Source organism: Melanotaenia boesemani, chromosome 5 (genome assembly GCF_017639745.1).
Source record: "Melanotaenia boesemani isolate fMelBoe1 chromosome 5, fMelBoe1.pri, whole genome shotgun sequence".
Taxonomy (NCBI): Eukaryota; Metazoa; Chordata; class Actinopteri; order Atheriniformes; family Melanotaeniidae; genus Melanotaenia; species Melanotaenia boesemani.
Genome location: NC_055686.1, coordinates 6215792 through 6493100, shown reverse-complemented (window position 1 = coordinate 6493100; position 277309 = coordinate 6215792). Strand labels below are relative to the sequence as shown.

Here is a 277309-nt window from a genome sequence, read left to right as displayed (position 1 = left end):
CTGAAGATACAATTGTTCAGCACAAGTGTTAAAACTGTGTTATCATCTTAGCAAGGTCACGTTCAGCTTTCCCATGAGAACAATGAGCTATGTATCTACTGACATATACTCACACACAGCTAAAGTGTATGAATGACAGAATATGCTTGCAATAGTCTTAAGAAGAAAACAATTATAACTACATCTCTATGATCTTTATTTCTTCTAACATGACTGGTGCAGAGTGATGTGATATTGAAGTAATCTGGACACCACTGTGGGGATGACGTTTCAAACTGTGAGGGGAAAGTTACCCGATCAGGGCTTAAAATGATCACGACAGCATCCTCGTATGATCACTTAAAATAATTTTTTTGAAAAGGTCAGTGATGATCCAGGAAGGAGAAATCTTGCCTTTCATGTAAACTTTGCCCCGTCGGGGTTCAAGAAGCAACTTCGGACATCAACAACGTCAACAGCAAACCTGAAACGGCATATTGTAATAAAGCACCCGGCCAGCCTGCCAAGCCATGTGAACTAAATGTCACTAAAAACAGTCTAAAGACTTGGTAACGGCGGCTAAAGCAGATCCTCTACCAGCCAGAACTAAATAATGATGTACAGCAGCAGCAGCTCCGTTGTCTTCATCTCCAGCTGCAGCTGGAAAACTTTTTGCTGTATTTTGTTGCAGACCTGCAGCCTTTGAGGAAAGAAGAACCCTCAGCTTTCATAAACCTGTCAAATGCAGACATGAAGTCTTGCATGTTTTGTTTTTTGCTTAGTCATTCAGCCTAAATATTGCATTTTTATGAAGTTCTAGAACTTTTCTTTGGATAAACAAGTCGGAAAAAAATAGATTCACAAAAAAATGTAAAGTGATTTAATGAAAAGATAAATAATGTTAAAATATTTTGCCCTTTGAGGTACATCCTTTGTTTCCTACCTCAGCCTGGTTCCTGCCTCAGATAGTTTAATAATTCCTCATTAAAAAATTCAACCATTTAAGCAAGTTTTTCCTCATCTTTTTATACTGTAGGAGTAAAAGCTGGAGCTGCTACGAGCGTAGACTGACTGGGAAGCAACAATAGGAAAATGCCAGTATTCTGAGGGTAATAGCTCGCAGCAACATATTGGGGTAAAATAACTATGAACTAGTTCATTTTAAAATGTGTGAACTAAACTTTGAACTAGTTCATGTAGAAAATGAACTTTCCCAGCACTGCTGCCCATGATGAGGGAGTTTTTGCCGGCAGTAGGAGCTGTGGTGGATCGTGGAGCAGAGGAGGACAGGTAACCTACCATCAAAGTTATATAGTTAATTATTTAGTTAATGGCAGCCCTGGATGGTCGGTGCCTGGTGGGGTCGGTGGCTGCCGATCTTGGCCTGCCAGAGCCTGTGCCCCATGACTGCTGGGGGGCTCTGGCTGGGGCTCTCCTCTGCCACTCTCTGGGTGGGTTTGGGGTCGTCTTTGAGGTGGGGTACCTTGGGTTCCTCCTCCGGGATTACTGCTGATGGCCCGGGTCTCTGGGGTGCCATAGTAGTCTCTACGGAGGCGTGGTCGTATTTGCACAATCACACTCCCCACTCCTCAACGCTAATCACTCCTTATTCCTCCTCCTCTGCATGCTGACACAGTCCCTGAGTTGTCCAGTAGGTCTATACATTAAGAGATGCTTTGGCTTCTATTTTTTTTTATTTTTTTTTTATTTTAATTTTTTTCTGGGAGCACTTATCTGGTACTTTAGTTGTTGTTCTGATACATTTGTGATATGTCTTTTAATTTGGTTGTTATTTAAGAAGTCTTGATTACTGTTTCTTTGTTTTTTGTAAAAGGTGTAAGAAATGCTCTGGTGTGTTTTTTGTGCAGGTGTAGCAGTTGGTTGTCTGGTGATAGTTTGGATTTAAGGGTCAATGCCTTCTATCTGTTGTGTTTTTGTATTCTCTTTCATCTTTCCTTTTTTTTTTTTTTTTGACGTCTTCCTCCTTTTTCTCTCCCCTCCAGTCTGGTCCAGCACGATTACATAGATTCCATAATTCAAAGTAAATAAATTGGATTATTACTGCTTAGAGGAGCCTTATATTAATAAGCCTCCCCTTGGCAAAGTAAATTTGTTCGGCACAACAAAATAACCAGACTATTATTCTGTTTGCTATGATGCTGGACAGGAAAAAAAAAAAAAAAAAAAAAAACGGTGACACCAATGATATAGAATAAAATCAAGTAAAGGATGTGAAATGTGAGACATTTGTGCCCAATCAAATATTGTCTTTCACACTATATGTTATATATTAAAGCTATTTGCAACAATGAATGAAGAGGTACATTTGATATTAATACTATTAAATACTCCTAAAAGTGCATGCTCAGAAAAAATAAGAAAACAAAAAAAGAAACAGGATTTACGAAAGAAAGTAAATGGTATTAATAAGAACGTCAACCATTGAACTATGTTCTGTCATTGTGAAAAAAAAAAAACTTACATGTTATAAAACACATTCAGCTAAATAAGGTGGACAATCTGCTGCCAACATCTACCAGCCAGTAAAAGAAATGCAAAAAGTAGTTTTGGTCCTTCATTCTAGTAGCGGGATGCAGACTGGAGGCTGGAGGTCTAGAAGTGATGCAAAGCTTATTAAACACATGAGGCGGATTTCATTTATTTATTCTTACACAATCCTTTTGTAATTGTTGTCTCAATTTCCATGCCTGCAGCATGTCCACCTGGTTAATAGCGGTGATGGCGTCCCTCTGCACCTGCAGGACTTCCTCTGAGGACTCGGCTGCTGTGGTGCTGGGTGGAGTCTCTAGCTTCAGCCTCTCCAACCTGCTGCAGCACTGCCCACCCAGTTGGATCACCCAGAAACTATAAAGAAATATTATTTAACACTAAATAAACTGCTACCAATCTCAGATGTATCTGTACATATTTATTATACAAATGAAAACAAAGAACTAAATTACCGGCATCATTAATTTTATTTAGCAGACGCTCTTCTCCAAAGCCACATACCGTGACGGATCTTGCCTAAGACCCCAACTGGAAGGTGTTAATATTGGCCACTGTGGGATTTTAACTTGGTTCCAACCTGGGAGCTGGATGTCCTGCCAACTGAGATATCCAGCCACACCAACCGATGCCTCGGGAGTGTGTTGCCTTCTGACATGGCGTTGACAGCATCTGCCACCTCCTGCCCTTCTCTGCCACTGGTGATGACCATGCCGTCTCCACCAATTAAAACCTTTTTACATTTTTCAACGGGTCCATCAGGATGTCTGTCTCACATTCTGAAAGAAATGCTTTTTCCCCTTTTTTCTCCTCCTTAGCCATCATGGAAATGATGTGATGAATATTTGTTATAGGCATTCATCTGACCTTTTATAGCCACCATAAAGGCAGGGCAAGGCACGCCCTCACATGCGCCCTCTTTAGAGTTGATTCTGATTTATAAACAAAAACAGGGGTAGGACGTGCACGCTTCTATAAATCTCAAAGTTTTTGTGTGCAGCATTTCCTTTTTTCTTTGCTATGCACAGTTTGATAAATGAGGCCCCTGATTGTTATTTTTGCTTTTCTTTTGTGTGTGCGCGTGTGTGTTTGAATTTGTTTAATCAGAAATGAGGAAGATGACGTCAATGATCAAGTTAACAATTTATTAACAGATGAAAGTAATTACAGAGAGTCTGTTTTCAGAATACATAACCAAACAGAACGTGGGTCAGGTCAAGAAGTCTGAACCCTGTCCATTTGTTTTATGAAGATTTTATATATGGGTGGAGTTTTGGGGAATTTCTTTCTTCTTATCACACACACACATGCACACACAGCTGCAAAAACCACTGTGAGTCAGTTAAGGCATCTTCCGTTTTGCAGGTCTAGTACATCTGTGAGTTGTAGATACAGAGTGTAGAAGGAAGTAGAGCAGGAAGGAAGAATAGATACAAACATAACTGCCAGGCCACCTCATACTTATCTATCACTCAGACACGTTTTGTTTTTCTTTTTGTTCTTTTTTTAGCAAAGCTAAGTCTTCTTTATTATGCATGTCCCATCCTGTGTTCACCCCACTTGTACTGAGAATCTGTGCATTCCATATCGACAATGAGCCCAATTTATTAAATATATATTATAAAACAAGATAAATACAAAATAACCCTTCATTGTGTGTGTGTGTGTGTGTGTGTGTGTGTGTGTGTGTGTGTGTGTGTGTGTGTGTGTGTGTGTGTGTGTGAGAGAGAGAGTAGTATAGTGTGAATTAGCATGACTCTGTGTGTAGTTTTTCTACTCCTATTATCTGGAACAAACTACCAGAAAAACCTGAAGTTCAATACAAACCTGAGTTATTTTAAATCAGGTCTGAAAACTCTTTTATGTGCCAAAGATTTTAAATAAAAGAGGTTTGATTCTTCTTCTTATTATTATTATTATTATTATTATTATTATTATTATTGTTGTTGTTGTTGTTTTTCTTCTGAATATATTTTATTGCCTTTGTACATTGACAGTTATGATGAGGATGATTATGTGTTTCCCATTGATGTCTGTATCATATGTAACCCACTGTGTGTATTCCATTGTCTGTTTCTCTATTCTAGCTTGTTCTATTTCTATTTGATTTCTTTAATCCTTTGTTTTAATTCTTCAAATTTAAATGTACTATATATATATATATATATATATATATATATATATATGGCTTGTTTGTTTTTAATGCTTTATGTAAATCACTTTGACTTGTCTTGTACATGTGTTGTAAAAATAAACCTGCCTTGCCTCTTCAACACACCTGATTCAACTTGTCATCAAGCTCTGCAGAAGCGCTGCTGTTGCACTGCTAATTTGAGTCAGCTATGCTGATTCAGGGACCAGCTCAACTTACATTGTAGAGGACTCCTCGAGTTGCATGATTAAAGGCTTGTTTTATTATGCATCAATTGTATTTATTATGTAAAGCATTTTGTGTTGCTTTTTGGCATGAAAAGTGCTTTATAAATACAATTTGATTTGATTTTTGAAAGATTTTTATCAACAAAAAAAAATGCAAACATCTGTTAACAGATGTTAAGCAAAAACTGCATCTGCAGATTTTTGTTTCCTTCTTTGCACCTCTCTATCTGATTGGACAGTTCAAATTGTCATCATCCAATCAGAGCAGATCGGCTTATTGTCCTCCTGCACTGCTGCTGGCTATTAAAGAGGAGTAGATAGATTTTAGAGAAGGATGATGGTGCGACTACATCTGTGACAAAGTGAATGTGATGAACCATTATCACTCAGTCTCACTCTGGAGCAGAAGATGCTACAGATTCTCTCTGCAAACCAGCACTGTCACCGTAACCCGGCTAGTATTCTCGGTCACTCAGCTCGCTCTCTTTCAGCTGGCCTCCGTCCACAGCATTTCTACTTTAACTGTGCTTTTATCTCACTCTGAAGTATGCGGAATTGGTCTCTAGCTATGGAATTGTGAACACAGCTTCTCAGCTCTTTCCAGGTTAGGTTGCGCAACATCTCTGTTTCCCTTGTATCCCATTACGCCTTCGAAACAACCACTGGAGGTTTTCCTTGATCTGAGGCCTAGTCTCAAGTCTCTTGTATTTAGAATTTACAGTATAACTCTGCTTTCATCTGATGAGAGGTCCACCTGTAAGGCATCAGAGCTTTATTAACTCCTTTGTTACATGGCAATGGCAGAAGTAGTCAAGACTGTACTGGTGTTAATGTTGTTAACAGAACTGTTTACATGTTTGTATAAGGAAGAAAAAAAAACATACGTTTTACATATTACCCATGTTTGTGTAGATATAACCTTAAATGTTTCCCACACACCCAAACACACCTGATTTAGCTCATCATCAAGTGCTGCAGAAGCTGCTGCAGTCGACCCACTAACTTAGTCAGGTGTGCTGATTCAGGGACTCTAAAACAAGAATCACCAACTCAGCTTGGTGTAGTATAAGATGTTTCCCTGCTGCAACACACCTGATCGATCTCCAACAGCTTGTTACGTTCTGCACAAGCCTCTTAATGACTCATTAATTCAAGTCAGGTGTGTTGCAGCAGGGAAACATCTAAAAACTTGCAGGACTATGGCCTAAGAGAGTCAAGGATCTCTTATCTAAAACTTACACAGCCGTGTATTCTCTAGGAACAGGGTTGGGAGGACTCTGCTAAGGTAAAACTACAAAGATAAAAATGATAAACATGGAATTCGCTGTGGGTAATGACTGAAAGAATGACATTGCAAATACAAGTGGCCAAAGTGAGTTTCCGCCACAGGGTGGCCACGCTTTCCCCCAAACTGGATTTATACTCATGCTGGGTCTGCGTAAGGTCGGTTACAACATCACTACCGTATATTCTGCATGGGTCCGTGGAGGCTTGGCATGCACCTCTCCCAGACCCGCCGTACGCATCGAGCGGAGCCAGATGAGGTGGCTTGAGCATCTGGTTAGGATGCCTCCTGGATGTCCTCCTGGTGAGGTGTTCCAAGCATGTCATACCAGGAGGAAACCCAGTGGAAGCCCCAGGACAAGCTGGCGGGAGTACATCTCCTCGCTGGCCTGAGAAAGCCTCGGGCACCCTAAAATGAGCTATGAAGTGACTGGGGAGAGTTAAGTTGGGGCTTTCTTTTGTCGGCAGCTGCCCCAGTGACCCCAGATAAGCAGCCAGAGGATGGATGGATGGATGGATGGATGGATGGATGGATGGATGGATGGTATGTGCTCATTATGATGACACTTGAAGTTATAAAGTGTCTAATGGTTTTAATTTGAATAACCATTTGTCCACAGTTCATTTGACTTGCATGTTGGACTATTAAAATGAAGAATGATCTGTTATGTAAACATGAGAATTAATACTGATTTCTAAGTCTTGTTTATGAATTTATGTGATGCATGCTCTGGTGACACAAATCTAAAAATGCATTGACTTGCTAGATTCTGCAAACTGCTGATGTATTGTGCAGCAAAGCGCTGCATATTCCAGTTTAATTTATGTGTTTTAGGATACTTTGATAGGTCGATCTTGTATTTGTATCATGCAAAGCAGTCAGTGTTAAGTGTGATATATGAGCCATGCAACAAATGGAACACACAAGGGCAAAAAGAAGCACTGCGGCACATCTGGGGTGAAAAACTGAGTGAGATTATTAACGACAGATTAAGGAGAATCAGGAAAAAGAATCACCAGCAAGGTGGGTCACGGTATCTCGTGTTTCTGCTCGTTGTGGTTGAGTGATGTGGCTGCATCAACATGTGCTACAGTAATATGTCTTTATTTTAATTTACTGTTTAGGTTATAGTGAGGATGAGGGCGCTGCTCTTGGTATAACTCTAAATTAAGTAGTTCGGTGTTGGTCAACAGGAGTAGCTTTTTAATCTTAAATAGGTGCCCCCACCCCGCTCAGTATTTTCATTTTGTTTGGCCCATTCAATGCGAAAATTGACCTGTTGTTTTTGCTTTTCTTTTTACTCTAAAATTATAACTATATTACTCTATGAAAACTTAAAATTAGCTTAAAACAACTGACATTTATGTGGTTTTATGTTAAGTTGGACAACTTAGTTAATAATAAAACTTTTTGAGCCACAACCCCCAAAAATGACATATTGTTTTAACCCGCCTCGGTGACAATTGAGTGGTTTATTGTGTGAAATATTAAATGGGTCATCCGGCTGCCTCCTGTAAACATAAGGCTTGAAATTTTTTTTTAAAACTCAACAATAAAGGAGGATCAAGGGATTTGTGGTGGATGATATGTCAAAAATCAAGGTAACAGGTCTGACTCAGATTATTAAAATGGTACCCAAATAACTTTGTTTCTCACACCCAATGATAAAAAATTAGTATAATAGCATAGAACTGACTAGAATAGACTGTATTGTCATTATACAGTGTATATCAGGTACAATGAAATTGTGGGTGCTCCACCAGGCTACTGTGCACATTGGTGTAAAAAATATGAAAATATAACAAGTATAGAACACACCTCTTAAATAGAATAAAATTAGGTAAAAAAAAAAATAATGCAGACTTTTTTTTTTTTTTTTTTGTGAGGTCTTTGGTTAATTTGAAGGGAACCAGGTAATGGACTATGGCTATTTGTGGTAGAACTGGTTCAGGGGAAAACGCTGTTCAGTCTGGAGGTGTGAGACCTGACTGACCTGAAACAGCAACCAGAGGGCAGCAAGTTAAAGAGGTGGTGGGCAGGATGTGCGGGGTCTCCTGTGATGGTCTTGTTTTTTCTGAGACAGGAGGATCTGGAGATGTCCTCTAAGAAGGGCAGAGGGCAACTGATAATTTACTTTGGTGTTGTTAATAAACTGCACAGCCTTCCTGTTCTCAGAGGTGGCACCAGCGTACCACACAACCCAGGAAGTGTCTGAACATGTTGGTGTGCACTGTATTATTTTATTCAAGGTATTTAAAATCCATACTCACCCTTTATTTCAGCATTTTGTAATAGCACTGATCTTTATTTTAAACTGACAAATGCGCTATCCCTTTAGTCTGGATGATTTCTTTGCTTTACTGAATTTGGAAAACCTGTAGATGAACATGGAATTTACTCAGATTAGTAAATATACTCTTAACATACAACTTAATATTTTTAATGTGTACAAAAACCCATCTGGACCCAGAGAGAAACTTTCTAATCTAAAACAACAGTTTAAAGCTTTTATTTTTTTCCTGAATGCAGATGAAGGAGAACCGGTTTGGTTGCTTCGTTGCTGTGGTGTAGACCTTTCTCTCCATTACTCTGAATCATTCTTTGGCTAGATTGTTCATGACCTCAGTCAGATAATTGACCTTTCGCCCTGCTGCTCCTGCTAGTGTGACTTCAACAACTCTACCCAAGTCCTCATCGAAGTTGGGCCATTCTTTTAAGTCACTCATTTTCAACTAATTGATTCTCTCCTATATGGCGTTGAGCTGTGGTAAGGAATTTGCGAGGATGCTCCTTTGGGTGCATAGCAAAGGTGCTGAGAGGTCTCCATTGCTGTGGGCTGCCTGCTGACTGGAGTTTTGTCTGGATCTCATTAGACTCAGGGTCTGTGTGCAGCGCCTGTGCCTCCTCTTTCCTGCACTTTGAGGCCCTTCAAGGCTTTACAGATCTTACCACAAAGAACCTTACCTTCTGGTGCCTTTCCAGTTAAGGTGGTTTGGGTGAGCCTTTTATGTAACCTTGTTCCTTTTTTGGCCATAACCGTTGTGTCCCATTCATATATTGATATATTAATATAGTTGCTAACATTAAGGTTGGTACAATACTAAAATTTCAAACTCAATTCTGATGGTAAGGATGATGCTCCATACTTGATACTATTTTTTATACTACTGTACATTGCAGTGGAGTCAAGTTTTCCTGAGATTTTTATGAATTTTTCCAACCCCCTTTCATTTGTGTTTTTTTCTACAAGGTCAAAGAAAAGATCTTAAAGACCTGTTATAACGTTAAGTTAGTTCTTGTTAGCAGTGAACTTTATTAACACTCCCTACATTAACAACACCTTTGCGTAATGACTGCCCTGTGGCTGCTTCAGCTTGTATCAGCTTTGATCAATGAGGGCTGAGGATTGAGCTGTAACCTTTAAGGTACACTGGCTAAAATTATTTTATGTTTAAAGGATAGAGAGATGTTACAAGAAAAAATAGTTTCCTTTGCACATTACAAATATAAATTTATTGTATAAAACCCCAAAATATGGTATTGAATTATTTATGTCTGTGTGTCTCTTTCCTTTAGTCCTCTCCTCACTTGCTGCTACCTAACGGGTCTCTCTCCTTCCTTTTGCTTCTAGACGACATGTTGGGAAATTCTTCATTCACTTTAATTGATCCTCTGGCCCAACAATGTTCCAACTCAATAGCTAGGAAGTACATCTTTAGGGGCTTGATAGTAATAAAAGCCATCCTCATCCTCCCTCTCTCCACCTTCATCCTCCACATGGCTTACCAACGATGGAGACAGCAGCGCTCTTTTAACACAATGAGCAACTCGGACCTCTTCACCTACCACCAAGCTGCCATGGAGCTGTTCTGGGGCTTCGGATTGGTCTTCTACTTCTGTGGCCTGTACAGTGATAGCTTAGAAATGGTGATAATAGGATATATTTGTATGTCCCTCACTTATTATGGAGAATGTTTTTTCCACCTCCTGACCTGTGTAGAACAGTACCTGGCTGTTATTCACCCCATCACCTACAGGGGGCTAAAAAACACCCGTGGAGTCAGGATCAGAAACATCAGTATCGGCTGTGTTTGGCTGCTGAGCGTTGGACTTCCAGGTTTTCATGCGGATTTATCAAGCAACTCTGTTGTCATCTCAATATCATTTACTTTGGTATTTTCTTTAATTATCATGTGTTTCTGCAGCGTCTCTGTTCTCTGTGCTCTGATTCGTCCAGGGCTGGGGGAAAGAGGTAGGGAAAAGGAGCGGATCCACCAATCAAAGAAGAAAGCTTTTTATACCATTGCAGCCATATCAAGCACATTGTGGTTGTGGTTTTTAAGTTTCATTGTTGCTTGTGCTCTGCAAATGTCTCCACTGCTGAGTGAAAGTGTCACCTGTGTGTTAACAGCAATTGCAGGTTGGTTTAGCCTGCCCAGCTGTTTGGTCTCACCTCTGCTGTTCCTGCACAGAGCAGGAAAACTGTCATGTAGCTGCTTTAAATAAAAATTAGAGTAGCCTTTGTCAAACTGGGGGTTAATTCTTTAACACATTAAACAACAAAGTTATTACTCATGCCATATTAAAAATCCAAATTTGGCATTATCTCAGTGAGAGAAGTTTATTTTAGGCATGTAGGTCCCTTGTGACAGCAGTTAACATAATCCGCCAATAACCACCATTATCAATTTGTGGATCAATCCGCCGACTAGTAGAAAACAAATCAATAGGTTACAGAGGCACTTGCTGTCACTGACATGTAACTTTTTAGAGCACGATTTCATGGCAATGTATACATTAGTTGTAAACCACATTTTAATATTTATTATGAAAAAATAATCAATGAAAAATTTACATGTTTTTTTTTTATTTTTTATCTGAAGTCTTTACTTGGCTCTTTAAAAAAATGTAAGATGTAGATAAATTTGTTGAGGTACTCATCAAGGGATGGCTTGGGTCTGTTACTTATTTTCCTTTATATTCTTACTCTGTTAACTGACTAACAGGGTGTTAGTAAAACAACGTGTGGAATGTTACCCCTAAGGGAAATTTCTGGGTCAACCGGAGTTCAGAGGAAATACCTTGTTTGTGTGTGTGTGTGTGTTTTCTTTGTACCTGTTTTCCAGATCAAAAGATACCACCGAATGGATGGGTGTCATAAAGAGGGGGGTAGACATCTGCTTGACTGAAGCTGACCCTACTTTTGCAACTGCGCCATTAGTCAGTAAAACTGTGTATAGAAAGGAGGAGGAGCTGTAATATATAAGGGTCCAGGGATAGAAAGAAGGTGTCCTGTCTGTTGTGGGCAGCCGGACATCTCTTATGTCTGTTTGCCAGGGATAGATATGGACCCAGGGCTCTGTAATTTGCACATTCTCATACTTTGTAAATGAATAAATTGTTAACTTGAGAGAAGTAGTCTGTCATATTTTGATCCATCAAAGAACACGCAGGAGAAGACCCTAAAGAGAAAGGTATAAAGAAAATGTGTGGAACAGTACCTTATTAATTAGGAATGTGGGAAATTAGTACCTGTCTATTTTAATACTGGGGAAGAAGTACCTGTTCTTTGTTACTTGTGCATTTTTAAGGTTTTCTCCAACAACTTGGTGACCCCAACATGATGGATCTGGTATGGCATAATTATTAAATGTCTTTGAATTTTATTTACTAAATTTTCTCTCTTTGTTAACAGATAAAAGAATTTTGAAGGACATTTTTCATCATCCTCTACCCGGATCAGGCACTAGCGGTCGACCACATAAAAAGGTAAGGACAAACCTTTTCAAAATTGTCCATATTGACTAATTTAAATTTATGTGCCTGGTCAGGTAACAGATGGTGCAGTTTTGGTATGAGAATGGGGCTTTAAGAAGTTAAAGAATAATAGAAGAAAAAAGTAAAATACGCGTAAATGGTCTGGGACCATAAAGGATCTGGGATCCAAGAAAATAGAGATAAGAGTAAAAACAGAATAAGTCAAAAGTGGACAATTTTAAGTGTGGAGTGAATGAGTGATTGGATGTAGTATTCAGAGAATATTAAAAACTGTGTGTGGCTGGGATAGGACCCCCAGCAATCGACCGCAGGAGATTATATCCTGTAGAAGCTTGTCGATTGGGCCTCACAACGTGGCATTGTGTCCATATTCCTGAATCAGTACATCATTTGTGTTTAGAATCAAGAGTCAAAAATGTCAGATTTACAACCTTTTTATCCAATGTGGATTAAAGTCCAAAATCTGGTAAATCTGGGAACACCAGTAGAAAATAGAGATGCCGTAAAGAAAAAGTTTCAGAAATATACACAAAAATGGCAGGAGGACAACCTCCTACCCTAGAATTATGATATGGTTCAGTGGCCTATTGTAAGTAAATTAATGTTTAGCATATACAAAAAGATAGACACAGAATCTAAGGATAAAAACAAGAATTAGAAAAGGCCAAAATATTTTCTAAATCAAAAATTAAAAAACAGTTTAAGGAATTACAGAATGATGCTTCTCTCTGCCATTTGGCTGTATTATCAGTTGAGCAGCTGTGGAGACAAGACCAGCTAGATGGAAAAGGACGGAAAGAGGGACGGAAAGAAGAGTCAGATTTAGAAAAGTCAGAAAGTCAGAAGGAAAAAATAAAATTAGAAAAAGGTCACACTGAGCCAGAAAAAGGAAAGAAAGAGAAAAAGAAGGGTGTTAAGGGTCTTTATCCTTTACTTCATGACAGTCAGACCATGATCCTTAGTTCACCACCCCCTCCCTATCAGCCAATAATACAAGCACCAGTAATGGACTTAGAAGGACAGGTTCAAGTTAAAGGACAGCTTAAATTTGAAGAAGTTAAGGGTCCAGAAGAAGCAGGTCCATCAGAACTAAGGGATTGGCAGATGAGACAGTTGGAGGATTTTCTTGGTGATCACTGCAGACATGGGGGGTTAGACAGAGAAGGACAAAGGGAGCATAATACAGGAAAAGCCTCCACTAGGAATTCTCTGAGGACTGAGAGCAGCAGGGGTGGCAATCAGCAGGGCGTGCCTAAAGAGACAGAGGAAGAAATGAACACAGATCTGCTAGAAGCCTATTTAGATGATAGCAGAAGAGAATGGCAGCAGAGCAGGGAGAGAGGAAACAGTAGGTCAGGAAGCAGAGCAGGTAGTGTTTTGGGGAAAGAAGGAGGACAGGAAGGAAAAGATCAGGTGGATGACGATCAAACCAAAGGACAGACACCTCAGAAAAACAGGCATAGGCATGACCATACCCACCAGCACAGACATGAACATCATTGGGTGGGCGACTCCTCCCCTGTGAGCAGCCATACTAGGTCCAGACTTAAGGAAAAATTAGGACCAGAATACCAGTTACAGTGCCCACTTGTAGATGTGGGTGGGGGACGGACCACATACAGACCTTGGAAAATGGTTGACAAAGAGCTGATACTGGGCAAGTTACCTAAACTCTCTGATGGGGCCTCTGCATGGATCAGAATGTTTGAGAACTTGACAGTCTCTATCCCATTGGCTATGGGAGACTTTAGGTCTCTGTTGGCTGGATCAGCCACAACTTCTGATCTCATGCATGTGGAGGTTAGGGCTGGCAGTGCCACCGCCCCTGATGAAGAGGATTTTGATTTACACAGACACATGTTATATGCAGCCATGAGAGAACGCTGGCAGACTTCCTCATTTGAGGCCTTGGTATTCACTCTTAAGGATGGTGAAACACCTGAGGAATTTATCCTAAGGTCAAAAACCATATGGACTGACCACACAGGAATGAACCCCTCTGGAAATAATCAGGGCAATTTTACCTTATTTAAGCAGGCTATAATTAGTGGCCTTCCCCAGGAGGTACAAACCAAGTTATCTGACACCCCAGGCCTGAATTCCAAACAGTGGGCTGAATGGTTAGATCATGTGCAACACCACTTAAGGACATATCTTAAGAAACAACAGGAAGATAAAGAGTCTCAGAAGGACATGGAGTTGAGACTCCTTAAAATGCAGCTTAGGGAAGCTGAAAGGAAATGCACTGACAGTAAAAAATCCACACCTAAACAGACTCCTGTGATGCCTGATCTCCCAGCTCCACAACAATCACCTATAACACAGACCCCACCTATGATCATGGTACAAATGCCACAACCACAGCAACAATCCTATCAAAATTGGGGCCCTCCACGGCAGCTATATTTTAGAGGGCGTGGCCAATTCGGCCCTAGAAGGGGACGGGGTGGTTTCAGAGGGAGAAGAGGCAGGAATTATGGAGGTTCTCAGTGGTCAGGCGACAACCAGTGCTGTTACAACTGTGGTCAGTCTGGACATTGGGCACGAGACTGCCCTAACTCCCCTGTACAAGCCCACGTTGGAGGTCAAGGACCACAATTTCATCCGGCACCGAACCCCAGCCAGGCACCAGGGCAGATGTGGCAGGCCCCTGGTGGACAGTGGTCAGCATAGAGGTGCCCAGAGAAATCGCTGGAGCAAGGCTTGGCAGAACCTATGCTCCAAATGACTGTGGAAAAACACACACTGCCTTTTATGGTGGACACTGGAGCCAGATATTCCACTCTCACATCTTCTGTGCAGGTCTCCATGTTATCAGACCAGAAGGTCCCAGTGGTTGGTTTCTCGGGTACCACGTCTGCTTTACCGCTGACCAGACCTCTTCGAACTACTGTGGGTTCACAGACTTTCCTCCACTCATTTCTTTTTTCTCCGGATTGTCCAGTTAATTTGTTAGGAAGAGACATTATGTGAAAAACAGGAATGGCTGTTGCCTGTTTACCTGAAGGAACTGAAGTTATTTTCCCTGATGGACAGATTCTTAAATGTAGATCATCTATTCTTTCTCAGCCTGGTCAGATGGTGTTGCAATCCTCCACACCTACAGCATCAGTGGATATTTATTGGGCCCTATTACAACCAGAGACTGTTGAAAAGACTGGCATTTTTTCTCTGTTTCAGAGCTGGAAGCCATGGCTACTGTCACTCCATCCCTACTCTCCCCCCACTGACCCACTCCTTGTCACCCTTAATTATACTAGAGAAATGGATTTTATTTATCATGATGCTTTTGAAGAGGAGATTGCAGGGACCACCTGGTCCATCACTTCGCCCTGCCTCCTGGTAGGTAAGGAGGGTGTGGTAGCTGCCGTGGATCTGTCTCTAGATCAGATGTCCTGGTATAAACTTAGTTCTTATGCTGCTCCACATGTGTCATTGGCTTTGCACCCAGGGCATCAGGCAAAAGATTTGGGTCCTATGACAAAGCGCCTCTTGGAAGCTCAAGACTGGAAGCAGTCTACTCTCCCACAGGTTCTCTATTCTCCTAGTCAAAATGCATATAAAATCATGCATCACACCACAGATAAAGTTATTTTGGAGCATCAGGAGTTAGACAGATTTCATGGCCGAGAACATACAGATGCTTATGCTTAACTCTCTCCCAACCACATTGTGGTCTGAGGGACCCACAGATGTTGGATTCTGTTCTCGCCTCCCTCCAGTGCAGTTTGCATACTCTACTCCATGCCCTATCTGGCGATGTCAATACCCTCTGAAGGAACAGGCTGAAGCTGGAATTGCAGATACTATAGCAGGACTAGAGAGGTCAGGTGTTTTAGAACCTGCCCAGACTGGTGCATGGAATACTCCCATTTTACCAGTCCCCAAGCCTAACTCAGACAAATATAGGATGGTTCATGATCTTAGACCCATAAATGCTATTGTCACCACTCCATGCACACCTGTTCCTAATCCATATACGGCCCTGTCTTCCATTACTTCAGAACATAAGTTTTTCTCCACAATAGATTTGGCTAATGCCTTTTTCTGCCTCCCTTTACATCCCTCTCTGAGAGAATTGTTTACATTCACTTTCAGAGGTAGAAGATATCAGTATACCAGACTTCCCCAGGGTTTTGTTTTGTCTCCAGGTATATTTAACCAGGCCTTAAGAAGTATGATGTCTGATATAGTTTTACCTCCTGGTGTGGTGCTGATCCAGTATGTAGATGATGTTCTACTAGCAGCTCGCACAGAAATAGACTGTCTTACTGCTACACATGCTGTTCTGACTCTTCTGGGAAATTGTGGTTTTAAAGTCAGTCGTGCTAAACTTGCCTGTTGTAGACCCACAGTATATTTTCTGGGTAGAGTCATTTTTTCTTGTGGATCGGGGATCTCACCTTCACATTTGACTGCTATTTTACATCATAAGAAGCCTGAAACTGTTAAGGATATGTTGTCATTCCTGGGTCTTACAGGCTATAGTCGCCATTTTGTGGCTTGTTATGTGGAGAATACCTCTCTTCTCCGGCAGCTTGTTTCTGAACAAGGTCATAGGAACCTTACTGCCACTTTAAAATGGACTCCTGAGGCTGAGGCTCAGTTCATTTCACTAAAACAAATACTCCATTCAGCCACTATGCTTGCAATTCCAGACTACTCCCTGCCATTTTTCTTGGATGTTTCTGAAAAATCTGGCGTTGTGAACGCTGTGCTTTTTCAGAAAAAAGGGGGAGGTAGAAAAGTACTTCTATATTACAGTTCAAAATTGGATTCAGTGGAAAACTCACAAACGCCATGCATTAAATTTGCAGCTGCAGTCGCTAAAGCGATTCAGAAAACTGCTCACATTGTCATGCATCACCCACTCACTGTCCTCACTACACATAGTGTAGCCACATTTGTTTCATCCAAAGCATTTTCACTTACACACCTTAGACAAACTAGGCTCGAAAAAAAATTTTACTCCAACCCCATATAACTTACTCTGTAGAAGGAGTAAATATTGCTGATAATATGAATCCATTTCCAGAACACAAATGTGAGGAAAAATCTGTGACTGACACAAAAGTAAGAGAGGACTTACAGACTGAACCACTGACAGGACCTGTAGTGAGACAGCTGTTTACAGATGGTTGTTGCTATAGAGACAAGACCGGAAACCTCCAAGCTGCATATGCTGTGGTTGAACTTACAGCGAGTGACTGGAAGACTGTGGCGAGTGACATGGTGACGCAATCTCCTTCTGCTCAGAAAGCAGAACTGACAGCTGTGTTAGAAGCTTTGAAACTTAGTAAAGATCAGATAGTGAACATCTATACTGACTCAGCTTATGCTCATGGAGTAATTCACTGGGAATTAGCTAAATGGCTGAGGGCAGGATTTGTAACAGCAATAGGGCAGCCCATCAAACATGAAGGAGTGGTACAGGAAATAGCAAAAGCTTTAATGATGCCCAAAAAAGTAGCTGTGGTAAAATGCAAAGGTCATGATAGTACAGGATCCATGATAGCTATTGGAAATGCCCAGGCTGATCTTGCAGCCAAAGAAACTGCAGGCTATACATCTGAAGCACAACAAATGCTTCAATCATCAGTACCTATCCCTCCTAATAACTCGCTGACAAGAGCAGACTTAGAACTTCTTCAGGAGCGGGCAGGACCATATGAACACCAGGTCTGGCTAGAACATGGGGGGAGGAAAAATGAAAACTTATGGAGAGCCTCTGATGGTAGACCAGTGCTGCCAGCAGGGCTGGCTGCAAAGCTCATCCAGGAAGCACATGGCCCAGCCCATGTTTCAAAAGCTCAAACTCTCCACAACTTATCTCATTGGTGGCATCCCTATCTGAAGAAAATGGTAGGAGATTATGTAAATACATGTACAGTTTGTTTAACATTCAATCCAAAAGCGTCCTACAGGCCTACAATGGGAACTTATCCTGTCCCCACAGCCCCAGGACAGGAAATTGTAATAGATTACACAGATATGGGGCCGGATCAGAGGACAAAAGGATTCAGATATTTGCTGGTTATTACTGACTCCTTTACTAAGTGGGTAGAAGCGATACCCACGAAAAAAGAAGATTCTGCCTCTGTGTGCAAATATTTAATCAACCAGCACATTCCCAGACTTGGCCTTCCCCGAGTGGTTAGGTCAGACAATGGGAGTCACATTAAAAATTCTGATTTGGAAAAGGTGGAAAAAGTCTTGGGTATTCAACATAGATTTGGTTCTGTTTACCACCCTTCATCACAAGGCCAGGTTGAAAGAGCTAATAGATCTATTAAAGAAAATCTGGCCAAAATCTGTGCAGACACCAATCTGACGTGGTTGGATGCTCTGCCATTGGCTCTTATGGCCTTAAGAGCCTCTGTAAATAGCAGCACAGGATTTTCACCCTATGAATTGATGTTTGGTAGGGAAATGCCAGGTCCAGGGTCATTAGCTCTTAGAGAAGAACCCATGGACCTCAACAAACTGTCTCATAAATCATATTATGGTTCACTAACTGCACTGGCAGCATCTCTTTCTACACAGGTCCAGAGCCGTGCAGCACCAACACCAGAACAACCGAAAGACCAGAAGCTGACCAAAGGAAGCTGGGTCTGGCTAAGGGTAATAAAAAGGAAGTGGACTGAGCCAAGGTGGACAGGACCCTATGAAGTGACAGAAGCCACCTCACACTCAGTTAGACTCAGAGGGAAAGGTGAAACTTGGCATCATCTTAATCAGTGCGCACCAGCAGATCCGCCACAGAGATCTTTAAAGGAAGTGAGAGCACAGCTGCAGGATGTGTAATCAGCAGTGGAGACGACTATGCCACAGCGGCTGGGCTCATCTGTGTGCATTCATATTCTTTGTGATGTTCATGGTGTTCATCGGGCATCTGGCCTCTTTACCTTTCAGCTCTCCTAAAAACAGTATCTTCGCACCACCTTTTGCAGTGAACCACAGGAGCAAGAGGAGCTCCATAGGGCCACCACAGATTGTCTTCTCAAAAGGACAAACCGGTACAGCCACAATAGACCTTTGTGGTATAGTGCAATGTAGTATTAGTGGACAAGAACAACTGCAGTGGTCCGAAAAATACATTTGTCACACTGTGGAGCCCCGACCTGATCATGCTGACAATAGAAGATTAAGTTGGTGCCCCCACTGGTACTGGGTGGTTGCTAACACTGGCCCCTCTGATTGGGGGTATCGTAATAAGGCTGGGTATAATGCAACCACGGAGCCAGTAATCTATGGCAGATTAACCATTGTAAAGTCTTCTTTTCCCTCAGGATGTCAGCCGGGACACTGCAACCCTCTACTAATAACTCTTAAAGATCCACAGGCTAAAGATGCTGGATTGTATGTCCTGGGAGCTTATATGACTGGTGATGACCTACTGGGTCAGTTTGGAATTAAGGTGGTTGATAATTTAACAGGCCCATCTTTAATAGGTGTTGGTAGTGGACCCCCGACAACTAACATCTACTCTACCCCTACTGTAAATTATACCATCTCTCATAGGGTTGAAGTTGAAACAGGTATGCATCAGGTAAATATTTGGTTAACTGCCATGATAGATCATGCTCATTCTGTCACATCATCTTCCTGTGTGGCTTGCTCTATTGCACGTCCCACCTTGTGGACTATTCCTTCTATCGCCTCTACTAACCCTTCCCTTACAGCCTGCATTCTGGAGCTTCATATGACCCAGAACCCCTCTGCTCCCTGTAGGCCCTTGGAAAAATTCTTTCCTTTAGCACCTGTTAAAGCAGTCCCTCCAATCTTCACCCCCATTAAAGGTAATCACACCTGTTTTATTAGAACAAGTGATACTGGAATTAAAGTTGGAATTATCCCTTTGTCCTGGTGTTTAACTACTGTTAACGTTTCTGGTTGGCATAAAATGACTACTTTATCTGTTGCTAGAGCTGACCTATGGTGGTACTGTGGAGGTCACAGCCTGATGGGCACATTGCCTCGAAATTGGCAGGGTGGCTGCACAGTGCTCTCCCTGGTCATGTCAATTGCTCTTTTCCCAACTAGCGCTGCCACTTTAATTGATCATGCTCACATTGGTAGTCTTCTCTCCCGCCATAAGAGAGCTATATCAACTGAATTCTCTATAACCCATAATTCTCCTGTTTACATAGATGCCGTTGGAGTCCCACGAGGTGTTCCAGATGAGTATAAATTAGTGGACCAGGTTGCAGCTGGTTTTGAATCTATTTTCTTGTTTATTACTGTAAATAAGAATGTGGATAGAATAAATTATATCCACTACAATATCCAAAGGTTGACCAACCTTACAAGAGATGCTGTTTCTGATCTCTCCCAGCAATTGGATGCTACTTCGCTGATGGCTTATCAAAATAGGATGGCTTTAGATTTTCTCTTAGCAGAAAAAGGGGGTGTATGTTTATTGTTTGGCGATTCTTGTTGTACTTTCATTCCTAATAATACTGCTCCTGATGGCTCTGTTTTCCGTGCTTTGGCTGGTCTGCAGTCTCTTTCTAATGAGCTTAAAGAACAGTCTGGTGTGGATAATCTTTTTAATGACATGTTGACACGTTGGTTTGGAAAGTGGACAGGTGCTTTCCTCTCTATTTTTACTTCTCTTGTAGTGGCAGCAGTTGTGGTCACTCTGTGTGGATGCTGTTGCATCCCATGTATTCGTTCTCTGCTTAACAGAGCTATCACTTCAGCTATTGAAAATAAATCTGTTCCTCCTGCTTATCAAATGCCTCTCCGGGTAAGTGAATCCGTCAGCCTTTTGACTCCCACTGACGATGCCAGGGAGGATGATGACAGTGAGTGTGACTCTGTGATGTAAGATTTACATTTAGTAGGATTGACCTCTTTGTAGAGGTCAAAAGGGGGAATTGTAGATAAATTTGTTGAGGTACTCATCAAGGGATGGCTTGGGTCTGTTACTTATTTTCCTTTATATTCTTACTCTGTTAATCATATCTTATCTTTAAGCTCATATACTGACTAACAGGGTGTTAGTAAAACAACGTGTGGAATGTTACCCCTTAGGGAAATTTCTGGGTCAACCGGAGTTCAGAGGAAATACCTTGTTTGTGTGTGTGTGTGTGTTTTCTTTGTACCTGTTTTCCAGATCAAAAGATACCACCGAATGGATGGGTGTCATAAGGAGGGGGTAGACATCTGCTTGACTGAAGCTGACCCTACTTTTGCAACTGCACCATTAGTCAGTAAAACTGTGTATAGAAAGGAGGAGGAGCTGTAATATATAAGGGTCCAGGGATAGAAAGAAGGTGTCCTGTCTGTTGTGGGCAGCCGGACATCTCTTATGTCTGTTTGCCAGGGATAGATATGGACCCAGGGCTCTGTAATTTGCACATTCTCATACTTTGTAAATGAATAAATTGTTAACTTGAGAGAAGTAGTCTGTCATATTTTGATCCATCAAAGAACACGCAGGAGAAGACCCTAAAGAGAAAGGTATAAAGAAAATGTGTGGAACAGTACCTTATTAATTAGGAAAGTGGGAAATTAGTACCTGTCTATTTTAATACTGGGGAAGAAGTACCTGTTCTTTGTTACTTGTGCATTTTTAAGGTTTTCTCCAACAAAGAGCACAAATTAATGTGCATAGATATATGATATATTGTTGTGTGATTTTAGAATCACTGAAGTTCAAAAAGTCTCCACCATAAAACAAGTATCAGATTGTATCTAACAGGGTTTTGAACAGGGTTTCCACCATATGGAGATGTAATAGGTCCCATCAAGGTTACACACTAGGTATAAAAAGGGTTAAAGCTATTGTGTAAAAATCTTAACTCAAGCATGACTGAATTTGAAAATGAACTGTAAAAAGCTTGTTTTAACTGCACCATTACCTTAGTTTTAAAGCATTAGATGTGGCAATATGCCAAATGTTCAATTTATTATAATAGGTCAGTCCGGTTCATTATATAACATGTTTTATGCTGAAAAGTATCAAATTTAGTCAAATTTACTCCCCTTTTATTTTCAGATTTATTTGGGTCAACTGACTCAGATAAACAAGGCAAGTTTTTTGTACATCACATTTCACGTACAAGACTATTCAAAGTGCTTGACATAAACCATTAAAAGCTTTACAGTGGGATGCAGGAAGCAATAGCAATACAAAACATGAAATAAAGTTCCAGTGTGAGAATTTAACAGTTGTTTTGATAAAAGGCAGCAAATAAAGTTTTTAACCCTGATTTAAAACTATTTCAGTTTTAGTAGAGTTTCAGCAGACCTGCAGTTTTCTGGGAGTTTGTTCCACATGTGAGGAACATAAAATATGAACGCTGCCTCTCCATCTTTAGTTTTGACTGGGAACAGAAAGTATACCTGACCCTGATGACCTGAGGATCTGGTTGGTTTATAACGAACCAGAAGATCCTGAATGTATTTTGGTCCCAAACCATTCAGTTCGTTGTAAATTAACAGCTGGATTTTGAAGTCAATTTTTTGACAGACAGAAAGCCAGTGTAAAGAACTATGGACTGGAGATATATGATCTATTTTTAATGGTCTTAGTCATAGACTGTATATAAAAGATGGACGGAGCCTCCGTGACATCACCTGTAGGTTTCTGAAGAACAAAATGAAGCTCATTGGGCGTTCCCACCATCGCCATCTTGGTAGCATCACGCGTGTCGTTAGTCCCGGAAAATCCAAAAATGGGCAAAGAGGTGGAGCTGAGAGGGGGACTGTGAGTGTGAGGGTGGATGATTGACACCCATCAAACTCCAAGCTGCCTGTAGCTAAGAGCTAACCAAGCTAACCCTAACCAACAGTAGCTAACCAGCAAACGGAGGTAGGCGGGCTAAAGATAAGGCACGCTGTTAGCCGGCTAAAAACCGCGGTTGTGCTACACTCTGCCTTCTTACTGTGGATATTGGATCCCTGTCAATCCAAAGGACACACCCCTATTAATGCCAAATTTCAAGATTAACTAACATCCAAATGAATGAATTAGAAAAAAATTCACCCCCCTCACAGTTGTCATGAAGGTAAACTTGACCTTTAATTCCTAAAATGGATTTTTGTACCAACTTTAAACATGTTTATTTCTGCTGTGAAGTTGGTCTTTTTAACGTGGGAGTCTATGGGGATTTGCTCTGTTTCGGAGCCAGCCCCCAGCAGATGAGGGGTGAAATACAAATTTTTGCACTTCCACATAGGCTTCACATTTTACAGGCGGAGGTTGCTGCTTGGTCTTAGGGACTTTTTAGGGAGACCTGCGAGGACAGCATTACAGTAGTCGAATCTACTAAAGATAAATGCATGGACAAGTTTTTCTAAATTCTGCTGAGTCATCAGTCCTTTAATCCTCGATATGCTCTTTAAGTGATAATAGGCTGACTTCACAACTGTCTTAATATAACTGCTAAAATTCAGGTCTGAATCCATGGCCATCAGCTTGGCCAGGTCTGTAAATCTGTTTATCTGTAAATATCTGTTCATAACCATAACATGTGCCACAGTCTTCTTTATTATATGTTTTTTTTTTCCTGTACTCTGGCACAGCAATTTCCTTCAGGTTCAAAAAAGTTGACTGTATTCCTGAACCTAACATTTTCCTTTTTTTAGTATGATGTGTTTGAACAAAGTCAACTTTAGTGTTTGTAAAGTACTTTATTTAATGTTAATTTAACTAATAATTTAATTTAGTTGCTTTATTGTTGACTTAATGTTGTAACAATGTGACTGAATACATCTGCATGTGTAATCTTTGTTTATCCATACAACACATTTAATAAATACAATATATATAACATCAGAACTGCCTTATTATTTTTTATGTCTGACCCCAATTTCCACCGGGTGTGTGTGTGCTGCGATACGGCTGCGCCGTGGCCTCTGCAGCTGTTCGTAGCCATTTTAGTCAATGTTTTGGCTGACGTTGGATACGATGCATGCAGGTCATAAGCATCCCAGAAGCTCCTTGTCGTGCCATGGAGGTCAGAACAAAACCACAGTGCAACTGTAACGTGCCGCCCACACACCCAGTGGAAATTGGGGATGAGACGTTCTACTTTAAGTCTAGTGACTTTTTGCAGGAGTAACAAACATCCTCCTCCTGCAACTTCCTGAGAAATCATCAGAAAAATCTGCATCAGCATATAATTTCAAATACTAATGAGGGTCTTCTGCTTTTGTGGAATTCTGACATAAACTGAGCTAGGGGTGTGCGATACTGCAAGATTTGAAATCGATCTGATGTTAAGGAAATAAAGAGCTAGAATCCTCAATACAATACTGATCATTTTTAAAAGAACTATCAAAATTAACATGTGAATGCAAAGAGATTAATCAGTGGAATTGTTGCATTCATTTTGTTAAATGCATTTGCACATTTACTTCATTACCCATGCCATGAAAATCTGAATTTGGCATTAGCTTGACAATAGAAGCTGAGAAGCCACTACAGCCTTCTTCTTTATAAAGATTATGATGTTTTTAAGTCTTACATTTAGAAAATGGCCACAGGATGATCTATGTGATATATGACAATTAACCACTCAGATGTCGTAAATGACACTCTGGTTAACGCTTCATATCAGTAGGTGGTGTGTGTGCTGCTGGCCAGCACCTGTTTCCTGTCTTGTTTACCTGTGCAGCTGAGTTATGTGATGGTTCAACATCAAAGAGGGGGGAGGAGGAGCAATGTGTGATTGCTTCACGTTGTAACAGAGAGAAACTTTAGATAGGCAGCAGGTCGCTGATCGATATTAATATTTGGATCAATCCAGCCATATTTAGTTTGACCTAAACCACAGCATTTATCTTATGTAATGCATGTTTATGCAATCGTTAGATAACTTGTGTCGACCTATGAAGAACTTCTGAAGTGGTCAAGTGGTCTAACAGAACCACCTAAATGCCAGGCAATGGGTCCCATAAGAACAGGATTGGGAGGACTGTGCTAAACAAATACACAATACCTGTTGTAGCTTAATGGTGGGATTCTTGTATAAAATAAAAAGATAAAAAATAAACTTCACCAGCGTCACGAGCGTCATGTTCTGTGCACTGGTTTCTGGGGTGGCAGCACATCTAACAACGACTGTTAACAACTGGACAAACTGATCAGGCGGGCTGGGTCAGTGGTCGGTCTCAAGCTGGACTCGCTCTCGGGAGAAAGGGCATCAGGAGCAGAAGCAAGCATTCACAGAAACACTGAGCATTTCATTCTCCACATATTGTGCTTTACTGTGCAGTAAACAGGTAAATTTTTATAGTTGTGCATTAATAGCCATTTATAGTTTTTACATATGTGTATGTATGTATGTATATGTGTGTATACAATGTTTTTAGTCTTCTTCTAATCTTTTAATTCCATGAGTTTTGTTCTTCTTATGTAAATGGGTGTTACGCTGCTCCGGGAAATCTAATTTCCCTCAGGGTACCTGCTCAAGGGATCAATAAAGTTCTACTCAGCTACTCAACTCAACTTATTTAATTTGACTGATCTTTCTGTGACGTCCAGAGATCAGTCCAAAATCTGGTCATATCTTAAGGTATGTCTAGCCCAGGGGTGTCCAATGTTGGTCCTCGATAGTGTTAATTTCAAAAACTAAAGAAAAATATTTTCATCAACGCACATTGTGCACCAGACAAAAACTAGACTAGACAAGACTAAAACCCCCGTTAATAAACAACAACTGGGACAAAATCAGAATGCATTTTCGTGGACTAATAATGACTAGACGAAAATGTAGTTCACTAAATAAAAACTGGACTAAAACCTTTGTCCATCACAGATTAAAGGTTCCATGTTTTACAAAATTCACTTTCTAATGGTTTATATGTGTCCTCATAGCCTGTGTATGAGGTCCAAAGATGAGAAAATGCTGTTACCTCTCTCACTTGCTTGCTCTACTTTTTAGCAAATGTGTGCTCAAATGGGTGAATCTGAGATCTTTCCCTTTGTGACCTCACAAAAGGAAATAACCACTACCTCCGATAGTAGATACTGCCATTGTCCCGCCCACCCAGCTAGCTGAGACTGCCCTCTAAAACAGGGCTACTGAATTTGGTCCTACGAGGGCTGCAATCCAGTAGACTTTCCAAGTATCCCTGCTTCAACACACCTGACTCAAATGAATTAGTCATTGTGCAGAACATGATCCAATTAATTTGATGGAGGTGTGTTGATGCAGGGATACATGGAAAACCTGCTGGATTATGGTCCTCGCAGGACCGAATTGAATAGTCCTGCTCTAAAATCACAAAGCGGGCACCAGCAAAAGCCAGATCCTCTCCAAGAGAAGGGCGTGGATCGGGTGTGGACAGGTACCACTCATGAACATTTAATGGTTCAGATAGAGAAACAGCCTGCTCTCCGTAGAGCTTACTAGAGCAACTTTTGGAATAGCTAAAATTAAGGTCCAAGGCTGAGTGTGGGGTAATACACTTTGAACACAATGTTGTTGGACCTCTGACACCCATATGAAATTGTTGAAAAAACTGTATAATATGGAACCGTTAATTAATCTAGGTTCTGCTATAAAGTGGTGTCAATACTTGCACTCCAGTGTTTTCTGAAAACAAGCAACAAACATGTAGCCTTCAGATGGATATGTCTAAATAAACTATTTTATAGCAAACTAATCCCATATTGGTAAGAGGTGGTGCCCTGACTAGAAATTCATTTTAATCATTAATGCTACACAGTGATCATTCTGAAGATTTTGAAGTTATAAATGAGATATCACTAAATTACTCCATGTACACACACTCCGTATAAAAGTGTTTAATTTCAATAAATTTGTCCAGAGTTGCAGTTCATTTAAATTCTGGCAAGTCTACGAAAATGAAGCATAACCTCTGTTATGGAAATATGAAAAAATGCTGATTGCTGAACCTCATTCATGCATTTATCTGATAAATGTTTGGGAAACATAATTATGGGAAAGTTATGGTTAGGTTAGCTATTGTAGATAAATTTATTAAGATACTTATCAAGGAATTACTTAAGTGTGCTACTTATTTTCATTTATACTCTATTAATCATATTGAATATATCTCTTTTCTTTAAGTTCATATAGGGGTAAGTGTGAAGAACATGTGAGAGGCTGACTAATCGTGTATGCTGGTTAAACAACATGTGAAATGTTACACTTACAGGAAATGTCTAAGTGGAGTCTAGAGGAAATCTCCTGTTTGCCTGTGTATTGTCTTCTTCTTGTTTTTTAGGACCTAAGCAGATGGAGTCCAGAGGAAATCTCCTGTTTGCCTGTGTATTGTCTTCTTGTTCCTGTTTTTTAGGACCTGAGACTGCAGCCAATCCAACTTCTGCAACTGCAGCTTTAGACAGCAAAACTGTGTATAGTCAGACACATATATTTATAAGGATTCAAGGATGAGTATTAGTTCAGTGGACAGATTATATGAATCCAGGATTCTGTAATTGCACATTCTCATATCAATTGTAATTAATAAATTGGTCAACTTGAGAGAAGTAGTCTGTCATATTTTGACCCATCAAAGAACACACTGGAGGAAAACCCCAGGTAAAAGAAATGAGTGGAAACAGGATCTAGTAACTAAAATTGTGGGAATTTATAAGTACCTGTTTAGTTTTATTCAGAAAAGAAGTATCTGTTTGATTACTTGTTTATTTAAAGGTTTTCTCTAACACTATATTCTGCAAACTGCAGATGTACTGTGATGTAAAACAGTCATAAAATCCAAATAAACGGCAAAGCCGTCAAAATGGACTTTTAAAATTAAACATCCAAGCCAGCATGTTCGTATGGGGCCCACAGGGGTTAAATATGGGCTATGTGGGTACTGAGTGGGCATGGGCTTGAACTAGGCAAATGATGTAGGCCTTATGTGGTCTCAGTAACATGGATCCCATATGCAAAGCCAAGCGGGCCTGCTGTATGAGCCTCATAAGGGACCTTGGTGGGTTAATTGGGCCTGGGCATAAACACATCAAAGTTAAATAGGGCCCAACTTTTTTTTATAAACTGGGCCCCACATTGGGGAGCCCATGTAGGCTGGCTAAATGAGCCCTATAAAGTATAAATATGGGCTGAGTGAGTTTGGGCTGGAGCTGGGTAACATGGCAATGGGTCCTATTTGGAACCCAGTCAGAACCCATTTGAGGCCCAAATGGGCAAACACCGGTGAGGCCACTGTGGAAACTGAGGACAAACCCACCTAGGACCCTTGTCTGCAGCCCAAATTTAACCCTTATGGGCCCCATATAGACATGCTGCCTGGGATCTGTCATTGAAATATGAAAATAATGCTTAAAGATAAATCTCATCTATTGTCATAATCTTTTATGTTTAATATCATGCAAAGCAGCCAGAGATATATGAGCATCTGGAAGTCATGACTGCAGAATGAAGCATTGCAGCACATTTTGGGTGAACAGCAGTCAGTCAGGTTGCAGGCGACAGTTTGAAGAGAATCAAAACAAACTAATAAGGTGACTTTTGGTTTTAGTATTTTGTGTTTCTGCTCATTCTTTCTAAAACTATCAAGGGCTGAGGTGGTTCCAGCTTCACATCCTGAGCTAGAATAACAATGTATTTTCAGTCTGCTTTATTTATTTTTTTAAGTCACAGTGCAGGGAAACAGTTTTCATTGTTTATGTCCCACTCAGTATTTTTATTCTTTTGAGAAAGTCACCACTTATTCACATTTTTACACTATAGGACAAGTAATCTCTGACAGTGAATTTTACGAAGTGAATTTGGTCTGTTGATTTTGAGAAATTCTGAGTTTAACTAAAATCCTTTAGACAGATTTAGTTATATACAAGACAGCTCTTGTTTTGAAGGGTTCTGGTTGTTTTGATATTACAAAAAAGGGCAGTCCGTGTTATACATAAAGATCACACAAACTCTCTGTTTTTACAATCCAAGTTACTAAAACTCCAGGACCTGGTTAGTTATCACACAGCACAGAGTTTTTAAATGCACTTGGTGAGAAGCACCAGGAAAATTTTGTGTGTCTGTCTGTGTGGTCAAACTGTGGAACAGGATGAGGGAAGATTACAGGTGGTCTCCAAATATCCACATATTTAAATCTGTATATAAAGAGATGGTATTTGAACTGTACAGAAATGGTTTGTAATGACAAAGTATTATATAGTATAATAATATTATATATATATATAATATTATATATTATGTATAAAGTATTATACATCTCCAGTAGACTGGATTACTGTAATGGTCTTTTAACAGGACTTCCTAAAAAGAGCATTAAACATCTGCAGCTCATCCAGAACGCTGCTGCTAGAGTTTTAACCAGGACTAAGAGATCTGAACACATTACACCAGTTTTAAAATCTTTACACTGGCTTCCAGTCAGTCACAGAATAGATTTTAAAACCCTTCTGATCATTTACAAATCCCAGAATGGTTTAGGCCCAGAATACATCTGTGATATGTTCAGAGAATATAAACCTAGCAGAGCTCTTAGATCCAAAGACTCTGGTCAACTAGTCCAGGCCAGAGTCCAGACTAAACATGGAGAAGCAGCATTTAGCTGTTATGCTGCAAACAAATGGAACAAACTGCCAGTGGAGATTAAACTTTCCCCAAATGTAGACATTTTTAAATCCAGGTTAAAAACTTTTCTTTTCTCATGCGCCTATGCATGAAATCTGTACGGTAACTTTTTTTTAACTTATCTTGCTTTTAATCATTTTAATGTAATTTATTATTTTATTGTGATTATGTGTTGATGCCTTTTACTATTCTAAATATCTGTAATGTCTTTGTTTTATGTAAAGCACTTTGAATTGTCCTGTACATGAAATGTGCTATACAAATAAACTGCCTTGCCTTGCCTTGCCTATAGACGGAGTAGGTCAGCAGAGAGAGGACGCTTCCTCCCGCAGCGGGAGTGGGACCGTGACGCACAGCCGCGATCTTATCAGCGCCAACCAGCTTTCCAAGATGGACAACCGGAGCGACACCAGTATTCGTTTCGTGGAAGACCGAACCACCAACTACGACGTGGGACCACTCAGCACCAGAGACGGACTGGACCGAGCCAGGTCCACAGGATCGAATCTGATGATCCAGACTTCTCCCTTAAGGTCCATATTATTCACAGACTCATTAAAGCGGTACACCATCTCAGAAATGCTGCACAACCGAGCCTTCCCCCTTCAGTAAGTAAGATCACACGTAACCTTGCTGATGTAGTTAAACCAGCTAACCCGAACAGAAAGACTCAGAAGCTAATCCAGGACAATGCTAACCAATGGGCCCAGAATACTGTAACAATTCTCTAGGACCATTATACTGAAAACATTGATCAGGAAGCCCATGCATTGTCTGAGTTTTCTTTTCAGGACTGGGAGGGCCCTTTTGAGATTGCTGCATCCTGGGCCAAAAGAAACCTGGGTCGCCGACTCAGAGTAGAAAGCCTGGACCAGGCCCAGGCTGGTATTGTGGCCAAAACTGGCTGAAATAGACAGCAGAACCAGCCCGCCACAACATATGAATCCTCCATCAGCAACGGAACCGCGCCTTCCACCCAGAACCGGACCAGGGGAGGCCTCCCGCCGCCACCAGAGAGCCCACGACCAGACCTTCAGCCTCATCACCTCCCCAATCTAAGGGAGCCCAGCCCGCAGGCAGGATCAACCAGGCCACCACAGCCACCATGACGGACCCTGTCCCCGGAGACTGGTCAGTGTACTCGCCATGCTCATACTCTTCCCCTTCTAGCTGCAGGGAGAGCCAGGAAGACCGATAGCCTGTCACCACTCGTACTTCACCTCCAACAGAGGAACAGGGTCAATCTGAACCCAAGGAGCAGCGCACCAGGAGGGAGCCCACCCGACTTCAGGAACCGATCACCGCAGAGGACATCATCCCCCCATCGCAGCCGCAGGCATCCAATATAATAGGTACATTAAATTAGGTACAAAACCTAATTGACCTCACAGATGCACACCACCACTCCTCACAGCTTGAGAACCCACCAGAGGGTGCCCCTGAGCCTGGCCCCTCTGGCATTTGCCAGGGGACTTCCTCGGACCTCACCAGACTGAGATCTAGCGTCCAGACCTGTCTCTTCATTGAGAAGGCCATTATCGGCCCTGACCCTCAACCAGATCTCCCCAGGTGTAAGACACCCCAACACGCCAAGGAAACTACAAGATTGGGATCTACACATCAAAGCAAGGTGTGTGATTTTGGGAGATTCTAATGTCTCTAGGCTCTCCTCTTTTCAGGCACCTGATGTGCAAATTGACAGCTTCCCAGGTGCCAAATGGTTCCATGCCGAGCACCTGCTGAGGAAGGCCACTTGTGATGTCATTGTAGAAAAACTCATTCTTTCTTTCGGCATCAACAACAGGTCTCAGAAGGACAAAAGAACAGCTGTTGCAGAACTGAAAAAGACTCTGAAGACTGCAGAGGAGATTTTCCCTGATGCTCAGGTGTGGGTCCGAGTTATAAACTTTTCTCATGCTCTTCCCCACAGAGAACAGCTGATCCTCGAACATCTGAACAGCTACATCCCGTCTCTGGAGAACCACATTCCAGCCCTGTCGAGTAAAATGCTTTCCACTGAAAAAGACAATGTTCACTGGACTCTGAAAGCAGGTATGGCCATGTTAGGTCACTGGGATGAAGAAGTAAATTGGGAATCCCCATAAGCCCGTTAAAACAGGAGGGGGTGAATGGTGTTTTTAATTTATCAAATGTGTTTCAACCTTCTGCAGCTCAGCTTACCTTACTCGGTAGAGGTCTCAACTTTATTCCCACCGCCGGTTTCAACAAAAATTTATGGTTCCAATGTAAATTTGAATATCACAATACCATAGAAGAATAAAATTAGCTGTCCACTATGGAGATAAAAATCAATCCGATCCTCAGCCGTTTACTCCAAAATCAGACTGGTCACCAGCGCTCAGTTCACTTCCATCTCCAGTACGCGATTTAATCACTACCGATTTGACTAAACTAAAAAAAAAACATTTATATGGAAACTTTACCCATAATTGATAAAATAATTAATAATTGATATTTAAAGAAATTTATCAATGCAAAACAGAAAAACTATATACTGGGTTCCTGAGAACTGCGGGCAAGGAGATTTTACATGCTGCCCAAGATTAATAAGGAGCCCTCCAAGTGGTCAGTTCCCTTTCAGGTCCCTCCAGGACGCCCCATCGTATCTGACTGTAACAGTGAGACTTATTATACGGCTGAATATATTGACTATTTCCTAAACCCTCTCTCTACAAAACATGCAGGCTACATTAAAGATACTTACAATTTCATTGAAAAAATTTAAAAAATTGAACGGAGAAGAGACGTGCTCAAAGTAGTGGCAATGAGAACACTTAAAAACCACAACAATAGTGCAGTCGATATGGCTGCAATGGTGTAGAAAGTTCTGCGCTTTAATTGGTTCTTTTTTCCCAATCTCCTTCACCGGGATGAATCAAAACACAGAGAACAGAGATGCTGCAGAAGGAAATTACTATTAATACAAAAAAACAAAAAGAATAGCATTGTGTTGATTACACTATTTTTCTATAAATCTACGTATGTGACTTGCAGTCCAAAGCTCAGAAACCAAACACAGCCGATACAAGCAAAACTCAGTAATCCCATCATAATCAGTGCTTAGCTATCACAATACACTGTGTGCAGAATTATTAGGCAAATGAGTATTTTGACCACATCATCCTCTTTATGCATGTTGTCCTACTCCAACCGGTACAGGCTTGAAAGCCTACTACCAATTAAGCATATCAGGTGATGTGCATCTCTGTAATGAGAAGGGGTGTGGTCTAATGACATCAACACCCTATATCAGGTGTGCATAATTATTAGGCAACTTCCATTCCTTTGGCAAAATGGGTCAAAAGAGAGATTTGATGGACTCTGAAAAGTCAAAAATAGTGAGATGTCTTGCAGAGGGATGCAGCATTCTTAAAATTGCCAAGCTTTTGAGGCGTGATCATCGAACAATCAAGCGTTTCATTCAAAATAGTCAACAGGGTTGCAAGAAGCGTGTTGAAAAAACAAGGTGCAATATAACTGCCCATGAACTGAGGAAAATCAAGCGTGAAGCTGCCAAGATGCCATTGGTCACCAGTTTTGCCATAATTCAGAGCTGCAACATCACTGGAGTGCCAAGAAGCACAAGGTGTGCAATACTCAGGGACATGGCCAAGGTAAGGAAGGCTGAAAAACGTAGTGTACTTGTTATGTGTGTTTGGTGGAAATGGACCGTAACAAACTGTTTACTCTATCTTGGCCATGATTCTTTGTAGGAGAGCAGGATGTCTTAAATCAGGTTTTTGCTTTTTTGCATTAAAAGCAGCCACATTTTTTACTCACAAAACAACCCTAACAAAGTTAAGCAAAGTGATTTACAAACCTTTAACCAAGTGATCACTACAAACACTATGACTCGACTTGTTTTGATCCAAATCAAAAATTTGTTAACACCTCTTCTTAGCTTCTTTTTTTAAAATCTTTGGCTCACTTTCCTTATTTTTTATGATTTTTGTTGTAATCCTGGAGTAACTTATCCAGTCTGAATACCTGGAACAACAATCAAACAACAGATTAAAAACACACATGGTGACATGGGATTTCTCAGGACCACAGCTTCATGGTCCCATGTTTTAAATGTTCTACACTTTTGACACATCATGTACACATTTTAACATTTGCTCTCAGTTAATTTTATCAATGAGCCAAAATGCATAGGGTAAAATTTCAGGGTAAGGTTGTCATTTTCACACAGTATATATTATGAGCTTTTTATTACTCTCACACTTGCTAATTCATGGTTCAACAAAATATCTATTGTGAAAAATGAGGATTCTGATACCGCAGTCATTCTGGTATGTCACATATCCCTATTTTATTTGACAACAAGCTATTCTGACCACCACTTAATGTGATGCATGATTAATTATGTAGATGCCATGCAATTACAAGCAATTGTCACGGTTGATGTCAAAACCATCTTGAAATGAATCAATTGGAATTGAATAAAACATCCACCTATTCAGGGTTTGAATCACACCGGGGCTTTCGGGGAAGCCTTATTTTTGGATGTGCACCACGACTTTGCAAAACATGTGCACGCACCAGTGTTGTTGTTATCGATTAAGACGATGAGGAATTTATTTAGTTGACAAACCAACTTGTTTCATGACGATAACGAGACGGTGACGAGCTAAAAATCGCTCTCAGTTTGTGAAAAAGGTTAAACATAGAAATAAAAGGTTTCTGCCCAACAGCAGTTAAGTATAACATGACAGTGTTGCATCCCTGTTGATGGGAAAGTCTCGACTAAAGCAATCAATCTGGTAAAGGATCTGGTTATTATGCAAAAGCATTAAGTTAACTTGTTTTATTAATTACAATACTTGTTATAACCTGTCAACCTTGATTCCACTCTTAAATACGTATTATTGACCTAAATTAATTTGATAAAAGACTAATACTTTTTTTATTTGACTAAAACTAGACTAAAACCTTTTTGAGTTTTCGTTGACTAAACCTAGACTAAAACTATCAAACTTAGAAATGACTAAAATGTGACTAGAACTAATAAGCCTTTTCATCCTGAGGACTAACACTAAGACTAAAGCTAAGATGCCTGCCAAAAACAACACTGGCAACATGTAGCATCAGGTCTAGTCCAGAGATAATACTGATAAAGATTATCTTCTTTAGGGGTTAGATTGTAGTTGAGTTGCAGAGAATATGTCCCAGAAAAAGACATATGTCATAAAAAAGATCCTGCTCCTGCTTCAGTCCATGTAAATGTTTGTCACAATTTAAATCACCTGTAAACAAAACCTGCTGCTTATTTAAACCGGAGCACCTGTGTTTTCTCAGCTTGGGTGTGAAAATGACCGCCTGGTGCAGATCCAGCTCGCCTCCAGGGCTGCGGTCACTTTGTTTGCCTTTTATCACAGAAAATGTAGAACAATGCAAAAATAAAATTTGCCTGCTCAAGATAATTTATAACCAGTCATTGATTTTGTAATATGCAAAAACTTCAATGTCCTCTTACCATTTGTCTCTCTAACATATTAGAAAATACACACACCCTCAACACACATGCAAACTGTCCAAATATCAGTCACAAGGTGGTGAGTTTGGAGACGAAGAAGAAAAACAATTAAACAATGCTGGGAAAGGTGAGCACGGTTTCAGAACTAAAATGTTCATTCCCAACTTTCAAAAGAATTTATTCTCATTATTCAGCAGCATAATTAACTGTGATGCTCAGATGATATAAATGTTAATAATAATATATTTATATGCACACACAGACTCACCAAAACTGGGCAATAGAAGATGGAGAAATGTTGCCTCCAGGGGCTTCTTCCAGGCTCTCTTATGTTCTTCAGGGGGACTGTAATGCTCATGTGGGGGATGACAGTGACACCTGGAGGCAAGTGTTCGAAAGCAACGGCCTCTGTGATCTCTACCTGAGTAATATTTCATTATTGGATTTCTCTGCTCATAACAGACTGTGCATAAAAAATACAAAAGTGTCCACATGTGCACCTGGTACCAAGATACTCTAGGCCGCAGTTCAATGATTGACTTTGTAGTCATCTCGTGAGACATGCAGCTGCTTGTCTTGGATGCTCAGGTGAAGAGAGGGGCGGAGATGTCAATTGATCACTATCTGGTGGTGAGTTGGCTCAGATGGTGGGGGAGGATGCTGTTCAGGCCCGGCAGACGCAAATGTATTGTGAGGCTCTGCTGGGAACATCTGGCGGACTCCCTGTCAGAAGAGCTTCAACTCTCAGCCATGTCCCATGTGAGTGGGGGGACATTGAGACCCAGTAGGCTGTGTTAAGCAACCCTATTGTTGAGATGGCCAACCAGAGCTGTGGCCATAAAGTGATGGTAATCCCCAAAACCTGTTGCTGTGCACCAGAGGTGAGGGATGCTGTCAAGCTGAAGGAATACTCCGGGGGCAGCTAATGGCTCTTCATCAGACCATGAGCTCCAACTCTCGCTGGAGTTATTTGCAGCCAAGTGTGATGCAGTTTGGATGAGGATTACCACCTCCAAATCCAAGGCCATGGTCCTCAACTGGAAAAGGGTGGAGTGGCCTCTCTGGGTTGAAAATAAGATGCTGCACCAAGTGGAGGAGTTCAAGTATCTCGGGGTCTTTTTGGTTAGGATGCCTCCTGGACGCCTCCCTGGTGAGGTGTTCCGGGCACGTCCCACCGAAAAGAGGCCCCGGGAAAGACCTAGGACGCGCTGGAGGGACTATATCTCTGGGAACGCCTCGGGATCCCTCCGGATGAGCTGGTGAATGTGGCCGGGGAGAGGGAAGTCTGGGTTTCCTGCTTAGGCAGCTATCCCTGTGACCCGACTCCGGATAAGCAGAAAAAACTGGATGGATGGATGGACATTACCGGACATGACCAGTTCATTTCAAGTAAAGATGGCGTGGTGTGTATGGATGGAGGAGTAGACGAAAATTTATTTTACATATAATTAAAGAGGAAAATGTAAGTAGTAGTGGTAATTGAAATAGCTGCTACAAAACGGTATCTCTATTCTTATTGTATTTTACAAGAATTACGGCTTATGCACTAAACACATAAGGTGTGTCCCAATTCAGGGTCTACACACTTCGAAATGGCCGCTAAGAATGCATCACTAGCAGCCTTCATTTGAGGCCAAATGAAGTGCGGATTTGAAGGGTGGATTCAGAGGCTCCTTCAAATTCTGTGAATTGGGACAGTACTTCGCACACCACGATGATGTATGTGGCTGACGAATTCGCAGTTAATAGTATTTAACATTCCCTCCTTCTTGGTGTCGCTGCTGTATCTACAAAGGGCTGGAAAACTGATATTTAGCTGTTGCAGCAGAGAATGAATTTAAAGAACAGATTTGTTAAAGCAGTTGGTGAACGAGGCCTGTTACCTGTAGTTGGTAAATAGATGATGTTTGAATGTACGATGATTAGAAAAACCTCTAAGTCAATAACTGACACATTTATTAATCCACTTTGTTATTATGTGGCTTTTTTATTGTTGCAGTTGAATTAGTTAAAAGTAAAGAAACAGTAATGATAGTAATTTAGTACCCCTTTAATTAGTTTTGTTTTATTTTCTGCATCTCTGTACTTCTGTTTTACCCTACTTGATAATGTTCCTTTACAGCCAGCTGTTTCTGTTGCTAATTTGATTTCATATTGTTTCTGTAATTTGTTTTTGGGTATATCTGTGTACAGATTGTAATTATTGTAAATAGTGTTTAAACTTCCAAATGTATTTGACAAATGTCAGAATCAGAATGTGTGAAGACTATAGAATAGGAAAAATAGATGTATTTCAGTAGTAATTAAATATTAATTCAAAGATTAGACCTGGCATGTAAGCATCAAAGCAGTTGATGATATTTGAAGTTAGGCCACACTGGCCCAGGGTTCTGCACTTCTGCTCCTCCATGTCGAACGTACGCCTACATTCGACATGGAGGAGCAAATGTTTACATTCTTAGGTTACTTTGTTACTTGTTAGACCACCTGTCATAAAAATGTGAAAATGTGAATAATTTAGCAAGCTTTTGAAACGATGTTTAACCATTTCAAACATGATTGAGAAATTTCAGACTGCATTAACCTTTTTATACCTAAATCAGAAATAAAACTAGCTTAACTTTCAATCACTAAAGAATGTTTTTGTTCCTTTTTTGAGTGTAAATTAATAACAATTCTTCAATATCCTAATAAAAAAAAATATCTTTTACTACAATCATATGTTAAAGTTTTATTTTAGTTAAAGAGCTTCTACTGTTGTATTTACCACTGCAGAAACATAAAGAAACATGTTTTCATGATACCAATGCTGCTAATTTAGGGCAACTATGGCTTAAACTTTACACTGGTTTATCAAATAAATTTATTAAATACTGTTATACGCTTGTTTCTTTATTTTGTTTATTGCTTTCCATTAAGTGCAGCCTTCTAGGGTCCATTTTTCAAGTACAATCAAACACCAGTTATACAAAAATACTACTAATTTAATATGTGCATTATCTTTTATTTAGGCTCATGTTGATTTATGATCAAACACATTGGATATTTTCTACTTCTACTTAGCATGCTAACTTGCTAATTTATCACAGTGACATAATGTGTGGGTTTGACTGTGGTTCAGTCATGACTGTTTGTAATGATTGACTCATTTTAAACGTGGCAGGATCTCTGCCAGTAAGGATGACTGATGTATTCATAAATACAGAACTTATTACTCATGGAAATTAGATGTCATTGAAATCATTCATGCACCATGTAGTTTGTATAATGAGTTCTGATTTAAATATTAAAAAGCATATCTGACCTGATTGTGTAATACAATATAAGATCGTGAACACATACTCAGAGGATTTTCAGCTGGTAAAAACTCCCGGTTACTGACCTGGTGAGTATTCTCCTGCATTATTTGGTTAAAAAAATTGTTATCGTGCCACAAAACTGATCTGTTTTTCTCTCTATTTCCATTTCTTTAAAATGTATTCATTCATATTTTTTTACATTCCTTTCACCTCATTAAAAACTTCTACTTTATAAACTTTCTTTAAGTTAAAAAAAACTCCTGAAAATTTTAAATAGTTTAAGAGAATATTAAATACCTAGACTTGTACTTAAAGATTAACAATTTATTCATGACCGGAAGTTTGTTCATATATATATATATATATATATATATATATATATATATATATATATATATATATATATATATATATACATATAAATATATATATATATATATATATATATATATATATATATATATATATATTTATATATATATATAAACACACACACACGTAAATAATGTTCTCTAAAGGCAATGTCGTAACGTCCTAAACTAAAACCATGCAAATTTAAATAAAATATATTAAGCACAAGTAAAAAGAATTAAAACTTATTTAAAAATAAATTAAAAATAAGTAAATAAATTTAAAAAAAAATATAAGACACTATAAAAAGTTTTGACCCATGTTATAAACCAGCTGTAAAATGCACAAAAAAAACAAGTACCAATAATGCAATTTCTATTCTATTCTACTATTCTCCAGTCATTTAGCAGACGCTTTTATCCAAAGTAACTTACATTTGAGAGTAAGAACAACACAAGCATTAATTCAAACAAGATGGGACGTCATAATTAAGTAGTAGTCAGACTGCTTTGAGTCCAGTTGGACCCAGGTGCTGTCTAGAGGCAGTGTATATAATTATTTTTATTTTTTATTTTATTTTTTTTTTAAATTTTGTAAGTCATTTTGTTTAAATATAAACATCACAATTTCATCAAACAATATCAATTTGGGCATAAGTGCAAGATTTCATCACAATTTCATCCCAATTTTTTTTTTTTTTTTTTTATCTCTTAGTAACCTTGTTAGGCTTCATTGTTCATGAAAATATTGATTTTAATGTTTTTGGAGTGGGTCTCTGGGACTTTGAGTTCTTTGTCAGTATGCTCCTCGGTTTCAATAAAAATATGTTAAAATGAACCACAGTAGAATCATGTAAATAAATAAAAGGTTGTTTACCTGACTATAGCTGAGGGGTATTAGAACACATTTCAAAAAGCCTGTGCAACAGTCTTCCTCTTCACAGCAACCGAGAAGGGTTATTCTTCCCCCTCAACCTTAAAAAATAAAGGAATCAGATGGTTTCTTACAGGAAGAATATTAATACTATCATGGCAATCTAAATTGTTTACTATGGAGCTAAAACAAATATTTAGAAGCCCCAGCCAGAGCAGATCAGGTCTCTGCTCCTGCACATTACACCCCACTTTAATGTGTAAAGCTGTGTGAAATCATTCCACTGAAAACGCAGATGCTATACAAAATTATATTTTTTAACAAACATAATTTTTTTATACACTCTAGACCAACAACAGACCTGAGCTAGACGTTAGACCTGAGTCCTGAGTGCAGAGGAAAGCCTTAATAGCGTTAATTTACATGAGAACAAGTTGATGAGGCGTTGATAAGCCGCCGGGGACTTTAGCCTTATGCAAATTTTCGCAGGTGTGGCGCTTGTGGGAGTGTTAAGAAATTAAATTTATGAGTTTGATTTGACTGTAAAGTTTCCAGTGGGCGGGATTATAGTGATTAAAGTGTACTAAGATGCAGATGTGTCCAGAAGGTCACCGTTGTTACACATATTAAGTTAAAAGACACTGGATGATTTGGAGCAGATAGAATGGCTAAACATTTTAAATCGAGCAGGCTCCCAGCCACGCCCATTGATATATCGTAACTTTTTTGATAACTTTTAATCACAAACGTATGCTCATCATGAAGACGGTTCAGCTTGATACGCTGAAGTTCGCAGTAGTTCAAATATAAGTTGCCAAAAAAAAAAGGCCAAAATCGCATACATAAAATCATACTTCAATTCAAGATGGCCGACTTCCTGTTTGCTTTAACTCACTTTTTTGTAGGTCTTGACATGGTGCACATGCATACCAAATTTTATCCATGCTGGTGAATGTAGTGGGCTGACTGTGTAAAATATTGCATGGGGCAATAGAGAAAATTTGAATAAAACTTAGTTCGGGGCCATGCTCAGTTTGGTGTAGATCAAAGTTACTGTGTGTCAATTACAGGGACTTCCTTACTCATGCCATCGGACCAATATTCGTCATGGTTACGTTTAGTGGAGGAACTTGAGTTTTGCTCTGTGGTATCATGGAAGGGTACCTATCTATCTATCCATCCATCCATCTATCTATCTAGCTCTTATATGCTGATCTAACTTAATCTTAAATGTGAATTTATCTTGTGGAAGTATTAATACATCAGAGTTGGAAAACAACAGGTGCAGTGGCCCTGGTCAGCACAATATTAATAGTATGACATTATAACATGATATCAAAGTGATGTCAACTAATTAATATTGTGCTGACCAGGGCCACTGCACCTGTTGTTTTCCAACTCTGATGTATTAATACTTCCACAATCTTTGCTTACATGCCTACTCTTCACGTTTTGTCCTATTTTGGGGGGATTTTTTTAGGTAAAGACTATTGGAAGCAAACATGCCAGTAAATGCTTCATCTATCTTGAGTTTTCCTCTGTGGGAACACTGTATGAACATGATGAAAGCTTTCAGTGCAATCCGGGTAATCCTCGTCCTGCCCTTCTCCATCATCATCCTCTACCTGGGTCTCCAGAAATGGCGGCAGCAGCGCTCATTCAGGACGGCGAGCCACTCTGACATCTTCGCCTACCACCTGGCTGCCATGGAGCTGATCTGGGCCCTGGGATGGTCCGGCATCTTTTGTACTGATTATTTAAACATTACTGCATTGGGAATACTGGGAGATTTTCTTTCCTTATTTGTCTTCTACGGAAACGTGTTATTTCACATCCTGACCTGTGTAGACCGGTACCTGGCTGTTGTTCACCCCGTCATCTATATGGGGCTGAAAAACACCCGTGGGGTCAGGATGAGAAATATCAGCATTGGCTGTGTTTGGGTATTCTGCTTTGTACTGGTGAATATTCGTATGTTCCTTTTATTTGAGAGCGCCATTGAATTTTTCTGCCTGCTGGCTGTTACCACAATAGTCACATGTTACTGCAGCATCTCTGTTCTCTGTGTTTTAATTCGTCCAGGGCCTGGAGACGGGGCCAGAGAACAGGAGCGAGTTGACCAATCAAAGCAGAGAGCTTTTAACACCATCATAGCAACATCAGCCGCACTGTGGTTGTGGTTTGTTGGGCTCCTTGTTGCTTTTGTTCTTAGAGGTTCCCATTTACTGAATTCTGATGTTTCCTGTGTAGTGATAATGGCAATTGCTTTTTTAAATTTCCCCTCGGCTTTGGTGTCGCCTCTGCTGTATCTACACAGGGCAGGAAAACTGACATTAAGCTGTTGGAGCAGAGAATAATGAAAAAGATTGGATTTGAGGTTATTAGATCTTTGTAAAAATGGAAATTTTAATCAAGTTAATTCCCTGAGAAAACAATGGTAACACCTAAATTCATATGTTTTTCCTTCTTTGATATTTAACCTGTTAAGCCTGACGGACCCACCGGTGGGTCCAACAGGTGTAAACACAAGTTCATGTGTGTAAAAAAGTTACTTCAGTGATGTTAGGATATTTTATTTATAAGGTGTCTTAAAGAAGAATACCTAATGCCACTATATCAACTCTTCAAGTGCATTTGGTTAACAAAGAATTTGTTTAATAACAACTCTAAAATACGTATGCCACAAACAACAGCGCCACCATAACGAGTAACACCCAAACAAAATGCAACACAACGCGTGATCCGTTCGCTCCACCCCAACATATTGGGTATCAAATGAAACTAGAAAAGCTGCACTTTCATATGATACCAAGCATATAAAGATATTCGCCAAGCACCTCACGTCAGTCTCAAAACAAACACAAAGCTAACCGTTGCATATCACAGCAGCCTTATCACACAGCATGTTTATCACCAAATACACCAAATCCCAAAGCTATTCTCACAAACAGCGATATTTTTTATTTCCTTACCTTTTTGTGGTCATTTTCAGTCTATCCACACTGTTCTTCAACCAAAACTCACAGTGTAGTAATCCATGATGGTGAAACTGTGTCATGCGCTAACATGTCATATGCTCCCATTCACAGCCATTTTGTTGTCTTGTTGTGGGTCTTGGCAATGTACATAAAGTTTGGTCGAATTCTACATCTTACAAGCTTTCCGACGATATCTTATACTTGAACGACACTTTATCTGTCAGGCATAAATACCTGCTCGTAAACAAAGGAGCATCGTTGCCATTTTGCTGAAGTTACGCACGTGGGCGCACCGGAAGGAGCGAATATCGAACAGCGTTCATTTATTTGCTTCATTATAACTTTTTATCCATTTAGAATGAAGGATAAAAGTGATAAACATGTCCAAGAAATTACAAGAACCAAATACACTGTGTTGGAAGTTGTGGAGGAAATACAGACACAGCACAATTTGGCACAGTTTGCGTATCCAAGTGGCCAAATGGAGAGTCCGCCTTGTACTATCCACACTAAAACCTGCATAAAAGCTATGAGCTTTGTTCTGTTCTCATGAAACTTTGTATAGTTGTAGTCAAGGAGTTGCTGAATCCATGCAGTGGTATCTTTATGCACAGAATGATTTCTGTCATGATGTTTTCATCCATGTACAAAAAACAAAAAGACTTTGCCGAGGATATATTTTTTTTACCTATGGTTTATGACAATTTGCACAGGCATATTAACATTCACAATGTTTCTGACACTGGATTTATATTCCATAGGGTCTTACCTATCCACTGAGACCACACTTTTGTATATTGACCTAAAAATTACAGAGTTATTGTTGATTTAATTTGGGTAGGTCTGTTCAGGCAAACCACACCTCCAAAAACCCTCGGATTTAAAGGGTTAATTGCTAAATTTGACTCTGATTGATTTAGTAAAAAGTGCAGGATAATTAGAACTGCGCTGTATGGAGGTAGCATGTTTAACCCAGCAGCTATTTTGAGTACATCAATCGAGTATTATTCCATATTACTGCCCTTATTTTCTCCTTTAAAAAAAATGAAAAAGAAAGAAAGAAACTAGGAAGTGAAAATACGTGAATTACTTTAACTATTTAATTATAATAAGGTGGCTACTCAGGTGAGTGTTGTGAACATTTAAGACTGAAAATCTAACCAAAAAGTTCAATTTGAAAACCATTAGTTAGATTTTGTTGATCAACAGACCCAGAAAAGAAAAACACACAACAGCTGATAAATCATCCTGTAGAGCAGAGAGAGAAAAGTTAAAGAAAATTAATAGAATTAATAAGAATCCACAATGCTGGTAAAACACTGGTAATGTATGGTGATTAGTAAAACTTATAAACCAGTAAGTGTCACTCATTTATTAATCCTCTTTGATGTTAGTGTGTGTTTTTTATTGTTGTAATATACGAGATGACATGTATCATCCTCTAAACCAGGGGTGCCCAAGTCCGGTCTTCGAGATCTACCATCCTGCAACTTTTAGATGCATCCCTTCTCCAACACACCTGAATCAAATGGCTCATTACCAGGCCTCTGCAGTGTTAAATGACATGCAGATGACATTTAATTCCAGGATGGATCTACAGGATGGTAGATCTCGAGGACCAGACTTGGGCGTATGGGTTAAAAGTAAAGAATCAGCAGAGTTTATAAAATGTTTGTTATTTAGACTTTGTTCTTTTATTTGTTCATTGTCTGCATCTCTACATTTCTACTACATTGTACTCGATAATGGTGCCTGATACCTGCTATATCTGTAGTTCATGTGTTTTCATGTTGTTTCACTCATTTCTTTTTGGTTTATTTGTGTGTATTTTTTTATTTTCAATTCTGTTTAAACTTGCACATCTATTTCACAAATGTCTAAACCAGAATATGCTTCAAGACAAAATAACTTTGAGCTAAAGTTGAAGCATTATATCTTATTACCAAAGAAAAGTGACAAAAATGAATAAAGCCTGATGTCTAAAATTGATTACCAGTCCTTCCCTGTCCATGTTTATATGAGTACATTTAAATATTCATGGGTAACTAGTATTATAGTTTTGGTAATACAATGTCATTTCAGTTAAAGAGCTTCTACGTAATGATGCACTGACTATTACAGAAATGTAAATAATTTATTTAAGTGATTACCAATGCTCATAATGAAGTTTTGTCTGCATTAACGGTAAGAAGTTGGATTTGTTTCCAGTGAAAGTTGAACTCCACCAGACCGGCCTGTTTTCATGGATTCTGCTGATTACTTAAAAAAAAATCATTATGAGGCCAAGAATAAAATATTTAGTAATTTATTAACAGTAAAATATGTGTAATCTGACTTAATCTTATCCTAACAAACCCAACTTTCTCCCTGAACTTTTTATAGTAACAATCCTCTGGTTCTCTAAGTGATATTTAACAAACAACTTTGTGGACATTCATGTTCTTCTCCACATAAATTAGAAAAAATGTACAGCAAAAACTGTTTATGTTGTGTTGTTTTTAAATCAGCTTGTAATCAACAAAACTTTGTTTTATGATCACAGACTTCTGATATTTTCCACTTTGCCTTTTGTGTTAATCAGTCCAATTTAACAAGGTATCATGGTAAAATTAAAATAATTGATTATATAATTTAATCACTGTGGTTCGGTCATGACAGTGTGTTTCTACAGTAATGATTGACTCATTTTAAACGTGGCAGGAGCTCTGCTAGTAAGGATGACTGATGTGGTCATAAATACTGAACTTATGTAACATGGAAATGAGACGCTATAAAAATGATATACGCACCAGCCTATGAATCAAGAATGACTGTTAATTTAAATAAGAAAAATCATTCCAGGTTGTGACATGAGTGACATGAACACATATAATATTTGTTGCACGTCTGAAGTGAAGACCAGTAAGTAAAAACTCCCTGCTACCGACACGGTGAGTGTTTTTTACCTTCATTATTGTATTGTTATGACATAGTATTTGCCCCTAAACTGGTCTGTTTTCTTATTTATTTACATTAATTCATGCTCATTTAAAACTTCCAGTTCATGTATTTCCTTCAAAATTACAATACCTCCCAAATATTGAATAATCTCAGAAAACCTCTAAAATATTGATGTTGTAAGTTTCAAATTGATTTACTATTTACTTGTTGCATGACTGAATCATTTGGTTTCACAACCAGGATTTTTATAATACTTCAAAGCTATTTCGCTGAACCTCTTATGATTCATTGATGAAATAAATTCATTTGGAGGTTACCTTCACCTTTATCAGGAAAAAATGAGACGACTGAAAAGTGGCTTTTTGTAGCAGGAGGCTACATTCATCCCAGCGCTAGAAACTGATCCGATCAATAACACACCTGCACTTCTTTCTGTTTGGAGTTTTATTGTGTCTCAAAACTGTGGTGTCTGTGCGTTTATGTTGTAGTCATGTACTTTGCGTTCTACTAATGGTTATTTGCGTTGTCATTATAAATTACAACGTCACTGAATTGTTCTGCCTGTTAGTTGTCTCTATAATAATCACGTTACTGCAGCATTGCCTCAGAGAGACAGGTTAGATAGTTTAAGGATTTTAATGATCAACAATGAGGTCTGACACAGAGTGACTGTGGAGCTGGTGTATATATGGCTGGTTGGATTAAGTGCTCACAGCTGTAGCTAATCAGTACTCAGGGGACCGCGAGCGGGAATGCAGAGAAGGATCCAGGTCCAGAGAACAGGGGCAAGTTGACCAATCAAAACAGAGGGCTTTTAACACCAAGATTTTAACAAAAGATTTAACAAAAGGTATCAGGTGCAGAGAACATTTTGAAAAGGCGCAGGTGCTGTGACCAGTGCCCGTATGTGGCATCTGTCTCTAGGCAACCGTGACTGCAACACACACATTAACAAATTGCATTCAATACGGACCATCCCATTATTTAAAATAGTTATTTAAACCAATTAATAATTCAATTAGTGACTTTTTTTTAACATTCAGCTCATTTCACATTTGATTGTAAGTTGACAGTGAAACATAACTGAATATCCTTTAGCCCTAGCTTAGTAAGGGTACTTTTTATATCTTATTCTATATCTATATTCTTGCTGTACTGTAGAAGGAATTGCAAAAGCATAAGACTGGCACAAACCAATGGTGAATAATATAGAGATGTGACGTTCATGAACGAATCGATTCTTTTGAACGACTCTTTTAAATGAATGATGGGAACCGATTCACAGCTGTGAGTTGTTCATTTGTGAGCCATTCTTTTTATATACAAATTTTTGACACTGCCTTCATTAAATCAAATCAAACTTTATTTGTAAAGCACTTTTCATGCCATAGGAAACACAAAGTTCTTTACATGATTAAAAACATAACATAAGAATAAAACACCCAGTCACGTATACACACACACCAAGCCCCCCTCCCCCCCCTTCACCAATCACCAAATCCCACAATAACTTAATGAACAAAATGTGTTCTTTAGACACAGAGAGGCTCCGCCCTCCTTTCTCTGTGATTGGTGCAGTAGTAGCGTGTCAAACTTGGACAGAGCTACTTGTAGTTGTATTTTTGATTTGAACATGTATTTTTTATTTGAACTTGTATTTTTTATATGTACTTGCATTTTTTAAATTGTATTTTCTGACCTGCAGAATTAATACATACTTGTATGTTACAAAACACGGGTACAACTTGCAAATATACAAAACTTATGACCCTATTCTACTTCCATATCTTTTCTCATATTTTTTCTCCGGTTTTTATTCATTTATTTGTTTTGTTTGTTTGTTTTTCTTTTAGGTTAACACAGTCTGAAAAAAACATGTCAGTAAATGTTTCATCCACCTTTAGTTTTATTCTAGTGGACCACTGTATCAATGCATATTTAGCCATCAATGCAATCAGGGCAATCCTGCTCCTCCTCCCCTTCTCCATCATCATCCTCTACCTGGGTTTCCAGAAATGGCGGCAGCAGCACTCATTCAGGACGGAGAGCCACTCTGACCTCTTCGCCTACCACCTGGCTGCTATGGAGTTGATCTTCATCCTCGCATGGTTCTGCATCTTATGTGCTTTTACTGTTCATGTTCCAGCATTAGATGTGGTGGGAAATTACCTCGCTTCAATTAGCTTCCACGGAGAAATATTATTTCATGTCCTGACCTGTGTAGAGCGGTACCTGGCTGTTGTTCACCCCGTCATCTATATGGGTTTGAAAAACACCCGTGGGGTCAGGATTAGAAATATCAGCATTGGCTGTGTTTGGGTACTCTGCTTTGTACTGATGCACGTCTTCTTTATAGATTATCGTTACACTGAAGTGTTTTGCCTGTTAGTTGTCACCATAATAGTCACAAGTTACTGCAGCGTCTCTGTTCTCTGTGTTTTAATTCGTCCAGGGCCTGGGGACGGGGCCAGAGAAAAGGAACAAGTTGACCAATCAAAGCAGAGAGCTTTCATCACCATCATAGCAATATCAGCCACACTGTGGTTGTGGTTTGTTGGGCTCCTTGTTTCTTTTGCTATGAGAGTTTCAGTGTTACTGAATTTTGATGATTCCTGTTTAGTGACAATGACTGTTTCCATTTTAAATTTGCCCTCCCGTTTGGTGTCACTTCTGCTGTATCTACACAGGGCAGGAAAACTGACATTTAGCTGTTACAGCAGAGAATAATGTCAGAGACTGGATGCTACAGTTCTGCAGACAAGCAGAAAAAAGCTGATAAATTACTGACTAAATTAAACATTTACAACCATATCCTGAATCAGATAAAATTGCTTGTTATCTCCTAGGAATCCACAATTTTGGTGAAATATTACGTGAGTCCAGACCTGGCAACTTTCCAAAAACTAAACACTAACACATCAGTCTCCTGTAACACTCCCCATTCATCATCTGCTCATGACCTAAATCTGCAGTCCAACAGCCATTGCTTCACTTTTCTCTTAATGTATGGATGAAATGTGTTTGGTAACAGAGTCAGCTTGTGTTAACCTTGTGACGTAGAGCTTTATTTTAATGGATCAAATTACTATCTAGTAGCTGGTTGTCTGGCAAATATTTGATATGTAAATGTATGGTGATTAGTAAGACTTCTAAGTTAGTGTCACTCATTTTAATGTACATTGATGTTAGTATTTGACTTTATTATTTATTGTAATGTAGGTGATGACGTGTATCCTCTTCCTCTGTACAGGAGGACAGGGGTACTGCTAGACATAGGGTTCTACTGGGTCACAGGCCTCCATTACTCAGATTGCCATTTATCTTAAACACCTGTGATCTTCAAAGAAATGACAACAGAAATAATATTGTGGCTTAATAAATGGGTTTTATTAAATATATTATTTTCCTTTGTTTGTATGCTGTCAACCAGAAGGGAAACATATAAACAGAGAATTTAGATTATAAATTAATATGGATTCATGTTAGAAAATAAATGTAACAGAACATCAGATTGTTGTGGTGAAGTGAGTCAGGTAATGTCACTTTAATCTCGTATCATCTCTCACCTGAATTTGGAGGGTTACTTTGAAAAAACCAAAATAATAAAAATGAAATGGTCAGACTTTACTCATCTTTATTTTTATTTACATATAAGGATCATTAGTTCTTGTTGAGAATTGTATTTGAACAATAGTTTTTTTTGTTTTCTTGTGTTTTTTTTTTGTTTGTTTGTTTGTTTTTTTTTTGTGCTGGAATTTTTCTCCAGTGAAAATCCACTGTGTCATGTTTTATATTGTACCTTCTGCCTTTTTTGTGTTTTGTTCTACTCTGTGTCTTATAATAAACAGACTAAATAGGTTTCTGATTCATGACACTCCTTACAGCCAATTTACTCCCGGTCCATGTGCTCCGCGGTTTCTTTCCAACCTCCGTGGTGTGTCACCTTACACCAGGAGCATTCTTAGCATTTTGGAGCACCTGTAAGTCCAAGATGTAAGATCACACAATCACAGAAGAACTGGAGAATACTGTAAGGATAAAATTCTCGTCATCCATGATTGGAAAAAGAAAACAAAACAAAAAAAGTGCTGAAGTCCCCTGACCGATTAATGACATAATCTTTACACTCCTGGATCTACTTTCCTGTCTGACCCTAACTGATCTGCTGAGTTCAAATCAAATCAAATTTTATTTATAGAGCACCTTTCATGCAAATGGCAACACAAACTGCTGTACACGATAAAAACAAATCATGCATTCAATACAACATTTAAAAGCCTTCACATCAAAATTATAACAAAAAATAGAATAGGCACACCTCATAATTGTACACACCCACAGTCGCACACAAACCCACACACATACAAACCAAGATTCCTGCACACTCGCCCCGCCCACCCATACCCTATTTTGTACAAAGATGAGCCCCCATCGCTAAAAACTGTCTCTGAACTTATAAGTATAAAGGTAGTAATAAAATGAAAACATGAAAACATCTGGCTCGACACTGCTGTGAGGAAATGATATCTTGGGAATCCAGTCAGATTGGAAGCCGGCCTACCCATGACCACAGAGGGCGCCACCACAGGAACCACCCAGGTCAGGGCAGGCCGGGATCCACACCACAGCACAGGGCTGCAGTGCAGGACCCCCAGCCACCCAGACAAGGGATGTCACCATGGTAACAACCCTGTAGGCAGAGCAGACAGAGCCACTGGTGTGAAGGATCCCCAGGAGGAAACACTGGAGTTAAACAGTAAAAACAAGATTAAATAAACTTAAAAACAATACGAACTGATAAGAGGGACAAGATAAAAATGCAGATAAAGGAGTTCAGGAAAAATATCAAATAAATTAAGATGGGGGGGACAAGAGAAAATAAACTAAAAACATTTATAAAAACTAATTGGGTTAAAAATAATAATAATAACAATAAACGAAAGAAAGAAAGAAAGAAAGAAAGAAAGAAAGAAAGAAAGAAAGAAAGAAAGAAAGAAAACAACAGACAGTGAAACAATAAAACAGAAAGCCATGTAAATAGGTAGTAAAAATATAAGAATATGTGATTAAATAAGCAATATTCTAAGCAATAGCAAATAAAATTCAGCTATAAGCTTTAAAAAGAGCAACAGTCTGCAGCCCTGAGGTTCTCTGGTAAGTAAGTAAGTAAGTAAATGTTTATTTATATAGCACCTTTCCAGATAACAATTGTAACACGGGGAGATGGGGCCCGGATCGTGACTAAGGGCGGGACCACAAGAGCCCACTGGTAGACCAACACAATTCCCAAAGAATGGTCTAGGGCTCCCTATTACGGAGTACGCAAGTTGGATCTGGCCATTAATTTATAGAAACAAGACAGTGTAGAAAAAAATAATCTCTTTATTAAACAATGTATAAAACACAACACAATAAAACACGTTAAGTAAACTGGGTGTTAACACAAAATCCACTGCAACCAAAACAAACCAAGAGTTAGTAAATTAATAAACAAAACAAAACCAAACAAATCCCCCAAATTACCAAACCCTTAAAAACAACAAAATAATCTAAAGGGCGTGGACCCTGGATTAGGACATAGGATAGGTGGGACAGTCAACTAAGTTGCGCAAAACCCACTACTATGGGCACCGTCACATAATTTGAGCACCATAGACTAACGAGAGCGCTAAACAAAGCACTACAGAGAGCACTAAACAAAGCACTACAGAGAGCACTAAACAAAGCACTAAACAAAGCACTAAAGAGAGCACTAAAGAGAGCACTAAACACAGCACTAAAGAGAGAGCACAGCAAGGAGCAGAGGCAATCTGTTTTACAGGGAGAACAAACAGTTAGCCACAATGCATGCTAACCAAGAAGCCAACTAGTCTCATCCATACCTCCTTCCCGAGCAACGTAGCTCCTACTCCAACGCCACTCCAGATATACCAGCAGCTCTGTCTAGTGTGAAAGAATACACGTTAGCCTTGTGTATACATATAATGCATCCTACAGCGTCATACCAGCCCTTACCTTCGCCAGCAAGCTAGAAGAAAATCCACGGCCCGACAAATAAACCCAGACGACCCGGCTCCATCAAACCACGGCAACCAGCTCGTGGCGACACGCCGCACCGCCGCCAACACGCCCAAAGGTAGAGAGAGGAAGACATTCTAGCTACCACACCTGTTTATACTCTCCCTGATGAGCCTACGCGGAGAAACGGAAGCAATACGGCCCGTGATGCCTTCACGACCGCGCATAGGGTCGGAAAACACACAGCCATCATTACCCTGGTGTAAAACCACCCGGTTACACAATCACAAATTGTTTAACAATAAAACAGAACACAAAATAACAATAACACAGAGAAAATAAAAACAAATACAACTAAGTAAAAGCAAGTTAAAAAAAAAAAGAAAAGATGAGTTTTTAGCTTCTTTTTAAAAGCGATCATGGAGTCCACAGATCTTAGGCTGAGAGGAAGGGAGTTCCAGAAGGAAGGAGCCACTGCTGCGAAGGCTCTGTCACCTTCGGTTTTCAGCTGTGTTCGCTTAACAACTAGCAGACCTTGATCACTTGATGTCAGAGACCTGCAAGACACATGGGGCTGTAGAAGGTCTCTGATATATTCAGGTGCTCAGGTCCACCACTACAGTCAAGGCCCGTAGTGGTGGAACGAGGCCTCACCATAAGTCTTGGTTCTGACTTTGGGAAAAACTAAGAGGCCAGTTCCAGAGGACCTCAGGGTCTGCAATGGTTCATAATTTAAAAGCAGATCTGATAAAGAAGAAGGCCCAAGACCATTAAGACATTTATAAACCACTAAAAGAACCTTAAAATCAATCCTAAAACACACGGGGAGCCCATGCAGCGATTTTAAAACTGGTGTGATGTGTTCCTGTGCCCTGGTCTTCATCAGAATATGTGCTGCTCAGTTCTGGAGTAGTTGCAGGTTAGAGACACTTTTTGGGAAGACCAGAGCATTACAGTAATCTAATCTACTAGAAATAAAAGCATGCATCAGCACCTCAGTGCTGGCAAGAGAAAGGAATGGGTGGACTCTGGCAATGTTTTTAAGATGATAAAATCCTGTCTGTGATATTTTTAATGTGTGGAAGAAAATCAAGCTCAGAGTCAAAAAGGACGCCCAGATTTCTCACACACTAAGAATGTTTAAAGTTTTGTAATTTTGTTAAAATGATCTCTCTCTTCTCTTCAGGACCAATAATTAAAACTTCAGTTTTGTCCTGATTGAGCTGTAAGAAGTTCTCTGCCATCCATAACTTTATATCTAAAATACAGTTTAAAAGGACGTTAACTGGCTCCAGGTCATCAGAAGATACAGCAATGTAAAGCTGTGTGTCATCAGCATAGCTGTGGAAGTCAATACCTTGTCTCCTGATGACATCCCCAAGAGGCAACATGTACAAATTTTAAAAAGTGGGCTTAGAATTGATCTTTGAGGAACCCCACATTGGATTTGACGGATCTTTGGGAAGCTTGTATCCATACTTGCATAAAACTGCCGATCTGTGAAACAGGAATAAAACCATTTAAGAACAGTACCTAAGAGGCCCACCAGACTTCTAAGTCTGTTTAAGAAAATCTGGTGATCTACTGTATCAAAGGCAGCGCTTAGATCCAGTAGAACCAGGACAGTGTTACACAAGGACTCCAGGAAGACAAGGGAACGGTAACAGGTTTATTTGATGACAGGTATACTGAACAGAAACATACTGTTTACCGATACAGAGGTGAGGAATCTGGGAATGGAGAGGGAGTGAGTCCATAAGGTGTGTGGGTTAAGGTCCGACAAGGAGTGACTGAACTGGTGGAGTATATAAGGGAACAGGTGTGGCAGGTTGACATGATTATGATGAGCGGATCTGGAACTGGTGTGGAGGATCAGGGAAGTGAGGAGTGAATGGAGGAGCGGCCGAACAGGGGAGTGCTGGAGGAGTGGCAGGACAGACTGTAACAGACAGAAAGTTTCTGTGCGTCAAAATTACATTTGAGGTCATTAACAATCTTTAAAAGGACTGTCTCGGTACTGTGGTTCGTCCTAAAACCAGATTGATATTCTTCCAAAATATTGTTTTCATCCAAGAAGTCATTTAACTGAATCAAAACAACAGCATCACAAGAGCTAAGATTAAAATATTTAGTAGTTTAGTAATAAATTACACTTAATCTTACTTAGTTAGTACTTTTATTTTTTCTTAAATAATAGCATTGTTTAAACAGCAGTCTAGTCTTTTGGCCACCCGTTATCTGAACTATTTCCCATTGAAAAGGAAAGAAAAATTAGGCTTTTCCCTGAGCTTTTTATTGTAAAAATCCTTTAACTGGTTCTATTGATTTTATGCAAACAGCATTCTAGACATTTATATTCTTCTAAAGATAAATGGGAAAATTTTTGTGACACAAAATGTTCCTGTTGTGTTGTCAAGTCAGATTGTAATCAATAAAAGTTTTTGTAGTTTGTTGTTGATCAAAGACATCTGATATTTTCCACTTTGCCTTTTGTGCTATTTAGTCAAATTTAACATGGTAACGTGCTAAGCTGTCATAGTAAAATTGAAATAATTCATCATATAATTAATGGGTTTCTCTGTGGTTCAGTCATGACTGTAGAGTAGTGATTGATATTAAACATGACAGGAACTCAGCTAATGATGTCAGACATTATTATAAATACTGAACTTATGTAACATGGAAATGAGATGCCATCAAAATGATTGATGCACCATGTAGTCTGTATAATGACTTTAAATTTAAATAAAAACAAAATCTATCCTGATTGTGCAACACAATATAAGGGACATGAACACAAGTTTTACTGCACATTTGAAGTGAAGGTCAGTCAGTAAAAACCTCCTGTTACCAACAGAGTAAGTGTTTTTTATCTTCATTATTGTGTTAGATCATATTTTTACAGTGCTTTTGCCACAAAAATACTTCTTTTACACTTTTTAAAGTGTATTTAAATATTTTCTTCATTCAGTCCTGCTCTTCTGAACCTTTCATTTAATGAAAGTCTGGAGTTTTTTAAAAATTAGCAAATGTTTTCCAAAAATGAACATCTTAATCAGTTTCCTTAAAGAAAACCTTGTTTTTTGCAGTATTGACACAGTTTTCTTGAATCTAGAAGTTTACAGGATCCATACAGAGCCGGCTCTAGACTTCAGTGGGCCCTAAGCAGAATAGGTTTTGGGGACCCTAGCCCTTCATGCCATGAACAAAGTTTTTGGTAGATCTGACACCCTAAGTAATGGCATATTGTATGTTAACGTATTCAAAACACTCTAGGACACTATTGGGCAACATTATTGCATATAAAGTGGTGTTAATTAGGCTCCATAAAGCTGTAATAACATGCATCCCTATTTAACATACAGGAGGAAAATATATAACAAATACCATATGCACACAACTTAGTTATTGCACAATTAACTTAGTTAAAGAGATACTGTAGAATCATGCGGCAGTAGCACCAGTAACTGAAGCACATCTGTTTGTGTGGAGCGTGTGACAATGAATTTTTAAAATATAAACTAAATACATTGAGAACTTAGTCTGACTTTCTCTTTAAATGGACATATATAATATTATAATGGCTGATACTACTTCATATGCTTCATATGACTTTGAAAACTCATCGTCCTGAATTCCGGACATGGATCAATCATGACATGATGTCCCACACCGGATCAGTCTCAGGAGATGATGGTGGATGAAGAACTGGGACACTGTCTTCTGTCTAGTCCTCTGTGTTCTTACGAGCCTCCAGTGTTGCTCTCTTGATGCATGATGTCTGATAACAGACACATTTTACAATTTGTCCTGTAAACATCGCCACTGACGTTGTCCAGCTAAGGATGAATAAGTTTTCACATTTGAGGACATAGTGGAGTATCAGGTGCAAAAGACATTTTTGGTATCTGTCTCTAGGCCAGTGTTTCCCAATCCAGGTCCTCAGGCCCCCCTGCCCTGCATGTCTTAGACGTGTTCCTACTCCAACACACCTGATTCAAATTAATGAACCTCCTCATCCAGTTCTTTGCAACCTGTTAACGAGCATTCATTTAATTCAGGTGTTAAAGTAGGTTTACATCTAAAACATGCAGGGCAGAGGGGCCCGAGGACCTGGATTGGGAAACACTGCTCTAGGCAATCACGACTGCAACACACACATGAACAAATTGCATTCAATATGGACCGTCCCATTATTTAAAATCGTTTTTTAACCCAATTAATAATTCAATTAGTGACAGCTTTTTTTTATTTTTGTATTTTTTTAACATTCAGCTCATTTCACATTTGATTGTAAGTTGAGAGTGAAACATAACTGAATAACCTTTAGCCCTAGCTTAGTAAGGGTACTTTCTATATCTTAGTCTATATCTATATTCTTGCTGTACTGTAGAATGAATTGCAAAAGCATAAGACTGGCACAAACCAATGGTGAATAATATAGAGATGTGACAGTCATGAATAAATCGATTCTTTTGAACGACTCTTTTAAATGAACGATGGGAACCGATTCACAGCTGTGAGTCGTTCATTTCTGAGCATTCTTTTTATATACAAATTTTTGACACTGCCTTCATCGAATCAAATCAAACTTTATTTGTAAAGCACTTTTCATGCCATAGGCAACACAAAGTTCTTTACATGATTAAAAACATAAGAATAAAACACACAGTCACATATACACGTGTACACACACACCAGCCCCCCCTTCATGAATCACAAAATCCCACGATAACTTATTGCACAAAATGTGTTCTTTAGACACAGAGAAGCTCCACCCTCCTTTCTCTGTGATTGGTGCAGTAGTAGCGTGTCAAACTTTGACAGAGCTACTTGTAGTTGTATTTTTGATTTGAACATGTATTTTTGATTTGAACTTGTATTTTTGATTTGAACATGTATTTTTGATTTGAACTTGTAGTTTTGATTTGAACATGTATTTTTTATTTGAACTTGTATTGCTTATTTGCACTTGCATTTTTTAAATTGTATTTTCTGGCCTGCAGAATTAATACGTACTTGTATGTTACAAAACACGGGGACAACTTGCAAATATACAAAACTTATGACCCTATTCTACTTCCATATGTTTTCTCATATTTTTTCTCCTGTTTTTATTTATTTATTTATTTTGTTTGTTTGTTTTTCTTTTAGGTTAACACAGTCTGAAAAAAACATGTCAGTAAATGTTTCATCCACCTTTAGTTTTATTCTAGTGGACCACTGTATCAATGCATATTTTGCCATCAATACAATAAGGGCAATCCTGCACCTCCCCTTCTCCACCATCATCCTCTACCTGGGTTTCCAGAAATGGCGGCAGCAGCACTCATTCAGGATGGCGAGCCACTCTGATCTCTTCGCCTACCACCTGGCTGCTATGGAGTTGATCTTCGTCCTTGGATGGTTCTGCAGCTTATGTGCTTATACTGTTCATGTTGCAGCATTAGATGTGGTGGGAAATTACCTCGCTTCAATTAGCTTCCACGGAGAAATATTATTTCATGTCCTGACCTGTGTAGAGCGGTACCTTGCTGTTGTTCACCCCGTCATCTATATGGGTTTGAAAAACACCCGTGGGGTCAGGATTAGAAATATCAGCATTGGCTGTGTTTGGGTACTCTGCTTTGTACTGATGCATGTCTTCTTTATAGATTATCGTTACACTGAAGTGTTCTGCCTGTTAGTTGTCACCATAATAGTCCATGATTGGAAAAAGAAAACAAAACAAAAAAAGTGCTGAAGTCCCCTGACCGATTAATGACATAATCTTTACACTCCTGGATCTAGTTTCCTGTCTGACCCTAACTGATCTGCTGAGTTCAAATCAAATCAAATTTTATTTATAGAGCACCTTTCATGCAAATGGCAACACAAAGTGCTGTACACGATAAAAACAAATCATGCATTCAATACAAGATTTAAAAGCCTTCACATCAAAATTAGAACAAAAAATAGAATAGGCACACCTCATAATTGTACACACCCACAGTCGCACACAAACTCACACACATACAAACCAAGATTCGTGCACACTCGCCCCACCCACCCACACCCTATTTTGTACAAAGATGAGCTCCCATCGCTAAAAACTGTCTCTGAACTTATAAGTATAAAAGTAGTAATAAAATGAAAACATGAAAACATCTGGCTCGACACTGCTGTGAGGAAATGATATCTTGGGAATCCAGTCAGATTGGAAGCCGGCCTACCCATGACCACAGAGGGCGCCACCACAGGAACCACCCAGGTCAGGGCAGGCCGGGATCCACACCACAGCACAGGGCTGCAGTGCAGGACCCCCAGCCACCCAGACAAAGGATGTCACCATGGTAACAACCCTGTAGGCAGAGCAGACAGAGCCACTGGTGTGAAGGATCCCCAGTAGGAAACACTGGAGTTAAACAGTAAAAACAAGATTAAATAAACTTAAAAACAATAAGAACTGATAAGAGGGACAAGATAAAAATGCAGATAAAGGAGTTCAGGTAAAATATCAAATAAATTAAGATGGGGGGGACAAGAGAAAATAAACTAAAAACATTTATAAAAACTAACTGGGTTAAAAATAATAATAATAATAATAATAATAATAACAATAAACAAATAAAAGGAACAAAGAAAGAAAGAAAGAAAGAAAACAACAGACAGTGAAACAATAAAACAGAAAGCCATGTAAATAGGTAGTAAAAATATAAGAATATGTGATTAAATAAGCAATATTCTAATCCAAAGCAAATAAAATTCAACTATAAGCTTTAAAAAGAGCAACAGTCTGCAGCCCTGAGGTTCTCTGGTAAGTAAGTAAGTAAGTAAATGTTTATTTATATAGCACCTTTCCAGATAACAATCACAAATTGTTTAACAATAAAACAGAACACAAAATAACAATAACACAGAGAAAATAAAAACAAATACAACTAAGTAAAAGCAAGTTAAAAAAAAAAAAAAGATGAGTTTTTAGCTTCTTTTTAAAAGCGATCATGGAGTCCACAGATCTTAGGCTGAGAGGAAGGGAGTTCCAGAAGGAAGGAGCCACTGCTGCGAAGGCTCTGTCACCTTCGGTTTTCAGCTGTGTTGGCTTAACAACTAGCAGACCTTGATCACTTGATGTCAGAGACCTGCAAGACACATGGGGCTGTAGAAGGTCTCTGATATATTCAGGTGCTCAGGTCCACCACTACAGTCAAGGCCCGTAGTGGTGGAACGAGGCCTCACCATAAGTCTTGGTTCTGACTTTGGGAAAAACTAAGAGGCCGGTTCCAGAGGACCTCAGGGTCTGCAATGGTTCATAATTTAAAAGCAGATCTGATAAATAAGAAGGCCCAAGACCATTAAGACATTTATAAACCACTAAAAGAACCTTAAAATCAATCCTGAAATGCATGAGGTGCCAATTCAGCGATTTTAAAACTGGTGTGATGTGTTCCTGTGCCCTGGTCTTCATCAGAATATGTGCTGCTCAGTTCTGGAGTAGTTGCAGGTTAGAGATACACTTTTTGGGAAGACCAGAGAGCAGGGCATTACAGTAATCTAATCTACTAGAAATAAAAGCATGCATTAGCACCTCAGTGCTGGCAAGAGAAAGAAATGGGTGGACTCTGGCAATGTTTTTAAGATGATAAAATCCTGTCTTTGTGATATTTTTAATGTGTGGAACAAAATCAAGCTCAGAGTCAAAAAGGACGCCCAGATTTCTCACACACTGAGAATGTTTAAAGTTTTGTATTTGTGTTAAAATGATCTCTCTCTTCTCTTCAGGACCAATAATTAAAACTTCAGTTTTGTCCTGATTGAGCTGTAAGAAGTTCTCTGCCATCCATAACTTTATATCTAAAATACAGTTTAAAAGGACGTTAACTGGCTCCAGGTCATCAGAAGATACAGCGATGTAAAGCTGCGTATCATCAGCATAGCTGTGGAAGTCAATGCCGTGTCTCCTGATGACACCCCCAAGAGGCAACATGTACAAATTAAAAAGAAGTAGGCTTAGAATTGATCCTTGGGGAACCCCACATTGGATTTTATGGATCTGTGAGAAGCTTGTATCCATACTTGCATAAAACTGCCGATCTGTGAAACAGGAATAAAACCATTTAAGAACAGTACCTAAGAGGGCCACCAGACTTCTAAGTCTGTTTAAGAAAATCTGGTGATCTACTGTATCAAAGGCAGCGCTTAGATCCAGTAGAACCAGGACAGTGTTACACAAGGACTCCAGGAAGACAAGGGAACGGTAACAGGTTTATTTGATGACAGGTATACTGAACAGAAACATACTGTTTACCGATACAGAGGTGAGGAATCTGGGAATGAAGAGGGAGTGAGTCCATAAGGTGTGTGGGTTAAGGTCCGACAAGGAGTGACTGAACTGGTGGAGTATATAAGGGCCGGAGAGTCAATGGGAAACAGGTGTGGCAGGTTGACATGATTATGATGAGCGGATCTGGAACTGGTGTGGAGGATCAGGGAAGTGAGGAGTGAATGGAGGAGCGGCCGAACAGGGGAGTGCTGGAGGAGTGGCAGGACAGACTGTAACAGACAGAAAGTTTCTGTGCGTCAAAATTACATTTGAGGTCATTAACAATCTTTAAAAGGACTGTCTCGGTACTGTGGTTCGTCCTAAAACCAGATTGATATTTTTCCAAAATATTGTTTTTATCCAAGAAGTCATTTAACTGAATCAAAACAACAGCATCACAAGAGCTAAGATTAAAATATTTAGTAGTTTAGTAATAAATTACACTTAATCTTACTTAATTAGTACTTTTATTTTTTCTTAAATAATAGCATTGTTTAAACAGCAGTCTAGTCTTTTGGCCACCCGTTATCTGAACTATTTCCCATTGAAAAGGAAAGAAAAATTAGGCTTTTCCCTGAGCTTTTTATTGTAAAAATCCTTTAACTGGTTCTATTGATTTTATGCAAACAACATTCTAGAAATTCATATTCTTCTAAAGATAAATGGGAAAATTTTTGTGACACAAAATGTTCCTGTTGTGTTGTCAAGTCAGATTGTAATCAATAAAAGTTTTTGTAGTTTGTTGTTGATCAAAGACATCTGATATTTTCCACTTTGCCTTTTGTGCTATTTAGTCAAATTTAACATGGTAACGTGCTAAGCTGTCATAGTAAAATTGAAATAATTCATCATATAATTAATGGGTTTCTCTGTGGTTCAGTCATGACTGTAGAGTAGTGATTGATATTAAACATGACAGGAACTCAGCTAATGATGTCAGACATTATTATAAATACTGAACTTATGTAACATGGAAATGAGATGCCATCAAAATGATTGATGCACCATGTAGTCTGTATAATGACTTTAAATTTAAATTAAAAAAAAAATCTATCCTGATTGTGCAACACAATATAAGGGACATGAACACAAGTTTTACTGCACATCTGAAGTGAAGGTCAGTCAGTAAAAACCTCCTGCTACCAACAGAGTAAGTGTTTTTTATCTTCATTATTGTGTTAGATCATATTTTTACAGTGCTTTTGCCACAAAACTTCTTTTTCACTTTTTAAAATGTATTCAAATATTTTCTTCATTCAGTCCTGCTCTTCTGAACCTTTCATTTGAATGAAAGTCTGGAGTTTTTTAAAGATTAGCAAATGTTTTCCAAAAATGAACATCTTAATCAGTTTCCTTAAGAAAACCTTGTTTTTTGCAGTATTGACAGATTTCTCTTGAATCTAGAAGTTTACAGGATCCATACAGAGCCGGCTCTAGACTTCAGTGGGCCCTAAGCAGAATAGGTTTTGGGGACCCTAGCCCTTCATGCCATGAACAAAGTTTTTGGTAGATGTGACACCCTAAGTAATGGTATATTGTATGTTAACTTATTCAAAACACTCTAGGACACTATTGGGCAACATTATTGCATATAAAGTGATGTTAATTAGGCTCCATAAAGCTGTAATAACATGCATCCCTATTTAACATACAGGAGGAAAATATATAACAAATACCATATGCACTTAGTTATTGCACAATTAACTTAGTTAAAGAGATACTGTAGAATCATGCGGCAGTAGCACCAGTAACTGAAGCACATCTGTTTGTGTGGAGCGTGTGACAATGAATTTTTAAAATATAAACTAAATACATTGAGAACTTAGTCTGACTTTCTCTTTAAATGGACATATATAATATTATAATGGCTGATACTACTTCATATGCTTCATATGACTTTGAAAACTCATCGTCCTGAATTCCGGACATGGATCAATCATGACATGATGTCCCACACCGGATCAGTCTCAGGAGATGATGGTGGATGAAGAACTGGGACACTGAAGCTCTAGTCTTCTGTGTTCTTACAAGCCTCCAGTGTTGCTCTCTTGATGCATGATGTCTGATAACAGACAGCCCACCGCGCGCCACTGAAAACACGGCTGACACATTTTACAATTTGTCCTGTAAACATCGCCACTGACGTTGTCCAGCTAAAGATGAAAGAGTTTTCGCATTTGAGGACGTAGTGGAGTATTGGGTGCAGAGGACATTTGAAAAGCCGCAGGTGCTGTGAGCAGCGCCGGTATGTGGCATCTGTCTCTAGGCAACCATGACTGCAACACACACATGAACTAATTGCATTCAATACAGACCATCCCATTATTTAAAATAGTTATTTAAACCAATTAATACTTCAATTAGTGACAACATTTTTTTTTTTTTTTTTTTTTAACATTCAGCTCATTTCTCTCATTTCATTTTACATTTGATTGTAAGTTGACAGTGAAACATAACTGAATAACCTTTAGCCCTAGCTTAGTAAGGGTACTTTCTATATCTTAGTCTATATCTATATTCTTGCTGTACTGTAGAATGAATTGCCCAAGCATAAGATTGGCACAAACCAATGGTGAATAATATAGAGATGTGACGTTCATGAACGAATCGATTCTTTGGAACGACTCTTTTAAATGAATGATGGGAACCGATTCACAGCTGTGAGTCGTTCATTTGTGAGCCATTCTTTTCATGTACAAATTTTTGACACTGCCTTCATCAAATCAAATCAAATCAAATCAAATCAAACTTTATTTGTAAAGCACTTTTCATGCCATAGGCAACACAAAGTTCTTTAAGTTCTTTATGATTAAAAACACAAGAATAAAAACACTCAATGAAATCCTTCACACAGTCACACGTATAAACACACATGCCAAGCCCAACCCCCCCCCCCCCCCTCCTCCAGCTAAAAATGACTGAATGAATAAATAAATGAATGAATAAGTAAATGAAAAATAAATAACATTTGTGACATCATAGAAGTCTGATGTCCAACACGCTCCATTCATGTGTAGCATCTATGGGCAGAGAGAATTGTTTGGAAACAAATACTGTGAGTTCTATCCAAAACATTTACTAGAATATGCTGCTCAGGTTTATCCTTTTTTATCTATATTTTTCCTATAATTTTTTTAATCTTGTATAGTAGAATTCATACAGGTACATATTTTGATTGCTTTATTTTTGTAAGATATTGTGAGAACAAGCCAGTCTTTTGAATGGCTCTTTGAAAGGAACGGCTCCTCAAGATCCGGCTCCCTTCAAAGAGCCAAAAATCCCATCTCTAGAAAGATAAAAAAAAAAAAAAATCATAGCAGGAGGCTGGATACTGGTCTGATCAATGATAAGCCTGTACTGGTAACCTGGTGGTCAGCAGGGGTAAATAAGAATGTGCAGCTTCTCAGTGGATAACATTTTGTCTTAGATGGGTATTCGCACTGGGATTACCTCCTATAGGCTGGGAAAACTACTGGATTACATATTGGTGGCCTAAATTGGTGACCCACAGTATTGGACACTACCTTGGCTGGCTGTAAGTTTGGGGGGTTTAATCAAAATCAATCATTTGAAATCCAAAAGAGGTGAACCACTGTGGACCCTTGAGCAAAGCCCTTTACCCCCCACAGCTGCTCCCTTGGGGCTGAAACATGCCCGCCCACTGCTGTCTACTACATCTGAGATGGGTTAAATGCAGAGCTGAATTTCCCAATCAGGAAGAAATTATTATTAATTTTCAACTCCAGCTTGGTTGACTGGCTGGCAACTATCATAGCACAGCTGGCAGCCATGTAAATCATCCACTGCATGTGTTACTAGCAGACCCAGCGCTATGGGCAGGCTCTAGTAGGCAAGGCCCGCCCATTCACAAGTCCAGCCTTTCCATCCAGCCTTTTCATTTTAATTGATATACTTTTCAATATCATTTTCACTTATAAATATGTAAGAGTTATTTTTATAGTGGTACTTAATGATCAAAAGTAGAATCAGTTCCCATATGTGCTTTTTTTTTGCATTGAGAAAACTGATCTCTTGAGACTGATCCAACGTGGCAAACAGAATGATGGTCTGACTGCTGTGTTGTGCGAAACAAATTTTGCTCTGTCAACAGGAACTTTACTGGCAAAAGGCTTCTTTTGATGATCTTATTTAGTTATTTCTTTATTTGTTTAAATATATTGTTTTATCTTATTTATTTGGTACTATGGGAGTTAAGTCATCTTGCTGGACCTGACTGGAGAGAACAGAAGAATTAAAAAAAAGACAGCAATGGAAAGGAGTAAAATAGAAAGTGGGGGAAAAAAAGAAGAAGAGACAAAGATAGAGTAGATAGAAGCAATGACTCTTCAATCCAAACTAACACCCAACAACCAGCTGCTACCTGTACAGAAACACAACAGAGAATTCCCTACAGCTTTGACAGATGAACTAAGCTGACAGTCATTAGGAGTTTCTAAAAGATAACCAAGATAACATCAGCAAGATGTATCACAACAAACAAACCAAAGTACTAAAGGCACGCGCAAAAAATAAATAAATTTAATTTAAAAAATTAAACAACAAACAAAAATAGCTTATGTATAAACCCACTGGACAACTCACTGTCTGTGTCAACATGCAGAGTGTGAGGAATGAGGACTGATCAGAGATGAGCGTGAGCATGAGTATATGATCACGCCCCCACGGAGGCTAGAGGCAGATTAGGGCAGCCCAGAGACCCGGGCCATCACCAGCAATCCCAGAGCACAAACCTAAGCCACCCCACTACGAAGACGAACCCGGACCCACCCTGAGGGTGGCAGAGGAGAGCCCCCCGTGGCACTGGGGCACAGGCCCCGGAGGGGCAAGATCGGCAGCCTTCGACCCTGCCAGGTACCGGCCATCCAGGTCGGCCAGAGCGAAGGGCCCCGGGCCCAAAGAGGTCTGAGGCAGCCACCGACCCCCCAATACCCACTCCCACCCTCCTCCACCCATCCCCCCACCATATCCTTCCCCCACCCTCCCATTCCAACCATCTCTCGAGATAATGCAAGTTATATGTGTGTGTGCTTATGTGCTTATTTAATCTATTTGTGTGTGTAATCACCAAATCCCACAATAACTTAATGAACACAATGTGTTCTTTAGACACATAGAGAAGCTCCGCCCTCCTTTCTCTGTGATTGGTGCTGGAGTAGCATGTCAAACGTGGACAGAGCTACTTGTAGTTGTATTTTTGATTTGAACTTGTATTTTTTATTTGAACTTGTATTTTTTATATGTACTTGCATTTTTTAAATTGTATTTTCTGACCTGCAGAATTAATACATACTTGTACATTACAAAACACGGTGCAACTTGCAAATATACAAAACTTATGACCCTATTCTACTTCCATATCTTTTCTCATATTTTTTCTCCTGTTTTTATTTATTTATTTATTTTGTTTGTTTGTTTTTCTTTTAGGTTAACACAGTCTGAAGAAAACATGTCAGTAAATGTTTCATCCACCTTTAGTTTTATTCTAGTGGACCACTGTATCAATGCATATTTTGCCATCAATGCAATCAGGGCAATCTTCCTCCTCCCCTTCTCCACCATCATCCTCTACCTGGGTTTCCAGAAATGGCGGCAGCAGCACTCATTCAGGACGGCGAGCCACTCTGATCTCTTCGCCTACCACCTGGTTGCCATGGAGTTGATCTTCATCCTCGGATGGTTCTGCAACTTATGTGCTTATACTGTTCATGTTGCAGCATTAGATCTGGTGGGAAATTACCTCGCTTCAATTAGCTTCCACGGAGACATGTTATTTCATGTCCTGACCTGTGTAGAGCGGTACCTGGCTGTTGTTCACCCTGTCATCTATATGGGGCTGAAAAAAACCCGTGGGGTCAGGATTAGAAATATCAGCATTGGCTGTGTTTGGGTACTCTGCTTTGTACTGGTGAATATTCGTATCTTCCTTATATTTGAGAGCGCCATTGAATTTTTCTGCCTGCTGGCTGTTACCATAATAGTCACAAGTTACTGCAGCGTCTCTGTTCTCTGTGTTTTAATTCGTCCAGGGCCTGGGGACAGGGCCAGAGAAAAGGAACAAGTTGACCAATCAAAGCAGAGAGCTTTCAACACTATCATAGCAATATCAGCCGCACTGTGGTTGTGGTTTGTTGGGCTCCTTGTTGCTTTTGTTATGAGAGTTTCCCAGTCACTGAATTCAAATGATTCCTGTTTAGTGACAATGATCGTTTCCTTTTTAAATTTGCCCTCCTGTTTGGTGTCACTTCTGCTGTATCTACACAGGGCAGGAAAACTGACATTTAGCTGTTACAGCAGAGAATATGTCAGAGACTGGATACTACAGTTCTGCAGACAAGCAGAAAAAAGCTGATAAATTACTGACTAAATTAAACATTTACAACCATATCCCAAATCAGATAAAATTGCTTGTTCTCTCCTAGGAATCCACAATTTTGTTGAAATATTACGTGAGTCCAGACCTGGCAACTTTCCAAAAACTAAACACTAACACATCAGTCTCCTGTAACACTCCCCATTCATCATCTGCTCATGACCTAAATCTGCAGTCCAACAGCCATTTGCTTCACTTTTCTCTTGATGTATGGATGAAAAGTGTTTGGTAACAGAGTCAGCTTGTGTTGACCTTGTGAGGTAGAGCTTTATCTAGTAGCTGGTTGTCTGGCAAATATTTGATATGTAAATGTATGGTGATTAGTAAGACTTCTATGGTGCTGCTAGACATAGGGCTCTACTGGGTCACAGGCCTCCATTACTCAGATTGCCTTTTATCTTAAACACCTGTGATCTTCAAAGAAATGACAACAGAAATAATATTGTGGCCTAATAAATGGGTTTTATGAAATATATTATTTTCCTTCGTTTGTATGCTGTCAACCAGAAGAGAAACATATAAATAGAGAATTTAGATTATAAATTAATATGGATTCATGTTAGAAAATAAATGTAACAGAACATCAGATTGTTGTGGTAAAGTGAGTCAGGTAATGTCACTTTAATCTCGTATTGTCTCTCACCTGAATTTGGAGGGTTACTTTGAAAAAACCAAAATAATAAAAATTAAATGGTCAGACTTTACTCATCTTTATTTTTATATACAGAAAAGGATTATTAGTTCTTGTTGAGAATTGTATTTGAACAATTATTTTTTGTTTTCTTATGTTTTATTTTTTGTTTGTTTTTTTTTTAATGTGCTGGAATTTTTCTCCAGTGAAAATCCACTGTGTCAAGTTTTATATTGTACCTTCTGCCTTTTTTGTGTTTTATTCTACTCTGTGTCTTATAATAAACAGACTAAATAGGTTTCTGATTCATGACACTCATTACAGCCAATTTACTCCCGGTCCATGTGCTCCGCGGTTTCTTTCCAACCTCCGTGGTGTGTCACCTTACACCAGGAGCATTCTTAGCATTTTGGAGCACCTATTAGCCCAAGATGTAAGATCACACAATCACAGAAGAACTGGAGAATACTGTAAGGATAAAATTCTCGTCATCCATGATTGAAAAAAAATCAAAACATTAATGACGTAATCTTTACATTATTCAGCAATCCAGACTTATATTTTTTCAATTTCTCAGGTGCTTCACACTGCTCCTGGATCTAGTTTCCTGTCTGACCCTAACTGATCTGCTGAGTTCAAATCAAATCAAATTTTATTTATATAGCACCTTTCATGCACATGGCAACTGTGAAGGCCGCGTTCTTCAAAGGGTGACGGGAACACTGCTCTGCCCAAGAGAGCGTTGCTAAGGCAACAATCAGGGGGAAGCAGAGGCCCTTATCTTTACAGATAACTCACACCTGGAAACCACCACTTTGGCTCTCAGTGTGTGAGAAGGGAGAGAAGTTTTATTAAAGTTTGAATCTATGACTGTTATGACACATATGATGTGAGATGATGTTTATAATCAAAGACTGAGTCTATGGACTGATTGATCAATACTCAGTTATATTTTTCTATGTGTTATGCATTACTTATTCACATTTTATACATTCCTGTTCACTTACTTTTTTACATTTTATCCTTAGATTCTGGTCATATTCATTAGGTTTTGCTTTTAATTAATAGAACTACAGCTTAATTGTTATTATTATTCTATAACTTACAGACGGAGCATTCACAAATAAGATACAAATAAGAGACAGAGTTTTTACACTAGTGGGAAAATAGCAAGGGGCCTTGAAACAGGTCTGGGTGTCCAGGCAACGAAGTTACTTCTTATCTGCTCACTCCAGGCTGAAGCGGAATTCCCCAGTAACTCGGAAAAATTATTAAAGAGCAGCCTTTGTGTAAACTGTAGAAACAGACAGGATACACATTCACATGAATGTGCACCACCTGCATGCACATGGTTATGTATGCTTTTTCTGCTGATGGAAAATTACTGAGTGGGTTGGTTTTGAGTTGTTTTTCTGCTAGTGGGAAGGTACCAAATGGGATGGTTTTGAGTTGTATATATATACTAGTATAATTTGAAGAGAGGCAGATTTTGCGGAGATTTTGCAGAGAAGTTAGGAGGGATTCTGCGGAGATTCTTACAGATTTCTTCACCCCTTTGCTGGGATAGATTTTACCCTTTTACCAAGTGAGATTTTGTTATTATTAGAGAAGACTTAGACCGCGAAAGCGGAATCACTCATTGTGAGAAACTTTTATTCTGCACTCATTTCATATATTCTACTTTGACCCACACCTAAAGGGAAACCCCGAAAGGGGAATTTTATTATATTTTCTTTCTTTTATTTTCTCTGTATTGTACCAATAACAGAAAACTTGAATAAAAGGGTTATAGTTAACTTTGGTTAACTTCCCAACCAAACCTATTTCTCTTATATCTGTCCACATCCACTGAAGGGAGGAGAGGACACCACGAGGAGCAGGTAAGCCCCCGATTCCCCAACGCCCGAAGAGACATAAGAATTCGCTAGGTTATTATTTCGACACCAGGTAGTGATCCTGTTAGGACGATAGTACGGTAGCTTTATACTCCTAGACCCAAAGGCTGGCTTATCTACCAGAATAACTCCTCAGGCCTATCTCCGCATGAGCGGACGATAATAATCAGGAATTCTAAAGGGGTAAAATTGCTTATTCCCGCGCCAAAAGAATCGAGGTGGAAAACTTTGCCCATCACTTCGCGACTGGAGTCTCACCGGTCGTTAAAGATCCAAGAGAGGAAGCAACAGGACGTGAGCCTGAAAGGTCGGTCAAAAAACTGACAATGGGGTAAATATTCGTCAGCGGTTTCGACACAGCACAAACTGCTGTACACGATAAAAGCAAATTATGCATTCAATACAATATTTAAAAACCTTCACATCAAAATTATAACAAAAAATAGAATAGGCACACCTCATAATTGTACACACACACAGTCGCACACAAACCAAGATTCATGCACACTCGCCCCGCCCACCCATACCCTATTTTGTACAAAGATGAGCCCCCATCGCTAATAACTGTCTCTGAACTTATAAGTATAAAAGTAGTAATAAAATGAAAACATGAAAACATCTGACTCGACACTGCTGTGAGGAAATGATATCTTGGGAATCCAGTCAGACTTGAAGCCGGCCTACCCATGACCACAGAGGGCACCACCACAGGAACCACCCAGGCCAGGGCAGGCCGGGACGCACACCACAGCACAGGGCTGCAGTGCAGGACCCCCAGCCACCCAGAAAAGGGTTGTCACCATGGTAACAACCCTGCAAGCAGAGCAGGTAGAGCCACTGGTGTGAAGGATCCCCAGGAGGAAACACTGGAGAAAATAAAGTGAAACATTTATGAAAACTACTTGGGTTAAAATTAATAATAATAAAAATAATAATAATGATAATAATAATAATAAACAAATAAAAGAAAGAAAGAAAGAAAGAAACAGTGAAACAATAAAACAGAAAGCCATGTAAATAGGTAGTAAAAATATAAGAATATATGATTAAATAAGCAATATTCTAAACAATAGCAAATAAAATTCAGCTATAAGCTAGACTAAAAAGAACAGTGTTGAGCCTTTTTTTTAAAAGAGCAACAATCTCTGCAGCCCTGAGGTTCTCTGGTAAGTAAATGAGTAAGTAAATGTTTATTTATATAGCACCTTTCAAGATAAAAATCACAAAGTGCTTAACAATAAAACAGAACACAAAATAACAATAACACAGAGAAAATAAAAACAACTAAAACTAAGTCACCTTCGGTTTTCAGCTGTGTTGGCTTAACAACTAGCAGACCTTGATCACTTGATCTCAGGGACCTGCAAGACACATAGGGCTGTAGAAGGTCTCTGATATATTCAGGTGCACCACTACAGTCAAGGCCCGTAGTGGTGGAACAAGGCCTCACCATAAGTCTTGGTTCTGACTTTGGGAAAAACTAAGAGGCAGCTACCAGAGGACCTCAGGGTCAGCAAGGGTTCATAATTTAAAAGCAGATCTGATAAATAAGAAGGCCCAAGACCAATAAGACATTTATAAACCACTAAAAGAACCTTAAAATCAATCCTGAAATGCATGAGGTGCCAATTCAGCGATTTTAAAACTGGTGTGATGTGTTCCTGCGCCCTGGTCTTCGTCAGAATATGTGCTGCTCAGTTCTGGAGTAGTTGCAGGTTAGAGATACACTTTTTGGGAAGACCAGAGAGCAGGGCATTACAGTAATCTAATCTACTAGAAATAAAAGCATGCATTAGCACCTCAGTGCTGGCAAGAGAAAGAAATGGGTGGACTCTGGCGATGTTTTTAAGATGATAAAATCCTGTATTTGTGATATTTTTAATGTGTGGAACAAAATCAAGCTCAGAGTCAAAAAGGACGCCCAGATTCCTCACACACTGAGAATGTTTAAAGTTTTGTAATTTTGTTAAAATGATCTCTCTCTTCTCTTCAGGACTAATAATTAAAACTTCAGTTTTGTCCTGATTGAGCTGTAAGAAGTTCTCTGCCATCCATGACTTTATATCTAAAATACATTTTATAAGGACGTTAACTGGCTCCAGGTCATCAGAAGATACAGCGATGTAAGGCTGCGTGTCATCAGCATAGCTGTGGAAGTCAATGCTGTGTCTCCTGATGACATCCCCAAGAGGCAACATGTACAAATTAAAAAGAAGTAGGCCTAGAATTGATCCTTGGGGAACCCCACATTGGATTTTATGGATCTGTGAGAAGCTTGTATCCATACTTACATAAAACTGCCGATCTGTGAAATAGGAATAAAACCATTTAAGAACAGTACCTAAGAGGGCCACCAGACTTCTAAGTCTCTTTAATAAAATCTGGTGCTCTACTGTATCAAAGGCAGTGCTTAGATCTAGTAGAACCAGGACAGAAAGTTTCTGTGAGTCAAAATTACATTTGAAGTCATTAACAATCTTTAAAAGGGCCGTCTTGGTACTGTGGTTTGTCATGAAACCAGATTGATATTTTTCCAAAATATTGTTTTCATCCAAGAAGTCATTTAAATGAATAAAAACAACTTTTTCAATGATTTTACTTAAAATTCGTAGGTTGGATACAGGTCGGTAATTATTAAGAACAGTGGGATCTAAATTACCCTTCTTCAGAAGGGGCCTCACCACCGCTGTTTTGAAGGTAGATGGGAAAATTCCTGTCTGAAGAGAGTAATTCACTATATTTAAAAACTTCATACTCCAAGAAACCAAAAAATGTTTTTAAAAGTGATGTGGGAATTGGATCTAAAAGGCAGATGGTTGGGTTAAGTTGGGAGAAAACCCGACCAAGCATCTTTGCATCAACAAGGACAAAACTCTCCAGTGTTTCCTCAGGTAAAAGCAGACATTCAGATCTGTCAAAATCAATGATGAGATAAAAGACTGGATCTGATAGTATCAATTTTACTTCTGAAGTGGTCTGCAGAGTCCCCACATGCAGCATCTGATGCAGGCATGGAGGACTTGTTAAAATCAGAATTTATTAAAAGATCAATGGTTTTAAAAAGGAATTTGGGATTGTTTTTGTTATTTGTGATGAGGTTTGAGAAGTAGAGTGTTCTGGCCTGTTTAAGTGTGTTATTGTAGATTTTGAGTTGTTCACGTAAAATTTCATAATGATTTGTTAATTCAGTTTTTCTCCATTTCCTCTCTGCTCTCCTGCAATTTCTTTTCAGCGTTCACAATTTCCTCATTTCTCCACGGTGTTTTGAAGGTTCTTTTTAAGATTTTAGTTTTGAGTGGAGCTGCTAAGTCAATAACTGACTTTAGTCTATTGTTAAAATTATTTACAATAAAATCACATGATGCAGGTAAAATCTGAACAGGTGTTTGATGTAAAGTATCAATAAAATGTGCAACCACTTCAGAAGTAATATATTTTCTCACAGTTCTCACCGGGGCCCCCTGTTGGCTAAAACTGGTGATGTTAAAAAAACACAGTAGTGATCTGACACAGCCAGTTTGACAACAGAGGCCACGCCAGCGGACAAAACGTGCTACATCAAAAACATTAGGCCCAAGCCTTAGCAGAGAGCCAAGACAAGACACTACTGGGATGTTTTAGACACAAGCCTGGTGTGAGGCACGGCACAGCCGGAACGCAGCCAGATCACAGCCTTGAGGCATGAACATTACCAGAATCTTCAAAAATAAGGAGGATGAAGTGTTTTGTTGTGCATTTGACCCACTACTGTGACAAGGCACCTATATAGACAAAGGGTCAGCTTCTCTCACCAAGATAAAGCCAAATTTAGATTTTTATGGTATGTAAAATTGTTGTTCACGCATTAAAAAATAATGCATTAGTTCCACAGATTATTTTGTTTCCTCCCTGAGCCGCCACCTTACCATAGTGGAGGAGTTTGAACATCCTGATGATCCTAGTGGCTATGTTGTCGGGGGCTTTATGCCCCTGGTAGGGTCACCCATGGCAAACAGGTGTCTAGGGGAGGGACCAGATGAAGTGCAGCTCAGAGAACCCCTATGATGATGACAAACCATGGACTCAGGTTTCCCTTGCCCAGACATGGGTCCCTGGGGCCCCTCTCTGGAGACAGGCCTGGAGGTGGGGCATGGAGGCGAGCGCTTGGTGGCTGGGCCTTTGCCCATGGGGCCAGCCCAAAAGGGTGACATGGGCCCCCCCTCCCGTGGGCTCACCACCTGCAGGAGGGGCCATAGGGGTCGGGTGGGGACTCTGGCAGTCTGATCTGCAGCACCTGGCTCTAGGGACATGGAATGTCACCTCTCTGGTGGGGAAGGAGCCTGAGCTGGTGTGCGAGATTGAATGGTTCCAGCTAGATTTAGTTGGAGTCACCTTGACGCACGGTTTGGGCTCTGGAACCACTGTCCTTGAGAGGGGCTAGGCACTTTTCCATTCTGGATTTGCTCCCAGTGAGAGCTAACAAGCAGGTGTGGGCATGCTCATTGCCCCCCAACTTGGCACATGAACAAGAGCGAGAATGAGAGCGTAGCCTCCATCCAACCTTCCGGTGGGGGAACAATTCCTAACTGTAGTTTCTGCTTATGCACCAAACACAGTTTAGAGTACCCACCCTTTTTGGAGTCCTTGGAAGGGGTGTTGGAGAGCACTCCTGCCGGGAACTCCCTTGTTCTGCTGGGGGACTTCAATGCTCATTTGGGCAATGACAGTGAGATCTGGAGGGGCATGATTGGGAGGAATAGCCCCCCTCATCTAAATCCGAGTGGTGTTTTGTTATTGGACTTCTGTGCTCATCATGGATTGTTAATAACAAGCACCTTGTTCAGGCATAAGAGTGTTCACATGTGCACTTGGCACCAGGACACACTAGGCCGCAGTTCAATGCTCGACTTTGTAGTTGTGTCATCCAGACTTGTGGCCACATGTTTTGGACACTCCAGTGAAGAGAGGGGCAGAGCTGTCAACTGATCACCACCTGGTGGTGAGTTGGCTCAGAAAGTGGGGGAGGATGCAGGTCAGGCCTGGCAACCCAAGCGTGTTGTGAGGGTCTGCTGGGAACCTGTGGTGGAGTCCCCTGTCAGAAAGAGTTTAAATTTCCATCTCCGGCAGAGCTTTGACAATGTCCCGGGTGAAGCGGGAGACATTGAGTCCGAGTGGGCTGTGTTCCGAGCCTCTATTGTTGAGGCGACCAGCTGTGGCTGTAAGGCCATCAGTGCCTGTCGTGGAAGATTCTGGTCCACCGTCCGGAAGTTTAGGAGGGAAAAGCAGTGCTCTGTCAACACTGTGTACAGTGCAGATGGGGGGCTGCTGACCTCGACTCGGAACGTTGTGAGACATTGGAGGGAATACTTCGAAGACCTCCTCAATCCCACCAACACATCTTCCAATGAGAAAGCAGAGTCTGGGGACCCTGGTGTTGGCTCTCCCATCTCTGGGGCTGAGGTCGCTGAGGTGGTTAAAAAGCCCCTCGGTGGCAGGACCCCGGGGGGTGGATGAGGTCCGCCCAGAGTTCCTTAGGGCTCTGGTTTCTGTAGGGCTATCTTGGCTGACACGCCTCTGCAGCATTGCATGGACATCGGGGAAAAGTTCCCCTGGAATGGCAGACTGGGGTGATGGTCCCCCTCTTCAAAAAGGGGGACCGGAGGGTGTGCTCCAACTACAGGGGGATCACACTCCTCAGCCTCCCTGGTAAGAACTAATCAGGGGTGCTGAAGAGGAGGGTCCGTCAGATAGTCGAACTTCGGGTTGAAGAGGAGCAGTGTAGTATTCGTCCTTGTCGTGGAACAGTGGACAGGCTCTACACCCTCTTCAGGGGCTTGGAGGGGGGTTGGGAGTTTGCTTAACCAGTCTACATGTGCTTTGTCGACTTGGAGAAGGCATTCGACCATGTCCTCCAGGGACTCTGGGAGTATGGAGTGCCAGACCCTCTTGTATGAGCTTTCCGGTCCCTGTATGACCAGTGCCAGAGTTTGGTCCATTTTGCAGGCATTTAATCAGATCAGTTTCAATTCTGTTAATAACTTTTGTGGACAGAATTTGTGGATGATGTGGTTCTGTTGGCTTCATCATGCCGCATTCTGGAGCGATTCACAGCCAAGCATGAAGCGGCTGGGATGAGAATCAGCATGTTCCACAGCTTATCCAAGACCATGGTCCTCAGCTGGAAAAAGGTGGAGGGCTTTTTCCAGGTCAGGAATGTTGTCCTGCCCCAAGTGGAAGAGTTCACGTATCTTGGGGTCTTGTTCACGAGTGAGGGGAGGATGGAGCGGGAGATCGGCAGGTGGATCAGTGTAGCATCTGCAGTGATGTGGACTCTGCATTGTTCTGTCGTGGTGAAGAAAGAGCTGAGCCAAAAGGCAAAGCTCTCAATTTCCCGATCGATCTACATTTCCACCCTCATCTATGGTCACAGACTGGTCTCCACGGCTTCAATTCTTTTCTTTCTTTTTTTTTTAACTTTTCCTTTCAGCATTGTAACAAACAGGATGATGGTCTGGCTGCTGTGTTATGCGGAACAAATTTGCTTTGCCAAGAGGATCTTTATGGGTATAAGGCTCCTCTTGATAATCTCATTTTTTAATTTCTTTATGTGTATAAATGTATTGTTTAATCTTATTTAATTGCTATTATGAAATTTGTGTAATCTTGCTGGACCTGACCGGAGGGTACAGACGAAAAAAAAAAGGACAGTAACGGAGAGAAGTAAAAAGGAAAATGGAAAAAAGGAAGAGGAGACAAAGATACAGTGGATAGATGCAACGACCCTTCAATCCAACCTAACATCAGACAACCAACTGCTACACCTGTACAGAAACACAACAGAGAATTTGTTACAGCTTTTACAGGTAAACTAATCTGACAATCATCAGGAGTTCCTAAAATAAATAACCAAGACAACAACAGCAATATGTATCACAACAACAACCAAAACATACATAGATAGATAGATAGATAGATAGATAGATAGATAGATAGATAGATAGATAGATAGATAGATAGATAGATAGATAGCTTGTGTATAAATCCACTGGTGAGTGTGTCAGCATGCAGAGTATGCAGAGTTAGGATTGAGCAGAGATGAGTGTGATCATGCAAATATGACAAAGCACCCACAGAGGCCAGAGGCAGACTAGGGCAGCTACCTACCCCAATGTTCCAGCCGCAAACGGCTGATTTTTTTTAGCATAATGGTCTCTTGTTCCAGTTTATTCTGGTTTTTATTAGGTTAAATATCACTTGATTATGCTAACAGAATTGTGTCCCCCCCCCCCCCCCCCCCCCCCCCCCCCCAATCCTTTAAAAGTACATCATGCAGTACTTTGATTTTCCTTTCTGTAGTATTTCTGTTATCCAGTTTCATCATCATAAGCTATAATGGAAAGAGACAGTGGGAATTTTTTAAATAATTATAAAATTACCCTTTTAATGTAAGTAATTTTCACAAACCAAACCTTAAACAAAGGGCTGCCATTTAGGAATCAATGTTTTATTTCAGTATTGAGTATGTGTGAATATTTAGAGATTGACCTTAACAGTGAACAGACATGGCATACGGTACTTACAAAGAGAGAAAGAGCAGGCAAGTGACACTGTTTGAAGCTGATCAGTACATTAAAAACACCACGTTTATATTTGAGAAAAATAAAAACAATCATTTGTTTTAAAGGCATACTTTCTGGCTTGTTACTGAAAATAGATCCCCTAAACTGGATGTATGGTCTGCAAATTAACTATTAAATGAAGGTTGTTGTTGTTTGCAATACATTTCAAAGGTAAATGATGGCAAGCAATTCCACCGTAACCACATTCATTTTACTCACGTTAAGGCTGATAATCCAGCAAACTTAGCCAATGAAACATGGCTGGGTTTTGTTAAAAACCATTAACAGCACAGAAAACTTTTTATCTTAGCTCACAACAAGTGAGTAAAAAACCTTGGACTTATCTGAACTATCAGGCATTAAACAAAGTAAGAAAATTTACTTTCAACAGACAGTCAGCACAAATAGAAAAACATCATTGATTCTTTTGACTCCGACAACGTTCATTTTTGCCTGTTAATTATATTAAACAAGCACTTGCTTCACGGTTTTTAGGAACTATTTCATAAAAGCAATGAACATTTACCATTAAAACCAATGGCACGGACAAACAACAGCTAGTTAATGGTTTAACAGTGACAAAATCTTAAGTTAAAACAGTTGTGTTAGATTATTGAGATGTACAGTATTTTAAGCTACAGCTAGCTAACAAGCTAGAGCTAGCTTTGTGCTAAAGTTGTCCATTGGTTTGAATGAGAAATGCAAAGGTAAGTCACTGTTTTTCAAGCTGGTTTGCTTGGTTATTGTCCATCTGAAGGATGACAACTTAATTTTTGACAAATGAGTCTTCATAAAGCATTACTTAGTCCATTCATAACAAACACAACAACTTTTTGATTCAGACAACAAGATTAAATCTATTAAAAAAAAACAAAAACAACAAAAAAACGGGCACTTCAGAATTTCAATGCACATGGTGGAACACAATCAAATGGCAGGATCAAATGGGTAATTACATCAATAAATAATAAATAAATGTAATAAATTATGTAAAGTTATGACAAGATTTAAATAATGCATTAGTAATTGTTCCCACATTCTTAAGAGACTTAAAGAGAAATTGACATCTATTGCAAGCATTTGTTACCTAACAAGGTTAGAGTGTATAATTATAGTAAATGTTACAAATGTCCAGCTCAATGTTTATAGAACTGAAATGCATTTATTATCTATTACTCAACTGATGTAAATGCTTTATAGAATTTGTTTTATGAAGAAACACTTTTCCAAAAAGTAATTCATGAATGCTTCACACACCACTCTATATCTGCTTATGGAAAATGGGCGTCTAGACAGCCCATTTAATGAAACAACTATGCAATGCTATACTTTTAGTAATAGCAGGTAAATTAGAAACACCAGGTGTAACTTTCACTGTTTGCTCTGCAAATGTATAAATAGGTCACACAAGAACACAAATGAGTGGGACATAAAATGTGTATTTTGTTTACAGGAAACGTCTCCAGCATCAGTACTTTGCTTGCTTTGTTACTGTTCTTCCATCTGCTGCATTCTCATAGAGATTAATTTACCAATGGCATTCACCAGCAAAGCCTCATGGCAGTCATGAAACATATTCCACTTATTCTTGAACTGTGACACGACTTTGCAAATGCAGTCACATGAAATTACATGAAAGAAGTTAATTTCCTGTTTGTCCCATTACTTTTTAAAACGTATTTTTTTTTAATGTTAAGTTTCTGGGTGATGAATACTTCCCTATCAATGAAATACACAAACATGGTGAAAGCAAGACAGAAAGCTCCCACAGAAATACGCCACGTTAACATTTTCATTGAGTGTCATGAAGAAAATCAAGGAAATGCAGCAAAATCATGGTTCCATAAACAGATGCGCCTCCCAACCCAAGTGGCAAAATATGCAACAAGGCCATCCCAATAGTCATAGAACTACAAGTGATAATTATCTTAAATTAGAGGCTGTTGGTCTTGTATGTGGTAGCCTAGTGGTTACAGAGGTGGGCTTGGGTCTGGAGAACCTTGGATCAAGTACTTGGGCTGTCAACTAAGGTAAAAACCACTGTGGCTTCCTGAGCAAGGCCCTTAACCCCCGACTGCTCCCCAGGCAGTGGAATCTGGCAGCCCACTGCTCTTAGCAACTAGGATGGGTTAAATGCAGAGAAAGAATTTCCCCACTGTGGGACTAATAAAAAATTATTTAAAAAAAAAAAAACCTTCCACAGACATAGTGGGACATTAACATCAGGCAAAATGTTGGTGTTTCTGATGCTGATATATAATTTATCTACTACACACTCAAAACAATGACTAAAATAAAAGCCTGGATGCCTGGTCACAAGTCAAAGCTGCATTATGCAGAATCAAAGAAGCAAGATAGAGAGTCTGGTTGATTCTGGTTTTATATGAACAGTTTTACCTAGTTTTTGGGACAATTATGGGCCATTATGCTATAGGGCCCACGTCATTTTACGTAAGCAGAGTTTAAAAACTTGGAAGAAACTTTCTATACAAATTTTTCAACTGTAGCAATCCATGTTGCCCTGTTATTTTTTGCAATGAATTTTATAAATAAAATTAAGATTTCCTCCTAAATTTGAGTTTTCCATGGTTTCAGGAGAGCCAATTATTGATTAAAGTGTCTTTTTGCCACTTGCCACTTTTCCAATGATGTTTACATGTCCTCTACACCCCATTTCTATTCATCAGCACTTGCCTAATTCTTTTTTAACCATTAGACTATTTGTACACACTATTGCCCATTGTTAAATAAAGGATCAATCTTGAAATTTCACAGCATTAAAAAACAAAGACAGCTTATCATTACATCTCTGCATTACATTAGATCAGTTCTGCAGGGTATCTGTTTCCTAAATGGTCTGCTTGTATTTGATGTCGACAAGCAGAAGCATGCTTCCAAAAGCACTGAGGAATTATGTAACATGGAAGAGTACAAGCAGGCAGCAGCATGTCATGGATTTCTGATTTCTTTCTTCTTCTATGAAAGATGAACCAGAGCGTTGTCGAAGTCTATGCTTCTTGGTTACCGTTACCGAGACAGCAGAAAGGAATGTGTAATAATGTGTGTCCCAAATTCAGGGTCTAGGCTACAGAGTGTCCTCCGTAGTCTACACACTTCCACTTAACGTTCGTGAAATGGGACAGCCTAACTAGCCAAAAAGAATTTCCCATAGCAACAACATAGGATGTTGAATCACTTAAACCTCTGAAATTACTCATAGGACACTTAAGTGAACATTAACACCAACCGGTAATAACGACACTAAAAAAAAAAAAAAAAAAAACAATGGTCTGAGGCTCTGTTGTTTTCCAGCTGGTACACACGTCATTAACCCCTTAAAAATCCACAAATACTAAATTTTAATGTCACCATTTAACAAACATGGTTTTAATGTAGTTGGTTTTGTAACATTTCTACTCAAGTGTAGTTAACAAAAACTTTACTGACACCTAAAATGTACTCTTCTGAACTCGGTTGGCGACTCGCCACCATCTTGTGCGCAATGAATTATGGGAGAAAAAAGGCCGCGAAGGATGCATCACCAGCAGCCTTCGTTTGAGGCCAAAGTGTGGATTTCAAGGGGGGATTCGGAGGCTCCTTCAAATTCTGTGAATTGGGACAGTACTTGGCATACCGCGACGACGTATGTAGCCGAAGAATCCGCCCTTCGAAGTGTGCAGACCCTGAATTGGGACACATCTATAATGTCACTGATCCCAAATATACTGATTAGAAATTTTCACATATTAATAAAGGGTTTCTCTGGAATATATAGAACAGATTCATAGAGATTATTTTTTCCATTTTTGTCAAGAAAATATGAACACACAAACTGAGCACGGACGATTCTGCTTATCGAAGCGATGTCAATCCAGACAATCTTTGAAGCAGTTCTTTGAAATAATTAGTCTGATGTCTAAGGTTTGTAAAGAATACTGGTGCATGGAGAGAAAAATAAACATTCCATATTCAAACAATCCTAATGTACAAAAATGCACATGAAACTAAAAGTGGTCCATGTCTATGGGCCAAACATTATTCCTCCACTTAAGCCTACACCTTCGTTTTCGCTTCGTAAGGTACCCTTTTCATTTAGGAATCAAGAAGCAGGGGTCATTTGGATCGTCATCTGGGGCCATGAGGGGACGAGATGACCACTACTTGATCCCTAAAAGAAAAATGACACCTCATTTATAAGGGGTTTTTTGTGTGTGTGTGTGTGTGTTTTACCTTTATTTAGTTATGGTAAATACAAACAGACATTTCAACATTCTAATTTTCAGCACAAGTCCAGTCCTTTTACTGCTGGATCAGTTTAAAGATAAGTCTTTTCTTCAAGGGCATCATGGAAAGCTCTCAGAATTTATACCTTTTTTCTGCTTAAACTGTTGTACAAAATCCATAATAACGTGGCATGCCATAGACATGGACCTCTTCTAGCTCACTGGCCATCATTTTGTCTATTACATACAACACGACAAGGCAGAACATTAGAAAACTTTAAACATTCCAGCTTATTCTCATCAAATTTCATGCCTTTGATATTTGTCGGATCCCTTCATCCAACATTCACAAAATCGGATATCGGAGAAGCAGTGGTTTCGGAAAACATTTTCATTGTATCCTCTTGCATCCACTTTTCTTTGTAAAGCCTTTTTCTGTTCTATCATCCATTGATCCACCTGAGCCAAACTTGGGAGAGCCGGGACCCCTTGAAGTTGACAGTAATACTCCGGTGTTACACGACTGTCTTTACTTACCTAATTCTTGCATCCCATTTGTCAGTGAGACCATCAAATTATCTGCACTTAATGATCTCCTTCATCAAGATGATGGAGTGGATTTTTTTTCACCAAGTTACTCATAATGTAGTGATGGAAGCCAACATTTTCCTTGGCATTTCTTAACTTCTCTCCATCCCTTGGTACAGGTTCATGCAGTGATGAGTGGAATTAGACGTTGTGCACTGTATCTCCCCATTGTAACAACTGCTTCCCTTCTCTACCTCCCTCCTGTTTCCACTTTACCATTTCTATCCAAGTCTTTATCATTGTAGATAGCGGTAGACTTTGAAACAGTGGTTTCCGGAGTCAGCTACCACCACGTGTCCGTCTGAGGTCAGAGCCAGACCTTGTGGGCCATACAAAGGGTCTGCTGAAGTGTTGATATAGGACAGGAAGGAGCCACTGCCATCAAACACCTAGACAAATTTCAAGAGAAAATGCAGTAATAATTTAGGCTTATTGACATTTCATGCTTGCAAACCCAACCCACTAGTGTGGTACCTGTATTCGGCTGTTTCCCCAGTCAGCTACGATAATGTTTCCATTAACGTCCACAGCTACACCAGTGGGAGCATTAAACTGGCCGTTTCCTTCTCCATTTGAGCCAAATTTCAACACGAGCTCTCCCTCAGGGGTGAAAACCTGACCAGACCAAGACATTAATAAGTTTAGAAGGAAGGTTTCCTTTTGTTCTACGATGAGAAAGAAAGCAAATGCAATAAGTTGTGTACCTTCACAGAGTGGTTATGGAAGTCTGTTATAATGATTTCATTGTTCTTGTTCACCGCTGCAAAGTGTGGACCTTCAGGACAGAAACAAAAATCATCAATCTATTTAATATAGATATTTCAAATAGAGCAATGAGATCACTGTTCATCAAATTACAGCAATTTTACAGGGGTTTACGATTTCTTCTATAATCATTGAGCAAGTTCAAGGGTTAAAAAGCAGCATTTGGTACCTGGTACCTCTTCTGTTGCTTCAAATCTTTTTAATTTAGATTTAGAGTTCATACCAGACCTTAAATATTTGAGATATGATCATATATCATACATCTATTAAATATTAATATCTATTAAAAATTAATATTCTTTACCACTTTTGGATTAATTGACTTCTTCAGATGAGCTCTGAAGGTTTGGTCAGATGTTCTTAACTTTAGTTTAAATATGATTTAAGCCATCACACATTCAGCGTACACTTATTCTGAGTTTTACAGTCTTACAAAACACAACCTGCAAACTGCTTGTCACCGTTGCCCCGACTCCCAAACTTGGTGATAAGTTTTCCAGTCAGCTGGAAGATGAAAACTGTGCACGCCTTGTTGTCAACCACAATCACGTGACCGTTTTGGTCCACGGACACGCCTTTTGGCCCCATGAGTCTCCCGGAGCCAAGTTTTGCCTGTTGGACAGCAAATCCAAAGAATATGAATGAAGAAAAACTGATTAACACATCCAACATTTTAGGTTTATGCATCAAAGAAGACATCTATACTTCCAGTAACCATGCAGCACTTACCTTAAACTTGCCCTCGCAGGTGAAGATGCTGACCCACTTGTTGTCATAATCAGCAATGATGATGTCACCACTTGGGTGCACAGCTACACCTGTTGGCCGCTGCAGTTGCCCCGGCGATCTTCCACGCACCCCAAAACGAGTCTTGAATTCCCCCTCATTGGAAAAAATCTAGTGATATTAAAGGGTTTTCAGCTTCATGTCTAATATGTCACCGTCAAAGCTTTGAAGACCTGAGGACCGGACAAGCTATACCTGAACACACTGATTGTTGCTGTCAGCTATCAGTATCCTGTCGCTGGAGGAGGCGGCCACTCCTTGAAGGTTGGTGAACTCGCCTTTATTCCTTCCTTTTGTTCCTAAAGAAAGAAGGAAGACCCAAAGAAAACTGAGTGAGCATTGTTTTTTTACAGACAATTATCTGGTTAACATTTGAGTATGGTCTGTTTCATATTTGGACTCTGCTCAGGTCGGTAACTTTGATGTTTGATTATATTTGATAGATGAAGGTATATACTGAAAAATAAATGCATTCACAACTAAAAGTTTCGTTGTGAACTATGACAAAAACTAGAATTACAAGAATTATTCCAGATAAATCTCTCACCAATCCTAAAGATGAGGTCATCCTCGATGGGGTTCTGAGTTTTCCGTCGCGGAGTGCCCAGGGCGCTACTAGCCCTCTTGGAGCCCTTCTTCTTCTGGCCAGGAGACTTGCCTCGTCTCTTGACCCCCTCAGAGGAGCCTGTGGACGGGGTGGCGTTGGCAGCTGAATTGGTTGCTGTTGTGGTGGAGGGAGACACCTGGATGGACAACAAACTCAAGGTGAAAATGCTGTTTATCTTCATTTGAAAATCAGACATTTATTTAAAAATAAAATCCAGTTGCCTCCTACAAAAGTCCACAGAATGTTAAATGATCAATGATCAATTAAAGGATCAGTGTTACACCTCTATGGTTCTGTAGGCCTGAGGCTGTTTAAAGTCACATAAAAACTAATATAAACAATTGAAAGGCTGTCAGGAGCCAAACCAAAAAGTGGTGAACTAGCCTTGCCTCAGAGGTCATACTGGCCATCCTAAAACCTGAAAACAACATGCACTTCCCACAAACCCAAATAATGGTCCAGTACAACATGTAAAAAGTCCTGTTAAAAGACATACTATTGAACTTTAGCAGATTTTCACACTTTAGTACCACTTAACAAAGGCTAATTCAGTGTCTGTCCTCTTGCTATTCTTTGAATCAGCTATGGTGCACATCTAAAATGACCAATGTGTTGATATCCAGTTGCTGGTAGTGTTAACCCTAACCCTGAAAAAAGGGATCTGATACATTCCACATCTTTTCCGATGAGCTCCTGAGAAAAAGCCTGGTCTTTTCCAGCTTCAAGAAACAAAGATCAGTCTCTTTTCCTGGAGACTTGCAAATGTTAGTGCTTCTTTTTACTGTGTTGGAAGAGACGGTACAGAGTAGAAAGCACCAATTAGGTCGCGTTAAATTCTTTGTTGTTACCATGAACTCTGATTTTAGCCCAGAACCTATGTTAAAAGTTTGTGGGAGAAAGCTGTGAAATTGAAAAGAAAAAAACATCTGTCCTGTTGGTAGAGAGAGAACAAACTGTTCAAGGTCCCAGCCATGTGCCTGGTAGTAGCTGGGATAGACTCCAGTCCATCTACAACCCTGCACTGGAATGAGCAGGTATAGACTATGGATGGGTAAATGGTAGAGAATATATATCAAAAATTTGATCAAAGAATCAAAGGAAGAAGGCAGTCGCTAACAAAAATATAGGTTTTCTGAACCCTTTGCAAACAGCATCCACCAGATCCACCCCCAAGCACTACTTTAAGGTATTTAAAGTGTCACTGTGTAGAGATCTGATTTGATTATAGATATGAGTTTGAGCCCTTAAAACTGGAAAGGGATAAAAAGGGATAAAAGACTAAACTGAAAGTCATAATCCAGGCAAAACCTTATTTTACTGGACCACTGACAGGTGCTTGTTTACCCTTTCTTAAGAAAAGTGTTTGTTCTTGACACGTCAGTATTTAGCACTTTGTTAGCAAAAACATTAATTGTACAAAGGAAGAACTTTCTGAAAATATGTTTACAGCTCCACTGCACACACACCTAAACTCCAGACAGGACCAGATAAAACTGTCCAGCTAGCAGATAAAACTGTTCTTGGGCTTGGCTGAGTAGAATTAGACAATTTATCATACAAAGTTTAACCAAGGATAAAGTAAGTATTCATGCTTTTTACTCACAAATTCCAAGGTGGCTCCACCCACCTCTGCCTCTAAGGCCTTGGTGATGGTCAGTTTGAAGGGACTTCCTTTTATGTGCTGGTCGTACAAACGAAGAGCCAGCGAGAAATCGCCTTCCTTTGGCACTGTATACACAAACTCATACGTCCCATTCTTGTGATCCACAATCTCACCGTCTACTATGCTGCCATCTGGGGTAAATACCTGTATGACCACAGAGACGATGGTTAAAAGTCTCATTGTCCATAAAGGTAAGCTATGTTTAATACAAGCTTGGCCATGAAACCAACCTCAGCTGACAGGATTGCGTTACCACTTTTGCAAGCTCCCCCTGACTTGTCTCTTGTTACAATGGTAACGGAGGCAGGATGTCCCACAACGCACTGCTCCAGGCCAAGACCCATGGCTTCGCTCTGGCTTGCCACCGCACTGAGGTATATAACAGTGTGTTTAATCCACAACTGTGTCTTTTTAAAAACAGGTCCAAAGCTTTTTACATTAGTATGATCGCACCTGGTTGTGACAATGGTTCCCAGGTTGTGTATGGACTTCCTTAGTCCATCTGTCTCCATCACCAGATCCAGCTGGTCATTCTCCTCCGGCTGACACGGCAAACCACAGCGCACAAGTTCACCTAACCTGTCCCCCAGCTCACGTTCCACCTGCAGGTTTGCCACACACGGCTCTCCAGCAAGAGCTTCCTCCGTCTGGGTACAGGTGGCTGAGATGTCCCCATCTCCTCGGACAAGACTATCTAACTGGGCTTGGAGGACCTAGAGAAAAAAAATATATATTAATTTCTTGATCTCACCATGAAGAATGAGATTTTCAGAACTAGTCAACAGTCTCATCATGTTGTTTTGAAAGATTTTCACCTTTTGTTTGAGTCCATATGTGACTTCCAGCTCCATCAGCAGGACACTCTTCCGAACGTCCAGCTGCTTATGCAGGTCCTCAAAGCTGGACTGGATGTCCTCTTCAATGGAAGCCCTCTGATTGGTCAGCTGCTGGAGGATCTCTTTAACAAAAGACAGTGCATCTGCAATCTGTGGGAGTCTAGAAAAGATGGATGTAAAGGTGGGGTCAGATACCAGTAATACATCACCATTACATGTAGCATCTACTTTTTATTATCAATAAATTGTTTAATCATTTGCTACTTTTCATTGTTAAAAATTTTAGTCTATCTTTTGTGTCTTCATAAATCTTTAAATCTTGAACTTGCATCTGTCCACCAGATGTCAGTAGTTCCTCACTGTACATTAAACTGTCTCTTCATGCATGTGGATAATCCCTGTGTCCTGATTTAGTGTTGAGTATAATAACAATATTTTAATTAAACGAGTCAAGTATTAGTTTAAAAAGTATGTTTCGACTACATATATTTATAGCTTGGATTATTATAAATTAACATTCAATACATTTGACACACACTATAATCATTGATAATATATTTAGTACTGTTTTATGAAAATGACTTTATGAAAATCCATATACAAGATATCCCCAAACAATAACTACCCCTTTTTAATCCTATTCTTTCATTATAATTTAGTTTAACATCATTATTAATATGGAGCAAATCAATTAATCTGTGAGAAATGTGATTGGTTATCAGTCAGAAATGATACTCTAACAGCTTAGAAAACATAGACACTACACACTCAGTTAAAATGTGTGTAGTGTTTGTGTTTACCTTGTCTGGACGTTCTCCAGCCTCTCCTGTAGCCTGCTGCGGTGCTGCTCCAGGGCTTGGCTGAGGGGCACCTGAGGGTGCTCTTCATGCTCCGACACACAGTCCTCACACAGCGGACACTCGCAGGCTGAACAGTACAGATCAGCCACCTGCTTATACAAAGGTGTTCAAAGATTTAGAAAAAGATAAGTCAAATTTATGACTCAGGATTTGTCCTTTGCATCTTATTGTGGTTTTGAAAAGAATTACGAGGCTGCAGCTGTATCAGAACCTAAAACTGACCCTGAACGTAAACCTACAACAAACCCCTTCACATATTCATTCATGCAGCACTTCTGTACAGTTTCCCCTTCTTTACTTCCTGTTATCTTGCTTGTTGTTGCTATATGCATTATCTCAACTTGACCTTCAGATTGGCAAAACCCAACAAGTATCAGGTTTCAGGCTGTTTTGCTGATGCTTCAGTTCAAGTTGGGTTATTTTCAGTGTGATTTAAAAGATGTTTTCTCTGCATAGTTGCATGTTACATGTAAAAAGGAAATGGATGGATGGATGGATGTTTTGTTCTTTGACAGTCGCACATATTTATTTAGATTTTTATGCTGTTGTATGTAATAGTGTCAAAGAGCTATTTTTCTGAAGCATTGTCATAGCGTTAGGCAACCAGCTAAAACAAGCCGTCATTAGCTGCCAGCCCCACATAATGATCATAAAATTGCACTGTTGTTTTAACAACCTTGTTTTGTACAGTATGTGCGCTTTAGAGGTAAAAGGTATTGGCCTTTTTACGCCAATATTCTGACTCTGGCAGGGGATGTTCATGACCCAAGTCAGGTTTAGGTGCCGGTAGGGTTTTAACACATGGACATGCTGGGAAAGCTGTGCTATATTCTTTTCCTTGTTTTGTTATTAAGATGTTGCTGTGTGAAGAAATGGCTTCTCCGTACCTTCGCTGCATGTTGCAGGCATGTGTTTTTGCTGGGTGGAGCCTCCAGGACGGTACACTCCTCACTGCTGCTATCTGGGGAGTGTTGGTGGGCCTCCATCTGCAAGCAGCAGGCTGGTGGGGGTGAACCTCCGAACACACCCCTTACTCCACACTGCAGCCAGGAGAAGGGGCTTTCTGTTCAGACGCAGAGCTTACTTCTTGGTTTTTGTGTCGTTTGCTTGAGTAACTCTCTCGTCTCTTGTTTACTCCATCATACATTCAAGAGGAAGAGAGAAACATTCAGATTTATCTTGGCACAAGGTGAATCTCAAGAAGTCTTTTGAAGTCTATCACCTTAAGATGTAGGTCTGTTTTTTTAGTAAATCCGCTTTTTTTTTCTTGGTTTCTCTGCTGCAGAGAGGGTAACACCCAAAATCTCAAAATATTTTCCAAAAACATTCTTCTACTTCCATGTTGTCACGTCCCAGGGTAATATTTGTCTCTTGAAATACCAGAAACAGATAACTGTAAAGTATGAGAGGCCCCGCAGGTCTGATTTGTTCGGAAAAGGAAGATGTTGGTTTAATTCACAGAGGGTTCAGACTGAGGACAGAATCCAATGGTTCCTGGAGGAAAGAGAAATAGAGACAAGGATTAGCTGGAGAAGCAGATAAACATGCATTAATAGTCAGCATTTTCAGTGTGCAGCACCATCCTGCAGGTCCTTATCTAGACTTGGCTGATGGGTGCTTGGTGCGTGTCCTTCTCTGAATGGAAAAACTGGAATGATTCATTCTTCTTTTCTGGATGTGAAGGTGAAACTGAAGGTGTCAGCTTACAGAAACAGCTTCCACTCTTCATGCTTACATTTCTTGATGCTCCCTTTTTTAATCAAATCTGCTTTTCTCTAAGTAAAAAAGTTCCAGCAACACAGATTTAAAAAAATAAAGCATCTGTCTGTGCCATCGTTTATACCTGAAGATATTTTGAACATCTTTAACTTGACATGATCTCTGTCTGATCTTTAGATTTCCAAAGATTTCCATCTCTGCGGAACCAGCTCCCAGTTTGGGTTCAGGAAGTAGACACCCCCTCTGCCTTTAAAATCCAAATTCAGACTTTCCTTTTGGACAAAGCTTGTAGTTCGGGCTGCCATCCCTTCTATTAAGCTGCTACAGGCTGAGGCTGCAGGGGGGGTGTCCCATGATGCCCTGAGCTTTTTTCTACACTTTTCTGTTTACTTTTTGTTTAAATATAAAACATTATTGTTGTCATTAATTTGTGTTTCCCTTTTCTTTCTCAGCAGTTATCTCTGGCTTAGAGTTTTGGTGATCCATCCCCAACTAATCAATGCAGATGGCCATACTTCCTGGTTCAGCTTCTGACAGAGGTTTTCCTTTCCTGATAAATGGGAGTTTTCTTCTTTCCACTGTCACTCGCCACCCCGTGGATGCTCAGGATGGGGGACTGAATCGAAGAGAGTAGTCAGTTTGTTGGTTTCCTTAACTTGGTGATCGTTTCCCACAACCTGGCTTATATGAATACAGTTATTGTAAAGTGGACTAATGTGGATCATATAAGGGATTTGTTTTGACTGGATTTGTAACCACAGTGAATTGGATTGAATTGGACTCTATTATAATTATAACTCACTAGACTGAGTTTGGCATTAAATGCACTGAATCCATAATCACATAGGGAATATAATAACAGAGCTTTTAGAGCTGCAAAATACCGACACAAAATGTATTCATGGATTATAAATACAATGGAAATACAATGCTGCAAATATCTACTGTACCAATATAAAAACTTTTCTTTCATTTATTCATAATTCCTTCTCTCCTAGAAGATCTATCGTGCTTATTACCAGTTTACATGCTGAAAGCTGCTGGATGGTTTCCCTGTTAAAGCATACCTCCACTGGGTAGCATTGATCCAGGTCCACATGCAGCCTCTATGCTCTGGTACCCCAGTTTGTACTGCTAGGTGAGTTTTTCCAGGTTTTCCAAATTACGTGGATGTTTTATGAAAAAGGCATTTGTTATAAAACGAGTCATAGCAGCTTTTATTCTCATAGTTATCCTGATTTTACAGAGGGTAAATTTATGAGTGAAATTACAGTTCAGAAGAAGAAGAAGGTCAGATTGCTCCAACTTTTGTCTTTGAGGAGGTTGTTGCACTCAGTCGATGGCACACTCAACCACACAGTTTGTTCATTCAGAGGAAGACAGATGCATTTATAAAGCTGTTTCAGTTACAGCCGAGACTCTAGCGGATGCTACCCAACTTCACACAGCATCATGACTTTTGGACGTGCTCTGGGGGCTTGTGTTACTCTGGATTTGAGATTGCAGGTGTTCGGTGGTGATTGGTTTAACTGATGTTGGATCTTTGCTTCAATTTGTGCCCTTGTTCTCAGGCCTGGTATAATGTCATAAATATGTGCTGATTTCCCTTTTCTTCACATGGCAATGGCTGCCTAACAAACAACTTTTTACATGTCTGCACATAAATGTTTAGATATCACTGACTGCATTGAGGAGCACACACATTAGAACACACAATGCTAAATAAAACATTATTTCAATGACAAAGAAACTAACCCAGTCACCCCAGATAATAAACAATGTTTGACCCATATCTGCACATATTTGACCTTGGCTTAGATCGACTCCGTGTGAAAATGGCTGCCAAAACTCAGCCACATGTGGCCCAAAAGGAAACTGCTGTATTCATGTCCAGGCCAGCTGCTCATGTTCGGACCACATCTGGCCCAAACACTTGTCAGTTCCACGCCTGAGCCAAATGTTGGCCAGATGAGGCCTGATACATCTGCCATCTGAGGCAGCTTGATGTAGAGGAACTACTGTGAAAATGTGCTTTTTACTTTTTCTAAGTTAAAGACATTGCTGCTGTATTCGTGCTGTTTCACCTGTAAAGGCAGGAAACTGTTCATGGTCATGTAAGTGCTGTAAATAAAGCTGTGTGCATGTTGGGTTGGTGCTTTTTCTTGTGGATGAAGTTTGGATAATCACTTATAAAGTTAAATTCTACATGCTAGTAACAAACATGCTGTATGTGTTATCTGTAGTGAAGGGTTTGAAAACAGCCAGATTTCCTGCTCATCCTGCAAACCTGGATTCAGTTAGCCCAGAGGTCCCCAACCCTGGTCCTCAAGGCCCACTATCCTGCAGGTCTTAGATGTCTCCCTGCTACAAGACACATGATTCAAATTAATGGCTCATTAGTAGACTTGCACAGAGCTGGTCAGAGAGCCGTTTAATTAGAATCTGTTTAATGTAAGGCTGGGGACCTCTGAGTGAGCTTACTACCAGCACCTGCTCTGTCTTACTTATTAACACACTCTATAAATCCTTCCCGGTTTCCGTCATTCAGTGACAGATCCTGGTAGTAGCTAAAGCTTTATGTCTGTGATTGTTCACTATTGTTTGTTTTTTCTCACTTTTCTTTAGTCTCTTATAAAGTCTGTTATTAAGACACCTGCCCACCTCCCGGCTGTCCAGCATCTGGGGTCTCCTCATACTACCACAGATTGTGACACTCTTTCTTTAAACACCACCGTTACATGACATCAGTCTGAGTTTATTCATGTTAATGTTTCCTGTGCTCCTCCCCCACCTCAAGAATACTCATATTTGTTTCTTACATGTGGCTCATCACATTCCTAACGTCCCCAATTAGTTCCAACATGGTTTGACCGACTGCTGACCTGTGCAGCCCAGCGTGGGACGGATGGTATGATCCACAGACGGGGTGATGAGGATGGTTTGCTCCTTGTAGAGACAGCAGAAGTAAACCAAGAATTAAATACTAATAAAAAGCTTCTATGAGCTGAAATGTAGGTCAGCAAAATGTCTTCAAAGTGATAGAAATGGATGGAGGGGGGTGTCGTTTCCATAGTAACAGACGGCATGGAGGAGCTGGGGGTGTAGCACTGACTACGAGGAAGAAGTGAAGCAATCATAGTCTCTTTGATCCCAAAATCCTAAATTTATCTGTCTGCTTGTGAAGACCAGAAAGCGTGAGGACTCAGTTCACACTGATGAAACCAAACACCCCCAGAATGTTCTTGAGGGTGATAGTGATGGATGAGTGTCAGCAGCTGCGTTAAGTCTAACCTGGACCGTATCAGTACTGAAACTCACATCTTTGAATGGGAGGAAGCAAAAAGAAACCAAATGGGACAAACTCTGCAGATATGCTCATTACAGATGCATGAATGTAGCCGGGGAGGGGCGGTGCATCAAGACTATATGCAGAGTGTACCCCCAAAGCTTCCTTCAGCGATGCTGGGTTTCCTGAGCTGGTAATTTCACCGTGGGATGAGTCACCATGGCAACATGAAAAGTCTTGGTGACACTGTCAGTAATAAAATGACATTTTTGACCTAATGGTGGTGTTTCCTAATCTTAACCAAGTGTGTCTAATGTCTAATGAAGCAGTGGAGAAGAAGAGAATACGTTTGAGTTTGAAGAGAGTTTTATGATTTCATGTGTTTAGTTTTTTATGTCTTTATATGTATTTTTTTCATATTCTATATTGATTTATATTGTAATACATTGTGGGGGGGTTTATTTGTTTAATGGGCTATTTAAGAAAACTATGCTGACTCACTTAAGTGAAAATGAAAATGGAGAAAAGGGAAAAGCAGCATAAAGGCCGACCAGAAGAAGAAAGCAGAATTTATTACTAGCAGAACTTTGTAGAAATAACATACAGATCAACAGTGACAGTGCATCAGAAAGGTCTTATGGCTTTATTCCAGCCATAGAGGAACATTATTTTTCTTCTTTTCAGACACACATAGAACTTTCTGCTCACTGGTTGATCTTTGGCTGCTCCTGATTGGACATCACTGTCAATTTAAGCTCTGATTGGTGGAAAGTTAGACAGGAAGTGGCTTTTTGGGTCTAAATAGAGGTCTCTTAGCAACATAATAGTGACAGTGATCTTTTTATGATGAAAATGTGATAAATAATGCTGTTATCATGGATCATTGAGGATTTAGAGTCTCTGAATAAACATTACATTTTGTGGCTAAATTGTAAACTTCCTGGATGGGATATAAATACCTATAGATCACTTCCATAGGTCACCTGAAGGATAAGCTATCCATCACAATTTACCCCACAGAGTTACACTACGGCTCCTCAGACACTGATGATATATGATAGCGATCGGAGTCCCGGGCATCTAGCAGAGTTTTAAGGGTTAATGGCTTCGATGTCATCCTCTCAGAGTAGATATGAAACAACACAAAGAGCTTCAGCAGTGACTCAACAGACACGGCTGCTTTTTCTGATACCAGGTGGTTTATTCTAAGAGGATTTCTCATTTTTAAATTAGTTTTTTTCATTTTAGTTTTGTTATATTTCAATTATCTTAAATATTTCTTATTCAATTTTAAGAAGAGAAATAAATGGAAAAAGTTGCTTTAAAATTGCTTTTAAAATATAGATAAATATTCCCCTACATCCTTCTCTCTGTTTGTTCTTGTCTTTATCTCTCTGCCGTCCAACATATTTTATCCTCCCGCGTGTGTGTAAAACATGAACTGAATATTCTTGTGAATAATTTATAGAGAGGAGGGATTATGGATCCGAGTTCCCTGTGATTTCCAACGTAATCCTGTTTCAGCACCTCCTCCCCCCAACGCTGTGCTCAGAGGACGTAGCCTCCGCTGACATGAAAGCAGCCACACCAGCTTATCACACACACACCCACACACAGTTCCATTCAAGGATTCTCTGCTGTACGATGCTGCAAAGGATTATGGGTCTCTGTTTGGAGTGAGTGTGTGTGTGTGTGCTTGTGTGTGTGTGTGTGTGTGTGTGTGTGTGTGTGTGTGTGTGTGTGTGTGTGTGTGTGTGTGTGTGTGTGTGTGTGTGTGTGGTGACTGTCTGTGACTATCCCAGAGCCAGAGACAATCAAAGCCCTTCTTGCTTTTGGTTTCACAAAGAAGAAATTCATCAATGTTTTAAATGCATCACCAGACGTGTGTTTACAAAGTAAAATGAGTGTGTTTGGGTTTGTGTGTGTCCATGTGTGATGTCCACACGTCTGCTCACACTGAACTTTTAAAATCAAGTTTTATTCTGTAGAAATACTTGTATTTATTTTAATAGTCTAGTACATGTCAGAGAAAACGTTTGTTTTAAGTTTCCATCCAAGCAGAGTTACCAACCAGCTCAGACCCCTGAACACACCAGGAGCCTGCAGCAGGATTAGTAACTTATTGAGTTCAACTCCCCTTCGTATCACAAAGTTGGTTCATTTTATTTTTACTGCATTGTATCACCATGGCAACTGATGATGGAAACCTAACCTGTTCCATGGCACGTTTGGTCCTGAGATAAACGGTGAAAGTTTCGCCTCCAGCCAATCAGTTCTCATAGAAAATGAAAAAACCAAAGGATTTTACTGAATGATAAAAGATTTTCTGCCCTATTCCTACAGTTTTAGTATCAAATTCCCCAAACTGCATCATATGTTCATGTTCATCCCCGCATTTATTTTATAAAATTATCTTAAAATGAATTACTTAAATCCTTTTAATTAACCCTTTTAGCCCTGTCTTCATTCTGTAGGCCACTCCTCAAAAATGGCACACCCATAATGAAATATGTCTGCAACCACAAGGTCTATTTAAATACCTTTGGTGTCATAATAAGGGGAGTCTTGTTAAGATATGTAAATACCAGTATATGTGTTACTAGTGAACAATAAATGAAGATGGCACAGAGCACAAATGGAAAAAGTTTCAGGCTAGCCTTAAAAAAAACAACCACTTTCAGAAAGAATATTTTTTCTCTTTGACCAAATGTTTTCCAGTTAGGACCTCAGGTTTAAAGAGGTTAAATGTTTTGAGTCTAGATGACGGAAAATGAAAATAAGATATGGCTTCTGCAAAAGGCTACAACTAAAGGTGTGTTAAAACAAAGAAAAGATGAAATAATCAAATCTTATAAAAATGTGCATAATGAAAAGTACAAAGACGTGTGTCAAACCAGCCAAATCGATGATGAAGAGGTTCAAAAAGTACAGATACCTGGGAACAGTTCTGACTCACACACACACACACACACACACAATTTCCTCCAGGATTAATAAAGTATTCTGATTCTGATGATTCACACTTGAATAATAAAAAGAACACAAACTTTGTTAAGCAGGGTCATGTATGAGTTCACCTCCTCATACATTTAGTGTCTATTATCAGACTTTCTCCTGTTTTAGTGAAGCCCAGCAGGAAGACCTGAGCTTTCTGTAAGAACAGAGCCATCCAGAGGGTGAGGACCATCGTTAGCTAACTGGACCGTGTACTGGCGAGGTAATCTTCCTCACGCCCTCTGGTTGGCCATGCTATGCTCCCTCTTATGTTCCCTCAGCCATCAAGTTCCTGCACGTCAAGCCCAGCTTAATGATTTTCATTTTTATTATTATTTTCATATCTTTATTCCATTCTATTTTTATTCTATTAATGTCGAACTTTTTCTTTTACATTTACCTGTGCGAAGTTGAGCTAACACCAAACAGACAAAAAAAAATCACCTTGTTATATGATACCTTACAAAAAAATAAGCTTGAATCTATTTCCTTTGTGGTGCTTCAGGTGCATTGAGTGGTTCATGCAGTAATCTGCACACTGCTGTGCTGTAAGTAAGTGATGCTTTCTTATCGCACTACTTAAATTATTTATTTTCCTTTAATAAATGGGCTTGGCTGCAATGAATTGTCTGTATCTAAATGCACCTGCAACAATTATTCAAGAAAATACACGATTGTAAATTGAGCTGATAATGTTGATCAGTTTATTAATTAATGCATTCACATATTCTGCATTTTCTGACATCTTTCCTTCCTGTGTTAGCTGCAAAAACTGTTTTCAGCCTGTCAGGAATGTATGACTGTGAATGGTCATCTGCTGTAAGCTCCGCCCCCTTCACATGGTTTACACACATATCCAGACTCAAGTTGACTGGCCGAGTCAATAACCAGCATCCCTGAACCTCTTTAAAAGATTAGTTGGCCCAGATCCATCAAAAAAAACCTGAACATGTTTAGTCAGGGTCCAGGATACTCTGATAACCAATCAGAACATGAAAACAAACAGAAAAATGTTATGTTACATGAAGAAATGAGCTCTGATTGTATCATAGATGTCATGGTACTTATAGGTTCCGCAAAGTCCTGTATGAGTACTTGCAGTAGCTTTGCTGTTGCCAGGGTAGCCATGTGTGTTGCCATGGAAATAAACATCTAAAGGGGATATATAAAACAATTGTGTATGTTATTTTTACAACATAAATTGTATTGAGCCTTGTCCAAACATCACCACACTCAACAACAACATGGCAACCACACAACAGAGGTGTTTCTGTCTCGCAGCGCCTGACTCCTGCTGATAAGACCCATAACAACACAATCAGATGGCTGCATTTCACACCATGTCAGCACTGAAGTGTCAACACACAGAGATCACCTCTGCACGTGCAGTAGGTTCATTTTCCAACCCACGACCTACAAACTCCATTTCCTGGAAAGTTTTCCCACTGTGATAGGAAAATGTAAACAAATTAGAAATTTCATGAAACAACAGTCAAAAACTGAGAAAGCAAGAAATGTTTACAGAGTCTAGAAGTAATTCTCCAACCAGCAGATTAACTGGTGGCAGGTGAGGGTGTCACGATTGGGTATAAAAGAAGCATCCACCAAATGCTTCATGTTTCCAAGAAACAGGTCATGGCCCATCAATCTGTACCACAGAGACTACATCAGAGAATCATTAAAATTGAGCGGAACGTTGCAAAGAAAATGCAAAGTTTGAAAAGAAAAAAATCTGTTTGCAAAGGTCAAATTAGATGGTTGTGGACTTCAAGTCCTCAGGCAACACTGCGGGAGAAACCATCATGCTACCATGATCAGTACACTTGGGAAACCATTTAATACAGTCCACCGCTGTATTCAGGAATAAAACCTGAAACCGAATTACACAGGAGGGAAGTCGTCAACCCTGCTGTGTTTCCTACACACCACTTCATCAGTGAACCAACTCCGCCACATTCCCTCTTTATTTATAAAAATTCTGGCAGTTACATTAAAGTATCGATGTTATCATACTTGTATCAATAGATATCACTATCAACGTTAATCGATATTATCAGTACTTGGATTGATCTGCCACATGTTTAATTTCTTGTTTAAACAGATATCTAACTAGCCAATCACATGCATTTAGTCATGTAGACCTGGCAGACTGGTTGGAGATGATAGAAATGCAACAGGAAGTCCAATAAGCACTGGTTCCCACCATGGTCTGTAGAACAGCATCTCTGAACGCAACACAACCAGCTTTTAAGCAGATGGGCTACAGCAGCAGAAGACCACACCAGATGCCTTCTGTCGGCTAAGAAACTGAAGGTACAATTGACACAGACTCACCAACACTGGACAATAGAAAATGGAGAAACGTTGCTGGTCTGATGAGTCTCCATTTCAGCTCCACATTCAGATGCTAGGCTCAGAATTTGGAGGTAACAAAGGAGGATCTAAACAAGAAAGGTCTCCTTAGGTGAGGTATTTTCTTTGAAAAGCTTCGATATTTCTCACTGTGTCAGAGATTCCTCTGTATAATGAAGGTTCTGGACCATCAGGACGTCTCACTAAAAGGAAAAAACAGGAAACATGACTCCATCCTATTTTTACTTTTTTACTCCTTTACTTTTAAAAATACTCAACTTATATTTGTATTAACGCAAAATGTCAACATTTAAGAATACATACCTTTAAATGACTCATAAATGTAAATAATCTGCTATTAGATGCGACTCATGGTGGAGAAACTTTTCATCTTTAAACTAATTAATGACTGATTCTCAGCGGCTGTTCTGCATTAAAGAGTCGGACTGGGAGCACTTTCCCCTGCTCCACACTAACAGATTAGTTTTCAATTTCTGAAATCGGCTTAAAATCCACTTAACTCTGCATGAAATAACAAAAGCTCAATATGTTGGTGATTGAAAGCAGGGCAGCTGGGTTAACTGGAAAACGACTTACATGGTTCTGGTTGTGCTGGTTGGTGAAGGTTGAGGTTAAGAATGAAAACCAGTTTCTCAGGAGTCTGAAGGGAATCAGAGGAAAACCCTGACTGGTAATCTGATCCGTCTCCTCTTATATTCCCGTTGGAAAGTTCATGTGCACCACATCTTTTTTAATCGTTTTAATCACTTGTTCGTCATGCAGGTCTCTCGCCCCCCCTCTCTCACTCCTCTGCTGTTTTAATCAGTGTAAAAGCTGCAGCATGTTAAATCTGCATCACTTTGTTTTTACATGACTTGTTGTAAGGATTCTTTTTTCTTTTTTTTACTGTCTCTTCTCATCATTTTGCAGTTATTTAATTGCTCTGCATCTTAGTTTAGCAACAAACCACTACAGCCATTTTGCACCCACACCCACCAGCTACTTTCTAGTACCGGGTAGGACACTTTCTCTTCCAGATCTGTCTTAAATTTTGGTGTCATGGATCCAATAAGGTGTTGGAAACATTCCTCAGAGGTTTTGCTCCATATTGACATGACAGCATCACACAATTGCTCATCGTCATGTTCTAGAAAGCAGGTGGAGATGATCTAAGCTTTGTGACATGGTGCATTATCCTGCTGGAAGGAGCATCAGAAGATGCTACACTGTGGTCATAAAGGGATGGACATGGTCAGCAACAATACTCAGGTAGGCTGTGCTGGTTAAACCAGGCCATGGTGGTACTAAGAGGCCCAAAGTAGGCCAAGAAAGGCAGCCTGAAGTATTGATCCAAGAAGCATGGATCCATGTTTTCATGGTTTTTCCACCCAGCAGTGTAGGCCGAAGTAGCTCAGTTGGGAGGGTGTTAGACTGAAGATCTAAAGGTTTATAGTAGAGTGGGCCCTCAACCCCCAACTGCTTCCTGGATGCTGGAATCTGGCAGTCCACTGCTCCTAGGATGGGTTAAACGCAGTCATTTTGAGGATTTGATTTTATTGTGAGGATTTTTTTTAATATGTTTTAGACATTTTTACAACCATTTTCTACATGTTTATGTTGTACTGGATGTATTTTTTCCTTTGTCGCTTTGTATTTTTCCCATGTGGTTGCTTTGCATTCTCTTGTTTTTGTAAATGTTTTACTTTTCTTGTAGTTTGACGTCTTCAGTCATTTTTTTCTTGCTTTTGGTGAACATCACTGAGTCCTGTTGTCTGCATGTCTTTTATATCTTTTACATTTTATATTTGTGTTGTAATAAAAATAATAATGATAATATTGGATTAGTTTTATGTAGCTTATTTAAAGCATGTTGCTTGCATGTACTTTTGTTTTGCATCTAATGATGTTTTTCTTGTTTTTTGTTCCGCATCTTTAGTCACTTTGCATGTGCTCTGTAGTCGTTTGACTGGATCTTGTAGTCATTTTGCATAATTTAGTTTCCGTATGTGTTTGTTTTGCATCTTCCATCATCACTTCATAGATAGTTTTTAGATGTTTTGCATCATCAGATGCTCATTTTTAGATTTTGGAGTAGACTTTCCTTCATGTAGCTTGTTTTATTCTGTAGTAGTTTTTTTTCCTCTTCACTATGTAAATTTGTGTCCTGCATCTCTGTATGGTTATTTTAGATGTTTTGAACATCTATTAATTAGGATTTGCTATTTTAGAAGTTGTGGTTTTCCTGTGCACTTTGTTCTCATTTCATTAAATTTTAGTTGGTTTAAGTGTTTTTATTTAGCTTTTATGCTCCTTTAAATTGTTGATTCACATTTCATTTATAATCATTTTCATTTTTATGTAGTTGTTTTTTGAAGGCTTGTAAATAATTTTCTAGTTTTCTATTTTATCTTATTTCATATTATTTTTGCCTTTATTTTATTTATTTATCTATTTTATTTTGTTTTTTATACTTTTGTCAGCTTAACATCAGTGTTTTAGTTTCTCCAGTGCGGTCGGTGAGGGTTAGGACAGCGCTTGTAGAGACCATCATGTATGTGTGTGTGGTTACGTGTATACGTGGGTATTTGACAAGTATGTGTGTATGTGTGACCTGTTGGTTTGTGGTCTGGGGGTCTTGATGGATTAAGATGGTTTTTGTTGTTTTTGTATTGCAATTAAATAAAGTTTGATTGATATGTTAAAGTTGTGTTATATTTGTGTTGTTTTGTGTCTCTTTTTGTCTTCATGGTGATGTTTTTTCTCTCTTTTTAGCTAACTGACCGTCTTCAAGAGGAGATATTTAAACTTCCAACATCGTCTTACACAGCAGCTTTGGCCCAGTGTCTCCTGAGGACAGATCCTCCATGTCTGTCCAGTAATCCAACTGGAAACTGTGTGTGTGTGTGTGTTCGGGGGGGTGGGAGTGTGTGGGTGTGTGTGTGTTGTGTGTTTACAGTATGTAGCTTTGAAGATGAGAGTGATCAGCCCAGCTTCTCTTCACAGAAGTGACGTACCTCCTGTTACTGTTAGCCCTCAGGATGCTAACGTGTTCATACAGGCCTGACAACACACCCACCCACACACACCCACACACACACATGACGACTTGTTTTTGCTCTAAAGCTGAGGTAGATCAGTTCAAGCTGTGTTCATTCATTCAATCTCTCCATCTTCATTTCCTCCAGCCAGCCTCAATCCCTCCACTCCCTTATCCCTCTCTCCCAGGAAAACAGCATGCTACAGCTGCTGCTGTCATCATCAAACATTCCTCCATCTGTCCATCACTCATCCACCCATCCATCCACCCATCCATCCACCCACCCATCCACCTATCCATCCATCCATCCCACTGCCCTCTAATCCCAGTAAATAAAGCCAGAACTCACCATGTTTTTTCCAGTCCATCAGCATAACGTCTGTTTTCCAGCCTGAAGCCACCGCGTCATATCGTCCTGTTTGCTGCCTCTCCTTCTCATATGTGTGTGTGTAAGTCTGCGTGTGTGTGTGTGGGAGGGGGAGGATATCATCGTCACGGCAACACCAGCATCTTGCAGCAGCAGCAACACCATGAGGAGGAGGGACAGAGAAGGAGGGGGAGGAGAATCACACAGCAAATCCTGATGCAACCAATCAGGAGGAAGATAGAGAGAAAAAGAGAAAGATGATTGGCTGATGTATCGGTCAGTTGTCAGGTGGTGTGGGAATTTGACACACACATACTCTCTCTCCCCTTCAGTGCATTTATATCAGTCGCTTGCTCTCATCAAACTGTTGACTTGAAGAGTTGATGAAATGAAGTAACATAAAGATGAAGTTGAAATAATAGAATGATAAAATATGCATTTTTTATAACCCCAGATGGGGATTCACCAATCTGACATAAACTGGGTCTAAAAATTGTGGAACAGTTTCAGAAAAAGGTTCCATATCATAACATTTTGAAGCCTTTTAAGATCCCACTATCTACAGTCATCAAACATTTCCAAGAATCTGGAGGAATCTCTGTGTGCATGGGACAAGGCTGGATGCTGGTGATCTTCTGCATTAAAAGCAGACATGATTCTCTACTGTAACCTCTGCATGGACTCATGAAGACTTCCAGAAATCACTGTCTGTGAACACAGTTCACCCTGAAATCCACAAATGCAGGTTAAAGCTCCATCATGCAAAGAAGAAGCCAGATGTGAACAGGATCCAGAAACAGCACCGTCTCCGCAGGACCAAAGCTCATTTAAAATAGTCTGTAAATGGAAAACTGTTCTGTGGTCAGATGGGTGAAAATCCAAAGTTCTTTCTGGAAAGCATGGATGCTGAGTCCTGCAGACTAAAGAGGAGAGGGAGCATCCAGCTTGTTATCAGGTGAAAAGCCTGCATCTCAGATGGATCCGACCTTTCACCAATACAAAACATCTGGAGCATCATGAAAGCAGAAATGCAACAACCAAGCTCCAGGACTGTAGAGCAGCTAGAATCCTGCATCAGACCACAACGGGACAACATTCCTCTCCTTAAATTCCAGCAACTGGTCTCCTCACGTCCCAGACGATTATAGACAGTCGTTAAAAGAAGAGAGGATGCTACACCATGCTGAACATCACCCTAGAACTACTTTTGACAGACGTGCTGCTGCCATGAGATTCACCACCAGCTCATATTTTCCATAAAATGGTAAAATGTCTCATAATCTGATATGTTGCCAATCTTTTACTAGGATAAAATATGGGTTGATGAGATTTGGAAATCTTTGCATTCTGTGTTATTTACATCTTACACAGTGTCCTAAGTTTTTCAAATTGGAGTTTGCAAAACAATGTACAAATACACGAATATGTAATGTCTGTCATCTCAATGAATCACTGTGGTGCAGGAAATGTTACAAGTCCATCATGACACACACCTCTTTGTTAAAACTGTTTATGGGTCACTACAGTTTATTATATAATTTATTCCAATCTATTCATTATATTATCTATCTATCTATCTATCTATCTATCTATCTATCTATCTATCTATCTATCTATCTATCTATCTATCTATCTATCTATCTATCTATCTATCTATCTATCTATCTATCTATCTATCTATCTAGTTGTAGTTCCTCCTCCTGTCCTCTAGGTGTCGCTGCAGCGCTACACAGCAGTTCCATCAGCCGCCATGACATATTTAAAAGGAAGAGAACCAATTCTTGGACCATTTACTCTGCTGTGCGGAAGGAGGGCAGACTGACATACTAATGATGGTAAATATGACTGAAAATTTCGCTTTACTCTTAAAATTTTAGTTCATGCTGTGTAAATTTGTTTTCATCTTTTATTTCCCGGCGTTTCCCACATGAGATGATGAGTTAATCTAACGGATGGTGATAGATTGTTTCAGTGTTTGGGTCGAAGTTTGGTAACAACTTTACCCACGTTGTGCGGTTTTTATTATCTAATCTAATCTATAAATCTTACCTGGTTTGTTTACCACAAGTAATATCTAAAGTCAAGTAAAACCGTAAGCTTTCGCCACATTTTTGTGTACTTTTATTGGAAGTTTTATTTGTTCAGAATTAACCTAAATGCGCCGTGAACTGCTCCAAGTTAAACTTTCCTTTAAAGCAAAGTTGCGGCTCGGTTATCGGCCGCGTTTGAGACGTTCAGCTGAAAATGTGATGTTAAAGTCAGCCACGAGCAGCTGCACACGTGGTGGAAGCGCTGGAGCTGGTTGGTGCTCAAGCTGGGAATAAATTAATATAATTTACAATTTCTGTTTCCATCAATTTATTGAAGTTTCCCTAAACCCAGATAATAGTTGGTAAATGTTAGACATCTAAACATATTAGATTTTAAACTTGTTCTCACTCTCTACACAATACAGTAGTTTTGTAGTTCAAATGTTTGACCAGGACTGATTTATTTTAATTTGAAGATTTGTCATACCTTTTTTATTAACTTTTGGATTGAATGCATTAAATTTCTGTTTTATTTTCAGAGTAGAAACTTTCCTGCTTGTTCAGCAGTCGCCCACCCAGGACTTCAAAATCTACCAAAGATGAGGTTCGGTTTTTTATTTGTACCTTGTTTGTACTTTAAGTCTAAAGACCAGAGATGGTCCAACATTTTCCTTGAATGTCTAAGTATTTGTTAGATTATTAACCTTGTAAATGTACCAACAGGTTCCATCAGCAGCACAAAAAATGGCCTTCATGGACACCGTAGCTATGCTGGCAAACTGGGCCTCTATGGAGGATTGTGGAGGTGAAGAAGAAACCTGCTGTTGGATAGGTGAGTTGGGTCAGGTTAATTTTTTTTTTTTTTTTTTAATGTAAACTATCTGTGTCATTTTGTTCCAACATTGTCTTCTACAACAAATTGGTGTGAAGTCTGAGCTTAAAAAATAAACTCATGATCAGAATTTATGTAAAGCTGGAAGTTAAGTCACAAATCTAGTTTACATGGGAAAGTAAATGTAGAATCAGCTGTTATCCCCCAAAAAGAGAAAATAGGTTGAAACAAATCTGAACAAAAAAGTCGAAGTTGAAGTTTTCTTTTATTTATATTTTACCGTTTCAGAGAATCTATTACATCAGGCTTATAGTAGGGTGCCATCTGGTGGATAACGAGACAAACTACACCAAACAGCCAATAAAAATCATGTTTTTACACTGAAATATTCTAATTGTGTGTACTAGTTTTTGTCTGAGTACTTTTTAAGACTAATGATTTAAAATGTAAAAAGGAAACTAGAAACTTTTCCAACATTAAAAACAACATAAAATGTCTTCACTGAGTTCATTTAAATGGAAACATTTTAATATTGCAGTTTTATTCAGAAACTTGTACAGACATTAAAATGCTTTTAAGCTGAACTGGTTTGAAAAGGTGACGCTTTAGAAATAAACTGGATCAGTCACGTCCTGAAATCTTGATCAGTTTGTGAAATTCCTGCAGATCATCTGGACTCTGCAAGAACAAAGAATCGCTTCTTACAGCCGGTGTGCTGCTGAAATGTGTTCCCTTGTGAAAATATCCTACCGCAGGCTGAATTTATAGATTGTCAACGTTTACTCAGAATAGAATACTGGATGTAGTTTTCATACAATTCAGTTTTGTTTGATTAAACAACAGATTAAAGAAAAAGTAACTGTTATTAATGGCGTCTGAAAAGGAGCTGGATCTATGAGCCTCGCTTTAAAATGTAGTTTTAATGTTCAGAAAGCAGACGTGGAACGTTCTGGATGGGTGTGGTGAAATGTTAAAACACCGGCTTGCTCATATCGGCTTGATGCAGGATTTTGCCACGCATATCTGCCATGTTTTTACTGAATATGTTCCACATGGCATTTTCAACCTTCCACACATTGACTGTACATTATGACACAATAAATAAAACCAGATCTGATGGTCCTGGACTCCAGCAGGGGCTCATAACGATGGTTAGATCTGCTCTTCGCTGTGATGACATGTTTTCCTGCCATTCGTAGTTTCCACCAGAGGTCTGACGACCAAAGATGGTCCAATCCTTCCTTGGATGTCTGAGCGAAGAGCAGCAGCTTTTAACCTGGTTTTATTTTGTTTATTTTTTTTTTGGCTGATTTTTATTGTTTCTCTCTTCAGGCTGAAAGTCTCTGAGGTGTTTTGACCGATGATGAAGCAGCTGAATCCCAGTGATGCTGACCAGAGCTTCTATAGATGGTACATAGTGTAGATGTTTGTTTTTTTTTCTGCTCTTCGCTGTGATGAAGCGTTTTCCTGCCATTCGTAGTTTCCACCAGAGGTCTGACGACCAAAGATGGTTCAATCCTTCCTTGGATGTCTGAGCGAATCAGAATAATTCAGTATGATCCAGCTCCTCCTCCGTTTTGCATCTTAACTAACAGACTTGTCTTCTTCATGGTCAGGGTCCCTGGTTGATGTTTCATACCCAGCTGATGGAAACTTTTGAAGAAACAAACTTCCAGGTTGGTGTTTTAAGGTTTAAACGTTTAAAGTTTTACGAGTTTTGGTGTCTGTTGGGTGACTGACAGCTGATTGGTCGCTGTGATGACATGTTTTCCTGCCATTCGTAGTTTCCACCAGAGGTCTGACGACCAAAGATGGTTCAATCCTTCCTTGGATGTCTGAGCGAATCAGCAGTGATCATTATCATCTGCTCTGTCTCTGCTTTGAGTTAACATCTTCTGTCTGTTTCAGGTACGAAGTGTGAGGAGGGCTTCCTGTCCGGTCTCCAGTGGAAATATCGCAGCTTATTTCCAGGTTGGTGTCCAACCCTCGAGCAGCAGATAGTTTAGGAAGTTGTCTGTAGGATGACTGACAGCTGATTGGTCGCTGTGATGAAGCGTTTTCCTGCCATTCGTAGTTTCCACCAGAGGTCTGACGACCAAAGACGGTTCAATCCTTCCTTGGATGTCTGAGCGAGTTTTGTCCTAGTTGAGAACGTCATTGTCCCGTTCATCCATCTGACCACACTTTTCCTGTTTCCTTTGTTCCTGCAGGTGGACGAGAAGCTGCTGCCGATTGCTGGTGATGGAGTTTATTTAGTTGAAGTTGTTGTTTTCATATACTGTGTTCATGAAGAAATAAAATCCCCCAGATGGGAAGTGAAACTGGATTGAGTGGCTTGTCTTCTTTTAAACCCTTGTTCTTTTAGTTTTTTTTTTTTTTTTTCTTCCCCCTTAAGTGAAGCTTTAGTGTCAGTCGGGTTTACAAGAAGCTGTTCGTTAGTGAAGTGAGGAGATGTATGTAAATTATTTCCATCTGGGATAAAAGGGAAATGGGTATAAATGCTGAGGTGGAGACCTGCTCTGGACCTGTGGCTTTGGAAAACTCACATGATGAAATGTAACTTTAAGGAAATCCTCCATCTTCGTAACCCTGTTTTTATTCTCAGTGGAACACAAACAGATGTTTAAACTGAGGTTTTACCAGCTCATGGGAAATATTGGAACGTTAGAATGGGCATCAAAAGGCTGGTACAAATAACTGGAGGAGTTTCATAAGACAACTGGCAGCATGTCAGTAACATGATGGTATAAAAACGTTTCAGAGGCAGAGTGACAAACATGGACCAGTTAGACTGAAACACGGTTCTGGATCCTGTTCACGTGTGGTAGCTGCTCTGCCAAACCGCTGTGTTATCTGTGTGTGTGTGTGCATGTTATTAAAGGCCAGTTTTTAAATGGCTGTGTTACCTGTTTTGATGTGTAAGTTTTATTTTAATGTGCGTAAATGTCATGTAAAGCACTTCGTGTTGCTTTTGGCATTAAAGCTTGATTTGTTTAAATTTGCGATGAAAAATAAACCTAGTTGTTTTTCATGTTTACTAATAGTTTTCTGTTACTTTTTTGTTTTTTTAGGTGAGCTCACATTTTTCTTGAAATAGTAAAACCTCTCTGTTTCAACATCTAATATGTTGTTTATGCTCCATGGAGAAAAATTCGTTTCGTGAGTGTCACAAATTGTTTTCAGTTCTTTATTTGTATTTTACAGCGTCCCAGCTTCTGGTACGCAGAAGAAATAAATCTTTACAAGAACTCAAGCTCAGAATAAACTGGTGGACAATCAAAACCCATCAATGGTTCCTCGCGTTAGAAGTTTTAACCCTCGTGGGCTTCCGTACTCCGCCCCGTTGCCGCTGACTTCCGGTCCTGACGCGGCTATAGCGGAGGACAGAAGGCAGGATGGCGGGTGTGCATCACCAGGTGAGTGGATACCTGTTTAAAACGCAGCTGTTCTGTTAATGAAACCTTAAATGAATAAAGGTTTAAATGAGTCCAAACATGGCGGTAACGTGGTGACGTGTCGCGGCTAACAGGCTAACTAGCTGCGAGGTTGTGGACAGCTGTCACTGGAGGCTCCTGGCTCTTCAACGTGGCAAAACATCGGTGTCTTATCAGAGAAAACAACTTATCTTTTTGTTTACTGTCATGAAACGAGGTTTTATTGACTGAACCAGGCTGTTATTGACTGCAGAGAGATGTGTTAACCTACATTTAGGTGTCCAGGGAGACTCACAAATCTCCCAGCTGCTGCTATTTCTGTCTGATTACAGGGCGACCTGCTGAAGATGACACACAGAGAGAACTGGAAGTAAGTGCTGCCACTTTCCTCACCATGACACACTCTAAAAACTCTTATTTTAAATCTTAATCCTGGTCTTTGCATGGCAAGGCTGCAGGTCCTCTCTATGTTGAAGCCTGACTGAATCATGTGTTTTCCCCACTCCTCCTTATTCAGGATGCAGCATGAACATCTGCACGTGAAGCACAGAGGACACGAGGCCATGCACGCAGAGATGGTGCTGATCCTCATCGCCACGCTGGTGGTGGCTCAGATCGTCCTGGTCCAGTGGAAGCAGCGACACCACCGCTCCTACAATGTGAGTTTCAGAGCAAACAGAAACCACCTGCAGCTCTGCAGGTCGGGGCTGGCTTAGTGAATGCAATCATTATAATTACAGGCTAAGAGAACATTTCTCTGCTGTGCCAACTGTGATTTGGGGATAATCTGAGATCTACGTGTGGGAAAAATGGTGCAGAATGTCTGTAGGGACTTTCTGGGTGTATTTAAATGCGGTTTGGATCTTTCCGTGGTTTCCTGTGTGCTACCTGTTCTAAACAGATGACCCCCTGCTGTGGTTGAAATAAGCACAACTTTCCACAGGATGTTTACTCTTCTGTCTCTACTGAATCTGTAGCTTCTGAGCTCTGAGTAGGTGATTTTCCACCTGTTCCTCAATCTAAGGTCCAGCTACAGTTTAGCACAAGAAGTAAGGAAATTAGTGTTGGGCTGATTATTTCTCCACAGGTTGGTGGATTAGTCACATTTATATTAAGGTATAACTAGTGAGCATGGTGCTTTTGTGGAATGAGCAACATAGCTAACAATGTGTGCAATCACCTCCCAAAAAAATGATTCAAAATCCCCTGTAATATTCTCCTGTTGGTATTGGCCACATGTTAGCTTTAGACTTTATTCATTTTCCAGTGTCAGGGACCTCAGTAGTGTAGAAGATCCATACACAGCGAAAACAGCCTGGTACCACCTCATCATACCGGCCACCAGTCTGGTCACATGTTGCTTTGGGATCCCATTCCTCATCCAGGGGTTGAAGATTAGATAAAACTTTATTCATCCCTCAGGGAAGTTAGGAGTTCCAGCAGCAGTGCAGCATCATGAATAAACATAAATATAAAGTTAAAAGAAAACTTAGTACACAGGGAAAATAACAAGGTAAAAAATGTTATAAATCTGCACAGGAGAAGACTAATGCACCCGGTCCAGTTTGCATTGTGGACCACTTGGTCTATAGTGATGTTGATGTCTTCATCCATGCAGCAGTTTGTCCAGAGATTCTTCCTCTGCTGCCGTCACCAGGGAGTCCAGCTTCATCCCAAACACAGAACCAGGATCAGCAGCATCCTGGTTCCGATGGGAGAACGTCCTGGAGGATGGAGATGTGGGGTCACTAGAATCTCAGACATCTGTGTCTCAGGTGGCCGTTATACATCCATGACCACACCTGGCATCGCTTGAGTCTCAGAATGAGGCTGAACACTAACAGGAGGACATTGCAGGAGATTCTGGCTCATTGTTTGGGTGATTAACCGCATGTTTAGTTGTGTTGCTCATTCCACAGAAGCGTGGTTCTCACAAGTTCTACCTGGTTGTAAAGCTGAGCAGTCAGGCTTTCCAACAATGTGTAATACTACATCAGTCAGTCTTATGTGCCAACCATGATTTTGGGATAATCTGAGATCTATGTGTGGGAAAAATGGTGCAGAAATGTCTGTAGGGGCTTTCTGGGTGTATTTAAATGCGGTTTGGATCTTTCTGTGGTTTCCTGTGTGCTACCTGTTGTAAACAGATGACCCTCTGCTGAGTAGTCAGGCTTTCTAACAATGTGTAATACTACATCAGTCAGTCTTATTAAAGGGGAGAAATAATACCCACACAGAAATGTCCGTATATTGTGCTTGTTAGTTTATCTCTGGGGACATTCACGCTGCTGCTGTTGGTCCTCTTCAAGCAAACCCTATAATTATATAATTATTTAATAAGTATAAATAAATACGTTGTTAGGTCTGTGTGGGTGTGGTTGTGTAACCATGATCTAAGTGTGTGTTTTCTTTGGGCTGTGACCTGTCAGAACTGTTTCATGACGTTTGAGTTCTTAAATTTCCTCCTGTAACCCGGACCCAGCTCATGACCTTTGGGCCACGTAATAACTGAGCTGTAAATTCCAGATTAAACCTCATTAATCTGAGTTTGGAGTGAAGGAATGACTACAGTGTAGTGACCCGTCTGTCTCCTGCAGCTGGTGACTCTGGTCCAGATGTGGGTGGTTCCTCTTTACTTCACCATCAAACTGTACTGGTGGAGGTTTCTGTCCATGTGGGGGATGTTCTCCGTCGTCACCAGCTACGTCATCTTCAGGGCCACCCGCAAGCCGCTGTCCTGCCGGACGCCGAGGTAAGACGGCATCGACCTGCTGCTTTTAACCTGGGTCTGGGGAGTGGATGCAGGACCGGTGGCTCAGCCAGACCTGGGCCTGATATTAGTCTTTATCATCTGTCCTTCCTGCCTCCTTTCATTCTGGTATTAAATGGTTAATAGAGAATTATTGATCATTGGAGGCTTTATTTGATTGATGAGAACTGTTTAAACGTCCTGATCAGACATCAGTTCTTCAGCTTTTCTTCCAGACTTTCTTATTTTTGAAAGTAGTCTTAATGAGTAGTTCTCCAGCTTTCTGAACATCCCAGTTTTTTCTGCCTTTTCGCTCGTTTTTTAATCCTTATCTTGGAGGATTGCGGTTTTTCTAAACTATGAATCATTCAGACATTAAAAAAGGCTCCTAACTAGACCATCAAGGTATGAACCTGAGTCGTGTCAATAACTTTTAAATAGATTTTTCATTTTTATTCAGCTGTCTGTAACCAGGAGGATCCCAACACAGGAAATCAGCAACAGTCTACAAACCACAGAAAGACTGTTTAAAAACATGAATGGAAGCAAGAACCAAGAATCAAATATAAAATAGGAACTAAAAATAGTGAAGGGTCAGTAAATGCATCTGCAGGATCTTCAAAGATCGGACAGAAAACAGGGTTTTAGCAGCATCAAGGTGATTCCCAAAGATGTTGGCTGGAAACTTGGCCAGTCCCAGCATCATTGGTCCTCATAACATTAGAAGAAACTAAACAGGAAGAAATACAGCAGATGCCTGAACCAAGACCTGAGAGATGCATCTGGAAACGTGGATGTCAGTAAGCCAGAAAAGGCTGAGGTATGTCACGTGACTCATAACTGGACTGAAGATCAGGGCAACAGGTCTGACGGAGGGATGGATCCTCTTCAGAACCCGGACCGGTCTGACGGAGGGATGGATCCTCCCCAGAACCCGGACCTTAGCCTTACCGAAGCAGTGTGGGATCATCTAGATGGAGAACGGAACAAAAAGCAGAAACATCCAAAGTTGATTTTTGTGAAATCTTTCAAGGATCCTGGAGAACGTTCTGGAGATGGAAAGTTTGTCTAAGCTGGTTCAGGCTGAAGTGAAGAACAATATTTAAGTGTTTATGTTAAATGTTTCAGATGTGGGGTTCATCCTCCTCCTCGCTCTGAGAATGTGCAGAAAGAGTTGAAGTTTTTTGTCCCCCTGACTTTGTGTTGGATTTTCAGGATGGTCTATAAATGGTTCCTGCTGATCTACAAGCTGAGTTACGCAGTGGGAGTTCTGGGCTACCTGGCCATCATGTTCACCATGTTCGGCTTCAACGTCTTCTTCAGGTGGGTCTCTGATGGCTGAACCCCAAACCAATCACACACTTCAGATCCTCACACATCTAAGAAAGCAGGAAGCTAGAGGCGGATTTCCACCTCCGGTTAACACACAGCCAGCGCTGCTGGTGGAGAGAGAGAGTAACGCTGTTTATAAGAAGAAAATGTAACATCATTGACAGCTTCATATTTTGTTGTAGTGTTTTGATGACCTGCTATATTTATGTTCATTAATATGTACTGTCCCTCTTTAAAAAAGTAAAATAAACATGTAAAGAGCAAGGAAAGCGGTTTGAAACCAGCTTGTCTGCATCAGCTCCTCCATGGCCGACCTGTAACAGCAGGTGGTGCTGATGTGCTGGTATACTCAGCCATATGTCCTCAGTTTGTGGTGTTAAAGTGTTTTACTGAACTAATGAACTAAAGTACATGTTTGGTTCCAATTAATAGTAATTTATAACCCTATTAAATTCTCGGTGGAAGATGGATTTATTTAAGCAGCTCTGATTTATTTGATTTTATTGAATGATTTTTTTTTTCTTTGTGCAGGATCAAGGCGGAGGACTCCATGGATGTAGGGGTGATCATGCTGTTTTACGGGCTTTACTACGGCGTCATGGGCAGAGACTTTGCTGAAATCTGCTCTGACTACATGGCTTCTACCATCGGGGTAAAACAGCATTAATTCCTCGTCGTATGTCTCAGCCTGGTTTAACAGCTGGTGAATCTCACACCAATATTTAGCATCTCTGAAATGTGTGTAGCCTGCTTGTATTAAAATGTGCTCAGGAAACGGGAAATGCTTGTTGTTGCTTGTTCTGTTAACTTTAGTATTTATTTTATTTAGCTAAATCCTGTGTGTGTTTCCAGTACTACAACCGGGGAGGAATACCCAGCAGGAGCCTGAATGACGACATCTGTGCGGTGTGTGGTCAGAGGATTCTCGTAGAGGTGGAGGAGGAAGGATTTATAGAAAACACCTACCAGCTGTCCTGTGGACACATGTATCCTGAGACTGAGTCCAGTTTTTTCTTTACCAGGTCCAGATCAGAGTTTATAGATACTGTAGAGAAACATGTCTCGATTCGGATGAAACATGAAGACTTATGTTTGTTTTGTTTTTTCTGAGAATGACCAAACAACGATATTCAGCCTTAATTTGCCCCGCCCACTAAGATTCCACGAGTTCTGCATACGTGGCTGGTGCATTGTGGGTAAGAAGCAGACGTGTCCGTACTGCAACGAGAAGGTCGACTTGAAGAGAATGATGAACAACCCGTATCCTTTTCTCATGAAAGAAAAAAAAGAAATTAATCAATTCACAAACTTGACAATCAAATTGGGAACTTAACAATCAACCATAAACTTCACTAATAAATGTTGAACTTTGTAATCAGCCTGGCAACTTAACACTTAGACTTTAAACTTAATTATCTGACTGTATATTTAACAGTCGGATCATAAACTTAATTAGATCGTTAACTTGAAATTCATAAACTTAACAATCAAGTCCTAAACTTAACAATCAAGTCCTAAACTTAACAAGTTGCAAAACTGACAGATTGTAAATGTAGCGATCAGACTGTAAACTTAACCATAAAGTCCTAAACTTAACAATTAAGTCTTACACTTAACAATCAGACTGTAAATGTTACTATCAGATCGTTAACTAATCAGATTTTATATAATTATTTTTTCTTCAAACTTGCCGTTTGCTTTTCAGAATTTTTTCCATAAACATTATTTAAGTTGTGAGGTTAAATAAACATTTGAAGCTCATATTTATCTGGTTACTTCCTCTGTGTTTGACAGTATGAGAACTTTAGATTCTGATTGGTTCACCAAGGGTCAAATATACTGCATCTGGGGAAATATTCACAGCGCCTCACTTTTTCCACATTTTGTTATGTTACAGCCTTATTCCAAAATGAATAAAATTAATTTTTGTCCTTTAAAATTCTACACACAATGACAATGTGAAAAAAGTTTTTTTTTCCACATGAATCACATGAAGCTCAAAGTGAGCTCAGGTACATTCTGTTTCAACTGATCATCCTTGAGATGTTCCTACAACTTAATTGGAGTCCACCTGTGGTAAATTTGTCTGTAGACCTCAGACAGGATTGTCTTGACACAGATCTGGGGAAGGGTACAGAAAAATATCTGCTGCCTTGAAGGTCCCGAGGAGCACAGTGGCCTCCATCATCCAAAGATGGAAAAAGTTAAGAACCACCAGGACTCTTCCTAGAGCTGGCCAGCTGCCTAAACGATCGGTGAAGGGCCCTAGTCAGGGAGGTGACCAAGAACCTGATGGTCACGCTGTCAGAGCTGCAGCATTCCTCCTCCTCTTCGTCAGGTCTGTATGATAGTGGCCAGATGGAAGTCATTCCTTAGTAAAAAGCTTGTGGCAGCTGGCCTGGGGTTTCTCAGAACATGAAAAACAAAATTCTCTGGTCTGATGAGACAAAGCTTGAACTCTTTGGTGTGAATGCCAGGCGTCATGTTTGGAGGAAACCAGGCACCGCTCATCACCAGGCCAATACCATCCCTACAGTGAAGCATGGTGGTGGGAGCATCATAGTGTGGGGATGTTTATCAGCAGCAGGAACAGGGAGACTAGTCAGGATAGGGGAAAGATGAATGCAGCAATGTACAGAGACATCCTGGATGAAAACCTGCTACAGAGCGCTCTTGATCTCAGACTGGGATGACAGTTTATCTTTCAGCAGGACAACGACCCGAAGCACACAGCCAAGATATCAGAGAAGAGGCTTCAGGACAACTCTGTAAAGGTCCTTCAGTGGCCCAGCCAGAGACCAGACTTCAGTCTGATTCAACATCTCTGGAGAGATCTAAAAATGGCTGTGCACCGACGCTTCCTATCCAACCTGATGGAGCTTGAGAGGTGCTGCAAAGAGGAATGGGTGAAACTGTCCAAAGATGGCTGTGCCGAGCCGGCGGCATCATATTTAAAGAGACTTGAGGGTTTTAATTGCTGCCAAAGGTGCATCAACAAAGTGTTGAGCAAAGGCTTTAAATACTTATGTACACGTGATTTCTTAGTGTTTTATTTTTAATAAACTAGCAAAAATCTCTCTAAAAAAAAAAACTTTCACATTGTTATTATGGGGTATTGTTTGTACAATTTTGAGGATTTTATTCCATTTTTAAATAAGGCTGTAACATAACAAAATATGGATAAAGTGAATGGCTGTGAATTCTTTCCAGGTGTGCTGTAGTATGAAGTTTAGTACTCTGTAATAGCATGATCAGACAAAAATGAAGAAAAGTTTTAAACAATGAGGAATCTTTTGATTTAAGAGAAAATCTTTCTCAAAGGTTAAATGAACCAGACTGCTCTTTCCACTGAATACTGCAGTTTTCTCCTCAGCTTCTTCATTTCCATCCAGATGGGAGAAAACTCACGTTCTGTACGGGCAGCTTCTCGACTGGCTCAGGTATTTGGTTGCCTGGCAACCCATCATCATTGGTATCGTTCATGGAATAAACTTCTCGCTGGGCCTTGAGTAGAGCCCTGTGGAACGCCGCTGCAGGAACACAGTTAAACTGTTAAAGTCGGGATCCACGCCGCTGCGTTCGTGGGGATGGACTGAACGCTCGCTCCGTTTCCAGAGTCGGCTCAGGTGGTCCGGGTCTTCATGAGCAGAGGACACCGAAGTATCAAACTATAAGCAGATCCAGTATCTGGAAGATGGGACTCCTGCATGTTGTTTCTTTTTAAGCATTTGCTTTGTATCGTGTCAAAAAAAACAGAACAAAAAAAGGTTATTTGCACACTCCTCCCTGCTGGTTGGTTTTACACATCTGACCAGTTTCTGCTTTTTTTTTAAGCTGCAGCCCTTTTGCACAATGATGGTTTTTAAAGAACAGTAGCCATGAAACGTGTTTACATCTCATGTAGCTTTGTTACAGTATGAAGTGTCTTTTGTCTTTGAATTCACGTGATAACTAATTTATTGTTGGGTTGTAAATGATCAGCTTCTAAACATTCGGCAGCTTGAAGGTGAAGTTTTTATCCATCAGGAAGAAAACTGAAGGTGTGCTGCTGGTAACAACTTTGTATTAAATTAATATTTATAAACCTTTCATTAGGTTTCTGTCATGTGTTCTGTAAATAATCACTGTTACCTTCAAATTCAAGTGTTAAAATTCATGTTATGAGGAAGAACTGCTGAATCCTTACCTGTGATAATGCATCTAATCTTTTATGAACATAATTTTAACAATTTGTTAACAAATGGAGAATCTATTTTACATAAAACTGAAGTTATGAAAGATTGAAATGTTTCCTAAAACTCAAACCTCCAAGGCCAAAGCACTAATGTGCTGCTTTGTTCTGTAAAATAATGTTAAATAAAAATATTTCAGCTTTGTGACATGGTGCATTATCCTGCTGGAAGTAGCATCAGAAGATGCTCCACTGTGGTCATAAAGGGATGGACATGGTCAGCAACAATACTCAGGTAGGCTGTGGTGGTGAAACCAGGCCACATTGGGACTAAGGGGCCAAAAGTGGGTCAAAAAAAATCCTCCACACCATTACACCACCAGCAGCCTGAAGCGTTGAGTCTGGACTAGTTGACCAGAGTCTTTGGATCTAAGAGCTCTGCTAGGTTTATATTCTCTGATCACAGATGTATTCTGGGCCTAAACCATTCTGGGATTTAAACAATCAGAAGGGTTTTAAAATCTATTCTGTGACTGACTGGAAACCAGTGTAAAGATTTCAAAACTTGTGTGATGTGTTCAGATCTCTTAGTCCTGGTTAAAACTCTAGCAACAGCGTTCTGGATGAGCTGCAGATGTTTAATGCTCAAACAACATCATTGCTACTGGTGCATAACTAAATGAAACATCTAGAAGTCCAATGGCAATATAGTTTTTTATTATTATTATTCTAAGATCTCTTTAACACACTGTCATCTTCAGTTTGAGTTCGGAGAAAAGAGATGCATGCAGAAGCACAACTGAAGCTCTAAATGAGCTTCTGAAACCAGTGGGAGTGGGGATAAAAGTAAAACTTACTTTGATTATCCTCAAACCAGCATGCAGAACTAGAGGCTGGTCGGAGCTTTCTGTGGGGGTCTGGTACACGCAGGTCTTTTCCCTCAGTGTGTTTTGCACCGAGTGGGCACTCACATCCAGTGCTCGTGTGTGATTGATCAATGCTCCCATTGACAGGTTTACACACTTGAACAGCAACAATCCCCGTTGACAGAACCGATAGATGCTATATGTACCTCTTTATTTATTGTTAATCATTTATTAAGTATCTCACGACATAAATCGCTACGAGGCATTAAACAGAGCTTCACTCCCTCACTTCCTTAAAGTTTTACCTCTGCAGCTCAGCCCGCCGCCACAGCGAGGGGGAGAAATCTGATCAGGCTGCTTGTCAACTCATCTGCATAAACACTGGGAGGAGGAAACATTATAAACCTTAACCCGCCTGCGCATTAACGTAATGTATGCTACTCTGATGCTAAACTGACAGAACACCGGCCTCGACTGAAACAGAAGGACTGTGGCTCTCGGGGACCTGTTGACCCCTGGCTAGTCTAGATGCCACAAAACTCCATAAAATGTCCCTTTTATCCAATTTTACAAGTAAAATAAATGTTACACAAATCAGAAACTGTGCGCAAAGGAATCTATATCATCTGTGATTAAGTCCAGATTTAAACATCTTAAATATTTTTGTTGTTAAACAGAATCTGGTCCAGTTTGATTTGGAAAGACAACTTTTTGCATATGTACTATAATATAAATGTTGCATAAATCAGAATCAGTGTTAATGAATAATCCGGTATAAAATTCAGTCAAGTTTATGCCAAAGTTTTTGCTGTTGTTGTTTGTTTGGTTTTGTTTTAACAGAACCTTTTATAATATAATACATAAAACAGCGGAATTTTTTCTTTCAACTTTATTGAGATTTAAGTTTTAAAAAAATGTGGAAAATACAGTAGCGTAGCAAGAAGAAATACAGCGTTTATAAGCGGATTATAGCTAAACAGAGGCATTTTAACAGATTAGCACAATTGTAAAAATAACTATAAAAAGTCCGCACGTGACATGCGCTCTTCGCGCTTCTTCTTCCAGCGCGGCAATTTCAAGTTTCAATTGGCATATGAACATAAGGAAGTTCAAGTCGGCGTCTCAACCGCTGACACAGTTTAATCTGTGCTCACTGCGAACTTCAGACGGCGTTTTCCTTCGTGCTTGTGTCCATAACGATGATATATCATCAATAAATGATTACTGATAATATAATTGGAGCGAAGATCCATCGATCCACTTTCTTGCAGCTTCTCTGGAGGAGTAATCTGTCTCACTTCCGTGTCCCAGCCGGCTCGTCAGGACGACGCATGTATTACTTTTTATTTTTAATTACTTATTTACTAAAATAACGGTAACCCCCTTATGAGTGTTTGTCGGTTTGTGTAATAGTTTAAATGTTAACATTAACAGAAATAAGAGGGCAAAATAAACCGTGTGTGAGCCGTTGTGGTGAAAATCAACATTGATTTGCATAAATAAGTCTTGGAAAATGAGCTCTGTGTGCACAAAGGAATATTTGTTTTAACAGGGGTTTCAATACTTTTTAAAGACTCATTTTTATAGCAGTTTTACAAATCAAATAAATGTTTTAAAGTCAAAACATTATGTTAATGAATTTATATGACCTGTAGACCAACTTAGTCCAGATAAGAAGAGACTAAACAATGCGGTTTCTGAGCCTAGTACTCCACAAGGATGTGTGATGAAACGGTGATCTTGTAATTAAACAAAGGACTGTTATTATTTTAATTTTATTATAATTCAATTATTGTTCGCATTTTCACAAATTCAGTAAGCGTTTTACACATGAGAAACTGTGATTTTTTTATATTCTGTAAACTGTCTCAGTCGAGTTTTAGAACTATTAAGACTATTGAAGTTTTTTTAAACATGACTTGGTCTAATGTAGTCTAGATCCCCAAAAATACACAATAATGTAATGCTCTGATTTCCTTCTTTTCTTTTTTAAAAGCTCTTCCTCCTAGCGAAGGACAGACGACACATCACCTGCAACAGTTTTTATTTACTTAATTATTTTTTTAACTTGGGCACAACTTAGCCGGGTCACACAGGTCGCCCTTCCACTCCTCCACCTCCACATCCTTTCTCCACCTCTAGCAGCCACCTTCCAGGCAGGAAAACACGGTGAGCTACCAGTGACTACACAGCAGACTTCTAACAAGGTTTTTGGTGTTTGTGTCCATAAATAAAGGAGTTTAATTTAAACTATTTTTATGGAATATAATATGCACATTTTGCTGAAAAAAACTGGAATTGCTACCAGGATGGGAGAAACATTTAATTTGGCACTTCCAGCTAAGTTATGGCCATAAAGTATTATGTAAATAATACATTTTATTTAGAGTGTTTAACCAGATACTTAAAGATGCTTTACATACAAACAGGAAGTAATAGGAGCAACAAAGAAAACAAATTAGATGAGTAAACAATAGATTAAACATGGGTAATGAGGGTTGTTGCACAGCCCCAAACCACCGTTTAAAACTAAACTTGCACCTAGTTAAGTCCACAGATAAACACAGAGGAAGCTAAATCTGCTTTTTTTCCAGTATGCAAGTTGAAACCTGCAGGTGAACACGAGTTAAAGACCTGCCTAAGTAAATACAGGTGGATGTGATAGAGGAGCCGTAGAGAAAGAGGTTGTTTACTCAATAAACCTAATCTGTGTTCTTCCTCAGTTCTTGCATCTGCTTTTGAGTCCTTTGATTCAGTCTGACGTCCCAGTTTAAACCACAACAGCAACTGGATAAGCAGGTACTTTTGGTTTCTCGATTGCTAAGACACATTTCTTGTAAGCTTCTCTCCTTTTCTCCAACAATTGTGAACACAAAACCCAGTTTTCAGCTACATTCACAAAACCTCAGACTCTAAACTCTCACCTCAAAACACCTTGATCTGCCCAAACCTGAACTATGTTGTCACATCGCTCCCCGAGTTAATCAAACTGTGAAACACGACTGAGCAGACACTAAACACTACATAGAAAAAAAGAAAACACAATGCTCAGGACATGAAGCTGCAGAAATAAATGTTTATAAAGGGCTTATGTCAAGAGCAAAACAAAAACCTGCCCACTTCCAGGTCATAGTAACATAGACTAAAAATAAATACTCTGTAAAAGAACATCAAATGGAAATTTATAGAAGTTCCTCATGTGCAAACATACTGTATGATACACACACACACACACAAATATATATATATATATATATATATATATGTGTATATATATATATATATATATATATATATATATATATATGTAAATACAATATAGCCAAGCCAAGGCTTTAATTGTCTGTTGTGTTCAACGGTGACCCCTGTGCTTTAACTGTGTTTGACTTTTGCCACCTGTGCTCACCACGAGGCAACACAGGTGCATCACAATGAAAATGTGTTTGCAAGTTCATTTTGCCAAAAGAGTGACAGATTCAGTCATTGGGTTCAGGCAACTTAGCATTTGGTTCAGATAATAAGGTTTAGTGTTTTAACAATTGAGAAAAACCGTAATTGTAAAGATTACAAACCAGAAGCTGTAATTTGTCAACTTCTGCTTTTATTCCGCGCTTTTATTTGTTCCGCACTCTACTGGCACCGCCATTTGAAGTTATTCTGTCAGGAAGAAGACCTAGAACACCTGCTGAACCCTGTTCTCTCATTTTCTCTGCCTTTGATAGACACACCTCAGACGGTGTCCTGATCGTGTCTAAACTTGCGTGGAGCAGCGTCTTCCAGGCAGAAAGACAAGGTTTATTCATTTGGTACCATATGTACAAGCAAGTGTACACGTAAGGATTTCTGTCTTTGTGTCAGTTAAGAAAAGGATTTTTATAAAAACTTGCTTTTCTGGGATTTAATGGCACAATTTGCTCTTTAGACAAAAGCAGTGAAACTACTTTGTTTATTTTTAGAAGATGGTTTAAGTATTTGTGTGTTCATGTAATGTTTTACTTTTTAAAATGGCTTAAAACAGTCTGACCGATCCATAAGGATTCAGCATAAACTGTTTTTTGTAGTTATTTGCTATCTTAATGTTTTATTAAAATGAATATTTATTGCTTTTTCACATAAATTAACTAAATTTGCTTTCAACTGGAGTGTTTCTGTTGCAGAAAGAATGATAAAATATAGCTGAGTCATCTCTCAGAAAGCAGCTCACCTTTTCTTCAATATTTGTTTTCTTCATCATTTGTTTACATCAGGTGAAAAATGCCTCCCATAAAGAATAAGTCTAGAAATGGCAGGTCTTGTGAGAAAGAAAATGTAAGTAGTTTGGGTTATAGTGGGGTCTTGCAATTTGGGGTTAAGGTTTGGTTGAGTCATCCACTGCCTGCCCAGCTAATTTGATGTTTGTCCATCCTTTCTAACTAGGACACTAATGGCTACAGCACACCGAGGAGATTGCCAAGGAAGAATAGCCCTTATGAGGTAAACACTTATTTAATTTTTTATTACTTTTTTTTAGAAGAAAAAAGTAGCAAACCACAATCCTAAAGTATTAGTGAAGCGACACAGAGAAGTGATCAAGCCTAAAAAAATAAACATTATCAGAGTTTTGCAGATGAAACGCTGCTTTATATTTTAATTTCTCATAAAACAATAAATGTTAAGTGTCTGAGTTGTTCAGAATGATTTCATTGCACCGTTTGTCCACTAGATGGAGCTCTGACTTCATTCAATGCTCAGTCCTCAAGAACGCTCAAATATGATTTTCATTTGCATTGCATTTCCAAAGTTATGCTAACCTAGCTTAAGTTACTCCCTATATTAGCAATAACGTCACTGTGGTTATGCCAACCTAGCATAGCGTTAGCTAACAACTTAAAAGCCAGTAAGTACCTGCAGAAAAAATGCAAGTGTACCAATTATTAGAGTACAGAATAAGTGTTGATTACTCCATCAGCTGCATGTTGAGATGCATCTCGGTACAACTTGGGCATGACCACCAACATGGTGCTAAAGTACTGATGTAAATAGATGCTGCTAATGTAATAAAAGAAGAAATACAACATGACATAGTATCAAGCTTTTTCTGAATTAGGCTTTAAGTTTTTGTCTCTTTTTCAGGCTCCTGCACGGATTCCCCTGGAGGTGAAGAAAAATGGTGGCAATTCTGTGAGTCTGTTGCAGCTACATACATTCCAGATAAATGAAGAATATGAAGAAAATAGTATTTCCAATACAATTTCCCTCTGGAACAAATAATTTTATATTTCACTTCCAACAGTATTCAGATAAAGGAAGATGGGTGGGCAGCGGTTTTCCTGGTCATTCTCATCAGAAACAACTGGATGAATGGAAGAAGGTCTACAAAAGGAGACAACCGCATCTTTCCAGAGATTCTTATCGGTATAACCTGTTGGAAATGGGCAAGTCGGTCTGCAGAATCAAGGTTCTGCATGGTTGTACTGGAACAGGCTTTATGCTGATAGAAAGATTTATCCTGACCAGTGCACATTTATTTAAAGATTGTGTAGGAGAAGGCCTGAAGCTGCATAAAGAAGTGTTTGTCCATTTTAACTGCAATGATCCAGAAACAAACACAAATTGTTCCTACTCTTTTACTAGGATTGCATTAGTTATCATTGACTTTGAGCTAGATTACGCCATTCTGGAGCTCAATCCTGATAGCCAGACACCCATTCAACAAGCAAACACCGAGAACTTAAAAGTACCACCAGGACTCCTGAAGAAAATAGGTCCACCTCCTAAAAGTGGGAAGGCTTGTCTCCTCGGCCACCCAGGAGAAGATGGGAGAAGAATGGATTGCATAGTGATCATTAGCAAAGAGTTCAGAAAGCAGTGTGTAGATGACCTTTTAGATAGATATCATGATAAAATCATCACTTTCCTGTCAGTCAAGCAAATACTCACAAATCAAGGTATACAGGACATCATGATTGGTGGGAAGAGGGCAGATGAGGTGGTGACCTACAAAAGTTCCTCATATTACGGCTCTTCTGGCTCTCCAGTGTTTGATACCCATGGGCAAGTTTTTGGGTTGCACACTAGAGGATACATTTATGAGAATCTAGGGGGACCAAAGAGTGTGATTGAGTATGCCCTAATACTGCTCAATATTATTGAGAAGATTGTGAGAAATCTGAAGGCAAGTGGTAACAAGAAGCTGTTGGAAAGGATTGAGGAGGTGGCGAAGGAAAACCCATACATTAAAAATATACTCCATCCTGAGGAGCCCATGGAGATCAATTAGGCCATTTATATACTTAGCAGAGATGTTCACAAGTCCTTTGTTGCAAGTCCAAGTCATGTAGCAAGTCACTTTCAGTTGTAATGAGTAATCTGCCATCTGGTTTGCTTTGTGGACTGCTTTTAATCTCCAGGGAATTTAAAATCTATACTCAGCCTTTATCTACCAGTATTTTAACAGCTCTGGGGTCTCATTTATAAAACTGTGCGTAGGATTCTTACTAAAAGTGTACTTGCGCCCAAAACCGGAAGTTGGAGTACGCCATAAAATATTCTGATTTATAAAACCGTGCGTACGCACAGGTGCAAGCAATTTCCCCTTTATAAATCACACTCGTCCTTGAAGTTTGCACAGGTGAATTTGGCTCATGTTCCGCCCACTACACGCCCACTTTCCACCATAAATGGTCAATGCAAAGTACCTCAGCGTGTATTAAAATGAGCCAGCTGATCCATGTTGTGATCCACGAACAATGGCAACCGCAGGGAAGCGAACCAAAAAACGCAACTTCACAGAGGCAGAAATCGATGCATTAGTGAGTGAGGTGGAGAGTCGAAAAATTATTTTGTTTGGTAGCCACAGTAGTGGCGTGACAAATAAGAGTAAGTGTCGTGAGTGGCAACACATAGTTACCTCAGTTAACTCTGTGAGCGGGACAGAGCGGACCATGGCGAGATCAAAAAGAAACCATCAATGAACTGAAGGAAATCAGAACAACACGGCATAATTTGTGTGACATTATGTTCGACATTTCAAACACATTAAAAGAGCTTGTGAAAAAGTGAACCTTATTGTCTGCTTAATCGCTGCATGACCTCCTCACGGAGCCGTGCCCCGTGTTGGAACTCCCTGTGTCTGGGAGGGGGCTGTGGGTCAGGGTCGGCATTCCGAGGAGGGGTGAGGCCAGGAGGTAGTTGGATGCCGTGCCTCAGTGCCATGTTGTGCAGCACGCCACATGCCCTCACGATCCTGCACACCTTTTGGGGATGGTACAATAATCTACCCCCTGACGCATCCAGACACCGCCACCGGCATTTTAAAAGGCCGATGGCGCGCTCTACAGTTGAGCGCGCACGGGAGTGGGCGGTATTGAGCAGGGTCTCCTCTGCGCTCTGGGGGTTTGGGAAGGGGGTCAGGAGCCAGCGCCGGAGGGGGTAGCCACTGTCCCCTGCATTTCAATGAAACAGTGCATCAGTGGTCTGCATCTGGCTAAGCTGGTTGTCAATATAAAGTTATTGTCTTACCAAGAAGCCAGCCATCACGTACAGCGCCTGCCTGCAGTCTCTTCCCTACACTGCTTTGCGCTAGGATGTAAGAGTCATGTGTAGAGCCAGGCCATCGTGCAACTACATTTGTCAACATCATGTTGGATTGACATATGACTTGAACATTGATAGTATGCACATGCTTCCTATTGACATACATGAATTCATCGACATATGGGGCCCTTATAACAATATGAGTGCAGTCAATTGCGCCGATTACATTAGGAAAACCGGACATTGCTGCAAATTGCCTTTTAATGTCGGCCTGTTCTCCTGCAATATAGGGAAATTAGATGTGGAAGAGTGTAGCAGGACACATATATGTATATATATAGACAGCAGAGACGGGTTATGAACTCTTGCCGGGTTGAAGTCATGCACGCTGACCAGTGAGCCGAAATCACATCTGCGGTCATACAGCCAGAGCGCAAAATTAATTGGAGACATGGTGACAGGACCCCACGCTGCCACAAGAGGACTCTGGATGCAGTGTGTTGTTAATTCCCCACCTCTCCATCTGTGTCGCCAATTCCCCCAGCCTCAAAAACCAGCGTACGCATGGGTCAGAGCTGCCGTGAAAGACCGCACATTTTCACGTCAAGTTTGTTTTTTATAAATCACAACCTTTGCGTGAAAAGAGGCGTACGCCAGTTTCAGGCCCCATTTTGTGCGTACGCAACGGTTATAAATGAGACCCCTGGTCTTTAGCTTAAACTGACAAATGCTCTGTCCCTCTCCTCTGGACAATTTCTTTCCTTCACTGAATTTGGAAAACTGGAGATAGACATGGAAATTTGTTTCGATTAGCAAATATGTCCTTAACTTATCCATGAGTTTTTAATGTGTACAAAAATCCTTCTGAACCCAGATAGAAGTTTTCAGAACGAATAATATATTTGACCAGGATTTTTCCTTTGTCTTGTAAATAAAACAGGTTTCTAGAACCGCCTTCTTCCACCTACAAAATATTGCTAAAGATAGAGACATCCTGTCTCAGAGTGATGCAGAAAAACTAGTCCATGCTTTTATTACTTCCAGATTGGAATACTGCAATTCCTTATTATTGTTCTGTCCCAAATATGCCTGAAAAGTCTGCAGCTGATCCAAAATGCTGCAGCGAGGGTTCTGATGAGAACTAGGAGAGATCACATTTCTACAGTTTAAGCTTCTCTTCATTGCCTCCCTGGTAAATCCAGGATAGAATTTAAAATTCTTCTCCTCATATATAAAGCTCTCCATGACCAGGGTCCAATATATATCAAAGATCTTGTCGTTCCATGTATTCCCAACAGTGCACTTCTCTCTCAGACTGCAGATCTACTCAGACTGCAGGATGTGGTTCTGAGAGTCTAAGAGTTTAATGGGAGGCAGAGCCTTCAGCTTTCTATTTTAATTTATTTGGCAAGGACATGCAAACAGAGTTTGTAGTAAAGCTAAATCTCAACTTCTGTCCCTTGTTGGGCCTTTCTGCATGTTAACTTTTTTTTTTAATTTATCTTGCTTTAAATCATTTTAATGTAATTTATTATTTTATTGTGATTATGTGTTGATGCCTTTTACTATTTCTAAATATCTGTAATGTCTTTGTTTTATGTAAAGCACTTTGAATTGTCCTGTACATGAAATGTGCTATACAAATAAACTGCCTTGCCCTTCTACAATACAGGCCCTTCTCTTATGGAACCAGATCCCAGTTTGGGTTCGGGAGGCAGACACCCTCTCTAAATTTAAGATCAGACTTAAAACCTTCCTTTTTGATAGATTTTATAGTTTGGGGGGTCTAGCCATCCTTTAGCTATGCTGCATAGACTTATACTGCTGAGGGATGTCCCATGATGCACTGAGCTCATCTTTTTCATCTCTGCTCCTTATCTGCCACGTATAAACATATGACAGTATTAGCATAATTAACATATTTATCCTCTCTCAGCAGGTCTTCCTGGCCAAAAGTTGTCTTGGTCTCTCTTTGCTGTCCTCTCCACCCCAACCGGTCGAGGCAGATGGCCGCCCTCCCTGAGCCAGGTTCTGCTGGAGGTTTTTCCTCCCTTTTAAAAGGGAGTTTTTCCTTTCCACTGTCGCTTCTTGCATGCTCAGGATGGGGGATTGGATCGAAGTCAAGACTCGATGCAATCTGTTGGTTTTCCTTAATTAGGCTATTATTTTTAAGAATTGGCTCAAAGTGATTTGTCTGTAAAGTGCCCTAAAATGATATTGTTGAGAAGTGGTGCCATTATGGCGGCCAGCCCATCGGTGCCACAAGTGTCTTCATTCCACATGCAATTGCCTGCTTGCTGCTACCTGGCTGAGATTGGCTGGAGCTGTCACACCTTCACCTGCTCCCTCCTGATTGGATAATTGCTCCTGTCACCCACCAGGAAATAAAAGACTTCTGCAACTGCTCAGTCGTCGGCAACTGTTTGCATGGACAGTTTGTCCTTGGCTTGCTTGAACTTGGTGACTTAGACTATTTGCTTTAGTTGGTGGTATTTGTTTAGAAACGTAGTATTTTCCAACAGTGTAAAACTGGCTTTATGTTATATTTTGTTTACTGACTGGTTGTCTTGTTTTCTTTTTTGTTTGTTTTGTTTGGTACATAAAGCCCTTTGGCTTCTCTTTCAGTTGTATTTATAATTAGAATAGTTGTTAAAGTTAGAATGTGTTGGGCTAGGATAGTTTTGCATTTGCAGTTGTACATAGATTTTGTGTGTTTATATAATCATAGCTATTGGAGTTGCTTCTCTTTCTGTTTGTAGTATAGCTTAGTAGGCCAGTCTTTATTTTCACTTATGCACTTAGTCTTGGTTTTCCTTTTTGTACTGGCTGGTTTTGAGTTCATACATAGATGTTTTATTACTTTCTTTGCTTTAAGCAGCTTTGCTAAACCCAACGCTTGTAATTTACCACCATTTGTTCCCCATTGCTACATGGACCAATAAATTCTGTTTGCTTCCATTTTAACACCTGTCCGCAGTTCTCTATTTGTTACGCTTCTCATTGCCCCTGAGTCGGGTCGTAACAGGTGCTATACAAATAAAGCTGATTTCAATTAAATACTGCAGTTTAGAGGTTTTTTTTCCTGAATGTAGACAGACGGGCCAGTATGCTGCACTTTAGTGCAGGATCACCAGCTGTCTTGCAGGGTTTAGATGTTCTGCTGCAACATACTTGTTCCTAATAAAAGCTTGTTGTAAAGTTCTGCACACACCTCTTAATGACCTGTTAATTATTTGACTCGGGTTGGGGTGATACCATGTAGGTGTTTGTCATGTGTTCTGTAAAGAACAATTTAAATCTTTCCTACATCTCAAATAAACCTACAAGGCCAAAGCATGATTATGCTGCTTTGTTCTGTAAAAAAATCAATGTTAAATAAAAATATTTCAGCTTTGTGACATGGTGCATTATCCTGCTGGAAGTAGCATCAGAAGATGCCACACTGTGGTCATAAAGGGATGGACATGGTCAGCAACAACACTCAGGTAGGCTGTGGTGGTTAAACCAGGCCACGTTGGTACTAAGGGTAACAAAGTGGGCCAAGAAAATATCACCCATACAATTACACCAGCAGCAGCCTAAAGTGTTGATCCAGTGCAGGATGGATCCATGTTTCATGTTTCCACCAGATTCTGAGCCTAGCATCTGAATGTGGAGCTGAAATGAAGACTCATCAGACCAGCAATGTTTCTCCATCTTTTATTGTCCAGTGTTGGTGAGTGTGTGTGAATTGTAGCCTCAGTTTCCTGTTCTTAGCTGACAGGAGGCACCTGGTGTGGTCTTCTGCTGCTGTTGCCCATATGCTTCAAGACTGTATGTGTTTTGTGTTCAGAAATGCTTGGCGAACCAGTGCTTATTGGACTTCCTGTTGCCTTTCTATCATCTCCAACCAGTCTGAACTGACTGAAATGATTGTGTCATAAACAGACTTATGCAAAACTTGACAACAAGCTTATTTCAATCAAGTGTTACAGTAGGGAAACATTTAATACTTGCAGGGAACTGACCTTAGAGGACTGGAGTTTTTGATCCCTGCTCCCTAGTCCAGATTTGAACAGTCTAAATCCATTTGAGCAGGGCCTAGTCCAAAATTAGATCACCAAGAGCCACAATCCCTCAGATTTTAGAAATTTTCCTTCTCCAACACACATTAAACAAAATTCAGTAGTACCAACAGCTTGTCAAGTTTTACTCATTCATTCATTGGAATCAGGTGTGTTGAAACAGGATAATATCTAAAGCTTACAGGATCGTGGCTCTTGGGGACCTGACTTGCTGACACCTGGCTAGTCTAGATGCTACAAAACCCCATAAAATGTCTTTTTTCTCCAATTTTACAAGTAAAATAAATGTTTCACGATTTAGAACCTGTGTTAATAAATCCATATAATATAGAAAAAAGTAAATCAATATTGAAACATCCTATGCTGAGGTTTTATCTTTAATAGAACCTGGTCAACATTATACAAAAAACAGCAGAATTGCCCTTTATTCATCTATTTTTTTTTTCTCTCTCTCTCAACTTTATTGAGACTTAAAAGTATTAAAGAAAATGGAAAAATACAAAGGCAAGAAGAAATACATAGTTTATAAATAAAAGAAATATAAAAATATAAATAAAATATAATAGCTTATATTGCAAACCGGAAGATGTGAAGTTAACTTACGCTACGTTCACAATGACGTAGGACGCGCTTCTTGCTTATTCGTGCTTCTGCTTCTCGCGCGGCCATTTGAAGTTTGCTGAGCTGGAGAAAGTTCGGGAACGGGCAGTGGTTGTGCAGACAGAATAACACGGTAAAGTACAAGCGAATGTACACAGCGAACTTCTGACGGCATTTTCCCTCGCGTGTGTGTCCATAAAGAAAAATATTATTTGTGGTTTAATAAGGGCGAAGATCCATCTATTTTCCTTGCTGCTTCTCTGGAGCCAGATTGTCTAAGCAGGTAGGCCTGCACTCCCAACTCCTAGCCGGCTAGTCCGGACTAGTGTGCCTCTAGAGAGAGAGTGGCGACATCTCCGTTCACTGCAATGGTTCAGTTTTTTCACAGCAATGGCGGCGTCTGGAGCCCCTCAAAAGTTCCCGGACGTTAGCAAAAACTAAGCGACGGTCTAAGTATTTCAATGGAGCAGATTGTCGGAGCTATACTTCTTTAAGGTAAGATGTTTTAATAGTCATATTTCCTTATCAGTTGTGCATCGAAATCAACTTGACAGGAGTAATTAAATATGTTGACGGATTGTCACCGTCTAGATTAATATATTTAGAGATTATAAACCGATAAAAGTTTATGCTAGCACACTGATAGCAACAGATGCCACAGGCTGATGAATGTAAATTCTGTTCGTCAATATAAATTGATCCAACGCCGTTGATAGCGAGGTTAATGTGTAGGGAGAGCGATTGTAGTTACATTTTTATTTAATTTTAATGTATTTATAAGGCTGTGGAATTATGGACAAAGATATGAAGATGATTCTGTATGTGGGTCATAATGTGTGACCACTGCATTTCACACATTTAACACTATAGGCCAGGCCAATAATTACACTGTTCATTTTACATAATAACTAGAAAGTGAGCTATTTTGTGGAACAGTGCAGCCCATACAATTATACAATATTTGGGCTGTCATTTGATATTGCAGGGTGAAAAGTTCAGTCATATACAGTACAGACCAAAAGTTTGGACACACCTTCTCATTCAAAGAGTTTTCTTTATTTCCATGACTATGAACATTGTAGATTCACACTGAAGGCATCCAAACTATGAATTAACACATGTGGAAGTATAGTACATAACCAAAAAGTATGAAACAACTGAAAATATGTCATATTCTAGGTTCTTCAAAGTAGCCACCTTTTGCTTTGATTACTGCTTTGCACACTCTTGGCATTCTCTTGATGAGCTTCAAGAGGTAGTCACCTGAAATGCTCTTCCAACAGTCTTGAAGGAGTTCCCAGAGAAGCTTAGCACTTGTTGGCCCTTTTGCCTTCACTCTGCGGTCCAGCTCACCCCAAACCATCTCGATTGGGTTCAGGTCTGGTGACTGTGGAGGCCAGGTCATCTGGCGCAGCACCCCATCACTCTCCTTCCTGGTCAAATAGCCCTTACACAGCCTGGAGGTGTGTTTGAGATCATTGTCCTGTTGAAAAATAAATGATGGTCCAACTAAACGCAAACCGGATGGAATAGCATGCCGCTGCAAGATGCTGTGGTAGCCATGCTGGTTCAGTATGCCTTCAATTCTGAATAAATCCCCAACAGTGTCACCAGCAAAGCACCCCCACACCATCACACCTCCTCCTCCATGCTTCACGGTGGGAACCAGGCATGTAGAGACCATCCGTTCACCTTTTCTGCGTCGCACAAAGACACGGTGGTTGGAACCAAAAATCTCAAATTTGGACTCATCAGACCAAAGCACAGATTTCCACTGGTCTAATGTCCATTCCTTGTGTTCTTTAGCCCAAACAAGTCTCTTCTGCTTGTTGCCTGTCCTTAGCAGTGGTTTCCTAGCAGATATTCTACCATGAAGGCCTGATTCACACAGTCTCCTCTTAACAGTTGTTCGACAGATGTGTCTGCTGCTAGAACTCTGTGTGGCATTGACCTGGTCTCTAATCTGAGCTGCTGTTAACCTGCGATTTCTGAGGCTGGTGACTCGGATGAACTTATCCTCCGCAGCAGAGGTGACTCTTGGTCTTCCTTTCCTGGGGCGGTCCGCATGTGAGCCAGTTTCTTTGTAGCGTTTGATGGTTTTTGAGACTGCACTTGGGGACACTTTAGGGTTGGGCGATTGAACGAATGTATCGACCATCGACGATAGGCTGAGCCATTCGACGATCGTTTATATAAGAGCGATATTAAGAGAGATATATATATGTATGTATGTACATGAGCCAACACGTTTAGTTAGCTACAACGCAGGCGCACGCTGTGGCTCGTGCAGCAGGTGTCGGGAGTTTTTTTTTTTTTTTTTTTCCATCATCCAGCCTCTCTCCATACCTGGTGCTGCCTTCTTTCAGAAGTCTCGTGCACACGCGCACACACTAAAGGACCGTGCATAACCTCCCACCCCGCCTGTGACCTGCCTCCACCAATTTAGGCTACTCAAACTTAACAGAAAGAAAAAATGACAGAAGTAGGCTACTCGGAAATTAATTACGTTTATTTAATCAATAACCACAATGGTGGGAATCAAAGACCAACTTCTTTATTTTCACCTATAACTGTAGCCTATTTATGGGGTCTTTACAGTGATTCAATTTTTCAAACTCGGCCAAGTGAATGAAACAATAGATTAACCTAAAACAATAGAAAATAAAATTAACTCCTTGGGCTGGGGGCATGTGCGCTTCCATTAAAACAATAAATAACCACAGTGGTGCAAAAAAGATTCTGGCTTCTTTTTTCGTTTAACCTAATAGCCAACTGCATTTACAAGATTTCTGTCTTAAACTCAGTCCAATGAATTTTTGTCTTCTAAATTGCTTCAACAGGTGTTCAGCGCGCAAAAAAGTTCTGACGTCACGTCCGCGAATATATCGCCTATCGCCATTTGCTGGACTGGCGATAGGCGATTGAAAAAAATTTACTTATCGCCCAACCCTAGGACACTTTCAAAGTTTTCCCAATTTTTCGGACTGACTGACCTTCATTGTTTTAAAGTAATGATGGCCACTCGTTTTTCTTTACTTAGCTGCTTTTTTCTTGCCATAATACAAATTCTAACAGTCTATTCAGTAGGACTATCAGCTGTGTATCCACCTGACTTCTCCACAATGCAACTGATGGTCCCAACCCCATTTATAAGGCAAGAAATCCCACTTATTAAACCTGACAGGGCACACCTGTGAAGTGAAAACCATTTCAGGTGACTACCTCTTGAAGCTCATCAAGAGAATGCCAAGAGTGTGCAAAGCAGTAATCAAAGCAAAAGGTGGCTACTTTGAAGAACCTAGAATATGACATATTTTCAGTTGTTTCACACTTTTTGGTTATGTACTATACTTCCACATGTGTTAATTCATAGTTTGGATGCCTTCAGTGTGAATCTACAATAAGAAAACTCTTTGAATCAGAAGGTGTGTCCAAACTTTTGGTCTGTACTGTGTATTCACTATATATTATACTATTATATATTAATTATGTTGTATTATCAGTGTATATCAGTTACCTTCACTTGGTGCTGTGTGGTCAAGCAGAAGTGATGCCACTTCACAACCTTCTTGTGCATCTCCCTGTGATGTGTTCTCTGTGTTTAATTTAAAAATATTAAACTTCCCAATGATATGGTCTTTGAAAATGTGTAAATGCATTGTTTTAATATGATTACCTCACATATTATATATTTTTGTTTTCACAGTCCCTGATGGTGGTCAAATGTATCCTGCTGACTTTGGCCATCCATATTTTCCTTCTCTCCCTGTCTTTGGGGAAGCCATACATATGCACGCCTTTCTCTGAGCGATTGGAGCATCCCCATTCAGCACAGCATACCATGGTGACGACTGTATTCAAGGATAGCAGAGAAAAGAAATGGCTAAACATGCTGATCTAGTCGAGTTTTATGCTATTGTAAAGGAATTCTTTTAGGTACTAAATGCATTTGGAAAACAAAGGGTGTTTGTCTGATTTATTATGTATATGTAGGGAGTAAGACTTGGGATAGTTAACAAATAGTGATAGAAAGCCATGTATTTTCCATGAATTGAAATCAAAATTTTATTTATCTGCCATGGATTTTCTGTAAGAACACATTATATTGTGAGTCCAGACTTGTGTAGTTATCAGTCTGCCTCAGTCAAAATAAGTCTTAACCTCCTGACTACCAGTAGTATAAATTTGTCCTCTGTGGAGGACATTTGTAAACCTGAATACCTCCATCCCCCTGCACGCTATTAAACCCACTCATTTTGTTCTCTAAAAAGGACATCCAGGGCTTTTGAATGGTACCACATTTATAGGGGTGGGGCTTTGGGAACATCCTGTTTTTCCTCAAGGAAAATGGCATTCATTACCACAATCACATTTCATAAGAAGAGGAAAAGTAAGTGCATAACTTCTTTTTGTGCAAATGTAGTCCTGAAGTATTATTGTAATATTTCTTTATGATATCTCTTGAGAGCATATTAAACCATTTTCTAAATGAATATAACAACATTTTACCACAACATAAGTTTGAGAATTGTCTTCTGTAGGGGACATTTGTAGCTATTTCCTGAATTTTGTTCTGTAATTTTCAATTAAGAAGAACGAGTTTCATTGTCAGAGTTTTCTCATTACCATTCAAACAGTCGGGGAAATTTAAAAAAAAAATATTGATTAAGCAATTCGTTTTTTCTGGTAGTCAGGAGGTTAAGACTTAAAAGCAATTCACACAAGTAGATACTAATAAGTAAGAATAGATAACTCATTTATTTGAAATGAATTGGGATCTAAATTTTATTTATTGGATATAGATTTCCTGTAAGAACCGTTATCATTATGCTGTGAGCCTAGATTTATTGTGTAGTCACTTGGTAAATCATTGTTGTCACCTGTTGGTATGCCTCAGTCAAGTCTGAAAGATAAAGTTAAAAAAAAACAGAAAATATTACGATTTACATGCTGTTGATGTCATACAGGTTTAGAAAACTTAACATGATTCATATCAATGAACACAACTATAAAAATATTGCAAAGCAAAGCCTTCATTGATCATCATTTACCGATTATCGTAGTTTTCTTATTATTTTGTATTGGCCGCCAAGCTCTTCCTGGAACTTTTGGAGGCTACATGGACCACGTGATCGGCAAGCGTTTCGAGCTTCCGGTGGCGCCACTCTCTCTCTAAAGGCACTCTAGTTCGGACGAAGCATGCATTACTTTTTATTATTAATTATTTATTTATTAAAACAAGGGTGACCCCTTATAAATATTTGCGTGTTCATGTATTAGTCGGGAGTTTAAATGTTAAAAACGAAATGGGACATTAACAGAAACAAGAGGACAGAATAGTAATAATCGGGTGTGAGCTTTGTGAGGTGTTATGGTAAAAATGAACTTTGATTTCCTCAAATAACTTAGAAAATGAGCTCTGCTTGTGGGCACAAATAAATATTTGGTATCCCAGGGCTTTTACCAGTTTCAAAAAAAAAAAAAAAAAAAAAAAAACGTTTTAAAGTCAGAAACATGATGTTAATGAGTTTATATTTATTTGTGAGTTTAAACATCTGCAGCTCATCCAGAACGCTGCTGCTAGAGTTTTAACCAGGACTAAGAGATCTGAACACATCACACCAGTTTTAAAATCTTTACACTGGCTTCCAGTCAGTCACAGAATAGATTTTAAAACCCTTCTGCTTGTTTACAAATCCCAGAATGGTTTAGGCCCAGAATACATCTGTGATATGTTCAGAGAATATAAACCTAGCAGAGATCTTAGATCCAAAGACTCTGGTCAACTAGTCCAGACCAGAGTCCAGACTAAACATGGAGAAGCAGCATTTAGCTGTTATGCTGCAAACAAGTGGAACAAACTGCCAGTGGAGATTAAACTATGACCAAATGTAGACATTTTTAAATCCAGGTTAAAAACATTTCTTTTCTCATGCGTCTATGCATGAAATCTGCACAGTAACTTTTTAACTTATCTTGCTTTTAATCATTTTAATGTAATTTATTATTTTATTGTGATTATGTGTTGATGCCTTTTACTATTCTAAATATCTGTAATGTCTTTGTTTTATGTAAAGCACTTTGAATTGTCCTGTACATGAAATGTGCTGTACAAATAAACTGCCTTTCCTTGCCTATATGAACACTGCGGCTTTTCAGTAGAATCTGGTCTAATGTGCCCTACAGGCCAAGAAACTCCACAAAATGACTCATTTGCATTTTTTACAAATATAATAATTATTTTACAAATAAGAAGAAATGATAATACTTTATTAGTCCCACATAGAGAAAATGTCATTGTTCAATCTATGTTCAGTAAATCTTTATCTTCTGTAGACTAACTCAGTCAGGATTTGAACTATTAAGACTATTGTATGTTTTTTTACCTGGTTTAATGTAGTCTAGATTCCCAAAAATGCACAATAATGTAATGTTCTGATTTCCTTTTTAAGCTCTTCCTCCCGGTGAAGGACAGAGGACGCATCACCTGCAACAGTTTAACTCTGGGACAACTTAGCCGGGTCACACAGGTCGCCCATCCACTCCTCCATCTCCAGATCCTTTCTCCACCTCTAACAGCCACCTTCCAGGCAGGAAAACTCGGTGAGCTACCGGTGACTACACAGCAGACTTCTAACAGGGTTTTTTTCTGTTTGTGTTCATAAATAAAGGAGTTTAATAGAAACTGCTCTATGGAATTTAATTGGCACATTTTGTTCTTTAAAGAAAAGCCGAAAACATTGGAATTGCTTCACTTAAAATTAGGATGGGAGGTACATTTAATTTGGCACTTCCAGCTAAGTTATGGCCCTTTAAAGTATTATGTGAATAATGCATTTTATTTATAGAGTGTTTTACCAGATTCTCAGAGATGCTTTACATACAAACAAGAAGTAATGGCAGCAAAAAAGAAAACAAATAGTTAAAATTAGATGAGTAAAAAATAGGTTCAACATGGGACGTTGCATGTCCCAAAGATCCTAAGAAAATTCCGGTTTGGGTCATGTTTAGGCAGCCTCACCGGACTCAACACCACAATTTTAAAAAGAAACGTGTGTCTAGGTCCACAGATAAACACAGAGGAAGCTAAATCTGCTTCGTTTTCTGAATGGGACACACACACTTGTGCCTTGATATGCAGGTGAAAACCTGCAGGAGAACACAAGTTAAAGACCTGCACAATGAATACAGGTGGATGTGATAAAGGAGTCATAGAAAAAGAAAATGCAGAAGGTTGTTTTTTAGGTTTACAGAAACCTTTCATGCTGCAGACCATGACCTGTTGATAAAATTATTAAGGTATAGAGTCAGAGGAATAGCATGTAACTGTCTTGAAGCAGTGGTGTTTTTTCTTGGTTTCTGAGCCTTGGGTGGGTTGGAGCAGGTGCCAGGAAGCCCAGTGCAGAGTCTGGTTAGCTCCTGACACATGTTCCTCATCAAGGCTTCCTTTTTAAGGACCTGGGGGGTATTCCACGAAGCTGGATTAAGGGAAAGCTTATCTTTAAGTCTGGCTCATTTAAGCCAGAGCTCCATTCCATCAACGTGGCTTATTTAAATGCCCGCTGAGTAACAAAGCTTGGCTTGGACTTTTTCTGTTGCAGAACTCTTCAGAGCGCAGAAACCATAAAATCTAAAAACGAACAATCTCCGTTTAGACCGGATGTCTGTAGAATAAAACCGTTAGAGCAGCTCATGTTTTCTTCTTCACTTTCTAACTCCATCATGTGTAATGTCAGGTGAAAATGGCTCCCAAGAAGCAAAAGCATGGAGGCAACACACGGGACATCAGAACTTATTTTGGGAAGGAAAATGTAAGTAGTTTCATGAATAATTCAAGATTCATCATGTCACTAAAAGTTTGCTGAATTAATTGCTGTGCTCTCAACTCATCTGATCATTTTTGCATCTTTTCATCAGGTCGCTTCGAGCAGCAGCACAGCAAGAAGTAACCAAATGAATGGGACGCCTTCTCAGGTGAGCTATTACTTACTTACTCCAAGTTAATACAAGACAATAATCATACCAAGAGAATCTGTGATAGTAATATCTCTAGTCAGGCATCAGCTTTACTGCTCAACACTGCCCCCATGGGTTCTCCATTTACTCTGTCAGTGGGCGCATCTGCATGGGTCCCAAAACAGACCAAATTACACACTTAAAGGCAAAATAAGTAACATTGACACCTAAGGGGTATTGCACGAAACCAAGATAAGGGATTAAGCCGGGATATGTTGGTTATCCTGGCTGAATTTAGCCCTGAGTTGGTTGCATGAAAGCAGCTCAAACTAATCCCAGACAAGTTACTGTGTTGATTTATCCGCTGCAGCTAGCCTGCTCCAGACCAGGCTAACTGCTCAGGCTAAGATTAATCCTAGCGAGTCACCTGCATGTCCAACGTCAATTCTGTGAGGAATTAATGTGTTTTACAGCATGTCCACGGTCTTCCTAAGTATGGCGCGTCATTTTAATCATCCAGTATTAAAATATTACATATACAGTCACTGTACATTTAATCGAAATCTGTTCGTAATCGCAACAGCCTTTTTATATGGATTCGAGTTGCAGTATTATTACTCTATTCTACAGTCATTTAGCAGACGCTTTTATCCAAAGCGACTTACATTTGAGAGTAAGAACAACACAAGCATGAATTCAAACAAGATGGGACGTCATAATTAAGTGTTAGTCAGACCGCTTTTGAGTCCAGTTGGACCCAGGTGCTGTCATGTAGTGCTAGTGCAGTGCATATAATTTTTTTTTTTTTTAGTCATTTTATTTAAATACAGGATCACGATTTCATCACACAATATCAACTTGGTCATGAGTGCATGATTTTATCAGGCCAAGTGTTATATTGCTATGCTAATGAAGACTGCTCGTCAAATTGCTGTCAGAGGTTTTATAAATATGTGTTTTATTGCATTAAATGAGATTACAAAACACAGCGGATGAGGTTACAAAGGTGTATTCAAAGAAATCCGTGACGAGGGCAATGTAGAATATTCAGGTCCAACTCCCCTTAAACTGTTCCCTCTTCATAATGGCTTGCCCTTTTTCGGAGGATGTGCTGGATGAGGAAGCCCACATCCTCAGAAGAGCATTCAGATGTGAATGAGTCTTCAGGGACAGCTCACATCCCCTGGCCTTTGGAGATGACTATGTCATTGAGAGATACAGGTTTTCGGTTACTGGATTTCCAGATCCAGTTTTCTGAGTGTCCGGCGTTTAATCTCAAGATCCAGCTCCATTTCTTGGAGCTTGCTCTTTTTGAGTCAGCTTTTAACATCTGCCAGCTCTCTCTCTCTCTCTCCAGGTGCCCTGAATAAAGCGTCCTGACAGTTTGTGAAGTCTGTAAAGGAAATGTCAGTTAGCACAGCAGGATTTGTGCATAACGTAGATGTACGTTAGACAATACTCACAATGTTACCAGGCCGCTTAGGAGACTGTGCAGCATCCAGGTCCTGCTACACATTTTCTAGTAGCACCACATCACTGACTTCATATCCTTCATGGAATAAATAAGCAGGCCAATCCCATAAAATTGACATGCCTCAAGCCTTCTGGACTCCACTGACACAGTCTCCTCATCTGCAGACGTGCATTCTGCAGCTGCAGATGTGCCTTCCCCCTGCCGTATACATGCAGCGAGAGGACTTGGATTAAGATTTCACAGAACATACCAAGCCTGTGATTTCGAGACACTGTACTAACCGGATCATCTTCTGGTGGCTCCAAAAGTGTAATTGTGTTCCCAGACACTGCAAGGTTATCCAGAGTCAGACACTATATTATATTTGATTGTGTTCCATGTGCAGTAGAATTGCAGTACTTTGTGTACCTTGTATGAAGCGAACAGTTTCTGTGGCTGGGACAGAGTCAGTTATTGTCCCTCCCTGGATCCCCTCCATCACTGGCCTCCCTTTATTTAAATGGAGTGCCAGTTCCTCTGCTGGAGTCCCATCCTGGCTTGGTGGGCCGCCCCCTGTGCCAGTTCTATAGGCTTTTTTTTAACTGCTACAATCATACAGACATTGAACATGTCAGCAGACACCTCATCTATTCACCTCATTTGTTCACGGTTATCTACTTTGGAGTCACTTACCAGCCTGCAAAATGTTCTTATATTTAATTTTTACTTGCTGCCAGGTCCTTTTATGGCCAGACAGTTTTGTTCTTTATGAAGGACAGAAAGATAAAATAGATAAAAACCTTACATGAGGAAAATAGATTAAATGACACATTGTGGATAATTGTTTGCACCTAATCATTCTCTACATTTCCTGAGTAACATGCACCTGCTTGTTACTCTTAAAGTATACAACAGTTAGTGGATTTGAAAAGTAACTCCTTTAATTGTAGCCTAATTATGACAGTTCCAGTGGAGCACTGTTTATTAATTGTACAGTTTTTGACTACTTATGCATTGAGCCGGTCGGCTATTGTCTGCCAGGCTCTCTCGCGTTCTTTACTTATGGCATTGGTATTGCCTTTTTTCCTTATAATATCCTTAACTTCATCAGAGAACTCCGTCAGGAGCTGTAGTTCAGCGGCCGTGACGTAGGACGCGCAACTTTTATCCATTTCCCCATCGGTGATTCTGTGAGCGATCGCGAGGTCTGCTTCAATATGCCGTGCACATGCACTTATCCCAACTATCTTCACCTGGCTTAACCTAGCCGCACCTTCTCATCCTGGCTCAGCAAACGTGCAACCAATTAAGCCAGGATAGGCCGCGCAAGCTAGGTCAAGCTGGGCTTGCTTAATCATCCTGGATTTCTTTATTCTGGTTTCGTGCAATACCCCTCTAGTGTTTCAAATCAGAACTGCAGTCAAAATAGAAAAACACGGATAGCGTTTCATCCCCCTCCCCTCCTCCCCTTTGGAGAATTTTGTGTAGGTTGCCGGTTTGTGTGAAGACGCTTCTTTTATACAGTCTTTGAAGGATGGAGAACATAGCACCAGCAAACATCATGATGAGGAGCGAAAATGATTCACACACACAAGTTGCTATGCTTTGCAATGCTAGCGAAATTTACGTTAGCATAAAATAAAGTGTAAACAAAGGCTACATTAATCAACAAATGCCACACAGCGGCAGTTTCCCCTTAGTCTCACTTAATAAATTTCTTTGATAGTAATTTAATAAGTTTATAGGACAAACACAGTATCCACTCGGTCCAAACATCATTACATTTGTTGTTGTAAACTAACAGGCCATCAATTTGCTCCACTAATACATCCATACAGTCACACAAATTAATTTAATGAAAGAAATAAATTAGACTAAAGTCTTTGTAAATCAAGATAAACTTTTTGGTTAATTTAAGAAAAATTCCAGTGTTTACCTGTCAAGGAGGAACTTTGCCAGCTCAGACTTCTCCACCTTTCGAAAGATTCTCCAATATTGATCCTCGTTTTATTCCGTTTTTAGTTGCTTGCTTTTTTTAGCAGGGTGCTGAGGCTTTTTAGGTTTTTCTGAAACTATTTCTGGTCGCTTCTTGTACTAGCTTCCATACCTGCATGCTGCTGCTCTTTTTTGACATAAAATACCAAACGCTGCCTTGTTGTTGTTAGGCAACCGGGGGGAGTTGCATATGATTGGTTAAGGAACCAGGAAGTAGGAATTAGCAACACAGCTCACCCAAGTTATTCCGGCACAGAATTCTTACTTTGAAGGAGAAAAACTTGACAAAGGCGTTGTTGATGTAGAAGACAGATTGCTTATAGGTAAGCTTCCTTTTATCCCTCGCAGCAAATGAGAACATTTTTAAATTATTTTTAAGGAAAAAAATCGTAATTATTTAGCCTTTAAAGGACACAGAAGATTGATGAAACCCTTCATATGTTTTTGGCATAGAACAAAATTGTGACCTTTAGTGACATTGAGACTTCTTGACTTTGAGCCATTAAGGAAAAAAAACACCCCTCACAGCACTTTAACCTTTTGCTACACAGGTGCTCGTCATAAAATTAGAATATCATAAAAAAGTTGATTTATTTCAGTAATTCCATTTTAAAAGTGAGACTTGTATAATGTAGACACCCATTCCTCACAGACTGACATATTGCAAATGTTTATTTCTTTTAATATTGATTATTATAACTGACAACTAATGAAAACCGCAAACTGAGTATCTCACAAAATTAGAATATTGTGGAAAGGGTCAATATTGAAGGCACTTGGTGCCACACTTTAGTCAGCTAATTAACTCAAAACACCTGCAAAGGCCTTTAAATGGTCTCTCAGTCTAGTTCTGTTGGCTACACATTCATGGGGAAGACTGCTGACCTGACAGTTGTCCAGAAGACGACCATTGACATTCAGCACAAGGAGGGCAGGACACAAAAGGTCATTGCTAAAGAGGCTAGCTATTCAGAGAGCTCTGTGTCCAAGCACATTAATAGAGAGACGAAGGGAAGGAAAAGATGTGGTAGAAACCCCTGTACATGAACTAGTACATATAGCTGCCTAGACCTGGTACTGGGTCCGTCACGCAGAAGGGGTTAAGATCCATCATGTCACAAAGAGTTTGGTAAATTATTTACTGCGCTCCCTGTTCATCTGATCGTTTTTGCATCCTTTCGTCAGGCCACTCCAAGCAGCAGCACAGCAAGAAGAAACCTAATGAATGAGACGCCTTCTCAGGTGAGCCATCACTTCAGTGTTTATTGGCCGTTATGAATGCTGGTCAACCAAAAGAGAAATGAAACATAAACCATCAATTTACTGCAAAGCTTAACAACGAAGTTTCCAATACAGGGGACGAGTTAAGGCCCATTTACGCCTCCTTACGTATGCAAATAGGTACATCGGTTTCTATGTCCTTTACTTTAGCTAGCATGGTACAAGGTACATCCACCAGAGGGCAGAGTTCGCCTCAGAGTTCTGACGTCAGTTTCACACAATAGCAAAAAAGGTGACGGTGGAGATCGTGATAATGTTCATTTTCAGAAAGAGACATAAAAAAGAGGCAGCGCAGTTGTCACGATGATCTGTGCTGCCATTAAACACACCATAGCTGCTGCTCCTTTGTTCCTTTGTGAGTCGCAAAAATAGCGATGTCACAATTACTTAAATTCACAATTAATCACAGTATTACACTTCCACAATTAACCATAAATATCCATCAATATTGTCACTTAACATAGAAGACTTTGTCTAAATCATAACAAAATCAAATTTATTGTCATATCAAATGAGTAATCCTGAAGCCAATTCTAAAAATATAAGGCTTGGAAACCATCAGAATCTTTATAAATTAGGAGGATAAAAGGGTTTTCAGTGGATTTAGTTCACCACTGTGACAAAACACCTACATGCCAAAAATCTGCTTTTCTCGTAGAGATGATGCCAAGTTCGGATTTTTAATATGGCATGATTTTTGACAGCCCTGATAAAAACTTAAAGACTGAGTAGAGTGTTCACATGATTTTACACATTCGTGGTGCTGGAAATTAATGAATTGTAACTGTGATAATTGTAAAATTGTGGTTATTTTTTAGACAATAATCGTACAAAGTAAACCTGGAATGATAATATCTCTAGTCGTGCATCAGCTTTACTGCTCAACACGGCCCCCATGGGTTCTGGTACTCCATTTATTCCTTCAGGGAACGCATCTGCAAGGGCTCTGAAAACAGACTGAATTACGTATGTGAAGAACACAGAAGACAGATGAAACGCTCCATATGTCTTTGGCAAAGAACAAAATTGTGACCTTTAGTGTCATTGAGACTACTTTAGATCCATTAGAAAAAAGTACCCCTCACAGCACTTTAACCTTTTATATACATGAACTAGTACATACAGCTGTCTGGACCTGGTACTGGGTCTGTCAGACTAAGGGGTTAGGACTCATCATGTCACAAAGAGTTTGCTTAATTCTTCGCTGCACTCCCTGTTCATCTGATCATTTTTGCATTTTTTCGTCAGGGCACTCCGAGCAGCAGGACAGCAAGAAGAAAGCTAATGAATGAGACGCCTTCTCAGGTGAGCTATTACTTACTTACTCCAAGTTAATACAAGACAATAATCATACCAAGAGAATCTGTGATAGTAATATCTCTAGTCAGGCATCAGCTTTACTGCTCAACACTGCCCCCATGGGTTCTCCATTTACTCTGTCAGTGGGCGCATCTGCATGGGTCCCAAAACAGACCAAATTACACACTTAAAGGCAAAATAAGTAACATTGACACCTAAGGGGTATTGCACGAAACCAAGATAAGGGATTAAGCCGGGATATGTTGGTTATCCTGGCTGAATTTAGCCCTGAGTCGGTTGCATGAAAGCAGCTCAAACTAATCCCAGACAAGTTACTGTGGTGATTTATCCGCTGCAGCTAGCCTGCTCCAGACCAGGCTAACTGCTCAGGCTAAGATTAATCCTAGCGAGTCACCTGCATGTCCAACGTCAATTCTGTGAGGAATTAATGTGTTTTACAGCATGTCCACGGTCTTCCTAAGTATAGCGCGTCATTTTAATCATTCAGTATTAAAATATTACATATACAGCCACTGTACATTTAATCGAAATCTGTTCGTAATCGCAACAGCCTTTTTATATGGATTCGAGTTGTAGTATTATTACTCTATTCTATTCTACAGTCATTTAGCAGACGCTTTTATCCAAAGCGACTTACATTTGAGAGTAAGAACAACACAAGCATGAATTCAAACAAGATGGGACGTCATAATTAAGTGTTAGACCGCTTTTGAGTCCAGTTGGACCCAGGTGCTGTCGTGTAGTGCTAGAGCAGTGCATATAATTTATTTATTTATTTATTTTTTTGGTCATTTTATTTAAATACAGGATCACGATTTCATCACACAATATCAACTTGGTCATGAGTGCATGATTTTATCAGGCCAAGTGTTATATTGCTATGCTAATGAAGACTGCTCGTCAAATTGCTGTCAGAGGTTTTATAAATATGTGTTTTATTGCATTAATTGAGATTACAAAACACAGCTGATGAGGTTTCAAAGGTGTATTCAAAGAAATCCGTGACGAGGGCAATGTAGAATATTCAAGTCCAACTCCCCTTCACCTGTTCCCTCTTCATAATGGCTTGCCCTTTTTTGGAGAATGTGCTGGACGAGGAAGCCCGCATCCTCAGAAGAGCATTCAGACGTGAACGAGTCTTCAGGGACAGCTTACATCCCCTGGCCTTTGGAGATGACTATGTCAATGAGAGATACAGATTTTCGGTTACTGGATTTCCAGGTCCAGTTTTCTGAGTGTCCGGCGTTTAATCTCAAGATCCAGCTCCATTTCTTGGAGCTTGCTCTTTTTGAGTCAGCTTTTAACATCTGCCAGCTCTATCTCTCTCTCCAGGTGCCCTGAATAAAGCGTCCTGACAGTTTGTGAAGTCTGTAAAGGAAATGTCAGTTAGCACAGCAGGATTTGTGCATAACGTAGATGTACTTTAGCCAATACTCACAATGTTACCAGGCCGCTTAGGAGACTGTGCAGCATCCGGGTCCTGCTACACATTTTCTATTAGCACCACATCACTGACTTCATATTCTTCATGGAATAAATAAGCAGGCCAATCCCATAAACCTGACATGCCTCAAGCCTTCTGGACTCCACTGACACAGTCTCCTCATCTGCAGACGTGCATTCTGCAGCTGCAGATGTGCTTCCCCCTGCCGTATACATGCAGCGAGAGGACTTGGATTAAGATTTCACAGAACATACCAAGCCTGTGATTTCGAGACACTGTACTAACCGGATCATCTTCTGGTGACTCCAAAAGTGTAATTGTGTTCCCAGACACTGCAAGGTTATCCAGAGTCAGACACTATATTATATTTGATTGTGTTCCATGTGCAGTAGAATTGCAGTACTTTGTGTACCTTGTATGAAGCGGACAGTTTCTGTGGCTGGGACAGAGTTAGTTATTGTCCCTCCCTGGATCCCCTCCATCACTGGCCTCCCTTTATTTAAATGGAGTGCCAGTTCCTCTGCTGGAGTCACATCCTGGCTTGGTGGGCCGCCCCCTGTGCCAGTTCTATAGGCTTTTTTTTAACTGCTACAATCATACAGACATTGAACATGTCAGCAGACATCTCATCTATTCACCTCATTTGTTCACGGTTATCTACTTTGGAGTCACTTACCAGCCTGCAAAATGTTCTTATATTTAATTTTTTCTTGCTGCCAGGTCCTTTTATGGCCAGACAGGTTTGTCCTTTATGAAGGACAGAAAGATAAAATAGATAAAAACGTTACATGAGGAAAATAGATTAAATGACACATTGTGGATAATTGTTTGCACCTAATCATACTCTACATTTCCTGAGTAACATGCACCTGCTTGTCACTCTTAAAGTATAAAACAGTTAGTGGATTTGAAAAGTAACTCCTGTAATTGTAGCCTAATTATGACAGTTCCAGTGGAGCACTGTTTATTAATTGTACAGTTTTTGACTACTTATGCATTGAGCCGGTCGGCTATTGTCTGCCAGGCTCTCTCGCGTTCTTTACTTATGGCATTGGTATTGCCTTTTTTCCTTATAATATCCTTAACTTCGTCAGAGAACTCCGTCAGGAGCTGTAGTTCAGCGGCCGTGACGTAGGACGCGCAACTTTTATCCATTTCCCCATCGGTGATTCTGTGAGCGATCGCGAGGTCTGCTTCAGTATGCCGTGCACACGCACTTATCCCAGCTATCTTCACCTGGCTTAACCTAGCCGCACCTTCTCATCCTGGCTCAGCAAACGTGCAACCAATTAAGCCAGGATAGGCCGCGCAAGCTAGGTCAAGCTGGGCTTGCTTAATGATCCTGGATTTCTTTATTCTGGTTTCGTGCAATACCCCTCTAGTGTTTCAAATCAGAACTGCAGTCAAAATAGAAAAACACGGATAGCGTTTCATCCCCCTCCCCTCCTCCCCTTTGGAGAATTTTGTGTAGGTTGCCGGTTTGTGTGAGGACGCTTCTTTTATACAGTCTTTGAAGGATGGAGAACATAGCACCAGCAAACATCATGATGAGGAGCGAAAATGATTCACACACACAAGTTGCTATGCTTTGCAATGCTAGCGAAATTTACGTTAGCATAAAATAAAGTGTAAACAAAGGCTACATTAATCAACAAATGCCACACAGCGGCAGTTTCCCCTTAGTCTCACTTAATAAATTTCTTTGATAGTAATTTAATAAGTTTATAGGACAAACACAGTATCCACTCGGCCCAAACATCATTACATTTGTTGTTGTAAACTAACAGGCCATCAATTTGCTCCACTAATACATCCATACAGTCACACAAATTAATTTAATGAAAGAAATAAATTAGACTAAAGTCTTTGTAAATCAAGATAAACTTTTTGGTTAATTTAAGAAAAATTCCAGTGTTTACCTGTCAAGGAGGAACTTTGCCAGCTCAGACTTCTCCACCTTTCAAAAGATTCTCCAATATTGATCCTCGTTTTATTCCGTTTTTAGTTGCTTGCTTTTTTTAGCAGGGTGCTGAGGCTTTTTAGGTTTTTCTGAAACTATTTCTGGTCGCTTCTTGTACTAGCTTCCATACCTGCATGCTGCTGCTCTTTTTTGACATAAAATACCAAACGCTGCCTTGTTGTTGTTAGGCAACTGGGGGGAGTTGCATATGATTGGTTAAGGAACCAGGAAGTAGGAATTAGCAACACAGCTCACCCAAGTTATTCCGGCACAGAATTCTTACTTTGAAGGAGAAAAACTTGACAAAGACGTTGTTGATGTAGAAGACAGATTGCTTATAGGTAAGCTTCCTTTAATCCCTCGCAGCAAATGAGAACATTTTTAAATTATTTTTAAGGAAAAAAATCGTAATTATTTAGCCTTTAAAGGACACAGAAGATTGATGAAACCCTTCATATGTTTTTGGCATAGAACAAAATTGTGACCTTTAGTGACATTGAGACTTCTTGACTTTGAGCCATTAAGGAAAAAAAACACCCCTCACAGCACTTTAACCTTTTGCTACACAGGTGCTCGTCATAAAATTAGAATATCATAAAAAAGTTGATTTATTTCAGTAATTCCATTTTAAAAGTGAAACTTGTATAATGTAGACACCCATTCCTCACAGACTGACATATTGCAAATGTTTATTTCTTTTAATATTGATTATTATAACTGACAACTAATGAAAACCGCAAACTGAGTATCTCACAAAATTAGAATATTGTGGAAAGGGTCAATATTGAAGGCACCTGGTGCCACACTTTAGTCAGCTAATTAACTCAAAACACCTGCAAAGGCCTTTAAATGGTCTCTCAGTCTAGTTCTGTTGGCTACACATTCATGGGGAAGACTGCTGACCTGACAGTTGTCCAGAAGACGACCATTGACATTCAGCACAAGGAGGGCAGGACACAAAAGGTCATTGCTAAAGAGGCTGGCTATTCAGAGAGCTCTGTGTCCAAGCACATTAATAGAGAGACGAAGGGAAGGAAAAGATGTGGTAGAAACCCCTGTACATGAACTAGTACATATAGCTGCCTAGACCTGGTACTGGGTCCGTCACGCAGAAGGGGTTAAGATCCATCATGTCACAAAGAGTTTGGTAAATTATTTACTGCGCTCCCTGTTCATCTGATCGTTTTTGCATCCTTTCGTCAGGCCACTCCAAGCAGCAGCACAGCAAGAAGAAACCTAATGAATGAGACGCCTTCTCAGGTGAGCCATCACTTCAGTGTTTATTGGCCGTTATGAATGCTGGTCAACCAAAAGAGAAATGAAACATAAACCATCAATTTACTGCAAAGCTTAACAACGAAGTTTCCAATACAGGGGACGAGTTAAGGCCCATTTACGCCTCCTTACGTATGCAAATAGGTACATCGGTTTCTATGTCCTTTACTTTAGCTAGCATGGTACAAGGTACATCCACCAGAGGGCAGAGTTCGCCTCAGAGTTCTGACGTCAGTTTCACACAATAGCAAAAAAGGTGACGGTGGAGATCGTGATAATGTTATTTTCAGAAAGAGACATAAAAAAGAGGCAGCGCAGTTGTCACGATGATCTGTGCTGCCATTAAACACACCATAGCTGCTGCTCCTTTGTTCCTTTGTGAGTCGCAAAAATAGCGATGTCACAATTACTTAAATTCACAATTAATCACAGTATTACACTTCCACAATTAACCATAAATATCCATCAATATTGTCACTTAACATAGAAGACTTTGTCTAAATCATAACAAAATCAAATTTATTGTCATATCAAATGAGTAATCCTGAAGCCAATTCTAAAAATATAAGGCTTGGAAACCATCAGAATCTTTATAAATTAGGAGGATAAAAGGGTTTTCAGTGGATTTAGTTCACCACTGTGACAAAACACCTACATGCCAAAAATCTGCTTTTCTCGTAGAGATGATGCCAAGTTCGGATTTTTAATATGGCATGATTTTTGACAGCCCTGATAAAAACTTAAAGACTGAGTAGAGTGTTCACATGATTTTACACATTCGTGGTGCTGGAAATTAATGAATTGTAACTGTGATAATTGTAAAATTGTGGTTAATTTTTAGACAATAATCGTACAAAGTAAACCTGGAATGATAATATCTCTAGTCGTGCATCAGCTTTACTGCTCAACACGGCCCCCATGGGTTCTGGTACTCCATTTATTCCTTCAGGGAACGCATCTGCAAGGGCTCTGAAAACAGACTGAATTACGTATGTGAAGAACACAGAAGACAGATGAAACGCTCCATATGTCTTTGGCAAAGAACAAAATTGTGACCTTTAGTGTCATTGAGACTACTTTAGATCCATTAGAAAAAAGTACCCCTCACAGCACTTTAACCTTTTATATACATGAACTAGTACATACAGCTGTCTGGACCTGGTACTGGGTCTGTCAGACTAAGGGGTTAGGACTCATCATGTCACAAAGAGTTTGCTTAATTCTTCGCTGCACTCCCTGTTCATCTGATCATTTTTGCATTTTTTCGTCAGGGCACTCCGAGCAGCAGGACAGCAAGAAGAAAGCTAATGAATGAGACGCCTTCTCAGGTGAGCCATTACTTCAGGGTTTATGAACGTTAATCAGGTTTGAGAAATTACAGCATCCACAAAAAGAGATTAAGCATAAACCTTCATGTTCATTAGTGCTGAAGCTAGTTAAACTGGGTTAAGAGCAGCCCCAGTCCTCACTGAACACAGGTTAGTGGAGACCATCATCTGCCAGTAAGAATTGTGATTGGGCTGAAAACATCTTGAATGATCAGGATCAGCAATCACTGGAACATAAAATCAAATTGAAGAAAAACAACAGTGGAGCTCACGGCTATGTTTAATAGTGAAAGTAAGAGGAGTTACATACAGACAGTGTTTAAATGCTCCACATGTGGAACAAACAGAAAACTGCAGGCTCTAAATTTCTTATTTGTTGGATGTCCTAAAGCTGCTCTAAACAGCCTCCAACTGATCCAAAATGCTTCTGCAATGGTTTTGATGAGGACTGGTAGGAGAGAACACATTTTCCCAGCCCTGGCTTCCCTTAACTGGCTTCCCATTAGTTCGAGGATCAAATTTGAAGTTTTACTACTCTCATATAAATCTCAAAACGATCTTGCTTCATCTTATGTATTATAAACAGGAAGGCAGAGTTTCAGAACTCTTGGAAAAACTACTGTAAATACATGCTACTAGTGTAAAACAGAAACAGGACAATGCACCTTGTACCCTACTCTTCTTTTTCTTTTTTTTTTACTTAACCTAACGTCACTTTATTTAATTTCACTTTACTATAGTTCACTTAATTTCTATTTTTATTGATGTTTGTTTGCTGCTGAGTCCCCATATTTCCTTTGGGATCAATAAAGTATTTATCCATCTATCGTTGTCTCATCAACACTTGTTATTTGCAGAAGCCTATATGCAGTCCCCTGATGACGAAGGACAAGAACGGAAGCGATTCCGTGAGTCTGACGCACATTGAACATATTCTAGTTTTCGCACAATAAAACATCTTATTTAATTTCCTTTGATTTCCTGTAGGGCGAACATTCACACCACTTCACCGTGAAGTTGAGCTCCTCTGCCAGTAAAGAGTTCACCGTCCACTGTGATCAGCCACGCACTCTGCTGGAGGTGCTGAGATCAGATCTAAAGATGACCGATGAGATAAAAACATTTGCAGATGAAAAAATAATCATTCAGATTGGTAAAGAGGATAGAGAGTCTATAGCTGCATCACACTTCCCTTGTTCTTGTGTCGATGATGGCGAGTCCGTCATCCTCTTCTGTAAACCAGAAGCAGTTGAGAAATCCCAGACAAGAGAACATAACATAATACTTCCAAAGGAAAGTTATTCTGTCTTCTACATAGACAAAGAAGGAGGGCTGAACACAAAAACAAAGCAGCTTTTTAGAAGCAAAGCAGTCAAGAAGTTCAAATTTCTCCGTGTTTATGGGGAGAAGGGGGTGACTGTAGAGGAGGCTCTTAAGAAAGATGGTCGCTTCATAGATAACCTCAATGAATTTACTCTTTCTGATAACAAAAATCCTGGCATCTACACTGAGCACACACAGAAGGTGGACAACCTTCATCAGAAAGAGTTCAAAATCTGTCTTCCACCGATGAAAAAACACAGTGGCTCAAATCCTAGAAGGTCCATCTCAGATGTGGCCCACATGAAAGGCATCAGTGTAAAAAGAGCGATAGAAGAACAGGGCGGCAATGGTGAGCAGATTGAGGAAGAGGTACGTGCTGCGTTTCCAGATCTGAGAGAATGGATGGAGATCCGGTTTCCTGCCAATTCTTATCAGACAAAGCTGAATCTGCAGAAGGAAAACTTTGGAAAGACCAAGCAGCTTTTTGAAAAAGAATACATAATTGAGAAGCTGTTTAAAATGGGCAAGTCAGTCTGCAAGATCATTGTTAAGGATGTTTGCACTGGAACAGGTTTTGTGCTGTTTGACAGGCTTATCCTGACCAACGCACATTTATTAAAAAACTGTGTGGAAGGAAAAAGCCTGAATGAGTCTGTAGAAGTGTTTGCTCTCTTTAACTACAAGGAACCAGCACCAAACGAAAATTACTTCTACTTCTCTGCTGAGAAGACATTAGTTGATATTGATGAAAAGCTAGATTACGCCATTCTGGAGCTCAATCCTGATGGCCGGAGATCCAACAAACAAGCAAACACAGAGAACATACAAGTACCACCTGGACTCCTGGAGAAAATAGGTCCAGTGCCTAAAAGTGGAGAGGCCTGTCTCATTGGCCACCCAGGAGGAGATGTGAAACAAAAGGATGCCACATGGATCATAGAGGCTGAAAAGAGGGAGCAGGCTGTTAATGATCACTTTGCTCCATACATGAATTCACTCTTTGCTGTCCAGTCAATCAGTCAACTACACAAAAATCAAGGTATCCAGGACATCATGATGGGTGGGAAGATGGCAGATAAGGTGGTGACTTACGACACTTTCATGTATCATGGGTCTTCTGGCTCTCCAGTGTTTGGTGCTCATGGCCAAATTTTTGGGTTGCACACTGCAGGATACACTTATGGGTTTGCAGGTCACGAAAAGAGTGTGATTGCGTACGCCCAACCAGTGCTCACTATTATTGAGAAGTTTGTGAGTAACCTGAAGGCAAGTGGTAACAAGAAGCTGTTGGAAAGAGTTGAGGAGATGGCGAAGGAAAATCCATACATTAAAAAGATACTCCATCCTGAGCCAGCAGATCTTGAGGAGCCCATGGAGTTATCTTAGGCTCTCAGATCGGATCCTCAGACGAGCAGCTAAACAGACCTGACTGCTACTAGAGTACCATTATACCCTAATATAATGATAGGGGAAACACTACCTTCTTTTACACAAAACTGCTGTCATCTGCCAGCTTGACTTGGGGACACTAAGGTGTTTCTAGGGGTGTTCTGGGTTAATGTCTTTTCTCTTACTTACAAATCTTAGAAAATTCATGTTTTATTTTACATGGGAGCTGTGGCATTTTCTACCTTGATGGGGAGCATGTTGACGACCACAACCATTTTTTGACGTTGGCAGACAATTTTTGAAGACAAGAAGTTCAACTTGAATTTTTATTTTTTATTTTTATTTATTTATTTGCTGTCAGGGGCCAGGGCGTCCGCTCTAATATCATGGGTAAACACTGCCTTCTTTTCTACAACAGTTTTTTCCATCCTTCCATCTTGTCGCTTACTTGGTGGGACTTCCTTCTCTCCGGCCTCATCTGCCAACTAGTCCAGGGAACCATGAATTGTTCCAAGGCCAGCCGAAAGACACAGACCTCCTGGTGTGTCATGGGTCCATATCTTTTCTTTTAATAACAGATCCTAGTAAATTAATTTATATATTAAATAGGAGCTGTGGCGTTTTCTATCTTCTAAAAGTAGATTTAAAAAAGAAAAGAAAAAAAAATGAAATTGGATTCTTACACAAACATTTATCTAAGTCAAACAGGCCTTTCTGTCCTGTCTACTCCCAAGTCTCTGATAAACCCCGCTCTGTAAGGAGGAAAGTTGTCATTTTGGAGCAGTCTGGTCTCGGACTGTGGATTTGGGATCACCACTGGTTGCAGAATCTCATCTCCATAGATCGCTTCCATTAATGATAACCTTGTTTTTCCAGTAAGGGAGATGGCGTTTACACTGCCTCCAAGTTTGTTCTCATATAGATGTAGCAACCAGCATAGTGTGCTCTGCATCCTCTCTACGCTTTGACCTAGCTGACAGATTCTGAATTCATGTTGCCGACACCAGTACAAACATGCCTGAGGGCAGTCATGACAGTTAATGGCAGAATCAGCTGTTTGCTAGTAGCAAGTTTTTCATTGGCACAACCCTCATTCTCAATTCTGCTCATCCCACAAATGCATCATTCTCACAAACGTGGAAACATTCATTCTCTGTAAGCTGGAGCCTATCCCAGAATTAACAGGTGAGAGGTGGGGTACACCCTGGACAGGTCACCAGTCCATCGCAGGGCCAATACATAGGGACAAACAACCATTCACACTCACTCCTAGAGATAATTTAGTCATCAATTAACCTAACATGCATAAAAGGAAATAAACAGGCTTTCCAGCTGTGTAAGGTTTATTGCCAAGGACTCAGGTCGGCTAGTCCAGACCAGGGCCCAGACTAAACATGGAGAAGCAGCATTTAGCTGTTAAAGGGATTAAAGTTTCACCAAATGTTGACACTTTTTAAAATCCAGGTTAATAACATTTCTTTTCTTTTGCACTTATTCATTAAATCTGCACTGTAGCTTTTATTCCTTTATATTTAATTATAGTCTTGCAATGTCTTGATTCATTTTCTCTTTATTTACTGTAATGTGTTTAATGTTCTATTGTAAAGCAGTTGGAATGGTCTTATACATGAAATGTGCTATACAAATAAATGTGCCTTGCCTTGAGACATTATTACACCCAAAGACAAACTTTTTTTGTTGAGTTCATGTTGCCTAAAGAAAAATACCATAAAAATCTGAATCATCCATCTTTGAGGATTTTACAGAAACAGCAGCAGATAATCTTTCCTTATTTTTCTGTTGTCCATTGTGGGCTATGTCCGTCCTCTAAGAGATCTAGATGCTGAATATATGCAAACACATGACAATCATAGAAGTTGTTTCTGAACCATTTGTTGTGAACCTGCCAATGTAGGCATTGCTACATACTTTGATACCTTTTCTTGTATCTGTGGTGAATTGTATTAAAATGAACCTTTTTTGTGTTCACTCAATATGGTGTTTGAACTCTTTTTTAACATTGATTTTATAATGTTCTCCATTTTTAATAAAAGATATGCTCTGACACAGTTTAATTTACCACTGATATATTTCCTTTAACTCTGGTATTCGGCTCTCTTTGTGTTCTGTCCTCCTTACCCCTAGAGCACGAGGACGTAACATCAGAGGCAGTTTTTGTGTTCTTTGATCATTTGGATGATAAGTGTGAGCTGCTAATTAATCAAAACCACCATCAAAAAGCGATGGCCTGAGCACCTGAATCTGAAATGCCTATTGAGGCAAGAGAATACGTTTCTCTGAAAAGTGAACTGTCAGAGTACAATAGGTCGATCCTCAGAGGGAACAGGATTGTCGTGCCGCAGCAAATAAGAGGAGAGATCCTGCAGAAAATCCACCACGGCCTAGTAAAATGTAGAGAGAGGACGGGATCATCAGTGTGGTGGCCAGGTCTTATAGCAGAGCCAAGCAAGCTAGTGGCGTTGTGTCAGACATGCTGTGAACTGAGAACACAGCAATGAGAACCGCTCCTGTCCATGCCACTCCCAGAACGCCCTTGGCAGAAGATCACCATGGACCTCTGTGTGTAGCACAATAACTACCTAGTAATATCAGATTATTACTCTAGGTTTATTGAGATCTGCCACTTGCCCATAACAACCAGTACACTATTTACACAAAGGCTAAAGGACTTTTTCGCGAGACGGGATACCTGAGGAGGTGGTAAGTGACAATGGACCCCAGTTCCCAGGTGTGGAGTTCAAGGAGCTGCCAAGACAGCTGGACTTCAAACATCACACGTCCAGCCCTCATCACCTACAAGGCAATGGGCACACAGAGAAGGCTGTACAGACAGAAAAGAAAATCCTCAAGCAAGATGACCCTGTGATGGCTCTGCTGACCTACAGGGCCACCCCATGTTCATTCACCAGCTTCAGCCCAGCTGAGCTCTTGATGGGGTGGAGAATCAGAACTACTCTTCCCTGGATTGACAAAAACCTTAACCCAAAATGGCCCAGCAAAGCAGCTGTGCAGGAGAGAGAAGAAAGAAAAAAGCTAAGCAGGCCTAATTCAACCGCTGCCATGGGGCCAGGACCCTGCCTGCCCTGCATCCAGGGGATGTAATACTCGCCAAGCTGGACCATGAGAAGACTTGGACCCTACCGGCAGTGATCATCAGCGAGAGTACCACACCGAGATCTTTCGTCATCAAGACGGCACAGGGAACAGAGCTGCGACAGAACCGCCATCACATCCAACCAGGGTCGGCTGTCCAGCCACCTACCCCAGCAGCACCTGGTGAGTACTCAGACAGACACACTCTGACGGGACCATCATGTTAGAGACTGTTCCTACCAGTCAGAGTGTGGCTACAGAAACACCTACATCTCGTCTATCTGGCTCTGATCTGGGTGGCTGAGTAAGCCAGCCGAGAGACTTAATCTATAGATTGGTCAGATGAGATGGACTGTGCTGTGAATGGATTGTAAATCGTTACGTACATATATATGTAAAAATAAAAAAGTGTTGTACTGGAGGTTTAAATAACCCTTGTTTGCACAAACAGATGTTTACAAATTGGTGTTGAAGTGAAAACATAAAAACACTGTTTTATGGCTGATCTGTTGCAACGCTTACAGGAACAGTATAGACAGAGGCTGAAATGTATGATGCCTCATGTTTAAGTTTTATGTGTAAGCTCAGGCTACAGTAGTTTCTGTTTAAAGTTCCTATGGTGTTATGGGAATAATGTGCTAAAACGAGGAGATGTCATAAACGCTAGAATATAGACCAGGGATCACCAAATCCGGACCTCTTGAGCCAGTGTCCTGCAGGTTTTCAGTATCTCCATACTGCAGCACACCTGACTCAAATAATGGGTCGTTAAGAGGCTGGTGTAGACCTTGACTATTGACTATTTCATTTGAACCAGGTGTGTTGCAGCAGGGATGTAGTGAAAACCTGCAGGGCACTGGCTCATAAGGTCCGGAGTTGGTGATCCCTGATATAGACAAACTATTTGTGTAATGTGCCTCTACATTACAGGAGTTATTATTGTAGACCAGTAAATGGGGGCTTTGTACTGATGTTATGCATGTGTGTGTTCTGCCTACATGCAGAGAGAAGCAAAACAATAAAAGAGGGAAGTGCTTGCAGATATTCTTTCTCCATTTGACTTATTTACATACATGGCATTGGCAGCCATAGATATCTACAATAAAGGCTGGATGCATTATGGCGGAGCTTTGAACGTCCTCACCCAGCAGCCATCTTGCCACAGGTTTGCTCTCTTCTGTGTTTAGAAGGAAGCAGCCTCACAGCTTTAAATCCATCCTGCTGACTTTTTACCTTTTAGTTAGTAAATCCTGAACATTTCATCCTTCTTTCTCATAAATATTTGATCTTATAAATATATATGAAGAAATATTTTAACTGTTGCTGTTTAAAGAGAAAACTGCTGCTAAACCTGTTTATGTGTTTAGTGCAGGGGTCTGCAGCCTTTCCAATCCAAAGAGCCATTTTTCCCTCAGCCAGCTAAATAAAACTACTTTAGAGACACAAATGTTACAAGACTTTTCAAAAAGACAAGTTAATATATATTTTTAATGAACAGCCACCATAAGATATTTGTTCATTTTGAAGATGCACGTTTTTATTTCCATTTTAAGGTTTAAAAAAAACAAAACAACAACAACAACAAAAAAAAACAAAAAACAATAAAAAACATAAAACCTTTATAAAAAGAGGATAGACAGACTTTCTTCTAAGGGATGTAGATATTTGTGGGAAATGATGTAAAGTTAAAACAAAAAAAAGTCCATAGATTACAACCTAATGACAAGAAAAATAGATTAAGAAAATATGTTAGCCACGTATTTATATATATATGATCATGTAGTCATTCTGTACACTGAGTTTTAGTACCCTAAACATTGATTTAACATACCGTGTGTGTGTGTGTGTATTCACTGCATCTATCTGTTTATTTTCATATGAAAGTCCATGGTTTAACCTCTGCTCTAGAATCTTTAGTTATAAGTATACGCTGTCATGGCTACATCTCTGGCATTTATAACAAACCATATCTTTTGAAAATCCCTATAAAATTGAGCAAGTCATGGTTATTTAGAAAGTGCATGCACCAATAAAATAATGTTATGAGCGAGCGAGGTAATTCTGATCTGATCATAAAACACACCATAAAGAGGTTTAAACTGCAGAGTTCATCTGAAAACCTGCACGGATGTTCGACCCCATTGAACATAAGCGTAGATGAAACATCTAGCCTTTATTGTAGATATGTATGTTGGCAGCTACAATCCAGGAAGCCCTTTACCTCACACAGTTGCTGAAAACAAATGGATGCAAAAGGATGCAGTACCTCACAGAATATCTACCTTGTGTCAGGGCTTGTACGACCACTCTTAAGCAGACTGGCCTGTGAGGCTTTAAGTCTACTGTACGCTAGTGTAGAAAGGTCACTGGTTCAGTTCCAGGCTCCCTGTGGGGGCAAGTTACAAATAGGGGTAAAAGAGTGACATTTAATAAAATGGCAGCATTTATGTCACTGTCCAAGGTCCTGAACCTAAATTATTTTTAACCCTCTTTTACTAGTAATGTGGAGACTGTGGTTTGAATCCCACATGTGCCAACCTTATACTTCTCTATTAAAATAGACATTTTGACTCTTCCACTGAGAATTCTAGATGTTAAAATTATTTTTAGCATTATTTTTAATTTTCATTTATTAACATCCATCAGGCTAATGAATAAACATTAATCAATGGTTGTGAAAAATTAAACTTCAACATTTAGTTTAGTTCAAACATGTTTAATGTAATTTCACACAAGTTAGGAACTTAAAATGAACATTGCTGTTATTAGTTATTATTAAATACTAATCCTAACAACCAAAGGTAACCGAGACTCAAGATGTAAGACAAAGATTTTGCTGGTAGTACAGTTTATCTCTCATTAAGTCCATGCCTTCTGTTTAATATTGAGTAGCCATATTGAAATGAGCATCTCAGTAACCCCAAGGTCTATTTGAATACATTTGGAAAAGGGAGATTTGTTAAGAAGACCCTTTCATGATCAACATGAATATATATTTAAAATAAACACTTTAAAATAATTTCACCATAAATACCCTCCAACTAGTCCAAAAATGCTGCATCAAGGTTTCTGATTAGAATTAACAGGAGAGACCACATTTCCCCAGTCCTGGCTTCCCTTCTTTGACATCCCATGGGAGCCAGGAATTTACAATCTCACTTAATTTTACATAAAAAACTGGCTATGGCAATCCACTTCATTTCATTAATATTGTCAAATATTTGCCAATTTTAGTCTGAATCTGCAGAGCTGAAGCTGTTTCAACTGGATCCTCGTCATCTAGATGGCACATTGCTGGAACCTGAAACAGCTTGGCTGAAGTCATGGAGGTTGATGGTGGAAGATCTGAATGCTGTACAAGTGGGCTTGTCTGAGGACATGCGAGGCTGGTCTTGGTTCTGTGTTTGTCCCAGTCTAGAGAGACTGGATTTGTCAGGCTCTCTGTACTCCAGCCCAAACCTCTCTCCAATGTCTGGCAGAGATGTTAAATGCTTAAATACTTGTCCTGTCCAGTCACTCTTACCCAAGTGTCCTTGGGTAAGACACTGAATCCGATCCACTGAGATAAGAAGTGCTGTATGAGCATGTGGTTTGTGTGTGTGTGTGTGTGAATGTATGAGTTTGACAAGTAGTGTAAAAGCGCTTTGAGTGTGACTAGAAAAGATGTACAGTAAATAAAAATAAAGTCCAAATTAGACAAAAAAAAAAATCTGAATAGTTTCTCAGCTATGAACTTTCTCTTCTGGCTGTAATTTAGTTAAACATCTGCCTCTAGTTACCATTTCACCACACTACATGCAAAAAGTCAATCATACATAACTGAGCCTTGCATTCTCCTTCCTAAAGCTGTCATTTTCTTCTCTGGTAGATCTCTGTTCTTTTAACTCAGATATCAGAACAACATTCTGCCCTCGCTGGTACTGTAAACTCTCTTTCAGAGAGGAAATGTACCGCTCCACCTGAGCTCTCTCTTGCTGGATCTCCCTTTCAGATGCGTTCATTTTTGAACAAAGGCCGCATCTAGGAAATGGGATTTCCAAGAAGCAGCATCATACTGAAACTGAAAGAGACTTGGCAGCTAGATATAAAGAGAGCAGTCTGCACTGCTCAGACATACACAGCTCAGCAATGGACAAAGTTCAGAGTACGGTTCACCAGAGAACAGTACATTGCAAGAAAAGCAGCTTTTCACAAAGGAATTCACTTTGACTGTGAGCAGTTCTTTGCAAAGGTAGGATTTTTATGCTGTTGTTTTAAAGCTTACATTGACATTATTTGTACAAAATGACAGAAGAGCTACAAAAATAACAAGAATTTTCCCATTTGATAAAGCAATTATTAAAATGCTTAAAGGGTTTTTATGTGGAATCTTGCTGTAACTTAAAGGGGTAGTGCATCCAAAATGTGTTTTTTGAGCTGTAAACAACACAGTAATACTTAATTGTCATAAAAACCACATACTGTTGATAAAATTTGTATTTTTTCATTTATTTGAAAAACAGGATTTTGTGGGTTAAAAAACCAGCTCATAGTGCCCTCTACTGGGTAAAACCAGGTTATGTTTTTTGTGACATAGAGGGCCGGTTGTTCAGATGTAATTCTATCGGATTTCAGTTTTTGAATAGAATCAAATTTTGAAAATGGGTTGTTCAAAAGGCAAATCTGGATTCCGAAATCCACCTGGATCACATAATCCAATCATGGTTGTTATCCGGATAAAACCCGTCAGTTTTGGTTGTTTGAGTAGAATCCGGAAAACTTTGATAAAAAAAACAAAAAAACAAAAAAACAGGATCCAAACAGAGAGGATAGGATTACAGGGCGGATTTCAGGAAGAAACTGCAGTACAACCTAACAGCTGATCCAATAATAGACATGTTTATATTTGTATTTTGCACCTGACTTGTTTAACCGTTACAATGATAAAGTGGTTAAAATAAGCATAGGCTCCTATTAAGCTTTTCAGCATAGTAAAGCAAGAATAAAACATGACATCATCATGTCTCCACGAAATAAGCCCCCAAACAAATTAAATAACAAACACATATAAAATATTACATTTTTCTGTTATTCATCACTGCATAATCAGAAAAGAACCTGTCAAAAATATATATATATATATATATTTCTAATAATAATGTAATCAGTTTTTATCAGCCCCTTCGTAAAAGACAGTAGGGAAGCCGGACTTTTTCTAGGGTTATCATGATTTGTATCTTTGGCAAGGGAAAATACGTTTAACGTGCTAAAATATTATCAGCTCTAAAACATGTAAGTGTGTTTACGTTTTTCATGTAATTTCATATAATAAAAAGATCTCCTAGAACCATTTATGTAGTAAGGTGAGTGGTTGGTAGTACAATAAATAAACAAGTTTTATTTTCTTATTTGTAAAGGACAAACATTTCATATGATTCAGAGGAAAGAGGGGGAGCAGGTTACTTATTTAAATTCTTCTAATGGAAAGACTGAACCAGTTGTTTCTTGTTACCTTTAGAGAATGATTGACTGCATCACCTGTGTCAGTGTGGAACATTGGACTCTCCACCAACAACAAGGTACACAACTTTTTTGTTCAAAATAAAAGACAACTGGAACATCATTAATATTTGTTCTGATTATTTAAAAGGGAGTTACAGATTCATTTGGTAAGACTGGCTGTGAGGAAATAAAGGACCCTCCATCCAAAGTGTGTTATTCTGGCAAAACTGCTTGGTGAGTTCAAGCAGAAAGGAATAAATGTTGGTACAGATTCTCCATCATCCAGGCCATGGTAATCTTCAAGGGAAGTCTGAGCAGGAGGGACAATAGACTTTGTCTGAAACATTTGCTTTAGCTGTAAAAACATTAAAAATACTCTGTGTAGTTTTTATTAGTTTTACGTTTCATACATTCTTGGAAATGACATAGTGCTGCTGCAGTCTCTCTTAACCCTGGACAAATGAGACGTAACAGTCGTAGTTGAAGAAACCTGGAAACTTCCAGATAGAAAAACTAAATAAAGCGGTTGTTGTCGGGTTTTTCGGTGTTCAGGATTGGTCGGATGTTTCAGGGTCAAGTCTGATGGTTTAGAGCAGGGGTGTCCAAAATCGGTCCTCGAGGGCCGCTGTCCTGCAGGTTTTCAGTGTTTCCTGTTTCAACACACCTGACTCAAATGAAGTAGAACCAACAGCCTATTAGGTTTTACACAATAACTCATTAATTTGAGTCAGGTGGTTTTGGAGCAGGGACACATCAAAAACCTGCAGGCCCTCGAGGACCGGAGCTGGACACCCAGCTGTGTATGTCTGAGCAGTGCAGACTGCTCTCTTTATAGCTAGCTGCCAAGGCTGTGACAAGGGGGGAGAGCTTGTTTACGCCCCAGCAGGATGTCAAGTGTCTTTAACAATGCTGGGTTATTTTTGTGCTCGTCAGCCTGAGCTGCATTTCGGCGTCTCATTGGTTTCAACCTTTGTTTTTAACTGTCAGCTTTACTAGAGCTTTTAGCATCTGTGGTCCTCAAATTGACTCAAAGGAGGAAAGAAGTGTGGAGAACATAAACTTGGGTCCACAGGATTTATCCCATCATTTCTGTGGATCCACAGTTTAAGAAGATGTTAAAGCCAACAAGTGTGAATAGTCAGAGTTCCTTTTAATGCTTTTAAAACTGCAATAGAAATGTTCAGCCTGTGCCTGCTCTGTTATTTTTATGCATAGTGGAGTCATTTCTTGGGGTATCCTCAAGTGCTTCATGTTTCTAGAATCTGTACAACTTAGGCTAACAGGTTATAAAAGTCAATGGAAAATTATAACTTATAAAAGTTTTGAAATTATGCCATAAATATAAATATAAAAAAAAAACACAAATCTGAAAAAATTTCACCACATGTTCCAAAATAAACACACAAAACTTTGTGTTTTTGAGATGTTTTTGAGGAGTAGAGTAAAAAGACATTTTAATCTTCAGTTGCTGTACAAAGCAAATGAAAAAGACACATGGGCATTTTGTTTCACTTTGGTTTCATTTGATGGAGCATTTTTAACTGCTTTATATCAGTAGAATATTTACAAACAAAAAGATTATGAACTATTGAAAGTCCAAAATATAAAAACTCAGATGTTTTCCTTTTTCATGAAACTGGGTTGGGTTATTGTTACTAAATGAACAGAGAAAAACACTGAACCAAACATTCAAATGCAAAATATATGAAATAGTTAATAAGTTACTTAAACTATATCCATTTTTCCAGAACATTTGATTTAATGAACAGAGTGCAGGTTCATTTGTTCAAGTACTGTAGGCCTATGTAGCCTACTGTAAGTTTTACAATGTGTCGCTGACTCACCTGACCGACCTGTTGGACGTTTAAGTTATTGTCACCTGTGAATCATTTACCTGCTTAACTAAAACTGTGTTGGTCACATGGTCCAATCTGTTCAATTTGAAGTACAAGTTTGAGGAGCACTTAAAACCTGTAAATAATAAAACAAGATAAAACAAGATAAAGAACCAAGTTGAAGTCCAGTCAACTTTATTTAATAACTGTTAGAATTCAGCAGGAAGGAATATGTAGTGTGTACACTGAAGCAGACTCTGGGTAAAAAATATTTATTGTTATATCCACAGCTGCTTGTCCTTATGTGAAGACAACAGAAATACAACTGTAGCAGCGAGATAGTGTCTCAGCATTTGGACTCTCCTGTTGGTGAAGTCGAAAGCTACATGATGATGGACTGCATGGAAATAGAAATGATGGAAAGCACAGCCAACACAAGTCCAAGGCAACGAGGTCCCCTTCAAACTCTGGAAAATATACAGGATGAAAAATGTCCTCACAAAAGTAAGTAAAATGTAGTCAAACATTTATTAAAAACAAAGATTAGTTTGTTGTTTAAAGCTTAAAATATAATCTTAGCTCATTAATAAGATATTACTAATTTACAAAGTAATACGAGCATTCTTTATTTTCGTAGAGACAAACATGGAGACCATCCTAGAGGATCTGGGGTTGGAGCAGTGCTACAAGCATAAGCTGCCACTCAGCAAGATACTTGAGATTGATGCAAAGGCCATCAGCGATGACCTGGTCAAGTGTAAATCTGACCTTCCTTGGTATTTTCTAAAGAAACTGACGATGGTTAATGTGACATCTAGAAATGTAAAATGCACATCAGACTGTGACTTGTACCGTGACCAACCATCAGAGACTACAGAGTTAGATTTTGATGAACTGTTTAACAATGTGGAAATTGGTGAGAGTATAAACCCTCTTGACTTAATCACAGCTCTCTTTCTCTGTTCGGATGGTTTTGTACAACAAGAAATGGCACTAAAAATGTCAATGTGCCAGTTCTCTGTGCCTCTGCTTCTTCCCAACTGTGACACAACACGGTGCACACTCATGCTGTGGGCAATGAGAGATATTGTAAAAAAGTACAGACCTCAACATCTTTTACAATCCAAAGGCTTCATAGAGGAAAGAATTGTTCATTCTCAACTTCCAATGGTTTCTTTCGTGAGACTGGGTGACTGCTCCATGTCCAAGTCAGAGATCCTCAATAAGCTTCTGAGCAGTTCTCAGCAGTACCATGACACCTTTGTTCATCGCAACATGGAGTGTGGAGACAGTCCAAGAAAGATATCCAATGGATTGACTGAAATTACCTGGTACCTTCCTTGTGGAAACAAGAACATGGACATTTTTCTCAACCCAGTCGCTGTAGCCAACCTTCATGGGGACATAGCTTCATTTGAAACACAATTCTTCTTTCTGTGTCAGACATCAGAGGCAGTTTTTGTGTTCTTTGATCATTTGGATGATAAGTGTAAGCTGCTAATAAATACAAACCACAAAGCAAAGATCTTTTTGGTGGGCAGCCCTTTGAGCAAGAGCGAAAAGAGTTTAAAGGTTCTTAAAACTCTAGCGACCAGCTTGGGCTTGACTAAAACCAACATCATTCTAAGAACCAAGGAGAAAAATGATGCAGACTTTGTTCAGGATTTGAAGAAAACAGTCAGTGATGTAGTTGAGAAGTCAAAGATGAAGATGTCTGTAGAGCAGATGGTTGGCATTGCCCATGAACTGGGAATATTGGTTGATGAAGACTCTCCAGAGTGCCAGGCTGGAAAGCAAAAAGCAGATGCTATCACCAGAGATAGATTCAAGACATCCACAAATACAAAGAAAATCAGCTTCCATTGCAAGGAAGAATATGGAAGGAACTGACTTGCTTAGAGAAGGAAGAATTTCGACTTCGCAAAGCTGGGTCTGAAAACATAGAGCAGTACAAGAGTGAGCTTCAGAGAAAGAAAAAAGAAATGAGGAAAAAGCAGAACTCTTATGACATGTCGCCAGCTATGACTTACTTCATCGATGCCATATCCAGCCCAGGAACAGAGAGGTGTTATTTCCTGAAATGGATGCGAATGAACCTCGATAACGTGTCTCGTACGAAACTGTCTAGACTCAGGGAGTTGTACAAAGACAAATGCAACAATTCTGTGAACAAAGACGAGATCAAAGAAATTGACATCCAACTTTCTAACAGCTCTCTGGGGACTGAACACTTCTTCCGTGAAATGGGTCAGCTCTATGAAGCTTCGGTTTCCCTCCCAGAAAGAGACCTATCACGAAAACAGTTGCAGCATCTGCCTGAGCTGTGTGCACAGATGTTGCTTGATGGTTTTCCTCTTGAGCTTGTAGACGGAGATGCCTCCAACATACCTCTTAGATGGGTGAGTGATGTTCTCACTAAGCTCAATGACTTGGCATCTCCAAAGAACAAGATAATAGTAGTCACGGTGCTTGGAGTTCAGAGCACAGGAAAGTCCACCCTCCTTAACACCATGTTTGGAGTTCAGTTTGCAGTCAGCAGTGGTCGATGCACTCGAGGTGCCTTCATGCTGCTCATCAAAGTCAATGAAGACGTTAAAAAAGTCTTCAACTGTGACTTTATGGTAATCCTGGACACTGAGGGCTTGAAGTCCCCAGAGCTTGCACAGCTGGACAACAGCTATGAACATGACAATGAGCTTTCAACACTTGTTGTGGGGCTGAGTGATCTCACCATTATTAATATCGCAATGGAGAATTCGACAGAAATGAAGGACATCCTGCAGATAGTGGTGCATGCTTTCCTCAGGATGAAGGAGGTGGGCAAAAAGCCTAAATGTCAGTTTGTTCACCAGAATGTTTCAGACGTTTCAGCCCATGATAAGAACCTGCGAGACAGGAAATTGCTCTTGCAACAGTTGAATGAGATGACTCAGGCAGCAGCCAGAATGGAAAAGAAAGAGAAGAACAAAAGCTTCACTGATGTGATGGTTTACAATGCAGACACTGGGAACTGCTACGTTCCTGGACTCTGGAATGGAAACCCACCAATGGCACCAGTTAATGCCGGATACAGCGAAGCTGTCTATGAGCTGAAGAAAACAATCATCCATCTACTGGGAGAGAATGAAACATCGGCTCAAACCATCTTGGACTTTAGAAAGTGGATGACCAGTCTGTGGAATGCAGTGAAACATGAAAACTTCATCTTCAGCTTCAGAAACAGCCTCGTAGCTGAAGCGTACATGAGACTCTGCACAGAGTTCAACAAATGGGAGCGAGAGTTCAGAAAAGAAATGTTCACCTGGGTTACCAAAGCAGAAACAAGAATTTCTAATTTTGGCCTTGATGCTGAATCTGAAAGAACCGACATAACAGGATTTCTTACCAGACTGAAAAGTGAAGCCCTGTCAGTGCTGTCTGAATGGGAGACGAAGCTCCTCGAAAATCTGAAGGAATACTTCAAACAAACAGAGGGCCATGTTTATCTGGTCGAAAGATACAAAGAGGAATTCTCAACCAGCGCAAAGAGCCTTCGACGAGAAATGGAAAGGTCTGTAAACAACCAGCTTTCGGCAGCAGTTGACATCAGACGGGGAATGAATAAACTTGATAAGATCAAGGAAAATCAATCTAAAGAAGTAGAGAAAGCAGTGTTTGAGTTAATTGCTAAATGTCGACAAAAAAATGTGCAGATGACAGATGCAGAGCTGGACCAAGAATTTGACAAGATGTGGAGAAAAATACTGAATAAACTGTCTTTCTCTGAACACAAGCCTAAAGATATCTACAACAGTGTGTCCTACTCTCTGAGAAATAATCTGTCGCACAAGGGAAGCCGTGCATGTCAACTGCTGGATGAAAAAAATCTGAAAGCTTGTGGGTCAGGACCCTTCAAATACACAGCTGAGGGAAAGTTAAAAAAAGCCATACATGCGATGAGTAAGTTTCTCAACATTGAATACCATGTAAAGTGTGTACAGAAAATGGCTGACAGCATCATATATGCCTGCAGGCTGTTTGTAGCTGAGAAATTACAACAGAAAAGCAATTACCATGACACTTACATCCAGGACATCCTTCATATCATTGATGAAAGGCTGCAACAGAACAACGATGTGACCACAGACATTGATTTTGAGGTTTCTCTAAAGCAGCACATCTGTGGATTTGCTGCCAGAGACTTTCAGAAAATGCACAAAGACTTCCTACATGAACACGATCCCTACAGATGTCTGATGAAAGACAAGGAAAAGTTTCGTACAGATTTCAAGGATGTGTTCCACAAACGAGACCAGTGCCAGAAGAAGGCTGAAGAATTCACAGAAAAATACCTGAAGCCTGCTGTTGAAGCCTATGTCAACCGTTACCTGGGTAACGACATCACTGATGAAATGTTGACAAAGGAGCAGTTCAGTACACGGATGTCTTTCCAGTATGCAGTTTTAATGGATTTGCTTTCCAAGGATGACTTCAGCAAGTATCTGTACTAGGCCTGTCACGATAACAAATTTAGCTGTAAGATAAATTTTCTCAGAAATTATCGCGATAAACGATAATATTGCGCAAATTGTAATGTGTCATTTTGAGACCATTCTCAACTAATATAATGACATATGCCATAATAATGCAAGTACACATTTTCAAAGGTCAATAAACTAAATAAATAAAAGCGCCTTTTTCACATACGCCGGGACACCGGCCCAAAAGTTATGCGGCCCACTGGGAATCCTCCCAAACCTCTCGATTAGCCGGCATTGCTCTTAATGTGTATTTTGTCATATACGGTAGTATATAGGCTGATTCTATTTGCGTAATGTGCCTGCGGATTACAGGGGTTATTACGGTAGACCAGGAAGTGGGGGCTTTGTACTGACGTCGTAAGCTAGAATGTGTGTGTTCTGCTTACATGTGGGGAGCAGCGAAACAATAAAAGAGGAGATGCTTGCATCTATTATTTACATATTTCAGCATAAGAATCGGAGGTTTAGCGCGAGAGCGTGAGAAGCCACTTAAATACGCAAGTCTCACGGCCATTGCGTGTTGGCAGCTGTGCAAAACAAATGCGGCTTACCGGCTCGTGCTGCAACATGCTGCAGTCAAGTGTGAAACTAGAGAGATCACTCCGCAAGAAACCAGAGCGTTTAGTCGAAATACTCCATAGTGAAACCTATTGTCATACACAGTCTATGGTAAAGGGGGGACTAATGAAAATTATCGCGGCCGGCAAACTTATCGTGCTCTTATTTTCTTATCGTTCAATTAATTGACTTATTGCTTATCGCGACAGGCCTAATCTGTACTACATTAGATCATATGAGAATTATGTGAAAACATGGATACATGATCAAATATTTCAGCACTTCCCAGATGCAAAGTCAAAGTTTGAGTTTGAAGACAGATGTCTTAAAACAAGCATCAGTAACATCAACAATGCCATAAACAAGGCTAAAAGAAAAAACAGCAGCAACCTGCAGATGTTTGTTAAAGATATCTGCAAAGAGCTTCATGATAAGCTGGCAATTTCCCAGGATGCTCCTAGTGCATTTATGATCCTGAACCAAGCAGACCAGGAACAGTTTGCTCACTGGCTCACACAGTCTGTGAAGGACATGGAAGACAGTCTTAGGGAGAAGTTTAAAAAGACAACATTTAAAATGATACTGGAGAATCTCCACGTAAAGCCACAGAATGAGATGTTTAAAAGACTGATTGGTTGTGGGAAGCAGTGTCCTTTCTGTGGCTCTCCTTGTGAAGCAGGAGGAAAGGCCCATAATGAACATTTTGCTTCACTGCATCGGCAGAATGGTCTGGGTACATACAGGTGGGTTGGATCAGAAAAACTTGTCACTGACATATGCACCTCGTGTGTGAGCAGTGACACTTTGTTTCGCTGCAATGAAACAAAGGATAAGTATCATCCCTACAAGCGTTACAGGGAAATTTTCCCAGACTGGGACATCCGTCCAGATGGGAGCTTACAGGCATCAGACTTCTGGAAATATGTGATGACAAAGTACAACAGAAACTTTGCAGATGCATTTGATGCAAAGCCGGCTGATATTCCGAATTCCTGGAAATATATCACAATTGAACAAGCAAAGGCAAGCCTTAAAGAATCACTTAACAAGAACTGAGACTCTTCCATCTCAGTTCATGTCGTACTTTCCATTAAAAACTCCAAATTCAAGATATTCCCAGTTAAAGATTTAATTATCATGACATCACAGAGGTATTAAAAACCCACCTTTATCTGCCTTAGACCATACTGTAGGCTGCTTTCTCAGCTATCTTTCAGGCCATAATCAGTGTGTGCAGTTCAGTGGTCTCTCGTTCAGTCATTTAAATATAACTAAAGGTGTCCACAAGGTTCAGTTTTAGGTCCCACTATTTTTATGATCCACATTAAAATGCCTGATGCATCTTTACATGTTTTAAGCTGACAGTTATTTATGATTTATGATTAAACATGTTTCATTTTTAAATGATTTAAAAGATCATTTGTATGTTAGTGCTATTGTCAGCATGTCTCACTTCTAAATAAAGAGAAGAAAGCAGCATTCTGGATATGAACACCTAAGCTGATTGTAGCTCTACATACTCTGATATTTGTTTTCTGCATTAGATAAATGATGTGAAGATAACAACATTTGTATTGGAGATAATCTGTATGAGAGAGTTTACATATATGTCAGCATCCTTGCAAATGTTTGTCAAAGGCAACTGTTTTCCAATGTGTTTTTTTTATATATACATACTCCAAATGGCAAATAAACTGAACTGAACTGAACATAAAAACAGATTTATGTGATTAATTACTCCTGAACTTGGACAGCAGCATGCAGTCTGGTCCAATGAATGCGTCAGGACAAACATCTTCGTATTGTTTTGGCTAAATTTCTCTCTCTTCACATACCTCTATGGTTTGTAACATGCCAGCTGCAATGGTCAAAAACATAGACCATCCTTTTCAGATGCTTGTTGTGCATTTCGGATTTAGTGAGTGCATCTGATGAAATAAAACATCCAGAATGTGAAGGTTGGAGCCTGCAAAGAGAGCAAAGTTCAACTTTGAGAAGAACAATAACAAGATGATTCTTCTTGATGGCACATGTGACATGAAGTTCAAAGGTAAACTGTATTACCTGGACACTGATGAAACTTGTAACAATGCCTGTAGTGAGTGTTACGGCCTAAAAACCTGTCATGAAATAATGGGTCACTGCAATTAAGGTGAATTTAACTTGAGTATGTTGTAGATGGCACGACAACCAATGTGTTACATCCCGGCTCTGCTAGGCAATGTGAGGCATAACAAAGAAAACTGTGGAAAGGTTGTTAAATGGAAGCTATTAGAATTTATTGTCACAAGCAGTGATGAGGAACAAACAAATTGTGGTAAATGACAAATGTTGGGGTTAGCGAAGCTGCTTAAAGCAAAAAAAAGCCAGTAGAAAAGGAAAACTGACTAAATAAACAAGTGAAACTTGTCATGTTTGCTGCTCTGCTGTGCAGCTCTGCAGTCAAGCTCATCTGCTCCACCTGCCCTGATTGCTCACTCTCCTCACCTGCTCCCCGCCTACTTAAACCCTCTCCAGTCTCCGCTTCCCTGCCAGATGGTCAACTTACCAACCTTGTTCAGATCCAGAGTTGTTCTTGTTGTTTTCAGACCCCTGGTATTCGTTTCTGCCTGTTTCCTGGATTTCTCTTGTCTAACCCATGTCGGATGTTTCCTGCTAAGTGTCAGCCCGGATATCAAACCCTGCCTGGACTTTTTGTGATCTTTGCTCTCTCTGGATAAGTAGTCTGCTTCACTCCTCTGTGTATGACCCTTGCCTGAGCATGACCACGTCTTTTTGGATATTGGACTTATTTTTTGATTCTGAGCTTTTGCAGATTCTGGTGCAATGCGCCTGTTGGACTCATCCTCTTTTCCATGACCACATCCCCTTTCACTATATACAATTACAAACACAAAATTATCCCAGCTGGTACACAGACCTGGGAGGTCCTGTAGCCCCTCAGATTAATTTGAAGGGTACGACTATGCCATCACTTTCACTAATGACCTTTTAGGTACCAACTATGTGTATTTTCTAAGAAACAAAAACAAAGCAGTTCAAGCTACGAAAAAGCTCACATAGCACCTTATGGTATACTGGAACGTCTCAGGTCAGGCGAAAGGTCAGGGTCGGCTGCTTAATCCACGCCTCCGAAAAACCAGAAAAGATAAGAACAGATAACTAAACACAGACCAAGACACTGAAACACAAACTACCCGTATGTCAGACATAGAAAAAACCCAAATATTTGGATTTGAATGAATATTTGAATATGCAGTGCAGAGCAGTGTGCTAACCATCAATTACTGCTATTTGGGCTGCCACAGACCTATGAAGAGGTTACGTCCTTAGATAAAGCAGATAATTGGAGAAATGCTATGATATACATAGCCTGTGTTGTACCATTACCAGAGGGTGGATAGACAGTGGAGGGAAAGTGAGTTTTTGATCTCAACAAGGATGGAAAAGGAAATGAAACCTACAAGACCAGATACGCAGCAGCAGTCTAGTCCTTCAACTCAGGTCGAAGGTCTAGACCGCTAACTTGACATCACTACGTAAACTGATGCAACTAGCAGCTGAACATGACCTTCAGTTACACCAGATGCATGTAAAGGCCGCATATCTACATGCACCCACTGATTTTGGGTTATACATGGAACAGCAACAAGGTTTTCATGTGAAATCAGAGAAAGGGGAGAAACTTTTCTGCAAGTTTAACAAATGAATTTATTGCCTAAAACAATCTGGGAGAAACTCGAACATGATACTTCATAAGTCCCTACTTGAAAATGAATTTGTACAAAGTCAAACTGAGAACTGTATTCACACCAAACTGTCAACATGTGAGGCAGAGTACATGACATTGGCAGCCATAGATATCTACAATAATGACTAGATGCTTTATGGCGGAGCTTCGAACATCCTCACCAGGCAGCCATCTTGCCACAGGGTTGCTCCCTCACGGGATCTATTGTATTTAAATGGAAAGTGAGTGATCTGCACAAACATAAATACTCTTTTTCGCTGAAATCTTGACCGATTTTCAAATGGTTTGGTTTCTTACAAAAGTTATTAGCATGGTTATAATTATGGATACTTGATCGTGTTGAAATTGCAGCTTTTGTTTTTGAAAAATGATTTAAACTTGCAGCATAGTTGTGTTCTCCACCAGAAGACACACTCATCAGAGCAGCAGAGGGGCTCATTCGCCAGGCATCAGCAAGTTCCAGACAATCACAGCCCATCATATTGCTGGAGGTACTGTACATTGTACGGAAGAGGATCGAGTTGGAGGATGTGTTTTTGCTCGAGGAGCACATCGGCTGCACACAGTACGGCATAGACAGGCCCCACCATACGCTGCTGACATTAGTTAAGGTTTTTTAAGCTAAGGCTGCACCACATTGCCAAGATGACTCCACTTAGCTTACAGAAAAACAACACTTTTATGTCCAAGATTCAACAGACATTGAAGAGAATGTGAATAAAGTATTATAATGTTATGATAATATAAATATTACTAATATATTAAAATAATTTCAAATATTACATGTTTAAACTAAACATGCAATAATTCAAATTTATATATCTATATACTTATATCCTGGGGAAAAGTGATGGCTGATATACCAGAACACACTCAAATGAAATGAGTCCGGTGGCGGCCTGTCTAAGGGAATTCTGAGCATATTCTGCCCATGGGAGGAATTTGCTCCAAGAGGGTGGATTCTCATGACAAAAAGTCTGGAGGAAGCGGCTCACTTCCTGGATCTTCCGTTCAGCTTGTCTGTTGGTTTGAGGATGATACCCGGAAGATAGGCTAACTGTAACCCCCAGCAGGTGGAGAAAAGTATGCCAGAAGTGGGAGACAAACTGGGGACCACGGTCTGACACAACATCCTCTGGGAGACCGAAGTTATGGAAGACATATTCAAAGATTCCCCGACCTGTGTCAGAGAATGTGGGGACACTCGGAAAAGGGATCAGTTTGCATGCCTTAGAAAACCGATCCACCACCACCAAAATACATGTTTTACCTTGTGATGTAGGTAGATTGGTCAGGAAGTCCACTCCGAGGTGGGACCAGTGTCTTTGTGGGATCGGAAGAGGCCGCAGTCTGCCTTCTGGGAGGTGCTGAGGATTTTTAACCTGTGTGCATGTTGTACATCCAGTGACGAATTGGCGCACCTGGGTAGACATTCCGGGCCACCAGTAGCAAGGCTGTAACAGAGCAAGCATGGCTTGAATCCCGGGATGACCTCCTTCTCTGAGGTAGGCTAGATTTTTATGATCCATGTAAACCTGAAAGGGGTGTTGAGCTCCTTCCAACTAGTGACGCAATTCTTCCAGGGCCAATTTTATGGCCAGGAGTTCTTGATTGCCCACATCATAGCTATGCTCAGCAGGACTGAGCTTCCTGGAATAGAAGGCACACGGGTGTAGGGGAGGTGGATGTCCGAACTGCTGAGATAAGACTGCTCCTACCCCCGTGGTGGAAGCATCCATTTTAACACAGAAGGATAAAGCTGGATCTGGATGTTGCAAAACAGGAGTGAATGAGAAGGCTTGTTTGAGATGCGTAAAAGTGGTCTCAGACTCAGGAGTCCATGTAAGACTCTGGGGTTTGTGGCGGAGCATAGATGTGAGGGGCACGGCTAAGGTGCTATAATTCTGGATAAAGAGTCGATAGAAGTTTGCAAACCCGAGGAAGCGTTAGGGGGCCTTAACACAGTCAGGTTTTGGCCTGTCTAGAATAGTCTGCACCTTCCTTTGGTCCATGCTGATTCCATCAGGCCCCACCACATATCCGAGGAAGTCCACCGATGGCTGATGGAAAGCACATTTCTCTGTTTTGAGAAATAAACGATGGGTCCTGAGTCTGTTGAGCACCCGTGTCACATGCTGGACATGAGTCTGGCGATCTGAAGAAAAGATGAGAATGTCATCGATGTACGCAAGCAGGAAGTGATGGAGCATATCACAGAATATTTCGTTCATGACTCCTTGAAAGATGGCGGAAGCGTTAGCCAGACCATACGGCATGACTATACGCACTGCACAGGTCCAATTTGGTGAAAATCCGGGCTCCATGCAATCTTTCCTGGGCTGACGGTACCAACGGGAGAGGACACTTGTATTTGACTGTCATCTGATTCAAGGTCCAATAATTGATACACGGCCTCAGCCCTCCATCCTTCTTTTCCACGATAAAGAAGCTGGAAGTGGAGGGATGTATATAACCCTGAGAAATAGCCTCAGCTACGTATTCCTGCATGACTTTCTGTTCGGGAATAGAGAGGGGGTAAATTCTACCTGCAGGCAGTTTTCCTCCAGGAATAAGATCTATGGCACAGTCCCAGGGACGATAAGGTGGAAGTTTAGCCACCTGACATGGACAGAAAACCTCCTGGAACTGCTGATATACCTGTGGAACTTCAGTGGCAGGACTGGTGTCTGGGCTCTCTACAGATGTGGCTCTTAATATATCACTAGTCACCTGGCTGGGTCAAGGTAGCTGGGGAAAGCAGGAGGGATAACAGATGGAACTCCAGTGTAGTATTTCTCCGGTCTTCCAGGATAATATGGGATCATGGTGTTGGAGCCAAGGTTGTCCCAGAATTATATCAGAGGTAGAATGCTCTAATATCTGGAAAGGGATTTTTTCATTGTGTAAACAGCCTACAGTCAGAGATACTGGTGGAGTTTGAAGCTGGGTGGCCCGTGATGGACTGAATGTGAAGGGGCTTTGGGCAGCAGTGGCAACGGAGCTGAAGTCGGCGTTTTAAGGAGCCAGAAATGAAGTTCCCTGCTGAGCCGGAGTCAAGGAGGGCTGTGATGGTTAGAGAACCAGCAGACAGGGTTAAAGTGACTGGTGTAGTAAGAGGACAAGCAGGGATTGTTGATATTGTAGCCAGACTCACCGTGGAAGTGGAAGCTGAATTGGACAAACTCCTATACAGTGGCCTGCCTGGCCGCAGTATAGGCACAGATTATTGGTGAAGCGTCGGCAACGCTCAGCGGGAGTGAGACAAACTGCATCCACTTGCATCGGCTCTGGTTCCTCTACTGAGAAAGTAGTTGTTGCTGGTACCCGGTCACGTAGACAGCTCTCCCGTCTATGGGCCACACAGATGGAAAATGAATTTTTCCGGTCCCATACTGTCATCATATGAGGAGAGATTAAGGCGGGGGGTAGGTTCCAGGCTCATCTGGAACTGAGTGATCAGTGCCGTTTTGTTCCAACCACTGGCAGCAGCCAGGGTGCGGAAAGTTAAAGCATGTTCAGTGATGGTGGTGTTACCTTGTTTTAGACGGTACAACTGTTCCTGAATGGTGGAATCGCCCTAAGGAAGACCAAAGACTTCCCGAAAGTGCCGCACAAACTGAACATACAGTAGGGTTGTGTAACCGCGCCTTCCTGCTGCCAAATGGCCTCAGCCCATTGGAGAGCAGGTCCTGAAAGCAAAGAAATGATGTAAGTGATTTTAGCTTTTTCGGTGGGGTACCTGCTTGCATTCATCTCCAGGTCGAGGGAGCATTGTAGCAAAAATCCATTGCACTGGCGAAGATCTCCGGAGAAGCGGTGGTGGGGGATCCATTCGTCCGTTTTTTGTTTAGGTCAGACCTTCTGTAACAAAGGACCTCTCAGAGACAGAGCAGGTTAAGTCCAAGACTTTAATAACAATAATAGAATCAACAGGTGGCTCACGATGGAGGGAAATGGAAGCGGAAATACTCAAGTCCAGAATGCAGCCAAGTAAGTCAGAACAGGGAAGGAGAAACGAGTAAGGTCCAATATTACCTGCTTACCTGCTATTCTCCTCCCATTCCTCTCCTTCCCCCCTGGGTGGGTGGTGGGTGACATCTGGGGTCAGTGGCGGCTAGTAGGCTGTGGTCGCTGCATGGCCCAGTCATGGGGCGCTGCTGCTCCTGGCCTGTCTTGCCCAGGAGGGCCTCCCACGGAATGAGGGTGCCCAGTGCTGTTAGCAGCTCACCATACAGAGGGAAGTTCGCTTCCCTCTGGACTTACATCCCCAGTCCCCCCTTCTTTCCCTCTCTCTCTCTCTCTCTCTCTCTCTCTCTCTCTCTCACACACACACACACGTACAGACTCAGGAGGAGTGCACGACATGCGGGGTGGAGCGGAGGGGGCCATTTTAAGTGACCTCCTCAGCTGCACCCTGTGATGACTCGCCTCTCAGTTTTAATTGCACTTAGACACCAAAACAAAAGAAACTCAACACACAAACATCTGGCGGGCATGCCATGTAGTGCATGGCAGGCAGGGCCACTAAGGTGGCCTTGCTCCCAGCACAATGGGGTCACTGCCCTTCAGTTTTAATTGCAAACAACACACACTTTATAAACAGTCAGCAGTGGGAAGGAGAGGGGTAATGGGGACCTCTCACACCCCTGTTCCCCCTGGGTATGGCCGGGGGAAGCAGTTGCTCCGGGAGCCGGGACCTGGTTTGACTGCGCTGATGGGCTGCTGGTTCTTGGGGGTGCCTGGTCTGGATGGAGTGGGGGGGATGACTGGTAGTTCTGTTTCTCAATAAAAGCCATAGAAAATTTTCTGATGTGTTTATGTACAAATGTAACAAGATCCAGCAAGGTCCAGCAAGATTACATAGATTCCATGATTTAAAGTAAATAAATGAATCCTTATACCCATAAGCCTCCCCTTGGCAAAGCAAATTTGTTCGGCACAATACAGCAACCAGATTATCATTCTGCTTGCTATGATGCTGGACAGGGCAGGTTAAAAAAAAAAAAAGAAAAAAGGTCACCGGGTCGGCTGAATCTAAGGAGGAAGACCAGTTGTCTTCCAACCAGAACATCGATAGATCAGTTCCAGACATCCCTGCAGGGGAAGTTGTAAACAAGGGTAAAAGAGTGACAGCCAATAAAATGGCAGCGTTTATGTCGCTGTCCAATGTGCTGAACAGTACTATCCAAGGTCCTGAACCTAAATTAGTATTAACCATATTTTACAAATAATACCAGAGACTCTGGTTTGAATCCCATGTGTGACCACCTTATACTTCATTATTAAAGCAGACATTTTGACTCTGTCACTGAGAATTCTAAAATTGAGAATGTTAAAATTATTTCTATCATTTTTAAATATTTTTTGTTTACTAAAATCCATCAGACAAATGAATAAACATTAGTTAATGAAAAATATAACTTCAGTAGTACAGTTTATCTCTCATTAAATATGTTTAAATATTGAGCACCCATAATGAAATTAGTTTCTTGGTAAGCCCAAGGTCTGTTTGAATACAGCTGGAAAAGGCAGATTTGTTAAGAAGACCCTTTCAGGATGAACATGAATATATGTTTAAATTAATCACTTAATTTCATCGTAAATACCCTCAATCTAGTCCAAAAATGCTGCAGCAAGGTTTCTGATGAGAATTAACAGGAAAGACCACATTTCCCCTTCTTCCCTTCTCTGACATCCCATGGAAGTCAGTAATTTAAAGCATTAGTCCTTACTCATAACTCTGTTAATCACTTAATTTTATGTCAAATATTTCCCAGTTTTAGTCTGAATCTGAATCTCCTCCCTGAGCCGCCACCTTACCGTGGTGGAGGAGTTTGCGTGTCCTGACGATCCTAGTGGCTATGTTGTCAGGGGCTTTATGCCAACCATTGCAAACAGGTGTCTGGGCTCACCACCTATAAGAGGGGCCATAGTGGTTGGGTGCAGTGTGAGCTGGGAAACTGCCAGAGGTGGAGACCCTGGCGGTCTGATACTTGGCTGCAGAAGCTACCTCTGGGGACGAGAAATGTCACCTCTCTGGCGGGAAGAGAGCCTGAGCTGGTGCGTGAGGTTGAGCGATTCTGGCTAGATATAGTTGGACTCACCTCAACGCATAGCTTGGGCTCTGGAGCAACTGTCCTTGAGAGGGCCTGGACCCTCTTCCATTCTGGAGTTGCTTCTGGTGAGAGGCGCCAAGCAGGTGTGGGCATGCTAATTGCCCCCCGACTTGGCACCTGTACATTGGGGTTTATCCCGGTGGACAAAAGGGTAGCCTCCCTCCGCCTTCAGGTGGAGGGACGTGTCCTGACTGTTGTTTGTGCTTATGCACCAAGCAGCGGTACCCACCCTTTTTGAAGTCCTTGGAGGGGGTGTTGGAAAGCACTCCTTCCGGGGACTCTTTCAATCTGCTGGGGGACTTCAGTGCCCACTTGTGAAATGACAGTCAGACCTGGAGGGGCGAGACTGGGGGGAATGGCCCCCCTGATCTAAATCCGAGTGGTGTTTTGTCGTTGGACTTCTATGCTCATCATGGATTGTGCATAACGAACACCTTGTTCAGGCATAAGACTGTCCAGATGTGCACCAGGACACTCTGGGCCTCAGTTCGATGATTGACTTGGACACTCGGGTGACGAGAGGGGCGGAGCTGTCAACTAATCACCACCTGGTGGTGAGTTGGCTCAGATGGTGGGGAAGGATGCTGGTCAGGCCTGGCATACCCAAGTGTGTTGCGAGGGTCTGGTGGGAACATCTGGTCCCGTCAGAAAGAGCTTCAACTCCTATCTCCAGCATAGCTTCACCATGTCCCGGGTGAGGCGGGGAACATTAAGTCTGAGTGGGCTGTGTTCTGTGCCTCTATTTTTGAGGCGGCCAGCCGCACCTGTGGCCCCCCACAGGTTTGAATGTGAGAGATAGTAGCAAGCAGTTAGTATGTTAACTAGAAGTGTAGTATGCTACAATAGAAGTGCTGTGTAAGTTTGGTGTGTGTGTGTGTGTGTGTGTGTGTGTGTGTGTGTGTGTGTGTGTGTGTGGTTGAGTTTGAGAAGTAGTGTGAAAGCTCTTTGAATGTGACTAGAAGAAAAGTAAATAAGTTAAATAGAAAATTACACTTTTGTCATCACTTTTTGGTATTTTAAATGAGAAGGAACAGAATAGAGTCCAAATTAGGCAAAAAAAATCATAGACTAGTTTCTCAACTATGAGAAACTACTACTGTTGGCTGTAATTTAGTTAAACATCTGCCTCAAATGGCCATTTTACCACACTACATGCAAAAAGTCAATCATACATAACTGAGCATTGCATTCTCCTTCTTAAGGCTGTCATTTTCTTCTCTGGTAGAGCTCTGTTCTTGTAACTCAGATATCAGAGCAACATTCTGCCCTCACTGATACTGTAAACTCTTTTTCAGAGAGGAAATGTACCTCTCCACCTGAGCTCTCTCTTGCTGTATCTCCCTTTCAGATACAGAATATTTGCTTTCATATTTACTTCCATTTGGTGATTAAGAGATTCAACAGCCAGCAGTTTTCCCTTAAGAATAACAGTTTCTATTAACTGTCGGCCACTTGAGTGATGCATGGTTGCACTCTCAATCTCAATATTTTTCTCCATCTCCTTCTGCACCTTCTCCAGTCTGGTATTCCTGTCCTTCAGGTTTTCATTCTCACGTCACAGTTTTTGGATCTCATCTTGAGCCATGAGAACAGCCTAATGAAGTTGGTGCAGGGGTAACTTGGAGGAATGGTATACCTACCCTCTACTTTCCCTGTTGCCCGTTCTTTGATACAGCACCGCTTTCCAAATCTCGAAAACTGGTTGACCAAAATGGCCTGGGAACTGCTGCCTTTGGAAAGACAATTAGGGAGATTGTTAGAATAGAAAAAAAAAAAGGGTAAATAAACTGTACAAGAACGAATTATAGAAACACCACCATAGAAACAAGAAATAGCAACCCTCAGCTAAATCGGAGTGGGGTTTGGGGGGTGGGGGTGTGGGGGCTGGTGCGCTAAGACCTTTGCTGGGAAATGGGATTTCCAGGAAGCAGCATCATACTGAAACTGAAAGTGACTCAGCAGCATCCTATAAAGAGAGCAGTCTGCACTGCGGCACTGCTCAGACACACACAGCTCAGCAACGGAGTTCAGAGTACGGCTCACCAGAGAACAGTACATTGCAAGAAATGCAGCTTTCCACAAAGGAATTCACTTTGACCATAGGCAGCCCTTTGCAAAGGTAGGATTTTTATGCTGGTATTTTATAGCTTACATTGACATTATTTGTACAAAATGACAGAAAAGCTACAGAAATAACAGCAAATTTGCCATTTGACAAAGCAATTATCATTAAAATGCTTCAGGATTTTTCATGTGAACTCTTGCTTTAACTTAATGGGGTAGTGCACCCAAAATGCATTTTTAGAGCTGTAAACAACACAGTAATACTTAATTGTGATGAAAAGCCACATACTGTTGATAAATTTTGTATTTTTTTTATTTATTTTAAAAACAGAATTTTGTGGGTAAAAATAGCTCATAATAAGCCATCTACAGGGTAAAACCAGATTAAGCTTTTTTGTGAAATAGAAGACTGGTTGTTCAGACGTAATCCTATCAGATTTAAGTTATCGGATAGGATCAAATCTTGAAAATGTTTTTTCTCAAAAGAGAAATCCGGATTTTGAAATCTACTTGGATTACATAATCCAATCCTGGTTGTTATCCGGATTAAACCCTCAGTTTGGGTTGTTTGAGTAGAATCCAGATGACTTTGATGCAAAAAAAGCAGGATTATCCCAACAGAGGGAAGGATTACAAGGTGGACAATCCTAAAAGAACCTGTGAAAAAAATAAATTTCTAACAATTGCATCTCTGACTACATGTCCTGTCTGTCCCTCATTCTGACAGAATGCCAGAGGTTGGTCCGGTTCCCTTAACACGGGGCTCGAGTGCGTCATTAACAGAGTCTCAGAGAGGGACAGTCAGCCTAGTAACAATGTTATGCAGGACAATACATGCGCTAATTATGTTACATGCTCCCTGTGGTTCCACTCACTGCATGCAAACTGTCTCTTCCACCTGTTGTTCTTCACATGGCCGACATCTCACATTGATATACATGCTGGAAATCCGGATTTCGTGATCCTGAATAACTGAATTTTATATCCTGAATTTTGAATCAGGATGATCCAATCCTATTTTGCTTTGAACAACCGGGGTAAAAGTAAGCTGGATTACGTGATCCGCCGTCCTGAAAAATGGGATTCCCAAATCCGGATAGCTTTTATCTGGATAAATTTTTTTGAACGGCCCAGAGGTTATCTATGTCATGAGAAAATTTTAAAAACCACACAGTCCCCTCCCTCCAGCTGCAGATAGACGAGTCCTTAACTTTTAGGCATAGAAAACCACGCCCACCAACGCATATGTAGAGATGTGAGCTGTCAGTCATTTCTGTATGCACATCCCGTCCGGCCACTCTCCGCTCCCTGATCACCCCACACCTCCCACTAGTGATGGGATGTTTGGCTCTGTTCAGACAGCCGGCTCTTTTGCCTCAGCTCACAAAGAAGAGCCGGCTCTTTTGGCTCCCGAACGGCTCGTAATTTAGCATCTTTTGTAGCCCCATAATTTACCTAAACTTCTCAAACTTCATGAATTGTGTTTTGAAAATCATTTTTGTATTCAGGATTTTTTAGAAAAGCCTCATATAATTGCCTCATTTTATGAACAAACAACAGCAAACAAATCCACAAAACAGAAACTCAAAGTAGCATTAATGGCATCCGTGCAGGTTGGCATTCAGAAAAATAAGATGCCTCTTCTTGGATGGGCTGATCCGGTTTCTCCTCTTTGTGAGTATCTGCCCTGTTTTTGAGAAGATTCTGTCAGAAGGAACAGATGTTGCCACAATACACAGTCTCCCCTCCATCACCTTTGCTAGGCGTGGAAAGACTGAGGCCTTGGCCTGCCAGCAGCTCAGTGAGTCTTCTGCTCGTTGGATGAGGGGCTCCTCAAGAGATTTTTAAGAGATCATCTAATCTCCATTATAGCATCAGCTGTAAGATTTCTCCTTGTAGTAGCTCCTGTAACCCTTTCATCAAAAAGCCCCCAAACAGTAGAGGTCCGTGGCTCCTCTTCCACTTGGCCATCTGATGGTGGAGCTACCTGGCTGCTGAAGATGTATTTTGGTACTGTTGCTCTAACTCTCTAAAGTGCCTCATCGGCAGCTCTGTTGTCACTGCACCATCAATCCCCCCTCTTTTTTCATACAATGGTGTGATCCTATATTCTCACATGTGATTGGCCACCTGTCCATTGGGGCCAATCCAAACAAAGCATTGCTGTGGGCAGAGCTGGGGCTTAGCACTGGTAAGCCTGCAGCAAAAGGAAAAAAATGAAGCGGGCTCGGCTTTTCTGATTCACTACAAAGCATCGACTCTCTGAGCCGGCTCTTTTGCGCATGACATATCACCACCTCCCACCCTAACCCTTGCAGTTTCAGGCATTTTTCAAATTCAGCAATGCGTGGAGTTATGCAAAAAGTAGGGGCCGTAGATATACTTTAAGTAATGTGTTTACCTCAGTCACAACACAAGGAAAGTCCTGTATGAATTTTACGAATTAATTTTTAGTATTGAGTCACATTAAATAATAATGGTGAGTGACAGCTGGGACAGCCAATCCCGTGCTGGGAAGGCAAGAACAGAACCAATCAGAAGTATTTAAATTGTTTGTAAGATGGAACTTAGGGCAGGAGCTCACATCTGGTTTGTGCTATGAAAAATAATAGGGAAAACTATTGCTGGGATATGCCCCATATACATATGTGCGTATATATGTCTACGCACATCCCTACAGTCCCTATCCAATTCTATGCCCATGCGGAAGTGTTGAAGGCTTCAGTGCTGGTTAGTATAACCTAGCACTCCACACTCTGGGGTTTCAGCACAGTCTCGTTACATCTGTTTACAAAACAGTATTTAATGCATTGTACTATACTTGCACATATTTCAGCACTTTATGGGGGGTTAGAACCATTGTAGTTTTTTATTTTTTTTTATTTTTTTAGTTTTAAACACTTCTACATAAGTTTAGCTACAGGGTAGTGGCTAGCTAGTATGTCTTCTTCTGCTAATTTGACTTTGCCCAACAACTGACTGACTCATTACCGCTACTAACTGGTTAGAAGCTGTATTACAACCAAGCTTCTCATGGATAATGGTACTATCTCCCTAGGCGCTCAAGGCCCAAGCAGGGGCCATGGCCCCATGGTAAAGAACCACTGCTTTACATAACAAAATGAAAATTAAAATGAAAATTGGACAATCATGGGTCTGCCGCTGTCCCCATCCTCTCATTCCCTGTTAGGGGTGTGGGAGGGTGGGTATTTTCTGGGGTGGGTGGCGGCTCACTGGCTGCGGTCCCTGAATGGCCTGGTCATGGGGGCGGCCTCTCCTGGCCTGCCTTGCCCTGGGGGGCCTCCAGGGGAGCATGGGTGTCAATGCCACCAAAGGCTCATCATCCAGAGGGAAGTTTACATCCCCGGACCCCTCTTACTTCCCGCTCTCTCTGTCTCACACACACACACGTAGGGAGTTAGGAGGCGTGGAGCCATGCGGGGTGGAACGGAGGAGACCAATTAGTGGTCTCCTTGGATCCACCCCGTGGCGACTCGCCTCTCAGTTTTAATTGCACCGAGACACCAAAACACAAGAAACACAACACACAAACAACACCTGGGGGGCATGGCATGCAGGGCATGGCAGGCGTGGCCAATTAGGTGGCCCGGCTCCTGGCTCAATGCAGTCACTGCCCCTCAATTTTAATTACACACAACACACACTACATAAACAGTCAGGAGCGGGGAGGGAGAGGGTATTGGGGACCTCTCACACACCTGCTCCCCCTGTGTGTGGCTGGGGGCGGGCGGTGGGTGTGGTTGCCACGGGGCTGGGTCCCGGGGTGGCTGCACTGGTGGGCTGCTGGCTCTGTGGGGGTTGGGTCAAGGGGGGCTGCTTGGGGCTCGCTGTCTGCTGGTCTGCCTGGGGTGTCCCCCACGGGGCATGGTGGGTGGGTTCTGTGTGGCGTGACTGTGTGGTGGTGAGTGATTGTGGGTGCGGCGCGGGGGAGGGTGTGAGTATGGGGTTATATGGGGTACAGATTGAAGTAGGTGGGGAGTGGGGGGAGGGGGCCGATAGCACCCTGGTTCCCGGGGTGTGCGGCTGGAACATCGGGGTGTGTGCTGGCCTGCGCCGGGTGGCTGTCTGGGGGGGTCTGGTCCTCCTGGGCATGTTGCGGGCCCTCTGCCTTTGGGGGGTGGGGCAGCCGCCTCTGGGCTCCTGGGGCCCTGGGCCCTTCGCTTGGGCTGCCCTGGGTGGCCAGTCCCTGGCGGGGCCGGTGGCTGCTGATCTTGGCCCACTGGGGCCTGTGCCCCGAGACCGTGAGGGGCTCTTGCTGGGGCTCTCGTCTGCCGCCCTTCGGGAGGGGCTGGAGTCGTCTTTGTGGTGGGGTGGCTTGGGTTGGTGCTCCGGGTCTGCTGCTGAGGGCCCGGCCCAGGCCCTGGTCTGCCTCTGGCCTCCATGGGGGTGTGGTCGCATTTGCATGATCTCACTCACCACTCTTCATCACTGATCACTCCTTGTTTCTCATGCTCTGCATGCTGACACAGTCACTGAGTTGTCCAGTGGGTTTTAATACTAAGCGATAATTATTAAATTTTCTTTTTTTTTTTTTTTTTGTATTTTTTCTGTGAGTCAGTATCTGGTCGCTGTTATGTCTTTTTGATTTGGTTTATTTAAAAACTCTTAATGACTGGCAGCCCTGTTTTTTTCTGTGTGTGTGTTTCTGCTTTTGTAAAAGTTGTAGGAAATTTTCTGGTGTGTTCATGTACAGGTGTAACAGTTTGTCTGGTGATGGTATGGATTGAAGGGTCGTCCTTCTGTCTGTGATCTTTTTGTCTCCTTTCTTCTTTCCCTTTTGCTATTTTTGCTATTTTCCATCTTTTTCTGTCCCCTCCGTCAGGTACAGCAAAGATTACATAGATTCCGTGATTCAAAGTAAATAAATAAATAAATGAATCAGATTATCAAGAAGAGCCTTACCCATAGGCCTCCCCTTGGCAGAGCAAATTTGTTCAGCATGATACAGCAACCAGATTATCATTTTGCTTGCTATGATGCTGGTTAGGACAAGTTAAAAAAAAAAAAAAAAAAAAATTAAAAAGAAAATTCATTCATTCATTATCTACCGCTTAGTCCATTACAGGTCAAGGGTAAGCTGGAGCATATCCCAGCATTTTAACAGATGAGAGGCAGGGTACACTCTGGACAGGTCACCAGTCCATCACAGGGCCAACACAGATAGGGACAAACAACCATTCACACCCACTCACTCCGAGGAAGAGTCATCAATTACATGCATGTCTTTGGACAGTGGGAGGAAGCCGGAGTACCCGCAGATAACCCACACATAAACGGAGAGAACATGCTAACTCCACTCAGAAAGACCACCACCCCCCAGCTTCAAACCTTTCCCGAGCTGAGGCTCAAACCAGCGATCTCCTTGCTGTGAGGATGTAGTGCTAACCACCACACCACCGTGCAGTATAAAAAGAAAATATAAAGAGAAATACACAGAGTGCTAACAATTAAATGTCATGTCAAGACATAATAAAAATGGTGTACATAAAACATAAGATAAAAGATCATATAAAATAAATTAATATGTTTAAAGGACCACACAGCAGTCCAGATCAGTTAAAGGATGCAGATTATATGCATAGATACATGTTAAAAGAAACAGTGAACATTTGAACATTTGAACAACTGATTTGAATACTGCAGTGTGTCTCACTGGACTGTTATAAGTCTGGACTTTGACCTTCACCAGGACTTCCTGGGTTATCATGATGAGGGAAAATGTGTTTAACGTGCTAAAATATTATCAGCTTCAAAACATGTGTAAGTATGTACATGTATGTTCCTTTTTTTATGTTATTTCATAAAATAGAAAGATCTCTTAAAACCCATTCAAGTAGTAAGACGAGTGGTTGGTAGTATAAATAAATAAATAAATAAATATTTTTGGTAACACTTTATAACAAGGGTCCCTTAATTAATGTTAGTTAGTGCATTACTAAGCATTAATTAAAAGTTGGAAAATATTTTTCTAATATTACATATTACTTAGCGTTAGTTTGCATATTACTTAATACATTAATAAGCATGTACCTAAGCCGCTCACGGAAGAAGCCCGCTCCTGGCGCAGTCGCTCATTATCCGCCCACAACTGCAACACCAGCTCACAGAGCTGTTGCATATCATCCTCCATGCTGACTCTCACAAACTGTAAACACCCACACAGAAGATGGAAATTTGGATCCTCAGGACCAACTACTGCTGTTCTGGCTTTAGCTCCACACCACAATAAACCATCTTTACAGTGGCATCCTGCCAAAAACACCAAAAATGTAATCGGCTGGCAAAGCGCCAGACAACCAGCTACACAGTCCAGGAACTACACCACATGGTTAGGTTCTTTTTAAAGGTACCACAGGCCAGAGACATATCATAAAAAACAGAATGACTTTATTCAACAACTCAATAAAAGGCAGTGTTGCTAGGGGTCAGAAAACCGTCCGTCCGGTCCGCAGGCCCACCCCGGGGCTGACCCAGGTAGAGAGACAGCAGAGCATATGACAAAAAGCCCCATAGAGTCAAAACAGCAGAAGCAGTCCTCCACAGAGTGATAGCGATGAACATCCCAAACCTGCCCCCTCTTAAGGGAGCAGCGGAAATTAATAAGGAACTTCAGACCATCCATTAAGCGTAAATCAACTTGATACATACTGCTTGGTTGGCATGCACACAACCCTGGGAAGCGTCAAACGCCTCAGGTACCGTGATTCAGTTGTGCCTAAAACATGTGTACGAGAGCCCGCTGGAGGCCGAACAAGCAGGCAAACAAAAAAAATAAACAACCTACCAGAGCAGACATCTAGCCGCGCGAACCACATTCAGCGAAACAGTCAGCCCGCTATGGCAAGCCAAAAGGTTCAAAAAACGTCCTAATTTATAGCACGTAAAAAACATGCGTTTTTCCCAAACAAATGCATTTACAGGCACTACAACATTGTCACTTTGTAGTTGTTGTCAAAATTATAGGTGTTTGATCTCTGTTGTGAGCCAACTTTAGATTTTATGCACGCATAAATTACTGTGACCATATGACTGGACAATAAATTGACAAGCCTCTCCCAGGTCTAGTTGAGTGAAGTAATGAAACCAGCAAATATACAAAAACATGTAGTTTTCATTACACGCCAATAGATGGCAGCACAAATCCATGGAATGACTGGTCCTCACCGCCTGATCTGATTTAATATTAAAAGTAAAAAATCTAACAAAGATTTACGGTTGTATTCAGAGTGAGTGTTTTATGAATGAGGTCAGGTGTTAGGTGTCTATGACACAATAAAAGTAGCATAAGGCTCAGTGTATGAAAAATTTGTAATGTCCAGGATGAGATTTGAACCGGCGTCATCTAACAAAAAAAAAAAAAAAAGCCGCTTTAATGCCAACAACATTACCTCAGCACTATCTGTACGGTTGAAGAAATTGGCAAAAGATATATTTGACGGTTGGATTACCACTAATCAAGGTGGTAATCCAGGTGGCTGCAGCAAGACTGGCAATGCCATATAGTTGTCAGGAGGACGCGACCTCCGGCAGCATCATGTCACTACCATATAGTGGCCAGGAGGAGAACATCCTCCTGCCACACCTACAAAGAAATTTTGGGCATTTATTGAAAGTTGTAATGTTGTAGAGCAGGCAGAGCTAGCCAGTGACCAGAAAAGGTTATCCAAAGACATAATCTAACATTACTTACCATTCAAATTGGTCCACAGAGGCATTCTTTTTCTTCAGCTTCATTTTAGGTCAAGCTTAGGTCAATTTTAAGATCAGGTAAGGGCTACCTGATGACATACACAGCTCAACATTAGTAAATGATTACTTACGACATTAATAATGGTTTAATAGTGCCGATCCAGGTAATGTGCACCATATAGGGAAGGATTAGTAGATGCAGTAATTACCTGTTATTTAATAATAATTCACTAAAAATCTGCACCATTAGTAAACAATTAGTTGAGGAATTTTTCACGGCTTACTAACATGTTAACTGACATCATAATTAATGCAGAGTAATGCATACATAACAACAAATAATTACATAACTCAATTTTTGTTAACATATAATACATTAAGTAAGGTTGAGTTGTTAACATTAATTATCTGCTTATTAATGTATTAATTAATGTATTAATTAAGTAATATGCAACCTAACGTTAATATGTAATATTAGTTAATAATATAGTACTCTTAATTAATGCTTAATAATGCACGTTAATTAAGGGACCATTATTATAGACTGTTACCAACTTTTTTTCCCCTTATTTTTAAAGGATGAATGTTTCATATGATCCAGAAGAGAAGGGGAGCTAATCACAATTCTTTTAATGGAAAGACTGAACCAGTTGTTTCTTGTTACCTTTAGAGAATGACTGACTGCATCACCTTTGTCAGTGTGGAACATTGGAGTCTGCACCAACAACAAGGTACACAACTTCTTTGTCCAAAATAAAAGACAAATGTGATCACATTAAAGACTCATTAGACTTTGTCTGAAATATTTGCTTTAGCTGTAAAAATGTGAAAAATACTCTGTGTAGTTTTTATTAGTGTTACGTTTCATACATTCTTGGAAATGACAGAGCTGCTGCAGTCTCTGTGCCATGTAGTTAAACATTGGCTCAGTGTTTTATGTTCAGTTTTTTTCAATATAAAACCGAGCACACTGACAGAGAAAATGATGATTATGAATTCACTGAAAATACCTTAAAGATCAGAATAATCAGATGCATGAAGATGACGATGTCAAAAAAATATCTGCTATTTGTTTAGCAGCCGCTGGCCAATAATACACATTTAGAGACGTTTGTGGCAAAGATGTCTGCCATCTTGTGGCTATTCACGGTAAGCATGAGGATCAAATGTTTTCTAATACAGATTAGAGTAGTGCACATTATATCATAATATAAAACAAAAACAGTAAAAGACACAAATGGGCTTATTATGTGTAACCACATCAACAATATATCAAAGTTTTCATGTACATAATGGCACACAGAGACTTGAGGGAAGTTTGTCTTAGACTGACAAGCAAGACTCATGAATTTCCTCTTACTTTTCCATCTACTTGCCTGCGTAAACATGATCAGTAATTATAAATATGATCCATATTTTTAAATATCCGATGCATCCAATATGCTGCGACCTGATTGAGTTGCTGCATCGGTCATGCTACGGCCCTCGGGCTTTCCAGCAGAGACTTCCCCAGGACTCCTCCTTCCATCCCCCAGATTGGCCGATGACTGCTCAAGTTCCGGGATCGGCTGCCCGGACAGGAAGCGTGGTCGACTACAAAAGAGATGATCACCCTACATTAGGGGCAGCTGTGGACGGAGGGACGCAGTTTGCCTGTCTGGGAGCTTTTCACTTGTGTGTGCAGTTATAATGCCCGACGAGCTGTCCATTATCATAAATTAATGGACGACGCGGAGGCGTGAACCGTCCAACATCTTCCTCGATGATTGCTTAACGCTATGTTACGTGACACAAAATATCATTTCAGAGGGCGGGTAAAGCTCTCACAGCTTGTGTGCGTCCAGAGGATGATGCAAAATTTTGTTTCAGTCAAAGTCCACAGATAGTGTCCTAAATTGTTTTTATTGCAAGAAATATTATCCACCATTCACTCTGATCATAAAATGTGTATCAAGTAAGTCTATCCTAAATAATTTTTATAATGTTATCCACCTTTCACTCTGTATCAAGTGTGTAAGTAAGGTAATCCAGACAAAAAGACAGGCGACAACCTATTTAAAATTAAATGCAACATTGCCATTGATTGTGACATTCCATAAAGATACTGGCATGTTCATAGTGGTGTTTGAAGGACGGAGTTTAATGTTGGTGGACCCTGACCACTGCTGGTTGGGACATTGTGGATGACAAAATGTTGCTCTATACTTGTCTCTCCTGGACTGACAGAGCCCAATAAGCCTGCAAGCTGCTTTCAACAGACATGATCTGGCACGACTGCAGCCCGGCATCTGAGTTTCTGTTGCCACGGTTACAACTACTGTTTAGTCAACGCAATAATTTACAACAATAAATCTATTTGACCGGAACTTCTTTCATAGGTGTCCATCATCACTTTTTAATGGACACCCTCCAGCCAAACAGAATCAAGTACTCACCCAAACCATGGTATAAATTCTGTGAATTGGGACAGTACTTCGCACACCGCGATGATGTATGTGGCCGACGAATCCGCACTCTTAAGTGTGTAGACCCTAAATTGGGACACACCCATTGATTCATTCATTAAGACTGGCTGTGATGAAATAAAGGACCCTCCATCCAAAGTGTGTTATTCTGGCAAAACTGATTGGTGAGTTCAAGCAGAAAGGAATAAATGTTGGTGCAGATTCTCCATAATCTAGGTCATGGTAATCTTGAAGGGAAGTCTGAGCAGGAGGGACAATACTGAAACATTTGCTTTAGCTGTAAAAATGTGATATTAAAAAAATTCTGTGTAGTTTTTATTAGTGTTACATCTCATATGTTCTTGGGAAATGACAGAGCTATTCACGGTAAGCATGAGGATAAAATATTTTCTAATACAGATTAGAGTAGTGCCTTCCACATTGTATGAAATAAAAACGGTAAACCACACAAATGGGCTGATTATGTTTAACTGCATCAACAAAATATATCATAGTTTTCATAACGGCACACGGAAACTTCGAGGCAGTTTGTCTCAGACTGACAAGCAATACTCATGATCTTCCTCTTACTTTTCCATCTACTTACCTGCGTAAATATGATCTGAAGTTATCAATCTGATCCATATTTTTAAATATGATCCATAGTTATCGGATAACAGACATCTGCCGACCGCTGCATCCAATGTGCTGTAACCTGATTGAGGTGCTGCACTGGTCATAGTTTAAGAAACCTGGAATCTTCCCAGATAGCAGGACTAAATAAAGTGGTAGTTGTCCGTGTCCAGGTTTGGTCAGATGGTTCAGGGTCAAGTCTAATGGTTCAGAGGCTGTCATGAGGTAGAACAGTTTGTTCACGCCCCAGCAGGACATCCAGCTTCTTTAACATTTCTATCTGTTTTTTTTTTTTTATGTTTGCCAGCCTGAACTGCAGTCCGATGTCTTGCTGTTGGGTTCAGTCTTAGTTATAACCACCAGCTTCATTAGCTCTATTAGCATCTGTGGTCAACAGTTTGGCTCATAGGAGGAGAGAAGTGTGGAGAACATAAACTTGGCTCCACAGGATTTATCCCCTTTATTACATAATTTCTGGGGCTCCACAGTTTAAGAAAATGTTAAAGCCAACAATGTGAATAGTTTAAAAACTACAATAGAAATGTTCAGCCTGTGCCTGCTCTGTTATTTTTGTGCATAGTGGAGTCATTTCTTGGAGTATCCTCAAGTGCTTCATGTTTCTATAATCTGTACAACTTAAGCTAACAAGTTATGCAAGTTATTGACAATTATAACTTGTAAAAGTGTTGAAATTATGCCATAAATATAAAAAATAGACAAATCTGAAAAATTTTCAGCACATTTTGAAAAATAAACACACAAAACTTAGTGATTCAAAACATTTCTGAATGTACAAAAATAAAGAAAATGATTTTTTTTACACTATGAAAGTTATTGCAACAGTCTTGTCTGTTTAGTATTTGAGACGCACTCTTTTTTTAAGGAGCAGCATACAAAGTTGTTAATTTCAGCTGCAATATGTAAATAAATTTATTGGGATACTCATCAAGGAATTACTTAAGTGTGGTACTTATTATACAAAACAACTAAAAAGCATCAATGGCCATTTTTGTTTCACTGTGGTTTCATTTAATGAAGCATTTTCAACTGCTGCTTTATATATGCTTTTTATCTGTAGAATATGTAAAATATAAACAAAAAGATTATGAACCATTGAAAGTCTAAAATATACAAATTCAGATGTTTTCCTTTTTCGTGAAACTGGGTTGGGGTTAGTGTTACAAAATGAACAGACAAAAACACTGTACCAAACACTCATAAATACAAAAATATATTAATTAGTTAATAAGTTATTTAAAATATATCCATTTTTTCAAGAAAATATATTTTTATGGACAGAGTGCAGGTTCATTTTTTTCAAGTACTGTAGCCCTTTGTAGTCTACTGTAAGTTTTACAATGTGTCGCTGACTCACCTGACCGACCTGTTGGACGTTTAAGTTATTGTCACCTGTGAGTCATTTACCTGCTTAACTAAAACTGTGTTGGTCACATGGTCCAATCTGTTCAATTTGAAGTATAGGTTTGAAGAGCACTTAAAACCTGTGAATATCCTGATGTCAAATTTAAAAAAAATTGCATCATAATGATAAAGAACCAAGTTGAAGTCCAGACAACTTTATTTAAAAGCTGTTACAATTCAGCAGAAAGGAATATGTGACCAGCCATGGAAAAACCAGGAACAAGTCTCCCGAGAGGCATTTTGAGTTATTTACAGATTCTGAAAGTGTGGGTTCTAAGCTTTCAAATGATGTTTAACACATGGTAATCAGAAAATATTTGAAGAAGATGTGGCCATTTGAATGTTGGCACTCCTCAGACTAGTTTTCTGAGAAAAAAAGCCTCAGGGTTTCCAAAGATTTTCACCTTCCCTGGGGAGTGAGGTGGGGGTGGTAACAAAAGTTGTGCATTTGCATTACTTTGCATAAACCAACAGTGGTTGTCAAAAGGTGCCCTGGGAACCCTCCTTGAGTGTGACTGGTTTGTTGTTTGCCTTCACTTTACAACTGGTTACATAACAGTATACCCCACAAAATAAAATGATAAAGTTAAAAAACATGCTTCCAAAGCCGCAATATGCATTAAGTATGGCCCTGACTTGTACTAGCACTCAGAGTGACTTTAACTATACTTTAGAATCTGTACTTCTACTAAAGTGACTACGTTTACATGACACCTAAATACTTTGCTACATCATTACAGTCCACCCTTTTTTCGGTACATGAGTGTGTTAGCACATTATTGCGGTTTTCTGTTATTCAAATTGATAGCAGTAGCTCACATTTTCACACCTAAACATCCCATTAACACTGTGAATCTCACCCCATGAGAAACTCAAAAGTCATTCTGCAGAATTGCAGTCATAGCCTCTGATCATAGACAAGGTTCTGGGATGTTTTCTTTTCATCGGGGGCTTCTTAGTGGATGTAGTCATCTCTGCAGTAACAATTGTACGTCTGTTAGCTTCAAGATTATTCTCATGTCCTGCCACTGTTATGGTCCAGCTCCTCCGCCACAAGTCCAATGGATTTTTCGTCTTCCTCATCTTCAGCTAAGGTCAGCTGTAGATTAGGAATGTTCTCCAGTGTAATGCAGTCACTTTCATCGATTTCTTCAGCTTCATCATTTAATTCGGATTCAGAATCAGAAGTGAGATCAGCGTCGGCATGGTCGAAAGAATCTGTCTTCTGGAATAAGTACTCCCAAAATATGCTGTAACAGCCACGATTCTGTTCTTGTGCAATGCATTCCTCCTGGTCCATCTTCATTCAATGATGTAAACACAGGCAGCTGAATAGTAATACGAGCTCCTGGCTTGAACAGCAGCTTAAGTAGTGTTAGAGAAAACGTGCGGTTTTCCTTCCACGCATATTCGTTGACTTGGTCAGTGAGAACAAACTGGGTTCTGAGACTATCTCACCCTCTCTGGTTACAGAGGAAGGAGTTCTGCTGCTGATAGCCAAAACCAGAACCCCGCTGCTTTCCCTGAACCCAGTAATTATACCTTGTCTAAACTAAACAGTGATTGGACGCTATAACTAACTAATCAACTGTCGGAAGGCTGATTTTTTTCTGCATCTTCTGTTATCAGCCTTGTCTGTCTGTTTCGGCTCCATCTGAAGTACTGGTTTCCTGTTTTTTGCAAATTAGAGTCACATGCACACAGAGATGCAAATTGCAGACTTTCTGTTTCATCCTAAATAATTTTCACGTATTAGAAATTCCCCATGTTCCAAGAATACAACATGACCTCTTGTACAGACACAAGCCCTCAAACCTCGTGTCACTTTCACTTCTTTTTCTAATGATTTAGTGCTTGTGACCTTTTGATGCACTGTAGAAGTAGACCAAAACAACTCTGCAATTAGATGTTTGATTAAGGTTATATGCATGTTATTCATTCAAAGACAAATTAAAATAATATTTAACAGTTGCCATGTGCTTTTACTTGTGCTGTTGATTGGCTGAAGAAAGCTGAAAAGTTTATCTGCTTGGCTATGCCCACCCCCAAAATCAGGAAGTGGTTCCCAGGGGATTGCTCTCTAAAACAACACAAATTCAAACACAAAGTTTATGGTTTTAAAATCCCCTTTACTGTTATTTGAAGCATGGAGTGCCTTCTTCATATATTCAACTAGCATGTTTGCAAAAAAGTGAAAATCACTAATTTTTCAGAAAAAAAGACATTTTTTGTTTTTTTCCAGACTTCTGTCAGGTTGACTTGTTCCTAGTTTTCTCATATGTGATGTGTACGCTGGGTAAAATATATGTATTGCTATATCCACAGCTCCTTGTCCTCATATGAAGACAGCAGAAATACAACTGTAGCAGCGAGTTAGTGCCTCAACATTTGGACACTCCTGTTGGTGAAGTCAAAAGCTACATCATGATGGACTATATGGAGACAGAAACGATGGAAAACACAGCCAAGACAAGTCCAATGGAACAAGGTGCCCTTCAAACTCTGGAAAATATGCAGGATGAAACATGTCCTCACAAAAGTAAGTAAAACATAGTCAAACATTCATTGAAAACAAAGATTAGTTTCTTGTTTGAAGGTTAAAATAGACTCTTACCTCAATAATACGATATTACTTAATTACAAAGTAATACCAGCATTCTTTATTTCTTCAGAGACAAACCTGGAGACCATCCTGGAGGATCTGGGGTTGGAGCAGTACTACGAGGATAAGCTGCCACTCAGCAAGATACTTGAGATTGATACGAAGGCCATCAGCGATGATCTTGTCAAGTGTAAATCTGATCTTCCTTGGTATTTTCTAAAGAAACTGACGATGGCTAATGTGACAGCTAGAAATGTAAAATGCACATCAGACTGTGACTTGTACCGTGACCAAACATCAGAGACTACAGGGTTAGATTTTGATGATCTGTTTAGCAATGTGGAAACTGGTGAGAGTATAAATCCTCTTGACTTAATCACAGCTCTCTTTGTCTGTTCTGATGGTTTTGTACAACAAGAAATGGCACTAAAAATGTCAATGTGCCAGTTCTCTGTGCCTCTGCTGCTTCCCAACTGTGACACAACACGGTGCACACTCATGCTGTGGGCAATGAGAGATATTGTTAAAAAGTACAGACCTCAACATCTTTTACAATCCAAAGGCTTCATAGAGGAAAGAATTGTTCATTCTCAACTTCCAATGGTCTCTTTCGTGAGACTGGGTGACTGCTCCATGTCCAAGTCAGAGATCCTCAATAAGCTTCTGAGCAGTTCTCAGCAGTACCATGACACCTTTGTTCATCGCAACATGAAGTGTGGAGACAGTCCAAGAAAGATATCCAATGGATTGACTGAAATTACCTGGTACCTTCCTTGTGGAAACAAGAACATGGACATTTTTGTCAACCCAGTCGCTGTAGCTAACCTTCATGGAGACATTGCTTCATTTGAAACACAATTCTCCTTTCTGTGTCAGACATCAGAGGCAGTTTTTGTGTTCTTTGATCATTTGGATGATAAGTGTGAGCTGCTAATAAATACAAACCACAAAGCAAAGATCTTTTTGGTAGGCAGCCCTTTGAGCAAGAGCGAAAAGAGTTTAAAGGCTCTTAAAACTCTAGCGCCCAGCTTGGGCTTGACTAAAACCAACATCATTCTAAGAACCAAGGAGAAAAATGATGCAGACTTTGTTCAAGATTTGGAGAAAACAGTCAGTGATGTAGTTGAGAAGTCAAAGATGAATATGTCTGTAGAGCAGATGGTTGGCATTGCCCATGAATTGGGAATATTGGTTGATGAAGACTCTCCAGAGTGCCAGGCTGGAAAGCAAAAAGCAGATGCTATCACCAGAGAGATTCAAGACATCCACAAATACAAAGAAAATCAGCTTCCATTGCAAGGAACAATATGGAAGGAACTGGCTTGCTTAGAGAAGGAAGAATTTCGACTTCGCAAAGCTGGGTCTGAAAACATAGATCAGTACAAGAGTGAGCTTCAGAGAAAGAAAAAAGAAATGAGGAAAAAGCAGAACTCTCATGACATGTCGCCAGCTATGACTTACTTCATCGATGCCATATCCAGCCCAGGAACAGAGAGGTGTTATTTCCTGAAATGGATGCGAATGAACCTCGATAACGTGTCTCGTACGAAACTGTCTAGACTCAGGGAGTTGTATAAAGAAAAATGCAACACTTCTGTGAACAAAGATGAGATCAAAGAAATTGACATCCAACTTTCTAACAGCTCTCTGGGGACTGAACACTTCTTCCGTGAAATGGGTCAGCTCTATGAAGCTTCGGTTTCCCTCCCAAAAAGAGACTTATCACGAAAACAGTTGCAGCATCTGCCTGAGCTGTGTGCACAGATGTTGCTTGATGGTTTTCCTCTTGAGCTTGTAGACGGAGATGCCTCCAACATACCTCTTAGATGGGTGAGTGATGTTCTCACTAAGCTCAATGACTTGGCGTCTCCAAAGAACAAGATAATAGTAGTCACGGTGCTTGGAGTTCAGAGCACAGGAAAGTCCACCCTCCTTAACACCATGTTTGGAGTTCAGTTTGCAGTCAGCAGTGGTCGATGCACTCGAGGTGCCTTCATGCTGCTCATCAAAGTCAATGAAGACATTAAAAAAGTCTTCAACTGTGACTTTATGGTAATCCTGGACACTGAGGGCTTGAAGTCCCCAGAGCTTGCACAGCTGGACAACAGCTATGAACATGACAATGAGCTTGCAACACTTGTTGTGGGGCTGAGCGATCTCACCATTATTAATATCGCAATGGAGAATTCGACAGAAATGAAGGACATCCTGCAGATAGTGGTGCATGCTTTCCTCAGGATGAAGGAGGTGGGCAAAAAGCCTAAATGTCAGTTTGTTCACCAGAACGTTTCAGACGTTTCAGCCCATGATAAGAACCTGCGAGACAGGAAACTGCTCTTGCAACAGTTGAATGAGATGACTCAGGCAGCAGCCAGAATGGAAAAGAAAGAGGAGAACAAAAGCTTCACTGATGTGATGGTTTACAATGCAGACACTGGGAACTGCTATGTTCCTGGACTCTGGAATGGAAACCCACCAATGGCACCAGTTAATTCCGGATACAGCGAGGCTGTCTATGAGCTGAAGAAAACAATCATCCATCTACTGGGAGAGAATGAAACATCGGCTCAAACCATCTTGGACTTTAGAAAGTGGATGACCAGTCTGTGGAATGCAGTGAAACATGAAAACTTCATCTTCAGCTTCAGAAACAGCCTTGTAGCTGAAGCGTATATGAGACTCTGCACAGAGTTCAACAAATGGGAGCGAGAGTTCAGAAAAGAAATGTTCACCTGGCTTACCAAAGCAGAAACAAGAATTTCTAATTTTGGCCTTGATGCTGAATCTGAAAGAACCGACATAACAGGATTTCTTACCAGACTGAAAAGTGAAGCCCTGTCAGTGCTGTCTAAATGGGAGACGAAGCTCCTCGAAAATCTGAAGGAATACTTCAAACAAACAGAGGGCCATGTTCATCTGGTTGAAAGATACAAAGAGGAATTCTCAAACAGCGCAAAGAGCCTTCGACGAGAAATGGAAAGGTCTGTAAACAACCAGCTCTTGGCAGCAGTTGACATCAGACGGGGAATGAATGAACTTGATAAGATCAAGGAAAATCAATCTAAAGAAGTAGAAAAAGCAGCGTTTGAGTTAATTGCTAAATGTCGACAGAAAAATGTGCAGATGACAGACACAGAGCTGGACCAAGAATTTGACAAGATGTGGAGGGAAATACTGAATAAACTGTCTTTCTCTGAACACACGCCCAATGATATCTACAACAGTGTGTCCTACTCTCTGAGAAATAATCTGTCATACAAGGGAAGCCGTGCATGTGAACTGCTGGATGAAAAAAATCTGAAAGCTTGTGAGTCAGGACCCTTCAAATACACAGCTGAGGGATGGTTTAACAAAGCCAAACACACAGTGAGCAATTGGTTCAACATTGAAGACCATGTAAAGTGTGTACAGAAAATGGCTGACAGCATCATATATGCCTGCAGGCTGTTTGTAAATGAGAAAATACAACAGAAAAGCAATTACCATGATACTTACATCCAGGACATCCTTCATATCATTGATGAAAGGCTGCAACAGAACGATGTGACCACAGACATTGATTTTGAGGTTTCTCTAAAACAGCACATCTGTGGATTTGCTGCCAGAGACTTTCAGAAAATGCACGAAGACTTCGTACATGAACACGATCCCTACACATGTCTGATGAAAGACAAGGAAAGGTTTCGTACAGATTTCAAGGATGTGTTCCACAAACGAGACCAGTGCCAGAAGAAGGCTGAAGAATTCACAGAAAAATACCTGAAGCCTGCTGTTGAAGCCTATGTCAACCGTTACCTGGGTAACGACATCACTGATGAAATGTTGACAAAGGAGCAGTTCAGTACACGGATGTCCTTCCAGTATGCAGTTTTACTGGATTTGCTTTCCAAGGATAATTTCGTCATCTATCTGGACTACATTAGATCATATGAGGATTATGTGAAAACATGGATACTTGATCAAATATTTGATGAGTTCCCGGATGCAAATTCAAAGTTTGAGTTTGAAGACAGACGTCTTAAAATAAGCATCAGTAACATCAACAATGCCATAAACGAGGCTAAAAGAAAAAACAGCAGCGACCTGCAGATGTTTGTTAAAGATATCTGCAAAGAGCTTCATGATAAGCTGGCAATTTCCCAGGATGCTTGCAGGGCATTTATGATCCTGAACCAAGCAGACCAGGAACAGTTTGCTCACTGGCTCACACAGTCTGTGAAGGACATGGAAGACAGTCTTAGGGAGAAATTTAAAACGACAACATTTGAAATGATACTAGAGAATCTCCACGTGAAGCCCCAGAATGAGATGTTCAAAAGACTGATTGGTTGTGGGAAGCAGTGTCCCTTCTGTGGAGCTCCTTGTGAAGCAGGAGGAAATGCCCATAATGATCATTTTGCTTCACTGCATCGGCAGAGTGGTCTGGGTACGTACAGAGAGGATGGATCAGAAAAACTTGTCACTAACATATGCACCTCAGCTGTGAGCAGTGACGTTTCGTTTCGCTGCAATGAAACTAACAACCAATGGCATCCTTACAAGCGTTACAGGGAAATTTTCCCAGACTGGGACATCCGTCCAGATGGGAGCTTTCAGGCATCAGACTTTTGGAAATATGTGATGACAAAGTACAACGAAAAATTTTCAGCCATATTTGATGCAAAGCCGGCTGATATTCCACATTCATGGAACAATATTACAATTGAACAAGCAAAGGCAAGTCTTAAAGAATCATTTAACAAGAACTAAGATTCTTCTATTCCTGCCATCCATTACAAACACGCAGGGCACCCATTTAGGCATCTTCATTGATGAAAAAACTGTTTACATTTTCGAAAATGAGTTAGAGGATACAGGTGTTACGACCCCATGGTCATAATCCGGCTGGTGATCATTGCCGACAGCTGGGGCTCGTTCAGCCTGAAGAGGCTGGGCCCTGATGTCTCCTCGGACTGGCTAGTTCAGATGTCCATCACTCTCCTTCCCTCTGATTAGTTGGCCTTCAAGCCAATCGCCTTGCAGCTTCCTGGATAACCAGGAAATAAAGGACTGCTGCAGTGTTGAGTCAGGAGGGAGAAGCGGGCAGCACTGGCTGTTTCCCCTCACTTTGTATGAGAGAGGCTGGTTAGCACAGTCAGTCTCATCTCTCGGTTTGGCTGAATGACAGCGATGCTTTTCTGGGTGTTTGTTGTGCTTAGTGGTAGTCCTTTTGGTGTTGGACCGTTTTTGTATTTACAGTGGGGGTTACTCCTGGCTGTTCAGGATCTCTTAGCGGATTTAGTTCTGGTCTGTTTGGTTTGGGCTCACCTTTGTTGTTCACCCAGTTTCTGTTCAAGCCTTGCTCTGCTTTAGTTTGTTTTCAGCCATGTTATCTTTTGTTATTTTGTGTTGGGCTAGGTTAGGCTTTTGTTTGGGACGGACGTCTCTTAGTCTATGGGAACTGCTGCACCTTTTGTTATTTAGTTAAGTTTGCCAGTTTAAGTGCACTTTTGTTTATCTTAGTTTGGTTAAACCGGCATATTTTGTGTAGGTTTAATTAACATTCTGACTTTTCTTTCAGCAGTTTCACAAACCCCAACACGTGTTTATTTTTGTTTCAGATTTTATTTGTTGTTTTACATTTATGTCAATAAAATGGGTTGTGTTTGACTTTTACACCTGTCCTCAACGTGCTTTTATGTTGCGCCCTTCCATACCCCTGAGTCGGGTCGTAACAACAGGTTGTTGGTTCCCACTCCTTTTAAAAAAGATTATTTATATATATATGTATATGTGTATATATATATATATTTATATATATTTATTTATATATATATATATATATATATATATATATATATATATATATATATAAACCAAACATAACTTTAATAACCTATATATATGTATGCATATGTATGCCCACTTGTAGATTTCCATGTCAGATATATTAAAGAGTAGTGGAAAAAGGTGCAAATACAATGATCATGATCACGTTAATGATCACTGCCACTAAACAGCATGTTTTGTACATTTTCTTGAACTAGTTGACATTTGGACTTTACCTGAGCTCCTCACTTAGGTTATTCCATAGCTTGACGTCAGTTATAGAAATACAGAAACTTTTATAAGCTGTTCACACATTTGCTAATGTTCCAGTCAAACCATTTTTTCAGTATTTTTTTTATTTCCCTGTTTCTTTCTGTTTTCACCAGATCAATACTTTTACCTGAACCAAAAATATTTGGGCCATCCAGAAAATTGACCACCATTTTTAACCACTGAGACACTTTACACATATAATTGATAAGCAGGATAAACAATTCTGGGCCCAACACAGACCCCTGGGGAACACCACAAGCAAAGTCCAAATATCCAGAGCAGTGTTTACCCAACTTTATAAACTCTTGTCTTCCTTTCAAATAACTCTTTACCCAGTCCAATATCAGTCCCATTATCCCAAAGTTTTCTAGTTTTTTTAACAATATGGTATGGTTGATTGTGTCACACACTTTTTGTAAAATTGATGAAAACGCCTATATTCTTTGTTGTCTATTGCATCTGTGATTACTTCAGCTGATTCCGTTTTTGCCTTTGATGTTGATCTGTTTCCAAAAATACATCTAGTCTTTTATTAAAAGGCTTTTCAAATATTTCTGAGAGTTGCAGGGTTATTGATACATAATATTGATAGTTTGTGAATTTATGTTTGCTCCCAGTTTAATTTAGTGGAATGGCCTTAGCAATTTTCATCTGCTTTCAAAATGTGCCAGATTGAAAAGACAAATTGTAAATGTGTGATATGTGAAAAACCAGACCTATTCTTTAGGAACTGGTCTAGTTTTTCATTCAGTTCTGTTAAAAGACTAGTTGCAGTCATTTTCTGACCTGTTCTTGATTATGATGATATTGTTTATCTGGATGTCTTTACCAGCTCTTACATACATGCTGAATGCTGTCCATCATGGAGCAGTCTGTTTCTATCTAACCACAAAAAAAAGCTTTAAGTCTGTTTACAAATATTTGATGTGATCAAAAGTGTTTAAAGACATTGAAAGAAGTAATGCATTATTTTTGTGAAACTGTGCCTATATGACATTATGCCTGATATTAATAACAATTTTAAATGGATTAAAAGGTTGTTCTGCCTGTGATCTGTCACAGATGCTCGATATATTTTATTTCAATCTTTTGCATGTGTAGAGTTTAGAATTGTTCACTTGTGGTTAAACTTGTTTCATTTTTAAATGATTTAAAAGATCACTCTGTATGTTAGTGTAATTGTCAGCATGTCTCACTTCTAAATAAAGAGAAGAAAGCAGCATTCTGGAAATGAACATTGAGCTGACTGTAGCTCTACATACTCTGACACTTGTTTTCTGTATTAGATAAATGACGTGAAGATGAAAACATTTGTAATGGAGATAATTTGAAAGTGTGTATGAGAGAGTTTATGTGTCAGCGTCCTTGCAAATGTTTGTCAAAGTAAATAATCAATTGATTAATGCATTGAAATGATTTCATGTGTTATTAAATCATATCCAGCTCAACAATGAGGCTCCATGAAATTTTTTTGTAATAAGTTTACAAGTTATGTAATAAGTTTCTGTAATAAGATTTCCAAGGAATCAAAGTCGTTGGCTGAGAAACAAAGGTGACAAGATTAGATTTCCTGAGAACGAGGTACAAGTAGGGATGTTATGCTCGAGCCGTCTGCTCGATCACGTGTCGAGCATGTGACACGGAAGTGTTGTGAGCATTGTCTCTGAGCATTGATTCAGCATGCCAAAAGTCACGTGATAGACCAAACGAGGCCTCGTTACGTCATCAGCGCGTATCGAGCAGCAAGCGGGATCTTTGAAGGGACTGGGCTTGTCAATCTCTCAGATTCCAAACGCTGAGGAGATCGCGGGTTTTTGAGAGGAGATTCTGTAGCGATTGTGCGACATTGCATTTTGAAAACAAATTTAGGAAAAGCATCACATCAGCATGAGCTTATATTGAATCACATTTAGCTTTTAGAGATTTGGGGAAACAAACGTCTGCCCGAGACGCCGTTGCCAGAGTAACTGCTGAACGAGCTCGGAGTATGAGATAAGGACGGAGCAGGCGGTGCCTTCAACATCACAGGTAAGTTTAATTCCCTTTATATTATATAGATGTTTTTTAAATAGCCTTGCAAAGAGCAGACTTTAAAGTTAATCATAAACTTCAACCAGAAGCATCAGAGGAAACGTCTCAGTCTACAGCTGCAGAGAAAACCACAACCTGCAGGACCTTAGACACCAAGCTGGTTTCTGATCATCATAAGCAGAGAATTTAATGATTTTAAACTTGGTTAATTACAATTTTGTTCTTGCGTTTCTTTCAGGTGCAACCTCTCCAGAGCTGGAGAGGTAGTGTGCCAAAAGAGGAGCAGACTGAAGCCTGACAGAAAATACGTTTTTAAATAAAAATCTATGACACATCACAAAGTTGCCAAAGTTTTTTTCTCATAATACATTTCAAGATTCAAAGTGTCTTTGTCATTTACAAAGTAAGGAAACAAGTTTCCCTGAACAATGAAAATCTTACTTTGCCGTCCACCCTGAATGCCATAAAACATTATAAAATAAAAATGAACGGTTTGAAAAAAAAAAACTAGATAGAAGATAAACAAAAAAAACTGAGTAAATAATCTATGTACATAAATGTGCAGTATGCTATTGTGTTGTGCCACATTTAACAACGATCAGCTATACAAAAGAAAACAACTCATGATGTAGACGATAACACACATTTGCAATATCTATTATAAATAATAAGACACATAAAACAGTAAACACTTTTATTACAACTGTATAAAATAACTAACACAGTCACTATACCCATTGCACAAACACTTCCCTCATGCCTTCCTACTGCGTAGACTATTATCATTACAGACTGGTTTTACTTGGGTTACACCACAATTCGGTTACCTAAACAAATGTTATCTAATACCCCTCCTTGATATTTATATGAACAACAGAAAATAAATATTCACTCGGATGGTAGATTACGCATCGTTTATTGAACACGTCTTCAAAGTTAAGATAGGGATGACAGATGTGAGGTGTCAACACCGTCCTTCTGATGCATCAGACGCCCACAACCAGCAGATGGAGCTCTTTGGTTTGGTCAAATGATTCAGAACATGAAGCCATTTTCAAGCATTTGGGTCAAAGTTGGCTCGATGATTAATGAGGCCTCGGTTTCACCATCCCTAGGTACAAGGTAAATCACAGAATGAGGCCTGATTACCACGCAGCAAAGAGTGACAATCTGGCGAAGACTGGAGCTCCTGCTTGCCCCTAAATAGCAGGGAGTGGAGTCAGATAACGAGCCTGATGACGAGCTGCAGGTGGTGTTAATTGTAGCTCCAGACTCCGCCCCAGGTCCCCATGGTAACCTGCTCAACCTTACCTGCAAACTCAGACACACACACAGAATCATGACACACACAGTGAGATTCAAAACACATAAAAGCAGTTTTATGTTGTTACAGCCGCCTGCTTCCCAGCCTGCGTGAACAAGAGGACATGACAAGACTGCAGCTTGCCTTGTTGATTGACAGCGAGAGCTCCACCAGAAGCTGCGCTCCCTCATCCAGGGTTGGTCAACATGCGCCCTGGATCTCAGTTGGCCGACAAATGATGAATCAAGTGCTCCTATTTAGCAGCCTTAATCAACTTCATTCGAGGCAGCTGTGGACAGTGGGACGCAGCTCCCCAGACTGGGAGTCATAGTACAGATCCTTATAGGCTGTTGGATCCACTTAATTTGAGTCAGGTGTGTCGGTGCAGGGATGCATGGAAAACCTACAGGATTGTGGCTCTTGAGGACCGACGTTGGTCACCCCTGGTCCAGACATTCATCCAATCAGCTGACAGGAGGCAAAGGTGTCATGAATGGAGTAAATCCTCAGCAGGCAGCAAACAAGGGTGTGGTGAGCAGAGCCAATTCCCAGTGGGTGATGGCACACAGGGATATGCATGCAAAATAAGAGTCATTAGGCAAAAAGGCAGGTAGCCATAACAAGTAGGAAGGCTAAAAGATCTAGCCAGTGAGATCTGTCTATAAGGCAAATTTACACAAACAGAGTAGGAGATGTAGAAGCCAAAGCTTCGTTAGAGCTGGTACACAGAGGCCTGGGAGACCCTGTAGCCCCCCAGATTCATTCGAATATGCCATCACTGTAAATGTATTGGAACAGTTAAATTGTTTACATACGTTTAGGCCTCTAGGGGGCACACTTCTTTTTGCACAGCCTTTTCCATGCAAGTCTAGTACTGCCACGTAGATGTCGCCTCTGACGCTGCTGTCCATAGGAGCGATCCGTCAATGCGGCCGCCATCTTGGGCCGGGATAAGCCGCGTCTACTTACAGCATTAGTCAATAAAGGCAGAGGTCTATCAACAATTAAAATAGCCATAACTCACTGAATTTTCAATTGATTTTCAATCGGTTTGGTTTATTAGAAAAGTCACACATATTTATAATACAAGAGATCATTATTTTTATTATCATTATTTTTATTTTATATCATACACTTACACATACTCAGACACACCCACATACATACTGAATTTTTTCTACAGTCCTGAGAAATAATAATGGTGATGCTCATATATGGAGTTATATTTATAATATGAATAATATGAAATATAAATAAACATAAAATAAAGGAATGAGTTAAAAAAAGTAAAGAAAAATAAACAAACACTCATTAAAAACAAGAGGATTGCCTAAATTAAACATTTACCAAAATAAGCCCAAAATGAAATACCTCAATTAAAGTTACATCTGTTCCTTTTGTCATTTTCACACAAAATAAAGAACCCACATTTGCCTCTGATGTGACAGCCCAACAATTAATGAACCTGATAAAGGTACCAAAGAAAACATCACCAATATAAAACAGATTTTTTTTTTAACAAGTCAAAGGAAATAAAATAAACATAGAATTCCAGACCAGAGAAATTTGTGCAAGTACGGAAGGGTTCATTCCAAAGGAACCATGTCTAATAGTGTATTTTATAATCATTTAGAGGGGACTCTGTTGTGTAATATTATGATTACATGAGAAATTGTCATGACACTAACTTTGCAAAGACGGTCAGCAAAATTAAAAATGGATGGTATCACTTCATCCTTTAAACCAGTTGACTGTCCAGTCTTGTTAAAGTCCTCTGGGTTAAAATGACGGCTGTAGATGGCTGAACAGTCCTTTGGTACAAAGTCTTTCCCCCTGAGTGTTGCTACCCATGCTGTCTCCTCCATTTATCTTCTGGAAACATATAAAACATCCATCTGAACGCTCAGTTCTCAGTTCTTCTGTAGCTACAGTTCAGCAGTTAAAGTTCATGTTAGCGCCATGAAATGGATTTAATAGATAATGTTGAAACGACCTACTTAGCACAGTTATATGAAGTGGGTGATTGCCACTTAAATCATCTTACTGTAATCCTTGTCTTACTAACAAAAACATTTTTTTTATTTTCTTGTCCTGACATAAGCCGGTTTCATTTATGTTAGCTTAAGAAATACGTCACATTCAACAAATTCATAACCGTTAAATAATAAAAAACTACTTCTTACTTGTGAAATATTATTCCTTGTTTCTTGGTTTCGGTGTTTCTTTCACAGGAACATCCGTATGCAGCACAAAAAGCTGGCATTTTGGTTTCACACACACAGTCTGTCCCAGTCTGATTGACCTGACCGGGTCAGAAACCTCGGCCCAAGATAGCGGCCCGAATGCGACACCTAGTGTATATATCTATGGCTTCAGCCAACAGTAAGTAAAAGGTCATGAGAATGGTGGTGTGCTTACCAGGCTGAAAACTCATTCTTTATCTCAAGCCATCTGTTTGTTCCTAGCACTTTGAGTGGCAATATAAGTAAGTTCACATGTTTGTCACATTGTTAGAATATATTTAGCTGATTATTATGTTGATTCATAACTTGATTTGCATTACTTATTTATATAGTCACCGCAGAATTTTGTATTTTCTTATTTGCCTTGTCATGTATATCTTGAGAAGTTCAGTCATACTTCATTCACATAATTTATTTAATATATGTAGCTCCTGAATATGACATTGATGCTCTAGGTATGCTAAATTGTATTCTTCTCTTTATTTGTCTATTTCAGTTTCACATTTCTGTGTAGTAAATCCTGTTAAACTGCAACACCTATCTGTTCCTTGGAGGATGCAATACATGGGAGAGTTTAGCTGGCTGTAAATCTCAGTATAGGACAAGAGTCACATTGGGTGCAACAGTACAGTCACTGATGACTTTTCAGGTACCAATTATGTGTATTTTCTAAGGAACAAAAACAAAGCAGTTCAAGCTATGAAACCGTATAGCTTATAGTATATTGGAACTTCTTAGGTCAGACAAAAATCAGGGATGTTTATTTCTGAGGAGTACCAGTCATTTCTGAGACAATTCTATAAAGCATGAGTGATCAGCTATTTACTCCCCCCCCCCCCCCATCAGAATGGGACAGCGGAGAGACACTGGCGTACACTGTTCTAAATGGTCAGATGCATGCTTACCGAATCAGGTTTGCCAAAAGAGTTATGGCCCTATGCAGCCAGGATGGCTGCAGTGATAAGGAACAGGTGTTAATGTTAAAGAACAGGCGAGACACCATATTTCCTTTTCACTGGTAAGAAACCACATCTGCGTTAAATTAGAAAGTTTGGTTCAGAGTGCATTTTATATGTACAAACAAGAAAAAGTTGGAAACGCAAAAGGGAATTTTTGTTGATTTTATCAAAATTCACCAGCAAATATTGTGTTTTTCCCAGAAACCAACAAAGTCTAAAACCACAGACTGGTGCACTCATCACAAAAGATATGACAGAGTCAAACACCTAATGATACAGAACAGATGGTGGACTAATTCATGGAGTGGGCGACCAGAAACAGATCAACCACAACAATAAAAGATAAGAATAGATAATGTAGCCCGTGGGACAAAAATGTAATTAAGTTTAAGTTGCTTGTGATGCAAAAGAAAAGGGTATGATTTACTGTTTCAATACATATGTGAGAAATGTTTTTCTTCCAACATGTGTCCTAAGTATGTTTTTGGTTATAAATGAATGCAGGGTCATTAATATTCTGGACCGAGACTGTCATGGAGAAGGACACAGAGTTCTCCAAAGGACATTTTTTGTTTTATTGGATGAGACAGGTGTTCGTTTCTTTTCCTGGTGCTGATTGGTTGAGAAGAGAAAACCGGGAAAAAAGGAGGGACAAGAAAAAAAAACACGGAGTTCGTTCGAAAAAAAAAGACAGAGAAAGTTGGAGAAGAAACGAGACTGAGTAGAGCGAGCGGAGGAGGAGAAGCGGCGAGAAAGGGAGGAAAGATCGGGACATTTTCCCTCCATTAAACGCCGTGCTTGCTCCGGGAGTGAGACACCGTGGTTCACTGCTCGTGTGCTGTTGGGGCACGCAGGAGACGACTGAGAGGCGAGGAGCGTGACTAGCGGCTACAGAGCTAGCAGCTACAGCTTTCCAGGTGCTGAGGAGTGGAGGCTTCCCGGCTGCCGCTGACCGGTTGAGTCGTCACGGACTGCGTTAGGATTTGTCTACGACTGCCGAGGACGTCGTCGAAAAAAAAAAGTCCCTCCAAGAAGGATTCTTCGGGGAAAGAACTGGAGGTACCCTGTAATTATATGCCACACCCCTTGCTGCACAGGCCTGCAACGTTTACCAGCACGTGCTACAAACTGTGAGTGTGTGTGTGTGAGTGTGGGGCCCAGTTTATTATTTTTTTCCCCATTCTTATTGGGGTGAAATATTATTTGGTAAGTTAACTTCATTTCATGTGAGATTGTCCTGTGTTCTTTTGTTTATTTGTTTAGTAAAAGTTACCTAAATTGTTCTATTTTTATAAAACGGTTGTCTGGAGTCATTATTATTTGATGGGTAATGTTCTGACAGGTTATTCAGGTTGACGTGTGTATAGAGTATTCAACGAACCCAAACCACCCCATCAGGTAAATCTTTTTACTCACACAGGAAAAGGTGATGGGGTGCTACAATAACAAACAAAAGACAGACCAAGACAATGAAGCACAAATTAACCGCATGTCTTGGGCGCCGAAAAACGGTGGGTAAAGGAGAAGGATTCTAGAGGCCCATGAGTGACAGCGGCCCAGAAGGGCCCTCAATGCAATTTTAATACTAACAAACTTATCTAATACTTGTGGAAGAAATTTTACATATTATGTTCTATATATTATATTATAATCCATCCATCCATTTTCTACCGCTTATCTGGAGTCGGGTCACGGGGGCAGCTGCCTAAGCAGGGAAACCCAGACTTCCCTCTCCCCAGCCACATTCACCAGCTTATCCGGAGAGATCCCAACGCATTCTCAAGCCAGTTGGGAGATGTAGTCTGTCCAGTGTGTCCTGGGTCTTCCCCAGGGCCTCTTTCCAGTGGGACATGCCCGGAACACCTCACCGGGGAGGCGTCCAGGAGGCATCCTGACCAAATGCCCGAGCCAACTTATCTGGCTCCTCTCAATGCAGAGGTGCAGCGACTACTCTGAGCCCCTCACGGATCCCCGAGCTTCTCACCCTATCCCTAAGGGAGAGCCTGGCCACCCTGCGGAGAAAACTAATTTTGCCTGCTTGTATTCGCGATCTTCTGCTTTTGGTCACTACCCACAGCTCGTGACCATAGGTGAGGGTAGGAATGATGGACCGGTAAATCGAGAGCTTTGCCTTTTGGCTCAGCTCCGTCTTTGCCATAACAGAACGTTGCAGAGTCAGCGTCACTGCAGACGCCGCACCGATCTGCTCGTCAATCTCCTGCTCCTTCAAAGTCTTCAAAGTATTCCCTCCACTGCCTCACAACATCCTGAGTTGAGGTCAGCAGCCCTCCATCCCCACTATACACAGTGTTGATGGAGCACTGCTTTCCCCTCCTGAGCCACCGGATAGTGAACCAGAATCTCCTCGAATCCATCCGGAAATCATTCTCCATAGCCTTTCCCATGCCTGAGTTTTTCCTTAGCGACCACCAAAGCTGCGTTCTGCTTAGCCTGCTGATACCCATCAGCCTCCTCTGGAGTCCCACAGGCCAAAAAGGCCTGATAGGACTCCTTCTTTGGCTTCACGACATCCCTTATTGTTGGTGTCCACCAACAAGTTCGGGGGTTACCGCCAAGACAGGCACTGACGACTTTGAGGCCACAGCTGCAGCTGGCTGCCTCAACAACAGAGGCACGGAACACAGCCCACTCGAACTCAATGTCCCCCGCCTCTATCGGGACATGGTTGAAGCTCTGCCGCAGATGGGAGTTGAAACTCTTTTTGACAGAGGACTCCGCAAGACATTCCCAGGAAACCCTCACAACACGCTTGGGTCTGCCAGGCCTCACCGGCATCCTCCCCCACCATCTGAGCCCCAACGTACAGGCGCCAAGTCGGGGGGCAATGAGCATGCCCACACCTGCTCACCGCCTCCCACTAGGAGCAACTCCAGAATGGAAAAGGGCCCAGTCCTTCTCAAGGACAGTGGTTCCAGATTCCAACCTATGCGTTGAGGTGAGTCCAGCTATATCTAGCTGGAACCGCTCAACCTTGCGCACCAGCTCAGGCTCTTTCTCCACCAGAGAGGTGACATTCCATGTCCCTAGAGCCAGCTCACACTGCACCCGACACCTATGGCCCCTCCTGCAGGTGGTGAGCCCACGGGAGGGGGTCCATGTCACCCTTTTGGGCTGAGCCCGACAGAGCCCCATGGGCAAAGGCCTGGCCACCAAGCGCTCACCTCCGTGCACCACCTCCAGGCCTAGCTTTAGAGGGGGCCCCGGTGATCTACGTCCAGGCAAGGGAAACCTGGGTCCATGGTTTGTCGTCATCAAAGAGGTGTTTTGAGCCACTCTTCATCTTGTCCCTCCTTTAGACACCTGTTTGCCATGGGTGACCCTATCAGGGGCATAAAGCCCCCGACAACCTGACCACTAGGATCGTCAGGACACGCAAACTCCACCACGATAAGGTGGCGGCTCAGAGAGGAGATTTTTTGGTTTTGGTTAGCCATTTTAGTTAATCATCTTCAACAAAACTTTGTATAATTTCTGTTGTATGATATAAAAATATGAAATGTACTGATTTTTTAAAGGCTATGTTGTCCCCCCTTTATATCACTCTGACTTTACTATTAGGCAGTGCAGGTCGTGCATGATGTAGGAAGATTTTAATTAACTTACATTTCTAGGGAGGAAGTCACTTTGTGTGTGGAAGAGTGTACTTCCAAAGGACAGTTTCCATGTGATCAAACTGTTTTTTAACTGTGCTGTCTACTGATGGAGGAGAATGGGTGGGGGGCTCCAGCAGATACTTTTGCTGTAGCAGATGTGTACATCAGGTTACGAGAGGAAATACTTAAAATTATTTAATGTGATCTGACCAAAAAATAAATTATTATTTTGAAGATATAATTAAAATTTTCACACATGACCAGAATACACATTTGGTCGAAGAATCAACATTTTATTGAAAATTTAAATTTAAAACATTTTTAAAACATTTCACAATAGTTCAACGCTTGAAAATAAAATATGACATTAAAACAAAGCTCAATAAAATACTTTGGTGTGTACTAAAATAAATCTGCCCTCAAAGAGTAAAGTGGAAGAAATAAAAATCAAACTGGCCAAGATAATGGCAAATGAACATGGCTGTTTTCTAGTGCAGTTTAACAGAAACCAGTAGTATCACAGAGAATCGTTGAACTTCATAAAACTTTCACAAGATGTGGCTCTAAAGGGATAGTTTGGAATTTTACACATTAAGTTGTATGAAATATATGGTAGTAATATAGTGGATCCAAAGGTCACATCTTTTAACGTCTTTTGGTATTGTGACCCAATCATGAGGGGACACAAAAACCAACAATTTCATGCTCCGTTCATGAGGGGGTCACACCAACATGAAACCAGCAAGCCAACAGGGCTCTAATTTATCTGCCAATTGATTCAAGTTACTACATGAATGCGGAATTTTTGGCTAACACAGAAGTCATTTTGAACAACGTTTGTGTGGATGAAGCACAGTTTTCCTCATTAAAATAATATTCACAAAGGTTAAGTTTGTGCACCTGAATAAGTGGAATCTATAGAAAGTATTCCTTAACATCCTCTACAATTCTGCAAAAGGACTTCATATGATGCAACATACTCTTTGTGGAAGATTGTTGTGGTATCAGTTGTGGTTGTCTAAACAATGTCCAGTACCCAGACATTAATTTCAAGAACAGCGTTCAATTTCTTTTTATTTTTATGTTTTTTCCAAGATGGCGGTCTCTGGCTGAGTATTTGTTACAGGCGTCTGCCTGCTTGAATACTATGGTCTTAAATTTAATCATTTTTTAATCTACATGAATGACATCTATTTGAAGTTATCAAGGTCAGATTAAATTCTGCTGACACTATAAATAGTCAACCGGATCTGTTCTAAAACAGCTTACTCTGAACTGTTTGTTCCTCATCGTGGATCCCGTGGAGATTTCCCTTCAAACAATTTGGGAAGCAATCCAGGGAAGTAAAGCTGATATGACGGCTCATTTTGATTCTAAAATTATGAACATTGAATCTGGACTTAATTCTATCCAAAGCTCTTTGACCACATTATGTGATTAAATATCTGAACTTGAACACCGTGTGAGCGCAAATGAATACAATATTGCTGACGTGTTGACCTCGAGAAAGAAAATGCTTACCTGAGGGGAAAAAATGGAAGATGTTGAAGACAGAAGTCATTCATCCAATCTTCGTTTTGTCAGGATTCCTGAGCAGAGTGAGAGGAAAGACCTGATCATATTTATTAAACAACTTATTCCAGCTCTCCTTCGCCCGGAAAACTTTTCCTCTGCGCCTGACATTGAAAGGGCTCACGGTTCTCCTACTTACAGTTCCAGTTCCAACATCAGATCTCCCAGATCCATCCTGGTCAAGTGTCTTCATTTCCAGGACAAAGTAAAGATCCTTTGACTGGCCAGGGAGAAAACGGAGCTCAACTTCCAGGGGTCTCGAGTCCATATTTATCCTGACTTCACTGCTGCTTTGGCTAAAAAACGCCAACAGTTTGATGCTGTCAAAAAATCTCTTCGCGATGCTAGTTTGAAGTATTTTGTGCTGTATCCTGCTACGCTACGAGTAATGATCAAAGTTGGTCATGTCCCTGTTTGTATTGTATTGTGTTTCTTTGTTTTATGGACCCCTTTGAAAACGAGATGTTGCATCTCAAGGAGTTTTCCATTAAATAAATAAATTTCAAATAAATTTATTTCAATTCTGAATGGAAATGTGGGAAGTTTTCAGAACTTTCTGTTATGTACAAATTATTCTCACATGTGTGCCCTGTTGGTCTTCTTGTGAACTCTGTCATTTGTTTAAACTCCACATAGTGTGTCACAATGAGGTCAGATCCTGTGCAGAACCACAAAAACTTCTGAAGTTTTATTTCATCTAGCTCTCTGATGAATCTTTTCAAGTGATTCCCAACTTCTTTTTGTTTTGGAGTTATATCCTCACCATACTTGAGCAACTGGCAGACGTTGTTTGTGGTTGGTTGTAAGTCAGACAGCAACTTTGTCAAATGATCTGGAGTGATGCAGAGATGATGCATGGTGATTTCCCTCCAGGAGTTCATAACAAACATCAGTTTTTGGACAAGCTCTTTCTGTGCAATTTCATCCAGGATTCTTGTAAGACTCTCAGCTTTGATTTTCTTTCTGTAGCTGTAGCCATCAAGAATTTACACTAGGTTGTCACGATCAACTTGACAAATCACTCACTGCTTGCTTCAAAACCTCACAGCTTCTCACAAACTGCAGGAAACATGCTTTGAGATTGGTGTAGATACAATTGAAAAGCACCTGCAGAACAATCATGGTGAATAAAAGGTACTTTGACTGTTGTACCAAGTGTGCACCTCTCGTAGAATTCCTTCCAGAAGAAGCTGAGAACATCTCTTAATACCCCAGATCAAGTGCCTGCTTCTTCTTTGTTGTCTGGAAGTACGCGTTTCACATTCAGTGTTTTGTACAAAATCTCTGCACCGGAAAAGGCCGTTATCATGTCTTGGAAAATGTTCCCATGATGAATAGTTATTTTTAATCTTATCATCTGGGTGAGATAGAATAATAAAACCCTCAAAGAGCAATGTGTCCTCTGTGTCTTCTTCCATGCTGTAATTCGGGCCGAAGGTAAAAATTCCAGAAGAAATGGATGTTTCTGGAGAAGGCTGGGGCTGATCTTTGTCATTCATGAAATCTCCTGTTTGTCGTTTTGCTACATTGACTTTACTGCCACTGGTTGCTGAAACATGGATCACATCAGATACACCACTGGCATTTTCATCAATTTCTTTTTGCTTGGTTGCAATGTAAAATTGCAACATTGTCATCCTCGCAGCCTCATACATGTTGCCTATGGTCAGGCATGTGTCATCTGTAAGGCAGTTCTGTTTAAAGTCCCACACCTCAAACTCAAAATCTGATACTGATCCTTTGGTAGAAGTTTCATTAGGAAAAACGAAACAGCTTCTTCTTGAAATATATCTTCTATTCCAGCATCATTTGACAGTTTTGTTTTTCTGGTGCCACCATCCTGCTTTGCCCTGACCTGTTTGGTCAATTTTCCATCATTGTGAATCCAACCTATCGCCACATTTTTTACTGACTTTAGGTTTTTGGAATGCATTGTACTTGTGTCTCCATTTGATGTATCTTCTGTGGAACTGTCCTTTCTGAGTTTAATTTTCTCACAAAGTTTATCTAAAAGCCTCTGCTTTTGTTTTGACACAGGGTTTTTTCTCCTGCAGAAGCTGAAGAGGACAATCTGGTCTCCATAGGAGGGGATATAGTTTGCCAAAGTTGCATCATCCATCAGCAGGGTAGCACTGCTGTTGATCTGCACAAAGTCAAAACAAAGACATTGATTTTCAGTGAAGCATATATTTGTTATATAGACTCAAATTGAAGGGTCTGAAATAAACTGTTCACTAAAAAGAAGATGGGCATTTACAAAAATATGTCAGTGTTACTCCCAGAAAATCCCACCATTCAGGTGGTGGTTGGCTTGCTGGTGGAAAATAAAAATGTCCACTTCTCTGTGACCTTAATATTAATAAGTTGGAAATCTTATCGTCGGGCATTATCCCTTACTTATCACATGGCTGATGATTGCTTTCACAGGGGTGATACCAGAAGTCAGCCGTACAATTTGAGTATTTCACAGTAACTTGTCTTTTCTAGGTTACAGGGACAAGCAGATGTTGTAATTATAAATACTTGATATATTTATGTTGTTATGTGCATGTCACTTTGACACTATCCTATGGTTTAAGTGAACGCCAATGATGTGTTTTGGAATGTTTTTCCACATCTTTCTCTCATAATGCTGGTTGCTCTGGCAACGCAGACACCAGTCTAAAAACCGGACGGTAAGCTGGTTTTGGACGTGTCTCGGGTTGCTGACCTTGGCAGGCACCGTTACTTCTGTCTGTCTCACTCCGCCATCTCTCGCTTAACGTCTCCCTACTTCTCCTCCTTGCTCCCTCTCTCCTCTGCCCCTCCCTTCACATTCTCTGCTTTGCATGCTGACGGCTCTCTACCTCCTGACCTGCATGAGGATGTGTAACCAGACAAGGTTGAACCTCAGTCCATTTTAGGTTCTCTCTAGCAGGCCTCCTGGTCTTGGAATTGAACCGGCCCTACCTGGAATCGTCATTGGTGAGGACTCAGTGTTGGTTTATTGTGAAACCTTTTCCTTGTGCTTTCTGAGGCTTTACAGGTGGTGACAGCAGCTTCCCCACAACCAGCTGAGGACGGGTTTCACACACACTGATGCAGGGTGGCTGGATTGTAGCTGAAGACCCCAGAAGGAGCATTGAACGGCTCAGAGGTTCACGGGTCCATACCAGGTGCCCCTGTGGGTGGTCTCCCTTGTCAGCCACTGCAACCGTGTCCCAGCACCAGCGGGGGATCTTCAATTTTCACCGCCCCCCTCCATCTCCATCTACTGGAGGAGATCTCGACTCATCTGATCCACCAGGATCTTGAGATTATGTGTGTCCAGAGGATGATGCAACATTTTGTTTCAAACAGTCAAAGTCCACAGACAGTTCCCTAAATCATTTTTGCAAGAAATATTATCCACCATTCACTCTGATCAATAAATGTGCATCAAGCAAGTAAGTCTATCCTAAATTGTTTTTTAATGTTAGGTATGTAAGTAAATGTGGTGGAGGAGGTTTTTCTTACTCCAATCTGCTCGCTCCCCCATTGAAGGCGCAAGGTGTAGCGAATATGGCAGTAATTGTGGGGCGGAGTAGAGCGCCTTTATATCTGGGCAGGTGTGTGTCCTTTAGTATAGGCTGTACGCTGATAGTTGTGTGGCTAGCGTGTCAAAGTGTTAACATTTATTTCCTCCCCTGCGATCTTAAGTGCCATAATCTCTTTCCTTCTCCGCTGGGGCTGGGGCGGTCCTTGGTTATTTACACCCGAATGTTTCTTTACAGCGTTGCGGTGTGCTGATTGTTGCAGCTGTGTGGAAAGCCACATGACGGGCAGTTTCACCTTTGCACTGCTGGGTTGTGACTGAGTTTGGTGTTGGGGCAGCATAGTGGGAGCTGTCGCGGTATTCCTGGTCTCTTCTCTCTCCTTCCCCATTTTGGGATGTACTGGTAAGATTGCGTTTGCTCGTCAGACGGAGCGGGACATTAATCTGCATCATATGATTGGTGTGTTTTCCTGGGACATTGCCAGATGACAAAATGTTGCTCCATTCTTGTCTCTCCTGGACTGATGGAGACCAATAAGCCTGCAAGCTGCTTTCACAGCAATACGCCATCACAGACATGATCTGGCGTGTCTGCAGGCCTGCATCTGAGTTTCTGTTGCCACGGTTACCAACTACCGTTTAGTCTGTGCAATAATTTACAACAATCATGTCTATTTGACCAGAACTTCTTTATAGGTGTCCATTATCACTTTTTAATGGACACACTCCAGCCAATCAGAATTGAGTATTCGCCCAGACCATGGTATAAGATAAATTAAACAGCACAAGCACATATATACACGGTAATAATTTTCTCCGCCTGTTCAGGTTTATCCCAAAATGTCATAAGGGTCAATATCATATTTGACTTTGAAATGCACATACACATATTTTACAAAAGAGAGTTGGTGTAGATGTGTTCTCCCGCAGACAGCAAGGTTATTATAGTTAACGAAAACCAATGAGAAAACGAAAACTAGAATTAAAAAAAACATTCTCTTTAACTGAAATAAAAATAAAAACGAGAGTTTTAAACAAAACGAGAAGTAACTGAAACTGTATTGTGTGTTCACAAAACAAACTAAAACTAACTAAAATTAAAGCAAAAAGGTCCTTTGTTTTCCTTTTTTGTAAATTTATTTCATACATAAGGCCTCGGGTTGATATGAAATCTATTTACCTCACTCTGCCGGATTTACCCTAGGTGTCTGTGTTGTACGGCACCTGGAGGTCCATGATGTCATGTGTCAACAGCGTGTCCACACACGCTGGCTAGCATGATGCTATGGAGAAAGTGTGGAGAAAGCGGGAGAGTTCTATTTTGGATTTCTTTAATTATGACCATGTTAAAGATAAAAGTGCCTTGCACAACAAGCAGGTGGTACAATATGTGGAAAAAGAAAACCCCACAAATCTGAAAGTCCATTTGAAAAGCTGCACACAAGAAGACTTACCAGGAGTACCTGGACCAGGTAGCCTCTCTGCCCCCCTCCCACAGCAGGTTATGTACGCTTAGCATAGAAGGACAGGCAGTTTATTTCTACAGCACATTTCATGTACAGGGCAATTCAAAGTGCTTTACATAAAACAAAACCATAACAGATATTAAGAAATAGTAGAAAGCAGCAACACATAGCAAGAATCACAACAAAATCATAAATTACATTAAAATGATTAAAGCAAGATAAGTTAAAAGTCATCGTGCAGATTTCATGCATAGACATGAGAAAAGAAAAGTTTTTAACCTGGATTTAAAAATGTCTACATTTGGTGAAAGTTTAACCTCCACTGGCAGTTTGTTCCACTTGTTTGCAGCATAACAGCTAAATGCTGCTTCTCCATGTTTAGTCTGGACTCTGGTCTGGACTAGTTGACCAGAGTCTTTGGATCTAAGAGCTCTGCTAGGTTTATATTCTCTGAACATATCACAGATGTATTCTGGGCCTAAACCATTCTGGGATTTGTAAACAATCAGAAGGATTTTAAAATCTATTCTGTGACTGACTGGAAGCCAGTGTAAAGATTTCAAAACTGGTGTGATGTGTTCAGATCTCTTAGTCCTGGTTAAAACTCTAGCAGCAGCGTTCTGGATGAGCTGCAGATGTTTAATGCTCTTTTTAGGAAGTCCTGTTAAAAGACCATTACAGTAATCCAGCCTACTGGGGGTGAATGCATGGATGAGTTTCTCTTGGTCTTTCTGGGAGACTAAACTTTTAATTCTGAAAAGAAAAGCAAAGCACATCATCATCCAGCTGAGATACATCAGTATCTTAACCAGCTGCTGGCTCTGTGTTCTACCAGTGTCTACTTTCAGTGTGTAAAATATTCACTGCTTTATCATGTCCAGTATAACATGTGAGGTCCTGTACTGATAATCAGCTGCAGTGATTTGTTCTAAAGCTGCTGCACCTTTAGTTCAATTCTTTATATAGTTAATTATGAATTGTTTAATCTGAATGAATTAAAGCTCTGGTCTAGAGTTTGTTGGGTTTTAGGTTGTTCATGATTAATCAGATTGAGTTCCTTTAGACTTTAGACTGGTTGCCAAGGACTGAACTGTGTCTTGAATGGATTCATGTTATGTTGATGTGTGTCTTTAGTATGTTGATTATGTTGATTTTTATATAGCACACCATCTCAGAAGCAGCATTGCACACATTGTTTTACTTAAGGCTGCTGTCTTATGGGCTGTTGTGTTTGATTTGTTGATGCTGTTCGTGTTTCCTCCTGATACAGTTTTTAAAAAGTATATCTTAAGTTTTTATTATACAGAGCTTATTCTGATTATTTTGAATTTTGCACCTGACAACTACTCAAATTTAGAAAGAACAAACAAAAAACTAAAACTAATTAAAACTAAACTAAAACTCAGAATTTTTTACAAATGAAAACTAAGAAAAACTAGAAAATTAAAATTAAAAACTAAAACTAACTGAATTTGAAAACAAAAAGTCAAAACGAAATAAAAACTAAAACTAATAAAAAAAAAATCCAAAACTATAATAACCTTGGTAGACAGATCCATGTCGTTAGTCCTGCCTTTCTGGAAAATAAATGTGTGTAACTGTTAATGGCATCAGAGTTAGCAGCATTATGAAACAGCAATCAGCTGTTTGTGGAAGTAATTAGAGCAACATCCTGGAGAAGAACCTCCTAGAAGAAAAGTTAATTCAGTATCAATCGTCCGTCTTCAGGCCAGAGTCAGAAAACCATGCTTTGAACTCCAACATGATATGGACATTAAACCAATTTGAATTTCTTCTAATTATGTGTTCATCATCAGCCAAATTTTGCTCGAGCAGCTTTTTCTCTTTTGTTCTTTTACAAATCCTTTATTTTTATTTTACAAGAGAATCAGTTTAAAACATCCATGGATATCAGATCACTCTGAAATAGTTTGTATTTTCTCCCGGTACCTCTCTGTATTAATCCTTACAGTGCACTTTCCTGTGCTATTGCAGATAACAACAACAACCCAAAAAAAAAAAAAAACATTTTATCTATATTAATGTAGGTTTGTTGAACTAGTTTTTTCAAGTTTCCTTTCTTTTACTTTAACTAATTTCCATTTGGTTATTTGCTGACAGTTAAAAGAGGAGCTCATTTAATTTGCTTTAATTTTTACCATTTATTAATCACCATTTTCTCTAAGTGGCAGGGATTTATTTTCTTCTAAGCAAATTGTTTAGTAATTAATCTTTTTTTTTTCAGGCAGATTCTGGATCCTTAGTTCGCTTGGTTGAAATATAAATCAGGCCTTCAGTGTTTATTCTTGAAAGTAAAATAGCATGTATTTTTCTTCTTTTATATATATATATGTTTGAGACCTTGATCTCAAAGAGCCATGTTATCCATTTTAATTTACCAATGAGCCATGATCAATACCAAAGAAAATCATTCCAGTATATTTGGATGTGGCTGCTAATAACCCCTAAATGCAGCATGTTGGTTCACACATGAGACCATGGCTCAAAGTTATTATGCAGTCTTTTTAAGAGCAAAATGGAAGCTGTTTCTGGTTTATTATAAATTATAGATACCAAGATATTCAAAACCTTAACTTAAACCAGTTGTGAGCAAAAATAAAATTATCAGGACCCAGAGACACACGAGCAGTTTTTGTGCAAATCACGCACACACTTAAAGTTGTCAGGAAATCAGGGGACTTGCAGTTTGCATCACCACACAGAACCAAGCAGGGAAACTGCTGTTCGGTATTTACATAAATGTACATAAGGATCAGTATGTTGGCATTTCCACCTCTGGCAGGAAGGTTTTACTCACTCTCACTACTTCAGCTGTAGGAATGAGAGAGAAACCATCTTATCAGATCCTGGGTCAGCAGTTAGACGGGGAAATTTTGGAGGAAATATAAATTCATGTGTCAGTGAGTCACCGTTAGGATGCATCTGAAGGGATCAAATAAAGAAAATGTTATTTTCATCTCATTTTACTCATTTCTCTTTCTTTTAAAAATGAGCTGATCAGTGTTGGATAACTGAGAAAAAGTTGTTGCCACCAACTCGCTAAACATGTTCTCTGTTTTCAAAACTAGACAGGGTTAGTAGCTCATCATGTCATGTGATGTTGTCATGTCGTCAGTAGCAACAGACACTTCATTGCAGTGAGCGTGTGTGTGTTTGTTCATGTAAATCTGTGTGTACATGTGTGTGTGTCTCTTGTTCCAGCTGTGAACTAGTCGTTTGTGCAGACCTACTCTAGAACTGAAGCTGTCTTTCATTTACTTTTAGCGTCTTCTCTTCATAAAAGATACGATCTGTTAAACTTCAGTGTATTAACAGAGTTTTGTATTAAATCATGAACTATTTATGGTATGAAATCAGAATGGTCTCACCATCAGTGTCACGTGGTCACATGACTGCTTCCATCTCCGAGTCAGCTCTGCCGTGGATCAGTCAGATGGCAAACCACCTTTTGATTTTATGCCCAATGACCCTTCTCACCACATGGATGTTCTGTCTTTGGTCAGCAGACCTGGATAGTTTTCCGACCTCTGGCCCCCAACACCCACCTCAGCCCACCACAACGCCACCACGGAAACTGGGCTGGAGAGCTCACACAGTGGGTACCAGTTTCAGTTCGTAGGACAAGGTGGTGATAGATTGTTTTTTATTTTTTTTATATCAGGGGGTCTCTGCTGACTTTTATCCTGGTGGAAGAACTGAGTCGGGTCAAGTGTGCAGCCTGTGAGCTTCAGGAGAGGGTGTCTCCAACAGAGACAGAGGGAGGGGGAAAAGGAGAAAAAGGAAAATAGGGTTAATATGTGTTGCAAGTGTTTTCTCTCAGAGATTTGATAGTGTGTGTGTGTGTGTGTGTGTAAGCAAAAAGCATTCTTCATTGCAAGCAGAGTGTCACTTAACTTCAGAAAATGTGTCCTTGCGCATATATTGAGCGTTGTGAAGCAGAACAAAACATTTCCTCAGACTGATCAGATAATTTGACAGCTTGTATATTTTCTCATGAAGGACAAGAAATGTAAGAAAAAGAAAATGTTTTCAAAAAAGTCAGTTCTCCGTACATGCCTCTCGTGTAGAGCAGACTTATTAACGCCATGAATTTAAATAAATGACTGAACCTGGATAGTGTACTTAAAACAAACAAAACCATCTTTCTATAAAAGATGACCCAAACCCAAATTTGTTTAATGTTGCAAATAAAAATTTCCAGTTTGCATGATCAAATGTTTTTTCTGCATCTAAAGAAATGACAGTGGATTCCAGATAATGTAGATTTGAATAATTTATTAGGTTAATCTGCGTGTGTTAGTAGAAGAATGTTTACCTTTAATAAAGCCTGTTTGGTCAGGATGTATTATTAGAGGGGTTATTTTGACATGCTGCAGATCTCTTGGCCAGGTCACCCTTGTGAAAGAGATCATGATCTCAATGGGTTTTTTCTATCTGGTTAAATAAAGGTTAAAAAAAAAAAATTTTTTTTCTATTCTTCTGGCCAGAGCTTTGCTGATTATTTTAAGATCTACATTTATTAATGAAATTGGACGGTAACTGGATGGACGTTTGGGGTCTTTTCTGGTTTTAATACGAGTGTAATATTAACAAAGTTCATATTTGAAGGTATTTCTTGTTTTCCTTTTTTTCTCATATCATATTGTAGAAAGTCGGTGCCAGCATTCTCCAGAATTCTTTGTAGAATTCTGCTAGATTACAGAGTTCAGACATCTCTTTTAGATAATAGAAAACAGGATGGAGAAGTTCATGATGCCCACCATTAGTATGTGAAAAGGGCTTAAGAAAATGTCAATGTACAATGTACTTTACACAAATAAGGTTCATCCTGTCCCTGCAGGGAAATGAGATTTTAGAACAAACTTGTCTGCACACAAAAAGGATGGAGACTAAGAAAGAGCTGCATGATGGAAACCGGTTATGGATTGTTGTTGTACTAATGTTGCTGTAATGTAGTTCAGCTGGTTTGGACTGGGGTTGTGCTGCTAGTTAAGCTGCTCATCAACATTTATGAGGTTTCTTTTGTTTCTCCACCTAGTGAGTTAACAACAACCCACATAAAGAAAACAAACTTCCTTCTTGTCTGTGGAAGGATTTAATGGACCTTTACCAGCTGTTATTGCAGCTTTTCTGTCTCTAACTTTCTGTGTAATCAGTTATTTAAATGTGAATTATGAGCCTAGTTTCCTCATCATTCAGTGTCCTGTCACACATCAGTATCACTGTTTCCAGTTAGAGCTGATCATCAGTGTGTGCGGAGGTGCAATGCCCATCGACACCACCTTTTAATGATAATTCCTCAGTTCCTCCATCGTCTAGTCATTGTTTTACTGTCTGTTTACCATCAATTATGTTGATGTGAAGTATTTAGTTTGAGCCTTTATGTAACTTTGTCAGAAAATACATGAAAACCTGGAATATTTTCCAGGAACCTGCAGTGTGGGAGGGAACGAGTGCAACGACCGCCCAGAGTAACATAAGAGTTGCTAAACCTGCCTGAAGGTTTCATTTACTGAACAAACGACATTGACCGAGGTCGTCTCTTCATATCTGAAAACTCTGCTGAGCAAGTGAAGCCGAGGTGAGACAATAACACACTGGTCTTCTTACTGGTGAATAGAAAGGTGGATAATCTCTTCAGAAGAAACTCTCAAATATGTTTAGTTGTCTCATTTGAAATGGTTGAAATAGGAAAAATATTCTCTAAATATATTAAATCTGTCCTCTTCAACTTTTCTGTAGGTGCTGATGTAAAATTTTCTTTAGTTTCAGACAACTTCTAGTCTGTGTTACGTTAACTCACTTCTTACTTTCTGTAGAACGTCATCATCAGAGCTCTTAGTGCCCAACGCTAAGTTTAAAGCCACTTCCTGAATTCTTGCTTTGAGGAAGCTTCTGGAAACTTCCGGATACCACGGTAAGCAGGCAACAAGGATTACATCTTATTCATGTCTAGAAACAGTAAAAGTCCATTTCTTTCACATTCTTGACAACGTTGCTCATTGTTCTGTTGTACAAGTTGGAGAACATGAGCTTTTAAGTATTTCAAATCTTTTTTCTGGTAATTCATGATAATTATTCACTTTAACATTTCTTACTTTAATTTATGAAATATTTATTTATTAGACAAAGGTTAGCAAACATAGAAAAAGCAACGTGAGGTAAGACAGGACGTAGATAATGATCAAGCAGCACAGCAAAGGAGAGAATGACGGAATAAAGATGAGAACTATCTGAGGAAAATGTGTGAAGTGTTGGTGTGAGTGTGTCTGTAAAAGAGGAACAATTAGCTGCATCATTTAAGTACTAATACCAGTAGTATTAATATTCACTGTAATACTGATAAACTCATGAAGCTAAAAACTGAATAAAGGGGGCGTGTCTAATAATACGGACAGTAACCATAAGAATAATCATCATAATCATCAATATAAATATGGATCGGTGCGGCGTCCGCAGTGATGCGGGCTCTTCATCGGTCTGTCGTGGTAAAACGAGAGCTGAGCCAAAAGGCAAAGCTCTCAATTTACTGGTCGATCTACGTTCCTACCCTCACCTATGGTCATGAGCTGTGGGTAGTGACCGAAAGAACGAGATCTCGAATACAAGCGGCCGAAATGAGTTTCCTCCGCAGGGTGGCCAGGCTCTCCCTTAGAGATAGGGTGAGAAGCTCGGTGATCCAGGAGGGGCGCAGAGTAGAGCCGCTGCTCCTCCACATCGAGAGGAGCCAGATGAGGTGGCTCGGGCATCTGGTCAGGATGCCTCCTGGACACCTCCCTGGTGAGGTGTTCCGGGCACGTCCCACCGGAAAGAGGCCCTGGGGCAGACCCAGGACACACTGGACAGATTACTTCTCTCGGCTGGCCTGGGAACGCCTCGGGATCCCTTCGGATGAGCTGGTGAATGTGGCCGGGGAGAGGGAAGTCTGGGTTTCCCTGCTTAGGCAGCTGCCCCCGCGACCCAACTCCAGATAAGCGGAAGAAAATGGATGGATGGATGGATGGATGGACCTTTAAATTTCCAACATTCATGATGCAAAATCAGCACAGCATGAACTGAGTTTCTCTTTCAGACTGAAGTTTAAGTTTTAGCTTTATTTTAAGAGTAAAATGTTTCTGTTCAGTTTTCAGTGTGTTAAATGTCTAACAGCTTGAAGAATGTTTGTGCACTGAACAGGAAATTCATGCCCCTCTTCCCAATTCCTGAAAGCATGTTGGATTTCCAGTAAACAGCATCATAGCGAAACTGAAAGTGACTTGAAGCTGCAGCAAGATATAAAAAGTGCAGTCTGCTCTGCAGCACTGCTCAGACAAACAGTTCAGCGTCGGACAAAGTTCAGAGTACTGTTCACCAAAAATACATACATTGCAAGAAACGCAGCTGCTCACAAAAAAATCACTTTGAAAATGGCCAGTTCTTTGTTTTATGCTGTTGTCTTATAGCTTACTTTGACATTTTTTGTACAAAAAAACAGACTACTGCTGTTTCAGTGCTTTATTGGGGTCAGAGGCCTGATTAGAATATATCAGGATTTCCACTTTTAATCAGAAAGCTGTTTAAATACAACTTTCTCTTTAATCTTGGATATAAACGAGAGTTTTGAGACAGTCTATTGTTGTTCATCAGAGCTCTCTTTTGTAAGGAGTGGCTTAATAGCAGCTATCTTTAGTGACTCTGGGAAAATGCCTGAAACCAGTGAGCTGTTAACTATTTGTAGGAGACCGTTTTCTACCAAGGTAAAGCAGATTCCTAATTATAGAACAGCTGGAGCTGTTAGTTAAACTATCTGAAATTATGCTTTAACTTTGTGTCTGTTCAGTTTTGGCCTGGGATATTTACTATTTTTTATTTATTTATTTTTTTTACTATTTTAAATTGATTTTTTTCCAGACATTAATAGAGTTTATATTATTAATCTCTTTGTCTATTATTTTATTTAATTATCCTCTAAAATTGATTTAAATAAAAAAATTGTTGCTTTTTGGGGCAAATTTTGTTATGTGATTAAAAGATATTAATTACAAAGTCTGTAATTAATTAGATAATTTTTTTAATCGAGTCCCACCCCTAACAAGTGGCTTTCTCCACTTTCTAATCCTAACTCTCCTACTCACCTAACCAGTAGAGGTCTCCCCCCACTCGCTCTGTGCTCCTTTGTCCTGACTCCTACAGATCAATAGGGGTGGTGGAGTGAATATATAGCAACGTTAAAGACTTCAGATCCTTTACTCATGCCTAATGTGAGAAACACAGCTGCTGCTCCAGAAGGAAGTCACCCCAAAGATAGCATGGTAGAAAGAGTGGGGCCTTCATAATGCATTTCAGGCTAACTGGCTAGCTAAGTAGCAACGTTGTTTTAGAACTGGAATATAACTTTTGACCTCAAAACAACAAAGATAAGACGTGCGCAGAGATAGTATGTAGTGTGCAAGCCAGGTTTTTATTAGTCAAACACAAAGCATTTTGTTTTTAATTACATGGGACTTTCTGCTGTCACCTGGGGGCTCGTGCTAACTAACTGTTACTACCAGTAGTGATGAATAGGCCTACTTTCTTGAAAAACGTTCTTATATCCATGTTTCATCAATCCAGTCATGTTCTTCTAATGCCATTTTATTCGGCTCTGTCGCTGTTGCCAACTCTTCAGTAAGAAAAGTAGCTATTAGCTGTCCTAAAAGTCTATAAGTCCCTAAATGACGTCATCATCTAATTAGCATAATGAGCCTAGTACATAGAGAGAATAGAATAGAATAGAAAATACTTTATTAATCCCTTTGGAGAATCCTCAGGGAAATTTGGGTACCAGCAGCAATACAACACCAACGGTAAAGCAGGATAAGCACTAAGATATAATATATACAGGTATAAAGTAAAATAGAGGCAATAAGGTGCAAGAAGTATAAAATAGAATGCAAAAAATAAATAAATAAATAAGTTAAATAAAATAATATAAACAAGCATTGCACACAGTAGAGGTGGTACAGATTCCCAGTTCACTTATTGCACGTAAGTTATTGCAGCTGTTTTGTATGAATTGCACAAATTAATTAATGTACATGTGTTGTATCAGGCAGACTGCACACCTCCCTCTCCCCCCTCCTTCTCCCCCTCCCTCTCCCCCCTCCTTCTCCCCCTCCTGCCTAATGCAGAGTTGTACAGTTTGATGGCTCGGGGGACAAAGGAGTCTCTGAGCTGGTTGGTCCTACTCTTGGGGAGGAGCAGCCTGTTACTGGTCAGGCTTCTCTGTGCACTGATGACAGTGTGCAGAGGGTGACTGGCATCATTCACAATAGCCAGTAGTTTTTTTTAGTGTTCTCCTCTCTGCCACTGTCACCAGGGAGTCCAGCTTCATGCCAACTACAGAGCCCGCCCGCCTGATGAGTTTTTCTAGCCTGTTAGCACACCTTTTTGTCATGTTACCCCCCCAGAAGACAACAGCATAAAAAAGCGTACTAGCCACCACAGACTGATAGAACATCCACAGGAGTTTCCTGCAGATGTTAAAAGATCCCAGTCTTCACAGGAAGTAGAGATGGCCTTGGCCCTTCTTGTACAGGTGATCTGTACAGCATGTCCAGACCAGCTTGTTATCCAGCCACAACCCGAGTTACAATCTCCACCTTGTCGTCCCTGATGGTCACTGGACGTGGTTGTGGGCTGGACTTCCTGAAGTCAATAACTAGCTCCTTAGTCTTTGAGGTGTTAAGCTGGAGATGGTTCATCTGACTCCAGGTGAAAAAGTCACTGACCAGATTCCTGTACTCATCCTCTCCATCATCCCTGTATACACCTGTGTCATCTTCAAACTTCTGGATGTGACACAGCTCTGAGTTGTAACAGAAGTCTGAGGTGTAGAGTGTGAAGAGGAGGGGGGCCAGCACTGTCCCCTGGGGTGCTCCTGTGCTGCTAATAACAGTGTCGGATGTGATGTCCTTTAGCCTGACGTACTGCGGTCTCTCTGTGAGGTAGTTACCAATCCAGGACACCAAGCAGGGGTCCACCTGCATCTCCCTCAGTTTGTCCAGAAGCATCAGGGGCTGGATTGTGTTGAAGGCACTTGAAAAATCCAAGAAGAGGATCCTCAATAAGCCCCTCCCCTTATCCAGATGTACTTGGACACGGTGTAGGAGGTAGAGAATAGCATCCTCCACACCTGCGCGATAGGCAAACTGTAGGGGGTCCAGGGCCTGTTGCACTTGGGGCTTGAGGAGACTGAGGATGAGCCACTCCATTGTCTTCATCAGCTGGGATGTAAGTGCCACCGGTCTGTAATCGTTCAGCTCACCAGGGCGTTTTTTCTTTTGAACTGGAACAATGCAGGATGTTTTCCACAGGGTAGGCACTTTCCCCAGCTGTAGACTGTGGTTGAAGACATGCTGGAGTGGTTCCCCCAGTTCAGCAGCGCAGGTCCTAAGCAGATGAGGAGGCACTCTGTCAGGGCCTGCTGCTTTCCATGGGTGGAGCTTCCTCAATTCTCCCCTCACCTGTTCTGCTGTTATGTGTGGAGGGTGTTGAGATGGGGGGAGGGGTAAAGGTTGGCAGGGGGGCTGCACTGGGGATGAAGTCAGGGAGGTTGTGTACTGCAGTGGGGAATGGGGGACCGTGAGCTGGTCAAAGCGGTTAAAGAAGATGTTCAGCCTGTTTGCTTCTTCCACTGTCCCCCCCGCTGTTATGGCCTTTGGGCTGAAGCCTGTGATGGTGTTGACACCATCCCAGACCTCCTTCATACGGCTCTCACTCAGTTTATCCTCCACCTTCCTTCTGCAGGTGTCCCTCGCCACCTTCAGGCATTGTTTCTCCTCCCGCTGTGCTTATTGCATTGCCTCCCTGTCATGGTTCATGAAAGCCACCTTCTTCCCGTTGAGGGCAGCTTTGACATCTTGTGTTATCCAAGGTTTGTTATTTGGATAACAACGGACAGTCTTATTGGGGGAGACTACGTCCAGCGAGAAGTTGATGTAGTCCGTCAGACAGTGAGTCTGCTCCTCTATGTCCTCACCATGTTGTCTCAGCAGTACATCCCAATTAGTGATGTCAAAGCAGTCTCTCAGAGCATCCTCTACCTCAGGTGACCACTTCCTGATCGAGCGTGTGGTTTTAGACATCCTTTTGACCAGGGGGGTGTACTGTGGCTGTTGGTGAACCAGGTTGTGGTCAGACTTTCCAAGTGGGGGGAGGGGGGTGGCTGTGTAGGCATCCTTCACATTGGAGTACAGCAGGTCTATTGTTCTGTTGTTCCTTGTTTGTCCACGCTTCGGGGTGCTTTGTCTGCAGCCTTGCTGTTACTGTGTGTATCTTCTCACAGGCAGCTGATGCTTCTGCGCTGGGCAGGATGTAAACACAGAGCACGATCACGTGACTAAGCTCCCTCGGCAAGTAATATGGCCGCAGGCTAACGGCTAACAGTTCCAAGTCCTGGCAACACAGTTCCTTTTTCACTGAGACATGTCCTGGGCAACACCAACGTTTGTTCACATATATGATGAGCCCCCCACCTCTGCTCTTACCGCAGGCGTTCATGTCTCTATTGTTGCTCTATCAGCTCTCACAGCAGTGAAACCCGGTAGATCCACGTTACCATCCGGTATCGCATCAGTGAGCCATGTCTCTGTGAAGATGTATAAGCTGCACTCACGATAACTCTGATAACTAACATATAGTTGTAATGGATGTTGCCGTAGAGAGAGATGTTGTGGAAAAGACAAAAACTGATAAAATGACAACCTAAAAATGTTTAGAACAGCAAAAAAATAAAATAAAAAATAAAATAAATAAATAAATAAAAAATAAAATAAAATGATAAAATAATTCTGTCAATATTTTCTTTATTTTTTAGTTCAGCTTTTTAAGTGTAGCTTGTTTTTTTATTTATGAGTCTCCAACATGCCACAACACTTTAACTTTTTAAATATTTTTGTCAACACTCTACATTAATAGACATTACTGTGATGGTAAGCTAGCGCAGGATCCTCCAGCAGCAGCTTTGTACCTTTCATTTTCAGCCTGGTCATGAAACAGAGATGAATGTCGTCTGCGCTGAATGCAGCTGGAAGCTGCTGCTGCTCCGAGAAGACCTCGTATGAGTACTTTCGGACAGGGGAGGTGTCTGCACAGCACCCATTGCTCTTAATAATTACTCACCCCATAAAATATATTGCTGCATCCCCACCCTCATCTGTAACCTCGTGTTTCACAGAGGGTCCTGGTGTTTAGTGTTAATTTCGTCAGACGAGACGAGACGAAATATATTAGTCTACTAAGCATTTTTCAATGATTAAGACGAGACGATGACGAGACCAAGTCATGGTTCTGGAACTCTGACAAAAAAATATAGAGCCACAAAATATCGTCAACGAAAAAAGACGAGACTAAACTTTGGGTAATTGGACGAAAACGAAAATAGAAAAATATTTTTTGTAATCGTCCGTGAAACAGACATCGGGAAGACTTTGAGTCTGTGTCTGTCTCCCTTTGTCACACAGATACTTTTTCTCACAATGTAAACAAGTCGGAAAGCCAACTACACTGCGAGATGTCACATGTCCTTTCATGTCCTATTGCAACCCTGTGTGCATAGCTAACTTCCTGTCTAGTCAGTGCGACCCTGCCGCAGCTAAGCACCCGTTTCGCTCCGCTGTCTCTGTGTGTTTTCAGCCTACTAATGCAGCGACCGCGAACATGCTTGGGAGAAAGAGGAGACTGGATGTATGGACACATTTCAAGTACAATTCAGTTGAAAGAAAAAGTGAATGTATAATTCTGCGAGATGGAAAGACGTGTGGTGCGAGGATTGCAGGGAAAAACACCACAAATCTGAAGAGGCATATCAAGATTAATCACCCCGATATCAAGGTATGTCTTCAGTTCCAATCATGATATGAAAATAAAGATGGCTTACAGTACACAGTAGGCTACACAACTAACAATTGTTGTGTTTCATTTGCGTTAAAATGCTGTTAATCTTTGAAATGTTTGGACGCTATTAGCTAGCCCATTGATTTGAACGAACAGTCATATAGAGCAGACGTTAGCAGAAAAAAAAATTCAATCCAAAAGTACCGCCAATTCAAGTCTCTTTCCACGGAGAAAGACAATGATCATAGATGGACAATTATCTTGAAACCTTTTGCAATCTGAGTTACAACGCATTGGATATATAAATCTGAAGCATGTTAAAAGCAATCTGAGGTAGTGCTAGCAGGTGCACCAGCATGGGCGGGCTAAACAGTAAATGAAACCGTTCGCATGTTATTGCCTGTGTTGATTAAAGCATCTCTTTTCCCAAAACTCATTATTGTTTAAGAAAATGCCAACAATTTAAAATACTAAATCCCGAGGGAGAACGAAAATGTTCATGGCACACATCGGTTTGCAGCTATGGCAAGTTCAACGTTTCATGTATTGTTGAAAACATTAAATAATACACGTGTAAAAACAACGACTGTTGGGGAAGATGAGTGATGAGTGATTTTTGTAATTTACACTCATGCAATCTGTGAATAACATACAATACCTCGGGCATTTTTGGGAAGTTTAGTCTAACAACAACCACTTAGTTTTATTAGTTCGCAAATCCACATTATTAAAGAGTAAATATAAACATTTTTGTGTGCAGTCTGCATGCGTGTGAATGGGTTTATATGCCAGAGTGGGAGGGATGGTGGATTTACATTCATCTTGTTTTTATTTTTTGAAGCACATACATTTTATGAGAAGCAATATATATGCATAGGTATGATTAGATCCAGTAAAATTAGGTATTTGTCTCTTGTCAGAAATGCTGTTTTACAGTAACATTAACATTATTAACACCACAGCAAAATATGATTAGTTGGTTTAGTAGGCTTGTGTTATTGATTCTAGATCAAAATTGATTTTTTTAAAAACTGTTCTTTCAGATATATGGCCAGACATTGTTTAATAATAAACATTTCCGTTTCCACATATTTGAATTGTAGATTCCTGATGTGGCTCAGACAGAGATACCAGTACCACAGAAGGAGGAAACAACATCCATCTCTGGAGCATTCCTATGCCACACCAAATACAGACCAGACTCTCAGGAACAGCGCAGTAAAGAAGGGGCAATTGCACAGTGGTTGGCTAGGACAGCCATTCCTGTGCGAACAGTAGAGCATGAGGAGTTCATCGTAATGATGGAGAAAATTGACAAACGACTCACTGTTCCAAAGAAAACCAAAATGACAAACCTCATTGATGACATGTACCTTTCTGGGAAGGTGAAATTCAAACAGAGACTGGCAATGGCCCGAAAGGTCACCATTGGCTTGGACATATGGACAAAGAAAGGCCTTACTGCGTCTTTTCTTGCCATCAGCGCTTGTTATTTCAACACTGATGACAACAAGCCAGAACACATACTGTTGAACTTAAAGCAACTGACACACCCACACACTGCACAAGTGATCTCAGGCCTGGTTGATGAGTCTCTCCAAGAGTGGGGGATTCACAAAGACAAAATTCTCACAATTATCACTGACAACGGGAGTAACATGGTGGCTGCTTTCCCTTATGAACACGAAGAGGAAGCTAGTAGTACTGAGGATGATGACTGTGGTGAAACTGATGACGAGGAGGCAGGGTCCGGAGAAAGGTAAATCTATAATGACTCAACATTTTTATATAATGGAGATTCTTGCATTATTTCATGACCTCATTAAATTCTACAGTGGAGTTATTTATTTTTTGTTATATATTAGGTATGAGCCCTTGGGGAGGACTCCATGTGTGGTACATACCCTTCAGCTTGTGGTGAATTTGATTCAAAAGGACAACTCCATCAAACGGCTGCTGGACAAAATCAGACATCTGGTAAGACAGTTCCGTAAGTCATCTGTTGCCACAGAACAGTTACTGCAGCAGTGTGGGCTCAGTCTGATCAAAGACTGTCCAACCAGATGGTCAAGCTCTTATTTGATGTTGTCTCGTCTACTTGAAGTGAAAGAAAGTCTCACATTGGTGGCCAACACTATGGGCTGGGACTGCCTACTGCCCAGTGAGTGGCAGAAGGTGGTCATCCTCAGAGACTTGCTATTGCCATTTGCAGAACATACGAATGTGCTTGAAAGTGACACTAGTTGCCTGTCCCTTGTTGTACCTGCTTTCATGGACTTAAAGAGTCACCTCTCTGAGTTCTCTCAAACTCATGCCAGGAGCTACAGAGACCTGGCCTCACTGGCACAGAAAATGAGTGACAACCTGCTTGAACGTTTCACGCGTTTCCTTGATGTTGATGCAGAAAGATTTTCTCCTCTAGCTGCTGCTGCATGCTTTCTTGATTCCAATGTAGCAGAAGTCCTCATTGAAAATGAAGAAGAAAGCATTCAGAATCTTCTGAAAGAAGGTGAACAGTACATAGTCCGCAGTGTGCCACAGCAAGAAGAGTTAGCCGATGAAGAGGATAACAGAAATGCAGAAGCTGAGGGAACACCTGCAAAGCAACCACGATTCAAGTTTTTCAGCAGCAATCATTCATCAAGACCAAAGATCTTCAAAACCACAGTGAAGCAAGAGCTGAAGAAATACAAAGAGTTGTTGTCAGATTTTAATTCTGAGGTGTCTGGGATTCAGTTCTGGCTTTCTCAGAGTGACACAATATTCCCAAACATGAAACCTCTGGCATTAGATATTCTGTCAATGCCAGCTTCCCAAGCCTTTGCTGAAAGAGTATTCAGTCTGACCGGAGACCTCTCAAGTGGGCGGCGTAACAGAGCAAGGGTTACCCTCGAAAGAAGTGCTTTTCTTAAGCTCAACAAAGCATAATGACCAGTAGATATCACATTGTGAGCCTTTTATTGTTTTTCTTATAAACTGCAACAGACAGAAATATTATGTTATTGTCTTCATCAGTTTTATTAATGCTTTAAAAAAGCCATGTTTTCTGGCATAATAAAAAGGGAATTGTTTATCCTTGCTTTTGAACAATTAAGTTTTTTTCCTGCTTCTTAGCATTTTCAGTTATGTGTGCGTACTGAAAAATTTCTACCTCATACGTATTGTTTTATTGTTCAGGTAATAACTATTATTTGATTAATCGGATCTGATAAAAAATCTGTATGCAATGTGATTCTGTTGTTTTGAAAAAGAACAAACAGCTAACTGGTAATTTATTTTGTCCAGATCTCATTTGTTTAGTCCAGAGCTCATTTAAGTCATCTAAAGATGTCATGTGTTAAGTCCAGAGCTCATTTAAGTCATCTAAAGATGTCATGTGTTCAGTCCAGAGCTCATTTAAGTCATCTAAAGATGTCATGTGTTAGGTCAAGATCTCATTGGTCTGCATAGGTTTGAGAGAATGTTTCAAGCGCCAGATTTCTGTAAGGTGTTAAAAATAAAATGGTAACCTTTCAGTATATTGGTGTATTTCTTAAACCATCATCAGAGTTGTGTGTGTGGTGGATTGGCAGAGCTTAATCCCCCCCTTCAACCCCAGAGGAAAAAAATGATGACTAAGAATAAAAGACTAAAACTACACTAAGACTAAAACTAGACTAAGACTAGACTAAAATACAAGTGGTTGTTGTTAGACTAAAATAAGACTAAAATGCCAGCACTTTTCGTCAACAAAAACATGACTAAAAAGAATGGTGTATGGCTGACTAAATTTGACAAAAATATTTTTTTTGTTTTTGTGACAAGACTAAGACTAAGACTAAATTAGAAAATGGCTGACAAAATTAACACTACTGGTGTTGCTGTCTTTGTCAGACAAAGACAGCAGGACACAAAGTAGACTGACTCTGGACAGAGTCCTTTGGTCAATCAAGACACAAAACACAGCGCATTTATGTTTACTGACCCAATCGTGAAACAAAGCACAGTGGGCTGATTCCTACAGTAAAATTTGGACATAGAATGGTTGAAGAAAAAAAATAAATAAATATATATATATATATATAATGATGATGAGAGTGGCAGCACCCTGTCCAGCTGTGGCTGCATGTGCTTGCGAGTTATTGACATTGTTACCGGCCAGCAGCAGCTTGATTTGTGACCATCCAGCAACTTTGACTTTGCAGCATTCAGTGCAGAACTACCAACTTCATGTACAACTTTTTCCCCCTGGCCATCAGACACTTAAACTCTTAAATCCATCCAAAGCACATCCTCCGACCCAATCCTGTTCCGTACAGTGACGTGCGGTGAAGTTTATAGTTGGTGAGGCACTGATTTACAATTGTAAGAACTGAAAAGTTCATCTTATTTCAATATTTATTCAACAGCATTCAACTGGTAATGCTTCATATCCTATCAGCATTTTTCTTTCAATTACACTCACACACCCACTGTTACTAACTCTTCAGTGAGAAAAGTAGCTACTGGCTGTCCTAAAAGTTGCTAGAAATGCTAATTGACATCATCTAATGTGCATAATAGCCTGGTACATGGAGGCTGCTGTGGAGAGGAATGTCATGGGAAAGGCAAAAATGGACGAAAAGACAAGATAAAAATTTTAAAAAGGCAAAACTAATAAAAATAAAACTAATTCTTTGGTTAATATTTTCTTTTATTCTAGTTTAATTTTATTAAGTGTAGGTTGTTTTCTAATTAGGAAGCTGCAACATTAAACAACACTTGTTTTCCTCCACACTCTTCATAATAGTGAACTATTAATAGCTTTGAATGTTTCATTTTCAGCCTGGTCATGAAACAGGTGATCATCTCCTGCTCTGAATGCAGCTGCTGCTGCTGCCAGGAGCCTCTTCTGGTTGCTTTTGAACAGGAGAGGGGCCTGCGCAGCAGCACCCACTCCTCATTGAGATAAACGACTTTCATATACGTCAGTCAACTAAAGTCTCCAATACTGAAAAAGTCGCTAGATTTGTCGCTAGTTGCTTTAAAAAAAAAAAAAAAAAAAAAAAAAAAAAAAGGTCACTAAGTGCGCCCCCTTGAGGTGAGGCAGAGTACTGTTTGCCTCACCTGCTGACTTTTCTCTGCACTTTATTGTACGATAAACGGGAATATTTCTCTCACAAATACATTAAAGACATTACACAGACTGTAGAGAGTCATGGTGTATAACAGATATTTCTGTAAAGTTCATATTGGCGATATGCTCAGGAACAAAAAACGTGTCAAGCAACCCAGTTTGTATTGGATGTTACAGTCAGAGCTGAGACACAGCTTGCCCGTGCCTCCACCGGGGTTTCTGCACTGGATTTGATTGGGAAATGCTCAAATTTGGCAATTTTTACCTGATAAACTGTTAAAAACATGTTAGTCATACTGAAAATGCATTTTTAACACAGATCAGTGGAAAATATTAACATTTATTGTTTGAGGCACTGCCTCACCTGCCTCCCCTGACCGCACGTCACTGGTTCCGTACAATGTACAGGACCTCCAGCAGTCTGAAGGGCTGTGATTGTCTGGAACGTGCAGATGCCTGGCAAATGAGTCGTTCTGCTACTCTGATGAGCCTTGCTGTGCCTTCTGATGGAGAATACAACTATGCTGCACTTTTAAGTCATTTTTCAAAGACAAAAGCTGCAACTTCAACATGTTCAAGTATCCACAGTCATAGCTACGATAATAACTTTTGTAAGAAACCAAACCATTTGTAAATCCGTCAGCGAAATAAAAGCATTTATGTTTGTACAGATCACTCACCTTCCCTCAGATACCACAGATTCCACGAGAGAGCAAACCTGTAGCAAGATGGCCGCTACTGAACTACTGAACCAGTGAAATGGAAAACCACAGAAGTTAACTCTCCTGCACCCTTATGTGTAGGCTGTTTTATTTATTTATTGTTTTCCTTGGGCACCTGGTTCCACTGGACAAATTTCTGTACGACGATCTTCACTGGATGACTCCGTAGAGCCGTTCTGCTTGGTGGGATGTGATCGTTGCAAGTGGATTCTCCAGATTGTTGGATGCTGTTTCTGCTGGATGTCCCACTGCTCCCAGGGAGCGGTAAGAACAAATCTAAGAGCCCCAACATTGTAATTTCACTTTTTCCTGAGCTCAGACATTTTTTAATTTTTTTTTTAAAAGTAAGTAAAGATCAAGAACATATTTTTATTTTAACATGGAAGCCATTGATGAGACGACATAAGCAAATGCTGTTGTCTTATTGGTTCAGTTTATGGACAATATAGAACAAAAGCTAAAAGTACTGATACATTTTTTCTTATATGTGATGACTATTTTTTGTGTTTTTTCTTACATGTTTAAATAAATCTGTTTTTGTCAGGAGTGAGTGTGGTGTTCAATGTAGGCTGGAAATCTAAATGTCAACCAGAACATCCTATTAAACCAACTGGAAATTGGGTGGGAATCTGAATTGGATTGACTCCTGATCTGACGTGTCCACAAACACTTCTGATATATGATATTACAAACAAACAAACAAAAAATAAACAAACAAACAAAAAAAAAACATGTCTATGTTTACCATTCCATTATTGGATGTTTTACGGAGTATGTATGTGCACAGTGATGTAACATCTGTTTTTTTTTTTTTTTTAAACATTAGTTTTTTATTGAACATGGTGGTACTTATGCTTATAGTATTAGCTGGTAATGTGAGCACTAATAAGCCTGCAAAGTCATCTTCATGTGTAGGTTTTATTTTGTTTATACTTTGACTTCCTGCTACTGTATGACATTGTGGGGATTTTTGTTTTTGTGTTGTTTTTTCCATTCACATTATTACATTCTTTACGTCTTTTGGATGCAAGATGTTAAAAAGATGGAAGCAATGTAGTTTTTTTTTATATATGCAGATGTAAAAAGACTAAATAAATGTATGAAGGTGATACTGTACCTGAGCCCATTTCCTCCATTCAAAGAAGGATTTTACACATCGATAGCTTCCTTGACATCTCTCTCGCACCATCTGTCTTCTCTCTTGAAGATGTGGACATAACGCTCCTCTTTAAAGTGTATTTGAGATGCAGTTGGACCTCTGAATCTTAACCTTAAACCTGCAGACTTGCTCACCTGTGATGTGCCATGTGTTTATCAAGGCACCATTCAGCTTGTGTTTGGGTGTTTTGTCCTTTGGTGAACCAGAGGGGTATTGCACGAAACCAAGATAAGCGATTAAGCCGGGATATGTTGGTTATCCTGGTTGAATTTAGCCCTAAGTCGGTTGCATGAAAGCAGCTCAAACTAATCCCGGACAAGTTACTGTGGTGATTTATCCGCTGCAGCTAACCTGCTCCAGACCAGGCTAACTGCTAAGGCTAAGAAAAATCCTAGCGAGTCACCTGCATGTCCAACGTCAATTCTGTGAGGAATTAATGTGTTTTACAGCATGTCCATGGTTTTCCTAAGTATGGCGCGTCATTTTAATCATCCGGTATTAAAATATTACATATACAGTCACTGTACATTTAATCGAAATCTGTTCGTAATTGCAACAGCCTTTTTATATGGATTCGAGTTGCAGTATTATTACTCAGGCCAAGTGTTATATTGCTATGCTAATGAAGACTGCTCGTCAAATTGCTGTCAGAGGTTTTATACATATGTGTTTTATTGCATTAATTGAGATTACAAAAGACAGCGGATGAGGTTACAAAGGTGTATTCAAAGAAATCCGTGACGGGGGCAATGTAGAATATATCCTCCTGACTACCAGAAAAAAATGGTTTAATCAATATTTTTCTTTTATTCCCCCGACTGTTTGAATGGTAATGAGAAAACTCTGACAATGAAACTCGTTCTTCTTAATTGAAAAATACAGAAAATTCAGGAAATGGCTACAAATGTCCACTACAGAAGACAATTCTCAAACTCTTAAATGTTGTGGTAAAATGTTGTTATATTCATTTAGAAAATGGTTTAATGTGTTCTGAAGAGATGTCATAAATAAATATTACAATAATACTTCAGGACTACATTTGCACAAAAAGCAGTTGTGCACTTACTTTTCCTCTTCTTATGAAATGTGATTGTGGTAATGAATGCCATTTTCCTTGAGGAAAAACAGGATGTTCCCAAAGCCCCACCCCTATAAATGTGGTACCATTCAAAAGCCCTGGATGTCCTTTTTAGAGAACAAAATGAGTGGGTTTAATAGCGTGCAGGGGGATGGAGGTATTCAGGTTTACAAATGTCCTCCACAGAGGACAAATTTATACTACTCGTAGTAAGGAGGTCCAACTCCCCTTCACCTGTTGCCTCTTCATAATGGCCTTCTGGACTCCACTGACACAGTCTCCTCATCTGCAGACGTGCATTCTGCAGCTGCAGATGTGCTTCCTCCTGCCGTATACATGCAGAGAGAGAACTTGGATTAAGATTTCACAGAACATACCAAGCCTGTGATTTCGAGACACTGTACTAACCGGATCATCTTCTGGTGGCTCCAAAAGTGTAATTGTGTTCCCAGACACTGCAAGGAAATCCAAAGTCAGACACTATATTATATTTGATTGTGTTCCATGTGCAGTAGAATTGCAGTATGTGATGTACCTTGTATGAAGCGGACAGTTTCTGTGGCTGGGACAGAGTCAGTTATTGTCCCTCCCTGGATCCCCTCCATCACTGGCCTCCCTTTATTTAAATGGAGTGCCAATTCCTCTGCTGGAGTCACATCCTGGCTTGGTGGGCCGCCCCCTGTGCCAGTTTATAGGCCTTTTTTTAACTGCTACAATCATACAGACATTGAACATGTCAGCAGACACCTCATCTATTCACCTCATTTGTTCACGGTTATCTACTTTGGAGTCACTTACCAGCCTGCAAAATGTTCTTATATTTAATTTTTTCTTGCTGCCAGGTCCTTTTATGGCCAGACAGGTTTGTCCTTTATGAAGGACAGAAAGATAAAATAGATAAAAACGTTACATGAGGAAAATAGATTAAAATGACACATTGTGGATAATTGTTTGCACCTAATCATACTCTACATTTCCTGAGTAACATGCACCTGCTTGTCACTCTTAAGGTATACAACAGTTAGTGGATTTGAAAAGTAACTCCTTTAATTGTAGCCTAATTATGACAGTTCCAGTGGAGCACTGTTTATTAATTGTACACTTTTTGACTTCTTACGCATTGAGCCGGTCGGCTATTGTCTGCCAGGCTCTCTCGCGTTCTTTACTTATGGCATTGGTATTGCCTTTTTTCCTTATAATATCCTTAAGTTCGTCAGAGAACTCCGTCAGGAGCTGTAGTTCAGCGGCCGTGACGTAGGACGCGCGACTTTTATCCATTTCCCCATCGGTGATTCTGTGAGCGATCGCGAGGTCTGCTTCAGTATGCCGTGCACACGCACTTATCCCAGCTATCTTCACCTGGCTTAACCTAGCCGCACCTTCTCATCCTGGCTCAGTAAACGTGCAACCAATTAAGCCAGGATAGGCCGCGCAAGCTAGGTCAAGCTGGGCTTGCTTAATTATCCTGGATTTCTTTATTCTGGTTTCGTGCAATAACCCTCAGCTTCTGTTTGAGGGTGATCTTTGGTTTTGTAAACCTGATTCTTTTATTGGAAGCCCAAGAACAGAAAAACCTAAGAGGATCTTTTTAACCTCAGTAGAAATTTATTCTAACTCCAGGTAACAGATGAAGCAATGCAGCGCTGGACTCAGAGAGACCAAGGGTGCTGAATCTCTATCATTCTGTGTCTCAAGCATTGGTTATTGTTTACATTTATCTTCTGGGGCAGAGACGGCCCCTCGTACACAGATTAGTTGGACTGACACACAACCGATTGTAACTGACATGACCAGGTGAACCACATAGATGATGATGTGCTGATCTGTGTGTTGTCTGTTGACACTTCAGCGTGTGTCTACTGTATTGTTGATATTTATTATTGTTATATTCACAGCTCCTTGTCCTCGTGAAGACAAACCAGCCATCCATTTTCTACTGCTTTTCCGGGTTCAGGTCTCGTGGGCAGCTGCCTAAGCAGGGACACCCAGATTTCCCTCTGCCCGACCACATTTGCCTGCTTGCCCGGAGGCATCCTGAGGTGTTAACAGGCAAACCGAGAGAAGAGTGAAGACAACAAGAATAGAATTTTTAGCACCAAGTTAATGTCTCTGCATTTGGACACATGTTGGTGATATCAAAAGCTACGTCACGATGGACTGCATCGAGACAGAAATGATGCAAGACACAGCCATGGCAAGTCCACCAGAGCAAGATTTCTGTAAAACTCCTGTGACAATGCAGAATAAAACATGTCCTCACAACAGTAAGTTGAAATATAGTAAAACATAGTAAAAACAAAGATAATAAAGTTTAAAATAGACTCATTGGTCCATCAAAAGTTGCTTATTTACAAAGTAATACCAGCATTTTTTATTTTGCAGAGACAAACATGGAGACCATCCTGGAGGATCTGGGGTTGGAGCAGTACTACAAGGATAAGCTGCCACTCAGCAAGATACTTGAGATTGATACGAAGGCCATCAGCGATGATCTGCTCAAGTGTAAATCTGACCTTCCTTGGTATTTTCTAAAGAAACTGACGATGGCTAATGTGACATCTAGAAATGTAAAATGCACATCAGACTGTGACTTGTACCGTGACCAAACATCAGAGACTACAGAGTTAGATTTTGATGATCTGTTTAACAATGTGGAAACTGGTGAGAGTATAAACCCTCTTGACTTAATCACAGCTCTCTTTCTCTGTTCGGATGGTTTTGTACAACAAGAAATGGCACTAAAAATGTCAATGTGCCAGTTCTCTGTGCCTCTGCTGCTTCCCAACTGTGACACAACACAGTGCACACTCATGCTGTGGGCAATGAGAGATATTGTTAAAAAGTACAGACCTCAACATCTTTTACAATCCAAAGGCTTCATAGAGGAAAGAATTGTTCATTCTCAACTTCCAATGGTCTCTTTCGTGAGACTGGGTGACTGCTCCATGTCCAAGTCAGAGATCCTCAATAAGCTTCTGAGCAGTTCTCAGCAGTACCATGACACCTTTGTCCATCGCAACATGAAGTGTGGAGACAGTCCAAGAAAGATATCCAATGGATTGACTGAAATTACCTGGTACCTTCCCTGTGGAAACAAGAACATGGACATTTTTGTCAACCCAGTCGCTGTAGCCAACCTTCATGGGGACATTACTTCATTTGAAACACAGTTCTCCTTTTTGTGTCAGACATCAGAGGCAGTTTTTGTGTTCTTTGATCATTTGGATGATAAGTGTAAGCTGCTAATAAATGCAAACCTCAAAGCAAAGATCTTTTTGGTAGGCAGCCCCTTGAGCAAGAGCGAAAAGAGTTTAAAGGCTATAAAAACTCTAGCGCCCAGCTTGGGCTTGACTAAAACCAACATCATTCTAAGAACCAAGGAGAAAAATGATGCAGACTTTGTTCAAGATTTGGAGAAAACAGTCAGTGATGTAGTTGAGAAGTCAAAGATGAAGATGTCAGTAGAGCAGATGGTTGGCATTGCCCACAACCTGGGTATATTGGTTGATGAAGACTCTTCAGAGTGCCAGGCTGGAAAGCAAAAAGCAGATGCCATCACCAGAGAGATTCAAGACATCCACAAATACAAAGAAAATCAGCTTCCATTGCAAGGAACAATCTGGAAGGAACTGACTTGCTTAGAGAAGGAAGAATTTCGACTTCGAAAAGCTGGGTCTGAAAACATAGAGCAGTACAAGAGTGAGCTTCAGAGAAAGAAAAAAGAAATGAGGAAAGAGCAGAACTCTTATGACATGTCGCCAGCTATGACTTACTTCATCGATGCCATATCCAGCCCAGGAACAGAGAGGTGTTATTTCCTGAAATGGATGCGAATGAACCTCGATAACGTGTCTCGTACTAAACTGTCTGGACTCAGGGAGTTGTACAAAGAAAAATGCAACACTTCTGTGAACAAAGATGAGATCAAAAAAATTGACATCCAACTTTCTAACAGCTCTCTGGGGACTGAACACTTCTTCCGTGAAATGGGTCAGCTCTATGAAGCTTCGGTTTCCCTCCCAGAGGGAGACCTATCACGAAAACAGTTGCAGCATCTGCCTGAGCTGTGTGCACAGATGTTGCTTGATGGTTTTCCTCTTGAGCTTGTAGACGGAGATGCCTCCAACATACCTCTTAGATGGGTGAGTGATGTTCTCACTAAGCTCAATGACTTGGCGTCTCCAAAGAACAAGATAATAGTAGTCACGGTGCTTGGAGTTCAGAGCACAGGAAAGTCCACCCTCCTTAACACCATGTTTGGAGTTCAGTTTGCAGTCAGCAGTGGTCGATGCACTCGAGGTGCCTTCATGCTGCTCATCAAAGTCAATGAAGACGTTAAAAAAGTCTTCAACTGTGACTTTATGGTAATCCTGGACACTGAGGGCTTGAAGTCCCCAGAGCTTGCACAGCTGGACAACAGCTATGAACATGACAATGAGCTTGCAACACTTGTTGTGGGGCTGAGCGATCTCACCATTATTAATATCGCAATGGAGAATTCAACAGAAATGAAGGACATCCTGCAGATAGTGGTGCATGCTTTCCTCAGGATGAAGGAGGTGGGCAAAAAGCCTAGATGTCAGTTTGTTCACCAGAATGTTTCAGACGTTTCAGCCCACGATAAGAACCTGCGAGACAGGAAACTGCTCTTGCAACAGTTGAATGAGATGACTCAGGCAGCAGCCAGAATGGAAAAGAAAGAGGAGAACAAAAGCTTCACTGATGTGATGGTTTACAATGCTGACACTGGGAACTGCTACGTTCCTGGACTCTGGAATGGAAACCCACCAATGGCACCAGTTAATGCCGGATACAGCGAGGCTGTCTATGAGCTGAAGAAGACAATCATCCAGCTACTTGGAAAGAATGAAGCATCGGCTCAAGCCATCTTGGACTTTAGAAAGTGGATGACCAGTATGTGGAATGCAGTGAAACATGAAAACTTCATCTTCAGCTTCAGAAACAGCCTTGTAGCTGAAGCGTACATGAGACTCTGCACAGAGTTCAACAAATGGGAGCGAGAGTTCAGAAAAGAAATGTTCACCTGGGTAACCAAAGCAGAAACAAGAATTTCTAATTTTGGCCTTGATGATGAATCTGAAAGAACCGACATAACAGGATTTCTTACCATACTGAAAAGTGAAGCCCTGTCAGTGCTGTCTAAATGGGAGACGAAGCTCCTTGAAAATCTGAAGGAATACTTCAAACAAACAGAGGGCCATGATCATCTGGTTGAAGGATACAGAGAAGAATTCTCAAACAGCGCAAAGAGCCTTCGACGAGAAATGGAAAGGTCTGTAAACAACCAGCTTTTGACAGCAGCTGACATCAGACGGGGAATGAATGAACTTGATAAGATCAAGGAAAATCAATCTAAAGAAGTAGAAAAAGCAGCGTTTGAGTTAATTGCTAAATGTCGACAGAAAAATGTGCAGATGACAGATGCAGAGCTGGACCAAGAATTTGACAAGATGTGGAGAGAAATACTGAATAAACTGTCTTTCTCTGAACACGAGCCCAAAGATATCTACAACAGTGTGTCCTACTCTCTGAGAAATAATCTGTCACACAAGGGGAGCCGTGCATGTGAACTGCTGAATGAAAAAAATCTGAAAGCTTGTGGGTCAGGACCCTTCAAATACACAGCTGATGGATGGTTTAACAGAGGCAAACACACAGTGAGCAAATTGTTCAACATTGAAGACCATGTAAAGTGTGTACAGAAAATGGCTGACAGCATCATATCTGCCTGCAGGCTGTTTGTAGCTGAGAAAATACAACAGAAAAGCAATTACCATGATACTTACATCCAGGACATCCTTCATATCATTGATGAAAGGCTGCAACAGAACAAGGATGTGACCACAGACATTGATTTTGAGGTTTCTCTAAAGCAGCACATCTGTGGATTTGCTGCCAGAGACTTTCAGAAAATGCACGAAGACTTCGTACATGAACACGATCCCTACAGATGTCTGATGAAAGACAAGGAAAAGTTTCGTACAGATTTCAAAGATGTGTTCCACAAACGAGACCAGTGCCAGAAGAAGGCTAAAGAATTCACAGAAAAATACCTGAAGCCTGCTGTTGAAGCCTATGTCAACCGTTACCTGGGTAACGACATCACTGATGAAATGTTGACAAAGGAGCAGTTCAGTACACGGATGTCCTTCCAGTATACAATTTTACTGGATTTGCTTTCCAAGGATGACTTCAGCAAGTATTTATACTACATTATATCATATGAGGATTATGTGAAAACATGGATACTTTGTCAAATGTTTCAGTATTTCCCAGATGCAAAGTCAAAGTTTGAGTTTGGAGACAGACGTCTTAAAACAATCATCAGTAACATCAACAATGCTATAAACGAGGCTAAAAGAAGAAACAGCAGCGACCTGCAGATGTTTGTTAAAGATATGTGCAAAGAGCTTCATGATAAGCTGGCAATTTCCCAGGATGCTCGTAGTGCATTTATGATCCTGAACCAAGCAGACCAGGAACAGTTTGCTCACATGCTCACACAGTCTGTGAAGGACATGGAAAACAGTCTTAGGGAGAATTTTAAAAAGACAACATTTGAAATGATACTGGAGAATCTCCACGTGAAGCCCCAGGATGAGATGTTTAAAAGACTGATTGGTTGTGGGAAGCAGTGTCCTTTCTGTGGAGCTCCTTGTGAAGCAGGAGGAAACGCCCATAATGAACATTTTGCTTCACTGCATCGGCAGAGGGGTCTGGGTAATGGCAGGTATGATGGATCAGAAAAACTTGTTACTGACATATGCACCTCAGCTGTGATCAGTGACGTTCCGTTTTACTGCAATGAAACTAACAACCAATGGCATCCTTACAAGCGTTACAGGGAAATTTTCCCAGACTGGGACATCCGTCCAGATGGGAGCTTCCAGGCATCAGACTATTGGAAATATGTGTTTACAAAGTACAACGAAAAGTTTGCAGATGCATTTCATGGAAAGCCGGCTGATATTCCAAGTTCTTGGAAAGATATCACAATCAAACAAGCAAAGGCAAGCCTTAAAGAATCATTTAACAAGAACTGAGAGTTTTCCTGCCTCAGTTCATGTTGTACTTTCCATTAAAAACTCCAAATTCTAGATTCTCAGTTACAATTTTAAATACCATGACATCACGAAGGCATTTAAAACTCCCCTTTACCTACCTGTTAGACCATACTGTAGGCTGCTTTCTCAGCAACGGTCAGGTCATAATCAGTGTGTGCAGTTCAGTGGTCTCTCGCTCAGTCATTTAAATATAACTAAAGGTGTCCCACAAGGTTCAGTTTCAGGTCCCACTATTTTTATGATCCACATTAAAATCCCTGATGCATCTTTACATGTTTTAAGCTGACAGTTCTTTATAGCTGTGCAGCTACGGTTGCCATGGTGTTTGAACATCTCCAGTTTGCTTTAGACATAATTTAGTCCCAGTTGTGTCATTTGAAACTGCTGCTAAATGCTGATGGAACAAAGGTTGATGGGAAAACTGTCCTTTAAGTTCCATAATGAACATTTTGTAGGGATGTTGAAACCAAAATAATTTTTTTTCTTTAGGAACAGATCTTGTTTTCATTCATTGCTGTTAAAAGACTGTTTGCAGTCACCTTCTGACCTGTTGTTTATGATGACATTTTCCAGCTCTTTATACATGTTAGATGCTGTCCATCGTGGAGCACTATGTTTCTATTTAACCACTTCCTGCTTTTGCAAGAAGATAATTTTTCTTTACTTCTTTTCCTTTGATAACTAATGTTTTGGTAGCTTTAACTGAATAATCTGTTTTCAAATATTTGTTGTAACTACAAGTGTGTTTAAAGACATTAAAAGAAGTAATGCATTATTTTTGTAAAACTTTGCCTATATGACATTATGACCGATATTAATAACAATTTTAAATGGATTAAAAGGTTGTTCTGCCTGTGATCTGTCACAGATGCTCGATAGATTTTACTTTAATCTTTTTGCATGTGTAGAGTTTAGTATTATTCACTTATGATTAAACATGTTTCATTTTTAAATGATTTAAAAGATCACTCGTATGTTAGTGCTTTTGTCAGCATGTCTCATTTCTGAATAAAGAGGAGAAAGCAGCATTCTGGATATGAACATCTAAGCTGATTGTAGCTCTACATACTCTGATATTTGTTTTCTGCATTAGATGAATGATGTGAAGATGAAAACATTTGTAATGGAGATAAATTGAAAGTGTGTATGAGAGAGTTTACGTATGTGGCAATGTCCTTGCAAATGTTTGTCAAAGGCAACAGTTTTCCAATGTGTTTTTATTTTATATATATACTGCAAATGGTAAATAAACTGAACTGAACATAAAAACAGATTTATGTGATTAATTACTCCTGAACTTGGACAGCAACATGCGGTCTGGTCCAATGAATGTGTCAGGACAAACATCTTTGCGGTGTCGTGGCTAAAGATGGAAGTAGTACACCAGGAAATAAATTCTCTCTCTTCACATACTTCTATGGTTTGTACATTGCCAGCTGCAATGGTCAAAAACATCCACCATCCTTTTCAGATGCTTGTTGTGCATTAGTGAGTGCATCTGATGAAATAAAAGATCCAGAATGTGAAGGTTGGAGGCTGCAAAGAGAGCAAAGTTCAACTTAAGAAGAACAATAACAAGATGATTCTCCTTGATGGTACATGTGACATGAAGGTCAAAGGTAAACTGTATTACCTGGACACTGATGAACTTGTAATGATGCCTGTAATGAATGTTACAGCCTAAAAACCTGTAATGAAATAATGGGTCACTGCAATTAAGGTGATGTACTTAAACTTGAGTATGTTGTAGATGGCACGACAATCAGTGTGTTACATCCAGACTCTGCTAGGCGATGTGAGGCGTAACAAAGAAAAGTGTGGACAGGTTGTTAAATGGAAGCTATTAGAATTTATTGTCACAAGCAGTGATGAGGAACAAACAAATGGTGGTAAATTACAAGTGTTGGGGTTAGCGAAGCTGCTTAAAGCAGAAAAAGCTATAAAACAGCTATTTATAACTCAAAACCAGCCAGTAGAAAAGGAAAACTGACTAAATAAGTGAAACTTGTCATGTTCCACCTGCCCTGATTGCTCACTCTCCTCACCTGCTCCCCACCCTACTTAAACACTCTCCATTCTCCACTTCCCTGCCAGATGGTCAACTTATTGACCTTGTTCAGATCCAGAGTTTTTCTTCTTGTTTTCAGACCCCTGGTATTCGTTTCTGCCTGTTTCCTGGATTTCTCTTGTCTAACCCATGTCGGATGTTTCCTGCCAAGTGTCAACCTGGATATTGAACCCTGCCTGGACTTTTTGTGATCTCTGCTCTCTCTGGATAAGTAGTCTGCTTCACTCCTCTGTGTATGACCCTTGCCTGCCCATGACTACGTCTTTTTGGATATTGGACTTATTTTTTGATTCTGAGCTTTTGCAGATTCTGGTGCAATGCGTCTGTTGGACTCATCCTCTTTTCCATGATCACATCCCCTTTTTCTGCAATAAACCTTATCCTGCTAAAACCTAAGATTTGTGTGTGGCTGAACTTCCGGGTCTTCAGGAGCTAAGCATTGTTGCGACTGTACATTTGTCATTGCTTGTAATATTTGTCAGTATTACAAGTGCATACCATGTCAAACATGGGCCCCCCCCTCTTTTTTTCTTTTTGGGATGCCCCAGGTAGAACGGTCCTTCGGTCGGCTGTAACTCGCATAGATATTTACAATAAAGGCTAGATGTCTCATCCGTGCTGTTGGCCATCTTACCACAGTAAACTCGGGCACTCATAACATTTTTTAAATGGTGCATTTATAAATAACCATAACTTGCTCAATATTATAGTGATTTTCAAAAGGTTTGTTTCATTATAAAAGCCAGAGATGCAGCAATGAACCTAAAACTAAATATTCCATAACAGAGCTTAAACCATGGACTTTCATATGAAAATAAACTGATAGGTTCAATGAATACACATGCACAAGGTATTTACGTTAAATCAATATTTAGGCTACTAAAACTCAGCGTACAGAATGACAACATGATTATACGATATATATATATATATATAGACATATATACTGAATTATTACATGTTTAGTTTAAACATGTAATAATTGAAATTCAGAGACACACAAATAACCTAAAAAAACATGGCTTGACTAAAATCCTTTGAACAGGACTGTTTTGTTGAGCTTCTGGTGCATGTTGTTTCTCTGTTAGCTAATTGGAGTCACCTTGACAATGTGGTGCAGCCCTACCTTAAAAACCAGGGACACAACTAATGTCAGCATATGGTGGTGACTGTCTATGTCAGGGCTAGGCAAGTTTGGTCCTAGAGAGCCGCGACTCAGCAGGTTTGTCATGTATCCCTGCTTCAACACACCTGCATCAAATTAAATGGATCTAACAGTCAATCAATTTCTGTACAATGACTCATTAATTTGCCTACCCCTGGTCTGTGTCATACCGTGTATACCAGCTGATGTGTTCCTTGAGCAAAAACACATCCTCCAACCCGATCCTCTTCCGTACAATGTACAGGACCTCCAGCAGTCTGATGGGCTGTGATTGTCTGGAAGTTGCTGATGCCTGGCGAAAGAGCCGCTCTGTTGCTCTGATGAGCCTTACTGTGCCTTCTAAAGGAGAACACAACTATGCTGCACGTTTAAGTAATTTTTTAATGACAAAAGCTGCAATTTGAACATGATCAAGTATCCAGAATTATAGCCACATTATTAACTTTTGTAAGAAACCAAACCATTTGTAAATCTGTCAAAATTTCAGCGAAATAAGAGTATTTATGTTTGTACAGATCACTCACCTTCCCTAACATACCACAGATCCCACGAGAGAGCAAACCTGTGGCAAGATGGCCGCTGGTGAAGATGTTCAAAGCTTGGCCATAAAACATCTAACCTTTATTGCAGATATCTATGGTAGCTCAGGAGGAAGTTCTCTTCCACCTGGAAGATCAATGGATCAGATCCAGGCTTCCCACTCAGGGCAAGTTGTGAGTAGGTGTAAAAAGGCAGCATTTATGTCGCGGCACCCAGCAGGAGGAGTTAAAAAGATGGATCCCACATGTTTTAGTAGGAAAGAGGAACGTGACCAAGCTGTGAATCTGAATTTAGAGAGTTACAAGGATTATATTTTCACCATCTACACAATCAATTAACAGATCAAAAATGACCCAAAGGCAGATATTTATGTGACCAAAAACACTTTCATGTATCGCGGTTCCTCTGGTTCCCCAGTGTTTGACGCTTATGGCCGGGTCTTTGGTTTACATATTGGCAGCTTTTTCATTCGCTATCCAAAGCCTAATGAGAGCGTGATAGAGTAAGCTTTTCCACTGCTTGCTATATTTGAAAGGTTTGTGAGTGCTCTGAAGGAAAAAGGAAATGATGAGTTATTGAACAGAGTTCAGGTAGAAGCAGACGGGAACAGATACCTGGAAAAGATCCTGAAGTCAGTGGTCGGGCCGAGTTAAACAGACATGAGCAGGAAAGTGAACCCGTAGCTGTGTTTCAATTACCCCTAGAGTTGTACAAAACCTAAATATTGTAATAAAAAGCTGATGATGGAAACACCTACATTTAAAAAAAGCTCTCGGATGTCATTAAAAAGTTTTTACTCTCTCGTGAGGTGGTTTTTCAGACGTGTTGATATAGAAATATAATCCCAAAAGTTTAATGGAAACTTTTATTGCATTTACACTTCATTCACAGGATGTGACGTATGGGTCATGTGAGCAGTTTATTTTAAGTAAAGATGGTGCCGTATGTATGGACAGAGGAGGAGAAGGAAAAGTTTTTACAAATAATTAAAGAGAAAAAATATCCTTGATATCATCCTTGATAGGAAACAACAGCGAAATGCTGAGTTTTACAAAGAATTGTACAGGAATAACGGTTAATGTGCTAAACACCATTCAGTGGAAACACCTGCAAATTGCAACTGTATTTTTAGAAGTTTCAGAAGTATTGCTTTTATTTTGTGAAAGACTGTAATGAAAAAGCAGTTTATGAGAGAGACAGTCATAGCTGAGTTATCAGATTCTGGGGAGACAATGGGCATGAGTTGGTATTCTGATTAAATCTTCCTCATGTACAAAATCTATCAGCCAGCATATTATTCCAAGTTATGAAGCAAATAGAGCTGTTGACACACAGAAACTTTTCAGATTTAAGCCTTTTACTTGCTCCACACATTAGAAGCGTTCATTGTTTCAGCTGTAGATGTTTTAAAGTCCTTAATTAATAAAGGTGGCATGGTATTTCCAAATATGTTTGCAAATGTTTGAATAAATCTTTGTATCTATGTTTTCCTGGATTCTATGATGGAATTTGGATTTATGCACAACAGAGTAAATCTTGAGTCTTTCTTCAGTTGTAATATGAACTTGACCCTTTTATACCACCATGCCGCTTTACATTTAGTGTTCTTTCAGTAATTGTTTGTAGTTAATAATTTTAGCTCATGAAAAAGTAATTAACAATAAAAAGAACCAGGAACTCTGACCAACAACTTAAAGCTAGTGGACGAACTAACCTTGTGGTTCCCAAACCTTTTCTGCATGGCCTCCTTCTGGTCATCATCACCTGCCACGTACGGAGAGATGTGTCACGAAATAATCTTTATTAGCTGTTACTTTATGACCTTGTCTTTTTTTTGTAGTTGAAATCTCTGTTGTTGGTTCATCATCGTTTGCCCTTATTTAGTCTTCCTGCCCCCCCATAACTCTGGGTGGGTGGCTGTAGCTCAGGAGGAACAGAGCTGGAACGTTGTCTTTGGTAAGACACTGAACCCGATTCAGTGAGGACTGGACCATCCAGAGGCACAACAGGGATGTACCGTTACTGTTTTATAAGGGAAAAACTGGCTGTAGACCTGAACCCCATAGCATTAAGCCTGCTTTGTTTATCTTTTTGCCACCTAACATCGTTGACATGCAAGCCACGTGATCAGTGACAAAATGTGAGTATGGTCCATAGATTCTGTGGAAAAATGCTAATCATCTAATGACAGCAAAATCATCTCAAATAGATCTAAAATTATTGCAATTATTAATATCAATCAATCAAACTTTATTTATAAAGCACTTTTCATGCTGGGGCAACACAAAGTGCTTTACATGAAAAACCAATTCATCCATATTAAAACAAAAAGAAACTACATAACAGGAGAAAAAAAAAACAAAAAAAAAAATAAAACAAATTAAAAAGAAATTACAGTTGCACGCAGGAACATGCATATATACACACAAAGCAGATACAACCCCCCCGAACAACCCCCAACCCATATTCGGCACACAACTCTTTGACTTCTTTCTCTGTACTAAAAGTTGTATTAAACACTAAAAGTGATAACCATCTGCCTTGATGTTGCTGCTGTGAGGAAACAATATCATGGGGATCCATCCACACCAGGAGCCAGTCCACCCATGTCCTACAGAGGCCACCATCACGACAACCACCCGATCAGGGCAGACCGGGGTCCACACACAGCCATCAAGCTGCAGTATAGGGCCCCAGCCACCCAGACGCGGGCGATCACCGCAGCAACAACACCAGACTGAGCAGGCAGAACCCCTGGCATGGAGGAGCCCCATGAGGAAAACACTGGAGTAAAAACAAATATTAAATAACCTTAAGAAACAATAAGCTAAGAGTAAGTAAATAAATAAATAAACAGATAAATAAAATAAATACAGTTGAGTAAAATGACATTAAAATAAAATAAGATATAAAATTTAAAAGCTTAAGATCAAATAAAATTTAGTTAAAAGCTAAGCTAAAAAGGTAGGTCTTAAGCCTCTTTTTAAAAACATCAACAATCTCTGCAGCCCTGAGGTCCTCTGGCAGGCCGTTCCACAGACGAGGACCGTAACAACGGAAAGAGGCCTAAGTGTTTAAATGACAGAGGGTCAAGCTGAACATGATGTGTAATAAATGAAACAGTGGAATAAATATTGGTTTCCATGGTGACTGTGATAATCGATGCAGGCTAGCTCCGCAGAATAAATCTCCATGGTCAAAACATATGACACTTTCCACTATCCAGCTTTTGTGGAACTGGATCACAGATGAGTTTATCCAGGATGATCAACACATCCCGGCTTAAATCCTTATCTTGGTTTGTACTATAAGCCTCGTCTCTGTCCTTTCAGCTAAGGAAAGATTGGCTTTCACCAGTCTACGAGGAAAGATACGATCAAATTTGTGGTCTATGAACACATTCATAAATCTGACAAAGATTTTCATAGAAAACAAATTTAAGAAAAACTGTAAGCAGTTATTGGTGAATGAGACCTGTTGCTTTTTAAAATGTTTTTTACACACTATATTGTCAAACGTGTTGGCTCACAGCATCTCAGTCGACCCTGTAATCCTGCATTAAGTGAGGCGTTTCCTTGTCCAACCTTCTAGTTGCTGCTGTTTTAATATAAAATATGAACATGTTGGACACAAGAGTACAAAATGACTGGTAGGGGCACCAGTGCAGGGAGACCCCACCATGGTTGGTTTAGAAGAGACTCGAAACAACTTTTCTCACCATGAATTTTATTTACAGCACAAAGACAGCTGCTCATTATCGGGATGCTGCCATCCGGCTCTGTTTGGGCACAAAATGATCATCTATAGCCACATCGCCCTGAGTGGGTCCGATCTCACCTGATCTTGGAAAACATCCTGATCCAGAAGAACAAAAACAACCAGTAAAATTACTGACTGCTTCATTTTCTACTAGATGGATTAGTTTTATTTTATCACAGAAACGATACAAATCTCTTCGTAGGCCCATGTCCATTTTACTCAAAAAACAACATCCAACTGTTACTGAACCACGTCATTGTTACCCTGATAAGTATTGCGGCTAGATATCCAAAGCCAACTTGCTCAGCTGCGGCAGGCTAAACAGGGAAGTGAACTTGACGACGCGCACTACGTTCCTCATGTCTTGCAATTGTTTATTCATACTTTCACATAATCCATTGTAATCCTTATTTACGTGAGTACAAAACAATGCATATTCCATATTTCTATGACTAACATTCTTTCTTATTTCCTCTCGAACGCGTATGCGGTCAACAAACAATAATGCTCCCCGGCTCACCCCACCTCTACATCATCAAGAACCGACCAAGCGCCCAGGTGACAGCAATTATTTATCACCACTTAAGACTCAAGTGCCACACCCACTTCCCAAACACCAATTAAGTGTGTACACAACAACAAAGTACAAACATGAAACACGTTTAGAGTTATGGCTCCTACATTCCGGCCCCTAATTAGTCTAAAGATTAATTACATCACCAATGAAATGTAGGAGACAAACTTATTGACAAAGCAACATTTCATGTTACATACATTTCCACATACGTTAACCATGTAAACCAACCAATAAACCAGGAAAGGTTACAATCAAGTCCATTCAGAAAATGTCCACATCAGTGAAGTCTCAACATTCTTTTACAGTCAGTGTATGAACTCATGGCTCTTCTGCTTCCTGAAGAAGGCACACCTTCGTGATTGGTCTATCCAGGCAGGTAGTCTTAGTCTTAATACGAACCTGTCGCACAAGTCCTCTTTTATCATGAATCACCTGAACCACTTTTCCAACCATCCATGAATTTCGAGGTGCAGAGTCATCCACAATGACAACGATGTCCCCAGGAACAAAGTTTCTTCTGGTAACCTGCCACTTTTGACGCTCCTGTAGTTGTGGCAAGTACTCCTTCACCCAGCGCTTCCAAAACAGATTTGACATATACTGGACTTGCTTCCATCGTCGTCGTGCGTCTATGTCATCCCTCTGAAACACTCCCGGTGGTAATAGTGGCTTAGACTTAAGTAGCAGGAGATGGTTTGGAGTTAGTGCCTCCAAATCATTAGGATCTGTGGATGCCTTAGTGATGGGGCGACTATTAATAATAGCCTCCGCCTCACACAACACCGTATGGAGACCTTCCTCATCAAAAATCTGTGTTTTCAGAATGGAATTCAGCACCTTGCGCACAGATCTTATCAGTCTCTCCCACACTCCACCATGATGCGATCCTGTGGGCGGATTGAAGTTCCATCTGATTCCCTTTTGAAGAAGGATGTTATTAATCTGATCATGATTCCACCTTGCTACAGCTTCTCTCAGCTCACGCTCAGCTCCAACAAAGTTTGTACCATTGTCTGAGCGTACCTCCATCACCTGACCACGTCTAGCAGTAAAGCGTCTCAAAGCATTAATGAAAGAATCTGTGTCTAAAGAAGACAACACTTCAAGATGCACAGCTCTTATAGCCAAGCACTTAAAAATGACTCCATATTTCTTCACTGTGCTCCTTCCTCTTCTAACCTCAAACGGCCCAAAACAATCCACCCCAACCCTGGAAAATGGAGGTTCATCAGGAATAACCCTGTCCTGAGGAAGGTCTGCCATTTGTTGTTGGCCTGGAGCAGCATGCAACCTGCGACAGACAACACATTTTGATAATATCTTTCTTATGGCAACACTAGCACCCGGAATCCAAAATCTCTGACGCAACATTGAAAGCATATGATTACGTCCTCCATGTCCTGTAATCTGGTGTATATAATGGAGAATGAGATCAGAGACATGTAGATCTTTAGCCAGTATAACAGGATGTCTAGCTTCATCTGGCATAGATGCTCTTTCCAGCCTTCCTCCCACTCTCAGAACACCGTCTTCCCATATAGGATTTAGCTTGAAAAGATGACTACTTCTTTTCACACCTTCACCCTTCCGCAAACCTTTCACTTCATCCGGATACCTCTTTCTTTGACAATAAGAGATGATGGCTGTCTCAGCTGTGTCTAACTCCTCAATCGTAAGAGGACCTCTTGCAACTTGACCTTTAACAGCTTTCATTTCCTTTTGTAGCTTCTTTTCCAGCTGCTCTTTATCTAGGTCAGACTGAGAAAGTGACAACCTTAGTTGCTTTCTGCTTTGAGAAAGATCTACAAGCAAACTCCTAAACCTAAGAAGCCAGCCCATCGTTCTTTTCAGACGAACCCATGAAGAGAAGTGATTGATAAAACTCATAACTGAATCTTTCTGCTCATCAGCTTGAGCTACATTCACAGTGGCACTTGGCTGTACACCGGTAGAGTGACTACTGCCCTTTAGAGGACCATTTACAGTCCAGCCTAGCATGGTTTTGACTGCATATGGACCTCCATTCTTGCTTCTAACAACTTCCCATGGCTCTAAGGCCATAGGAACATTGATTCCTATCAATAGGTCCACTCCTGAGTCTATCTCTTTAATGTTGATGTTCTTTAAGTGACTTTCCGTACAAAAGGATGCTGAGCTTCCAGGATCTAAGAAAGCATAAGTCACCAGTGTCTCATGCCCTTTCTTTGATTTTACCTGCACTGGTAATATAGAAAGTGTACAATCATTCTTACCGGCCCCAGTAAGACCACTTGACTGTACAGAAATGACATCATGGCCATTAACCGTTTCAATTTCCCTTTTAGTTTGTTCTGCACCAAATTCCTTTTTCACAGGGTAGATATGTAACACAGTGGGATGCTTCAGATTGCAGATGTTACAAGAAAGACATTTCCTGCAATCTTTGCTCCTGTGTCCAATGCACAAACAACCAAAACACACCCCATTTTCTTTCAAAAAGGACATTTTTGCAATGTGTGCACTTTTTCCCAATGAAGAGCACATATCCAACATGTGTCCAGCCCCACAAAACAGACAAACTTTTCCATGGGGCGTATCTTTCACTTTTTTCACCCCAGACTCATCTTTCCTTTCTACTGCATGGACAGTTGTTGCAAAGCTACTTCCCTTTGCCTTAAAATCAGATCTACCTTTGGGGTTCCTTGCCTCCTTTCTTACAGGTACTGAAGAATCTTGAATGTTTCCAAAAACTGGGTCATTTGCGATTTTGACTTGCCTTTCAATAAACTTAACAATATCCTTAAATGTAGCTCTTCTATGACATTTCTCCTGTAAGTCACAGACAATATTTCTCCACTTATCTCTAAGTTTATATGGTAATTTCTTTATAATCCCTTGCATGTTAGCTGGTATATCCAACTCATGCATTGACCCATCTTCATCAATTACATTACTGCAACTCCTCAGTAGAAAACTATATGCCTGTAAAGCCTTTACATCCTCTGATTTTATCATAGGCCACATCAAAACCTTCTCCATATAAGCAGGGGCTACTTTCAATGAATTTCCAAAATGTTCCTGAAGCAATGCCTTGGCCTTGGCATATCCATCATCATATGGCATATGATGGCAACTTCTGACAAGCTCTCTTGGCTGTCCCCTGGTGTACTGCTCAAGAAAATACAAGCAGTCTTTAGCACTTGGTGTTCTTTCTTCAATGCTATGTTCAAATGCTCTCATAAAGGTTTGATATTGCAAAGGATCACCATCAAATATCTGAATCTCTCTTCTTGGAAGCAAGAACAAAGACTGCTGCTCAACTAGCAAAGGAGTAATTTCATTTTGTTTTGCCAATACTGATGTCAAGTTAGTCTGCTCGTCATTACTTTGCATTAATGGTACAGAGGAAGCCGTCTGCGACTGCAACTGAGAATGCAACTGAGTACCCTATTTCATACTCTGCTGCATCCGCAGCTTTGGCTGTTCAAACACATTAGTTTGTTGTGCAGGCACAGTATTACTAACTTTTGTTTCAGATGGATATTGTTGTTGATTACCTGCAGAAACACTCAACATTGACTGTGCACTAGTCACAGGAACAAAAGTTTCTGCATCAGCATTTAAAGTTTGAACCATCTTCTGACCTCCATGCAAATAACTCTGTTCATCAGATTTACCACGTATGGAACTAGAGACTCGTGAACTCTGACCAGATCTGAGAACCTTCAGTTTTGCCATTGATGCTGCTAATTCCATTTCCACATCAAGCTGCTCTCTTTTTATCCTAAGTTGTTCTTCTTGCTCTTCCAACACATGTTTATTCTTTAAAAGTTTTTGACGAACAACCAGCGCAGCTATTTCTGCTTCAGTTTTAATCCGTGCTGATGAAGTAGATGAAACACCAGACCTGTTTCCCAGTGAACTCCTTTTCTTTGACCTTCTGCTTTCTACATTAGAGATACTGTCATTAGGTTGAACATCATCTTCACTAACTTCAGTTGTTGAACTACTCTCTGAACGTTGGCAAACACCAGACTCATTTCCCTCATTTTGTGGAACTGCTATTTCCACACAACTTAGTTGTGATCCTAATACATTATTATTTTCCACATTCTTCTCTTCTGAGCTTTGTCCAGGTTGTCTATTTACATCATAAAGCCATTTCTTGACTTCTTCAACAAATTTAGAATTGTGTTTCTGTAAACTAGAAAACCACTCATTCTGTTTATCCTGTTCTTCCACGGGAAGCAAAGAAATGACAGATTCATGAAGCTTGTTAGCATCATCAAACAGCTTAGACATGTCATCAAGATGGGACTGAATCTTAGAAGCATTTTCTTCATTCTGCATAAGCTCTTTAATCACCTTTATAACAGCCTTTATGTTGTTAACTTTTGTCGTGCGATCTGATTGAAGCCTTTCTATTTTCATTCCCAGAGCCTTTACAGTAAGTTTTACTCGTCTTTTCTGTTCATCCTTTGTACCAACATCAGAACTTGCATATCCTTCACCTGGTTCCATTTTTCTCCAACAAAGCAAGAATAAATCATGCTAAATTCATATCTCTTATCCCATCAATACAGCCCATTTATCACAGTAACGTACACAGCTGATATACAAGGTCGGCAAACAGCATCAGTCCAACAGACATATGAAAGTCTTTAATTCCCCGCTAAACTGCCTACCAACAGCTTACTAAACTCACCCTTTCATTTGGTGAGCGGCGGGTATTTATGCATCTATATACCGTCAGCCTTGCAGAAGACTGTCTGTCTTAAACAAGAACCGCAGCGATGCTCCCAAGCATATAGCTTCAACCACTTTTCCACCACTAAACCATAAAACAAAACAACCACCTAATGCGGTTGTACCGCTAAACCTATCAGGGGAAATTAACTCGCTTTCATATAAAACACGTTTTGTGTAGCCATATCTTAATTCCATGGGCTGCTATGAATGAATCAAACCTGACCATTAATGAACGTAGGCTGAGACCTTCCAACCACGTCGATCCACTCATAGCGTCTCCGCGAACGCCAACTTGTCCATAAAGATGTCCCAGAACTCCAACTTCGTAATAATCCTACGGGCTCTTCTTGATAAACTTTAATCCTTTCCAACGTTAGATGTTAGTTGTTTGTTGACTAATTATTGCGGCTAGATATCCAAAGCCAACTTGCTCAGCCGCGGCAGGCTAAACAGGGGAGTGAACTTGACGACGCACACTACGTTCCTCATGTCTTGCAATTGTTTATTCTTACTTTCACATAATCCATTGTAATCCTTATTTACGTGAGTACAAAACAATGCATATTCCATATTTCTATGACTAACATTCTTTCTTATTTCCTCTCGAACGCGTATGCGGTCAACAAACAATAATGCTCCCCGGCTCACCCCACCTCTACATCATCAAGAACCGACCAAGCGCCCAGGTGACAGCAATTATTTATCACCACTTAAGACTCAAGTGCCACACCCACTTCCCAAACACCAATTAAGTGTGTACACAACAACAAAGTACAAACATGAAACACGTTTAGAGTTATGGCTCCTACAATGAGTACTGAATCACTTTCATTTTCAGCCAATTACAAGCAAAACTCCCAAAACATCCTGAAACTGATGACCTGAGATGATCATGCTGTTGCATGTAGCTGTGATTAACTCATCAGATCCTGTTTGTGTTTCTTGTCAAAACTGACTCCCTCAGGCTTGGGCTGTGCAGCCTGTTGAATTTTGATTTCTGCTTGGCTGGAGCGTCAAGAACAACCTACAAGATGTCTCCAAAAATGTCCAAAAGAACAAAATGATGTCCTTTTGTTCTCGTGGTCTTGAGAACAAGAAAAAAGTTCTTGCTTCTTGCAGAGTGTGTAACAGCCTTTAATCTTCTCAATGAGCAGCAGTGCTGTCGTAGGCCCCGCCCCAATCCCAAAGCAGTCACAGGAATAGGGAATAAGTTCCCTGCCATGAAAATCACAATTATTATAATTAATAATGTCCATGTAGACAGTTGACACAAAATGGAAAAAGTTAAAAATGTTCATGTTTGATGGTTATAGTTTATTGTGATATTAATAAGGAGAAACAGTAATACGGATTATTATTCTTCAATAACTGAGCAGCCGTCAGGTTATTAAAGGTGGTATTGAGATAATTGTCAGCATTGCATTACAGGCAGTGTGGAAGTAACAAGCTGATCGAGAAGATGGTCCAGTTTGATTCATGAGCTACTACACATACTTTGGTCTTTGGATCTGATCTCCCTAAACGATTAGACAGAATTCACTTTCTTATTGTTGTTATATTGTTTGTGGTGAACAGTATTACATTTACAGTAGAGATTTTCATCACTTGAACAACAAAAACCATTAAATTGGATCAGTTTTCATTTGCTGATTTTTGCTGTGAACAAACTTGACTAGTTCCTGCCTGAAATGAAGAGACTCAGTGCATAACTCCCTATGTTTACCAACTGTTGGCCGATCATTGTTGTGTTTGCTCTTCTGCTTTTGGCACATTAACAAGTTCACGTTGCCGTTAGCTCTGTGCTGTCAGCAGTGTTGTGTCTAGTTCTTCTCATGGACGAGTTCAAAGTTCAGTTCATTTAATCTTTTTAGGTTAAAGTGAGAGTGAAAGACTGGATTTGGAAAAGAAAAGAAATTAAAGTGTTGCATCTTACAATGAAATAAATTACACTAGTTTTTAAATTCTGTCATAAAATAGATCTGCATGTAGATCTTCAATGTAAAAGAAGTTCAGGTTTTGTTAAACAACATTTTCAGTTCACGTCTTTGCTAAAATAAGAAAAAATGCTGCAAAATGTCTTTTCTAATTAGAGGGTAAGCTGATGTTCTGACTAGTTTTTGAAGGGCAAGTAGACACAGGTGGAATATTCCCGTAAATAAGCACAAGCAGACTGATGCACACTGTGTCTGCAGCGCATCTCTTTTTTGTAAAAAAGGTCTACAGTTCATAGTATTCAGTCAGTGTTTAGGTGCCTTCTATTATCTGCTTATCAGTGTTCATTTGTACAAGGTTAGCCATCTCACAGGTTGGTTGGATCATGAGTGACGTCATCTAGCAGAGTAACCCTGAGCCAGCGTCTTCCAGCCAGCCCATTGCTCTCTCCAGGTCACTTTTCACCTGCACTTGTCCTGCTTTTAGAGCAGGAAAGCACCTGCATTTGTTCTGCTCATCACAGGTCACAGAGTGAATGTTTTAGCTGCCTTTGCTCCTAAAAACATTCACTTTGCGGCCTGTATATGATCTGAGCCTTATCCTACATGGCTGTATCTCTCTTCCTCATATCTCTCTTCCTCATAGAGAGATTTGTACTCTGTCAAATTAATAACCGTCACACCAAAACTAGAATCTACCTCAAACTGTAAAGGTTTCCATAAATGATTCCTGTTGGGATATGAAAACCTTCAGCTTGTACAACGTAAACATGGCTGCATTTCTATCACTGTTCTGTACATCATCTTCCTCTTGACTGGTACAACGTGCGCTCTCAGCTTTTCCTTTCTTACTTGTGAACTACACTCCGCCTCCTTTCTCTTTGGCCGTCCCTGCTGTGTTCTGAATTTGCCCAGTTTTACCACTTTTAACACATTTCATGGATGAACTTACCGTCTCCTGCTTTATGAAGCTCATTACCACATCTGTAACTACTAAATGTGCTTATTGTACACCTTTACAGACATTTTTCGACAGTCTGTAGTGATCTTGTCTGTGGGTTAACCAGTTCTAGTTTTACTAGAGCTATAATGATGATGTGCTGTGTAACAATGGTTTATCACTGTATATAATTCTATCTGTTAATGGTCATGTTTTCCTTTAAGGTTTCATTAATATGATTATTATAAGTAGTGGATTTCTAGTAGCCTGCTATGTGATTAAAGAACATTTCTGTTGATGAAAGTAGATTGTACTGTGGTGTTGACAATACTGATGTGAAGTAAATATACAAACAGATGTCTAGTAAAATAACCAGATCTTCATGTCCCTGAACAGAATATATAAACTTCTCCTTATTTAGATTTTCTATCCACTCAGTTATATGATTCTGCTAATAAACGCCTACCATAAGTGCAATAAAACACTCGTCTTGAAGGGGCTCTGTGGACCAGTTTTATGTCTCTATCAATGTCAAAATGAAACCTATAACCTTACATGTGGCTACACATCTGACTGCCCACAGAGCTAAGCATTACAGCTTTCTGCATCCGTTATCTCATTAGCTTTACTCTTCCCAAGTTTTCAGTTTTCTGCTCCTTCTTCTGCAGGAACTTTGCAAAGGTATAGTCTGCCTTATGCATCCAAAGCTGTCATGCAAGGCATCTCCAGTACTTTATCCTTAGTGCTAATTAAGTAGTAACTGAGCCAACACTGATGTAACTTTAAATAGTTTTGTTACTCTGGCCACACACCTCATGCATTCATTCATTTCTTCTTCTTCATGAACATCCACACAAACTACAAGCAAGCGTACTGCTTCTTCTTTACAATCTGTCAATCATCACATAAAACAATGAGCAGCAACCTGAATGTCCCCATTACAAGCTGTTAGGAAGCTGGAGATAAAAACTGATAAACTTGGACGATATTGTTTCTTTAGATATTAAATTAAAGCTGTGTGTAGTTCAGCTGAATGGCCAAACTAACAATGTAAAGTTATAGAATCCAATGGCAAGAAATTAGAATAAAATCCCACTAAAGGTGCATGGATGGAAGTTATTGTGCATATTGTGAATATTTCTCTCTCCTCACCATCTAGAAGCTGTGAGATTCTCATCCTGCTTTCTGTCTGTTCACCTGATGCTGATATTCATCACATATTGTTCCTTCTGTGTTCACAGCTTTAAATTCATCCTGCTGACTTTTTACCTTTTAGTTAGTAAATCCTGAACATTTCATCCTTCTTTCTCATAAATATTTGATTTAGTTACATGATATTTACAATACATATTCTGTCACTGTGTGCAGAGACTACTGCTGTTAAAATATGCTTATTTAAGTGTTTACAAACCAAAAGTCACTGCATTTTCTTCATATTGCAATACTTTTAAAAGAGAAGTGTTGAATACTCTACTTTTGAATTTGAAACGTGGTTGAGACAAATTACTTTTTTGTTTTTTTCTTCTTTTTTCCCTTCCTTTGGCTTTTCCACTTCCTCCATAATAAAACCCGCCTGCATGAGTCATAGAGGAGAAATGAGTGAGTACAGGATGACACACGCGGTGCTGCACGCTCATTTGTTCTTCCTCCTCCCGCGCTGCCATTTGAACGTCTTCCTTAGGGAAGAGAAAAACTGTGGATGGATCAGCAGCTTGGTCGTGGCTGTTTTTCTAGCAGCATCTTTTTTTTGCAACATATCCTCCTATTCAATACGAGCTATTAGGTCGTAAATTCATACACCAAATTACGACAGATAAGAACGTATGTTAAAGCAAAGCCCGAGCGACTCTTCGTCTTTCGTCACCCATCGGTAATTTACGGAGGTTGACGAAGTGGCGAACGCTGTGTCCCTGTTAATTCCAGGTCACTATTTACTTCGCTCAAACATGGCGCCTTATGTCATCGTGTGGGTTTTTGGAAGCATTTTCGATGAGCAAGAAAAGGTAAGTAGTGACTAAAAAGGATTAAATTTGTGTACCATAGAATATTTTGACAATTTAATTGTGTAATGATGTTTAACTTAGGATAGCTTAGTACAGTGTATGTAAATTTTGTTTATTTGGAGTATCAGTATATGACATTGTGCTAAAAAGTTTTTGCTAGCTAGTGCGGGTATCTTAGCACCGTAAATTTAGTGTTTATACCCTGCATATTAGACAAAATGGTTTTCCATAAAGACGTGAATTTTACATGACACTAAGACGTCATTTGGTTGCCCAAACAGGAAAGAATAAGGGGCAGACAATGTTTTAAATTCCATGAACCACGATGTTGTCATTTTGCAAATTATCACCTCAATATAACATGACAGATCGAGAAAATGTTGATCATACAGCTGTACAGAATTAGATAAGTATTCTTATTATTTAAAGCCATATTCCCTAGTAAAATGTATGCTAATTTTGTTTATTTAATGTTTGCCAAGGAGTATTGGCATATGACATTGTGCTAAAACGTTTTCGCTAGCTAGTGCAGGGACGTTTGCACCGCAAATTTAGTTGATACCCTTCAAATTACACGAAATTGTTTTCCATAAAGACGTGTATTTTAGATGACATTAAACGGGTGTGGGGAACACAGACAAAACAGGTGTTTTTAATTTCATGGACCGTGACGTGGTCATTTTGCATATTCTCAATAACGCGATAAAAAATAAATAAATGATTAAAATAAAAATTGCCCGCAGAGCTGAACAGCATTAGATAAGTACTTTTTGTATTTAAAAATCATGCCAAATGAAGGCATTCTGAGAGCTATAGAAAATATAACAGGTGAGCCTTGTAGGTAAACAAATATGTCTGTCCCCTGTGTAATCCACAACTGTCAGTATGTGATGAAATCTGTAGACAGCACGGTTAATATTAGATGTTAAATTTCTTTATGTGATATCACCAAAAGCAGTATGGCTAAAAACAGATGATGCACATAATTTTATATTCACATTTTCAGAATGGATCCATATTTAATGTAATGGTTTCTATTATAAACATTTATTCTCCATTCGAGTCAGCGATATCTAATCAGTTGCAGCTTTTCTGTATCATGGGTTTATGGTAAGAAAATGTGTCACATATGTTTCCTTTTCCAGATGCCTACTAAAAAAATGTTGGCAGTGCCAGAAGATGATTGGGGTGGCTTCTAAAACATGCCAACACTGTGGCAGCAAACAGCACCACAAAGAGAGGCTGCAAAAACAAAAAGAAAAATTTTCCAAGGAATGGAAAGAGCGTCAAAAGAAGTGTAACTATAGAATGATAATTTATTAGATTGTTTTTACTTTAATCCAAGGATGTCCAGATCCGGCTTCCATGACTGGTGTCCTGCAGGCTTTCGATGCTTTCCTGCTTCAACACACCTTATTCTAACCAATGGCTTATTGTACAGAAGCTGATAAGCTTTTGGATCCATGTAATGTAAATCAGGTGTGTTGGAACTGGAGTAATCTAAAACCTGCAGGACACCGGCCTTCGAAGACCGACTTTGGACACGTCCTGCTTATAATTATGTGCAATATTATGATCCCGTTTATGTTTATATGTTGTTGTTGTCTACTTTTGGAAATAGGGTTTGTACTGGAAAAATAATTTTGTTGCACCTGTTGCAATGACAATAAAGTTTTCATTCATTCATTAATGCCATATGTTCAGATTTTCATTAGTTATTTTCTACACAACTTAGCTAATTCAGGGTTGCAGGGGGCTGAAGTCTCTCCCAGCAATTAGCAGGCGAGAGGCAGGTACACCCAAGACAGGTGGCCAGTCCATCAAAAGGCCAACACAGAGACAACCACTCATGCTCACACTCACTTATAGGGAGATTTTAGAGCAGAGGTGACCAAAGTCGGTTTTCAAGGCCCACTGTCCTGTAGGTTTTCAGTGTATAACTGCTTCAACACACCTGACTCAAATTAAATGCATCAAAAAGCCTATGTAGTTCTGTACAGCAACTTATTAATTGAAGTCTGATGGTTTTGGAGCAGAGACACATTAAAAACCTGTAGGATTGTGGCCCTTGAAGACCAGAGCTGGACACCCCTGGTTTAGAGTAACCAATTAACCTAACATGCAGATTCCATACAGAAAAAAACATTCTTCAATCTCCTTCCAGCTAAGGCTTTAAATGTGCTTTACAAATAAACTTGACTTGACTAAGTATTTGCTAATGGCTATTCAGAACTAATTCGTTTATGGAAAAATCATTCTTTAACAACTGCTCTGTGTGGATTTAAAAGAAATGTCCTAAATTGATGGATGCTGGACTGGGTGTAGGGCTTGTGAACAACAAGAATATATGCATACCAGGATACTCCAAATATTCTTGTAAATGGTATTGTCAGGATGGTTCATTATGAAAACAATTTTAATGAAACAGTAATATGTTGGGCTGCCTGTCTTTCTCTCTGTCTTGCAGTGGAATGAAGTGGAAAAACTCTTGGGAACCAAAGGCAAATATTTAGATATAAAACCCTAAAATGACTGTTATAGTTAATTTCATTGTTCTATGTTTGGATGTTGTATTATACATGGTAATGCAACTGTTGGACCATTATTTGACATTTTCTGTTTTTGTAAATGTTCAATTGGTAAGCTGTAACAGAAGAAGTGACATTAACGAGTAATCTCTTGTAGCATTCAGCTATGAAGTATGGCTTTTACTCAGGTATTGTGAGTAAAATAATGTTAATAAAAATATTTTGTGCAGACTACATTTGCCCTGCTTTTCTTACATGCTGTGCTTTTAGATCATCTTTGTGTGCTATTACATTGATGTACATTCAAACACAATTTAATTTATTATGGATACTTTGGGAGTAAAGAATGAGTCTATTCCAACACTTGCTCTGCTGACCTAAAGAAACTGCTATTATTATGTTAAAACTGGTATATAAGATGTAAAATTGATTTACTGTATAATTAAAAGGTATTACAGTAAATGCAAGTTATTTCATATTAAGGAGCCAAATGATTAGTAAGTTGCCAGGAATGAGGTGCCACAAAAATCACAATAGTAGATGAATAAGCTTTTTGGTTTTTCTGCTCTTCACTTCCCTGAGCCTCAGGTTTATTTACCACAAAACTCCTAGTGTCCATCACATACAATTACTTTAACAGATGACCCATTAATGTGTTTTTTTTTGTAACAGCCATATTGGCTATGTGGTTATAGTTACTCCAGGTCATCGTATTTACCACAGGGACTGTCATGTTACAAGCAGACATATATCCATACTAAATGGTTAATTTCTGTTCTGTGCAACTGTTTTGGTGCAGTTTGTCACTGCTTTGGTTAGTATGTATTACCCTCATGTTGTTTTTAATATTGATGGGGGTATCCATGTAAAAAGATCCGATTTGGTCGTTATCACTCCATTTAATGGGCATTATCAGTGGTTATCAGCCCATTCGTAAGGGACCATAAGGCCATACTCTGCCTCCTAGCAGGTAGGTCGTTGTCATATATTCACGCCGCTGATAAGCTGGACTGAGACTCCCGATCCAGTTCGAAAGGTGTCAATTTTCAAATTCTCGCGATTACTGCGCAATTTCTTGTCGAACAACGTAAATTTAAGACATTTAAATCGTGACTATATAATATATGAGTGCAACAACAAAGAAAATGATACCAAATGGACCTTTAATGAGATACCTGAAAGAAAAACTGTCTTTTAGCCATTTCAACCTTTCATTCTCTCAGGTCTCGCGAGATCGTTGTTGCCGTGGTTGCTATGGACGCTGCTAGGTGTATGGTACGTTCCAATACTGTGATGGACTCTCTGCCGTCAGTTGGCTGCGTTCCATACCAAACTACATTTTTTAAAAATCATGTTTATGTATATATCCACTATAATGTTGCACAGCATACCTAATCTCTAAATTAAAAAAGGGATTTCTTTTTTTTTCAATGTGCAATTATATCCCATAAAGCACTTTTATATATACTTTACAGGATTTTGACTTGAAATTTAGAAACACACTAACCTACAGGGGTTGTAAAGAGCATGTTTGTATTGTATATAATTCAGCATTTCCATCTTTTAATTGGATGCAAAACGCTTCTATCCATCAATCTATTTTCTACCACTTATCTGGGGTCGGCTTCTGGGGGAAGCTGCCCAAGTGTGAAAGCCTAAACCTCCCTCTCCCAGTCCACATTTGCCATGTCATCTGGGGGGATCCCAAGGCAGTGCCACAGGCCAGCCGGGAGATGTTGCCCCTCCAGCGTGTCTTGGGCCTTCCCCAGGGTCTCCTCCAGGTGGGACATGCCTGGAACACCTCACCAGGAGGCATCCTGACCAGATGCCCGAGCCACCTCATCTGGTTCCTCTCAATGTGGAGGAGCAGTGACTCTACTCTGAGCCCTTCCCCGATCACAGATCACCTAGAGTGTCCTGGAGCCAAGTGCATATGTGGACACTCTCATGCCTGAACATAGTGTGCATTATGGACAATCCCTGATGAGCACAGAAGTCCAATAACAAAACACCACTCGGATTCAAATCAGGGGGGCCGTTCCTCCCAATCACACCCCTCCAGGTCTTACATATACATTTTGCCAACGTGAGCACTGAAATCCCCCAGCACCGCAAGGGAGTCTATTGAAAATAGACCCCTATAAACATAAGCAAAACATTTAAAAACCACAGTTCCCTGTAGCAGTGCCATGCATCTGAGAACAAATCAGTGTCATTATTGTAATTCTTTAGATTTCCAGAAGCTAAAAAATAGGGTTACAAAAACATATATTACATTAATAAAATAAATAATAAAGCTGAACTGGTGATTACACTACTATTAGATAATATATGTTGATAGAAAGTAAAGATTCTTATTTATTTTCCATATATGTCTGGCTTTACAATTGTAGATTATAGGATCATACTACATATTTCAAACATATTGTACGGCCAAACTGTCAATTACTTATGAACTAGATGAGGATGTGGTGTGTAAAAGTAAATATGTGGGTGTAATTAAGATTTTCTAACCACAGTATTCACAGTTTTCATAAATAACAGCTTTTGCCCAAGGTCTACAACTGAAATAGAAAGCAGCCAATTGGAAAAGACAAAACGAAGAACCTACAGACACCTGACCGGCTGCATCGGAAGTCCCTTTTGTTATCCTTTAGTACCTAATCACAGACAACAGCAAAAAGTGTGTCCTTTTATGTCACAATATCCATCTAACAATATGTCTTTCTTTATAAGGGTATTATTAATCTCATATAGGCAACTGTGTGTAAAGAAAGCAGTCAAACGGCAGATGTAGCTTTTATTAAGTGACTTAATTTATAAGCAGGCTCCATAGACAGGCCAAATTTGAACGCATGTCCTTACACACAGCACTTAATATGTGATGAGAAAAACAGAATTAATAATCATATAACAAAATACTTTATGACGACACTGTTGTAGTACCAAATATTTCACATACATGTTACTGTAGCATGACATTAATCCAAAACATTTAACAAGGAACACGTAACTATTTACACATTTTATTACAGTAAAGTTGGTAAAGTATTTTAATAAAAAGTGGTCTAAATATTCTTCCACCAGAGTTTAAATTTTGCTTCATGGTAGCTTGCAATGTGTGACTGTGTAACACATTAAGCACATGCACACAGCCAGTCTATATGTCTTCCTCCAAAAGATCTGAACTGCTGTCATCCTGTTGCCTTTCCTCTTCATCATCATCTTTTTCTTCCTCCAACACGAATAAAGATGAGTCCACATCAAAACAAGCGTAGGTGCTAGCAACAGAGCTCAGTTTCTCCAGAAGAAGGTGTCGCTTCTGCAGAAGACAGCAGCGCAGTCCCCCGTGTCCTTCTTCTGTCATACCTGTAGATGAAGCTAAAGTAACACATAAAAAAAAGTTTAAGTAAAAAAAGACAAAAATGAAGTTGAAACATTTACCCTGAGACATACATTTTTGTGAAAATATCACCACTGGACTGATAAATGATTGTTTATATAACTGGACAATTATTTACTGTGGTTCTTGATGTTCTCTTCAGTTTTGTGAAGGTGGTTGTCCAGTTTGTCGAATACTCTTCTTAGATACTGATAATGCTGAGTCATCTCCTTCACAATGATTCATTTCTCCTCTTCCACACATCTGACGAGCATGACCTGGTCAAACAGTCGCCTCTTCAAACGGAAGCTAGCAACCAAATAAAGAGAATACAAATAAAAACAAACATTAAATATGCTACAACATTAGAGTTGCTGGTTTTATCTGGCCAAAGAAAAAATTCGCTGCCTGGATTTAACTAAGCTAATAGGTAGGAGTCTCCTATTGAATAATTACTGCATGGACACTTGTCTTTCAGCTGAAACAAGTCAGCTGACTACCTGAATATACTGACTGAGCAGGTTATTACATCTTCATGATGGCACGGCCATATTCCATGATGAAAATGTCAGGATTCATGGGGCTCAGATTGTGAAAGAATAGTCCAAGGAACACAAGATTTTTCACACATGGATCGGCCACCAAAGAGCTCAGACATGAACCTTATATTGGGAATCTTTGTAATGTGCTGGAGGAGGCTTTGTCCAGTGGTTGGACCCTCTTATCATCAATACATAGTCTTGGTGAAAAATTAATGCAACTCTGGATGAAAATTAATCTTGCAATGCAGAAAGTTATCGAGACAATTACACAGAGAATGCTGCTGGAATCAAAGCTTAAGGTGATCCCAAAAAATATTAGTGTATGACCATTTGTATTGGCGGCGCCTTTTTTTTTTTTTTTACTGAGAACTATGGTTTTAATTTCTCTCATAGTGAAAGACAGGGTGTGGAGACAGTGAACCACAAGGTGAAAGTCTTATTTTAGTTGACATCAACAAGATAGCTTTGCAAATAATATGAAATAAATAAAATGACACATAAAAGTAAGTAGAAAATAAATTAATGGCATCAAAATCGCCCAGTCATGATGGAAAAGATGTATACGCAGCCACAACTGACTGTTGTAAAAACACTCAACTTACCATCTCCTTGCACATCCCAGGGCAGAATGACATCATCCCAGGGCAGAATGACATCATCAGAGACTGCATGCTGCTTCTGTGTCAATTTTTTGACCTGATGCACAAACAGTGTTGTAGTGCAGGATCCTCTCCTTTAGTTTCTTCTTGAGATTACACAGATTCCTCCATTTGCGCAGCCTTGCTTGGTTACTGTCTGTTAAGATAAAAAGAAAAAAATCTTAGCATAAACCGTAAACAACACCTTGAGTTGCTGACCAACACAATAGTAAATACCATTCTGTTGACAGAGATCATGCTTCCTTCTTCGGAGGGAATAAATGATCTCATCAATCTCTCTCTGGAGGTCTTCCTGGCTGCTATTGGCATCATGTCTCTCTTATAGAGAAAATAGAGAAATCCAGGAATAAAAAAGGCAGGCTGAAAAATGAAGCCAAACGTATGATATGATTTTCAAATTAATTCACAAGGGACCTTCTGCTTACCAGTGGTTGCCCAGTGTTTGACATCCTCCACCCACTGTTGTGTGTCCTCCAGAGAGATGTTCAGGTCTTGCTTGAGTGAAGATTCACTACTTCAATTTCTGCTCGCTTTGTAATCTATTTGGAATGTTTAAAAAAACACATATTATTGCCAATTAATTTCTAAGACTCATTCTAACAGTTTACACTTTAGTGAAATATGTTCTTTGCATGCAACCATTTCCTCTAGTTTTAAGATACTAGATCAGCATTGGCAGAACAATGTAGCATATGTAATGTAAGCAACATTTGTCAAATCCCAGTATTGAAAATTGCACAATATAAACATTAAATTAAAACATATTCACAAACTGCAGACTACTTACCTTGATAAACCTCTTTGCAAGTGCCTTGTGGAGAAGCTCCACCTTCCGACGGTTCCATCCCATGGCAAGGATGGTTAACATGTCATAACATAATAACAGAATTCAAAATAAATTATATATATATGTAATTATATGGATTATATACAAATATATTAGAATCTATTTTCTAATCTGATGATGTATTAAAAGCATACATTTTTCAACCTACCTGATTTGGTCATGTACTTTGTGGTCAAAGCTGCCCTGGAGAGAAAACTATTAACCTGTTCCACCTCCTCACCTGTTGTATTTTCTGCACCTTCCTGGTTTCTGCCCCCCCACGTCGCCTGTTCCAAAACAAATATGTTTCTTAGCTTTACAATCATGCTCCTGACCCAGGTCACTGTAGTTTATCAGAAGTATGTGTTTCTGTATTTATTTTCTTATATGTAGACACAGCTAATATTTCAAAGTCTGCTCAAGGACTACTTTAAACTCATGTTTGGACTGTATTTAGATCAATGTCATATTGGAAGTCCATCTTTCAGAATGCCAAGCGGCATGTATAAACTTGCTTTTTACCACATTAGATAACATTTCTTACACAACTATGTGGATGCTGATTACATGCACACACAACTGTGTGGTTTAAAGCAAGTGTATCTCTAGACAAGGTCTTAGTAGGACTGCATGTAATGAACTAAATGATTTTACTAACATGGACTACGGTTTACGTCCCAATGAAGAAATGTGCCTAAAAAAATGAATATGGTGCTATGTGTCATGTGTAAGAGAAGGTAGCAATGTGTTTGAAAGACAGTGTGAACCAAACATTTAACTTGCGTCTGTACCTCACATTTGCCAGTGTGAAAACCTTAGCATGCATTACAGAGAGAAAAGGCTTCATCTCTGTAAGAGTTTGAAGCTCAGGGAACTTTTCAGACATCTTCTGCAAATATGGTCAATACCTGTAATGAGAAAGTAACAGGTATTATTATTGTTGTAAGATATGCTAGGACCAGGGATGTCACCAGTATGACCACTGTAACCAATCAAAGGAAAAAATATAGTGAAATAAATGACAATATATGCTTGATGTGCAAGTATTAACACTTTAGCCATCTCACCTACAGCTACAACATCTGAAACATGAATGTAAGCGTTGCAGGATGAGGAGTGGGATGATTTGGTTTTCACCTTGTCAATCTGAACTAATTCTGATCAGACAATTTGGGTGTGGTCCAACCAATGAATTCTAAGTAATCATGTATGGATGCCCATTAATGTCTCATTAATGACTACTTCTGTTTACCATCCCAATATGATCTTTAGTTTTAAGCTAGTTCTTTTAATTTTGCATTTCATCATGGTTATGATTACTTGCAAGCGATGTCCATACAAAAGAATTTTGCATTTGTAATGTCAGCCAGCTCCTTCTGTAGGAAGAGTGGGTAGGCATAAATTTCACCACGGTAGTGGTTCAAGCCTTGCAGCAGGACGCCGTGTCTGCACACAGCTACTTCCAGGCCCTCCTCATCCACCTTGGCCCGGGACTTCTGTGACGTTTCCCGTCCTGCAGTAAATGTTGCCGGCCCGCAGACATCATGACCAGTCCTCTGAAAGAAGATATAATGTGTGACATACATCCCTGACACAAATAAATTTTTTTAGAATAAACTGAATAGATCCTTACAATTTTCATCTGACTTCTTATCTGATCAACAAAGGCAGACACTTCTGCATCCTGTCCATCGAAAAGTGATGGTTCATCTGTCCTGTTAAAAGATTTTTTTTGACAACATAATCAAACTAACCATCACTCAAAACTTTGTACTATCTCTCCGACATGTGTGTTAAGTTATATTGTTATAAAGCATAAAAGTTCAAATATATACAATATCTTTAGATTACTGCCCATGGAACGAGCTGTTCCTAAACAGGCCAATCCTATTAAAAACATAAAGATTACTTAAGGTACTAACAATATGAAAATGTTGCTGTCATTCATTTAAAATATTATGTTAACTCTAACTCATGAATCCTAACTGCAGTTACTGCTAATCATATGTAACTACAAACTGTTTAGGATCATCTTCATTCAACATTTTCAAATTGATGACACATTTTTGAGATTCCCAGAACAATTACAGTTGTTTGTTCATGGTAAGTTTCAGTATAGCTAATATATCAATTATTAAAAATAAAAAAACTATAGGACTGACTCTTTGGACTTTCTGAAACGATAATGTTTTCTATTGCCATCCACAGATATAGCAGCATATCTGGAGTACAAGCTGGACACTTGAATGGCTCCACCAGGCACAGATCTTCTTTTTTGTAATTGCAGAAGATAAATTCTCGAAAGACTCTGTGGAATGTGTCACTGCAGATGCTGCCTTTCTGGAAACAAGAATAGTAGCATTTTGGTCAGTTTAAGACGTGGAAGTTTGGAATTAAAAACATTTGAATGTCAGAGCACCTACCCGCCCTGTACTAAGGGCTCCATGTTCAAGCATTCTGATAAACGCTTGCTGTGATAAAGCTGGGCTGTCTAACTTCATCTGCTGAAATGATGTGAACACATCAAATTTGAACAGCAACTAGAACCTTGGGGTTGCAGGCCAATATTTGAGGCCAAGGAAATCACTCATCCCTGGGGTCCATTTGGAGGAACAAAGGGGACAGCACACAGCAGGCAGATAGAGGCTGTATGGACCTGAAAGAAATTACACTTTCAATCAGTCAGTATCAGAATTAAATAAGATCTTCATTATAATATGTTAAGAAATGTTAAGAAATATGTTCTCATTTTGTTTGTTTTGACATCATGAATGATGCCCCTGTATTTGGTTTCTGACACGGCTAATGAGGGAATCCTCCACACGTGCAACAATCAATAAAACAGGGTGTGCCCACAGGTGCGGGCTCCCACTCTAACTCATGCGCGTGACGGAGTCCTGTGTTTTTTCATCACGTTGAACACTGCGCTATAATTAGATTCTGCTAACATAATATATCATCATAATAATAATTCACTGTTAGGCTTGACCTAAAACTTAATCTTCTTATGGGTTAAAAACAGTCACAGAAAGTGACAACATGTTTCTGGTGGACTGCTGAATCGCATGCTGGACAGAGATACTGAGTTCCTGAAGCAACGCAGCCCAGGCACCGGATCACTGCCCCAGCTGTTTTGCATAAATGACAGCAATGCTCTATTACTGTCTCAGCGGCAAATTTGCTATCAAACAGCTCTGGCACTGCAGTTCGGAACTTTTTTTCAACAGCGGACTGTCTTTTAGTCCATGTAGACATGGCAGGTGTCTCCTCCACTTGGACTGATGCAGGGACAATGACAGAGTTCACGAGATCCTTGAGTTCCTGAAGATGTTGCTCTAAAGAAAAATATTTAAAGAAATATGATAATGTAAAATACAGAGACAGCAATGTATTTTAACAAAGAAAAATGATCTCTTAGATGGCTTTGTCACTGAGTATGCATCATAATCGTAGGCAGCAAGATTGATATTCATAGTTTAATGGTAATTCTAAAGATACAAGCTTATTTAAACTATCAGAGTTTAATATGCGTACCAAGATTTGGGTGCTCTGGAGGATCATCATCAGTCTGTGACACCTCAGCTTCTGAAAACTGACTAGTGTGGCCAGATTTAACTGTAAACAGATTAATGTTCTGGATTAAGAGAAATAACTGTGACTGGACATCATAAGACTATATCAGATATGTCTTACCAGACTGAGTTTTTCTCATACGTTGCGGTATAATCGTCCCATCCTGTTCCCGCTTCCTCCAGGTAACATTTGAGCCCCCTGCTGCTTGCGCTTTTTTTTCGTTGGGGGCTAAAAAACAACAACAACAGAAACAAAAAAAACCAAAACAAAGATCATTAATTTACCTTTGCTTGGTACATACTTTCTTTTCAGGTCTGCACAGAAGTTCAGTTAAATAAAACAAGAGAATGATTTACATAAAAAATAATAGAATAAATGAAAACTTACTACTTTTGATGACAACGCGTCTGCCAGGTCTTTCCCTGCCTCCAACCACTGTTTAAAGGACTCAGCCATCTCAAGACAATGAGTCTTGAGTAATTATAAATTGAAATTAAAGTGCTAGAAATAAAGAAAAAACAGATGACCTTAAATTAGTTTTGAAACTGTGTCTTTTACTTTTATCTTACAACCATAAAGAAAGTTGTGTACTTCATCTAGGTACAATTTGAAATTAGCAATAAAAGGAACATTTCTGTTTTGATGGGTAAATCTCGCCAATGGTGCACAAAGCTTGCAGAATTTATTTTATTTATTTATTTTTGGTCAGTTTTCATTGAGGGGTGATGGGTACAAAATATTAAAGCTGAATTTAAGGAGTATTGATGCATCAAATGAATTTTGATGGTGTAAGGGAAAAAAACATATTTAATCATACTGTAAGTAATATTTTAACCCTTTTCTAAATTTTTTTGTTAGCACTTGAAAGAATTACTAAAATGTGCTTTCAGGTATCTGTTTACACTAGTGGTCACTATTCAAAGTGCAAACAGGTGACACTCGTGTCTGGTTGAGGTATTATTTATTGTGCGGATATATTTCGCAGTTAGATTATTTATTTTTTTCATTTTTATTTTTTTAGCTTCATACTTGTAAGCTAGCAAAGCGCCTGTTAAAGTTGCATGCCTTAGGACAGCATTCACAAATGATCCTGGCAAAGTTGTAGTTATAACCTTACAATTAACTAACTTGTGGACGTCCGAAATGCAACCTCTTCAATAACAACAACAACAATAGTAATAATAATAACATAGACAAATAAAGCTAAATGCACAAACATGCTAGTCTTACCTGTATCACCAAGTTCAGCAATGAAATTACGTCAAACCTTTTCCGGGTCAAACGAGGGCACCGTTATCTTGTGTCCTCGGAATGCGTTACCCGAAGGTATTTTGGCCGGAAATGACGAAGCGACCTTTAACTGGTAGGTTTTAGAAGATCCCGACATTGCAGATTCAGAGACAGGAGGCCTGGTTCCGCCTGTAGTCCATTGTTGTCTTTATTGGTTTTCTTTCTAATAGGCTATGTTTTGCTTTTAATAAGTTTGTAGTGTAAATATCACAGAGTTGTTGATAATATTGTTGATAAATTTGTTGTTAAGATGGAATTGTTTGTGAAATATTGAGGTTAAATATGAGTGGTTAATTGATCATTATCACCCAAATTTGCTTGAGTTCTCGGGGTACACAATATTTATTTATTTAAATTTATTTGTTATTTTCTAGCTGTGACATACTTGTACATACTCAGAATTGGCTACTTTGGATATATACATATATAGCGGTTGTAAAATGCCTGGTAAAGATGTCACCTATTCTGAGGTGGTTGGAATTACGAGATAGCTGGAACGCACCATTGCTGCCGTGCTGACAGTCATTTTTTACATGACCGGTAGGGGGCGCTTAACTTTGAAACGTCTCTATAAGCCGTAATTTGGTGCTTGAAAAATCGACCTCATTATACGTTTATAAGGGGAGGACAGGCTGTTTTTTTGCCAAGAAAACACGGTGAGTCACAAACGAATGTTTACTACAGACATTGGGAGTAAAAAAACTGGAGCAGAGAAGTAATATGTATGATAAACAGTATGTCTGTCATGTCTCGCTGAGGACAGATAAATGTTCCTCTTCAGAGAGGCTGAGAGGGAAAAGTGTATTTTCAGTAAGTCACGTTGGGTTGGAATGTATGGGTGTTAATGATGTGGAATACCCAGCTAAGAATTGACTGAGTCGCTTAGTGAACTTTATTTGAACGTATCATGGAGGCAGAATGTTTAGAAAACTTTCCGCGTACATTTGCTGAAAGTTGCGCCAACCCTTCGCGGAAGGTTTGGATTACGTGTGCTAGACCAATGTTACCAGTGTTGTGTCATAAAGTGATCTTATGCCAGAAGCTGATTAGATTATGGTAAGCCAAAGGGGCCATAATTGGCCACTTTATTGGTGCGTTTGTAATAAAACGGCTTTCTGCGGCGTTCAATGAACGCGCGTAAAAAGCGCCGTTTTGTCGCACTTTAACGCGCGTTTAAAACGGCGGTTTGTGCAACTAAAAACGCGCTTAAAAGGCGCCATTTTGTTGTTTTATAATAGTCCCTGCCCCTTTTTTGTACAGCCAGTAAAATTGAACCATGATCATCCCATTAGTAAAGAATAAGAGCAGACCACTCCAGTTCATCACTGATCTCTGCTGAAGGATTGTCTGCATTGTTCCAGTAACTATGTGGTCTGCTTGTGTGCTTACATCTCCAGTCATATTCAAATGCACTGCCAGGATACAGATTCAGATATGGATCAAATTTGTTTTATCTTTTCTAAAGAAAGAAAGTGAATTATTTCTTCACAGATGTTGTCATAAATGCATTATTACACACACTGAGCACCAACCTATTGATTGCAATGAGACAGACTAAATTAATAATGTCTATATTTAATATTATAGATAATAAAGTGTATTTACTACTATAATTACTATAGTATATTGTACTTAAAGAAGAACATCATAAAAGATCAGATAAAACCTTATTAATCCCACAACAAGTAAATTTGTGTGTTATTAACTCAACTACAGAAAAAGAGGGAGAAAAGCAGATTAAAAAAATAGAAAATACAAATATTAAATACAAATGCAATAGAATGAAAACTATATACCACAGTAACTACCACAGTTAGGAAAGTGTGCTTTTGCAAGTGCTTTAACGGATTAAGTACAACTGCAGATGAAGAGGTGCTGTAATCAGAAACAATATTGTTTAGGTTTCATGTGCCTTATGCGTGTTTATTTAAAGTATGTAAAGTCCAATTAGTTTATTATATGATATATGATATTGACGATATATGAGTTGACTTACAAAGTTAAATTTCCACTTCACATTTTTTAATTGATTACAGTTAATTTCTCGTCAATAAAATGCAGAATCTACATTAAAGTGGTCTGATTTCATTCAGGAGTTACAACATACAAATGACTGGCCAGTAGTTCCTCACACCCACCCACATACCCTTTTCTAAGTGGAATTATTTTAACTCACCAAAAGCTGATCATAGGCCCTTTAATTGTCAATAAAAGAAAAAAAAAAAAGAAATATTACACAGGATGCTGTAATAATGACCCTGACACCACCTGCTATAATAATGAACCTGGTACTACTGTTGTAATTATAAGCCTGTTACTGATGCATTTCTGGCTCAGAATCTCGGGAAACACTGTATTATGGTATTTTAGAAATACATGTAAATGTGTCCGATCAGATAATCTGATTACTCCTACTGTAGATAGCTGATTTTGATTTTCAAGTAGATACACTCAGTGTTTTTATACTAAGTATAAAATAAGTATAAAGTATAAATAATAAAAAATAATAAGTTACCTGAGAAATTTAATATTCAAGAAAAATAGATGCTGTTACATACTTAGCTGTAAATGAATTAATAATGAATCAGATTTAACCAAAATCAAATCTAAATAGGCTGTTGTGAATCGAATCGATTCAAGAAATTAGGGACGATACCCAGTTGTAATTTACAGGTGAATGTTATCCACGTTGAAGAATGAAAAGATCTGAATTAGACAATATTTCAGCAACAGAAACTGATTTTGGATGCAGGTGACACAGAAACCAGTTGTGTTTATACGGCAAGAATCTCACCGAGCCTTGATAAGTTACGCGAGAGTAGGGTCACATCAAGCTTCATTGAAATAGAGGACGTATATAACCATCTATCGGCAAGATTTTTGAAATATAATGAATTAAGTACATTCGAGTCGATTCAAATTGATTAACAAATTTTTGAAATCCCAGCCCTATGGAGGACGACAAAAAAAGAAAAGAGACAGGAGATAAGACAAGAATCAAGATAAGACTGCGTTTTAATGGCGGGAGAGAGTTCCCTGTGCAGGTAGGATGAAGATGGATGCCAAGTTAGACGTAGATAGCCGGTGCATCACTGAGAAAATCTGCTA

General features: G+C 40.0%; 6 protein-coding genes, 5 long non-coding RNA genes, 4 other non-coding genes and 2 pseudogenes across 22 annotated transcripts; 15 read left to right on the top strand and 2 right to left on the bottom strand.

The window, feature by feature from the left end:
* The first annotated feature begins 11397 nt into the window (after positions 1-11397).
* On the top strand, positions 11398-20841 carry LOC121640145. Of its 2 annotated transcripts, XM_041985819.1 has the most exons (3): positions 11398-11625; positions 11847-11920; positions 18473-20841. In XM_041985819.1, exon 3 carries the CDS (start codon positions 18726-18728, stop codon positions 20757-20759), a length of 2034 nt encoding a protein of 677 aa, XP_041841753.1. In that variant the 5' UTR covers positions 11398-11625; positions 11847-11920; positions 18473-18725; the 3' UTR covers positions 20760-20841. The 2 variants fall into 2 exon arrangements, with proteins under 2 accessions (XP_041841753.1, XP_041841752.1); XM_041985818.1 differs by lacking the exon at positions 11398-11625 and having other exon boundaries at positions 11781-11920.
* A 32315-nt stretch (positions 20842-53156) lies between these two features.
* LOC121640665 lies at positions 53157-59929 on the top strand. Its single transcript, XR_006010553.1, has 3 exons — positions 53157-53193; positions 55872-55873; positions 59806-59929. It is a non-coding gene; the product is annotated as an uncharacterized LOC121640665 (long non-coding RNA).
* A 16177-nt stretch (positions 59930-76106) lies between these two features.
* LOC121640370 (tripartite motif-containing protein 2-like) lies at positions 76107-100484 on the bottom strand. Of its 2 annotated transcripts, none has more exons than XM_041986086.1 (14): positions 100308-100484; positions 87458-88064; positions 86511-86659; positions 85690-85870; positions 85328-85587; positions 85105-85243; positions 84815-85018; positions 83152-83347; positions 82800-82903; positions 82548-82715; positions 82262-82430; positions 81758-81828; positions 81528-81668; positions 76107-81442 (listed from the first exon to the last, which is right to left on the bottom strand). In XM_041986086.1, exons 2-14 carry the CDS (start codon positions 87554-87556, stop codon positions 81290-81292), a joined length of 2034 nt encoding a protein of 677 aa, XP_041842020.1. In that variant the 5' UTR covers positions 87557-88064; positions 100308-100484; the 3' UTR covers positions 76107-81289. The 2 variants fall into 2 exon arrangements, with proteins under 2 accessions (XP_041842020.1, XP_041842021.1); XM_041986087.1 differs by having other exon boundaries at positions 84839-85018.
* Positions 96711-105513, top strand: LOC121640371. Of its 3 annotated transcripts, XR_006010443.1 has the most exons (8): positions 96711-96721; positions 102143-102160; positions 102895-102959; positions 103079-103187; positions 104520-104597; positions 104804-104863; positions 105096-105158; positions 105398-105513. It is a non-coding gene; the product is annotated as an uncharacterized LOC121640371 (long non-coding RNA). The 3 variants fall into 3 exon arrangements; XR_006010442.1 differs by lacking the exon at positions 96711-96721 and having other exon boundaries at positions 102092-102160; positions 103079-103201; XR_006010441.1 differs by lacking the exon at positions 96711-96721 and having other exon boundaries at positions 102096-102160.
* LOC121640867 lies at positions 104353-104445 on the top strand. The gene has a single exon (XR_006010598.1). It is a non-coding gene; the product is annotated as a small nucleolar RNA SNORD14 (small nucleolar RNA).
* Positions 104634-104726, top strand: LOC121640866. Its single transcript, XR_006010597.1, has one exon. It is a non-coding gene; the product is annotated as a small nucleolar RNA SNORD14 (small nucleolar RNA).
* On the top strand, positions 104938-105030 carry LOC121640863. Its single transcript, XR_006010595.1, has one exon. It is a non-coding gene; the product is annotated as a small nucleolar RNA SNORD14 (small nucleolar RNA).
* LOC121640865 lies at positions 105228-105320 on the top strand. The gene has a single exon (XR_006010596.1). It is a non-coding gene; the product is annotated as a small nucleolar RNA SNORD14 (small nucleolar RNA).
* Positions 105514-106509: 996 nt separating the features above from the next.
* rnf175 (ring finger protein 175) lies at positions 106510-115077 on the top strand. The gene is made up of 9 exons (XM_041985568.1): positions 106510-106603; positions 106954-106991; positions 107139-107280; positions 109219-109373; positions 110586-110693; positions 111234-111354; positions 111555-111688; positions 111861-111962; positions 114095-115077. The coding sequence occupies exons 1-9, from the start codon at positions 106583-106585 to the stop codon at positions 114213-114215; spliced, it is 942 nt and encodes a 313-aa protein (XP_041841502.1). The 5' UTR covers positions 106510-106582; the 3' UTR covers positions 114216-115077.
* A 42-nt stretch (positions 115078-115119) lies between these two features.
* Positions 115120-126869, top strand: LOC121639973. Its single transcript, XR_006010295.1, has 3 exons — positions 115120-115272; positions 122046-122050; positions 126850-126869. It is a non-coding gene; the product is annotated as an uncharacterized LOC121639973 (long non-coding RNA).
* Positions 116654-126378, top strand: LOC121639969 (serine protease FAM111A-like). 4 transcript variants are annotated; one of them, XR_006010294.1, is made up of 9 exons: positions 116654-117072; positions 117736-117908; positions 118463-118538; positions 119462-119572; positions 119987-120047; positions 120156-120212; positions 120852-120899; positions 121012-121133; positions 125194-126378. XR_006010294.1 is itself a non-coding variant. In XM_041985566.1 (8 exons), the coding sequence occupies exons 5-8, from the start codon at positions 119994-119996 to the stop codon at positions 121996-121998; spliced, it is 1146 nt and encodes a 381-aa protein (XP_041841500.1). In that variant the 5' UTR covers positions 116654-117072; positions 117736-117908; positions 118463-118538; positions 119462-119532; positions 119987-119993; the 3' UTR covers positions 121999-122248. The 4 variants fall into 4 exon arrangements, 2 of the variants coding, with proteins under 2 accessions (XP_041841500.1, XP_041841499.1); XR_006010293.1 differs by having other exon boundaries at positions 125191-126378; XM_041985566.1 differs by lacking the exon at positions 125194-126378 and having other exon boundaries at positions 119462-119532; positions 121012-122248.
* Positions 126870-128013: 1144 nt separating the features above from the next.
* On the top strand, positions 128014-150622 carry LOC121639968 (annotated as a pseudogene).
* A 10745-nt stretch (positions 150623-161367) lies between these two features.
* LOC121639412 lies at positions 161368-167859 on the top strand (annotated as a pseudogene).
* A 10164-nt stretch (positions 167860-178023) lies between these two features.
* LOC121639427 lies at positions 178024-186515 on the top strand. Its single transcript, XR_006010159.1, has 2 exons — positions 178024-178136; positions 186462-186515. It is a non-coding gene; the product is annotated as an uncharacterized LOC121639427 (long non-coding RNA).
* Positions 186516-188343: 1828 nt separating this feature from the next.
* On the top strand, positions 188344-197641 carry LOC121640295 (up-regulator of cell proliferation-like). Its single transcript, XM_041986005.1, has 3 exons — positions 188344-188420; positions 192616-192829; positions 192963-197641. Exons 2-3 carry the CDS (start codon positions 192715-192717, stop codon positions 197639-197641), a joined length of 4794 nt encoding a protein of 1597 aa, XP_041841939.1. The 5' UTR covers positions 188344-188420; positions 192616-192714.
* A 41078-nt stretch (positions 197642-238719) lies between these two features.
* On the top strand, positions 238720-244981 carry LOC121639414 (up-regulator of cell proliferation-like). Its single transcript, XM_041984625.1, has 2 exons — positions 238720-238869; positions 238988-244981. Exons 1-2 carry the CDS (start codon positions 238758-238760, stop codon positions 243667-243669), a joined length of 4794 nt encoding a protein of 1597 aa, XP_041840559.1. The 5' UTR covers positions 238720-238757; the 3' UTR covers positions 243670-244981.
* Positions 244982-266984: 22003 nt separating this feature from the next.
* Positions 266985-268512, bottom strand: LOC121639426. The gene is made up of 3 exons (XR_006010158.1): positions 268456-268512; positions 267451-267620; positions 266985-267310 (listed from the first exon to the last, which is right to left on the bottom strand). It is a non-coding gene; the product is annotated as an uncharacterized LOC121639426 (long non-coding RNA).
* Between the last annotated feature and the right edge of the window lie 8797 nt (positions 268513-277309).

What these genes read in the sequence shown, in the direction of transcription:
- LOC121640145 (XM_041985819.1), top strand. Translation starts at nt 18,726, where the DNA reads ATGTGTAATCAGCAGTGGAGACGACTATGCCACAGCGGCTGGGCTCAT.
- LOC121640370 (XM_041986086.1), bottom strand. Translation starts at nt 87,556, where the DNA reads ATGGAGGCCCACCAACACTCCCCAGATAGCAGCAGTGAGGAGTGTACC. An exon ending in TGACCTCATCTTTAGGATTG is followed by an intron (nt 82,904 to 83,151) that starts GTGAGAGATTTA and finishes TTCTTTCTTTAG; the next exon opens with GAACAAAAGGAAGGAATAAA. An exon ending in TCCATAACCACTCTGTGAAG is followed by an intron (nt 81,669 to 81,757) that starts GTACACAACTTA and finishes TGGTCTGGTCAG; the next exon opens with GTTTTCACCCCTGAGGGAGA.
- rnf175 (XM_041985568.1), top strand. Translation starts at nt 106,583, where the DNA reads ATGGCGGGTGTGCATCACCAG. An exon ending in TGGCGGGTGTGCATCACCAG is followed by an intron (nt 106,604 to 106,953) that starts GTGAGTGGATAC and finishes GTCTGATTACAG; the next exon opens with GGCGACCTGCTGAAGATGAC. An exon ending in GACACCACCGCTCCTACAAT is followed by an intron (nt 107,281 to 109,218) that starts GTGAGTTTCAGA and finishes TGTCTCCTGCAG; the next exon opens with CTGGTGACTCTGGTCCAGAT.
- LOC121639969 (XM_041985566.1), top strand. Translation starts at nt 119,994, where the DNA reads ATGCCTCCCATAAAGAATAAGTCTAGAAATGGCAGGTCTTGTGAGAAA. An exon ending in GGTCTTGTGAGAAAGAAAAT is followed by an intron (nt 120,048 to 120,155) that starts GTAAGTAGTTTG and finishes CTTTCTAACTAG; the next exon opens with GACACTAATGGCTACAGCAC. An exon ending in GGAAGAATAGCCCTTATGAG is followed by an intron (nt 120,213 to 120,851) that starts GTAAACACTTAT and finishes TCTCTTTTTCAG; the next exon opens with GCTCCTGCACGGATTCCCCT.
- LOC121640295 (XM_041986005.1), top strand. Translation starts at nt 192,715, where the DNA reads ATGATGGACTATATGGAGACAGAAACGATGGAAAACACAGCCAAGACA. An exon ending in TGAAACATGTCCTCACAAAA is followed by an intron (nt 192,830 to 192,962) that starts GTAAGTAAAACA and finishes TTATTTCTTCAG; the next exon opens with AGACAAACCTGGAGACCATC.
- LOC121639414 (XM_041984625.1), top strand. Translation starts at nt 238,758, where the DNA reads ATGGACTGCATCGAGACAGAAATGATGCAAGACACAGCCATGGCAAGT. An exon ending in TAAAACATGTCCTCACAACA is followed by an intron (nt 238,870 to 238,987) that starts GTAAGTTGAAAT and finishes TTTATTTTGCAG; the next exon opens with AGACAAACATGGAGACCATC.